Raw genomic sequence first — 288,358 nt, 5'->3', positions numbered from 1 at the left:
TAATATCATTGATGCCTCGGACGGAGAAACTGGAGGTTGGGCCTGGACTATAGATTCCAGGGGAATTGTAAGGAGAAAGAGAAAAATCTTAGACACAAAGGAGCCACAGTAGGGAGGAGACACTAGGGAGTAACAACATATTCTTCCCCAAAATCACAAAAAGTGTCTTATTTATTTTTGGGCCCTTTATGTAGCTTAGTACCTGGCACAGAGGGAGCATATTTGAAACTATTAACCCCTGTACTTACCCATTTTTTTTCTTTATTAGAGAAGATGTGGGTTTTTAGAAGAAATCGTGCATAAGATATAAGGTTTACATATACCACACTATTAGTAACAACTTGCGTTGGTATATTACATTTGTATCAATTGATGAAAGCACATTTTTATAATTGTACTATTAACTATAGTCCATAGTTTAACTTAGGGTTCATTGTTTGTATTGTACAATTCCATGAATTTTTGTTTAATTTTTATTCTAGTAACATATATAAGACCTAAAATTTCCCCTTTAAACACATTCAAATGTATAATTCAGTGCTGTTAATTGTGTTCACAATGGTATGCTATCATCACCACCAGCCATTACCAAAACTTCTCCAACATCAGAAATAGAAACTGTACAATTTAAGCCTTAGCTCTCTAGTCCTTACCCCCACCACATCCACTGGTATGCTAGCTTCATTGGCCTAGATGTCTGTCCTTGTGCCAATATTGGGCTGTTTTGATACTATGGTTTTGTAATAAATTTTAAGATTGGGAAGTATTCTTTTTCAAGATGGCTTTGGCTATAAGGGGCCCCTCACCCTCCCAAATAAATTTCATGACTGACTTTCTTCAAAGAATGCTGTTTGAATTTTGATTGGGATTGCATTAAATGTGTAAATCACTTTAGGTAGATTTGACTTCTTAACAATATGTACTCTTCTAATCCATGACCATAGAATGTCTTCCATTTACTTAGGTCTTCTTTGATTTCTTATAGCAATGTTTTATAGTTTCCTGTTTACAAGTCCTTTACATCCTTGGTTAGATTTACTCCTAGATTTTGATTCTTTAAGTTGCTATTGTGAATGGGATTTTTTTCTTGATTTCTTCTTCTGATTGTTCATTACTAGTGTATAGAAACACTACTATTATTGGGGTGTTAATCTTATACCCTGCCCCTTTGATGACTTCATTTATTAGCTCTAAGAGCTCTGTCGTGGATTTTTCAGGATTTTCTGCAATTACAAACATGTCATGTGCAAAAAGGTAGTGTTTTACTCCATTTTTAATTTGGATGCCTTTTATTTCTTTTCTTTGACTAATTGCTCTGACTAGCACTTCCAGTACAAAATGTTGAATAACAGTAGTGAATGTTCCTATATAGTCCTAAATATTGAAATTCCTGAAGAAAAAAAAACACACAACAAAGTTACCAGAGCTAATAAATTCAGCAAATTATTGGGGTACAAGATCAACATACAAAAATCAGCAGTGTTTCTAAACACTAGTAATGAACAATGTGAAGAGGAAATTTTTAAAAAATCATTTATAATCACAACTAAAAGAATCAAATATCTAGGGATACATTTAACCAAGTGTGTTAAAAATGTTGTACATGGAAAACTATAAAATATTGTGAAAAGAAATCAATGAAGACCTAAATAAGTGGAAGAACATTCCATGTTCATGAATTCGAACACTAAATATTGCTAAGATATCAAATTTACCCAAAGTGACTTACAGATTCAATGCAATCACAATCAAAATTCAACTTTCTTTGTAGAAATGGAAAAGCCAAACTTCTAATGTATATAGAAGGGTAAGGGGCCCTGAATAGCCAAAACTCTCTTGAATAAGAAGACTGAAGTTGGAGGGCTCATACTTTTAAAAATAAGATTAAAACTTATTACAAAGCAAAAGCATCAAAAAGCAGCATGGTACTGCACAAGGACAGACATATAGACAAATGGAATCAAATAGAGAATTCAGAAATGAACCTTCACATCAATGGTCAATTGATTTTGACAGGGGTGCCAAGTCCACTCACTTGATAAAGAATAGTCTCTTCAACAAATGGAACGGGGAAAACTGGATAACATGATGCTAAAGAAGGAAGTGGACTTGGCCCAGTGGATAGGGCATCTGTCTACCACATGGGAGGTCCGCGGTTCAAACCCCAGGCCTCCTTGACCCATGTGGAGCTGGCTCATGCACAGTGCTGATGCGTGCAAGGAGTGTCATACCATGCAGGGGTGACCCCGCATAGGGGATCCCCTCACTCAAGTAGTGTGCCCCATAGGGAGAGCCACCCAGTGTGAAAGAAATTTCAGCCTGCCCAGGAATGGCGCCGCACACACGGAGAGCTGATGCAGCAAGACACAGCTTCCCGTGCTGCTGACAACAACAGAAGTGGAGAAAGAACATGCAGCAAATGGACACAGAGAACAGACAATGGGGGGAGGAGGGGAGGGGAGAGAGAGAGAAAAAAAAATATGCAAAAGAATGAAGGTGGACCCCTACCTTATACCATATACAGAAAGGCAGTTATGAATATTAGTGTTCAAATGTCTCTTAAGTCACTGCTTGTATTAGTCAGGGTTCTCTAGGGAAACAGAATCAACTGGAGATATCTGTAAATAGTATGAGGTTTTAGAAAATTCTCTCATGTGACCATGGGCATGCACAAGTCCAGATTCTGCAGGCAGGCTGCAAACAAGGGGCTCTGATGAAAGTCCAATGAAGGTCCTTGACAAGTTTCTGGGAGAGGTTGACTGTCCAAAGATGAGCCGGGAAATTCTCTCTGAACGCTGAAATCACTTCCCCTTTTAAGGCATACAACTGATTGGATAAAACATCACTTATTGCTGAAGGCAATCTCCCTGGTTGATCATAGATCTAATCAGCCATCCATATGGTGAACTCAAGGATGACTAAAGTTCATAAATGTCTTTGTATTACATTAGCCCAGTGCTTGCTTGCTTTCCTAAACAACTGGGCACCATTACCTGGGCAAGTTGACACATTAGCCTAACTGCCGCACTGCTTTTGATTCTTTTTGGTATATTCCCAGAAATGAGATTGCTGGGTCACTTGGTAATTCTGTACTTAGTTTTCTGAGGAATGGGCAAAAAATTTTCCATAGTCAGAATTGTTAAAAGATGGAAGTAACTCAAGTGTCCATCAAGAGATGAATGGACTAGCAAAATATGGTATATAGAAACAATGGAATATTATTCAGTGATAAAAGGAATGAAGTTCTAATACAGGTGATAATAGGGCTTATTGTTGAAGACATCATGTTGAGTAAAATACGTCAGACACAAAAGTTCAAATATTTTATGTTCTCACTGATATGAGATAATCAGAATAAGCAAATTCATAGAGTCACAGACTAGAATGCAGTTTATTAGGTGCTGGAGTGGGTTTAGAGAATGTGGAGGTAATGCTCTATCAGTATAGTTTCTCTTTGAGGTGATAGAAAAGTTTTGGCAATGGATGGTGGTAAAGGTAGCACAACATTATGAATGTTAATAACACCTCTAAATTACATATTTGAATGTGGCTAAAAGAAAATTTTTATTGTATTTATGTTATTGAATTAAAAAAAAAAATAGCCATAGGGCTGCAAAACACAGCCAATGATCCCTAAGGTAAAATATGGACTATAGTTAATAGTATAATTATAAAATACTGTTTCATTAATTGTAACACTTTATGCAAAGTGTTAATACTAGGGAAAACATGTGTGAGGAGCATGCATAGGAACTTTGTATTTTCTGTATGATTTTTCTGTAAATCTACAACTTCTCTAGTGAAAAAAGATTTTAAAATAGAGCATTTTAGAGCTTGGTGAGCTTGTGGTTGAGCTATTTGTGCTGGTTCTAGAACAGTTATTTCCTACTGGTAATTCTGTTTTATTAGGGTTGTGTTTGTTTCCTTATGTTGTACCACAAGGATAATAGCTGGCCTTCATTTGAGCTGTTAGCAGAATCTAGAAGGGTGGCTCTGACCTGAATAAGAGTATGAATTGAGATAAACAGGTTTTTATTTTTTGCCAAAATTAGCTGAAGGGATCAGAAATCATTTTTTTAAAAAACTATTTGAGATGATAAAGGGAAAGCACATAGGTAAAAAATAATGTCTTCTTAATCAAAGGAAATTAAAATATTTTTAATGAATGGCCTAATTACCTTATTAAAAATATCATTTCAACTAGGAGAAAATAAAATGAACACATTTAAGTTAATTAGGATTTGAGAAGTTGTAAAAAATACTTTTGAAAAGCAAAAAGCAAAGAGCACATTTTGCAATAAATTAGAACACTTCTGTCCACTTTGTTGGCTAATTTGCATATTGCATTGCTGATTGATTGTCTAGAATATCCTTGACATGCTATTGACTGAAGCATAAACATCTTTATAGATCTTCACTAGTAAGATGGTAGATTTTGTAAATCACCTATTAAATCTTGGAATAGTGTTCTGTTTGCACATGTTAAGACAAATACTTAAATCTTGCTCTGACAACAGATTATTCTAAAACTAAACTGTGTTTTCTATTGCCTATCTTAGTTTTGATTCTAAATCGGGTAAACAAAAAGGAAAGTTTGAGAATTCAGATGAAAGAGGATTCTTTTTGTAGAAATATTTTTTTTCTTTACAGAAAGCAAAGGATCCTATAATTGTATACTTTTCATAAAAGCTGGCTCAGTGATTACTGAGTGCTCGTAGTTATGGTAAATTGACTTTCTGGAAAAGTTTTGACTTCAAATATGTATTTCCAGTGAGAGACCTCATGCATGTCAGAGCACATGTCTGGGCTTGGTATTAAAAAAATCTGGGCATCCTATTCCCACAGCAAGAGTTGTGCAGATTTTACCAATTTTCTAATTTGTACTTAAAAAGCTTAGTTCAAATTCAGTACAATGGAAGCCTGTCACACAGTGAAAAGTGACTTAAAGAACACCAGGAGCATGTTTAAGAGGTAGTGATGAAATATTCAGCCAAGATGAGGAGTTTAGTGGGCTGTTTGCTAAACTCTATGAGGACCAGACGGAGCAATTTCTTGAATGATTCTGAAACAAAGGAAGAAGGCATGCCAAGGAAGTTTGCTGACCATGTTGTAGCAGATGGGATTTGGGAGAACCAAGTAATAAACATATAGATATACATAGCCCGAAAATATGCACCTCCCCTCTTCCCCTCTCCCCCTCCCCATGGACACAGCAGTTAGCCCCTGAGCCACATCTACCACTCGGCTTATTAAAATGCAAAGAGGACTAGAGAGAAATCATTGCAAACAGCAATTCTCAATGGGCGAAAAACTCACAAATCAGTCATACTGAAGGAGATACAGATTGAAAGGTAATTTAAAATATCCCTAGTGTGCTGGATAGTAAGTACATTTCAAAAATAGATTCATGAAAATGGGTAATGAAAGGCACAAGAAGGCAAAATGTTTGAGCTGCATTTAAAGAGGCTGCCTCTGACCCAGGGTCTCCAAAGATAAAAATTGGGGTGAGGTGTAACTGCCTTGCTGCAAAGTCACCTCATAAGACAGGTAGATAGAAAAAAGTAGAAGCAGTGTTCCAAGTCAGTTCAGGGTGGCTTTTGTGCCCTTTAGGCCTTCCTTCTTCCCTTGGTGGGATGGTGTTTAAAAGAACTCTGTAAAACTGCCTGAGGGAATGGCAAATCACCATTAGGCCACTGCCACTGACTACACATAGGTAGATTTTCTCAGATTCATTGAAAGCATGCCATTCATTAGTAGAGAGAGACCAAGAACCCAAAATCACTCTGCTTGTATGGGATGAGCCTAGACAAGTGAAATAGCCACATTTCAAAAGAATTGCATGTGTGTATGGGATGGTGTATGGTGAGACAATATGCAAGCTGTGTACCAATTCTCTAGCTGATATCTGGATCCCAGGGGCTCTGGCACACAGGTAAGTTTTTGATGGAGCTTTAACAAATGTGGGACATGTCTGATTCACCATGTGATGGCTTGGAAGACATATCTGGAATTGGAAGTATCACTATAAGAAACCTAGTAGATCAGGAGCTACAAATAATAGCTAGAGGTTTCCAAGAGAGTGCAGTTTTAAAAATAGTAAGTAGGAACCCAATGTGAGTTTGAGAAACATGTGAAAAGTGTCTAACAAAAAGTCTGAAAAATAAGGTAAATAATAGGCATCTCTTCCTGGCACCATTCCCACATTGCTAAGGATGTATCAACCCTACGAATTACATATTTTATATATGAAATATTTTTGGAACTATGTCCTGTCTGATTCAATGTCAGGGCAGGGTCATGTCTAAACAAATCGAGCCCAAATAGAAATTCTTTACTTATCTTTCCCTCTCAATGAAGAAGTGCCAAATAAATATTTCATGTCAACTATTTTAAATTCTCCCCTCTGTTTCTAGTCTGTACTACCCCAAAACTGGGAAATCTCTTACTCTTCTACTCCCCCCAATTTTTGTCATCCATGCTATCCAGTCCCTATCATATTAGTTTTCATGGCCAACTATTTTGCTATGTCTTCATGGCCTGATGGCATGTTCCTGACACTCAAAGTCCCTCAGAAGTAGTCAGGCTCCAAGGAGCATAGTGCTTCCTTCTATACTATTTTCACAAGAAATTACACATGCAGAAATTTTGTCCTTTCTCTCCTTCAAGAAGAGAAAGAAGAAGAAAATAATTAGGCAAAAGGAGCCATGGAAAGGCTACAAATCCCTCTTATATGCTTTTATTTGATTTTAAGCAATCTAATAAAACCACCTATATTTGACTTTCCTAATAGCACATTTTTCTTCCCATCTTGACTCTTCTAGATGAATGCTAAACCTTCATTTACAACCTATTAGCCAAAATTATGTGATGGCATGTGGTAGGAGACATATGCTGTGGATGGGGAAACAAAATGAAAAATCCTCGCCTACAGAATTATCACCCAGAGAAAAGTGGAGATGCTGCTACATCTTCCTCTGCCCCAAAATATTATTGTTCTTGTTATCTAATCAACTCCTACTGACTCTTTAAGGCCCCCTTTCAAATTGTACTTCTGCCGTGAACTCTTCTTTCTTCCCCAGGGTGATCCCACATCACTTATTACACAGTTATTTTTGTGCTTATTGCTTTGCAAATTGTTGATTGTTCTATATCCCCCCAAACTGTTAGTTCTTTATAGGGAAGAACTTGTATTCTCTGCATCAAACACACTCCTAGTAGGTATTCTCTAAATATTGAATCAATATACAAAAAAAATATATATATACAAAAATATTTCTATATTCAGGTTATCTATGTGCTTCTAACCATTTATAAATAAAAGCAATTGGGCCTACTGAGTCCAATATAGTAATATCAGTAATATAACTTTCTCATTATAGGCTTTGATATATATCCTTTGATTAAATGGTATAATGGAGGAAGTTCCTTTGTGTGGCTATTTAATTTCATGGCCCAATTACTGGACCATCATTATTTTAGTTGGGGTGCCCTAGTATCTGCCAGTTTTATATGAGTGGTTTCTCCTTGGAAAACTAGAGGAGACAAGAGGAGATCAGGAGACTACAGGGAGCATGGATTTAAGGCATCATGAGAAAAAGCCTGAAATGTGGCTAAAGGAAAAAGCCATCAGCCTCTGGTCTCATTACACCCAGGTCTCCACCCTTTCCTTCTCAAGGACTGTCCTCGTCTAGGCAAACTAGTTATCTATGGAACAAGAATTTATTTTGGTTGGCCCTCCTAATTTCTCTTTTAACCCACAGGCTGACTTTGTGTGAGGTAGTGATTAAAATCGGCTGAGATATTAGCTCTAGAGGACCATGACGGCACAGAAGGGCCATATTGAGGATGAGCAACAGGAATTGAGAAACTCCTTTTTGTAAATCTGGTAGAATGGAAAGACCAGCAAATGTGAGGCCTGGGAAACCAGCATTGGGAGATAAAAGAAATTATGAAAAGTGAGAACCACTTTATTGCTGGCTGAAACGTTGGTTTGATATGGAAATGACTTATTTTACCACAAAAAATTGTAAATTTGCTTCAATGAATAGGATTTAAGTTGACTGCCACTCTGTTATTAACTCGATTGAGGGCTACCTACTGACACACAGGATGAAGAGGCCTCAGAGGGATTCACCATGGCTGTTGCCAGAGCAATTAGTCTCCTGATGTGTCATCTCACCTAAGATGATAGGTTAAGTTTGGTTGTTCTCCAGGTGGATGTATTGCTGCAATAGTATTGACATCATTATAACGGCAATTATTGCTTCTGTTAACGGCAAAAAGCTAAAAGAACTTCAAAGTGCATTTTAGTGGAAGTTGAAATTGCTGGAAGAAAAATTAAGCACATTATCATTTATCTTCCCTGTAAGCCTCCTCTGGAGGAAGCATAGGGGCAGAAATTTCAGGTCAAATCTTTTTATCAATAGCAGTAACACTGAAAGTGCATCAGGTGATTTCCCTTCCTTTCCCTTGAGCCACAAATCAGGTGGAAGCTGTTTTGGACGTTTTATCCCTCCAGAGAACCAGGCCCTCTGTTGCCTACTAAGAATCTTGAATCCATGCTTTCCAAAAGAGATTAGCTGAAAAGAAAATATTATTATGTGGCTTTAAAGAGACTTTTAGCTTCGCTTCAAGTCATGTGGGTTTTTCCCCCCAAGAAAATGAACACAAAGGCATAAAAGCAGATATTTAGAAGGTCAAATACGTCACTTAAGGCAGAATTTGCTAACTTTTTCTCAGTCTAACTTGTATGCTTTCCCTAGGATATTCTGTTAGCTTGTGGAATAGCTGGTAGGGCAGACATTGAGTAGGTGTTTTGAAGGTGATGTATATTATTATTATAATAATAAGAGGAGTATGGGGTAAAATGGGGCATATTGTAGAGGAAGTTATTCTAGTCTGAGGGCCAAGAAAAAGCTACCCTGGTGAAATAATATGTAAAAAGAGACCTGAATGACAAGTAGATCTGGAGGGGTAGTAGACCTTGAGCACTTGGAAGATATTGTAAACATTTTGAACTTTATCTTGTGTTAACAGAAAATTACTGAGGGTTTTACTTAGAGAAATGAATATTACATAGTTTCAGTTTGCCAAAGTGCTACTAATGCAAAGTACTAGCAATGTATTGGCTTTATAAAGGATATTTATTTGGGGTAAAAACTTATAGTTCCAAGACCATTAAAAGTCCAACTCAAGGCACCATAAGAGGTGCTTTCTCACCCAAGTCAGCTGCCACGTGTTGAAACAACTGGCTGGGCAATCTCTGGCTGGTCTCTGCTTTCCTCTCTGGCTTTACTAGCTCTTGCAGCTCAGCTGAGGGCAGCCAGGAATAGGGTTTGTCTCTTACCGGACCTCTTCTCTCAGGCTTGGCTACTCTGCTTTCCTCTGGCTTTCAGCTACAAGCTACCATGCAAATGGCTCATCTCTCCCTCAGTCACGTGAGTCTCTTCTTTCTGTCACATGGCAAGATCAAAAAATGTCAGAGCCCTTTTTCCTGTGTCTGTCTGTGTATGTTCATATCAGACCCAGAAAGGGGGTTGAGACTCAACTTGAGTCAAGCCTCACCAATGTAATCCAATCAAAAGCCCTAACGTAATCTCATGAAGTAATCAAATGCCTCTCAACTGAATTCAAAGCAATCAAAGAGTATCACATTCAGAGAAACAGATTAGTTTACAAGCATAATCTTTCTGTTCTGGGGATTCATAAAATAATCTCAAACTGCCATATATACATACATTTTGAAAAGTTTACACCAACTTAATAATTGTTCTAGTCAAAGATTATCAACAGATGTTAAAACACTAGATAAAAGGTTGTTAGGGAACAGGATATTAATATGATGCCACCATATCACACAGTAAATGTTTTTCTAATTGAATAGGGAAAAATGTGCATTTACTATGAGGAGACCAGTGTTCGCTCAGTTAGCACCTTAATTCAGTGTTTAAATTTAGCATTTTTAAATACTGAGCAAGTAAACCAATACATTCAGAATGTAGGTTATTCTACAATTCAGCTATCTTCAACTTAACAAAAAGTCAATGTTGAAAAAAATGGTTGGGGGCATATTCTAAAGCAAGATACTAAAGAGATTATGATGAAATGGAATGAGTTAATCTAGATAGAACCCTGATTGGGAGTGGAGAGTACAGTAATAGAATACATTGTTGGGACAATTTGGGAATTGTGAATATTATTGGCTGGATAATACATGATATTATGGAATTATTGTTAATTTTATTAGATATTATGATGGTGTGGGTATATAGGACATTCTCCATATTCATAAGAGATGTACACTGAAGTATGTATGGGTGAAATATTATATTATCTGGAACTTAATTTCAAAGAGTGCAGATAAAAAGTATGTATGGGTAAAATGTTATATTATCTGGAACTTAATTTCAAAGAGACATATAGAAAGTATATATAAAGAGGCAGGGAGCCAAGATGGTGGCATAGTAAGGAGCTCCTGGAGTCAGTTCATAATGTAGGGCAGTTGGTGATCACCCAGAGTTACCTAAAGCACCTGTTTGGAGGACCCAGGAGACCAGAGGAGTATCCTGCAACATCCTTGACAGTGTGGAAGGAGGAGACTGACCAGCTGCAGAGAGGATTCATGAGTAGAGGACTCCACGCCACAGAGGTCAGTGCTCATGGCACAAGCAACCTCAGGAGCTATTCCGTGGTTGGAGTTTGAAGCTCCATTTCCCCCAAAAATGGGGAAGGAAGACACGGTGTGGCACTGACTTCAGCTACTGATGAGTGGATTCTGTGGGCTGAAGTAGAATCCTAGGAACAACTAAACTCTGAGCCTGTCTAGGCCAGAGAGAAGCTGGTAGCAGCCATTTTGACTCCACACCTGGAATGAAAGGAAGTGGAGCTGACTGAAAATCATAGTTCTTGTAAGGACCAGCTTCTTTCCACCTAGGTTGGATTGCAGGTCTAACCTAAACCCAGTCCCACTTCCAGCAGGGAGGAAGCTGGGGGGACCTGCACCAATTCTCTAGGAAGTGGAAGCCACGCTGCAGAGGCTGGTGCCCATCCTACTTTAAGGGTGCAAACCGCCTCAGGGGCTATTTCATGACTAGAGATAGAAGCTCCATTTCCCATAAACGGTGGAGGAAGAGACAGTTGTCCACTGACCTCAGCTACTGATTAGTGGACTTGGCTGGCTAAAGAATAATTCTAGAGACAGCTAAGGTCCAAGCCTGTCCAAGTGGGAAAGAGTCTGGAGCCATTTTGACTCCATCCCTGGAATGAGGGGAAGCCTGGCAGACTGAAAATCCAGTGACGTTAGGGACTGGCTTTTTTCTACCAAGATCTGACTACAGCCCTAGCTTAGGCTCCAGCCCCATCTCCAGCAGAGAGGTAGCTAGTAGGACTTGCACCAGGCTTTCCAGACAACTGCAAGTGCTCTTCACTGGCAAAGGCTGAATAGTTGGGACACCTGGGGCTGCTTCCCTGCACCCCAAGAGAATAGAAGAGGAACTGGGTATCCTCGGCCTCTCCAGGCAATGGTAGGAGTTTTCAGCCCACACAAACAGGTTTGTTGAATGCCTTTGTGCCCATCTCCACCTCTGTGCCCCCATAGGATAGGAGCGGTTGGTATTCCCTCAACCTCTCAGGACAACTTCAGGAAGTTTTGGGCTGCACAAGCCTGACTGTTGGGCACCTGTGGTTCTATATCCTTCCCCAGTAGGACAAGAGATGGACTGTGTTTGCCCAGCCTCTCTGGTAGGCAAAGCACACAGCATGGACTGCTGGGTAATTGTGGACCCACCCTCACCCCTTAATAGGAAAGAAGGAGGCTAGTGTTTCCACTGCATTTCTGGGCAATGGCAGACCTTTGGCCTGCATGGACTGGACTATTGGGTGCCTATGAACCCAACCTACTCCCAGTAGGATAGGAGGAGTCTGGTGTCTCCACAACTGCTCTGGAAAATGGTGGGTACTTTTGGCCAACAGGGACTGGACTGTTGGGTGCCTGTGGATCTAACCCCATGACTTGTAGGATTGGAGGTGGCTGGTGTTTCCTCAGCCTCTCCAGGCAATGGCAGGTATTCTTGAACTAAAAGGACTGAACTGTTGAGTCCTGTAGAACCATCCCCACCACCCAATAGGATAGGAGGGGGCTGGTCCTTCCTCAGCCTCTCTGGGCAATTGGGGGTAACTTTGGCCTACAGGGACTGAACTGTTGAGCACTGGTGGTTCTGTTCCCATCCCCTAAAGGGCAGAAGGGACAGTACTCCCTCAGCCTCTCAGGGCAGCTGCAAGTATATTTGGACTACAGAGATTAGATTGTTGGGCACTCCAGAGGGTCCATTCCCACTCCAGCAGGTAGAGGGTCTAGTGCTATTTCAGTTTACCTCAGCAACTGTGGTCATTTTGGATCGACATAGCATAGATTGCTGAACAAAACTATAGCTCCATCCCTGCCTAAGGTAGGGGAAGAAAGGTTGTGTAGCTTTATCAGTGTCTCTGGGTGACTACAGAGAGTCTTGTGTCCAACTGGGATTATTTTACATAGCTACAGCTCTGTCCCTACCCCTGACAGAGGAGAAAGGTGAGAAAAAATTCATCAATTCCTGGGGCAATGTGGGCAGCTTTAGCCTCCTTAGCTTTCAGCACCAACTACATCCTTGGCTCCTACTATATAACCAGCAAGGAAGAAAAGAAATCTGGATGTGGCTCAACTGATGGAGCATTCGCCTACCATATGGGAGGTCCAGGGTTCGATCCCCAGGGCCTCCTGACCTGTGTGGTGAGCTGGCTCACATGCGGGGCTGCTGTGCGCAAAGAGTGCCGTGCCAGACAGGGGCACCCCCACGTAGGGATGCCCTACACATAAGGAGTGTGCCCTGCAAGGAGAGCCTCCCAGAGTGAAAAAAGCGCAGCCACCCAGGAGTGCACACCGCACACACAGAGAGCTGACACAGCAAGATCATGCAACAAAATAAGACACAGATTCCCAATGCTGCTAACAAGAATGCAAGTGAACACAGAAAAACACACAGCAAATGGACACAGAGAGCAGACAATGGGGGTAAGGGGAGAGAAATAAATAAAGTAAATCTTAAAAAAAAAACCCCACAGCTAACATTGTACTCAATATGATAGACTGAAAGCTTTCCTGTTGAGATCAGGGACAAGACAAGGATGCTCATTGCCACCACTGTTGTTTAATATAGTGCTAGAGGTTCTAGCTAGAGCAATCAAGCAAAAAAACCAAAAACCAAAAACAAAAAACAAGAAATAAAAGGCATCCAAATGGAAAGGAAGAATTAAAACTTTCACTGTTCACAGAGGACATGATTGTATATCCAGAAAGTCCCGAGAAATCTACAACAAAGCTGCTAGAGCTAATAAATAATTTCAGTAGAGTGTCAGGTTACAAGATCAATACACGAAAATCAGTGATGTTTCTATACAATAGTAATGTGCAGTCTGAGGAGGAAGTCAGGAAAAAAATTTCATTTACAATAGCAACTGAAAGAATCAAATATTTAAGAGTAAACTAACCAAGGATGCAAAGCACTTATATTCAGAAAACTATAATTCATTGCTAAAAGAAATAAAAAGAAGTTTTAAAAAAGATCTAAATAATTGGAAGAATATTCCATGCTCATGGATTGGGAGACTAAATATCATTAAGATGTCAGTAAAATTGATATACAGATTCAATGCAATCCCAATAAAAATTCCACCAGTGTTTTTTAAAGCAAATGGAAAACAGAATTATTAAATTTATCTGGAAGGGTAAGAGGCCCCGAATAGCCAGAAATATCTTAAAAAGGAAAAGTGAAGTTGGAGGACTCTCACTTCCAGACTTTAAATCCTATTACATAGCTACAGTGGTAAAAACAACATCATATTGGCATAAAGATAGACACATAGACCAATGGGAATCAAACTGATAGTTCAGAAACAGACCCTCATATCTATGGCCAAGTGATTTTTTACAAACCTGTCAAACCCACCCAATTGGGAAAGAACAGTTTATTCAACAGTGTTGGGAGAACTGGATATCCATAGCCACAAGAAAGAAAGAAGACCCCTATCTCACACCTTATACAAAAATTAACTCAAAATGGATCAAAGACCTAAATATAAAGGGAAGTACAAGAAAGATCCTAGAAGAAAATGAATGGAAACATCTTCAAAACCTGGTGGTAGGTGGTGGATTCTTAAATCTTACACCAAAAACATGAGCAATGAAAGAAAACAAGGATAAATGGGACCTCCTCAAACTTAAACACTGAAATCAAAGGATTTCATCAAGAAGGTAAAAAGGCAGCTGGCTTGATCTAAGCCCCCTCTCAATATAGAGGTGGAGTGGATATCACCATTCCAGGGTCCACAGGCTGGAGGAATAAAATATGGTTAGAGTGGACATACTGATATTCTACTATAGAACTCTGTGACTAGTAATGGAAGAAATTGTAGCATTGATGTGGAGAAAGTGGTTGCGGTAGTTGCTGAGAGCAGGGAGAGGGAAAAAGAGATGTGATGTGGGGGCATTTTTGGGGCTTGGAGTTGTCCTAAATGATATTGCATGGATAGATGCTGGACATTATATATCCTGCCATAACCCATGGAATGTAGTGGCGGAGAGTGTAAACTACAATGTAAACTATTATCCATGTGGAGTAGCAGTGTTCCAAAATGTATTCACTAAATGCAATGAATGTGCCACAATGATGAAAAAGGTTGTTGATGTGGAAGGAGTGAGGGGGTTTGGGTGTGTGTTATATGGGAACCTCTTATATTTTTTAATGTAACATTTTTTGTGAAAAAAAAAGGCAGCCCACTCAATGGGAGAAAATATTTAGAAACCAGTTATCTGATAAGGATTTGATTTCCATTCCATATAAGGAGATCATATAACTCAACAATAAAAGAGCAAGCAATCCAATTAAAAAATGGGCAAAAGATTTAAATAGACATTTCTCCAAAGAGGAAATACAAATGGGCAAAAACTGCATGAAAAAATGTTCCATATCACTAGCTATTAGGGAAATGCAAATTAAAACCACAATGAGATATCATCTAACATCACACAGAATGGACATTATTTAAAAAAAGATAACAGTAAGTGCTGGAAAGGGTTTGAAGAAACAGGAACACTTTTTCCACTATTGGTGGGAGTGTAACATGTTGCAGCCTCTGTGGAAGACAGTTTAGCAGTTCCTGAGGAAGCTAAATATAGAACTTCCATATGATCCAGCAATTTCTCTACTATTAGTATATCCAAAAGAACTAAAAACTATTACATGAACAGACACCTGCACACCAATGTCCATAGTGGCATTATTCACAATTGCCAAAAGATGCAAACAACCCAAGTGTCCATCCACCAATGAATGGATAAACAAAACATGCTATTTACATACAATGAAATACTATGCTGCAGAAAGAAGAAATAAAATTGGGACATGAGATAACATGGATGAATCTTGAAGGCATTATACTGGGTTTATAAATGGTCTCATTAATATGAACTAAATATGAAGAATAATATTTTGATAACATGGATTAAAACCTAGATTATAGGTTATGAGGAGATAAGAGGAGGGCTGAGAAGAACTACTGAATGCTTAATGTACATAGAAGTTTTAATTAATTTGACTGTAAAAGTGTGGAAATGGATAGATTTGATATAACACATTATAGTGAGTAGCAACTGGTTTATAAATGGGATTGTGCCTGGAAAATGTTGTGTGGGGAAGTAAATGTCAATAGAAAGAAAGCTAAAGAATAATCCAGGACTGAATAACACAGTGAACTCAGAGATAAATGAGGATTGTGGTTGAGAGTACAAATGCAAGAGAGTCCTTCTGTGTGCTAGAGCAGATGTACATCACTATTACAGGGTGATGGGAATATGGAGAAGCATGGGAAAACTCTAATTGGTGTGACCTATAGACTGTGGTTAGCCATACTACAATAGTATTCTTGCATCAATGCCAAAACTGTACTGTGTTGATAATGGAGGTGTATGGAAAAAGTGTGCCAAATGTATGCTATCAATCATTGTTGGTGGTAATGGTCTGATGATGTGTCATAATCTGTAGCAAATGTTCTTCCATGGTGTGGTGTGTTGGTGAAGGGGTGTTGTATGGGAAATCTATATATCTGTATGATTATTTTGTAAGTTCACAACCTCTGTAACAAAAATATATTTAAAAAATAATAATATGGGTTGGGGAAAAAATACACCAAATGTAAGATAAGGACTATAGTTGGTAGTAATATTTTGACAATGCTCTTGCATAGTTTGTAACAAATGTTTCACAACAATGCAAAGTGCTCATGGAGGGGTGATGTATGAGACCCCTGTATGATATTATGCATGTTTACTTTGTAAGTTCACAATCTTTACTATATACTTTATTGTTTATGTGTGTTCATGTATGAATGATATGCTACAATAAAAATATCTTAAATTAAGGAAATAAATTTAAAAAATATATCTAAAAAGAGTGAAATAAAGCAATTATAGGAAAATGCTAACAATTATTGAATAGAGTTTATGGGTGCTTATGGTTCATTTTAAAGATTCTTTGCAGATTTTCATAACTAAAAGTTGATAGTGATTATTAAGGATTATAGGATAAAGAGGAATAAAGGAACCAATAATGGATGTGGGGCAGTCAGTTGGGAGGTTTTTGTAATAGTTCAGATAACACCTGAATGGTGACAGAGAGGATTTGGTAAATTAGACCTTGGTAAATATAAATATCTAGGTAGCAGAAGAACTAGAGATGATGCTCGCTTAGAATAGTGCCAGTAGGCATCATTAGTGTGTGAAGGTCAGGGGATACCAGAAAACCACGGCATCAGGACTGACAGTCTTATGGTGATTACATTCCTGGTGTGTCCCCTGTGGTGGGGTGAAAGGAATAAATTGACACCTGTGAAAATAACTCCAAAACCTGAATTTCTGGTTGTTGGTACTTTTCTTCTCTAAGCAAGGACAGGATGAAATGGAAAGTTTATCTTTCAGTTCTACTCATAGCTCGTATTGCATATGCCAATGCTTTGGAGTCTCTTTGAAGATTGGTGGCTGAATTTAAAAGTTTCCTTTAGGATTGTTCTTATAGGCAACCCTTGTGAAAGGACTTGACTCTCACATACAGATTTTTCAGACTTCTGTAATGACTATGCCTGATGTAAAGATGATGGAGTGAGCACATACTCAGAATAGGGCAGTGGTGATGGGAGGGCCTGGAGACCAAGACCCGAAGGTGGGTCAGTGCGGTAGAGAGGAGAAAGTTGGTGAGATGGAGAATGATAAGTGTTGACACTTGTGAATCTTTTTGGATTGCAAAAGTAAATATTTCTTAATTGTAATGTGAAAAACAACAATAGTACTGGACAACTACTATGTGCCAGGACAAAGAAAAAAAAAAATCCTATGGGGTGCTATTATTATTCCTGTTTTTGAAATGAGGTGGCTAAGGTTTAAAGGAGGTAAGGAATATTTCCCCAGGCCACACAGTTGGAATGTGCCCTTGATTTTAGGATCTGGCATTTATGTGTCTAAAAAAAACTTATTTTGAAGTGAATATGGATTTTCAGGCATAGAATTGCCACTCTGTATCTTAAATTCCCAGATCCATTGAAGTTAGGATTGTGCAGAGAATATAAATAGGCCTGAAATCTTGAATCACAGAGACCTTTTTAGACCAGTTAACATATTACTCATGTTCCTTGCAGATGGATTTACCACTTCATAGTCTTTCTCACTTGTGATCAATGCTTTGAACTCCTATGATTCTCTTTTATTAGCCAAGTAATAGTCTTTTGATAGCTACCAGAAAACTTCCTTGAATTATCTTCCAGGCTAGAACGTCTAGCTATAGAATATAGTAGAGTATATCACTTAAGCAAAACTATGAATCACTTCAGAAATTAGTAATTTATTAAATAATAGTATCCTTTTCTGAAGACACAGTAGAGAAATTTAAAAAAAACAAAATACAATAAAACAAAAAAAACCAAACCTGAAACCAGTCCTACTCTTCCTAGGGATTTAATTTTTCTTCTTTTTTTGATGATTTTTTTCTTCCTCTTAACATGTTTCTGTGAAGTTAAGCTTATCAACAGACTGTACATACATCGGTTGGCAGCATGCTTTAATATGTTGCTTGGATACAGGTGTTTGGAAATATAAGAACAAAATTTATACCTGATTCTGTTGCCAAGGAAACCAGGAAAACTTAAGGATTTTCCTTTGATAATCATGACCATAAACAGGGAAAACATCTATTAAGCATTTGAGAAAAAGAAAAATATGTAAGATATGTTTTAATTGTATTTCTTCACTGGCAAGTTAATATGTTTCTACATATTTGCCTTTTTATGTCTTCTGTTGCCTTTTTATGCCTGTGGTATAAATATTGCTTCATCAGTCTTTTTCAGTAAATTTGATCACATTACATGGTATGTGGGGGCGGTCACCATATTGGAATATAAATGCAAATCACGATTGAAAAACAATACATAAACAAGTTATAAATAAAAGCATGGGTCTTTGAAGGATGGCACTTATAGTTAGTTCTACAAACCTTCCTTTTACAATCAGAGCCTGAGATTTGCAGGAGAAAGTCATTGCTTATGTCAACCCTAGTAGAAAATCGTTTCCAGGAAAAACAAACAACAAGTTAATTTGTGAAATCTATTTTGTTTCTCCAGCTACAAGGAAATGTTATGCCTGCCTGAGATTTTCCTTCAATCCCAACCCTGACAGACTTCCTTAATATTATTGAGGCTGACAGTGTGAGAGTTAGGTTTACTAAAGCAGGAAAAACAATGTCTGCCCAGGATAGATGATAGAGCCTTTTTACATGTGTACTTAATTGTGTGCGGAAGCATAGTTGCCCTTGACTCGAGAATGTTCTCTTCCAGACGGTGTCTTTAATAAAACTCAGTGTTCTTGTTATAGTTCAAGTCATCTTCCAAAACCTGCTGTAGGAAGTACCTTGTCTCTATACACAGAGTCCAAACAATGCTAAAAAGGGAAATGGAACATATGGTAATAAACTCTCCGAAGCTTTGAAGTGGGTAATCGGCAACCAGGACTGGAGAGGAACTGGCAACCACGAAATACCCCCCAGGGCCTCATTAACCAGGCCAACTGTGCTGCAGGGGAGGAAAACAGTATCCTTACCTGATACAGCCTTTCAGGGAGAACCTAAATTTTCCTTCTGCTGGAAGGAGAGTGAATTTGAGGGTAAGAAAGCTTCAGCAAGAAGCTGGAATTAAACCAGTGCCCAAGTGACCCCTTTACCATAAGTATCTCTGTTTATTTAGAAATAAAATTTATGAGCTTTTGAAGGTTTATTTTAGTCAAATGTTGTATGAGGAGCACTGACCGTAAAAGTTCAGGAGATTTACACTTGGGCTACTCCCAGCTCTGACCATAATGACAGTGGGAAGCCACGGTTTTGCCTCAGCTTTCCCATGGGTAGAATGGACTGGAGCGCTGGATGCGGTGAGTATGTGAGTCTGGCCTGAGTGTTTTCTAGGATCTTCCTAATAGTCCGTAATGTCCACTTCCGTGCAGCAACACTGATTTGCAAACACTATGTCTGTGGGGATGGGAGGTCCAAAGAGATATTTTATGGGCATTGTCAAGACAGTGTTTCTGTAATTCCTCTTAAATTTCACAAGACTACTTTTTGTGCAATTAATTGAGAGGCATACACACACACATAGTGTATATTCTACCACCTCCTGCTCCTTTTCATCCCCCCACTTCCTCTTCCTGTTCTTCTTTTACTTCTAACATATTCTTATAATTGATAAATTCTCAAAATACTTGGCAATTTTTTTTTTTTTAGGTACCAGAGCCGGCGATTTAAACCGGTACTTTGTATGTGGGAAGCTGGAACCTCAACCACTGAGCCACATCAGTTCCCCTGAGTTGTTTTTTTTCTTTGTTTCTTTGCTTGTTGGTTGTTTTTTGTTTTTAGGAGGCACCAGGACCAAACCCGGGACCTCCCATCTGGAAAGCAGGTGCTCAACCACTTGAGCCACATCTGTTCCCCAAAATGTTTTTAAGATAACCCATCAAAGTAAGAAGAGAAAAGGTCCCAGACTTGGTAATATCCCTTTTACTGCCAATTCTTTTCATCACAATAGCCTCTAGCTATCTGTACACTATCTTATGAACTTACTTATTTGTATCCTGTGTTTTTGTTTGTTTTTTGTTTTAACTTTGCTTGAGCTCCATGATATTTTATTGCTTTCCTTTTAAAATGATAACAATTATAATTTAGCAGTTATTTATTTATTGCCTGCTACATTTTGTATATCCAGCATCACTTTTAATTCTCACAAGTCTTTAGTACACACATTACCACCCCATTTTATAGATAAGGAAGACTCCTAGAAGCTTAGTCAATTGCTCCAAGTCACAGAAATAGTCAGTTGCAGCCTGGATTCACAGAGCTCTAAGTTCATGCTATAAGTGGGCCAGATATTGGAGAGTTTAGCAACTATACTATTGCCGGTAAAATACTGAATGGGATACAAAAAAGTAGTTAAGAAGTCAAAATATTTGGATTCTACCCATAACATCCTGATTAATAAAGTGTAAGACCTTAAGCAAGTTACTAACCAGTTTGTATTCCTATTCTACCTTTGTAAAACATTAGTGAAGTTTTTACAGACTAATTCCACAATGACTTTAAAAGGGAAGTATAACCTTCCATTATTCTATGGCATGGAGTAACAAACTAAGATCTATAACCTTTTGCATTTTAAAAATTACTCTCAGATATACTATCAATTTACTCACTTAAAACTTCATAGCACCTCTTAAAAACTCCGAAATGTCTTCTAGATAAGATGTGTTTCTACACTGAATGGATTTCTTGTCTTTCTGGCATGGGTCTGTAGGTTGAATGTAGAGAAAGGGAACAGAATCCTGTGGTTTAAATACCTCTGGATTCCAATCTTGGACCTCAAGGTCATGATGACTTTCTATCGGGTTGTCCTAGATCATCAGTCTGGGGGAGAAACAATGTAGAGTATTAGAGAAACCTGCAAATGCACTGGAAGCTTTTTGATGTTATAAGTCCTTGAATTGCAGCCTCACTCCAAAGACCTAAATACATTTACTTCTAGCCCCATTTCCTGGCAGTATGAGACATTGGGATTGTCAGGGTTGCTGATTCCCCGGACAGTGGTTACTCTTGCTGGAGAGCATGTGTTGGTAGCTTCATCTCATCTCAGCAAGAGAATTGCTCCTTGAGCCCGAGCAAAGCTGAAAAGAACATTTTACATTTCTACCCCATCCTGAGGACAGGTTCCACATCAGGGCTGTATTTGGTGGACCCTTCCCTGCCAAGGCCCATGACAATTCTCTTCCTTGGAGGGAATAAAGGTGAGTCATATACCACCTCCCATTAAGGAACCCACTTTCTTTCTCCTCCATGAATATTTGGTCTAGTCTGCTGCCATTTTTAGCCAGATCATGTCTCTTATCTATATTTTTCTTATTCTAATAAAGTAACAATATCCTTTATATTGGGCCTGTAAATTTGGACACCCTTTGAATGTCCTTGTAATATATAGTTATATAAACTGCCGAACTATGAAATCAATATCCATTTATGGAATAAATGAACAAACTCTGAAATTGCATCATGAGAAAACACCATAAAATTTCTCTGCCTTTCCTCTGGAATATTTCTCAAACAAACCACTTAGCCTTCTGTTCAGGCTTCTGCTCATACTACAACATAGATGAGTTTTGCAGCAGCACCTGCCAAGGTGAAACATGGGGCAGGCAAGTTTATTCTCACATACAGACATATACAGTGAACCCACTGTATATCTCCCCTTTGATATAAAAAAAATTACATGGAATTTAGCATGTCCAAGAATCCTTTGGTTTTCCCTCTAGCACCAGCTATTATCATAGTCTGCACATGTATGTTATTGGCAAATGTGTTCTCTACTTATTCTGGTCAAAAATCTTCTGTTATCCTTGACTTCTTTCTTTCTTTAACAACCCATAAGCACTATGTTAACAAATCCCATTAAAACTCTACTTTCAAAAGATTTCCAGAAATTGGCAACTTCTCATCACCCACAGAATCGTATCTCACCAGAATTATTGCAATAATCTATTAAGAGGACTCCCTACTTCGACCTTGTTCCTATATAGTCCATTTTTCAACACAGTGGCCAGAGTGATCCCATTAAGATAATTCAGATCATGTTTCTCTTCCAGTGAAAACCTTCCAAGTGTTTCCCATCTCACTTGGTATAAAAGCCAAAGTCTTTTCATCTGGCTCCCTGTTACTTCTTAGAACATATCTCCTACAATTTCATCCCTTTTTCTCTGTGTTTCAGCCACACTGGCCACTGTGCTGTTCTTTGAATACATCCGGTACATTCTTCAGAACCTTTGTATCTTTTCTTGCCCAGTCATCTACTGGCTGGCTCCCTCATCTTCTTTAGATATTTATGGAAATATCTCCGTTCAGTGAGACGTTTCCTGGTCTATTTAATACTGCCTATGACCCTTCCCCCACCTACACACATGTCCTATCCTTTCTTCCTGCTTAATTTTCCTCATAGCATCTGTCATACCACCTAATACACTATATATTTTACTTACTTGCTTTATTTATTGTTTGCCCCTTCCACAAAAGAATGTAAATCAGGGGTAAGGGAGAAGTGCATACTCCTTCAAGCTTTCTGTCCCATACTGCTCTATGTTGGATTCTACCCAATCTGACTTCTGCCTAAGGACTGATGGATCCTACTGCTGCATGAGTGAATACTCAAAGGAATTTCCCAAAGATATAAACTGAACTCAAAACCAGAAGTGGAAATTCTAGCTCTCATTCAAGGATAGTAGAAGAGTAACTTGGTATTAGATGGAAGTCTGGAGACTGTATGGACTGTGGTGCTGCCACATAAGAAACATCCATTCGTACTTCATCAAATGACAAACATGTGCTCAGTTTAAGTGGTGAAAGGACTAAGGCAAGTGCCAGTGTATTTAGATGAAGAAAAGGCTGACATACCAGTTGGACACAGGAATCCACCACAGAGAATTCCTGACAGTTATGAAAATATCTTGCACAAAATTAACTTGTCGTTATTTCTTTCTAATACTGTCAATTTGAATACCGTTTAATTTTTTCACAGCATTCAACATGACTCAATAACACTATGCCCCAAAGGAAAATGTATTATCTTTATAACACAATTCTATGCATTATTAAATTCTGATACCAGACATGTTAGAAAAGCAATGCACATTGTACAAAGCATTTTCTAGAATGCTTTAGAGCAGTTAGAATGAAGCCAAAAAGAATGGTGTCCATCACCCAAGAAATGCTTAATTCCTGTCACTAGTCCATAAATATTGCAGTTTTTGCATTGTTGAAATTTGCCATTTGATATTGGCATATATTCTTAAATAAATGTGGTTATGTTACACAGCATTTTAATATGCATGTCTCGCTTTATTTTTTACTAATGACTTATTACTTACTGTTTATTTTATATTTATTTTAGACTATGGAAATGATGTTAGACAAAAAGCAAATTCTAGCCATTTTCTTATTTGAGTTCCAAATGGGTCAAAAGCAGCAGAGACAATTTGCAATATCAACAATGCATTTGGATAGAAATTGCTAATGAACGTACAGTGCAGTGATGGTTCAAGAAGTTTTGCAAAGGAGATGAGAGCCTTGAAAATGTGGCCAGCCATTGGAGAGCAAACAATTGAGAGCAATCATTAAAGTTGATACTCTTACAACTACACGAGGTATTGCTGAAGAACTCAACCTTGACCATTCTATGGTCATTTGGCATCTGAAGCAAATTGGAAGGTGTAAAAACTCAATAAGTGGGTGTCTCATGAGCTGACCGAAAATTTTAAAAATTGTCATTTTGAAGTGTCATCTTCTCTTATTCTACACAACAACGAACCATTTCTCTATCAGATTGTGATGAGTGATGAAAAGTGGACTTTATCCGACAGTCTGCGATGACCAGCTCAGTGGTTAGAATGAGAAGAAGCTCCAAAACACTTCCCAAAGCCAAACTTGCACCAAAAAAAAGGTCATGGTCACAGCTTAGTGGTCTGCTGCCAGTCTGATCCACTACAGCTTTCTGAGTCCTGGTGAAATCATTTCATCTAGAAGTATGCTCAGCAAATCAATGAGATGCACTGAAAACTGCAACGCCTGCAGCCTACATTGGTCAACAGAAAGGGACCGATTCTTCTCAACAAAGCCCGACCGCAACGTTGGACAACCAACCCTTCAAAAGTTGAATGAATTGGGCTACGAAGTTTCACCTCATCCTCCATATTCACCTGACCTCTCACCGACTGACTGACTACCACTTCTTCAAGCATCTCGACAACTTTTTACCGGGAAAACGCTTCCACAATCAGCAGGATGCAGAAAATGCTTTTCAAGAATTTGTGGAATCCCAAAGCATGGATTTTTACACTACAGGAATAAACAAGCTTATTTCTCATTGGCAAACTGTATTTATTGTAACGGTTCCTATTTTGATTAATAAAGATGTGTTTGAGCATAGTTAGAATGATTTAAAATTCAAGGTCTGAAATCACAATTCCTTTTGCAACAACCTAATAAATGTAAGTATTAGGGGTAGAAAAGGAACTGAAAATGTGAGAGAATGAGAACTCTTAGGATAACATAGTATAATGGTTGAGGTAATAGACTTTGGAATCAAACTGAAATGGATTTGAATTCAGTTTCCAAGACTTGATAGCTGTGGACAGTCATTAACTACTAATCCTGTTTCTTGGCAATAACAATCATGCCTACCTCAGAGCAGACTGTAAATGAAATTCACATGGAACATACTTAGTTCTGTGCTCAGTAAATTGTATCCACTATTATGATGTCTACTCATGCACTTACTACCTATCAGTGAGATTTATTTTAATGCACTGGGAAGGGATATCTAGTGAGAGAGAAACTCAGCTCATTGCTGTAGAGCTGCTCAGAACCTTTCACGCAATGATCAGAGTTTTCTTGTTAACAGTAACTATGAATGTGGGAAAGGAACCACTCACTGCTTTCCTGATTAACTATAGTATCATTTCCAATCATTATCCTTTTCATCTTACTTGACTGTAAATATATAACCTAATTATCCTTTCACTTAAATAGCTCCTTTAATGATCTGATTTTCAAAGTGCTTTTCAACCATTCATTAATTAGGCAGCTCCACCCATTTTTCTAGAGCCTATTAAGAGCTTTGGGGAATAGGAAATCCCCCCTGTCTTTCTAATGGAGACAGAGAGGCAACCTCGCAATTTTTGAAGCATCATGTAGAAGAAGGGAAAGATTATTCCCTGAGTTCAATTTGTTACTGTTTCCTTACTAATCATATTTCCTTGCAAGTTCCCTTAAAAACTTTCACCATGTGTATGAATTAGTCAGAGTCCATGACCTGACTCTGCTGCCTCACTATTTTTATTATCTTTCACTTTAAAGTGTGGTATCATGACTTTTGATTTCCTGGCATTACTTTCACCTCTCTTATTCCATACCATGACAGTTATCCAGCAGGGTATTCAGTTTTCTCCTTAACTAGGTGGGGCTGGGTATTCAATACCTGTGACAATAAACATCAATTTGGCTAAAGGAAACAACGATTTGTAAATGAATAGGAAACTTTATTGGATCTGAGCTTTTGCTGGCAGTCTAACCCGGGGGGGAACTAAGCTGTCAATAAATGAGGCATGTTTTAATTAAGAATCTTCTTTGCATCTTTATAGCACATAATGTTAGTGTGGTTCTAGAGACTATATGATAGGTATTTATTTAAGGAGGATCCCTTCCCAGAAGGCTCTCCTCAGAATCTGGCCTTTGCCATTCTGGAAGATGATGAGAAAGAAAATATGCTATTTCCCTTACCTTACGGATATATTCCTGGCTAAGAAAGTAACTGGGCTCTTTGAAATTGCATAAAATGTGTCCCTCTTAAAAAATATTTATTTTAGAAAAGGAGTATTAGATCATGCTGTGCCCTCTGCGGGGAAATTCACACCCCAAGATTGTGTGACCCTCTCCTCACTTCATTTAGGTCTTGAGTCAAATGTCCAACCCTCACCTTTATCTTTCTTTGTGACACATATCACAACCTTTCCATTGCCTTTTATATTTTTTAGGGTTATTTATTGTGTCTCCTCTACTAGAATGTGAATTCTGTGATAGCAGGGATTTGAGATATTCACTGCTCCATCCCCAATCAATACTTGTTGAATGACTTTGAAGGAAATGGTGAAAAAGCCGAGGTAAAAACACATAACATAAAATAATAAAATGGAAAACAATAGCTGGTCTACAGATTATAGGGCCTAGTTTCAAAGAATTTTATGAAAATCTGACTCTTCTTGTAAGAGCACAGTTATTGTCACTGTGGAAATGAGAGGCAGGAATAATTATATTCTATAGATAATCTTAAGAAGCTCTTGAATTTGGCCAATAATTTAATCTCTCTTCCAGAATGATCTACCTCCTATTCTCTGTATCGTTCTTATTCACTCCAGGAAGGAGAGAGAAGAGTTGACTAGGTGAGATAAAAGAGTGATTGAAAGATGAACACCTGGTGTCTGGGGGTTGGCAGACACTTTGGGTGAATAGAAGGTAGTGAGGCTTTCTTCCAGGAAGCTGGCAGCCGTAGCCTCATTCAAGGCAATCAAATTGCTCTTCTGTTCACCATGACTCCTACTGTCCTTTCTAATTCCTAAACTTTGCTCAGCCATCCTCCTTTGCTTTCCTTCTTTCTCAGTATCTTCCTTTCCATCCTGCCTTCATGAATGGGACAGCAGGTAACTCAAAATCCCTCTGATAGAAGTCAGGGTATAAGACTTGGAACTAAGGGACAGAGATACTAAAGTATTATCTGTTCTTTAACTTATTGGCTGAGTGACCCAGCTCTGTGGTTGAGGGGCTAGGTATAGAACATTCTTATTTCCAGCTTTGACTTTATCCAGTGAGTGTTAAGGATGTAAAAAGTTTTAAATGCATTGTAAAAGTGTATTTATGCTCCTCTCTGTATGTCTTGCTTTGAACAAATTTATTGCATATTGCTAGCTTTAATGGAAAATATCAGCTAAAAATAATGATGATGATAACTACCATTTTTGAACATGTTTGTTCCAGGAATAGTACTAAGTGATATAATATATAGTCATTATTTTGCTTAATAGTCTCAACAACAGAGGTACATATTAGCATTAGCTGCATGTCACAAATAAGGCTCCTGAAATTTAGGCTAAGACATTGCTCACAATCAATAGTTAATAAAAAACTAAGGATTTAGACCTAAACCTGTCAAAATCCCAATATGTTCAGGGCACTTAGAGAATTACAAAGGACCAATTCCACATTTAAGTCCATGATACCTGAGTTGCAGCTTTCTGTGTTTTGGTCCCAGATGCTTTGACCAATATGATTAAGTAGTCAATATTAAAAAATGGGTAAGGTTTGAGTTCCAGATTCTAAATACCTGGTTTCAAATGCCAGTATTCAGTCATGAGATCGTGCACTTTGTTAATTCAGTATCATTCTTCTGAAGTCATGATATTGGTGACAAGTTTAGCCACTTGGTGTGTTAGTACACCAAAGGGGTGCCAATGCAAAATACCAGAAATCTGTTGGCTGTTATGAAAGGTATTTATTTGGGATAAAAGCTTACAGCCCCAAGGCTGTGAAAAGTCTTACTCAAGGTACCATAAGAGGTACTTTTCACCAAAGTCAGCTGCCACATGTTGAAGAAAGATAGTGGGTGGTCTCTGCTGAGTTTCAGTCTTCCTCTCTGGGCTACCTCTTCTTCTGAGCCTTTGTGGACCCAGCTTCTTCCCAATCTCAGCTGTTGGCTGACATAGGGCTTGTCTCTCGTCTCGCCTCTTGTATATCAGCCTCAGCTCTCTTCCCAAGGTGAGCTGTAAGCATCAGGCAAATGGTTCATCTCTCCCTGGGCCTTTATCTGTTTGAAACTTCTCCTTTCTGTCACATGGCAGAATCAAAAATGACAAAGTTCTCTCTTTTGGTGGCTTCTTGTGTGAGTGTCCATTTATATCAGACCCACCAAGGGCCATGCCTTACTGATGTAGTCAAATCAAAGGCCTACTCTTAACAGGTAATCTAGTCAAAGCCACTTCAGCTGAATGTACTACAATCAAAGTGAATCACACCCAGAAGTATAGATTAGTTTTTCTTTTTGGCATTCATAAAATAATCGCAAACTGCTGCACTTCATAAGGACATATGGTTTGTTTTCTTTCGTTGTTGTTGTTTCAATTGAGATAACTATTATTTGCACTGTTTATTTGGACATAGTTCAGGTATTGAGGCAAGAGTTAGTCTGCCCTACATCATGCACTGTGGTGAGAAAATGTATTATAGACAAGTGTAATAGACGATGTGGGTGGATTAGATCTGATATGGTCTAACCCTTTCCAAGTCTAGACTTAATATGTGACAAGCCACATTGGGAAATTGAGAGAGAGAAGTTTCTCTAATTTGCTTAACAAGAATTAAAAGATCTAAAATCAACTATCAGCATCTGCTTTCATGAGCTCCAGCCATTAAACATTGAAGAAGATATCCAGAAGAACATGGGGAAAATTAAAATGTATTCATTGAATGAAAGGGAACATAAACATATTAAGTAAGTTATGTGGGCTCCCTAAGCCTTAGTTTTGTCATCTACAAAGTGATATTAAAATAGTATTTACTTCATTGGCTGGGAGGGAGGATGAAATTAAATGATCCTAATTGGTCTTCCTGCTTCTACTCTTGCTCCCTTAAAACTATTTTCAACACAGCAGTCAGAGTGGTGCCTCTAAAATGTAAGTCAGACCTTGTCACTTCTCAGCTCAAGAACTGGAGTGGCTGCTCATTTCATTCAGAGTGGAAGCCAGGGACCCCGAAGTGGCCTGGAGACTCTACACAATCTGGCCCCTTGTAACATCTCTGGTATCCTCCTACTGTTCTTCCCTCACACAGTCCTCATTAATATGGCCTTTGTTTTCGTTTTCTAGGCTGCTGTAATGCAATACACCAGAAACACATACTTTTACAATGGGGGTTTATTCACTTGCAAATTTATAGTTCTGAGGCCCTGAAAATGTCCATCATCAGGAGATGGTTTCTCCCTTCTCTTTCAGGCTTTGTTGCTGCAGCTTCTGGCTTCCAGTGGCTTTCTCTCCGCTTCTGTGAGTTTCTCTCCATTTTCATCCTGTTCATCCAGTAAGAGGAGTAACACACACCCTGGGCTGGGCCATACTGAAGTAACCCAATCAAAACGTCCCACCTTCAATAGGTTTTCACCCACAGGAATGGATTAGCTTTAAGAACATGGTCTTCCAAGGTACTTATAGTCTCAAACTACCACAACCTTGAAACTGCCAGGGACATTCCTACCTGGGTCCTTGCCTGGCTGATCCGTCTGCCAGAAACATTACGTGCTATGTCTTTGTCTCTGTTTCCGACTAAAATTTAAGTCCATGAGGACAAGAATATTTATCTGTACTTTTTTTTCACTAAAGAAGCCTCAGGCCTAGAAGAGTTCGCAACGCTCATTTCTATGAATGAGTGAATGAATCCATATAAACAATCCATAGCATGGCTCTTTGGGACACAGGACAAGCTCAATATATAGCAGCTATTTTATAGGTCTGCCAACTAGTGCAATTGGAAACCAGACTAAAATGGCTTCACTGGTTAATTTCTCCACAAATTTAAGAAGAAAATAAATCACATTTATACTGTTTTTTTTTTTTCAGGTAATAAAAAAAGAGGAACATTTTTTCACTTTACTTTATAATGTCAGTGTAACTGTGATACCAAAACATGAAAAGGACATCATAAAAAAAAAATCCATTCCTTTATCTCCCATTAACATAGACTTGAAATTCCTAAACATATTAGCAAAGAGAATACAACAATATAAAAATAGCATAATAGCAAAATTTACTTCAGGAATGCAATGATGGTTTAATATTAGAAAACCAATCAATCAATATAATTGAGTAGAAAAGCTTAAAAATAGCGAAAATTGTATCATCTTAATAGATGCAAAAAAGTCATGTGACAAAATTCAATGCCATTCATAATGCAGGAAAAAATATCAGCAAACTAGGCACAGAAAATAATGTTTTTATTGTGATTTAAATAAAGTATGTACAAAAATCTAGTGCTGGCATCACATTTAATGGTGAAATATTGAACTCTTTTCCCCTAAGTTTGTGAATGAGACAAAGATTCCTACTATTTCCATTTAAATTCAATATGTACTGGTTATTTTAATCAATGGAATAAAAAGGAATGAAATTTATAAAGATATTAAAGGATGAAAGAATTAAAACTGTCTCTATTCACAATACATAATTATGTACCTAAGAAATCTTAAAGGAGTTATAAACTATTAGAAGTAATAAGTGAATTTAGAAAATTTTCTGGATGGAAAATCAATATAGGAAAAAACACTTTTATTTCTATATACCAAACAGAGAAGATAAGGAAATTAGAAAAACAATCCCATTTACAATAGCACCTAAAAACCATGTATCTATGGATTAGATTTCATAAAAGATATGCAAGATATCTATAATTAAACTATAAAATGCTGATGAAGGAAATTAAAGAGGACCTAAATAAATGGAGAGATTCACCATGTTCAGGGATTGGAAGTCTTCAATATTTTTAAGATGTTATTTCTTCCAAAATGATTTTGATTTTCTTTACAAAACCTAACTGGTTTTTGTATAGAAAATGACCATCTGATTCTATAATGTATATGTAAGTAAAGAGATCTAGTAGAGCGAATTCAATTCTGAAGAAGAACAAAGCTGGAGGGTTTACGCTACTAGATTTCAAGACTTATTCTAAAGCGCCATCATTAAGACAATGTGGTAATTGTGCAAAGAAAGACAAACTGATGGAAAAGAATTAGGAATGTAGAGATAGACTCACACATATAGAGTCTCTTGAATTATAAATGTGCCACTTGTGTTCAGTGTAGAAATAGAGGTCTTTGCGTTAAATTGTATTGTAGCAATTAAAAATCATATGGAAAACTCAACCTTGACTCCTACATTACAGCGTAAATGAAAATTAATTGAGATAGACTTATATATGAAAGACAGAAAATTAAAGTTTCAAGAAGAAAACAAAAATATCTTTATGACTTTAGGGTAGGCATAGATTTCTTAAAACGACACATAAAGCACCTACCATGAAAAAAATGAAAACTGATAAATTGGACTTCAGGAAAAACAAGACTTTCAATTCCGCAAAATATATCAATCATTCTGAGAATGAAAGATAACTACAAAACTGAGATGAGATATCTGTAATGTATCGATCTGGCCAAGGATTGTTCATGCAAATTAATATGAAAAAAACCATACTGTTTTAGTTTCCTAGGCTGCTGAAAGCAGATACCACAAAATGGGTTGGCTTAAACAATAGGAGTTTAAGCTTATGGTTTTGGATAAAAAAGAAAGTCTATATCAAGGCATCATCAAAGTGATGCTTTCTCTGAAAATTATGACATTCTGGGGCTAGCTTCAGGCAATCCTTGGCTCCTCTGTCCCATGGCAAGGCAGATGGCAGTATGTCCTGGTCTTTCCCTCCTCTTCCAGGTTCCATTGATGAAGCTTTTTCCTTCCTGTGGCTTTCTCTCTCTGCCTGAGTTTTGTCCTCATAAAATGGACTCCAGTTATAGGGTTAAGACTCATCCTGATTGTGGTGGGATACATCTTAAATGAAGGAACCTTATTAAAAGGTCCTACTTATAATGGGCTTACTATACAGAGTATGCATTAAATTTAAGAATGTTTTCTGGGGTACCTGCAGATTCAAACTAACACATATATGAATATAAAAAAAGTTTAGGCATTTCATAAAACAGGATATCTAAGTAATAATAAGCAATCAAAAGATAATAATTATTACTCATCAGGAAAATGTAACCATAATAAGACAAGAATTTACACTCATTAAATTTAAAAATTGTAAGGATTTACAGTATTACTTCTTTTTCTTTAACATTGCTGGTGGGAGTGTAAATTGGTACAACCACTTATAAGTTGGGAAACTTACAGTATCTACTAAAGCTAAATTTTTAAGGCCCCACAATGCAGAAAATTTACTTTCAATTATATACTGAATAGAAATTCATACATATGTTCACTAAAAGACCTCTGTAAGAGTGTTAATAGAATTATTATTCATACTAGCCAAAAACAAGAATCAGCCAAAATGTCTATTAGCAGGGAAATGGATAAAAAATCATTCATGCAATGGAATATTATAGGCAATAAACAAGCATGAATTAGTGATACTCAGAACAATGTAGGTAAATATCTACACAAATATACGCTAAAAGCCAGACCAAAAATGTACATAGTGTTATATTTTATTTCCGTGAAGTTTGAAACATACAAGACCAATTTACTGGAAACAGGAGTCAGAATAGTTTTATCTCTGAGGGGAAGGCAGTGCATGTAATTATTTGGAGGGGACATGAAAGAAATTCCTAGGATGCCAGTAATATTCTGTACTGTCATGCTGGTGGCGGATACACAGATTAGTGTACTTGACATACTTTACTGTATATTTTATGTCAATAGAAAAAAACTAAGGAAATTAAAAAGATTTTAAAAGTATTGAAAGTAAATGGAATGAGCTAAAGAACATAATGAAACATAACAAGATTATAAAAGATAAGCTGACAGTTGGAAGAATACAAATTCCAAATTCTCATACCTCACACAGAGATGAGTAGACCACCAGGCTATGCACACAGCTGCGGTGACAGAGCAGGCATGGTGAATTGAGATCTGCACAAAATCTTGGTTCACTTGAGGTCAATGAACACCCTCAGCAGCAGACTTCAGAGTCAAAAGCCCTCCTGTCACAAGCTAAGCTGTTACCAAGCAGGCATTAGAAAGCAGAGGACTACACAGCCTCAGGCAGTCGGGTTGAACTCAGCTGTCCCATAGCCTCTAGCAACTAAAAAAAAGAACGAAAACTTTTTGGCATTCAACTTGCCCCACCTTTTCCCATCAAAAGAAACCTGAAGGCTGCCTCTTGCCTGGACTGGCACAGGACCTTTGCATTTGTCCACTAAAACGCAGTTCCATTCTGTGCTTCTTGATGATGTTGCTCAGAGCATGTTCAATGGACTACCACTAGGTAATCTATTTAAGGACACCAAAAAACTCTGTACACATTGTTACAGAATAATTTGTTCAAGAACTGACAGAGCATTCCAATCTTGGCTTTTGGATTTCATATCAGAACTCAAGTTTTGCTATGTAAAATGGGTGAAAATAATGACCAAAGTGCCTTGTCTAAATCATTCTGTTCTGTGGTCCTAAGTTTGCTCAGCCTAGATGCTGTCCCACATGCTGGACTGAACTGAGCACATCATTGTGAACTTCTACTCTTTGGTGTCATAAACTACTATAACTAAAATAATAGCTCTATATTGATGATGGCCTCTTACTCATCCCCAGCTGTAAAAGGAGGCCTTTAGTATTTGTGGTCACATACTGATGAGTTGAAGCCTCAAAAGCAAATGAAAAAGTGATTTTCAGGGATGAGGTAGTGCAATAATTGGTAACTCTGTGCTCGACACACATTCATACAAACATTAATTTATATTTAGATGAAACATCACAATTTCAACATGGTTTTATATACATTATCTCATTTGAATCTCATAAATTTCCATAAAATAGGTCCCATATCCACGGGTCAATGAGGACACTGGATCTCAGAAATTGTAAAGGGAGGTTTTTCAAGGTCACCAGTTAGTGGAGGAATTGGGACTAGAATGCAAATGTTTTAGTACTGCACACCAATTTCTGTGGTTGGTGGGGTTGAAGTTCCACAAGTAAAATCTGCTGCTGGTGAGCTCTCAAGTGTGAAAGCTTGAACCAGGAAATGTCCTTTATCTTCCTATCTTGAACTGTCATACAACTTTGCAACTCCTGACATTTACTGAGGGGGTATACATCACACCATTCCATGATATAGGTCCATGATAAGGAACATGGACCACATGGTGATGTTATTAGATGTCCCAAATTAATAGATGCCAGTGATCAAAGTAGGACACCTGCTTTTTGCTTTTGTTTTTTTCTTAAGGTAAAGATAAACAAAGCCCATTTCGCTTTAGGTTTAGAGAGTGTCAGAAATATTTTTATTTAATCAGTAGAGAAGGAGAGAAAGGAGACAAAAGCAAAGTGACCATCTCAAACATCTGAGTTGTGACCCCAACATTTTTATAAAGTGCAAAATAAAGGATTTAACTGTAAGAGAAAAATGGATTAAAAAATTAAGTGGCCTGTAAGTTCTAAGCATTTGAAATGATGAGTAATAGATATAATTCATAAGCCATCACTATTTCCTACACCATCCACAATATTTTTCTCCACTGTTTAAAAAGTCCTCTTTTTTAGTGTTCAGTTCAGCAAATTTTGGCAATACATATTGTTGTATAACCACCACCACAATCAAGCATAATATTATTCTACCATCTCCCCAAATCCTATACCATCAAGGCCTTATAAATTTCTGCAATTAGCTAAAATGTGTTTTACAAATCAGGACATCAACAAACATAGAAGTTAAGATATATATATATATATACACACACACATATATATATATATACATATATGGCAAATATGTATATATTTGGGGACTATTTGTCTTAAATTTACAAATTGGGAAATGAAAGCCCAGGGCCATAAATTATTTGCCTAAGTGGTGTGGTCAGACTTGAAATTCTAACTATCAGACCTCAAAACTCATTGCTATGTACCATACTAATGAAAGAAGTTGTTGATGTGAGAGGAGTGGAGGTGTGTGGGAAGTAGGGTATATGGGAATCTCTTATATTTGTTAATGTAACATTTTGTGTGATCTATGTATCTTTAAAAAATAATAATAAAAAAATATTTTAAAAAAACCAACTCATCTCTATACCAGGGTATACACTGTTGAAGTCTGAGCATATAGAGCTTGGGAATACCACAGTGTTTTTAGATGGAGCTAAGAAAGACCCTTGGTCAGAAAGTGGAACCTGCTGGGGGTAGGCTGCTCCTTTTTTATTTTTTAAAAGATGTCATCTTATTTTTCTTTGACAACCCAAACAATAAATTTGACTTAGCCTGCTGTGAGACTTTTCTTTTCTATATGCATACTGCCTTAATCTTACAGTGCAAATATGATAGAAAACAGAATTTACAGAGCTGTGCGATATTTATAGAAATGCTTAATTCCACAATTTTATGATTCTAGCTGCAACTTGACCATACTTAAGAAATGCCTAGTTTTATCAATGTGCAAAATACTCTGGATTGAAACCCCACAGAAGAAAGAAAAATTAACCAGACAAGTAAAAATTTGCTTCTTATAGCATCATCCAACTGTGTATATAGCAGGCATCATTATATTTTGGAATGCTAGTCTTGATTAAATCTTAGTCAATAAAAATTTCCTTTTATCCTTGATATTGATGATTGTACTTATCAGTCTTTTCTTGTGAAATTGAGCCTCTCTGGCACTGAGGGATTATTACCAAGTGCCAACTAGCAATGCATCTGAAAAAAGATCTTGAGCAAAAGAGGGAAATGGTAAATACAAATGAGTTTTTAAGGCTAAGAGACTTCAAGTGAGTCAGAAGGTCATTTCAAAGTTTGGCTTATGCAAGTCTCAGCATTATCTCATTGACTGCCACAGTAAACAGTGCATCAAGTAACTAGCTTCCTGAGGGTCTAGAGATATCCAGAAACTATAAACAGGGTAGACAGCTCAGTTCAGCACCCTGCCAGTGAGCCCTTCATTGGAATTTATGCTCTCCAGTGTAATAGAGTTATACTCATGTATAGGTTATCTACACCTGACTCTTCTGCCCCTTTTATTTGAACCTATAATTACCACTATACTTGGTAAATATATGTCCCAGAGACTTAAATCTTTGGGCTGTCTATGTGCCAGTTGAGACCTGAATTTCAGCAGAGTTGCAACACCTACTCTCCAGTTCACTGGACTCATAACAAGGAGATGATGATGGACAACTCCCATCACAAGGAACAGAGTGTTATCTGCAACCTCAAGCAAGGCAGTTCCATCCATCTGCCCCATGAGATCTAAGCTCCCTCTCAATTAGAAGCATAGTGGGCATCACCATCCCCAAATTCTCAAGATTGGGCAATGAACAATGGACTAAAGTAGACTTATTATTATTCTACTGGAGACTTCTTATTCTAGCAATGGAAGAACTATTATCATTGATATAAAGGCAGTATCTATCAGAGGTTCTGAAGGGTGGAAAAGGGAAGAATAGGATAATATGGGGGCATTTTCAGGACTGCAGGGGTGAATTGTATATTTTGTCATAACCTACAAAATTGTGCAGAACAGAGTGTAAGCTATAATGTAAACTATAATCCACAATTAGTAACAATGCTCAATATGTGTTCATTAAATGTAACAAATGTACCACACTAATGAGGGATGTTGATGTGGGAATGTGTGGGAGTGGGAGGGAGTGAGGCATATGGGAATCCCTTATATTTTTTATATAACATTTATGTAATGTAAAGCTTCTTTAAAAATAAAAACATTAATTAAAAAAAGACTACCTAGCACACAAAAAGATTCCTTTTAAAGGATTGATGCTGTGGGGTCTGCTATACTGAAGCTGCAGTCATGTTGAGATTTCAAAGAAAAATATACTGCACAATACTTATTGAAGAGCTATACAATGCTAAAGAGGCACAGTGCCTTATCCATTAAAAATGCAATAATTTTTTCCTGAAAATTAGTTTTAATAATGTGTTATTTTTCTTCTTCTTGAAACAATAGATTACTTAAATATTTTTATTAGTTCCATGGTAGATTGGCATGGTAAAAATAATTAAATGAAAAATATAGTTATCCATTGGATATGAGGAAAAAGGAGACAGGCAGATTTATAATAAAATTAAAACTTAAAGGAATTCAAATTCATTCACTTTGCTATTAGAGCACACATTTAAGACACTAGGTTATTCAGCCTTGGCAGACTGGCTGAGCTAATTTATGAGGATTTAATTAACTCCACAGGGTGAAGTCCCCTGGTTTTGCTTTGTGAATATAATATTTATATTGATAATTATAAAACTAATTTAAAATAGTAAAGGATACCTAAGCAAATAAAGTAAAGCCTATTGCCTCTTAGATCCCAAACGGTCCTTATCTCTTTACCAACTGACATGACAGTCATCAAAACCTTTATTTAGTGTTTTGATATGGAAGGGGAGAGCTGAGGTGGAGTGGAAGAGAAGGAAAATGAAGAAAATAACTTCCCTTTGTTTTCTTTGAGGCCAGGAGATCTAAAGCAGATCCTGTATTCTTTTCGTGGTCTTGTCTGAAAGGAAAATAAGATCTGCAACAGGAAATGTCATCTCCTTTAAAAGACACAGATCACTGGCAAGTCAGTCAGCCAATCAATTAACTTTTATTCAAAAAAATTCAATGATTTTTACTTGTTTCTCATTTTTCCCACCCTCTACACAGGCACAGTGTTGTTGTTTTAAGTTAGAGGACATTACAAGTCTTTGCTCTCTTTCTGTTTGAAAATGCACTCAATAGTTTAGAGGTCACTCAAGGATCAGCCTTTACAAACTACAGAGCTCAAGGGATTATGGGCATGCCTGTGCTCTTCCAACAGCAGCTAAGAACATTGTTGAGTTCAGTGGGCAGAACTCTCCTGATAAAGAATCCATTAGACCTAAATTTCACAGAGGAAGTAATGAGAATGTAAAAGGAGATATTAGTTAGTTGATAATATTTACTGAGCACTTAACAGGCAGAGCACAGTGTCTGTTAAATTTGCTCTAAGTTCCATTTTGCCTATCCTTGGAAAGGGGAGTGGAAAGTTTTAATTTTCTAAATTGTCTTCAGTTAAAGCAGTGATTGATAACAAAAATACTAGAGAAATTGCCAGTAGCATAAATATGTTTTAAAAATAATAAAAACTTCATTCACTACTCTGAAGTAAAGTCCATCCATTAGCTATCCATTACAATACCCAAATCAGAGAAAGTCCAGTAAAATAAATTTCTTAGCCTAGCATTTAACCAAATTTCAAAGGATATTCTTAGCCTCATTATTTTTCTGTGAAAACAGAATAATATATGCCTATTCTTTGATAGGGAAAATATGGAAATCAGAAATATGGTATGCTCTATTTCATGGAAAATTCTGAAGCAACAACTTCAAACTTTGTTTATCTAGATGCAATACAGTATGTTCCAAAAATAATAACTGGCAGAGGGATGCTAAAACCCATTGGCTATATTTCTTAGGCCACGGGCAATTGTCCCAAATCAGATCGCACTTTATTCTTTCTCATGAAGTTTCATCAATCCTTAGTTTTCTGACACCCAAAATCCAAAACGATGCTACGAACCCTCTCAAATGTGTGAGAGATACATGTACACGTGTATTTGAAATTTGCTGCTATAAGGAATAAAGAAGTGAAAGTACGACAAGCAATTTGAGCTGGACAGATTGTCAATAAATTGACTCATTTTCACAATATTTAGAATATGTAAAAGATCTAGACTGCAATATCAAGTTTAGACAAAAGGCATTGCTATAATACCATTGTTTCTCCACCCTAAATTTTATTTAAGCTTTTCATTTTAGCTTATGTAAAATTAATCAATCATGTGTATCCATATGTATGTATATAAGTAGGGACATTTTCACTTAATTATTATAAAAGTTTCCTAGAAAATATCTTTAATAATTCGTAAAGAGCAAAAGGTTTGATTGATAATATAGCAAAAGTGCAACAATCATGCCTCAGTAAAAAACTGGTAATTCCATAAAATATATTTTTGTCATCAGGAAACTCATAACATCTCAGAACATTACAATTCTCATAATGGCCTCCATCTGCTCTAGGTAAATAAACACTCAAAAGTAGCAAAACTTATGCCATGGGAGGAAAGGCAGGGTTTGGGGTGAGAATCCCTTTGCCTTTTCATTGTCCTTCAAAATCAGAATTTAAGATTAAGACAGCGTAGATTCAATGAGTTCAGTGCTCAGAGGACACTTCAAATAAAGGAAAGCTAACATCTATTTTTTGCTCTCTATATGCCAGATACAATTCGCAGAGATTTACCTCTGTTAACTCATTTCACCCTCACAACCATTTAACGATGTGGTTTCTATTATCATCCCATGTGATAGCATCCATTTCATAGATAAGAAAAGTGAGGCAAAGAGAGGATAAGTAAATTGGATTTTAACCCAGGAAAATTGGCTCCAGATTCTTCATCCCTTACTATTACTCCATCTAACGTGGGAAAACGATTTTTTCTAAACTAAGCATTTTGAGGTTATTAAGTTCAAAAATATATTATCAGCACACTTTCTTAGGGAAAGGGAGATTCTGTAACTACATGTGCCTTTGTCTCATGAGTTCTCTCATTTTCTGAAATTGACTTAATTTTTTTTAAGAATGCAAATGTTCCTGAATGAGTTTTGTGAATGTCAGTCATTCAAAGCTTAAGATAAATTAGTTCAAAGTCTCTTTTTCTTTCAACAACTAGCTAAAATGATTACCACCTAAGGGTAAATGGAAAGATTGAAAAAAACAAAGATGTCAAATGGATCAAAGACCTAAATATAAAAGCAAGACCCATAAAGCTCCTAGAAGAAAATGTAGGAAAAATCTTCAAGAACTGGTGGTAGGTGGTGCATTCTTAAACCTTACACTGAAAGTGCAATCTCAGAAAGAAAGCATGGATAAATGGGATCTCCTCAAACTTAAACACTTGTTTGAATCAAAGGACTTTGTCAAGAAGGTGAAAAGTCAGTCCATTCAATGGGAGAAAGTATTTGGAAACCACATATCCAATAAGGGTGTTACTTCCATTCTATATAAAGAGATCATACAACTCAAGAATAAAAGAGCAAGCAATCCAATTAAACAATGGGCATAAGGTTTAAATAGGCATTTCTCCAAAGCAGAAATACAAATGGCCAAAAAAGCACATGAAAAACATTCCATATCACAAGCTATCAGGGAAATGTAAATCAAACAACAATGAGATATCATCTCACACTGCATAGGATGGCCATTATTAAAAACAAAAACAAAAACAAAAACAAGGAAAGCGGACTTGGCCCAGTGGTTAGGGCATCCATCTACCACATGGGAGGTCTGCGGTTCAAACCCTGGGCCTCCTTGACCCTTGTGGAGCTGGCCCATGTGCAGTGCTGATGCGTGCAAGGAGTGCCATGCCACTCAGGGGTGTCCCCCACATAGGGGAGCCCCACGCGCAAGGAGTGCGCCCCATAAGGAGAGCCGCCCAGCCCGAAAGAAAGTGCAGCCTGCCTAAAAATGGCGCCGCCCACATGGAGAGCTGACACGACAGGATGACACAACAAAAAGAAACACAGATTCCTGTGCTGCTAACGACAACAGAAGCGGACAAAGAAGAAGACGCAGCAAATAGACACAGAGAACAGGCAACCGGGATGGGGGTGGGGGGCTGGGGAAGGGGAGAGAAATAAATAAATAAATCTTTAAACAAAAACAAACAGGAAACCGTAGTGCTAGAAAGGATGTGAAGAAATAGGAACACTCCTTCACTGTTGGTGAGATTATAAAATGATGCAGCCTTTGTGGAAGACACTCTGGCGATTCCTCAGGAAGCTGAATATAGAACTGCCATATGATCCAGTAATTCCTCTACTAGGAATATATCCAGAAAAGCTGAAAACTGTGACATGAACAGACATCTGCACACCCATGTTCCTAGAGGCATTATTCATATTTGCCAAAAGATGGAAACAACCCAAGTGTCCATCTACCAATGAATGGATAAACAAAATGTGGTATATAAATATGATGGAATACTATGCTGCAGTAAGAAGAAATGAAATTGGTATACATATGATAGCTTGGATGAATCTTGAGAACATTAGGCTGCGTGAAGTAAGTCAGACACAAAAGGACAAATACTGCATGGTCTCATTAATATAAACTAAATATGAAGAATAAATGCATGGAGTTAAAACCTAGAGAATAGGATATTAGGAGATAAGAGGAGGGCTGAGCAGGAGTACTTATGGATGTAAATATCAATCGAAAGAAAGCTAAAAAATAATCTGGAGACTGAAAAACACAGGGAACCCAGAGGTGGATGAAAATTGTGGTTGATGATACATATGGAAGACTATCTTTCTGTGAGCTGGGGTGGAAATATATCACTATTGCTGGGTGGTAGGAAGGTGGAGAAGCATGGGAAAAATACAGTTGGAGTGACCTATGGACTGTCATATTCTTGCATCTATGCCAAAGATGTACTGTGTAGGTAATAGGAGGGTATGGAAAAAGTGTGCCAAATGTCCAATATGGACCATGGTTGGTGGTAATAGTCTGATGATATTATCTCATAATCCATAACAATGTTCTACCATGGTCTGGCATGTCAGTGGAAAGGTGTTGAATGGGAATTCTACACATGTGCATGATTATTTTTTAAGTTCACAACTTCTGTAATAAAAATATATCTAAAAAATTTTTTTAAATAGTGTCAGATGTACTTTGGAATATGGAATAAATCTTGAGAGCCCAAGCAGACCACATCTGTGGGGAAGATGAGTAAGACATAATGTAGAATGAAGTCTTTTATCATCCTGGATTATAAGGACCTATGAATAAAGATGAGCGATGCCTCCCACTAGTTTACTTTAAAATCGTTTATGGTAGGCCCTTCAGAATAATAAAAAAAGATAGATCATGACCCCTGTTCTCAAGCAATGAAAATTAATTAGGAAGACAGACTTATACATAGGACAATTAGAAGGAATATAAACCTGAAAGAGTGTGATAGTGATGGTGAGTATATAATGTTTTGTGAAAGGGAAGTTGAGTGTGTGATTAATCAGTAATCCTGAGAGATTCAGAGCTTAAATGAAATCCACTTGTGGTTTCAATGAGTAATTCTGCAGAAATTCCCATGGTATGCAAGCAAAGATTCTGAGAAGCTTACCCCTCCATGAGATGAGAGATTGTTTAAAAGTAAAGAAAGCTCCTAAATTGCTCCTCCTGGCTGCAACCAGATTAAACAGTTTTAGACTATTCCTAAATAATCAATCTCAGGGGAGGAATTTTAGCTAATGTGACTGGCTGGCAGAGGAAACGTTTTGGAAGAGCCAGATCTTTTATCACCAGTACCTACTCTGCCATCTTGTACTCTTCCTAGAAAACCCAGGAGACCCACTTCAGGCTTTACCCAACCAACTCCATGCTTATTGCTGGGCTAGTTAAGAAAGCCTATGAAGCCTTGCCTCTGAGTCTTCATCTCTACTTCACATAGTCTCTTATCCTCCACCAGACTATCCTGGTATTTTTTCACATGGTGTCTGGGCAAGATTTGAAGAGAGTGAGTGATGTGTGCAACAATCTAGTCTTAGAACTGGTACACCATAACTTACAATGAATTCTGTTTTGATAACACAAATCACAGTCCATTCCAGATTAGAGGGAGTGAATAATTGACTACCTCTTAATACAACGTGGTATAAAACACCAGGACATGCATATGGAAAGGAGGGATGTGTTCATTTTTTCAATCTACTAAATTTATATAAATGGGATCCTACAGTATATGATCTTTTGTGTCTGACTTTTTCTTTCACTATGAAGGTTTTGAGAGTCATCTTGTTAGGACAGTCATTATTTTGGTCATTTTTATAGATGAGTAGTATTCCATTGGATGAATAGATCAGGATGTGTTTATTTCATCTCATGTTGATGGGTAGTTGTATTGTTATGGCCATTCTCATATATATGTCTTTTGTGGACATATGTTTTTATTATTTTAGGCTATATACCTGGGAGTGGGCAATAGGGAAAGTACATGTTTAACTTTTTTGGAAGCTACCAAATAGTTTTACAAAGAGGTTATATCATTTTACATTTTATCAGAAATACATTAGAGTTCCAGTTACTCTATACCCTCTTCAACTTTTGCTATTGCCAGCTTTTTAAATTATACTTTTTCTTTTTGGTGTATAGTGGTGTCTCATTTTGGTTTTAATTTGTATTTCTCTAATGACTAAGAATGATAAATAGTTTTTCACATATTTATTGGCAATTTGTATATTTTCTTTGGTAAATTTTCTGCTCAAAAGATTTCTTTGCCCTTTTTGGGGTGTTTTTATTCCTCTGCTTTCACAATGTTACAGTTCAATGCCATGTTGTATTAATTTCCTATTGCTGTTAATTACTAAAACTTAGTGATTTAAAACAGCACAAACTTATTCTCTTACACTTCTTGAGGTCAGAAGCCCAAAACATATTATGGAGCTAAAACCAATGTGTTGGCAGAGCTGCATGCCTTCTGGAGGCACTAGAGCAGAATCCATTTTCTTGCCCTTTCCAGCTTCTAGAGGCTGCCTGCATCCTTGGCTCCTGGCCCCTGACTCTTCAAATCCAGCAGGATAGAGCTTCAAATATATTTTTCTCTTTCTCTATCTGACTTCTGTTTCCATCAACCTGTCCTCTGATTCTGACTTTCCAGTCTTCTTCTCATAAGGACCCTTATGACTATCTTGGGCCCACCAGAATAATTCAGGATGATCTTCCCATCTTAAAATCTTCGACATAATCGCATCTGCAAAATACCGATTGCCATATTAGGTAGCATATTTGTTCACAGGTTTTGGGGATTAGTATATGGACATCTTTGAGGGACCATTATTCTGTCTACCCTATATACCAATTGCTAAGCTGTTTTTCCTTGATGACAAATTCACTCTTCTGTACTCTGATTTGAGATACTGGAACTCAGCAATCTGTAATTTTGCTTTATTAGCTGGTATCCTTTTAGGTTCTGCCAATAGGGTGCAGTAAAGGATACTGGAAAACAGGAAGAGGAAGGAGGGAAATCTTTGTCCTGTTTAGCTTGATGTTCCTGTTAGCATTGACCCAGCAATGGTCCTTCTCACTGGCAGCAGCAGATGGTGCAGATTCCAGCTTATTTTTCACATTCCCAGAATATCCACACTTCAAGAATGAGTCTCATTATGTAGTCTCAGAGATACCCATGGAAGCTGGGCAATGCCTACTCTTCAGCGGTCCAAGTCCCTGTTCTTCAGAGTGAAGAGTCTGTATTCTGATAACCTCAGTCATTTTCTTTGTTTCTTCAACCCAATGGATAACAGCTCCTTCTTGCAGTTATTACTGCAGTATTCAATTTTAGATTTTTTCAGTTCTTCAACATCTGTTTAACCATTTCCCTACTTTAAAATCTCTTGTTTGAAATCCCTAGTACACTGTTGTTTTCTTGATACGTTAGAACTCTGATGCATATAAATGCTCTTTAAGACTAAGACAAAGAATAAGTGAGGAGAAGCCTGAAAAAGTGGAGTAAGGAATGGAGGGTGAAGTTTGCTGCTTTGATCAGTTCCTCAAAACCTTCATCAAATGGGTACTGGATTAAAGAAGTTTGATAAAAGCCTGAGAAGAGGTGGTTAGTAAGAACTGTGATGGAAAATCTAAAATATATTCATATGATTTTCATTATTTTTGAACAAAAAATCATTTAAAAGAATAAGGGTTATTAGAACATTTTAATCCAGCTTACAGTTAAAACTATGCTGAGAACCAATTTTAGGGGGGAAAATTTAAGTCAATATTTGTGTTATTTTTATTTTTCATTTGTTTTGTTTTTAGGAGGTACCGAGGATTGAATCCAGGGCCTTGAACATTGGAAACAGGCACTCAACCACTTGAGCTGCATCCACTCCCCTATATTTGTGTTATTTTTAATATCAGTACTCTAATTGTCTACCTCAGCCAAGATGTTAATAAAATTGCACATGCACACACACTAGAGAGAGATTTATAAATTATGTAGTCTTAGAGTCTTCAAATAAGCTGCAGAAAGAAACTAACCATTTTACATTTCAAGCTCATTTATGACATGTTTGACCATCCTTTATACTGCACTTTTGCCAGGGACAAATGCACTCAACATAAAATAATAATGCTTCAATCATGGAAATGTGATCTTAATTACCTTTAAATCTGCTTTGTATACTCTGACATTAATTGGCAACCCAGAGCCCCTTCTAAACTTCCACACCCAGTTTTGGAAGAGGTTATTCATCAGATAGGAATGGTATTTGTCTAGGTGTGCATTTCTCCTAATGGACGTAATATCGTTATTTTTAAAATGTCCAGATCCTCACTCTTCCCTACACTCCCCACCTCCTGCCTCAGTTCAATTGCTTACACAGTTCTTTAAGGTCATTGGAACACTGGAAGAGGTGACATGGTATGAATCTACCAGAAGTCAAAGCAACCAGTACATAGGCATGAAAAAGACAACATTGAAGATGATCATGTATATGAACTGAACTGAAATGAACAGTAGCAGTTTAAAAGGAAAACAATTCACAAAAGGGAAAATTGAAGTGTGTGTGTTTCAAGCAGAAGGTGACTAATATTATTGTGTTCCAATCTGAGGTCTGTTGATGTGACAAGGGCCCCCAAGGAATGTAGCAGAAATTCTGGTGTGTAGAAAGAACTGAAGAGAGAATACACCCTTCTCTACCTGCTATATCCTTCAGCCATTGCATATTCATTAGCTGCACCTTCCTCCTTTAAGCACAGAGCCTCAGAGTTATCACAGAGCTTTTCTGTATTTTAGGAGAGGCTATTTGCAGAGAAATTAACGGGAGCTTATGATAAGATTAGTTATGCCATTGTCAAATATGTTGACCGAGCATAGAAATGGCTCTAACAGTCTGAGTTATTTTACAATATAAAAAGATTCATAATGTATGCTAGTTAGAAGAGAAAGGAGAGAACTCTGAATCCTAACCACTAGATATTTGCACACCAATATTCATAGCCGCATTATTTACAATTGCTAAAAGGTGGAACCAACCTAAATGTCTGTCAACCGATGAATGGGTAACAAAATGTGATATATACAAATGACAGACTTCTATTCGGCTGGAAGAAGACATCAACCAGGATAGCACATGACCACATGAAGGAACCTTGAGGACATTATGTTGAGTGAGGGAAGTTAGACACAAAAGGATGAATATTGTATGGTCTCACTGATATGAACTAGATACAATGAGTAGATTTATGAAGTTGGACTGTGGAGGGTAGGTTGGTGGGAGATAGAATATGAGTTGCAAAGGGGGAGCTGATGCTGAATATATGTAGAATGTTTTATAAGGTCAATTGTAAATATGTGGTAATAGATGGAGTTGATAGTAGCACACTGTTACTGTGTAGCACACAGTAGCAACCACTGTTGAATTATGGATGTGATTTTGGCTGAAATAAGTAGTCTAGGAAGGTTAGTGTTAGTTGGAGGGCAGCTGGAGGTTAACATAAGGAAGGTATAACAGTGATTTGGGTGGTAGACGAGGATTGTGGTTAATAATATAAATATGGGAATGTTCTACTACAGGGGGTAAAGAATATGGTGATATATGGGGAATATAACAAATGTACCTTATATCATTAAGAACAATTTTGTAATTTTTTTACAAAAGCAAAAATTTATATTAATGCTAAAGGTGAAAAAAGAATATGAGGCTTGGTTTTCCATTTCATCTGTGTATCTTTCTGAACACTGGAGGAACAATTGAGTTTATTTTGGGGAGTTTATTTTGGGTAAAATATAAGTGCTTAGACAGAGCTTTTTTGGAGTAATATTTCCATAACTTGTTAACTGCCTTTAGTCTATTTTATTTTTTTAGTTTGATATAAAGTTTGAAATAAAAAAAGAAAGAAGAAGTCCTGTTGGAACAATTTATTCATCTCTATATTCATTCAACAAATATTTATGTGCTACTCCCAACATTGTAACATTCTCTTTAGCTTTAACTCATCCCATCAATAAATATAGAATAAATTCTACCAACATAGCTGTTCTCTGAAATTAAATTATATAACATATGTATATTTCTTAACATGATGCCTGAAATATAATAAGTGCTCAAAAGTGTAAAATATTCATATTAATATTTTGGATCGGTGCTAGGATTTGAAAATATAGAGGCACACTAGACATATGTAGTCCTTGTCCTTGGACTTTAAATTTTAGAGGAATAACGGCAAACCTAGAGGTTAATGATCCAAAACTCTGGGCAAAAATCTAACTGGCAACCTCGGTACTGTGACCTGACTCCCACACACCTTTCCTCTTAACATCACATGATAACTGAGCACTGAAAATGTGAAATTATTGGTCAAACCTATATTAAGGGATATAAAACCAGTAGAGATAGGGTTCAGGGATACTTAGTACATCAGCAAGAGAAACATGTAGAACACACCTACCATGAGCCAAGTGGCAAATAACCATGGCAAATAAATTCAAGTAGATACGTATTTAAACATCTTGACATTTGAATTTTTTTGATGACTTAATTGAAAGTCCAAGCCTGGTGAGGGGGCTTTTTATATGGCAAGGGAGTCTAGGTCAGTGGGAAATATGGATGATTAATTTATCTTTTAATTATGTCAGATAAGGGTATATTTTCTGACACTAATTTCAAAATATTAAAAGTTATTTTTCCAATGTTACTTTTCACCCTGTTCTTTTGGTATAGCATCTGTCTCTACGCATTACACAAAATTTACTACTTGCGTTTCATTTTCTATTGAAATGATATGTACTGCCAAAATACCTAAAAGAAAAGAGGAAAAACTCAGGCCTTTCTGGTATAAACAAAACATCTGAATAATTGAATGGATCACTGGGTGTTTTGTGAGAAGGTAGCTCTGGGCAGAATCTACACAACAGAAAGTGAAGTGAAGAGGAACAAGGTAATTAGTGTTGTCAAATAAAAAAGAATCTAGAGGTGCCAAATTTGGTAATTTGATCTGAATTAATCAAATTTTCAACAATTTTAAAAACTGAATAATCGCTAAATTTCTTTTTTAGTTTTATTGGGGAGTCATTCTACTTCACTCTTTACATTGTTTTTCCTCTAGCATTTTTTTCCTAGCTTTCTTTTCACTCATTGGCATCCACTATTTTCATTTTATGATGGTTTGTCTATTCTTTCTTCTCCAGTCCATTGCTGGCAGCAGAGATTATGCAGGCTTCCCTCTAGGCTAATTTTAAAAAGGTTGATGATTATCAGTGGCCTGTACTTAAAATTATCGTTTCATAGTCTGAAAGAAATATCATGAAAATGATCTGTAACCATTATATCATATTGCTAATTAGCTAGTCTGCCAATACTTGTCTTATGTAAAATCTGTCCACATAATTTTTAAATTGTCTATAATATATTTTAATTTCTCCTGCAATTGTTTACTTTAGCAACTGTTCTACCATTAGATCACTTGGTAACTACATTGAATGTGGAAATGTGCTTCTTTCACATCGCCTTGTTATGGTTACCAACAGCTATTTAGTATAATTTATTTTTAAATGGTTTCTGACTAGGCGAAAGTCTCTCAATCTCCTTTATAGCCATTGTAATGAACTGCAGTCATTTCAAACCTGCTCTTTCCAAACAGTGAATTTACCAAACCCTGTGTCTCTTAGGCATAAGCCAAGAACTACTTCTCAGTTTTATCAAAGCCTGTGAAAGAAAACAAGAGTGGCATGCATAATCAGAATAATAGATGCATTATTTTTCAATCTCGCTAATCAAAGTTAATAATGAGGCTTAATGAGTAATATATTTCCAGAAAATTATACCAACAATTGCCATGTATGAAGAAATCAAGTTTTATAATTAACAAGTATGTGATAATGCTGGGTTGCAATTTTCTTGCTCTAAATTATTTTAAACAGAAAACAACTTCCCTGTCATTAGCCAAAGCATACTGGGACATTCTTCCTTTGTTGTTTAACAGCCTGCACATGGCCACATCACCAAACCATGACTTTAACAAAAAACAAAATTAGTCTCATGACCGTTTGTATCTGAAAACCAGGATTGTTCACTTTGTGGAGTGGGTCATTTTTCAGTGCTCTGATAACATGGGTTTTGAGGAGTTAGCTCCATAACTTCCTCATACCACAATGATATAATGTGTATCTCCTTTTGGTCTCTGTCCACTGCCCTATTCTCTTCTATGTTGCTTAACGTTAAACTGAATCACAAATTGAATTCACTCAGCCAGTGAAATAAGCCATCTAGGCATTTGCAGGATCCTTTTTTGACCTTTCTGTCAGTTTCTATGTAATTTATGATAGATTTTGGCATGCATCTCTTTTGGGTCCACAGTTGCCTTTACTGAGGCCAAGAAAGTTGGCTCATAAGCCACCTTGTATTAATGACGTTTGTTCTTATTTTATGTAGCCCAAATTTTGTGACACTTTCTGTAGCATATGTAAAGACAAGTTTATTTACAAACTCCTTACACAGACTTTTCAAAGCTGATGGTGGCCAAATAAAGAGCATTCAATACAAATATTGAATAATTATTAAATAAAATGCATTATTCTATCTTAGAAGCATCTAATTTCTCTATAACTTCCCAAAAAAAGGTATTTGTATGTATTTATAGAGATAACTGCAAAGTTTTGTTAGCATTTTGTCAAATGTTATTTTCAAGATATATGCAGAATAGCCAGAAATAGCAGCTATATATAGCAGGGGAACCATAGAAAGATTGAGAGGTGAAGAATTTTCTTGTTTGTTTATTTGGTTTTTTTTTGTTTATTATTATTGAAATGATGAAAATGCTCTAACAGTTATTAAAGTGATGAATGCACAACTCTGTGATGAGACCAGATATTGAGTGTACACTTCGGGTGAATTGTATGCTTTATGCTTTATTAATATGTATCAATAAAATTGATTTGTAAAAAAGATATATGCTAGTATTAAATGGAATTATATTCTTGCCTATTTGAGAAAATAGAATAAATCTTATGTCTTACATAGATGTGAAATGTAATAAAATAATTTAATATTCATATAGATTATTTGATGTTAGTGGACAAAATGGGATATAGGTCTTAGATTTGTTTCTTTAGGGAGGTATGCATTTACTTATGCTTTTTTTTTTTTTTAAAAGAAGAGAAACAAACATTGTGATTCAAATATACAAATTTCAATCATTTTAAAAGAGAAGAGCTTTAGAGTATTCAGAATGAATGCAATATTACAACAGCACATATAGGGAAATTGATGATCATTTTAGTAGCATATGCCTTTGGCAATTACGTAACAATAGTGTGTGTAGTTAGTTTGAATTTAGAGTGTTGTAACAGTTTGATATGATTATGAATTCCAAAAATAGATATTGGATTATGTTTGTAATCTGATCTGTACTTGGGCATGATTGAGTTATGAGTAGGGCATTGAGTTCCCACAAGAGGAGGGGACTCACAGATAAAAGGCATGGCAAAGAACAGAATTGAAGGAACCCAGAGAAAAGCAAGCCCCAGGAATGTAGGAACCCAGGAAGCCTGAACCCTTCCAGACATTGGCAGACATCTTGCTCCAAATAGTCTTTGGTAAGGGAAGTAATTTATGCTTTATAGCCTGGTTTCTGTAAGCTCCTACCCCAAATAAATACCCTTTATAAAAACCAACCAATTTCTGGTATTTTGCAGCAGCACCCCTTTGGCTGACTAATACAGAATTTGGTAATGGGAGTGGGGTAGTGCTTTTGCAATTGCCAAAATGCTGAAATGGTTTTATAAATAGATAAGGGGTATTTTTTGGAGGAATTGTGAGATGCATGATGGAAAAGGCCTAGATTGCTCTGAAGAGACTGTTGATAGCAATATGGATGCTAAAGAGACTTTTTATAATACCTTCAAAGTAAATGATGAAACTATTATTGGAATCTGGAGGAAAGACAATCCATGTTTTAAAGTTGCAGAGAACTTAGCAAGATTAACTCCTGGTGTTTTATGGAAGACAGAATTTGAAAATGGCAAGTCTGAGCACTTAGTTGAAGGAATTTCCAAAGTAAACCCAGAGAATGCAGCTTGACTTCTGCTTGCAGATTATAGCAAAATGCTAGATGAGAGAGATATGCTGAGGACTGTACTGTTGGGCTCAAAGAGAACAGAAACTGATTCTGGAAATTCCAAGCCACTGGAAATCAAGCTTCCAGATGAAAGTGCCCTATTGGAGGACTTAACTAAACTTGGAACCTGTAAATCAGAATCGAAGATGCAGTTATGTCAGATAGATTTGTTGAAAGTCTTACTGTCTGATGGCTTGAACTCCTGCTTCTGCATGCTAAACCAACTAGGTTTTTGAGAGATCTGTATGAACAAAACAACTGTCAGACTGGAATAAAAAGGGCATGGAAAGGAGAGATTAAAGGAGAAAGAGCTTTAAGAGGAAAACCATGGAAGCTAAAATCTGGAATTAGGCCATTACCTTGGACCAAGAGAGGAACCCCACCCATGTGCACAGAGAGGGTGAGTTTGCCTCAGAAGTTGAAGAGGGTGGATGTTCCTATTCTATGCTCTGGGAGAGTTTTGCTGCCCTAGGGTACAGGGAGGGTGGAGCACATTCCCTGAGGATTAGGGCAGTTAAGGTCAGCACCCCAAAAGTCTGAGAGGGTCTGACCCCTAAATGTAAAGGAAGGCCAGGTGGTCAGCTCATTGCTCAGAGAGGGTTGAGCCTGTATGCCAAAAATTAAGGGGAATGTTGTCTATGCGTCACTGTACTAGGGGGGTTAAGACTCTAACCCAAAGATTGGGTAAGGTATGACAATCATCCCAACACTCTTGGAAGGAGAGGTCTGGAGCTTGGTCGACAGGCAAATGTGTGATGAGGGTGAAACCAAGAAAATGGCCGTTGGGCAAGACTGTGGAAAGGGTAGGTCCCCATATGACCCCAAGGAGAAGAAAGCATCATCTTAAGAATAATTCTCAGACTGAAATTAATGGAGGATGCCCCCCAGGTTTACTGAACTGTAGAGGACCTGTGACTCATGTTTTCCTCACAATTTCTCTTTATTGTAATGAAAATATTTATCCTATGTTTGCCCATTTGTGTATTGGAAAGAGATAAATTGTTTTGTAAATTTCAGAGGTCTATAGCAGACAGGACTTTGTCTCAAGACAAACTGTATTTCTTTAAATTGATTGTGATATGATTTAGTACTTGCATTGTTACTGATTTAAGTTTTTTTTTGAATATTGTAATGTCTTTTTTGAATTCAAAGGGTGGAGTGTAGCAGTTTGATATGGTTATGAATTCCAAAAATAGATATTGGATTATGTTTGTAATCTGATCTGTACCTGGGCATTGAGTTACGATTGAATTATGATTAGGGCACCAAGGGGTGGGGACTCACAGATAAAAGGCATGGCAAAGAACAGAATTGAGGGGTTTCTGAATTTAGAGTTTTGATGTTTGAGTTTGATGCTGAAGATTTAAGCTGGACCTCAGAAAGTAAGCTCCCAGAGGAAAGAGAAGCCAGTTTCAAGAAGAAGGGAACCTTGAGCCCAGAGAAAAGCAAGCCCAAGGAATGTAGGAACCCAGGAAGCCTGAACCCCCGCAGACATTGGCAGCCATCTTGCTCCAAAGAGAGTTTGATAAGGGAAGTGATTTATGCTTTTTTTTGGTTCCTCCCCCCCCCCCCCCCGCCCTCTCTGGCATCAGCTGAGCCACTGGCATTATCGGCAGTGCCCACAGAGGCATCCACAGACCATCGTGAGAAAAAGCCATCATCTGCCTAATTTATGCTTTATGGCCTGGTATCTGTAAGCTCCTGCCTCAAATAAATACCCTTTATAAAAACCAACCAATTTCTGGTATTTTGCAGCAGCACCCCTTTGGCTGACTAATACAGTGGTCTATGTTTGTAAAGTTTTTAATTTACTTTTTGCAAATTCCCTATACATGTAACTGGAATTAAATCAGAGACAAATTAAAGCTTTGCATTACGCTATATCTAGGTTACCAATGGCAAGTCAGTAAAAACTCAGTCAGTTCACTCAAACAATCATTGGTAAATTTTTTAACCTGAAATGACTGGACTGATTGCTGTTCTATATTAAATAATTATTAAGTTAATATACTGAAATCCTTATGGATTAAATGTTATCATATCTGCAGCTTACTTCAAAAATTCAGTTTGGAAGGGAAGTGTAAAAATAAATCAAAACTTCCCATGAGCTGATAATTATTGAGACTGGATGATGGTTTAATTCTCCATATCTGTAAATTGTTGAATTTTTCATAATAAAATGCCTTTTAAAAACATCAAGTCAAAGGCCAGAAGTTTCTGTCAATATAAAAAAAATTGTTTGGCATTACCACCAGAATAGTACAGTCACAGGCTTACAATAGTAGGCTAGGATAACCAGAGGCATAGAGAAAATTATGAATCCTTTCATTTTCAGCACTAGAGTTATGGACAGCTACTCAAAGTTGGTGTAGCTGGAGATTTTTAATTATATATTTTTATTATAATGTTTTTGAAAATATAAATAATAATATACATATAATTTTCTTCATGGGGGCAAGTTCAAATGCATTCTTTGTTTGCCCCTACCCTACCTACTCTCTTGTCAAACAGATGTGTTTTACAGAAGTGGTGTAGCCAAATATTACAGTTCTGATTAACAAAAGTCAAGGCAATATAAATAATGTGCACTTAACTTTTGCAAATAAGGGGGATGTGATAACAGTTATTTAAAGTTTGGTTACATTTGAGTCATTGAGCACAAGTATGACATGAGACCAGTTTTCAATTTTTAAATTGTTTGTTCATGTGATATGAAAAAAGGTAAAACAAAACAAAACAGACAGGTACTAGAGGTTACATAAAGTTGTTTAAAAAAAAAAGCTTAAGACTTAAAGGAAGGTGACTGTCCAATCTTTAAAACAAACCATTTTTAGGCAAAGCTCTAGTTGTAAATGACACTAGACTGACAGTTGGTAAAAAAAATAAGCACAAATAATCATTGTCTCCACTTCTTAATTTCCCATTGCTGCACATTTCTTAGATCTCCCTGAACAGCCAGACACCTGTCCTGCCTCTCACAACTTGCCCTGTTTTCTGACACACTCTGCAGTTTTAGGAACAGGGCTAGAGTGAGAGCTCATTATCTGACTTTTCTCTGAATTTCTTTCACTAAGGTAATAGTGGTGTCCCACAGAATTATGTGTGCCTGTCAGAGAGCCCTAGCTATAGATGATTGCCTTTGGGGTTTGCAGAAGACAATGGAAAGAAATGCAAATTGGGTGAGTTACTCTGAAGCAGGAATTACTTTTCATCTTTGTAGCTGAGGAACTATTTGAGAATGGCAGGATGGTACAAAGGGTTTTGCGGTTGTGCCGTAAGCTTGCCTGCACAGGCACATAATTTACTCTGTTGCACCAACCTGTCTTGCCATAAAGTATCAGTGACACTTCATAGATGAGGAGTACCTGTCAATATTGTGTTTATAAGTGAGAAAGTTGTCAGTGGCAGCTATCACTAACAAAGGCCCACTAGACTAGAATTTTTGGAACCCCAGATAAGACTCAATTGTGTCCTTCTATTTGCTGATAAGAAAGATGAGAGTAGTCCCTGATATCTAGGAATTACCCTGGTAAAATCAGGTAGGTCTTGGTGTTGCTATAAGTTGACCTGGAACATCTAGGCCTTGGTGTTCACGTGCTGAACATAAATAACTTCATAGGATATCACCATCAGACAGGTCCATTCAGTGGCCATGACCAATCAAGACAAGAATATGATCCCTCTGTAACCATGTCTGAAAACAGACAAAACATGGATATTGCCCAAGCCACAAAAATGGCCAAATATACCAGTACTCTGGCTAATATGAGTGACTGCTGCTTTGTTTTATTTTAAGTTTTACCAATTACAGCTTCAGCTCAGTTTAGTCTTTCCTCCTTCTATATAAGATTTATCAAGATGTTCAGTCTAGAATTTTTCCTTCTTCTGGACTTTCACTTTTAAATCAGAGTGAAAGTCCACTTCATTAAACTTAACTCAAAATCATCCTATAATAAGTTGTGTCCAACCCTATCAAGGGAGATTTCCCTTGGCTCATTTTCCCTCATCATTAAAAGTAAGAAACCTAAGTTGCTGAACTTCAAGTGTGTTCCTTATAGCCATTTGCCTTTGGGTAATTGATTACAAAATGGTTACAATGGGAACTTTATAATGAATAAAACAAATATGGTCATTTCTTTCCAACAGGGTCATTGGTCACATGTTTTTTTTTTCAGTTTGAGTAGAATAGTTCTGGGATTGTACTGATTCTACACAAGGATATAAAGGAACAGTCTCTTTCTTCCTTTCCAGTCTACTCACAGCCTCACAAAATACTATGCCCTGAGAAGTCAAGAATTTTGCTAGTAATGGCCCCTTGTGTTCCGGAAGAGTAAATTATGTTCTTTCTAAGTATCACCACTGACTTTTACCAAGATAGCAGTAAGAATGGGGAGGATGAGGGGAAACAGTATCAAAAGGCAAAACAATTCTGAACCAATTGTTCTTTCAATATACATTTTAAAAATTAAGTTGTAAGTCTGGTGCTTTAGCACTTAGGGAAGTGCTAAAAACTAGGCATGCTAAAGGAGGGTTTTTGCCAATAAGGTAAGAGATGCAGCAAAGTCATTTATTTACCCAAGCATTACACTATTGTTGCAGAAGAGGTCTAGGTCTACCTGAGAAACCCAAGAAACACTCGGAGAGATGGAGGAATGAAGTTTTATTACACGTGCAGACCCAGAGGAGAGTTCCATCTCCAAATTCTGGGCGCTGCTGAGGTTTTCAGAGGCTTATATAGGGAGGCTGGTGGGAAGCAGGCAGGAGTACAGAAGCAAATCTGCTGGTTACCTTGCGATAAATGGACACAGGCTGAGGCAATGTCTAACAACCTAGATTAGCCCACTGACTCACACAATCAAGCTCTTACAGGTGCACACCCTGCAGCTCACAGCATACACACACACCCAAGAGCTGCATTATCTGGAGGCAGCCTGAAGCATAATATGGTGGGATAAAAGGGAGGGACAGGGGATTCCCTTAACACTATCACTTGCCACTTTCTGCCTGGAATGTAAACTCAGTGAGGGCAGAGACTCACTGCTCTATCTTCTCTCTCTAGGACAGAGTTTGGCACATAACAGGTGCTCAGCAAATATTTATGAAATGAGTGAGTAAATAAATGCTTATATGTAGCCTTTATAATGTCGTAGGCATGGTAAGAGACATTACAGGTTGTGAAATAGCACCATCCCTCTCCATACGGAGCTTTAAAAGTGGCTAGAGAATTAGAAACATACAAAGATAACTATAAACAGTCTGCAGTGGATGTTCAGAGAAAAGGAAAGATTACCCTACTTATGGATAGGAAAGGAAGTTTCAGGGAGGAATTGGTTTGAGTGGGAAGGATTTACAGAGATGAAGGCATGAAAGCACATCCCTTATGGAGTTATCAGCATGAACAAAAACTTGGTATGAGTAAAGAGGCATAGCAATGAACTGTAGATTTGCTCCCCTTCTGTTCAATCAACTTTAAACTCTTTACATCATTTTAGCTTCACAGAGTCATCCATTTCCCTATTTCCAAGAGGAAATACTTATTTTTCATACTTCTCAGATAAGGAAACCAAGAGACACATACTAATTAACTGGTAAAATCTGGATTTGAATCCAGACCTTCAGATTTCACAGCCTGCAATCCCAACCACTAGATTCTCTTTAGCTAGTATCATTTAGCTTATTTTCAGCTTGTCTATAAAGTGTAGATATATGAAGGGGAGGAAGGATAAGACTAGAAACTTTCAGGGTTAAAATGATAGAAGAAAGAGGGGTTTATCACGTTGATGTACAAAAGCCATCTTTGTACTTAAAATACAATTAACTTCTTTAGATGGAAATATCTAAGTAGAGGCTAGAGAAAATGGTATAAAAAGTATTGATTATTTTTAGTTAATTTTACAAAGGCTCTTTGTTGCCCTTTTGTGTGTTTTCTTTAAGTTTGACTCCATTAATGCGTATTCTAAATACTGTATTTTGAATGATTTGGTAGAATTGATTTAAAGAATTCCTCTTTTTTTTTCCTCTCCCCTTCCCTCCCCTGCCCCCAGTTGTCTGTTCTCTGTGTCCATTTGCTGTGTGCTCTTGTGTTTGTCTGCTTCTATTGTTGTCAGCAGCACAGGAATCTGTGTTTCTTTTTTTGTTGCGTCATCTTGTTGCATCAGCTCTCTGTGTGTGCGTGTGTGCGACGCCATTCCTGGGCAGGCTGAATTTTCTTTCGTGCTGGGCGGCTCTCCTTACGGGGCGCACTCCTTGCACGTGGGGCTCCCCTATGCAGGGGACACCCCTGGATAGCTCAGCATTCCTTGCGTGCATCAGCATTGCACGTGGGCCAGCTCCACACAGGTCAAGGAGGTCCAGGGTTTGAACTGCGGACCTCCCATGTGGTAGATGGATGCCCTATCCACTGGGCCAAGTCCACTTCCCAAGAATTCCTCTTTTAAAATATTATAAAGTTGAGATGTGTTCTTGTGCTTTTTGTTCTATAAGAATCCTTGTTTTTCGGAACATAAGTCAAAATAAATTTAGTTGAAAAATAAAACATATATCTCTCCAACAATTAAGAAAGATTATGAATTACTAAAAGAAAATGTATAGTGAAGAGCCACACATATTTAAGAGTGGAAGAAGATATGAAATAAGGTCCATATAGGTAGTAATGTTTATAAATTGTGCATAGTGTAGATTTGATGAATAGCTGAAAATTACACATGTAATTTTAATAGTACTATGAAGCCACTGCAATAAGTCATTTCCTTCCTTCCATTAGTGCTTAAATGACTTTGATTTTCAGAGGTCAGCTACTATCACCACCACAATGAAAAATCATTAGTGTATTCTCATCTGTGGTCTGGGGATGAAAATGTTGATCCTTAGCCTGATCTAGCTACCTGGGGGTAAAGAAATGAGGCTAAAGGGGAATATTTACATTCCTCCTCTTGCTATTTCCAGCAGCTATATGTATGTGAAAGAATCAAAAGAAAATGAGTTAGAGGAGGCCCTATAGGAAAAGCAGCAAGATGGCATCAGTTTAAGGGGTCATGCGCCCGCTTTCACAAAAAACTGCTGCGAAGGGGCGAGATCCTGTCTGAGTGAGCAGTTTTGGGAAGCCACAGAGCAGGAGGCTTCAGGGCATCGATCTGGAGGGAACTGTACAAAGAGACAAAAAGCCCAAGGGAAAACAATGAGTTTCTCCAACTGGAAACAGTGGGTGGCTAAGCCACCTCCAGGCAAAAAGCTACTGTGAACCTCCTTACTCCTACCAGCCACCAAGCAGGAGCGAACACTCTTCGGGAGTAAGAGGGCTCTGGCAAAGGGTGGAGAGGGGTTTCCTTTCTGTGGGTTTAGATACTTGGATCTCCTTTGAACTTTAGGAAGCATGCCAGCTGGCAAGATGTGGCTCCAGGAAGAGGGGAGGGGTGAATCTGCTCAGCAGCTTGATTTACCTAGCCGACCTGGGAGAGGGAACTTGGGCTGGGAGAGGCGGAGTCAGGCAATTGACTGGTCTGGTGCTGAAAACTATCAAAATTTCAACTCCCCTAAGGGAGATGGGCAGTAGGAAGTGCCTAATAACCTACTAAGGGCCTATTTAGGGTCCTATGATAGGAATGGGAAGTCCGGAAGAGGGTTGAGAGTCATTTCTCTGTGGTGAGTTTTGATACCGGTGTCCTATTTGAATTTCTGAAGGGAATTCAACCTGACTAGGAGAGGTGAGGGTGAGCAGGGGATCTGATCATACAGGCTATTGCATCCTGCTGCCCTGGGAGAGAAAGCAATAAGAATAGAAAGGGGACAGGGCCAGAGAGGCTGCTAATCAGTAGGAATCTGCTCAACTGCAAAGAGTCAAACCTGCCCTAGGAAAGTGACAGTATAGCTCTCTAGATAATAGACCCAATGAGAAAGTTTAGTTCAGTGGAGAAGTCTCTGCTTGGAATATATAAGGTCTCTGGTTCAATTCCCAGTTCTTCTTAGAGTAGTGATCCCCCCGGGTAATCAAGCACAGAGCTGATACTTTAGGACAGGGAACACATAGACAGTATTTTTGTATTAGCTTCTCTTATTTTTCTTTAAAAAGTTTCCTTTTAAAAAAATTTAACTTAGTTTACTTGGTAAAACCTAACTCAAAACCTCCAGAGGGCAAGCTGCAGGGCAATTGATTGATGAACACTGGCAGACTGAAATTGTCAGGGGTCTAAGAGGGAAGGCTGTTTTTCCTAAGTTTTTGTTTGATTGCTTGCTTGAGTGTTTGTTTTCTGTTCTTTTTTCTTTTCTTTTTCCATCTCTTACTCCCCCCTACGCCTGCTGTTTTGTTTTGCTTTTTAATTAGGTGCTTCTGGCTTGTTTCTTGTTTGCTGTGTTTCCCCCTTACTTTGTTTCCCCCTTTTTTTTAGTATAGCAATTTTGTCTGCCTAAACTATTTCTTTTCCTTTTTTCATCTTCCTGTCTTTTGCTTTTTGTTTTTGTTCTTGCATTCCACCTATCTTTGTTCAGTCTTCAATTTTTCTTGTTTTTATTTCTATCTCCTCTGTTCTCTGTTTTCTTTCTCTTTTTAGCTTTTTTTTTCTTATTGTCTTTTCTCTTCCGCTCTCTTTTATCATTCTGGCCTTTTAATTCATTCCAGATATTTTTCTCTATTGGGTTTTTCATTTCATTGTTTGTACTCCATTTTTTTTACTCTTAATCCTCTGTACTTCTTACATTAGTTAATTATTCATATTCCTAGGTTTTATATGGTTCCTGTTCTACCTTTTACTATTAATATTACTATTATCCTTTTCCTCTTCTTACCTCTTTCCATTTCTCTGGCCCTAATCTTTTTCTTTCAAGGGAACACAGACAATAAAAAGGAAATAAAATAAAAGGAACAAAGTGTCAAAGAGAAAACTTATCACACACAAAAGCAGCAACTAAATACAACCCTAGAGCAGAGAGAAAAACTAATCAACTGAGTAAACCAATCAAGATAAGGAGATGCCTAAACATCAATAAATTATAAACCATACTAAGAAACAGGAATATATGGCCCAGTCCAAGGAACAAACTAAAAACCAGGAGGAGATGCAGAACATGGAACAACTAATCAGAGCTGTCCAAACAAATATGAATTAACTTAAGGAAGTGGAGGAAGAGATTAAGGATATTAAGAAGACACTGGGAGAATATACTGAAGAAATTGTAAGCATACATAAAAAGATACTGGATATGGTGGTGATGAAAGGCACAATTCAAGAAACCAAAAATACACTGGAAGCACATAATAGCAGATTTGACCAGGCAGAGGAAAGAATTAGCAATGTGAGAAAATACATCTGAAATCAGACAGTAGAAGTAGAACACACAGATAAAAAGATAGAAAACATCAAGCAGGGATTTAGGGATCTGAATGACAACACAAAATGCACAAAGATAGGTATTTTAGGCCTCCTAGAAGAAGAAGATAAGGGAAAGGGGACAGAAGTAGTATTGGAGGAAATAATAGCTGAAAACTTCCCAACCCTATTAAGGGAGATGGAAGTACATGTCCAGGAAGTACAGTGCACTCCAAACAGTATAAAATCCAACAGGGCTACTACAAGACACATACTTTTCAAATTGTCCAATGCTCAAGACAAAAGAGAATACTGAAATCAGCAAGAGAAAAGAGAACCATCACATATAAGGGAAGCTTGATAAGATTAAGTGCAATCTCATCTGAAACCATGGAGATAAGCATGCAGTGATATGACATAATTATGGTGCTAAAAGAAAAAAACTTCCAGCCAGAATTCTCTATCTAGCAAAGCAAGCATTCAAAAATGATGGAGAATTCAAAATATTCACAGATAAACAGAAATTAAGAGAGTATGCCAATAGGAAACCTGCTTTTCAAGAAATACTAAAGGGAGTGCTGCAGGTTGAAAGGCAAAAAACAGGAGAGAGAAAGTTGGAGGACAGTGTAAGAAAAAATAAAAGAAATAAAAAACAACATATGACCTACATAAACCCAAAGAAAATATGACTAATGTAAATAATTCCTTGACAGTAATAACCTTGAATATTAGTGGATTAAACTCACCAGTCAAGAGACACAGATTGGCAGAAAGTATAAGGACATATCACCTCTCTACATGCTATCTGCAAGAAACCCACCTTAGACCCAGAGATTCAAGGAGGCTGAAAGTGAATGACAGGAAAATAATTATACAAGCAAAGGACAACTAAAAGAGGGTGGGAGTAGCTATACTAATATCAGACAAAATAGGCTTTAAATGCAAAACTATTTTAAGAGACAAAGATGGACACTATACATTAGTGAAAGGGTTAATCTCTCAAGAAGAAAGAACAATTATATTCATGTATGCACCTAACCAGGGAGCCTCAAATTACATGAGGCAAACACTAGAAAAACTAAGGGGAGAAATAGATGCCTCTACAATTGTAGTGGGGGACTGTAATACACCATTATCACCATTAGGCAGAACATCACAACAGAGAATCAATAAAGAAACAAAGATTTTGAATATTACATTAGAGGATCTGGACCTAACAGACATATACAGAACACTACACCCAAATACAGTGGGATATACTTTCTTCTCAGGGACACATGGATCATTCGCCAAGAAAGACTACATGCTAGGCCACAAAACAACTCTCAATGAATTCAGAAAGATTGAAATTATACAAAGTAATTTCTCTGACCACAATGGAATGAAGCTAGAAATCAGTAAGGACCAGAAAACCAGATTACACACAAGGATATGGAAGTTAAACACACTCTTAGACAAACAGTGCATCAAGGAGGAAATTACAAAAGAAATCAGAATACCTTGAAACAAATGAAAATGGTAGCACAACATATCAAAACCTATGGGATGAAGCAAAAGTTGTACTGAGAGGGAAATTCATAGCCATAAATGCATATATCAGAAAAGAAGAAAGAGCTATAATCAAAGCCCTGACTGTACACCTAGAGGAATTACAAAAGAACAACAAACTAACCCCAAAGGAAGCAGAAAGAGAGAAATAACAAAGATTAGAGCAGAACTAAATGAAATAGAAAAGAAAAAATTATAAGAAAAAATAAAACCAAAAGCTGGTTCTTCAAGAATATTAATAAAATCAGCAAACCCTTAGCTAGGCTAACAAAGGAAAAAAGAGAGAAGATGTAAATATACAAAATAAGAAACAAGGAAAGGAATATCACCACTTACCCCATAGAAATAAAGAGTACCATAAGAGGATACTTTGAAAAATTATATGCCAACAAGAAGGATAATTTAGAGGAAATGGGTAAATTCCTAGAAACACACAAGCAGCCTACATTAATGAAAAAAGAAATCTATGAACTCAACAGACCAATCACAAGTAATGAGGTTGAATTAATCATCAAAAACCTCTCAAATAGGAAGAGCCCAGGCCAGATGGCTTCACAGGTGAATTCTACCAAACACTCCAGAAATAATTAACACCAATCCTCCTTAAACTCTTCCAGAAAATAGAAGTAAAAGGAACCTTGCCTAACTCATTCAATGATGCCAACATCACCCTAATACCAAAGTCAAAGACACTACAAGAAAGGAAAATTACAAACCAATTTCTCTACTGAACCTAGATGTTAAAATCCTGAACAAAATACTTGCTAATCATATTCATCAACATGTCAAATGAATTATATACAATGACCAAAGATGGTTCACAATAAGAAAAACAATCAATGTAATATACCACATAAACAGACCAAAAGAAAAAAAATTACATGATCATCTCTATAGACACAGAAAAAGCATTTGACAAAATACACCATCCTTTCTTAATAAAAACACTGCAAAGGATAGGAAAGAAGGAAATGTCTTCAACATGATAAAGGGTATATATGTAAGATCCCACAGTCAACATCATATAATAGTGAAGTTCTAAAAGCTTTTCCTCTAAGATCAGGAACAAGAAAAAGATGCCCGCTATCACCACTCCTATTTAACACTGTGTTAGAAGTACTTTCTCAAGCACTTAGGCAAGAAAAAGATATAAAAGGTATCCAAATTGAAAAGGAAGAAGTCAAAATTTCACATTTACACATGACGTGATCCTATACATAGGAAGTCCTGATAAATTTACAATAAAGCTTCTAGAGCTTATTAATGAGTCCAATAAAGTGGCAGGTTATAAGATCAATGCACAAAAATCAGTAGTATTTCTGTACATCAATAATGAGCAATCTGAGGTGGAAATCAAGAAAAAATCCCATTTACAATAGCAGTTAAAAGAATCAAATATACCTAGGAATAAATTTAACTAAATGACTTATACAATTAGTTAAATGACTTAAACACAGAAAACTACAAAACACTGTTAAAGAAATCAAAGAAGGCTTAAATAAATGGGAGACTATTACCCTGTTCATGGATGGGAAGACGAAATATCATTAAGATGTCTATTGTACCAAAATTGTTCTACAGATTTAATGCAGTCCCAATAAAAATCAACACAGCATTTTTTTTTTTTACCAAATTGGAAAAACTAAGTATGAAACTTTTTTTGAAGGGCAATAATAGCCAAAGACATATTGAAAAAGAAAAACGAAATTGGAGGAATCACACTACCTGACTTTAAAACATACTACAAAACTATGGTGGTCAAAACTGCATAGTATTGGCACAAGGATAGATATATGGACCAGGGGAACCAAATTGAGAGTTATGATTTAAATCCTCAAATACACAGTCATCTGATATTTGACAAGGCCACTAAGCCCAATCAACAGGGAGAGAAGGGCCTTTTCAACAAATGGTACTTGGAGAACTGGATATCCATATCCAAAAGAATGAGAGAGGATTACCATCTTACACCTTATACAAAAATCAACTCCAGATGGATCAAAGATCTAAATATAAGAGCCAAGGTCATAAACATGTTGGAAGATAATGTAGGGAAGAATCTACAGGAACTTGTATTAGGACATGGCTTCATGAGCTTCACACCCAAAGCAAGTGCAGTCAAAGAAAAAGTAGAAAAATAGGACCTCCTCAAAACTGAAAAGTTTTGTACCTCAAAGGAGTTTGTCAAGAAAGTGAAAGGACAGCCTACCCAATGGGAGAAAATATTTGGTAACCACATATCCGATAGGAGCCTAATATCCAACATATATTAAAAACCCTATATCTCACAAATAAAAAGACAAACAGCACATTTAAAAAAAGGGCAAGTGATTTGAACAGACTTCTCCAAAGAAGAAATACAAATGGCTAAAAAGCACATGAAAAGACGCTCAGCATCACTAGCTATTAGGGAAATGCTAATCAAAACTATAATGAAATATCATTTTACACTCATTAGACTGGTGGCTATTAAACAAAAGAGGACTACAATTGCTGGAGAGGATGTGGAAGAATGGGAACCCTCAACCACTGCTGGTCTGAATATAGAATGGTCCACCTATTGTGGAGAACAGTTTGGCAGGTCCTCAAAAAAGTAACTATAGATCTGCCATAAGATCCAGCAATTCTACTGCTGGGTATATACCCAGAAGAATTGAAAGTAAGGACATGAACGGATATATGCTCACCAATGTTCATAGTGGCATTATTCACTATTGCGAAAAGTTGGAATCAACCCAGATGTCCAACAACAGATGAATGGATAATATACATACAATGGAATATTACTCAGCTCTAAGAGGGAATACAGTACTAACATACGAGATAACATGGATGAATCTTGAGGACCTTATGTTGGGTGAAGCAACCCAGCCATTAAAGGACAAATATTACATGACCTCACTGATACAATTTAAGCAAATTAAGTAGGCTCACAGAGTTAGAGTCTGGAAGATAGGTTTACAGGAGATAGAAAGTGAGAAGGTTGCATGTCAATGCCCATATGGGCAAAATCTATAATAAGGTGGAGGGGTGTAGTTGTGTAGTGAATGGGCATAACAGTGGTGCAGTGATGCTATGGGGTTGGGCGGTGCTGGTTTATGAGGGGGGTAGCATGGGGAGAGTGGGTTGGACATTCTTTCCTTTGAGAGGTGGGGTCTATGTCCCTTCTGCTTGAATCTAAGCTGGATGGTAATGGTTTTGATGAAGGGAGTGTGGCAGAAATGATGTTCTGCCAGTTCTGGACTTTTACTCTAAATTTCCATCATGGTATCTGGGAGCTCTGAATCACGGTGTTAGAAGTCCAACTACCCCGCACCAGAGACCATATGGAGAGGACATGAGATTGCATCCAGAGGGAGAGAATCCCAGCTGAGTTCCATGTCCTGGCCATCTCCACCAATGCAGCAGGCATGTGAGTAAGCCCTTGTGGACTGTATTATTCAGGGTTCTCTTGGGAAACAGAATCAACAAGAGATATCTGTCAATAGTATGTGATTTTATAAGAGTCTCTCACATGACTGTGGGAATGCATAAGTCCAGGTTCTGCAGGCAGGCTGCAGTCAGGGGCTCCAATGAAAGTCCAATGAAGGTTCTTGATGAATTCTGGGAGATGTCAACTGTCCAAAGACGAACTGGGACATTCTCACTCAATGCTGGAATCATTTCCCCTTTTAAGGCCTTCAACTGATTGGATAAAGCATTACTCATTCCTGATGGCAATCTCCCTGATTGATGTAATTGTAATCAGCTATCTATGATTTACCACCCCAGTAAAGTCAATGATGACTAAAGGCCATAAATTCCCTTGTATTACAACTAGCCCAGTACTTGCTTGACCAAAACTGGGCACAATTACCTGGCTGAGTTGACACAATAGCCTAACCATCACAGGGGGCAATGGAAGTGTTCTGCATGATCTTGCAATGATGGATACAGGCCATGTTGAATTTCATCAAAAATTTATAAAAGTGTATGGTCTAGAGTATAGACCATAATGTAAACCATTGATCATGGTTAGTGACTGTATTTCAGTATTTGTACATCAGTTGTAACAAATGTACCACCCATATATAAAAGGGTTATTGATATGGGAAGGAGGAAAAGGGAATGGATGTTGGGTATATGGGAGTCCCCTGTTGTCTGTATGTGACTTTATTGTGACCTAAAACTACTTTGAAGACAAAACAAAACAAAACAAAAAACAAGACACTGGGGAAGAAATGGAAGAAAATGTCACTGTACATACAAGAAAACAGAAATACAGTGATGAAAGTTAAATGTCAAAATTTTTTTCAGTATTTTTCATTATTTTTTAAATATCCCAATTTTAAAATATATTTCAGTTTTAGTTTTCTAAATTAATATATATTTTATTTTTTATGTTTAAACTTATCATTATTTTTCATTTTCCTATTAATTGTATTTGGCTATTTTTTTTGGCTTCATTTTTGAAGCAGTATTGAATCACAGAAGGTTTACAACTGTGGCAAGGGAGGATCACTGGTTTGGGGTGTCAGTGATGGGGGATACATGGGAGGAAATTCACCTGGGCATACATATAAGGTATATAAATGTGCTCAAATGTTCATGGAGCATTGTCACAATGTGTGAAGATTCACACAATAACCAAAAGAATATTGAATTCCCATCCTGGGGAGCTCTGCCACATTCTCTAATGGAACAGCAACAATCCCCCAAGTGCAGGGGCAATGGCTAGTGAAGAAGGATGGTCCATTGATGGGCCCTTGATATTGATGACTATCTTTATGAGGCTTTGTTTTTGAAATTTCAAGTTAGCCTAGTGGGGTGCCTAAGTGTTACATCCTGAGTGCCTCCATGTTGCTCAAATGTGGCCTCCTTCTAAGCCAAACTCAGCATATACATGTATTACCTTCCCTCCAGCATGGGACATGACTCCCAGGGATAAGACTCCCTGGCACTGAGGGATTACTATCAAGCACCAACTAGCAATGCAACTGGAAAAAGACCTTGAATAAAAGAGGGAAAAGATAAAGACAAGTGAGTTTATATGACAAAGAGATTTCAAAGTGTGTCAGGAGGTCATCCCAGAGGTAATGCTTATGCACATATCAGCAGGATCTCATAGACTGCCAAAGTAGATACTACCCCAAATAGTGGAGCTTGTGAGCGCTCTGGAGACACTCAAGTCCTACAAACATGGCAGATAGTCCTGAGTTTTGTGCCTTGCCAGTGGGCCCTTCTTTGGAGTTTGTTCTCCCAAGTGTGACAGAGTTGGGCTCAGTTGTGAATTCTCTACACATGTCTCTTCCATCCCTTCTATTTGAACCTATATTTGGTGCTGGAGTTGGAAGGTGTAGGTCCAACAGACTTGAATCTTTGGGTTGTCAATGTGCCAGCTGGGCCCTGAGCCTCAGAAGAGTTGCAACACCTGTTCTCCAGTTCATCAAACTCACTCAGGACAAGTTGCAAGGAGGTAAGGATGGACAACCACCACACTAAGGAACCAAGAGAGTCTACAACTGCAAGCAAGAGAGTCCCATCCATCGGCCATAAGCGATTGAGGCCCCCTCTCAATTAGAGGTGGAGCGGGCATCACCATTCCAGAATACTCTGGATTGGGGAATAAAATGTGGACTAGATTAGATTACTGGCATTTTACTATAGACTAACTGTGATTCTAACAATGGAAGAAATTGTATCATTGATGTGACGACAGTAGCCACTGGAGGTACTGAAGTCAGGGACATTTGCAAAATTTGGAAATGAAATATGGGGGCATTTGAGGAACTTGGAAATGTCCTGAGTGACATTGCAATGACAGATACAGACCATTATATATCCTGCCATATCCTACAGAATTGAGTGGGAGAGACTGTAAATCACAATATAAACTATAATCCATGCTTGGTGGCAGTGCTCCAAATGTGTTCATCATTTGCAATGAATGTACCATACTAATGAAAGAAGTTGTTAATGTGGGGAAGGGTGGGAGGTGTGGGGAGTGGGGCATATGGCAATCCCTTATAATTTTTTGTGTAATATTTTTGTAATCTAAGCATCTTTAAAAATATTTTAAAATAAAGCAAATTAATATATTATAGCTTTCAAATAATTTTATTAAATAATAAAAAGTATTGATCTTGGAAAAAAAAAAAGAGGTCCTATAGATTTAGTATGTCAATGGAAAAACTAAAAGCCCAGAAAAAGGACATAATTTACCTAATGTCACTCAGTAAGGGGTGGCAGAGTTGGTAGTGGAAAAGTAGGGAAACAGGGTTGTAAAAATACCTAAAATATTGATTACAAGTTTGGGAAAGGAATCCAGAGCTACCATCTTTCAGCCTTGTCTTTTCTAGTGGGTAGGTAGTATATATAGGAATGTGCTGCTTTATGTTAACCAATACATTTAAAATCTTGAAATTCAAAGCAGATAAAATGGAAGAGGGATTATTTGTTTGCTTTACTAAAAGTTCAATGTATGATTCTTTATAGAGAGAACTTTCTTCCATATTGAAGGTGGTTTTACTTTTAGCAAGTAATTTTTTTTCAGGGACACGTAAGTTCAAAAAACTTGAAGAGAGCATTTTTTCCTGACCATTTAATTAAAAATGTTCTCAAGATTCAGTTATTTCATCTTCCTAAAAATGACTGCTTTATACAGATAGGAAAAGTGGAGAAACAGAGTGTGTGAGAGTGAGCCACATAGCTAGACACCAATGAACATAAACCTTGAATTTTATATGATGACTTGCTGTTAACAAAGCATTTTCATTACATTCCTCCTGAAAGCTTTGCTACACACTTATGAGTTATTATGAGCATTTTACAGTGGAGAAAACAGGCTGAAGGCTGACAGAGACTAGAGGAATTGCCCAAACTGCTGAGAGAGTCACTGACCCCAGATCTGAGCTTTTCTCATTGACCTGCAATGATGTCCACAGAGCACCAGTGTTATCCAGGAGACTTATGTTCGTAGGTCTCTTGACTGAGAATCCTACAGTGAACTAAATTCTCAACTAAAAAAGGATATCTAAGGTCTACTAGATCTACTATGATAAAAGATTTACTTTGGAAAAAATCCTAGTATAATGCTTTCCCAATCCTAAAGATAACCCTACCATGTCCTCCTGAGGCTATGGATTTGGTTCTATGGAGAAAGGGAACATTCAGTTGCAAGGATGGGGCATTATCTCTCTTCTCTTCATCTTTCCCCTAGTGGTCCCCTTTTGAGAATGCATATTCTTTGGGCTCAGCATTCTTGAACAAAATAAGCCAGGGTTTCATTTTTTAAAAAATGCTAAATGACTTACTAAAATGAAATAATTCTCATGTTTTACAGCTCTCTCTCTTCCCTTGATTTTCATTTCCCCAGCCTAATTGAATTTACTTTAGGGAAAGAAGGATTTACACACCATAGAATGAATGAACAGAGGTATCTTCATTGCGCATACACTCTCTGGTTGCAAAGACCAGCACATTTTCAGTTCACTGCTTACACATTCCTACTTATGCCACTACTGGACTCATCCCATTTGTAAGGCTTGATTCCTCTCCTCTTTCTCATCTGAGAGCAGGTGGACCAAGACAGTCCTTTGGAGACTCAGTGATTGATTTCTCTTGAGAGAGGCACATCTCTCTAGTCTGCCAAGGAATGAAGATTCAGACATCACATGGGTCCTTTTGAGTAATGCCAAACAAGTGCCACCAAATGCTACTGGCAACGATTACAGCATGTCACTGGGAGATGTGGTGATTTTTTCCTTGGCATCAGGGTAACCTTGAGCTTTGTCCTGAGTGCAATGGAAATGACAGAAGGACAGAAGCAGTCTTCTCCATAGGAAATATTTATGTCTTATGATTAGGGATGTGAAGAACCTGAAGAGCTTCTTTACCTTGAAATATCTACAGCAGGAGATCAGGGATTAAATAAAAAACACGTAGAATTTATTGCCCTTTACTTACACTCCACTTGTCAACTACTCCAAAGATTAGGCGAAGTGAATGTTTGTGAATGAAGACCACCATTTCCCGATAAGCAGGGCTGTAGGCTCCGAGTGAGGACGAGACATAACCTGTTGTAGCTTACAAAAAAGGAAAGCTTCTTGGTAGGAATGGAAATGTCCTGAAAACCATCAGGAGAGTCAGCCTCCTGGGAGGTAATAACCCCAAATCGGCTAGGATTTTCGGTTCAACCACAAGACTGCCTTTTACACAGACAAGACCGGGAAGTCATATCAAAGGGCAGCGCAAGACCACCCGACCACGGGGTAAGGCAGCCAGGGGACCAAGTTTAAAAAAATAAAAGCAGCAGCCCAGGAAACGGAAGAACAGCGAGGAAAGGCAGAGACGCCAAGGAGGGATAAAAGGGGAGGAGGGAGTCTGGAAGGGAGGGGAGAGAGCAGAGAGCTGAGCGCGGACGTCAGGAACAAAAGCTCAGGCGGAGTCTGGCGGAGGCACTAAGGGAGCATGGGGTGTTTTGAATAATTATTAAAATTAGCATGCGTCTGCGCCATCCTGTGGGTGTGGCGCAGAGCGGAGTGTAAACTCTAGCCGGGCTGGAGCAAACATTGGATAGCGGCAGCAGCCTGCCAGCCAGCCCGAGGAGCGCGGGGACCAGCGCGTGGCACGCCGACCGGCACTATGGCCTCGTCTCAGGGGAAGAACGAGCTGAAATTCGCCGACTGGATGGCAACTCTGCCCGAGAGCATCCACAGCCTCCCCCTCACCAATTTAGCCATCCCAGGTAAGCGCGCAGAGCCTGCCCGCGGGGCGCTCGGCTCCGCTCCACCTGCCCCGCCTTGCTTTATTTGCCTCCAAGCGGTAACTTGCCCCGCTGCCCGCGGGAGCGAAACTCGCCTCCAGGGTTGGGTCTCCGGGCAGGGCGAGCGCGTGCCTGGGAGCCTACCGCTTTTTCCCGGCGTTTTCCAAACCTCTGGGGACCGTGGCGCCTGGAGTCAAGGTGACTGCTTGCCTCCAGGGCTCTTGAAGCAGGCTGTATGCGCAAGCTGGGGTAGGGAGAGACTCCCACGATTTTCCCTGCAGATTTGGGGGCTGGTGGGCGATTTCTGGGTATGTGGGGTGGCCGTGCGCCCTGAGCGCCAGCTGTCGTCTTAGGGGCTCGGCTCCAGTGCGCGGACGTCGGGCTCCCTCCGTAACACTGAATAGAGCGGTTTTGGTAGGTTTCTCAGGTATAATCTATCCCACTCATTAACGTTGGTCCCCGGTCTCCTTTAAAGAGACAAAGCGCTTTCCGAAGAGTGATGAAAGTTCAGGGACCTGCGGCGGCGTGATTGCTGCCCTTGAGACGGAGCTGAAGGGGGCGCGAGGGGCAGCGGGCACCGTTTCCTTCCCCGCGTGGACGGGAGGGCCCGGCCCGGTGTCACTGTCCGGAGTCTGGCCCAAGTGTGCTTTCGTGTCTGGGTCAGGGAAGCAAACAATACTTGCGGACAGTATGTTTAGCTGCTCGGGACAGATGTCGGGCAGCGGAACCTGCGAGAGCAGCGGCACCTGCGAGAGCAGCGGCGGAGGGGTAGGGTTGGCAGGCCAAAGGTGGAGAAAAGATTATTGCGCCGGTGTCCAGACAGCCTAGAAGGAAGGAAGCTTGAACTAAGGGAGGAAGAGACGGAGGGATTGGGAAGCTTCAGCATGGCGAGGCGATTTCGGCCAGAGGTCCGGGCGGGCTTCTGGGGCGGGAGCGCGCAGAGCCTCCAGCTCAGTTCTCCAGAAGGGAGGGTCCTTTCAGGGCAGCCTACAACTGTGACGGCTGGGGACCGGGACAAACCTCGCAACCAATTTGGCTGTGCACTTAGGCTGTGGGAACAAACACCTGATCCTTCCAGCACCTGACTGAAGGGCAAATTGCAGATTGGTAGTCGCCCACCTACCCTGAGAGCTAAATCCGTTTATCAAGTGCATCCTCCAGGTCTGACTCCTCTTGATCTGTCCCCCGTCCAGCGCTTTCTCTAAGCCACTGGGAAAAAGAGAGGGGGAAGAGGGAAACAACAACAGAAACACAAGGATTCTCTTGAAAATTCCAAGAGCATCCAAGCAACAAGGCTGGAATGGATCAGTAAATCAAATCAATGGTCGGTAATCAGTCGGATACTTGAGGCCACGGCAGGCACGGGCTGCCCCGTTGGGCTAAGTCTTGGGAAGGGTTTGTCTCCTTTTGCCCTTCTTCAAGTTATTTTCCCAAGGGCTCAGGGATCTCTAAGTAAAAGGACAACCCAACTTTGCCACTCCGCACTTGCCTTGCTGCCTGGATGAGCCTGGGGATTGCTCTTTTGAAGGAGACAGTAGAAAGTACACAACTTCCTTGGCAAAATTCCACTCTGACTTCACTCATTTTTATTTGATTTTATTCAGCTACTTTCACATGGTCTGATCTGAGTACTTCTGTACATGTAGAAGGTAAGAAGGGCAAAGACTGTGATGCCAGTCTTCTGATAGGTGACTCTGCAGGTATGTGGGGAGGTCAAGAAGGCTACATTCACATAACTAGTTCTGATGGATGGATCCCAAATCTGAGTCTACCTTACATTTCTGAAATACCTTTTTAGAAGTCCTGTTATATACACCAGCTCATGGCTCGTAGAATCCTTCCAAAAACCCTGTGAAGCAGCCAGTGCTGGCACTTTTATCTCCATTTTACAGATGAAAAACTGAGGATCAGTGAAGACAAATGATCTACTATCAATCAGATCAGTGATCTGATCCTGAAACTGGAACTTACTTAAGGAATATCTCCTAGGAATTTTGGAGGGAAAGGCTTTGGGATTTGTATCTGGTTCATTCAGCAGCAACAGGTTCTAACCAGGCATTAGCAGGAGCTGGGCAACTGCCTCCCCTCCTCAACCCTGATATTTCAGAGTGAAAAAAAAATCCAAAACAATATATTTCATCCAATCCTTGACCCCTGAATTTCCTGTGTTTCTGTAAAGATCCATACATATAAAACTGAATTTGAAAACATTTTGGTACTTTTCTGCATTACTCAACACAGAAATTTTTAGAGGAAAAGAGCAGTCAAACTTCTATAGAGAAGACTAATTGGAGTCTATTAAACACTAATGGAATAATTGCCTTAAAATCATGCTAATAGCTTCCTGGCTGCTACATGTTTACTTGGCCAGTTGCTACAGCTTGAATTAAGTAATTATCTCCACCATTTAAAACCACTCCTGGTGCAATACGCAAGTATTTCTGTTGGAGGGGAATTGCCGGTGTTAGACCATTCTCAAAGCTTCAGTTTCTTACGTGAAGCAACTGGAGAGTGAAGAACTGCTTAATTATAAGGTTACGCACTTGGGGCAGCTGACCCAATGTACCCAAGGCTAGGGGAAAGAACAACATGCAGGTGTGTAATATTTCTCACCGTGAGAGCAGTTTGGGCATCTCTAGATATTTCTCAAGTGTTTGCATCTTTAATGCTTTTCAGAACCATGACTCTCAGTCTCAGTGGCTGCTTTGCATTTAAATAGCTAACACGATATTGAGAAATTAAGTTAGTAATTGGTATTGGTAGTTTTACTTTCAATTTATTTTTCAAAGGAATGGTACTGCCAGAACACATTGACACTTACTCTGACTTCAGTCTCATTTATTATTTCTTCCTCTCTCTGATGGCACCAAACTAAATTTTCCTTCATACATGTTTATTTAAGAATACCCCAGCATTTGGATTGTGAATGATGCTTCCTCTCATCACAGGCAGGTGAGAGTGGATAAACAGAGATAGTAAGACAATATACAATTTAGGTAAAGGTGAGTCTGATGAATTTTTGACATCTTTTAAGCAAATTTCTAATGATGATGGCAGAACGGTTTTAAAGAGACCCCAGGTGGGATTCAAGCAAGGTGTCGCCTTATCTGGGTAAGGTACTGTAATGTTAGTTGCTGACAATCTGGGTTTACAGCGTAGTAAGCTGACCATACAATAATGAAATATTGGCTAAAATGTTGTAGGCTGGAACTTGAGTTTGTTTTCTTAAACTTGGAATTGCTTATTATTCAAGAATGCAGAAATACTTTAGAAATCAATGATTGTACTTGGGAATCTTGTTCATATCCTTAAAATAAGCCAACACCAATGAAAAAGGGGTTTCTCTTAGGGAAATTAGGGTGCTTATAAAGCTTGCATTAAGTTTTTACTTTCTTTTCTCAGTGTGATTCCTTCTTGCTGTTGCCATGTTCCTGGCACCAACTGTCTTCTACCTTCTCTTTTATAATTTACTATTTTGATTGGAATGAGATCATCTACAGGACTAATCTGGGACTTAGTCTAATTGTACAAACCTCTGAAAAAGACAGTTTTTGTTAATCTTTCAAAGCAGTCAGAATGCAGCCAAATTGCTTAGGATGAACATCCCCCTTGTACTGTCCCTCCAAATCCTAGTTTTGTTTTTGGTTTGCTGAAAAGGAAAAGCATAAGACTATCTGGCCACAGTTTGTTCTAGTGGGATTTTTTTTCTTGATGAGTTGAATTGAATCACCAAATATTGTTACTCAATGTAAAGTGGTATTTATGCACAGTTTACCACGTGTTTTCCCGTGCACACATGTGCTTGTCCTGTGTTCTATTAATAATCCTCTCAGGACTTGCTTCTCGAAGTTGGTCCAGGAACCAGCAGCATGTGCATGCCTGGGAGCTTGGTAGAAATGCAGCATCTCAGATGCTACCTCTCAGCCGTATTTAATCACAATCTGCATTTTAACAAGACCCCAAGGTGATTCGTATATACATTTAACATTTGAGAAACACTGCTTTAGGGCATCTCTAAGGGGGTGCTTTATGTACAGTGGCAGAGCTAAATTTAAATATACATCTACCACCTACCACCGGGCTCTTCTTTTGGACCATGCAGTCTTTCCATTTTGATCACATTTACAATCGGGCTTAGAGCCAGAACCCCATATTTGACTCAAGGTTAATGGCCCAGGTTGGGGACGTTTCTGATAACTGACTTTCCAGTTCATCATGCACCTTGAACAATAAATGTGATTTAATTGCTGCTTAAGTGTTCAAATTAGGTCCCTGTGATAAATGTCAAACATTTCTCCTCATTTCCTTGAAGCCCTGCTGCTCACTGATAACCATCCACAACACTTAAATTCAGCCCATCTGGTACTACTAGTGGTCACCAATAACTGTTTAGAAAACATCTCTGTAATGTTCCTCTGTCCATTTGGGCTCATTCTTTGTTAGTACAGACCCAGCTACTTTTGATCTATTTATAAGTTGAAAATTGATACAACTTATCTATAAGCGAGATCTTTTCAATATTACTCTTGAGTAAAAGTGGCCTCATGAATACAAAATGTAGTAATAATCAGCAGAAAGATATCAAAACAAAGGTAAACACTAAATTCATTTTTTTGTTAGGAAAAAAAAAGATCAATCTTGTTTGTATTTGCAAGGCAAGTCTTATTTATTTGAAGCATGGTTTACAAAGAAATGGAAACAGGAATAACTGTGCTTAAAGTTCAGTTGTTTGAATTTCAGTTATTTGGCATTAGCAATGTTCTAAAATTGTTCAACTCCAGGGGAAATAAAAGAACACCTCAATTGCTAAAATAGATATGGCAAAGTTTATGTTAAGGCTCACACACTTTACTCATAAGAAAATTTCTCAACAGCCCTACTTAGGGTTTATTTTTCTTTATTTTATTCCAACTCTATGCAATCAGAATAGAAAGAATAAATTAAAAAGAAGAGGAGGAGACTGTAAAAGTATAGTACATCAATAATAACAATAGGGACTATTTGGGAGGGAAAACTAACAAAACAAGATACAAGGACTCAAAGGTACTGTTCCCTAAACACTTCTAGCCCCAAAGAAAAAAAACAAGCGTTTAATAATTAGTTTCAGTTCCTCTGCAGTACTTTCTTAATGGTCTTCCAAGTAGTTATAGGAATCCCTGGAGGGGATTCTTAATATTGTCTATAAGCCAATCCTTTAGGCTTAACATATAGTGTCTGCTCTTTTCCTTTTTTTTCTATTTTGGGGATGTTGGGGAAGTTTTGCTGCTTTGACGTATACAGGGACTATGCTCCCATAGTTCTGTGCTCAAAACACCACTGCTACAGGTGGTCTCCGCCAGGACCGGAACTGTTACTGCAGAGGTCCAATACTTAGGGAGTTAATGTGTAACAGGGGCCCTGTTTCCATGGTGGTCAGAGGCTCCTGACCTGGGTGCCCCTTTGTGGAAGCTGCTGATGCCAACTTCAACCCCTGCTGACTCCATCTGCCGTATTGCTGAAGCTGTGAGGGCCGACACTGCCGACACCTTTTGGTCTTTATGCCTGGTATGGATGTCCAGAAAAGAGCTCTTTGGGTTTACAGTGATTCTTTTGCTGTTGCTTCCCTGACCTGGAATTCAGATATGAGTTTATGAGAGAAGAGCCGAGGATAATCTATAGTATAGCTTTTGTGTTACGCTCTGCATCACTTTAATTTTTAGCTCAATCTGTGGGCCTTGTGTGTATGTGCTTGTGTGTGTTGACTCTCTTTTCAGATGCTTCTTTTGCAGGAAGTATCTTGATATCTCCTATAAATAGGCCTCTTATGGGCCTACCTAATCATTCTTCCAGACAGGCCCAGAGAGGCCGCAGTCCTCACAGGAATGCACCTGGGGTGCATACTGTTTTCATCAAGCCGTCTGGGATGATGTAAATAAAGCCAAATAATCTGGCATATTAGGGTAATTGATGTCCTCCAGCCTTTGAGAAAAGGTTAAATTGCATACACACATACACACAATTTAATTCTTGTCACTTAAAAGGAGGAGGCTCTGTTACCTGGAAAATTCACCTATTACCACTGGAGAACCTTATCTCACCCACCAGCATTAGTGTTTTGAAATCCAAGAACATGCCACCATGATGGGCCTCAAGGACTTCCTAAACCCAATTATGAGACTTGATGTTCTCAAGGAGTTTGTGTGTCCTGTTATCTCCTGTTCTGGTTAGGGTTCGAATCCCTCTCAGACGATTAGGAACCTGAAAATTATATAAGTTATTTATTTCAGAAGGAAGGGAAAAGTGAGGGAAACTCGCCACACTGCAAATGAAATTCTGCTGCCAGAAGCTTTCTACAGCACATATGCTTTTATTATGCTCTATTAAGAGAGGAAGCTAGGTCAGGAAGAGATGGTTAAACATTCTTGAGAAGCAGCCAGGATTAGTCACCTCCGGAGACCAGGTACTGAAACAGATGGCCCATTGATTTGTTAGATGTGCTCTTGTTATGTTCCTGTATTTCCTGATAGTTCCTGGGACTGGACAGCTCTTCTAGCAATCTATCTTAAATGCCAGCTAACATTAGGTTCACATAGAAGAATTCTTCCTGTTAGTTAACTTTTATGAGGTAACCATGTTTGCTATCTTCAGTCAACTTCATAAATGATGGCTCTGCTCCTGGATTCACTTGGAGAAATTTTAATTCATGAAGGAAAATAGCTTCTGATGAATGGATCTTAGCAGGCTGCTAGTCTTTCCTCGAAGCCCTTCAGGCTTGTTGGGTGGTAGAGAGGAAGATGCACCTGAAAGAGTCCTGTTGAACCAATGGGAACATATATCAATGCATGTCTTGGACCATTCTCCCCTTTTTCCATCTGAGGGAAGAGGACTGGGGCTGTCTCAGTGCATTAGCCCTAAATACACTCCTGCCAGGACCTGCCTCTGGGCCTTCCTCTGAGAAAGTGGTGGTCAGGAGGATAAAAATCCTGCCTTACATGTCGCTACAGGGCAAGACTGCAGAACTGTGAGGTTTTGTGCTATCTCCATCACCTTCTGATGTCCTTATTTATCTTCTAATTAGCTTAATTTGCTTGGTTCAGCTTAGAATCACACCCTTAGAAATGTCCTTAATTCTCTTGTCTCACTCTTTCCTATTCCCTAACCTAGTTAAATTCAACTTTCCACCTACTCCTATACTTCAGGGGCCAACTGCTGCTGAAGAAAATCACACAGGCTGGATGACTGCACTCAATTCATGTTTTTTTAACCATGAATCTTAAATGGACATTCAATACACTTCTCTAGAAAATTAATTTTCCTCTCATCTTCTGGTGAGATGATAATTTCATCCTTTTCCTTGCTCCTAAATTCAACATCTCCCCATCACACTCTAAACTGATGAGCTTTCCTCTTATTTTATAGAAAAACTAGATCCAAACAGATAAGAACTTCCTCAGTTTCCCATTACCTAAGGCATTGACCCATGGGCATCTATTTCTACATACTCACACTCTGCATATCCTTTAGTTCAGAGAAAGACATGGACTTGCTCCTACCTCTCCTCCACTTGCACTCTGGATCCTATCCACTTGAAGCTCCTCAAAGGTTACGCCTAAATTTATCCCTTCATTTCCTGCATTATCATTTTTGTCTCTTTCTCCTTGATTTCTCCAGTCAGCATACAAACATATATTTATATTATCCTTCCTGTTTCTCTGATCCTTGTAAAATATATTGTTTCTGTCTTCAGGTTATTTCCCTTTTTCTCCCTATCCTACTTTATTCTCAGGCCCCCACCAATATACTAAAATTGTACTTCTTAAGGTTGCAAAAATATTGCATTTTCCCACAGTGAATGATTAATTCTCTACCTTTTTTTTTTTTTGCCTTAGCAGCTTGACCACACCTTTCTGTCTAAAACATGTTGTTCTCTTGGCTTCTTACAATATTTGTTTTTCTTACTTCACTGACTGTTTCTGTTAGGCCATCTTTGCTAGCTAGCCTTTCTTTTCTTGACATCTAAAGAAAGGCTGGAGTACCCAGGGCACAGGCCTTAGGTAATTACACTTTTCTCTTGGCTGACAATCTAATCCAATTTCTTGAACTAGCATCTATATGCTGTTGACTCCCAAGTTTCTATCACTATCCCAGGCTATCCCACTGCTAAATTCCATTCGCACACATCCCACTGACTTCTCGACATTTGCATTTGAATGTCCTATAGATATCTCAAACTTGAATGACCAGAAAAGAAAATTAATTTCACCATCAATTGTCAAGACTGTACCTCATTAAATTTCCCTCATCTAAGCAGTTTGCATCACTATCCATCAGTTGTTAAAGCCCGAAACTTTGGAGGTGTTCTTGTTTTCTCTTTTTAACTCAAACCCTAAAACCATCCTGTCAGTAAATCCTGTTGGTTCTTCTTCCAAAACATATTCCAAATCCTCTCATTCTCATTACTTCTACTGCCACAGTCCTAATCTAGTCATGGCCGTCCCCCACTTGAATTACTCCAACAGTGTCTTAACCAGTTTCCATGCCCTGCCTTTTCCCCCTACACAACTCCACCAGAGTATCTTTAAAAAGTGTAGACAGGTACATTATTCACTTATATAAAAGGCCGTGGTAACTTACCATCTGGTCCCTGTTTTTGTCTCTGACCTCACGTCTTTCTACTTTTTACTTATTCTCTAATCGCAGCCCTTCTTTCTGGCTTTCATGGCCTCCCAACATTTTTATGCCATGGAGCTTTGTTTGGCATCTTCCTCCAGAGCTTCACAGTCCTGCTTTCTTTTTCTTCTGGTCTCTCTCTTCACTTCAGGAGACAGTCCCTGGCCAGGCTAGTACAGTCACCATTTTTCTAACAATTATTCTGGTTTATCTCCTTCATGGTGCTTACAAATAGCAATAATTAACTACTTTAATTGTTGATGTATTTATTATCTGACTAGACCATATGTTCCTCAAGAGCAGTACCTTATCTGGCTCTTTGCTGGTGCTTAAAATGTATCTGGCTTATAGTTAATGCAATAAATATTTATTGGCTAAGGAATGACAGAGCCACTATTGAGATTCTGACCTCACACACAGGTTTCTGTTGATTTGTGACCAAAGCAACCCAAAGAAAGTGGTCAGGTTAGCTCCCTCATTCAAAATTCTTAAACAAATCCTGACCAAAACCAGATGAATTGAGCAAAATGATGATTTCTCCTGACCTTTAATAAAGACTATACTGGGTCCAATGTATACCATCCAAATTTTCTACCCTGGGATTGAGATCAGGGGACCAGGGACTATAGTGATGGGGAAAGGGCAGCATGAGATGATAGTATTGTGTTTTCTAAGCATGCCTCTCAGAGAGGTTGGGAACTTCATTTAGAAGTATTTATTGAAGCATTGCACATATCTTGGGGGTGGGGGGTGCAGGGGTGGGGAGGAAGACCACAATACCTTCCCATATTGAACTTTTTTTTTAAAGATTTATTTTATTTATTTCTCTTCCCTTACCCCCCACCCCCCACCCCAGTTGTCTGTTCTCTGTGTCCATTTGCTGCATGTTCTTCTTTTTGTCTACTTCTGTTGTCAGTGGCATGGGAATCTGTGTTTCTTTTTGTTGCGTCATCTTGCTGTGTCAGCTCTCTGTGTGTGCAGCTCCATTCTTAGGCAGGCTGCACTTTCTTTCATGCTGGGTGGCTCTCCTTACAGGGAGCACTCCTTGTGCGTGGGGCTCCCCTACATGGGGGACACGCCTGCATGGCAGGGCACTCCTTGCGTGCATCAATGCTGCACATGGGCCAGCTCCACATGGGTCAAGGAGGCCCGGAGTTTGAACCCGGGACCTCCCATGTGCTAGGCGGACATCCTAACCACTGGGCCAAGTCTGCTTCCCCTATATTGAACTTTTAGTTTAGAGAGGGGAGACAGCCAAAAAGTAAGTAAAATATGTGATATATCAGATAGTGCTGAGTTCTAAGAAGGGAAACAAGGAAGTAGATTAAAATTGTGAACAGTTCAGTTGGGAAAGGCCTCACTGATAAGTGAACAGTGACTGAATTAAATAAAGGAGGGTGCCATGCAGACATCTGGGTCAAGAACTGTCCAGGTAGCAAGGACAGCAAATGCAAAAAACCATGAGGTAGAAACATACTTTGGAATAATTGATTTATTATATTTATCAATCTCATTAATTTGTTATACTAATGAGCTTGAGGGAAGTTAAATAGTTTATCAGAAGTCATACACAGCAAGCTAGGAGCATAACCTGAATTAGAATTAGTTCTTCTGGCTCCTGATTCATAAGAAGACTCAGGGATCCTCCTAGGAAACCAATTTAAAGTGCCATGTTCAAAGATATAAGAGCTGGCATTTAGTTACAGAAATGTGTCAGCATGGCAAAAGTCAAGAAGAGATTGAGACTAAAACGATGAAGACAATACCAAGACCTCTCTTAGCTATGCTTGAAACTGTGCAATGAAGTGCTAGAACATTGCTTGGGAGAAAGAGTGTGAAATTAACAGATAATAAGGAGAAAGAAGTATACCCTAACTCAGGCAGAATGAGGCATGGTTTAAGAATGCAGACTCTGGTTTCAAATACCTGGGTTTGAAGCCTGGCTTTGCCCTTTATTAGTTGTATGACCTTGGAGATATTACTTAATCTTTCTGTGCTTCAGTTTCCTCAAGAATGGAGATAGTAATAAACTTCACAGGAAGGTCTTCAACATTCTTCATAGGTTGTTATGTGTATTTCATAGAAATTGTGCTTGATAGGTTGTTTGAAAGATTAAATGAAGATACGTTTGTAAAGTGCCCGAAGGTGCCTGGCATACAATACAGGAATGTTCTCAATAAATGCTAGCTATTAATATTGCATTTATGGGACCAGATGTGGCTCAAGCTATTGAGATCCCGCCTCCCACATGGGAGGTCCTGGGTTTGGTTCTAACCATGTCTTGAAAACACAAAAATGGATAATAAGCAAAACAAATGAGAAAAACCAACTCAGGGAAGCTGATGTGGCTCAGTGGTTGAATGCTGGCTTCCCACATGCTAGGTGTCCCAGGTTCAATTCCCTGCCCCTGGTAACGCATTAAAAAAAAAAAATTACATTTGCGATTTTCTGATTTTCTATCAGGATGAATAATCTTCAGAAGATATAAAGGTGAGAAGACAGTAAAAAAAATATTTTCAAATGTGCTCAAGCTTTTCTGTCAAGATAATATATATCCCCAGGTACTAAGGGAAAAAAAACCTGAAATAACATTACAGAACCAAAATAGTCCTGTTTAGGGTTCTCTGCCTCTCTCCACTCCTTTTTCCTTGTCTCCCCTCAATTAAAGCCACTTGACTTTTCCTCCTCCATTTCAGGAGAACTATTTCAACATATCACTTGTGTCCAGCACTCAACTTCTCTCATGAGCTCTTTTAGGATGCACAACTTGAGCAGCCGAGATCGGGAATGGAATCTTCCCATTGGTGGAGAAGCTGCTGACCAGGCAGGCGCTGTGGCCTGTGATGGGAGAACATCCGTATCCAAAGAGGACAGAGATCCTCTCCAAAATGACAGGATTATTTTGGTTAAGCAGGAGGGTGAACAGGTCTGGTGTTTGGGCAGAGATAATCTTAAAGCAGATTTCCTGGAGACACAGTGAAGCTGCAGCCAGATCGGACTTCCTCGTATGCTATTTACTCGTTTGCGGTGTAGACACCTATATTAAGCACGTTTCCCAGCTTTAACATTGCACGTGTTCCCAGGTGACCAAACCCTACTTATACATTTGTTGCTCCTTGATAATTCTGACTCCAGCGGGCTTACTAGTAAAGAGCCTCAAACAGGAGAGGGCGCCACTTTCAAATCTATTCAACCAATCCCCCTTTAGGGAGGGTACCCTGCCTCACCCTTATTGGTTTTCCAGGGGATGCCACAAAACCGCAATAAGGGCATTTGGTTCCTCCCTCTCTCTCTCCCTCTCTCCTTCCTAATGGATCCTGTTTTCCCTTGTGGCCCTCTGCCACACGCTGTGTTCTCCCCAGGGAACTGTGAATATATTAAGTTTTTAAAGCTCTTCCGGTCTCTTTCTCTAGAGCCTAACCATACTTTGTGCAGGTAATATGAACAAAACAATACCACCTTCGATGACCACGCTTTTCTCTCCAGATTAAAGTTCTGCAGCCCCAGATCATACCCTCATGAGAAGATTTCAGCAGGATTCTCAGGGCTCCTCCAGCTCTCCCAGTCCAGAGTGCCTTGTGACTGGAGGAGCACTTTCTTACTGTGATTTATGAGAATATGCCATATGTTTACAAAACTGATTGATACATTAGGTAACAAGCTACATACATTTTAAAGAGTTTTGGAAACTTGAGGATTAATTGGAGCTATTAAGATGCCAAGAGTCAAGGTAAAGCTTTGCCTTAAAACTTAAAAGAAAAAATGACAATGTAAGGGTAGGTCAGCAGAGAGACCTGACTTAGCTATGGCTTGTGAGAAAAAGGTCTGGGGCATGTAGTCAACTGGGAGCTGGCTGTAAGTCAGGAGTAAGATATGGTGGCAAAAAATGTATATGCTCCTTTGGACTGCATCATCACAGAGAGCTCTTAGAGCAAGGAAAGTGCTAGCCCTGTGGACCCTGTAGTGGAAAAACTCCATCTGCAAAATTCTGGTCACTTCTGGTCTACAGGTTTTACAGAGGCTTCCGCGCTATATTGAGAGGCGGGGGTGGAGTGGGGAAGGTGAGAGGGGTGGGGGGTAGGGGATGTTTGGAGGATGTGGAGGAGGGCATTACCAGGTCATTGGCTCTGGAAGTTCTGGAAGCCACATAATATAGAAATATCTGACTTTGAGTACAGGAAGGAGGGGGTCCCTGAAGTGTTAAATCAAAACCACCAAAAAATATAATTTAAAGCTGGGGAGGTTTTTGGAAACTGAAAGGAAGAAAATTTTTATCAGTGTGGTCTTTTAAGTAGTGAACTCCCCCTCCTTAGTAGAAACGTCTAAAGAGAGACTGGATGGCCATCTTCCAGACATTTGCATTGACACAGGGTTGAGGTGGACAAACGCTAAGGCCTTTTCTGGTTCTTAGATACTGGGTAATTTGGGATATGTTACTTTATCTCTGACCATCTGTTTTCCCACCTGAAAATGGGTAGAGGAATAGCACCCATCTTAAGGTTATTGTGCAAACTAAATGGAATAATTCATACAAAACATTCAGCACGGTGCCTGACACCTAGTAAGCTCTCAATGAATGAGTTATGAGTTACATAATGTTACCTGGCGAATCCTTGACAGAATGAATAAATCAACTTTTCTCACAAATCAGTATTTCTACTTTACCTATCTTCTAGCTGTACGGTATTTTTTTTAACCTTCATTTTTTAATGAGGTTTTACATATTGCTTAATTGTTTAGCAGGATTTAGCAATTTTTTCTTTTTTTTTTGCCAGCAGGATATGGAATGAAAATTGAGTACAGCAGGAACAAAGCCCATATTAATTTAGGATGTGAATATTATTTCCAAGGCTATTAGATTAGGAACACTATTTTGCCATGCCAGTAGATGGAATTTATTTTTCTCTTGTGTCAGTGTAATTATTAAGACTGACCTCCTGTGACAGAAGATATGCAAACTCCAGGCTGCCATCATTCTTATACCTGTACCCATGTTGGCATCCTCTGGCACTTTCCTGAGGCCCTAAAGGCCTGAACTCGAGCTGAGTTCTTGAGGGGAAAAAACAATATTTCTGACACTTGAAATTTTTTAAGGAATGTTTTTCTTCTAAACCCAGCTTATTCTTCAGACATTTTATGATAATAATAAGCAATAGGTCCAAAGGTCTAAGGGCCATTTAAAAAATCTAGTGGGGTTTGTTATAGGTTTTGGTAAAAGTATTTTTTAAAGAAATGTTGATAAAAATGAAAGAATGGGGAAAGAAAAACATAACTCCTGGACTTAAAGCCTAGCAACGTAGGAATAAACATTTCACAAAAAGTTGCTCAAAAAGAAAGGTATATGCAGATAGTAACTTAAAAACATAGTTCATCTATTTGGAATGTGCATCTGCATGTATATATTTTAGATTACTCTCATGTGGGTGTTAGGATCCTAAATCACATAATTCTGTAGTATCGAAGATTTACTTTACCAAATCCACCTGATTAAGCAATGGAAATAATGAATACAGATTAACCTTCCCCTGTCTCCAATGTACATGTTACAATGAACATTGTCCTTTCTTGGTCATAACTGGCACTTTGGACATTTAGGGGGAACAAGTCACTCTAACTTCTTCATGCTTCTGCTTTCCTACCTAGTAGATGGTGATATCAGTAATTGCTTTCTCAAAAGGACAGGAAATTCTATGTTAATGCATTGTAGCCTTTAAAAATATGTGTGATAATCCCAAGATTAGTAAAATTAGACTATCTCATTTGTGTGTGTTTGTGGTGGTAATAGTATTGTTTTAGAAAGGGGAGGGCAAACCATAGCAATTCAAAATCTATATGCTTACCCGTAACTCTTAATTTAAGTAGAAAATTAATATGAATTTCTACCTCAAAAATAAGTCATGTGATTCAGCAATTATTTATCATAGTTTAAGTAATGTTATATTTTACATTTTCTTTTAAAATAATTTTCTCCTTCACTTGTAAAGCTCTATAGATATTATAAGATATAGCATATGTTTTATCTTAATTGTGCATCAATACTCTTAGGGTACACGGGGATTTTTTACCACTTTTTCATTTTTTAAATCTTAACAAATCAATTTTACTGATACAAATTAATAAAGCATAAATCCATCCAAAGTATACTATTAATTATATTTGATGTAATCACTTATTTGTGCATTCATCACTTCAGTCATTCTTAGAGTGCTTTCATTATTCCAATAGTAGTAATAATAAACTAACAAGCAAACAAAACTCATCACCTCTCAATCTCCCTATGCTTCCCCTGCCGTAGTCAGCTGCTGTTCTTTTTCCTTCTTTCTGGTATACATAGGAATTTTAATCCTCATTTTATAGATGGAGACTCAAGGCTCAGAGATGCTCAGTGATTTTCTGACTCTCACTCCTATAGTTAGTTGAAGACCCAGAATTTGAACTCAAATCACCAAGCTTCAGTCCAGTGTTCTTCTAAACATTGAATTAAGGCCATATGCAGTGACTTGCTTAATTCTATCGATAATGCAAAACTAAAGTGTTCTCTTTTCACCTGATCTCTCAAATAACTAGGCTTACTTTTCTTTGATTGTGCTAACCTAGTGAAAACTTTGTACTTGTTTTTCAGGTTCTCTCTCTCTTTTTTTTTTTTACACTTTTAAAATTAAAGTTAGTAGACCACAAAGAATGTTACATTAAAAACATTTAAAAAAACATAAAAAACATAAGAGGTTCACATGTACCCCACTCCCCATCCTCTGACCCCATCATTTTTGTAAATTGTATTTTTTGAAGATATATACTTCACACACAAAAAATGTTACATTGAAAAATATAAGAGGTTCTGGTATACCACCCACCTCCCCACCCCACTCCTCCCACACCAACAACCTCCTCCATCATTGTGGCACACTCATCGCACTAGGTGAACACATTTTGGAACACTGTTGACCCACATGGATAATAGTAGTTCACACTCTCCCCCAGTACATTCAGTGGGTCATGGTGGGATATATAAAGTCCAGCATCTGACCCTGCAATATCATTTAGGACAACTCAAAGTCTCCAAAATGCCCCCATATCACACCTCTTCTTTCCTCTTCCTGCCCTCAGCAACTACTGTGGCCACTTTCTCCACCTAAATGCTACAGTTTCTTCTATTACTAGTTACAGTAGTTTTATAGTAGAATATCCGTAAGTCCACTCTAATCCGTATTTTATTCCTCTGTTCTGTGGATGGGATGTCCACTCCACCTCTAGATCAAGAGGGGGCTTAGATTCCACATGGGTGATGGTTGCAATTCCTTTGCTTGCAGTTGTTGGCACTCTTGATTCCCTGGTGTGGTGTTTGACCATCTTCACCCTGATAGGTTCACATAGGGTTCATTTTAATTGAGATCCTTTATGCTTTACGTGACATATGTTGGAACTGATCTTAAAATGAATGTACTCCCTTAGATCAAATTTTATAGTTTTTTACATAAGCACCCAGAGATTTGACCTACTGTTTTCTGTAGTGCTCATAATTCCTTGAGATGCTAACATCAAGAAAAGGCATCTTCTTTAGTTTACTCCTGGCCATGAGACTAATAACTTTGTTTTTCCTCTTCTTGTTTTATACATTGATTCGTTGATTGAAGATGCCCCCAAATCACTTTACCTTTCTAGGTCTCTGTTTCCTTAGTACAATGTTGAACTAATGTACTTTGTCCTCTTCAGTGCTCTGCTTGTAAGGATTAATGAACTAATGTATGGTAAACCTCTTCCTGGGCTTTAAACACATTACCGCTCACATTGCCCAGAGATACCATCCAAAGAAAATTTCTCTTCTTGGATGGAGTCTGTGGCAGAATAATACAACTTGGTGGACAAGGTCAGGATTCATTCATTCAACAATTATATACTAAACACTAAATATGCTCCAGGCTGTGCTAGGAGCTGGGAATGGAGATAAACAAAATAGATTAGGCACTTCCACTCTAGTGGTAGGAAGAAGCCGGCAGTGGCTACAGAGAAAGAGACCAATGCCATTAAACTGGAGGAATCATGTTGATTTTTATTGAACCATCTAAGCTCCGGATGAAAACATATCCTCTTGGAGAACATCATTTTTCACTTTCCCATAAAATTTTGAACATGGGAGCAATGGTTGGGGGCCTGCCATGTGCTCCCATAAGCACTCTTTGGTTGTTATCCATGTGGCTTGGGCCCCAAATATCCAATTAGACAGTGAAACATTCAGTCTTTAATTTAGATAGTCCCAAATATCTGGGTGATGGCCTGACCATTTCACCTTTCATGGGGATGTTACTGTGCCTTCCTTCCTCCCACTCTGTGCCAGAAGGTGAAAGACTGCAGGGAGGCCTAAGGCTGCTGTGTACACCTGAGGGCAGGACAGTTCTTCACCAGCCGCACTCTCTCCCTTTAACCCAGTTCTTCACATGGCTTCAGTTGCATTTGCTGCCTCCTCCCCCGCCCTGGGACAGTTGCTTGTGATCACATTCCACTCTCCATTTACCTCTAGCCTCAATTTCAGACCATGACCAGGGTAATAGCTGAAGAAAGCACCTGCTTTTGCTTGGCCTTTACAAAAGCAATTGATGTTGTTGGAAGGTACTTGCTGAATTTTAAGGTCACTCTACCCAGGGAGTCTGAAGAAAGTTGTTCCAGAGGTGATGAAAAAAATCGATGGTTTTTCTCCATGTGTATGGTTCTAAAGTATAATTTGACTTATCTTCAGTAGGCTAGAAAGCTCTTACCTAGGCAGAAGTCCAGTTCTGGGAGATCTAGCTAAAAGTATTATATATAATAGTATCTTCAAAGGAAGAGATTGTAGTAAGAGCTACCATTTATCAGGAGCTTCCATTTATTCATTCTAATTCTTATGACAACCTTGCAAAGTCAGTATTATTCCCATTTACAGATGTGCAAACTGTATTACACATCTGAATACTGAGGTCCAAAGAGGTATTAAATGATGGAGCCAGAGAGCTACCAAGTTTCCAAGTCCAAGCTTTATCAATTGGACTTTATAGCCTGAGTAAAACTTGTGAGTCTAGAGTAGCAGTCTTCATTTATTTTTCTAGAATAATCTCCATTGATAATTATATTTTTCTGCATGTTGTTCTTCTTTAAGTAAAGTGCATATTTATTTGAGCCATTTTAGAAACAATCAGTGTTCACTTATTTTAATGTTTTAATGGACTTTTCCATTATGCTTTAACTTTAAAAATGGAACCAGGTATTTTCATAAATCCTTAATCTAGTAGAGCACCAAACCTAATGGTACTTAAATTCAGCAAAAGTGAGATTAAAAGTTTGCTTTATGACTTAAACCCTGAATTGTGTTTCTTCTCTGCACTGTTCCTCTGTCTGCAAAATGTCATCATATCATTTTCTATCAGAGGAGAAAAAAGCAAATGTTATAAATGAGAAAAATGTTCAGGGCAGCTCCATCAGCCTCACAAGTACCTAAGTGGAACTTTAAATCCCAATGTTATATTCAAAAGGACATTGCTGTGCAATGAAGCTCAGAGAGCCTCTCAATGGGTGACGCATTGGTCCTTGACCCTGGGAGCTGGCATTTTGATTTTGATTGCTTTTTTATCAAGAGTTTAGAACCTTTCCCAGAATATGGCTTTCAGGGGATTTTTCTTGGCTAATGTTTGGGCAAAAATCATTTTTATTCCTGCTGAAAGGAATCTTCTTCACCAGAATACAGAACAGAATATGATAAAGCTTCAGCTCATGTCTCTCTAAAATAGATTGATTTCAGTTGTGATATTTACTGACAATCATAACAGTTGCATTTTCCCAAACTTTAAGACAATGTTTTAATGGAAAACTAAATGAAGGGCATAAATTTTAGTAGATTATTTTCTCATTTAAAAATCATTAGTGGCAAATTGAGCCAGTATTTAATGATTACCCTCTATATTCCAGGCAGCGTGTTAGATGCTTTGGCAAATATTAGCTCACATTTATGTGTAATGAACCAATGGGATCATTTTCGAAAATCACAAAATTTGTCCCTTTAAGGACAACACCATGATTAATTTTAACAATTTGAACATAAATTTTAAAAGTGGCCATTCTTTCTATTTTTTTTTAAGCAGAGTACTAAGGACTAATTTGGTTTAATTATTTTTTGTGATATAGGATTATCATTATCATAAGGAGGTATTTCGAAGGATCTATGGGTGAGGGCACAGCTGTTTGTGCAGATACTCACTGGCCTAGACATCTGTATTTTCAGGTTTTTGCTTTTGAGTTTGATCTCTTCTCTCTTGCTGCCATTTCTTTGTACTGTTAGGGTGCCTTCCTTCACTTTTCCTACCCGGCTGCACCTCTTTACACTCTGCTGTTGATTATTTTCTCTTAGCTGAAAAGTGATTTAGTTAAGTCCATTACAATTTTACTTAAAGTATAAGTAAATTGGCTCTGAGTGAGGCCCTGAGGGACATTTAAATAAGTAAAGTTCATCAGCTTTAGCATTCAAATTTTATAACATCTATTCTAATCATGGAAAAGATTTAGCTTTTCAACTTCTTGATGGTGTTTTAGATAATTGAGATTGTAGGCGTGGTGACTTCTAGATAAGTAAAATATTATAGTTATTTAAATTCAGGTTCTTAAACTAGATGTTAACTGTGTCACATCTAGTTTTATATGCTGTAGTTACAGACCATATATTGAATAATGTACATAGCAGAATGGTTTTCTTTTGAAATTTCATGAATTATAGTTAGATTACAGTATAGATGCTTATTATATATCTATGTCAGGATCCAAGCACAAATTTGAATTAGCATGAGGAAGTACTTAGTGAGTCTGAATCTCAGCTACGAAATGCAAATATAAGCCTTTGTGTACCTGCCTAAAAAGAAAACAACATAATTTACTGGTGGTACAAATGGCTTTAATGATAGCCAATAATTCCACTCGAAAAAATAATATTTCATTATTAAATAATAAAATAAATAATATGGCCACATGCACAGGAGATTTAATAGCCAATTTGCAATGGTTACTAAATATTAGGTCTTTAACCATGATATAGGCCAGTTGGCCTAAGACACCTTCTCCATGGTCCAGTCTTTATCCTCAGATTTTTGAAGAATTACCACTGCAATGGCATGATTCCAGCAAATTTACATCCCTGATTCCCTGCCTTTTCAGACAAGACAAACTACCCATCAAGCATGGGGCCCTTCATACTCCAACCCTGGCCAGGACATTTATTCTAGATCCTGGTTATTTATCTTTCCTTTCACTTGTGCTCTAGGGCCATGTTTCCATTCTAATGTCTGTGTAGCTTTTAACCCAAATGACTTTGTCTCTCATTTATATGTGCTTCTCATACTTGATGACAGAAGAGAAAAAATAGTCCTGTGAAAATGAAATAGGAAGATTTGACTACATTAGAAACTTTGTAAAAGCCAAGATGAAAATGGAAGAGACTTCTTTCCCTAAAATGAACAAGTTAGAAGAATTTACTGAGGGGAAGTGGACTTGACCCAATGGATAGGGCATCCACCTACCACATGGGAGGTCCACAGTTCAAACCTTGGGCCTCCTTGACCCATGTGGAGCTGGCTCATGTGCAGTGCTGATGCGTGCAAGGAGTGCCGTGCCACGCAGAGGTGTCCCCCATGTAGGGGAGCTCCACGTGCAAGGAGTGCTCCCTGTAAAGAGAGCCACGCAGCGTGAAAGAAAGTGCAGCCTGCCCAAGAATGGCACTGTACACACGGAGAGCTGACACAACAAGATGACGCAACAAAAAGAAACACAGATCCCCGGTGCCACTGATAAGGATAGGAACGGTCACAGAAGAACACCCAGTGAATGCACACAGAGAGAAGACAACTGGGGGGGGGGGGGGGGAAGGGGAGAGAAATAAAAAAAATAAAAATAAATCTAGAAGAGTTTACTGAGCACAAGGAGTAGAAAATTTGTAGATTTTTACTTTGTCCCTTCCTCCTTCTTTGTCTTCCTTCTTTCTATTCATTCAATGAACATTAACCTGTAGAGTTTATAGACACTGCTGGATTTTATATATACAAGATGAGTAAGTTTGTCTATACCCTTATATAGGTCATAATTTCCTGGGGGAGGCACACATGCTGAAAAATGACAATACAGTATGGTAATACCAAAATGCCTAGCTCTTCTGTATTATTGTAGGGAGAGATTCCTGGGATTATAGAGGCAGTAGGGAGAGTGGACAGAGAAGATTACCCATAAGAGATAATGCCAAGGTTGAGTCTCAAAGAATAAGTAGGAGGACAATCCCAGGCAGAAGGGTCAAATAGGTGGAAAAGCAAAGAGGCGTCAAATAATATGGTGTATTCAAGGAAGGATTAGCTGTTTTGACATGTAGTGTTGTATTCAGAGATGAGACAGAGCAGTAGAAAAGAGTTAAGGAGAATGAGGCAGAATTTTAGCTGGAGGTGGGAAAGAAACATCCTTGTGGCTACATCCAGGACTGCAAAGGAAGGCTTCATTTTAGAACTGTAATGAGTCTGTGGAATCCCATGTCCTTGCATTCCTTGCTCTTTGAAACTGGTACCACTTAGGCCTCATTCTTTTTAGGGTACCTAGCTCCATGCACTGCATCTAAAACTGTCTCTGGGCAATGGGAATATATATTCAATCACTTCCAATGGTTCAGTCACTTATTGTCAGCTTCATTTCTCTGAGCATCAATTTTCATATTTTGAGAGAGACTGCTGGATTAAATTCTCAGTTCATTTGTGGTCTCATTCTAATCTTTTACACAATTACAACATTGTGCCTTTTCTTATGATACCTGAGCCTAGATTCCATGCTGTATGTTATAATTTTAAGGGGGCCTAAAAATTGCACTCTACTTCTAAGTAAGTAGGTGAAAAAATTGGCTTTTATTTGTAGGCAAATGAATTTCTTAATGCATAATCCTAGAATCAGAGCTGCTTACCCTCAGGGACTCTAAGTTTTACCAACAAGCAGAGAGGAGAGCAGAACACATACTCTTAGAGCAGGGGTTCTTAACCTTTTTTGTTCTGTGAACCCCTTTGCTAGTCAGGTGAAAACAAGGGACCACTTACTGAGTCCACACTGTATTGTGTATTTTTTTTTTTTTAGTTCTGTATTTTATTTTGTATTGTGTATTATTTAGTACATCTATCACACCCACAACAACTCATGCCCACAAGAATAATGTTTTTTTGAATTTTAGTTCAAGCTCATGGACCCCTTGTTAAGAACTCCTGTCTTAGAGGGTAGAATGACTACCAAGAGAAAGGGGGAAGGCTAACTGTGATAAAGTCATTCTTCTACCCATAATGGGAAGGACTCTGGAAGTAGGCAAAGAAAGACCAAGGATATCAGAAATGAGGAAGGAATTTTCTCCTCTCAAACACTGTGTTGAAGTTTCTACAGGACGTGATCTTTGTCTTTCTTAATTGTACAAAGGACTTAAGTTTCTGCCTTGAATCATAGTTTCCATGATGGGCTCTGCTCTCGAAGCTGGGCACCAAGATACTGTCCCTATCTCTGCCTTCTCTTCTTGCCTCCCATTTATACTTTCCTAATTGCCTTCTTGACTCAGCTCCATAAGCTGTCAACCAAGCCTACAAGCCAAGTGTAGTTGGTGGATGAATTCGTTCAAACTTTGTAAGCTTCTAGTCCTTTAGAAGGCAGATCATAGTATGTGTGATTAATCCACGTGCAAAAAATACTTCCTCTTGCCAGCTGTTATTTAACTTCTCTGGTACTCAGAGTTATCTTTAAAATTTGAGGGCTGGGTTAGATGATTTCTAGGTTTCTGGAGGCCCTCTTGTCCTATAACTCTGTAAAAGATTGCAATATGGGTCTGATTTCTTTACCCAGCCCTGCATCCATTTGCAATGGCCTCATCATGGGCAGAGGACACTTTTTTACTCCTTAACTTTGGATTTGACCCAATAAGTTGCTGAGAATGGGACCAAAGTGGCCAGTTCTGAGCCTCGACCTTTAGGGGACTTCCCTCTTGCATTTCTGTCCTTCTTTTGAGACTAACTTTCCCTGGTTTGTCTGCCAGTCCAAAGTGGAGGATAAGAAACTGTGAGGCAGAGCCACCTAGGCCAGCACTGCCTGAAGTGGAGACTAACTAGCCACCTCACACTTGTGAACAAGAAGTAAATGCTATTGTTTCGTGCCACTGAGATTCTGAAGTTGTTTGATGTGCAGCACTATTGTGGAAATATTCATTTGCTGTATAGTCTTCGTGACTGTTGTGTTCTGTACATAGAAGATTCAATAAATACTGATTTGATTCTATTATCAGTAATTGATTGTATTTATTTTTACATCAAGTACCATGGTCAAAATAAAATGTCCTCTGAATTATACTTCTTTTCAATCCAAAGTGGTGGGTGCTTAAAACCATTTTATAAGGGAGGATGGGGTAGTAGTTGTCTATTCCTATATTTTTTTATGCATTTATTAAAATGCCTTTACCCATGGAACCATCCCTAACCCCACTTCTAGCCAGTGCACACCTTGTTACCAATCCTTAGGGGCATCACTCCTTGCAAGCTCCCTTCGGAAGCTTTGTAATTTTCCCAGCTGGTTGTATTTGTCCATTCTGACCTAGATCATTTGGAGGGGAAAGAGAAGCTGCTAAAGAGGTGAAGGCTTTTAATGAACCTCTTTTCACTGGAGCCTTTATAAATTAGGTCAGTTGCACTCCGATAAAAGCAGGGGATAGTTTGGAGTGGATAAGTAGGAAATTGCACTGAGATATAGAACAGCCTCTTCAAAATGATGCCTAATTCCTGGATGAGATTTTCTGTAGCATGCTTCAATGCTGAGAAATCCAGAGTTCAGAAGTTACTATGGTGCATAGGGCCTGGGTCTTAGAATGGGCATCTTGATCCTGAGTACCATCCCAAGAAAAGATGTACCTGATTCTTTGACGTGCCCTTCAAAGAGAAGCCAGGCAGATGACACAGGCTGTTTAACAATGAAGATGCTGGAACTCAGAGAAGGTAAGAAATTGGCCCCAATTCTCTCAACCACCAAATGACAGATCTGAGAATTGGATCTAAGCCTTCTGATTCTAAAATCCTAATTATTTCTATAATTACATATCAGTAAAATGTATTTTTTAATTGAGCATCTACAATAAACTCTGCCCTATACTAGGAGATGAAAGGATTACAGAATAATATAGAAACAACTACAACTCATGGCAACTATCATTTCTTGAGTTCTGACTTTGACCTAAGTGGTTTTTATCAGTATTATTTCATGTAATTTTCATAATCACACTGCAAGGGTGATATTATTAGTTCCATTTTTTGGATGAGGAAACAGACAAAGAAAACAAGGGATTTTTCTCTAAGTTCATGGGCCAGAAATAGAAAACGTGGATTCTGGTTTTTAGGAGACAGAGTGAGTTTTCTCAGAGTCACATGGCTATGAAAATGATGTGTGGGGGATGAGAAAGAGTACAAGTGGCATAAGGTTGGGGAGGAGAGGAGGGCCTTGGACATGGAAGATCTAGAGGATGGGCTTCAAACCTTTTCTGTAAAGGGTTTTGAGAACAATGGGGCCTTTATTGCACTACTCAACTCTGCTGTTGTAGCATAAAACAGCCATAGCAATGTGTAAACCAATTAGCATGGCTGTGCTCCAATAAAGCCTTATATTTGGGCACTGAAATTTGAATTTCATGTAGCTTTCACTTTTCACAAAACGTTATTCTTCTTTGTATTTTTTTTTCCAAACAGTTAAAATGTAAAACCATTTTTAGCACACCGACCGTACAAAAGCATGTGGTAGGCTAAATTTTGCCCATGGGCCCTGCTAACCCCTGGACTAGTGTCTGGCAGTACATTTACATTTAATTTTTATAGCAGCCATAAAAGGGAAAAACATTGCCATTGAATACTGGCACGATCTACAATATCAACAAGGAAACATATAGAAACTACATTTTGTAACCATCTCAAATGCAGTGGGTGTTTGGGATGGTAAGTACTGTTATGTTTCCCAGAATAATTTTTGACCCTTAACTAAAAGCCTTGCTGAGAATTTTGGGGCTTTCTTAATGTTTCTATACTTCAGTTTTCTCTTCTGTAAAGTATGGATAATAAGAGCACTTACTTTTCCAAAGTGGTGATATTAAATGAACTTATGTGTTGTGCTTAAATAATGCTGGGCAGAGAGTGAGCCTACAAAACTGCAAATTTCACTCTCAGCAGATTAATCTGTAGGCAAGGAGGGCAGAAAGAGAAAATTACACAGGGTAGCAGATATGGCATATTTTCGTGGATATGTGTGTGTTATGAATTACTGCACATGTATATCCTTGCAGAAAATGTCATTAATTTCACCTGGCAAGCTGTAGTAATGAAAAGTACTACCTCCCTTGTAATCCCTTTAATGTTATGCCTGATTAGCCAAACAAATACTTAGAGAGTCCACAACCGAGAGATATGCCATCCTAAGGTTCAAGATTCCCAGGAAGGTGAAGGATGTCTATTTTCATGGGAACTCTGATGATTTGCTGATTTGTTTGCAATTAACAAGGAAGGAACCTCCTGTTATAAATTCCCACTGAACAACTGGGTGGTGCATTGAGGTCATTATATTATAGTAATTGGACTCATCTACCAAATGCCTTTTTCTCTACTAAGGAAGCCTGAAAAAGGAATATGTCTGCTATCTAAATCATTGCATTGCTTGCAATTGGCACCTAGAAAAGATGATAAATGTGTTATTGGTTTGTATGAGGGAGCAAGTCATAACTTCTGTTCCTTCTGTTGAAATCCTAGTCGCTGTAAATTGATTCATTAAAGGCCTAAGATGTGAGAGTTCCTCCTCTATTCTGTTAAGATACTATTAGTCCTCAATTATCCACCAATGGATTTCCCACTTTGTGGCTAATTTAGATGCTGATTTTTAAATATCAGTCAGGGTCTTCAATGCCATCTAGAATATTTTCCTTCATGTGCAAGTTCTTCTAGAGGAATAAAAATATTTTAGAATGTAAAACATTTAAAACCATTTGAAACATTTTCTGTATGAAGTGTCATATAAAATGTTAAGGAGATCCATAAGAGGCTTATGCATTTATTTATTATTTTGGATTATCTACAATCTTGATGCAGATACATGAGGTTTTTCTAAAAACATGCATTTGCTAAAAACAAAACAAAATGAAACTCACAAATAAATGGATGATTATTCTGTTCTTTACATGGAGTAGAACAATTATCCTTTTGTAATGGAGATGTAACTTAAGATTTTTATTAGTATCTACAATGAGCAGTTTTTGGTTTGTTGGTCAGCTAATGAATCCCCTGAGCATTAAGGAATTGAGCTTAAGCTAAAGATCATAAACTCTCTAATAATCTAGCCATTATCTGACAAATACCATAACCTCCAAACCATCATTACTTCCTTAAAAATCAGAGCTTTAAGCCACTGACGTCTCTGAAATACAGACACATGGGCCTGGCTATTCTGGGATGACATTTCATGTTATTTTATTGTATGGACATAGTGGTATAGATTGAATATTTTCTTTTTAAGGACATATTCAAGGACTTTAAAAGAAAACCACTTTTTTTTTCATTTAGGTAAAAAGTTAATAGTGTAGTTATATCCAATTCTATCACATAGTTTATATAATGTAGTTTATATGCATCTTCATCACCTCAGACCTTTTGCTGAGCTTTGTAGATTAGGAAATCTTAAGACCTAAGAAAGATTGTGTTCATTTAGGCAATGAAGAAAATGTATGGCTTACCTAATTCTTAGACCATAGGCTTTTTACCAAAGGGTCTAGAATCCAGTTAGGACATACTGGATGTAGCCATGATGCTTACAGAGTCTGTTATTAAAATTTATGGGATGGCATATGCATCACAGTTTGAGAAATTAAAACACAAGCTGCCTAAACAATAAATTTTTGTAACCAGGTGGGATATCCTTTATGCTACAGGCCTGCTTGAGTATATTATTCAATTTGAAACTTAAAATTGTCAACTCATTACATTTGGCATCTTACATTTTAAGGGGAAAACAGATATGATTTAAATTTGGGGGCATTTTTCTGGGATTGATCCAAGGACTTGGAGTCTTGGTTGGCAAGGGAGGAGAGAAGGAATTGTGCCAATTCTTAAAAACTCAGCTATGTATAGCAAGAGGGCAACAGGAGAAGAGCAATGTGAAAGAAGTGCCCTTGGGTGTGAGCAAATCAATTACATTTTGCTTTGCTTACGAGTTCTTCTGCAGGTAGTAATTGGGAAACCTATCTTTAGGTCTGATAAACGATCATGCTCATATATAATCTACCTCAAAAAAAGGAGTGGACAAGTAGAATCTCAATGTCAATATTATCAAAAATCTTGGCTGGTGAAGTAGAAGGTATTTTCCTTTACTTTCAAAGATGGTTGTAATAAAATATTCCCATGTTTATAACCCACTTGCAAGCAAGATCAACGTTCAATAAAATGTTCGTTTTGCTGAAAATGGATTTGGATCTGTTGTAGGTCTTCACTTAATTATCAAATTAAAATCTGATGTTAGTTTAACGTTTTTCTTGGTGTTTAAACAAATTTTAAAACTTGCTTTTATCCAGAAAATCCACTTCTAGGAATTTATTTCACAAACATACTTGCACATTTTCAAAATAATATATGTACCAAGATATTTACTTCCATACACCTAAATAATAATCCTACGTTGGTGCTTACTGATTTGTAAGGCATTATCTATTGACTTCCTATTATAGTACCTGAGGTCTTAGCTCTCTTTCTGATTCCTACTGCTTACCACCTACACCCTCTCATCATATTCTCATGATAATTACAACACCATGTTGGGTTAAATCATTAGTTGGTGTTTACATTTCTATGACTAGGGAACTGTTATTTACCACTGAGCCAAGTAATATACTATGACTGTATTTCAAACAGTTTTTTTCCTTAAGATAAAGATTGCATTTAATTAAAAAGTTGTTTTTTCTACATGCTTATATACTCCAAATGCTTACAAAGATTTGTTTCTTGCCTAAAATAATTTTTCCAAATACTCACAGTTCCAAATGTTGCATCGGAACTATTTTCCCCTGGGCACCTTACTCCTGAGCCCTCTATCCCCCTGGTCTATCATGGATTGCTGTCTAGAGCATATGTATAGCTGTCATCTCAGACTTTCCTTTTCTGGTAGTATAGAAATTTCTATATCTTAGATACCAAATCAGTATCTTCTATGGTGTAATAAAGATAATGATGATACTAATTAGTATTTATTACTTGCCAGATGCGATTTCTATGTATGGACTCATTAAATCCTTATATACTTCTGAGGTGTAGGTGTTATTATTATCTTCATTTTGCAGATGAGGAGACTGAGGCACCTAGAGGTTAAATACCTTCCTCAGTATCACACAGCTAGAAAGTGGAAGATTCAAAATGGATTCCAAGGTCTTGCCTTAATCACTGTAATACACTGTCTCTTGTGTTCAAGATATGTCTTCATTACATGTGAAACAATATTTTGCTGGTAAAATTTTAAATCCATGCATGTATGGTCATTATTGATTGGAATATTGGCTAGGTATAGAATTCTAAGTTGAAAATAATTTTAACTCAGAATTTTAGAGGCACATTGCCTTTTATATCCCTGTTACTTTTAAGAAATAAAATGCCATCTGACTTGTGTAGGTCTTTTGTAACTAACCTATGTAAACTCTTAGGGTCTTCTGTTTATCTCTGGTGTTTTGAACTCTGATTTCCTTTGATTCATTCATTCTTTTTGCTGGGTAATTGGTGACCCCTTCCAACGTAGACTTGTTTTCAGCTCCCAGAAATTTTCCTTTATTACTTTCCTAATTTGTCTTCCCTTGTTCTTTTTGTTTGTTTGTTTCTTTGTAAAAGCCTATTAATCTGGGGGAATGGGTGTAGCTCAGAGGCTGAGTACCTGCTTCTCATGTATGAGGATGCCAGTTTCAGTCCCTAGTACCTCCTAATTTTAATCCTATTAATCAGCATCCTTAAGAGATTCTTTTTCTTGTTTGTGTTTGGTCTTTCTTTCCTGTTGAAGACATCATTCAAATATATGGTGATCCTCGGATGTCTGCTCGTATTTAAAAATGTGTGTGTGTTTTGAGGAGAGGACCTGGGATACAGTTTATCAGCTACTGGGCTTCACTATCAGGTGGCAAGCATGTCTCTTCACCTTCTCAGGTTATTTTGTGGAAGTATTTTCTCAGAAGCTTTTCAGATTATTCAGAAAAGAATATTCTAGTCCCTGACTTGTCAGGCTTCCAGAATTAAGGAAACAAGGCCAGGTGAAGGAACTGGGATTTCACTGTTCAGTGGCATTTGCCCACATTCCATTCAATGTCCTTCCTAGATCAGTGTTTCCAGAGCAAAACCTCAGTTTTCTTTTCAGTTTGGGAGGAGGGACCCTTGCCCAGGTGAATGAGATGGAGAAAGGGACCTTTGGGTGTAAATGCCTGCATCACAGACTCTGACTAATGCCCCCTCATTTCTAACCTGTCTCTTCATTCCACCTTCCCTGGTACTTGGTGCTTCTAAACCCTATGCTTTTTCAGTGTTCTGTAGAAGGACTGTCTTGCTTGTCATGAGTATCCTCCTATCTAGGAACTTGGGTTTCAGCCTTGTCTGCTCTGATAAGGCATTCATCATTCATTTGTTCATCCACTTTCTATCTTCCAGGTATTTGACATCAAATACAGTCTTTGTTTCCTCTCACATTCTCTTTATATTGTAAAATTTAAATCATTTGGAGGGTGGGGGGAGATGGTTGAGAAAGAAATTGAGATAAACACACCTCTTTAATCTGCCATGTTTCCTAAATTCATTCCATATTGTGTATTTTAAAATGATGTTTCCACTCGCAAAATATTTGGAAGGGGCTACTTGTCTGGATTATGCCAAAGAGGTATCTGTTCATTTCTTTCTATACCAGCTTTTAGACGTCCATTCTTATTCTTAGCCTCCCAACTCTCATTCTCCAAATTATACAAGAGAAGCAACGTGTTTAAGAAAATACAGTACTTTTGGTGTCTAAGACCTTCCATTTGGGTGAAAGAATGTAGTAGATGAATTCATGACTCACACCATTAAGAAAAGTAACAAAACATAATCAACACATATTATAATACAGAAATAACATTTTTCTACTAAAATAAATACGTAACTATGGCATAGAAGAAAATGTACCCTAATTGTCCTCATTTATTATTTCGTTGATACTGAGTTTTTAAAACATAATTGCTGCTATTTTATAAAAATGTAACTATGACATCCACATTTTTAGTACATATGATTTTCTTCCCACATTGCTGTATTCAATTATTAACTTTATATGCATTTTTAGGTATGTGTTTTTTTGTCCCATGCTTATTTTTTTTATACATTTGAAAATACTTTTCAATGAAAACTTTATAAACATTGTTCTGACCCGTAAAATCTGTTTTTAAAAAGGATTTATGTAGTATTTAAAGGTCAAATTCTCATTAGAGTTTTAATTCTCATTTGAGACTATGACACTCATGGAGATTGGAAAAGAAGGCATCAAAAACAGCAATCCTTTCTTTAAGTGTTGGTTAATGAAGTCTAAGGAGAAAGATGAAAGAAATGGGTTTCCTTTTGTGTTTGCAGAATGATAAGAGGATGAAAAGATGTAAGGACTTAATCAGGTAGTTCTTTTTTAGTCAAGATCTTTGTTTTAAGGGTTTAAAGAATATGGGGCTTAAAATCACTTAGTCAAATTCAGAGCAGAGATATAATTTCAAATTGCATTGGGGGGAAAGCTCTTGTGAGGTTAATAAGAAGCATCAATAAGGGAGATGATACAGCTGCTTTTCCCCCAAGCTATTTCAAATTCAAGAGCAGAGCTAAGAATAGATATTCATAATGGCCAGTCCGGTTTTCAGACCACAGACATATGCTCCCTGGTTCCCATGCCTGCTTAAAGCAGAATCTTAGAATAGGCATTGGTTGAGTTGCTCTAAAGAGATTGAGTAATTTCCCTACTCAACCCAACTTTTTTTTTTTTTTAGGAAAAAAGAGAACTCTTTAGAGACCACAAGTAGAGACATCCTTGAAAAATAAAAATAAAATATCATGAAACAAATATGAACTGAAGTTAGGGACATAAAATGATGTTCCAAACATGGGATGCCCTAACAAGTTCTGAGTGCTGAGCACTACAGACATTGCTAGGACATCCATAAAACTACTGTGAATTTAATTACATGACAGATGGCCTCAGAACTAAGAACACCAGATTACCTAAGATCAATATCATGAAAAGCACACAATAAATTTAGCAAGTTTGGGAATACACATACTCCCAAGTAGAATAAATTAAACAACATGAAAAATATTGTAAAATATTTTTAATATTCTTTAAAAGATAAAATAGTAGTGGAAGCCATATCTTTAAAAGATAAAAAATAGTAGAGGGAGTGATAAAACAAGAACAAGAAATGATAAAATAAGAAGACATTAAAAATTGGCATTGTCAATTCTTAGAACTTAGTTAACTAGTTATTGAAATAAAAAATTAATATACACATTTAGAGAAGACTGGACACAGGTGAGGAGAAAATAGTGAACAGAAAGGGAGTATCAAGAGTCACCTGTACCATAGCACAAAGATCTAGAAATGGAAAATATAAAAGAGTTATGAGACAAAGAAGATAGGTTCAGAAAGTCCAACATACATATAATACAAGGTAAAGAAGAATAAAATAGAGAGAATGGTAGAGAAACAATGTTTAAAGAGATAATGTTTGAGAATTTCCTAGAACGTAAGATATAAGGCTTCAAAACTGAGCAAGATAAACAAAGACCAAGGAAAGCCAAAGCAGAACACTTTTGAAAGTGGAGACTGGACATAAATATAAATTCTTTTTTATCTCATTTATTTTATCTCATCTTCTTACCACTATTTTTAGAATATGCATAATGCTGTTCATAGAATGCAAGGCAGTAGTGCACATAAGTAAAGTTTTTCTACTGATAGCAGTATAATGTCAAAATGTTTGGAACTCACTGATATTTATTTCCTGGTTCCTGGGAATATAATCTTATCACAAGTACTTTACTAGGTAATGCAATTGAGCTCAGCTAAAACTGTGGTAACTAGATAGATGACTTTTCCATTGTTTTGAAAGCATAAAACACAGAAATCTTCAGATTAAAGCAGACTGATAATTGAACAGTCAGGGCAGATGGAAGGATTCAGTCAGATCAAAGATGGTTATGATGCTGGACTGTTCTGTGAGTGGCAGTTGGACAGCACAATTGTGGTAGTTAGGGTGGATAGCAAGGACCTGCAAGTGTACAGAGCAATGCCTGTAGCAAAATTGCTAATAAAATATTTACATCAAAACACATAAAAAAATCTTGTCATTGATACTGTTGTGGCTGAGAAGCTAAGGATGCAGTGTTTCCAGAGGTTTAAGAAGCTGAGGTAGTTAAGTTCATGTGTTAACTTGGCCAATTATAGTGACCAGTTGTCTGGTCAATCAAGCACTGGCCTGATTGTTACAGAGAGGCTATTTCACGGATTCAAATCATCAATAAGTTGATTGCATTTGTGGCTGAATACATCTGCAATCAACCAAAAAGATTGCCTTCAACAATGAAATAAGTCCTTTTAATCAGTTGAAAGCTTTAAAAGAAGTGATGATTTCAGCAGCCAGAAGAGAGAATTCCATCTCTACTTTAGCCAGCCAGCTTCTCCTGGGGAAATCATTGAAAATCTTTTAAAAACAATCAAAAAGTTGCCTATCCCAACATGTGAGATGCTTTTTAATAAAATTCTCATAATATTTACATAGATCGTCTATAGGTTCTGTTTTCTTACAGAACCTGGCTAATATAGAAGCTTAGTGCTCTTTGAGAGGAAAGCTAGCCCTGAAAGTGAATGCTATGTTTGGCAGAAAAGAAGAAAATGCAAGGAAAACCAATCATAATAGTGTTTAATACCAACACACAATACAGAGAAGCTTAGCTACAGTTAGTGCAGCAGTAGTATCAGGGCACCTGCTAGGGTCAGGAATATAAACCTATTTGTTATGGTAATTTATTATTAATTTTTTTAAAGATTTATTTATTTATATTTATTTCTCTCCCCTCCCCACCAACCCGGTTGTCTGTTCTCTGTGTCTATTTGCTGTGTCGTCTTTGTCTGCTTCTGTTGTCAGCAGTACAGAAATCTGTGTTTCTTTTTGCTGCGTCATCTTGTTGTGTCATCTCTCCGTGTGGGCGGCACCATTCTGGGCAGGCTGCACTTTCTTTCGCGCTGGGCGGCTCTCCTTATGGGGCGCACTCCTTGTGCGTGGGGCTCCCCTACGCAGGGGACACCCCTGTGTGGCAGGGCACTCCTTGTGCACATCAGCACTGCACATGGGCCAGCTCCACACGGATCAAGTAGGCCCAGGGTTTGAACCGCGGACCTCCCATGTGGTAGACGGATGCCCTAACCACTAGACCAAATCTGCTTCCCTGTTTTGGTCATTTAGAGCTAAGGAAAACATGGAGCCTTTTCAGTTAATTAGGAACGTATGGGAAGATCCCTAATAAATTGCAAATATGGATTAGATTAGAGGTAGACAGCAAACCAGAAATATGAATCCATCTTCAGTAGAAGCCAGTATAATATGACAAATTCTTACAGAGGTGGAATAGATGCTGAGATGATACCACCACTGTTTTTTACAACTGTTCATATACATATATATATATATGCACACATAACTTTCCTCACAGACAAGCTGCTCAGATGTGCTATCTTCAGTTTCTTTTAGTTAATTCTTCTATTCAATCTGACTGCTGCCCTCACCATACTAAAAATGCTCTAAGTCACCAATAACTTGAGGTTGGCAAAGCCGCTGAACACTTTTTAATCCTCATCTCAGCATCATTTTACAAAGTTGAACACATCCTTTATTCTGCTTTATTCTGCTTCTGCAACGCGGCACTCTTGTGGATTTTCCTCCTTCTTTTTGAATCTCTCCTCTTTAACTCTTCTCTACCATCTGATCTTTGAATGTTAGAGTTAGGCTTTGTCCAGGACCACCTTCTTTTCTTACTCTTTTTGCTCACTCTTGAGGAGATCATTATTCCTATAGCTTTGAACACTATCTATACACACACACAAAAAAATTTCCCCAATTTATATTTCTAGTCAAATTCTTTCACTTGAGTTACAGGGCCAAATATCCACTTGCCAAATGTGACATCTCCATTGGACTCTGTCATAGGTATTGCATACATATTCAAAACTGCACTTTTGATCGTATCCCCTTATCTTGCTGCTTGAGAATCTGACCTTTTTGGTTAACTTGCTAGCTCTGCTCTGGTAACCTGATACGTGCAGGAAGTCAACTATATTTCTAGGCAGAATTGATGATGATATAAACGACCCTTGATTGCCAAATTGAATCTGGACTAGGAGCAACTCCATTTGGCTGATGTGGACATCATAGCTCTGGATAAAAGTGATACTGGCTCCTATGGGGCATGAAGCTCTTAAGTCATAGATAATTCCACACCTACGATCTTATCTCCTTGCACTTGAGTTGTTGTATTGCTTTAAATTTGCTCACAAAAGAACAATCCCTGACTCTACCTACTCTTAAACTGTGTCCTTCTTCTCTGTCCTGACTATGCTCCTATCAAACATGGTTCATGATGATACTACTGAGAGTCTGAACACTTAATTGACTTAAAAAGACTCCTTTGTGAGCATTTTATCCCTTAAACCTCCTATTCTTTCCTCCATTTAGTAATTAATCCCAAACCTAATTCCCAAATTTCCATAAATAGCATCTGAAAACAGAAAGTTTCTCAAGCCAGAGACTTGTGTTATATTCCCCATCCTTACCCAGCACCCCTAAAATTATGTGTGACTCATCCTTCTCCTTCACCACCTAATCCAATTCTCATGTCATGTTGACTCTACCTTTAAAGTATGTTTTGAACCCCTCTACATCTTTTCATTTTCTTTTACAATCATCCCAGCTCAAGTCACTGTCAACTCTCACCTGTTGTGCTAATGAAACACCTCCAACTCTGGATGATTTTTTTCAGCTTCTATCCTGGATCACTATCGACCCTTTCTCCACAGAGCAGTCAGAGATCCTTCCAACCACAGACTCTCAGTCCTTCCACATCTTCCCATTACATTTAGCTTGAAATCTTCAATATACCTCAAGGCCCTCCATTGTCTGACTCCTGCCTGCCTCTCTAATTGCATTTTGTACCAGTCTCCTCATTGTTCTCAAGGTCCACCTCAGGACTTCCAGGGGTTCCTCAAACTCACTATAAATGCATTTCTACTTCAGTGTTTTCTGATGAACTTTCTTTTATCTGGACTGAGCTTCTTCCTATTTTTGTGTCTGATTAAATCCTATTTATTCTTTGTGTCTTAGGGTAAATATTTTTTTCTTCAAGAGGATCTTTCTGGTCCTCATGAAGGTCAGGCTTTTCTATTATACTCTATGCTTGCACCTGTGCTTTTCCTTCCAAGAAACTGATCACAGATTGTAATAACTAAATACATTTACTATTCACCTCGCCACTAGATTATGGGCTTCACAAAGGCAGGGAGCTGTTCTGTTTTCAATCCTGCAGGGCTGCTTCCCTGGCTCTGACACATGTTTATTATTCAATATATATTTTTTAAATAAAACAGTGGATCTAGGGTTTAACTGTGATATCATAGTTAAATATTTAATACACCCATAAAATTATTATTTTGGTCCTTTTCACACACTCCTTTTCCTTCCTTTCTGAAGTTCTGAGTTAGGACTCTTAAACCAGACACACTTGAAATACTTGGATTCAACTGGGTATTTGGTTGTCACCTTGGTGCCAAGGTACAGAATGCTGTTGTCCAAGTTTGCAGAGCCCCCTGTTGAATAGGCACCTCATATACACTGCTGCCTAAAAAGCGACCTGACCAGATTTTGCCAGGTATTGTAGCATTACACTTATAGAAAAGAAAAATTCCTGTCAGGTCTGTGAGGGAATGTATGTAACATGCTTACGAATAAATGCAAACCAACCCACCTTTCTCTACTGGGGCATAATAGTTCACTATAATGACACCTATTACATTCAATTTAGGTTAAGTGGCAAAATTGGTATTTCACACAGACCATTGGAAGCTTGTTCAATAGATCAGACCTTGTTCCCCAAGTAGAATTTATGTTATCAGGCAGCTAGTAACAGACAGACAGGCAGCTAGTAACAGACAGACAGGCAATGGGGCCAGGACTTGGTGTCTGACAGACAAGGCTCCAAATTCAGCAGCACTGTTCTTGGCCATCCCTCGAGAGTCAGAGTAACAATTTGAACTTGGGGGCTGCCCTAGGGATGGATCCAGAGGAAGAGCCTGAGACCTGCCATTCTCAGAGACATGAAGTCAAAGATGCCCCAATATGGGTACTGTCTGCAGCTGAGCTGGGAAACTCAAAGGTTCCATGCCATATGACAAGTGCTGGTCACCTCCTAGAGTGATAGCCTCTGACTCAATGATGCTGCCTCTCATTGGGCTGTGAGGGTCAGAGCTGTAAATCAGGAGAGGATGGAAGTTGTTAGAGAGGAGGAGGGAGGACAAGCTCATTAACTGAAGTGGACTACCCCCACTGCTCCCTGCAGGAGGCTTCTAGGATATTGAAGGATGTGACAGTTGATGACTGGGCTAAACATCCCTCGAAGAATTAGCCTGACTGCACATGTGATCTCAAGGTTCTCTCAGGCTACTGGGAACAATTTTAATATAGTTTATTCTTAGGGACTGTGGGTAAAACATCATTGTCAATTATGAGGCACCTGCTTCCTCAGTGGATTTGATACCTAAATTAATATTACTCGGGAAACGGACTTGGCCCAGTGGTTAGGGCGTCTGTCTACCACATGGGAGGTCCTCGGTTCAAACCCCGGGCGTCCTTGACCCATGTGCAGCTAGCCCATGCCCAGTGCTGATGCGTGCAAGGAGTGCTGTGCCACACAGGGGTGTCCCCTGCGTAGGGGAGCCCCACACACAAGGAGTGTGCCCAGAAGGAGAGCCGCCCAGCCTGAAAGAAAGTGCAGGCTGCCCAGAATGGTGCTGCACACACTTCCCGTGCCGCTGACGACAACAGAAGCAGACAAAGAAACAAGACGCAGCAAATAGACACAGAGAACAGACAACCGGGGAAGGGAGGGGGGGAGGATTAAATAAATAAATAAATCTTTAAAAAAAAAATTACTCCTGTTAATGCAAAACATAGAAATCTGTGACTAAATTATGACTACTTGATTTTGAAAGAGTTGTCCCTGTGAGAGAAGTGGGAGACTAAATTGTTTTCTTATTTTAAAGATTTATTTATTTATTCCCCCCCCCGCCCCAGTTGTTCTCTGTGTCTATTTGCTGTGTCTTCTTTGTCTGCTTCTGTTGTTGTCAGCAGAACGGGAACCTGTGTTTCTTTTTGTTGCATCATCTTGTTGTGTCAGCTCTCTGTGTTTGCGGCACCATTCCCGGGCAGGCTGCACTTTCTTTTGCACTGGGCTGCTCCCCTTGCGCGTGGGGCTCCCCTCCGTGGGGGATACCCCTGCGTGGGGCGGCACTCCTTTTGCGCATCAGCACTGCGCATGGGCCAGCTCTGCATGGGTCAAGGAGGCCCAGGGTTTGAACCGCGGACTTCCCATGTGGTAGACGGACGCCCTAACCACTCGGCCACATCCGTTTCCCGGAGGCTAAATTGTTGGTAAGACCTGTTTGGGTTTTGCCCACACCATTGGATTGGTTTGCTGTCAGGATTTGGGAGGGGAATGAGATGCTTCATTCGCCCATGCCCAAGTAGCCGCTGAGGCTCCTTCCATGGTCTTACCATCTCTTTCTTTCTCTCAACTGTCTAATCACTTGGAAAGTGATCAGATACCTCTGAAATACTATAAAAACAAGGCTAAACAGAAATTCAGTGTAGATTACCAAGTGAAGCAGTGATAGCAAATGCTACTGTATCCCAGCGTCTTAGAAAGAAACCAACACCATTTTGCACCACACTTTCTGGAGGAGAGAAAAACTAATTTCCAAGCGTATGTGACACAGATTGCAGTGACTTAGTATGAAATTTTTACTTCAAAAGTCATATTATTCTTCCTCCTCTTTTACAGATTTTTGAGGTGGGAGGGTTAATTTCCCGATCTTTTGTAGGATACAAAAAAAAAAAAAAAAGGAAATGATTTTAGTCACATGTTACACTGTTCCTGTAGGTTTCTTAGGACCCTAGTCCCTTCATTCCCAATATAGAACACACAGTTATGCCCCTTTTGGTTTTGTCTGCTGAGTCAGGTTATGGATTACATAGACAAGACTGCCCCAATATTTAGGAGGAATATTTTATTTTGGTTTATTTATCCCCAAAGTATTTGATTCTTTACTTCATTCATCAGGTGTAGCTCACATCTTATCCTTTTAGAAAATAACGATCTAATTTTTATAAGACAGAGATTCACCATTTACTGAGGATGTTCTGAAGTCATTTGCTGAGGATAACATAGAAAATTATCCTTATATAAAATTTCTAAGTGTTTGTTTAAAAATCCTTTGGGAACAGGAAAAACAAAAATGAGAGAAATAGCAACAAGAAAAAAAAATAACCAACACCTAATTATTTCCAAACAACCAAAGGATAGTTCTAGTAACTTTACTTTGCATATCCATTTACAAGAATTTTAAATTGTTTACAGAATGTAAAATGTATGTTCCTTGTTAGTTATACTACATGAAGTCTAATGACCAAAGATTTCACATGACATTGCCCTTTACAAATCCATAACAAATCTGTATCATAAACAGGGCAATGAATCTTAATTCTTGCAGAATAATGAGGGTCTCAATAGATTAAGTTATTTCCATGGAAACTCACTGAATTTCTTTTTTTCCAAGGATATGATGGAATAGAAAGTATTTGTAAACTGCCCAGTCTCCCAGCTTTCCACACACTCTGCTCTACATGTTGATAAGCCATAATAAACACTGGAATTTCCATGCTGGGAATTGACAGCTCTCACTCCACTTTCTTCAACTTAAAAGAAAAAATACATCTGATAATGTACACATGTTAACAGAAGTTGAGGAACACATTTATATTAACTGCACATATCAAAATTAGACCATACACTTGAGCATCTCTAATCATCCACACTTTGAATGGTTTAAGTACATTTTGGCAGGAGCAAAGGGTGAGTGCATTAAAATCGAGCCAACAAACATCTTGCGAATTAGCAGTGTGGTTACCAGTGTGGCAGGTGCTAGTAAAGGTGCTAGTAAAGGTAAAGTACACTTTGGAAGGGACTGGGACCACTAGTTATATTCTATATTAATGTATCTTTGTTGGAATATACAAGTTAGTGCAGTCTTATAAGCTTTAACTCCTTTTCTCTTTGCACTGTGTAACTAAGCCTGTAGTTATGTAGGGTCTTGATCTGGAATAGTTTCTCAGAGCTATATCTTGAACTCCAGTATTAGCCCTTTGCAGGATTTGTGTTTATGAATATAATCATACTTCCTTCCCTTTGCCTTCATAACATCTTAGCCCAGGCACAGAGTAGACCTTGTCACTCGCTTGATTGTATGCTTAATGGAGATAAACCTGAATTTTGGCACAAAACATAGTTAGTGAGGTCACAATCTCTGACAGGTAGATAGGACTGACTAAAGATGTGGGTGGAGAAAAAACATAATGGGGGCCATTCTCTGATGGAATGGAGTGGAATATGTTGGGAAGCAGTGAGAGATATGGAGATCTAGCCAGATGGCAGTCTTGAAACCAGGACTGTGAAATTTTGTTATTGACCTTACAAAAGAGTATTTTAGGATTATTGACAGTGATGTGCCACAAAGGAAGCTAGTTTGACGTGTCCCATACATTCCATGCATATAGATTTCCCATTTTTTCAAAAGTTGTGAGATTAAGCCAGACTTGTAATGTATTTATTTATTGTGTTATTTTTGGTCCCCAGTTTGTGTCAATTGATTTTTCACCTCCATGTATAGCATAGAAACTGAGTTGAAAGGCTTTTAAGGAAACTACTCTGTCACAATGAACTGTGGGCAATTTTTATAACATTTTAAAAATCCTGGAGGCCTTTTTCATTTTATCCAGGCTGAATGCCGTTCGCATTGGGAAGAATCAAGAAATGAAATCCTTCTAACCTGTTCAAACAAGGAAGTGGCTGCTAATATGTTTTTGTCATTTGTCTTTCCAAGCCATATCCTCTCTATGTCTTGAACCTAGGTGAAGAGACTCAAGAAAGAAGGGATTGTTTAATCAGTAACTTTACAATTCTGTTTAGTCAATTGAAAGATTACTCAGCACTTAAGGGAAATATATTTTTTAGAAAAGGATAGATAAAGAAGAAACAAAATCAAGCAGTTCTCTTTGGGAATGTCTGAACAAAAGATTCTTTCATAAATAAATAAATTGTAGGAATAGATATACTGAAAAAATACAAATACATCTTTTTTTATTTGACAATGTACAACTAAAATATAGCATATGTTGATGTGTAAAATATTTTACAAGGTCTGATAGGGAATTTTCCCTGTTAAATGTGTAGGTAGCTCCTGAAAAAAATGTAATTTATTTAGATGCCTTTGAGTGTTTTGCCTCTGAACCCTTGTTTTTCTCTCTATCCCATTCTTCCTCCTTTAGCCTTCTCTCACTTCACAGTGCTATGAAAAACATCTAGATTTCCAGGGGAGGAATTTAGTCATTCATATAAAATGACCTGAACTTCTGCCCTGGCCATTTGCTTTCAATCCACTTTCTCTTTCTCTTTTTAAAATTTTATATTTAATTTATTGTATTGTCCACCACTTGATCCCAGCCCTTAGCACAGTGCCCAGCACAGAGAAGGCCCTCAATGAATTTTTATTGAATGAAAATAGTTAAACTTCCTTATTTGGAAGTTTTTATTGCTTTTTGCCTTCCTTACCACTGACAAACTTTTGTTCATCAAAGTAAGTGCCAGTTTATATCTCTTATTCATCCTGGCCAGATTTCTCCTTTCAGTATCTCTTTCCTCCTTACCCCACAGAATCATATTTTGATTACTTCTGGCTTTATTTTGAACTTTGCAGTTTCTATTTCTAACCTTTCCTTTCAACTGGAGAGTCTCAGGCCATTAACTGGATCCTTTATTCCTTCTATTCCTTATTCTGTATTCCTTAATTATTCTTTAATCAATGAATCCCTAATGCTAGCTACTTGGGTCATATCTGAATCTGTTTTTTAAACTATTGCACTGACCAATACCTCACCTCCCACCTAGCTAATCTTTACCCCTTTGGGCATTAGTTGGAATGGGGAGAGAGAAGAAGAAAAGCAGTTTATGAATGCTGGTTAAACATCTTTCCAGTAACAACTCCCATTTTCTCTCTCTTTTAAACCACGATTGTATCTCAAACACGTTCTCTGTAATGGTGGTTGATTCTCCTTGAATTTAAACCTGCTGCTTCTACTGGTACTTTCTCCCCATAACTATACAGTTTTCCTTTTCATCTATAGACAAACATCTCTCTCTTTCGTTGGTATATGAATGTTTTCTTAGAACTACACAGCATCATTTTTTTGAGAGCACAAGCTGAAACACAGTGATGTAGCGGGGATGGGGAAGACCCAGTTTTTTGCATTTCTTCAGAGTTCTCTCTCCATAACACTGTCTCTATGGGTATCCTGTTATAGTTTGAGATTTCATGTACCTCGTACACTTTTTTTTTTAAAGATTTATTTATTTCTCTCTCCTTCTCCCCCCGACCCAGTTTTCTGTTCTCTGTGTCTATTTGCTGTGTGTTCTTCTTTGTCCACTTCTGTTGTTGTCAGCAGCACGGGAATCTGTGTTTCTTTTTGTTGCGTCATCTTATTGTGTCAGCTCTCCATGTGTGCAGCGCCATTCCCGGGCAGGCTGAACTTTCTTTCGTGCTGGGCGGCTCTCCTTATGGGGCGCACTCCTCACGCATGGGGCTCCCCTATGCAAGGACACCCCTACGTGGCATGGCACTCCTTGCGCGCATCAGCACTGTGCATGGGCCAGCTCCACACGGGTCAAGGAGGCCCGGGGTTTGAACTGCAGACCTCCCATGTGGTAGACGGACGCCCTAACCACTGGGCCAAGTCCGCTTCCCTCGTACACTTTTAAGAGTCCCATCTTACGGAAGTATTCTGAAATAAAAACAGGAAAAGGGAGTTTATGTGGAGTCCTTTAAAAGGGACTATTTTGAGTGTTGCCATACTTCTCCAGGAACAAGTTCATTGAATACAGCCAGTCAGGGTTTTTTCCAGTGTTATATCTGAGGCAGTGGTTAAAGGAACAAGTTGCTCAGAAGTGGGCCATCTTCCTATAAGCAGGCTATGCTGGAGAACGGCACATCCTAGGGCCCAGTCACCTGGAGGGAAGTGGCGGTTGGCACCCCCTTAACCAAAACTGACCCCGGGTGTCTGTTTTCTCTGAGTGCCCTGCCATCTCCAAGACAGGTAAGTTTCGTGTAGATAGCTCTATCTACCACAGCCATTTAAATGTGCAAATATTTACCTCTATTATTACTATGCTGCTGTATTTAATTTCAAAAAGCAAGCATAGCATTTGCTCAGTGGAAAGACAGAGAAAACAGCTTCATGCCAGCTGCTTTCCAGTGGCTGCCTGATATGAGAACAAGGGTGAATACCAGGCCATGTGGATGTCAGCAGGCCCTTAAGTTGATTATCCAATGAAATTAAATGATATATTTCAAATGTTTATACTGGCTCTAATATTTTTTATATTCACGAAATGACAAAAAACATTCCCAAAATATATTTTTGCAGAAAGGTCTTACACCCCATTGATTTGTATGGCTGAGTATGGGCAACTTCCCACTAGTGGTAATATGTGGTCATAAAACACCACCCACTCTAAAAGGACTGAGGCAACAATAGGAAAGGACTTTTCCTTAATGTAATGTTTAAATCCAGAGTTTGAGAACTTGTATTCATTTTTTTTTCAACATGAATGACCATTTTATTTCTCATCCTTTGAAAGGTCTTTCCATAAAGGACTTAATTCTTTTAGAGAAGCAGCCACCATGTATACATATTTCATACTTAGCAGCACACAGAATGTTTTGGAACAATGGATTTTAATGAAATGTAATGGATGTCTGTGCCTTTATTTGCTATGTACTTATACAAAGATTATAAACAGGATTCTGCTAGCATTCACAGAACTAAAGAAAATCCATGATGCTGGAATTCCAGAATTCTTAAGGGTAATAAACAACTGCCTATTGTCTATCCATGTGGATAAATTCAACACTTCCTTCAGATCTTTGCTCAAATGTCACTATCATTGTGAGGTCTACCCACCATTGCATTTAAAATTGGACCACCATTCCCCATTCCATATTACCAATACCCTTTTACCCATGCTGCATAGCTAAGTAAGAGTACTGTAAGATTTGGATCTCTATTTGCCTGACTCCAGACTCCAGGTTTCACTGTACCATCCTACCTAGTTACCCAGAAATAATGGCCTGGGTGGTAGCAAAAGTAATACCTTATATTTTAAAATATTTTTATAGTTATGACACATTTTAACATGATTTATTTTTTAATAAAATACTTTTATGGAACTTGTGTGTTTTTCTTTCTCTCAAGACCTGCACTGCTGTACCTGAAAAGGTGGTAGGAGCAATATACATTCTTTAAATAACTTCTTGGGTTTATAACAAGATTGTTAATGGTCCCAAAGCCTTTTGTGAATCTTCTAGAAACAAATATTCTAAATATATAAGCAGATCCTCCAGAACAGGCATCATATCCTTTCAGAATGTACACATTAGACCTCACCTGGTGGGATTCTGCTCTCCTGTATTTAGTTTTATTTTCTGGGGTGGGGTCTGTGCTCCTGCACTTCATTCCTCATGGCTTCACACTGAACTTTTCTCCCACCTGCTTCCTCTTTCCATCATAGTGGATGCATTTCTTTTCTCTTCATTTTCTGGATTCTCTAGTGCTGTTCAGCCATTTTCTCTGCCATCTGACCTCATCATCCTTCTGGGAGAGATGGATTGGTCACCCTTCTCTGAGCTCATACTTAGACTGAGAAAATGATGGTTTAGGCTGTTGAGATTGTGAAGGAGAGAGACAAATCAGTGGAAAAATAAACAGAAAGACCTCGTGATCTATTTCTAGCTTTCAAAGGAGAGCTGGTATTATGAGACAGTCTTTTGTGTGAGTTAACAGATTTCTGGGAGGTCCAAATCCATGTCAATAAAGGTATTTCTCTATTGTTGATGGAGATAACTTGTGCAGAGTTGGGTGTTTAGAATTCGGAAACACAGAAACCTAAAATGATAATGTCATTGATTTAGATAGAATCTAATAAAGACACATAATGGAACCATAGCCCCAAATGTTATGGCTGGATACCCCTCATCCCTGCATCAGTATGCAAGTGACATCCCGGACATGTGATACTGGTTTCGAGGATACCGGGGACTAGCTGAGTCACTCTGGGCAACTAGCTAGATCTTTCTGGAGATAAGTGTCTAGGACAAAACTTTCCTAAGGATGATCTAACTCTCCTGCCCAAGTATTGGAGTCTAGGGTTGTGCAAGACTGTACAGAGAAATCTTTCATATTCAGTTGAAGAAATGCATTTAGCACCTACCACATTCTAGGTGCTAGCTAGACTCTCTGTGAAACTTAAGTAACTCATTTATGATGACCCTGTAAAATATTCATTATTAGCCCCATTTTATAGATCAGGAAAAGATATTCAGAAAGTGAAATGACTTGCCCATGGTAAATAGTTCCGATGAGGATTGGGCCAGGATTTGAGCCCACATCTGTCTGTGTTTATGCCAGACAGCAGAAACAAAATGAAGTAGATGAACTCTATGTAAATGGCTGAATAATATTGAGATATTGAGGAAATACTTCCCATGTAGCAGAAAAAGAAGACAGAAAACAAATGGTGAGCATAGTAGCAATATGTGCAAGCAAGAGCCTGTGACACTGGTATCAACTCTTGACATAATACTGATAGGCTCCCAGGGAGAAATAGAGTTCTATGGGTTTTGGAGACTGAATTGGCTAGGAGAGTCTCAAATGTATGTTCTGTGAGGGCAAATGCTTAAAAAGTCCTGTGCTAGGTGGGCTTGCCGCCATTGTCCAAGAAAACCATTAACTGTTGTTTAAATAAATATGCCTCTTCCCATGCTGACCTTGAAGCCAACTATACAGAGACGCCCTTGTGGACGGCAACGTGTTTGTCACTGTCTACAGTTGGAGTGTCTGTTCATGTGATTTTTCATTTGGCATTATATTTGACAGTATATTTTTGTTATTTATTTTCTTTTCTCTCTAATCTACAGCAAGCTTCCTTATCAGCAATTATACGGGTCTCTTGTACTAAGCTTCAACTGCTCTGGAAGACTGCTTACTAGTTTTAGGTGCTGTCCAATATAGCTTCTATTTATAAATTTTAGGTTATTTCAAATATACTTTCCAAATTTGGTAAAAATTTAAGCAGCTTCAATTTATTTTATAGATTCCTCTTAAATCATTTCTCCCTTGCTCTTCCTTAGTATTTAGTAAGGTTCTGTGCTTTTGAGATCCTGACGCTATGGTACTAAGAAGAACCAAAGCAAGGTGGCTTGGTCCAAACTCTGACAAGCGATTTAAGATGAGATCACAGGAGCAAACGTTTGCAAGAAGGGAATAACAAGGGAAGGGCAAACTATGGAGACAAAATAAGAGCTGTTCAGTCTGTTTTCTATAGCAAGGTCCTTCAGACCTCAATCCCTTAGGATTCTAGGATTTATTTCAATAAGGAAAGCACTTTCTTTGTAGAGGAAAGCAAGACTTTGCAGACTGTGTGGCAATCAAAATATCACTATTTTTTGGCATATCCACAAAATTGTTATCTTCTGAGAGTTGGGTAAATATTATATGCCAAATGTCAAGCATACCTTGGGAAGTCGCCAAACCAACTAGAAAATGATATTTTATCTTACCATTCAGTGAATCAGTTGATTACATTGTTTAAAGAAAACTGCCATTTGAAAGCTCTGGAATAGAATGACATGTGAAAAGTGGACGATCCCCATGGAAAGCGGGTTCTTAGGGCACAGTCTATCTCTAATGTCTTTCATTAGGTGAGTTTACCTGGCCTTTCCTGATAACAGAGAAGGAGTTGTTGGTGCCCAGTGGTAAATCAAGAGCCCAGTTCTACCAGACAAAATAATAGCTGTATTCCTCCTCTGCAATGTGCCTCAAAAGACTTTGGCAAGCAGTACCTTTTCCTCTCTGCTTAGTGATTGGAGCATGGCACTTTTATTATTATAAAAGTCTATATTCATCTTTTCCTGTAGACAATGAGCTTATTGACATTGGGAACAGGCTTGTGGTCATTTTGGCAAGAATAGGTACATAAATGTATATGGAATTGAATTGGAAATATCCTACTATCTCCCCCCTAAGCAGGTATCTTTTATAATACTCATCAAAATTCATCATATGGAAAATATTCTACTTATTTCTGGTAACAAAGACTACTGACTTACAAAATATTCAACATATGTATCTCAGGAGCCCCCAAAATAATAAAACAAGTCTAAAGATGCTTGGCTGCTTTTATCTGAGATGTCTCAGGATATTGTGTGGTGTGTCGAACCTTGAGCTTTCAGTTTCTTATGAAGAGTCTGCTCTACAGTAAAACTCTTTGCTCAAATGTACCAAAAGAATATTGTTTTCTCAGATTCCATTTATTTCATCTCATGTATATACCAGGGGAGCTGGGGAACTTGTTCCTGACTTGGTGGCCTCCTCCAGACTAGAGATGAAGATGCCAGGTTGTACTCCAATATTTTATTAATTTGGCAGCAAGAGCTCTGACTCCAACCTTGCTATTCAGTCTTCTATTCCTCTTCTTCCTTTATTTTCTGCTTCTGTCCTCCCCACTGTCTGTGCTACAACTCATCTCCTTTTCTTCCCCCCTTCTTTCTGACTCTCTTCTCTCTATGCATTTCTCTCTATGAAATCCCTTGAACTGAGAGGAGACAATGAGTTAATGCCATCCCTCTCTTTATGCCTCTTTGAGGAAGATCTGTAATGCAGGCATATGAGGCAGCCCAGAAATTTAGGAAAATATACCACTGATAAGGAATTACTACAGGAAGTCTTGAAATGTAAACTGTTCTTGGGAAAATGAGAGTTAAATAGGAAAACAGTAAATTTTTCTCTCTGCTACTGTCAGGTGGGTCTTTGGGAGACTCTTTCAACCTGCTTCTATCACTGTTGTCATTCTTGTAAAATAGGTGTAAGCTACCAACAACTCTCCCGACAGCCACCTTTCTCAGATGCTACCCAGGAAACTTCATCTTTAAACTATTCATGAGTAGAAGGTTAAATTTTAATTCTGTCAATTGAAACTTGCTAATTAGAATTTCATGTTCTTTTATCCTGGAGACCTTTGAAAAATGGAGAAGAGAACCTTGATGGGATAACTACCAACTGCCTTGATGCTTTTATGCCCAAGATGCTATGAATGCTAATTTTCTATCAATTGAGAGTAGCAAAAAAACAAATCCATCAGGCTTTCTGCCCACTTTGTATCAGTCTTTAATATGGCTTCTCTGGGCCTGTCCGTGCCTTCACCAGGCTCCGAAACATCTTGATTCTGGGAAAATCAAGGTAAAATCAAGAGTAACCTTGAAGCTGGAACAAAGGATGGCATTCCATAAGACAGAGTCATCTTCTTTTCTCTCAGGTTGTTTGTAGGGTACCATTTCTATATATAGGTGAACTTACTATATTGTTGCTCTCTTTCATACTCCCCCAAGGAAAGCCATTGGCATCTTTTATAGAATTAAAATTATAAAAGTGTTCTGTGTCAGTACCATTTCTCTGGTAAGAGAGTAACGAGGCAGTGTCCTATGCTGTAAGATACTTGCCATAGCTGACACTCTTGGTGCCTGCTCTGTCCCCTTGGCACTCACTTTACCTTGCTTCTTGCAAGGCCCTGTGATTTGGGAGTGCGATGGGGCCAGAGCCTTAACCAATGATGCAAAGAAGTTGGTAGGTAAATATCCTAGCCTCCTCCACTCCAGAACATGCCAGTTCTGAGGCATGTTCTACATTATATCCCAGAAATCCCCAGTAGGATGAGGCTCCAGTTCTCAGAGTGGTATCCTGCTCATTAACACACCTTGCATTGACTTCTTTCCCTTCCCTATCTCATTGCCCTACTCTCCTGCTAGTGATTCTGGGATCATCTCTTAAATAAACTACTACTTGCACTAACTCCTTAGTCTCAGGGTTTGCTTTTGAGAAACCCAAACTAAGCTACAAACACACACACAGAATGCATTTTAGTTTTTGAACATATAGATCTATGGTGTCACTGATAATAGTAAAAAAAATCTGTGTATCATTAGCAAGTTAGAAAGTTGCTTTGAAATAAGCCCAGGGACTATGCCCTAAGATTTCTGCTTTTTATTCTGAGCACAATCATTTAGTCACTCATTTAAATTTTTTCCCAAACTTGTTGTGTAAGGCATTAATGCAAATTATTATAAGGGATGTCAGTAAGTGTAATATCTTTTCTTACTGAAATAAATATTATATTGTACTTTTGGAGAGAATGAGAACATACACAAAGAGTTAAAATGATAATAGGTAAAATAATATAAGGAAATGCTAAAGAGTAAATGATAAAATTCACCTGAAAATAGAGAAAATACCTACCACTGGAGTTAATACAGGAAGACATGGGTGTGAATAATTTCCTGAAAAATATCATGGAAGAGGATCCCTGATAGGGCTGGAAGTTTCAAAGGTTCAGAAGAAGAAAATGTTGCATACGTAGCATGTTGGGTCTGGCTGAAATGGAAGATTCCTTTAGGGGAACAGTAACATTAAAAATATGTAGTTTGGGGAGTGAGTGTAGCTCAGTGGTTGAGTACCTGTTTCTCATGTATGAGGTCCCAGGTACAATCCCTGGTACCTCCAAAAATGAAAGGAAGGAAGGAGGGAGAGAGGGAAGAAGGAAAGAAGGAGAGAAAAGTTGTCCTTAGGTTAAAAAGATTCTGAATGTCAGGCTAAGGATTTTGAGAGGTGAATATAAGTTTCCTTTCTTTCCCTCCCTCCCTTACTCTCTCTCTTTCTTTCACAAGGTGATAACATTCATTTATTCTGTCATTCATCCGTTCACTAAACTCTCAGCATCTGCTCTAATTAAGGGCATATATTGGGTTTTGTTACCTGGTGAAAGAAGAGAAAGAGGAAGGAGAAGAAAATGATTCAGAACTTGGGTGGTTGAGAAGTTAGCACTATAAGAAGGGGGAAATGAATTTGATATTAGACAAATTGATATATTTTTTTAAAGATTTATTTATTTTTCTCCCTCCCCCCGACCCCGTTGTCTGTTCTGTGTCTATTTGCTGTGTCTTCTTCTTTGTCCGCTTCTGTTGTCAGCGGCACGGCAATCTGTGTTTCCTTTTGTTGCTTCATTTTGTGTCAGCTCTCTGTGTGTGCTGCACCATTCCTGGGCAGGCTGCACTTTCTTTCGTGCTGGGCGGCTCTCCTTACAGGGCGCACTCCTTGCACATGGGACTCCGCTATGCGGGGGACACCTATGCGTGGCACGGCACTCCTTGCACGCATCAGCACTGCACATGGGCCAGCTCCACACGGATCAAGGAGGCCTGGGGTTTAAACCATGGACCTCCCATGTGGTAGATGGACACCCTAACCACTGGGCCAAGACTACCGCCGACAAACTGATATTTATTCACTGCCTTTTCCAGAAAGATTTAAGGCAGGTCACTCTAAACCTATATAACCATTCCTGTGTGGTTTCACAGTGTGAGAGATCTTACAAGTTTATCTCACTCTCTGAATCTATCCATTTTCTCAGTTACTGTTGGAAAACCTAACTGGTACCAGTTCCCAAGACATTTTTCAGAGAATTGGTTAGTGGCCAGTTTCGGATGTTGGAAATAAGAAGACTCTAATCACAGCAAAGCTACTATAAGCTTGACCCCAGACCTCTCATATTCAATGGCAGGTGGCATTTTCATCCTTCTCAGCCATTGAAGTAACAGGGCACCTGGTTTGAATCAGCTCTGTAAGTCCAGTGGTGATGGGAGAAGTGGGCTCAAGGTGCCAGTAAGAGCACCTTGTATGATGTGTTGATTTCACAAAACCTTTGATGTCTGTTTTGGTCCTGGAGATCTGGGAAAATATGATCTATAGAGTTGATGTTCCAGCTCTTTATGGTATTTTAAGAGCTGTTATGAGGCTTTCGGTTACAGCTGCACCAGAGCCTGAGGGCAGGCTTTCTCTTCTTTCTCTCCTGTAATTTTGGTATGGAGATGATCAGTGATATTTGTACTGTTATATTGCATGTCAACCAAAAACAACCATAATGCTTCTGAATCTACATTTAATTTATTCACAGCACAGCATGCAGCCAGCTGATATGGCAAGTTAATGGGCTTTGCCTTAATGAGATAACTGTTTGCCTCCCAGGTTTGGAGGTTTATGCTAGTTTTATTTGTCAGCCTAACTCAAGCGGGTGTAGGAAGAAATTGTAGCTTTATGCTGACATTATCAGGTCCATTTGCAGAGAGAGACAGATGTTATGGCCTCTTCTGCCTGCTCTCTTCTGTGGGCCATTTCAAATATTATGTTTTTCCTTTACTCTTGGCAAGTAAATGCAACATTTTCTGGGCTTACCTGTTGGTTTATATTAAGAGGTTGTTGATGTTGTACATATTTCATGGAGTTGCATCTTAATTCCAGCATGTTTTTATCAAATCGCATCTTTAAGGGTACTAAAGTGTATGTTCTCACTCTCTCTCTCCTCCCTCTCTCTCTGTCTCTCTGTCTCTCTCTGTCCCCCTGCCCCTTACTTTCTTCTCTTCTTCTTTCTCTCTTTTAATCCAACAGGATTTAGGATCCTGGAAATAAAATGACTTGAAAACTAAACACCTTCCAAAGAAAGGGAAATTGATAAAATGATTGACCTTAACTTTCTAAATGTTTTGGCCTTGTCCTTTGCAGACAGCCACATCCTTTTCTTCATTCATTTCAATTACCACTAAGTCTAACCCTGCCTCAGGGCCACCTCTTTCCCAGTCTAACTTTCTGGTAACTTATTAATGCTTTTCAGTAAGAGGAAAAGGGCAACAGCTCTATTAACCCAACCAAATTGATTACATAATCAGACGTGAACCAGGCACTGGGTAAAGTTTTACAAGTGCTAAAGGTTAATAGAACCATTCTCCAACCCATTTTCCAAACCAACCTTCATGAGGATTTCTGACCTCCACCCCCAGATATGCAGCCATTGTATAAGAGCTTTTGGCATGGGGGCATGTAGGTGGAAGTTATTTCTGAGCATTAATAGCTTTTCAGCCATTGAGCAATTATTAGAGCACCCCTACATGTAGCCTCAGCTAGGTTCAGAATAAAGCAATTATATTGTTAATTTGCCATTTATGTATCTGAAAGACTGGCTTCCAAATTAAAAAGCTTGTTCTGTTCAAACTAGCACTTACTCATTTCACAGAGATTTCTATACATACTCTATTTGCCAGTATGAAACACCCATGTAAAGCTCTTTTTTAGAATTGACCAGTTGAGTCAGATCACTGTCCAATCAATTTTAGTATGAACAGCCAGCTGGATAGAAGCCATACGTTCCATTACTGGTTAATTGCTTTGGTAAAATGCGATCAGCTAATCTATCCTCCAAGGCCAAGGAGACTTCAAGATAGCCTATAAGTAGTATTTTTCACTGGTAGAAAGGAACCAAATAAGGCAAACCTACTCTCCTGCCCGCAATACACAATTCTCTGATTGTTCTGAATAATAGTTTCACCTTCCTCCCTCTCCCACCAAATATATTTTGCCTTGTATTTTATTTTTTGGAGACCTTGTTTCATTGATCTCTTCCTCCAAGAAGAGTCTGATAATCCGTTTCACAGAGGGACCTGAGGAAATCTCATTGTATTTCAAGCCCCACTTCCCAGTGAGAATTTGTGGCATCAAAGCCATATTTCCATAGAGAGAGTTGCAGTGACTTTAATAATTCTTTCGCCTGCTGAATGCTCTGCTTCTTGAAATTCTGTCATGCATTTAAGGTATGATATTAGTTTTCTTTTGACTTGCAGGATAAAAGGTGGCATACTAAGTATGTCCCAATTGGCATAATTCTTTTTGGGAGCCAAGATGATTTGATCTAGGTGCCCTTCCTTAATGAGAGATGCTGAACACTGGATATAAATAAATTGGTATTTGAAAATAGTCTGTCACCACGAATTACTCCCTCCTATGCAATAAACTAGCCTTGTTATGAATTCAGCTGGCAGGATCCTCAAGTCACAAATCAAAATTGACCTTCCCCCTTGTTGACTGTATACAGAGCTTTAATATAAAGAAACAGGTTTCTCTTTAGGCCATGGAGTTAGATTCTCTCAATGGAGAATGTATTTTAGAGCTATGTTCAGAAAGACTGTTACACAATTTTGTACATTGTTACTAGCTGTTTTTGAGACAAAGCTTAGTAAATGGTAAAACCCGTTCTTTTCTCTTCATCTCAAGACTATTAACCAATTATTATTTACCCCTCCTCCTTTTTCTTCCTCAAAATATAATACTCAAAGGACTACACCAGTCCTAATGCCAAAATTAATACTCGTGATAATAGTGAACACTTATATAGAGCTGACTGTATGTTACCATCACCAAAAAGCATCAAGTACTAAAAAGTCAACACTTTTTCCTTGGTACACTTTGCCATGAGTAATTAGTTTGCGTCCCTTTGCTTTGATGTAAAGTCAATGGGCCTCAGCCTTTGGTACCTATTGAAAATGGAGTTGGCCATTTAATTATTCATTTTTATAAATATCGTTATTTGTAGCTATGAAACCACTTGAAATGTATGATCTTTTGCTTATTCATGTGCTATTATCCTTCTAGATGTTTTGCAGTCTAATGGGTATTATAGTACCTATTTGTTTAATTAGTGAGGACAAAATGAGAATTGGGCTTATATTTCAGAAGGAGGCATTTAATTCAATTATAGATAAACAGGCTGCTCTTGAAGACAAAGTTGATGCTATGGCCCTGGAATATATTGGCTGATGTTATCTGAGGGCAATTAAAGAGCCCCTCTCCCCAGCCAAAAATGTGGCTTCATCTGTTTCTCCTGGTATCTGAAGTATTATCATTAGAACATCTTCCTTTTGATTCTTACTTTGCCATCCTTAGTTAAGACTGGTTATAAAAATATTGATACTTGTGAGAAAGTTTGAGGCATCTTGGAGACAAATGTGAGTAAATCCTAACTCAAAGGAGATATATGTGGTTAGACTAGAGGACAAGATATTTAAAATACTTGACAGAGAACCAAATGACTGTTACATGAGAAATAATGGTTGCCATCACTGTTCACCTCTAGTTAAGGACACCATTTATTGAGGGTAATCAGGTGAAAGGATTGGCCTAAAGATGAACAACAAAACTTGAAAAGAAAGTATACTAATGGACCAATTTGCATTTCACTGATTTTCCTATTTAAAATAGTGCTTACAATAATTTAACTAGAAAAATACAAATTCCAATCTTTACCATCAAAGTAGCTCAGAAAAAATGTTCAGACAGAACAGGGTTAAAAGGAAAACTAAAAGATACAAAAAAAACATACATGGATTTTCAGACAAATTTGCTTTTTTTAGCACAATCATAGGCTGTCTTAGTATTTATACCTAGGTCTGGTCTGTCTGTACTTCATCCTACCTGCCCGGAAATGCTTGTCAAAAAAGGTTATTGTTATCATTTATCAACACATACCAAGCTTCCTTAAAGGGAAGCCTCAGTTCAAATTTTTCCCCTCAGATTGTTAAGCTTAGCATTTTAAAAAAATAGTTGATTTGCGCATGGGGCTCCCCTACAAGGGGGGCACCCCTGCGTGGCATGGCACTCCTTGCACTTATCAGCTCTGCACATGGGCCAGCTTCACACGGGTCAAGGAGGTCCGGGGTTTGAACTGTGAACCTCCCATGTAGTAGACAGATGCCCTAACCACTGGGCCAAGTCTGCTTCCCAAGCTTAGCATTCTTGCAAGAATTTTGGCACAGTCTTTCCATCCTCCATGCTGTGCCTCTTATAGTAATTAGTAATAGAAGCAATAATATATTGAATGCTTACTAAGTACCAGGTCCTCTTATGACTGGTAGATATATATCATATATGGAATATGCATAAATATGGAAAATATTAATCTATGAGGATTCCCTATATATGCTCCTCATAATAATGAGAATTCTGTCTTTCACATCTTAAGATTTGAGACTTGTGCAAGTTATAATTAAACTGTGAAGTGAAGGACAAAAACAAGCCATGACAAGTTGATTGATTCACTTTGAAAGGCACAGATAGAGAATATGAGAGGAGAAGTGGCAAGAAAGACAAGAGCTTGATGTACTGTTCTGTCCTCCTATTTGTTGCAAGTAACTATGGATCTTGTTCTTCAAGGACTGAAACCTGGTCATGGCCATGGGCCCCAAGGGGAGGGGGAGGGTGGAATAGAATAGATGGAATATGGGGCATTTTGTGGGCAATGGAAATGCTCTACATGATCTTGCAAAGATGGATACAAGCCATGTTAAATTTCTTCAAAATTTATAAAAGTGTATGGTCCAAAATGTAAACCATAATGCAAACTATTGATGATGGTTAGTAGCTATGTTTCAATATTTGTACTTCAATTATAACAAATGTGCCATCTACATATAAAATGTCATCAGTAGGGGAAAGGGGAAAAAGGGGAGGATGTTGGGTATATGGGAGTCCCCTATATCCTGTGCATGACTTTTCTGTAACCTAAAACTTCTTTGAAAACAAAATGAAAAAAGGTAAGACACTAGGGGAGTAAATGGAAGAAATGTCATTGTACATACAGGACAACAGACCTTATAGTGATGAAAGACATAATGTCAAAAATTTTTTTTAAATATTTTTTCATTATTTTTTAAATTCCCCCCCACACAGCTTGCTCTGTGTCCATTCACTGTGCATTCTTCTGTTTCTGTATTTATTTATTTATTTCCCTCCCCCCTTGCAGCTTGCTTGTTGTCTGCTTTCTGTGTCCATTCACTGCATGCTCCTCTGTGTTTTTTCTTGTCTCCCTTTTTGTTGCATCACCTTGCAACTTGTGGTGAGTCAGCTCACCACAGCGCTTGCAGGCCAGGCAGCACTCCACAATATGTGGGCAAGCCTGCCTTCACAAGGAGACCCCAGGACGTGAACCCAGGGTCTCCCATAGTGTAGATGGGAGCCCAACTGATGGAGTTGCAGCCACTTCCCTTTTTCATAATTTTTTATTCCAAATTTTTGTTTTTAATTTTTAAAATTGTATTTTATTTCTTATTTTTAAAACTATCATTCTTATTTCATTTTCTTATTAATTGTATTTGGTTATTTTGTTGACCTCATTTTTGAAGATGTTTTGGATCACAGAAGGGTTACAACTATGACAGGGGAGAATCATTGGTGCAGGGTGTCAGTGATGGGGAATACATGGGAGGTGGTTCACCTGGGCCATACATATAAGGCATAAAAATGTGCTCAAATGTTCATGGGGCAATGTCATGGTGGGTAGAGATTCACACAATTAACTGAAAGAAATGAAATTCCCATCCTGGGGAGCTCTGCCACATTCTCTAATGGAACAGCAAAATCCCCTGAGTACAGGAGCAATGGTTAGTGATGGAGGATGGTCCGTTGACAGGCCCTTGATATTGATAACTGGGCTTAAGAACCTTTACTTTTGAAATTGAAACTTAGCCTAGTATTATAGGCTGCCTAAGAGTTACCTCCTAAGAGCCTCCTTGCTGCTGAAATGTGGCCTCTCTCTAAGCTGAACTCAGCATATAAATGCATTACCTTCCCCCCAGCATGGGACATGACTGCCAGGGATGAGTCTCCCTGGCACCAGAGATTACTACCAAGTACCAACTACCAATGCAACTGGAGAAAGACCTTCACTAAAATGGGGAAAAGGTAAAGATAAGTGAGCTTATATGACTAAGGGACTTCAATGTGAGTCAGGAGGTAATTCCAGAAATTATGCTTATGCATGTCTCAGCAGGATCTCATTGACTGCCAGAGTAAATGCTACCTCAAATAGCAGGACTCTTGAGGGCTCTGGAGACATATAGAAACTATAGTCAGGGCAGATAGCTCAAGAGTTTGGTCCCTTGCCAGTGGGCCCTTTAGAATTTTTGCTCCTCAGTGTGACAGAGTTGGACTTAGTGGTGGTTTTTCTACATGTGGCTCTTCTGCCGCTTCTATTTAATTTGTATGAGAGTTGATAGGTGTACGTTCAAAAGACTTAAATTTTTGGGCTGTCCATGTACCCGCTAAGCCCTGAATCTCAACAGAATTGTAACACCTATTCTCCAATTCATTGGACTCACCCAGGACAGCCAACAAAGAGATGATAATGAACAACAACCCTCCCAAGGAACTGAGAGAGTCTACAACTGCAAACAGGAGACTCCCATCCATCTGTCCTATGTGATTGAAGCCTCCTCTCAATCAGAGGTGGAGTATGTATCACCATCCTAGAGCCCTCAGGATTGGGGAATGAACTATGAATTAAAGTAGACTTGCTGGTATTCTATTATACTCTAGACTTATTGTGTTTCTAGCAATGTAGGAACTTATATCATTGATTTGGAGGCAGTGGCCACTAGAAGTTCTGAGGGCAGGAAGAGGGAAAAATAGGTGTAATATGGGGGTATGTTCAGGGTTTGGGAATTGTTCTGAATGACATTGCAATGACAGATAAACAGGCCATTATGTATCTTGACATAAACTACAAAATTGTGTGGGAGAGAGTGTAAACTACAATGTAACCTATAATCCATGCTTAGTGGCAATTCTCCAAAATGTGTTCATCAATTTTAACAAATGTATCACACTAATGAAGGATGTTAATGTGGAAAAATGTGGGAAGTGAAGGGAGCAAGGCATGTGTGAATCCTCTTTATTTTTTATGTAACATTTATGTAATCTAAGTACCTTTTAAAAAATAAAATATATATTTTAAAAAATAGAGCAATGTGATTGTGTTTTATTTGAGGTCTTTGGGTGAGGAAAAGGGATTTGGGGGCAGCAAATGAGAATGGTAAAAGAAGACTTTGTGAAGTTTCCCCTGGTGGTGGATGAAACTCCTCTTTAGCATTGTTTTGCCACTGCAATACAATTTTCAAGCTTACTTAGTTTATTTATGTTTGAATGTTGGAAAGGTGTTACCACCAAACTCCTTAGTGGTATATTGCATATGGTTTTACACATTCATTATCTAATTTAATCCATATAATATCCCTTTGAAGTTGACTTCTATTACTTTCCCATGTTACAGATGAGAATACTGTGGCTTAGAAATATGTAGTACCCTGTTTCTAATATATATTTATCATCCTTTCCAAGGTATATGATGACCTCTAAATGGTTGGGATGTACTGATGTACTAGAATATATTAAAGAATTTCTTTGATACTGGGAATTGTCTAATGAGCTTGAAAGAATGTAGAACATTGTCAACTAAATCATTCAGAGCACCTATTTCTGTGCTATTTTGCTAAGTTGTTCAAACAGATACCATAAAATGGGTTGGCTTTTAACAGTGGAGATTTATTAGCATACAGGCTTACAATTCTGAAGCCCTGAAAATGTCTAAATCAAGGCATCACCTAAATGATACCTTCTTCTTGAAGACTGTTTGCTGGTAACCCTGGACCCCTCTATCACATGGCAAGGCACACAGCAGCATCCACTGGTCTCTTTCCTCTCCTGTGGACCTTGCTGATTCCAGCTTCTTGCTTTCATGGCTTTCTCTCTCTCTCTGTATTCATTCTCTTATAAAGGACTCCAGTAAAAGAATGAAGACCTACCCTTAATGATGTGGATCATATCTTAATGAAAGAGGTTGTTGATGTGGGAGGAGCGGAGTGAGGGGAGTGGGGGGGTATATGAGGACCTCTTATATTTTTTAATGTGACATTTAAAAAAAAAGAGAGAGAGGGGAAAAAAAAAGATCCTACTTACAATAGGTCTATACCCACAGGGATGGATTAACTTTAAAAACATATTTTTCTGGTATTTAAGTACATACTGTGAGTTGACACCAGTCTGATTTGTTTATTCATTATTACATATGGATTTAGAAGGTGAATTCACATGTATCATAGCATATAGAGGACTTTTTTGGAATATTAATTATGTTTTTTCCATATATGGGATGGTTAAATTTCAACATGATCCTCTAATAATAGTTAAGAAACTTTTGTTAATCTACATAATGTTCTTTAATGGACTTCAACAACTGGGTCCATTTTGTGGGAGAATATAAAATGTCCTGTTACTTAAAATCTAAATTTTGTTTTTACAAATACAGTAAGAGTTTTTTAAAAGTTTAAATTTAAGCCCAGATATTGAAGTCTCCACAAAAATTAGACCTTTTGCAGATTTACATTTTTTCTTGTTTTAAAGCAATCAAAGCAAGAATCTGTGTACTCTCTGTGGTGATACTCCAAGTCTTCACATGTATAGCTTGGACTAGATTATTATTCTTGTTTTAAAGGCAGGGAACATGAAATATAAGGAGGCAAGATGATCCCTTAATGTTCCCTGGCAAAATTGAGTTATACCCAAGACTTGGTCTTGACTGCTACAGGTAACATATAAGACATTCAGAGAAAGGAAAGAAACAAGAAATACCTTCAAAAGTTTAATCAACCTTAAAAGTAAATAGTGGGATTCTAGATATTTAAATCTGTATAGAGAAGTGGTTGTATATATGGGCAAATAGCAATACTCTGGAGAAGGCCCTTAGATCCGGCTTGGACTCCCTCCTGGAAGGAGGTTCCCCTATTGCACTCCTGGGAGAATGCTTAGAGAAGTGGTCCCAGGAAAGTAACTTATCCTGCCTAAAAGGAGAAATGAATTTTCCATAAGAATTAGAAGGGTGAAAATCAGAGCAGAACTGGTTCTGAGGCATTTGTGACTTTTCCCTGTGAGAAATAATGAGCTTACAAATTGTGGTGTAGAGGATGCCGTCTCTCTGCTAGAGTTTCATACATTTAGCATTGGCATTGCATGAGTAAGTTTTCAAAAACAATTCTTCTCAGTGTCTTGGCTAGTGTTGTGACTTTTTGCAAGGTATCCACTTCCCCTTCAAGACCATGTCATTCAGGTCTCTCATCCATTAATGTTCCAAATATCAAGCTAGAACTACCTTAAGCAATAACTGAATGAATGAATGAACAAAATTCAAAGGAAAGATATTGGAGTGGCTCACAGAATTAAAGGAAAGACTGCTGGAAGCAGACCACTCTGATTCTGTGAACTTGAAGTACCACCAGAATTGTCTCTGGCTCTCCTTGTACATTGGCTATCAGGTCTGTTAGTAGATTGCCCATTCTGGCAGCCCAATCTTGTGCTGTCTGCTGAAAGAAATACCATGCTAGGCAGAGGGAACATGGAACTAGGGACTTGGCATGAGGCTCTGGGATGACTACATAAGCATAAATCCTGAAACTCCTCAGAGCATTTGGTCAACCCATGTGTAGAGACAGAGGATTAAAGAGCATCATAAGTGGGAGAAACGAAGCCCAAGCCCGAGTGAATCTCCCTTCAAGTCTTAGGGTCCACCCAGATGGCACTGCCAGCTCTGGCCAGCCCCAGGTACCAGTGGGGGACTTAAACATATCAAGGAAGACACTCTGATGTACAGAGTTCCCTGAGGCACAGGGCTAGGGGCAATAGCCCTCCTTGCTTAGACTATTGCTTTCTCCTCTTAAACCAGTTTTCTTTGTGAGTTTAAACACATGAGTGCTAGGTCCATCTTTTCCCAGTTTTCCTAAGAGAGAAGAACCGTCTTCCTCAGCTTTAGTTCTAAAAATTCTGGAGACCATCTTACCTGTCCTAGATCAGGGCACATGTCCATGATTTTCACCACTTAGATTAGTCAAAGTGGCCATGAGTGAGGTATTCTTTTGTCCAACTTGGATCAGATTGTCCACTGCTGAGATGGTGGAAGTGAGGAGTAACATGGTGTTCTGATTTGTCTTTGGTGGACCACAGAAAATTATGTTTTTAAGCTAGCTCATTCCTGTGTCTGCAAATGCAATGTAGATGGGACCTTTGATTAGATTCAGTTAAGAGGCCTTTGATTAGATCATCTTTGAATTACGTTGCTTTAGGGACTTTGATTGGACTATGTCAACGAGGTTGGGTCTCTACCCTCTTGCTAAAGTTTTATATAAACTGAGAATTGGAAGCAGAAAAACATGCAGAGAAAAGAAGCCACCATTTTGACCCTGCCATATGAAAGGGAGGATTTCAGGAATGGCAGAAATCAGTCACCATCTCGCCTTGCCGTGTGGCAGGAATCAGAGATCTGCCAGCTGCCAAACTTTGGTGAGAAAGCATCTCTGATGGTTCCTTGATTTGGACATTTGATAGCCTTGGAACTATAAGTTTTACCTCAAAAAAATTCCCATGATAAAGAAACCAACCCATTTCTTGTATATTGCATTGGCAGCCCTTTGGCAAACTAAGACACATGGTTTTCATGAAGTATGAGTAGTTTCCTAAAATGAAGAGAGAGATGAACCAGAAAAAAGGTCCAAATGAGAATCAGAATCATAACTTTTAACACTTTCAGAGTACTTACTGTATACCACACACTCTTTTTAGTACTTTCGTATATTGACTAATGGAATCATTATTCTGTGGGATAGTTATTGTTTCTCCCATGTTATGGATTAGAGGACTGAGGCAGTTATATTGCTCAAGATTACATTACATAAGTAAGTGATGGTGCTACACTGGAGCTCTGGCTCCTGAATCTATACACTTTATCACTATACTGTACCATTTTTTAAATAAATGGCCATTGTACAAGCCCAGTCCACATCCCACTTGTCTTTGGATCCTTCCTTTTCTATCCCAGCCCTCAATGACTTCACCTTTCCACTTCTTAAAATGCAGTCCTTGCCATTCAATTTAACATAGATTCCTGTTGTTTTCCCCTTCTTATTCTCTAAATACTGTCAGCCCAACTAGAGTGGTTTAATATATGGACAGTGATAATGTTATATCTGGTTCTTCTGTGTCTCAGATAATCTAATACTTCATAAAAGACCAATAAACAAGTCGGTAGAATCTTGAGATGCTGAAGGTCTTAGAAAGTGGGCTTAAATAAATGGAACATTGTCAATTTTGGATTGAGTTTTGTAAAAACAGAAAGATAAGTTCAAATAACAGCAGCTTATTCAAAACAACTTTTTCTTTTTACCTAAAAAAAGTTTGATGCAAGTTGGTCCAGGGGTGGAATGATGTTTTCATGGCTTCTGTCTTTGTGATCTGCCATCCTCAGCACATGATATCCATTCTAAAGTTTACCTCTTGATCAGATATTATACCTACAATCCAGGCAGGCAGGAAGAAGAAGGGCAGTCCTTCATGTGGAAGATTCTTTTAAGAAGACTTTCTGAAGGTTCCAAATAATATTTTAGCTTACATCCTATTGGATAGAAATTTTATATTTCTATTTCTACCTTCAAGGGAGACTTGGGTGGGTAGCCCTATTATTTAAGCTGGTAATATACCTTTCTAAAAATTAAGTTCTAGTACAAAGTTGGAAAGGGGACAGTGGGCATTAGGTAGCCAACTGGTAGGCCTTGCATCAGAAAATAACCTGTCAGAGTCTTTTTTCTTTTATGAACACATTTTCTTTTTATGATCCATGGAGGAAATTAAAATCTGCTTTGGGTGGTTCATGGGAAGTGCAGGACCCTAGAGAGTAGCTGGTTCCACTTTCTATGGAATCCCTGCATATCTCTGAGTGCTACTGAAAAGTACCCACAATGCTTTCCCCCTTTGCTTTCCATGCTAAAGATGGGGCTCTTCTGCATTTAAGAAAAAGCCAAACAAACAAAAACTTGGACACATACTTTGATAAAGATATTTTTTTAGTTACAGGTATAAATAAATGTAATCTTTGCTTTTTTGATTCTTTTCCAAAGTGAAACATTCAGCTGATCCATTAGATTTTTTTATGCTCTTATTTTACCTATAGATAGCTTGAAAAATTCCTTTTTTAATCATAGGGTCAGTACTAAATAATAGATTCCTAATGACAATGCTTAGTTTAACAACCTTGGGTATTTCTAGTGGGGGAGACTTTCACATGTATTATTGTGCTACTTTCACTGTTTTGTATATTAGTTAAGGTAAAACAATTCAGCTGCTGAAATAAGAAGCCTGACAATACTTGGATTTAAAAATGAGGAATTTACTTTCCCTCTCTGATGTGAGTGTTCTAAGTCTAGCAACCTGACATGATTGTTTTTAGTTGGCTGGCAGCTCTGCTTTATATAGTTCTTTGGTGTCCCAGTCATAATGCCACTAGTGGTCACCTCTCCAGCCTACTTAAGCAGAAAGAAATGGAACTCGGGGCTAGGGATTTCTTCTCAAACATGAAGTGAAAAAATTGCATGCATTACTTGCCTCCTATCCCAACGAAGAGCATTACACCTGTCTACAAGAGAGCCTGGGATATGTACTATATTCTTTGCCCAGGAAAAATAAAAAAATGGATATTGGTTGACAGCTAAGCATATTTATCTCACAGTGAATGACAGTAGTCTCCCTTCTTCCACTCTCTGCACCTCCTAAGATGGCCTTCACCAATAACAAAGACATCTTCTGAAAAAAAATAACTTAGATCAAACTATTTACCTAATCCAACCCCTGCCAGTGACTATCCATGATACTTGAATAAAGTCCAAACTTTTCCATTATCTACCAGACATGACATGATCTGTTCTGTGATTATTTTCAACCAACCTCCTCCAATCTGACCTCCTGTACCATTTGGGTTTAGCCACATTCGGCTTCCTTCTATTTTTGGAACTCACCAAGTTTTTTTCTATTTTAAAGCTTGTGAATTCACTGTGTCATAGGGCCAGGAATGGAGGACCTTCAGGTGCTCACATTGCTACATCCTTTTTTAAAATATATTTTTAATTTATTTTTAAAAGATACATAGATCACAAAAAATATTACATTAAAAAAATACAGAGGAATCCCACATGCCCCACTCCTCACACCCACTACTTTTCCCACATCAACAACTTCTTTCATTAGTGTGGCACATCCATTGCATTTGATGAATATATTTTGGAGCACTGCTACACAGCATGGATTACAGTTTACATTGTATTTTACACTCTCTCCTGGTCCATTCGGTAGGTTACGGCAGGATATATAATAACCTGCATCTGTCCCTGCAATATCATTCAGGACAACTCCAAATTCTGAAAATGCTCCCATATCACACCTCTTTTTCCCTCTCCCTGCCTTTAGCAACTCCCATGGACACTGTCTCCACATCAATGATATAATTTCTTCCATTGCTAGAGTCACAATAATTCTATAGTAAGTCCATTCTAGTCCATATTTTATTCCCCAATCTTGAGGACTCTGGGATGGTGGTGCCCATTCCATCTCTTACTTGAGAGGGGGCTTCAACCCCACCTGGCTGATGGTTGGGACTCTCCTGCTTGTAGTTGTAAACTCTCTCAGTTCCTTGGTGTGGTGGTTGCCCATCCTCACCTCCTTTTATCCTTCCAGTGTTATCTCAATTTTACCACTGCAAGAAAGTCTTCCAAACCATTTCCCACTGCCACCAGTAACTATAACAAGACTGTCATTATGGTTTTCCTTAGTACTTAATATTTTTGTAATTGCCTTTTCTGTATTTACTTATTACAGTATTTATTTGCTACCTGTCTATTGTCATTTGTAAGGATGAAATATCATTGTGGCCAGAGCCTCTATCTGATTGGTTCATCGCTGTTTCACATCCATAGCCTTTTCTGGTGGGTCTGAGGTCTCAGTATTTCACATTTATCTTGGTTTCATGTAGGGTGTCTTACTATCTTATTTTCATTATAAACTCCACGAAGACATGAGTGTTATCTTCCAAATCGCTTGTATCTTTAAATTCCCACTACGATGAGTTTATTAAATGAAGGATAAAAGTAAAGAAATACAGATGGCTTCTAAAAAGGGAATGGGCTAGGGGGCTAACATTTCAATCAGAAAATCAGATTTTCCATCCCTCCACCCTTTCTAACCTAATGAGATTCTACAACAAGGTCTGCACTTTCAAGTCCATAGCTTTCCCTTGACTATGCTAAGTATCCAAAAGTACAGAATCCATGAAATAAAAGAGCTTTAGGTGAATTCTATAGATGAATTATTTTGACTTTCAATGCCTTTGATTTGATTTTGAAAAATCTATTCAAAATTTGGGTTATATTTTTTGTCTAGTCCTGCTCACAGAAATATGAAGAGTTTTCTGCTCTCTGCATACTGTATGCTTGATCTTCTACACTCATTTGCAGTGCACCTGATAAGTGATTTGTAAGTGGTGGTTGTGTGGAATTGATAGGCTTCATGGTTCCTTGTCATGGTGATTATTGCTGGAGGGTTGCAACCTTCTACTGTTGGAATTCTTTAGTAGAATTCTTGCTAATGCTAATGAAAAGAAGTGCTCAGTTCCAACTTTTCATATAATTTATCAATGATAATAGCCATCATTTATTGGACACATTAAGTAGCAAACTCTGAACTAATGTTGCGTGCATAATTTAACTATTTCAACATTGGTTGGAAATGAGGCAACTAAGGCTTAGAAACATTAAGTAATTTGCAAATGATCGTACAGCTAGTAAGAGGCAAGATTAGAGTCCAAATCAGTCTACTAAAAGATCCCATTCTCTTAAACAATGCTAAATTCCTTCACCTTCGTGGGCATTTATAGGGATGGTGTTCGTTGATACACGTCTTGGGAAATGCTATTCTAGATCATTGCTAAGGTGCCTTCCAGGGTTGACTTTTATGAGGCTATGAAGGTTTCTCTTAATCTGTCTAGCCAGGGATGATATTCAAAAATATTTATCCATTGGTGCAGGTTTTAAGAGTCAGAATGGATGCCTAGCCAATCAGAATTGCTCTTATCTGGTACATGTGACCTGGTGCACCCTTGCCTGAATATCAGCCCTATTCTAACTACTTTTTCAATATTCACCTCTTTCTCAGAAGATTCTGTTCAGTAGGAAACTGGATGTTGGGCCCTGCCTCTTCATGAGAGAAGGCAAGAGAGTCTCCTTACTTGGCTAAACAGTATGTGAGAATCTCAGTTCTTTTAACCAGTGTTAAAGCTCGTTTTCTAAACTTTATCCAGTGTTTCCAAACTTTCTATGTAACAAAGCTATTATTTTTCCTGAAGAACATCTACTAACTTTCCACAGTATTAGTATTTTCAGAAACACTATCTAATCTATTTTTTTTAAGATTTATTTATTTCTCTCGCTTCCCCCCGCCCCAGTTGTCTCTTCTCTGTGTCTATTTGCTGCGTCTTCTTCTTTGTCCACTTCTGTTGTTGTCAGCGGCATGGGAATCTGTGTTCCTTTTTGTTGCATCATCTTGTTGTGTCAGCTCTCCGTGTGGGTGGTGCCACTCTTAGTCAGGGTGCACTTCCTTTCGTGCTGGGTGGCTCTCCTTACGGGGCGCACTCCTTGCTCATGGGGCTTCCCTATGTGGGGACAGCCCTGCATGGCACGACACTCCTTGTGCGCATCAGCACTGTGCATGGGCCAGCTCCACAAGGGGTCAAGGAGACCCGGGGTTTGAACTGCGGACCTCCCATGTGGCAGACAGGCACCCTAACCACTGGGCCAAGTCCGCTTCCCAACACTATCTAATCTAAATTGCCCCTCTCCCCATCTCCATTTTATTATGGAGGAAATTTTGAGGGAATTAAGAGTCATGGAGGCCAGATGGCTTCTAAGGTCACTTAGGGCAAGAAGTGAGACTCAAAGTCTTGGCCATCTAACCCAGTACTCTTTCTATTACAGTACTGTGCTCACACACCACAGTTGGCCAGTGTCCATGTGAGTGGCACCCAATGAGCCTCAACAATTAGATTATGAAAGCGGACACTGCTCTTGTTTTTCAAAAGCATTTTTTGGCTACCATAAGGGTATTTATCAGAAAATGGCATGTAATAGCAGAGAGTTAGAAAATAATATCCATCAACTTGAGACTAGTTATATAAATTTCAGGGCAAACTGCACAGTGATGTCCACCATCTTCTTAAAAAACAATGACGAAGTTGAACCATTATTGAATTGGAGAAATGCCCAGGGCATATCAAAAAGTGGTAAAGGCATGTTACGAAAGAGCATTCTCAATATGATGCTGTTTAAAATCATATGTGCCTCTGTGCATATGGATATATGTGTCTATGCAAAGAATCATATCTAAAATCTTATAGTCAGTTTCTTTGAATGGTGAGATTATATATAATTTTCAAATTTTCTTCCTATGCTTTTTGTACTCCTTTGAAAGTTTTCCATGATGAGTATGCACTGCCATTAACACTAAGAGGGATAAAAGCTAGGAAGCTATTTTCACTTTGTAAAACAAAAATTAGACTTCTTCCCTTCCCTGCTTATCAATTCCAATCCTATCTATTTGCTCCTAGTCCTCCATAATACCTACTGTTTAGTTTTCTAGGGCTGCTGTAACAAAGTGCCACAAACTAGGTACTTTTAAAACAGTGGAAATGTATTGCTTCACAGTTTTGGAGGCTAAAGGTCTGGAATCAAGGTATTGGTGGGGCCAAGAGCACTCAGAAACCCATTGGGGAGAATCCTTTCTTGCCTCTCCTAGCTTCTGGTATTTGCTAGCAATCCTCAGTGTTCCTCAGCTTGTACATGCAACCCTCCAGTCTCAGCCTCTGTCTCCCTGTGCCCTTTTCTTTTCTGTAAAGACACCTGTCATATTGGATTAAGGGCCCACCCTACCCTAGTGTGACCTCATCTTAGCTAATTCCGTCTGCAACCTCTATTTCCAAATAAAGTCACATTCTGAGGTGCTGGGGTTAGGACTTCAACATCCTTTTGGGGGTACATAATTCAAACCATGGCATCTAACTCCACTCCAGGCAAAACCTTGAGGAGCCCTCTGGAGACAATCTCTTCTCCCACTTTTATCCAGGTCCTTGTTATAATCTGTTTCCTACTTCTCTACATAATACCTCCCTCTTCTTCTTGAACCATACTATTTCCATCCACCAAAATTCTATTTGTTTTCAAGGCTCATTCCAAATTTCCTGTCTGGACAACTCAGACTCCTCATATCTTTGAAATCATCCTCCCTGGTTGTATCTTTATTCTGCTTAGACAAGATTTCCTATCACAGGTCTGAATGCAGGACCTCTAAGCCCATTGTGCCTTGCATAAAGGCACATGGCTGAAAGAGTGAGTGGGGAATAAGACCCAGTCTGCAATCTCTTCACCACACTGGGCTCCATGACTTCCTTGACTAGGTCATATCACTCTGCTACTACTGATGCCAACTCCTCATTACCTAGGGAGGACAGGGATGGGTCTGCTTGTGTTTGCCATTATATCCCCAGTACCTGGCAATGTGTCCAGCATATAGAAGATACCCAGTAGATATTCAGTGAATGAGTTCATAAATGAATGCAGGGTTTAACTAACTTGCCCCAAATCAGATACAGAAATCAAACCTGAGGTGGTTTGTAATTCATTATGTTAGGTAGCAACTACCAGGGCAAATGGAGGGTAGCAAAGATATGGAGGAGAATCCCACAAGTAACAAGTAGCAAGCAGCCCTTGGGATCAGTGACTGCCTGAAGGTCTGCTCTTTCTCTGTGTGGTGGGATAGGGAATGAAGGGCTCTAGCGTTGTTGGTGATCCTGTTTTACAAGGCCTGCCCCACCCGTGCTGAAACTCGCCATCCCATTGGCTCCACACAACTACACTAGTGACTCAATCTTTTTCCCTTCCCCACCACCAGGCTTTAGATGGAAGGACATTAGAAGAGAGGGAAAAATTATCATCACCTCAAGGGAGAGGAGTCACTTTATGTTTTTGTTTCTGTGCATTTAAAGAATTGGTTCACAAGATTTTAATGTATTACTTGATACTGCAACAATTTTCTTTCCTTTCTGTGAGGGTCATGATTAGACCAACTGACATGAGCAAGGCTGTGTTCACACCACTTAAATCATTCTTAGGATGAGCGTTTTATTTCTTGACTTCTACTGGTATCTTTATGAGTCAGTTATAGACGAAATGTTTCAGCACCAAGAGCTCAGGTCTCATTTCTCCTGTGTCTGGGCAAACATGGAAAAATCTATAAAATCACTCTCAAAGGTTCCTAAGAAATTAATCTGGCTGTTTCCATCTTGAGTCTAGGGAAAGTGGTGTTTTGGCAGAGATTGAGTGGGATGCTTTACAATAGGGAGTTTTTGGGGAGCCAGTGTCAGTTCATTTTTCTGGCTTTTTCTCTAATACTATTTAGGTACCTAATGGGTGGGAACAGAGGCAAGTGGAAAGAGGTAATTATCATTTAATGAACACTCACCATATTCCAGGTTATGAGCATTAGGGGCTCAATGAATCCTTAAACAACATGATGGGGTTTTAGTGTAATTATTTTCACTTAGGATGTGAACTCTGAAGTTCACAGAACCTAAGAAATTTGCCCAAGGGTATCTGGTTGGTAAGTAACAGAGCCCAAATTTTCATTCTGGTCTAAGTCCAGCAGAGGTGTAGCCACAAAGGCAAGAAAAGTAACTGGAGTTCTGCATGTTCCTTCTGAATGCTTCTTTCATGCAGTGGAGAGAATTGGACTCTGGACAGGCTGATTGAATAGAGCCTCAGGTGTACAATGTTCTGATTTCACCATCAGCTCCCACTTGCTGTTCTTGAACTTTCCAAATAAGGTTAAGTTCCTTATAACACAAGAAAATGGTTCTGGGCTAAAAGGAAACTGAGGGCAAGACAGAGTGATGTGGACATGTATGCAGCCTCTTTTTCCCTTGCATAGGGAAGGAAGAGATCCATCAGTCAATTCAACATCTAAGCAGGTCAGTTCAATGAAACTATCAAGAAACCAGTAGAGCGAGACTATTTATTCAAGGGAAAACACTGGTTGACTATGTTTTTTTTCCCCCTTTCTTCTCCTCTGTTAGTTACATTTTTATATAAAAATAAGCCAAATCATTTGCTCATTTATTTATTCTACAAATATCATTTATGCAGTGGCTATGTGGCAGACTCAACTGGGTGCTCAAAGTGTCACCAACCTGGTCCCTTGTCTCTTGGAATTCTGTTCTTTTTCTTTCTTTTCTCTGGCATGAGACTCTTCCCTCTCATATCATCAGTCATCTTGCCTTATTTATACTTTGTTGTACCTTGGAAAGGACAGTTTTAAAGTAATTTATAGAGGAGTCGATATTGAAAAAATGACATGCAGTTTTTCACTCTGAAAATTTTAAGACACTGTGAAATACATAAGGAATAAACAACAATAATTCAGTACATTTTCTCCCCTCCCTCCTGTCCCTCTCTCTACCCGCTCCCCTCTCCCCTTCTATCCTTTATCTTTTGAATAAACCCATGGTTATTTCACAGAATAAGCAGTAGTAACCAAACAAATGAGAATTTCATAATTAGAACATTTATAAAGGAACTCGTATAATTTTAGCACAGGTGAGAGAATTGCAGTTTCAGCATTAAAATAATTTTTATTTTGAATTACATAGTTGGTGGGGAGGGACTTCAATTATCTTCAGTTAGGGGTCTCTAAATGTCTTATTCTGCTCTTGATTGTAAAGTTGTTTTAAACAATCTCACTTGCATCCAAGACAGGAAACAAGAGACAATTTTGTGAACAGACACTGGATAGGTGGAAGTCCTTCTTGTCTCCCAGACAAGAGACCTGTCACCTCTGCTTCATCTTTCTGTCTCCGCTCTTCTCCCCTTGGCCATCACTGATTCTTTCTGCTTGCTTGTTGTGCTCAAAGCCTCACATGGTTGCCTCCTACTCTTCTTTATACAACAAACATCAGGTCACAGACCTGATATTAGTTGATATCATCATAGGAAAGTGGCTTGAAATTGAAGGTAATCAAAAAACTACTTTAGGAAATTTCTAAAAATAGAGTGCCATGTGAATTGTGAAATTGCCTGTTTTTCACCTTCGAAAACTCTTCTCTATTAGAGATTTGTAAGTAACGGCTCAACAAGACAGGCAGGTCAATGGAACCTCCCTCTGTGGTTTTTATTGTAAAATACTCTATATTTATTTTGAAAATAAACAAAGGGATGACTGGATTTTATTCTTCCAATTTTCTTTTCTGAGTGAAGAATATAAGGGTGAAATATACAGATAGGCAGGCTCCAGCCACATAATGTAATATCTAGTGAATATTTTCCCTTCAGATTCATGTTAAATAATCTCTAGAAAATTATCTATGTAGGTATGAAAATTTGGGATAAATTTATTATGAAAAATGATTATGTTATATGAATAGAACTGTAACCTAATACAACTAGTAAGAATTTGTGAGTCTAAATATCAATAATTTTTTTTATCTGAAAGCACATTTTACCTTTGTAAACTCTTGACTCTTTTTTTTTAATGAGGGAAGTTGTAAGTATCCAGAAAGAAAAATCATATGGAAAATGCAAAATTCCCAATGCCCTGACCCCCAACATACAGTTTTCCTTGCTCACAGTTTGCTTTTAGTGTGGCACCTTTGTTACAACTGATAAAATAATAACATTACTAAAATTATATTATTAACTATAGTTTATAGTTTACATTAGGGCTTACTTGTATAGTTATATGGTTTTTTAAAGTTTTTTTATTCTGGTAACATGTATAACCTGAATTTCCCCATTTGAGCCACTTTCAAATATATAATTCAGTGGCATTAATCACTTTCACAATGTTGTGCTACCAAAAGTTTTCTATCACCCTAAACAAAAGCTCTGCACAGTTTAAACTTAACTTCCCCTTCCCTACTCTCACACCTCCACCCCTGGTAAACTGTATTCTAGTTCCTGAATCTGAATTTGCATAGTCTAATTGTTTCAAAGCAGTGAGATTGCACAATATTTGTCCTTTTGTGCCTGGCTTATTTCACTCCATATGATGTCTTTGAGGTTCATCCATGTTGTAGCATGCATCAGAACTTCATTCTTTTCTATGGCTGAATAATAATATGTAAATACCACATTTTGTTTATCCATTCATCTGTTGTTGACACTTGGGTTACTTCCATCTTTTGGCAATTGTGAATAATGCTGCTATAAACATCTGTGTGCAGCATAGTTTCTTTTGTATACTCAGGAGGAGTGTACATAAACAAATATTTTTTGCATTCCTATGCAAATCAGAGTATAGATCAGTGGTCCTTCCTATAGCCATTTTTCATGTAAATAAAAATTTGAAAAATAACTCAAAACTTAGTGTTTAGAATTCAAAACATTCCTCAGTGAGAAATGAAATCCCTATGTAGATAAAGATTGATGATTTCCAGTCAGAGACTTGGCCTTGATTTTCTCTAGCTTTGATGTTTTGTGCATCTGCCAGGTAACTCTTGTCCACCATATAATGAGCTTTTCTGAGGAGAATTTCTCTTTTGCATTGTCTTCAATTGAAGTGAAGACAGTTTAGTCGAATATCTGTTAGAGGACAACTAATTTGTCAGCCCAAAGCTGGGGGGAAAATAATTGTTTCTGGAGCCAGTTTATTATTATTATTTTTTATTGACTTTGTAATAATATTACATTAAAAATATATATGTGAGGTCCCATTCAACCCCACCCCCCCCCACCCCCCCTCTCCCCCCCCCCAACAACACTCGTTCCCATCATCATGACACATCCATTGGATTTGGTAAGTACATCTTTGGGCACCTCTGCACCTCATAGACAATGGTCCACATCATGGCCCATACTCTCTGGATCCAGTTTAGATAAACAGCAGATGGAAGCATTTTGATGGATCGTAGGTGCAGGGCTCTTAAGGTGCCAAAATGTCCTGTCTTTCATTGTAACTTTTATGTTATTTTTTCACCTGGCAATACATTTTTAAGGATGATTTTATAAATTAAATATTTAATCCCCCCAACCTCTTAGGTAGTTTATACCCTCATATTATGCCAGCCTCAAGTACTACTCTGAGTAATTTCCTCTAGCATGCAGCACACACCAGGTCAGAGAATTTTCTTTCAGTTAACTTGAGAATTATCTTTCAGTTAGCTTAAGAATTCTTGAAGTTAATTCTTGACAGGTGAAGTCCCTGGCAGAGAGGGAAATGAGAGCCCATCCAGGCAACAAGAATTCTGTGTCTTTTCTGTGTATTTCCTGCCTCATTTAAGCCCTGATATCAGATGATGGAGACATTTTTGCTCCTTCAAGCTACAGCTATTTTCAATAAATTGAATTAATGCTGTTTCCATATTTAACCTTGGAAAACTACAGACTGGGCAATTCTTTATTATTTTACTACTTTGGATTTATAATAGAATCCTTCCAGAGTTCCAAGCAACTATTCAGTTATTTCAATTTAGCAAACCTTTATTAGGATCATCTCTACCAGATGGCATGATCTTCTCTCATGGAAAGCCAATTAATTAAATGTATGGATTTACTTTATTTACAAACACTTATGTAGCTTTACAAATATTAACTCATCTAACTCAGAATAATCCTCTGAGGTAAGTACTGTTATTCTGTAATATAAATGAGGAAAGTAAGACAGAGAGGTTAAGTAACTTGCTCAAGTAGTAAGTGACAAAGCTGGAATTCAAATTCTGGCTCTAGAGTTTGCCCTCTTTTGATCACTGGGAGATGCCTTGCAAACATGGCATTAGGCTCCAGCTTTGACATTTGCTTTCCTCTGATACATAAATCAGTGTTTCTAGAGTCATCTGGGTTGATGAGAAATTGAATATGTTTTTAACATTATAAACTTGTAATTAATTGATGCTGAATAAGAGCATTGTACATAGGTTAAAACTAACTTGTCTGACTCCTCAAAAGACTTTTATAGATTTTTGGATCTCTTTGAATGTCAGTAGAAGTTATCTCTTACAAAAAAGGTCTCTGATCTGAACTTCTTCCTTCCTCATTTCCTTTGTCTCTCTTTTTCCATCCACTTTCCTTACCATATTTCCTCAAGGGAGTTGAAGTCATAATTTTAAGCCATTTTTTGGATTGATAAAATGGAAATGTGCATGTAAAAGAGAAGACAGGGTAAGGAAGTTATTCATGACTGATTAATTTGACTGTTGACAAGATTGAATTCACATCATGAATTATCCTCTAGAAGTTGGAATAAAACAAACCTTTAAATAATAATATATATTTTGTATTATCTATAAAAACCCAGAATAAGGGTAAAATATACAATAAGCATTTCAAAATGAATACATATATAAGTAACAAATAAGTTTTAGATGCTTTAGAAACAATTGTACTTAGAAGAATCCAGCTTATCATTTTTATGAGCAATTCTGAGAGCTTTTGTGTGCATAAATTGTTTAAAGAAAAACATGTTATAACTTCAAACTTCTTTTATTAATGGTTAACGGGAGCATGAGATTTCACTGCTTTGGCTTCTAAGAAATTTCTTTAGGACACCTCTGTTGACTTGAATCTGAATATTTGTTAACCTTGGCTGAAATTAGAATGTGCTTTCCAGTCATCTGATTTCTCCCAATGAGTATTTTTTAAAGGTTCTTTTAAACATCCAACACTTTAATACACCACAAACTCTTAAAAGATGTATAATTCATGGACTCTACCTATTCCCAAATCCCTTATATTTTAGTTAGAGAGATGTGGCCCAGAACACAATTAAAAGGGACTGTCCATGTACCAGCTGGACCCTGAGCCTCAGCAGAGTTGCAACTCCTACTCTCTGGTTCGTTGGACATACCCAGGTCAGCTAACAGGGAGGTGAAGATGGTCAACCACCACACCAGGGAACTGAGAGTGCATACAACTGCAAGCAGGAGAATTGCATCCATCATCCATGTGGAATCTAAGTCTCTTCTCAATATAGAGGTGGAGTGGACATCACCATACCATGGTCTATAGGGTGGAGGAATGAAATATGGATTAGAGTGGACTTACTGATATTCTACTAAAGAACTATTGTGACTAATAATGGAAGAAATTGTAGCATTGATGTGGAGAAAGTGGCCACGGTAGTTGCTGAGTGCAGGGAGAGGGAAGAGGAGATGTGATGGGGCGAATTTTCGGGACTTGGAGTTGTCCTAAATGATTTTGCAGGGACAGATGCTGACATTATATATCCTGCCATAACCCACTGAGTGTACTGGGAGAGAGTGTAAACTACAATGTAAACTATTATCCATGTGGTACAGCAGTGCTCCAAAATGTATTCCTAAATGCAATGAATATGCCACAATAATGAAAGAGGTTGTTGATATGGGGGCAGTGGGGTGGGGGTTGGGTATATGGAAACCTCTTATATTTTTAATATAACATTTTTTTTGTGTGATCTATGTATCTTCAAAAAAAATAGAATTAAAAAATGATGGGGGTGGGGGATGGGGAGTGGGGTATACGGGAACCTCTTATGTTTTTTAATGTAACATTTTGTATGATCTATTAACTTTAAAAAAAGATAATTAAAAAATAAGATAAAATAAATACTTAAAAAAAGGGAATTAAATATTGAGCAATGTGGAACTGACGATAAATTTTCTAAAAGAGATATGCAAACAGAAATGTAAGTGGGGAAGTATTTAACACACTATTTTTTGTATCTGGAGACATGATATTAAGCATATTTTTCAGTTTTTATGTTACTGGAAAACAACTTCTCTAGGATTTCAGTAATCAGGTATTATTACTGGGAGGGCCCTGTATTGACCTTGGGAGATTTATAGAGGTATCAGGATTCTATTTAATGGGAATTCAGCTTGAAGAACATAGTGAAAATCCAGGGAAGAGTGTCAAAATCTGTGAGCTTAATGGATAGTATTTTATTAAGTGTAGCTTCATATAATGAAATTATTATATTTGGTAACATGCATGCAGAGAGAATTTGCCTGAAGGAGAATAGTGAAAACACCAATAACTTGCAGACAATGCAGAGGCGATGTGACAAAATTAGGGAGTAGGGGAAAGACTAAAATTTTAAAATAATGTCATTTTGTATATGTGTTCCATGTCCTGGCTTATTGTCTGCAATTATCCTGCTGTGCAAAGATAAATTCTCTCCCTGAGCATTGCAAGTGCTGCTTGTCACAGAGGAAACAGGAGGAATTGGAGTGTGCGCATGGCAGGTTTGGCAGAAGTCCAGCCTTAAAGCTGTAAACCCTGTTTGCATATAAGAAGGGAAAAGAGTTTGGTAGTAAGGCACTGCCAGTTTAATTCCTCTGCATCTTTTCTTGTTACCCTTCACATTTCTAAAAGAAAATGTGATGACTGTTATCTTGTTTCATGGACATTTGAAGTTGGTGTTTTGGAAGGGTAACCAACAATGAACTTGTGCCGGTAGATCATTGGGTTGTTGTGTCTCTTGGGCTAGGATCTGCAATAATTGCATGACTTTAAAAGACTTGTACATTTCTGGGCTGAAGAAGAGTCAGACAGAATAGATTCATGTCAAATAAATTGTATTTAGGGACAAGTATGTGATTTCTTGTATTCCCCTTTGTTATATTCTCTGATTAATATATATGCAGAAATTCTTTCCATCCCAAATGATATTGCAGGGACAGATGCAGGACATTTTATATCCTGCCATAACCTACTGAATGGACTGGGGGAGACTGTAAACTACAATGTAAATGATAATCTATGTCGTGTAGTAGTGCTCCAAAATATATTCACCAAATGCAACGAATATGCCACACTGACGAAAGAGGTTGATGAGGAAGGAGTGGGGTGCAGTGGGGGTAAAGAGTGGTGTATATGGGAACCTCTTTTATTTTTTAATGTAACATTTTGTGAGATCTATGTATCTTTTAAAAAGACAGTGAAAAGAAGTTCTTTCCTAGCTCCATGGATAGGAATTAGATTTAAAAGAAGTCTATTTAAAAACACATATGGGGAAGCAGACTTGGCCCAATGGATAGGGCGTCCACCTACCATGTGGGAGGTATGCAGTTCAAACCCCCGGCCTCCTTGACCCGTGTGGAGCTGGCCCATGCGCAGTGCTGATGCGCGCAAGGAGTGCTGTGCCATGCAGGGGTGTCCCCTGTGTAGGGGAGCCCCACGCGCAAGGAGTGCGCCCCATAAGGAGAGCTGCCCAGCACGAAAGAAAGCGCAGCCTGCCCAAGAATGGCACTGCACACACGGAGAGCTGACACAGCAAGATGACACAACAAAATGAAACACAGGTTCCCGGTGCCACTTATAAGGATAGAAGCAGTCACAGAAGAATACACAGCGAATAGACACAGAAAACAGACAACTGGGGTGGGGGGGCTTGGTGGGGGGGATAAATAAATAAAAACATAAATAAATCTTTAAAAAAAAGTAATAAAGACACATAGATGAAATACTTAATGTAAGTGCAATCATTGTTTCTATTTTTATTTATAATTTATATTCCACATACTTTTTGAAAACATTTGAGTCATATTACAGAATAAACAACATATTTGATGCAGAATAAATAAAATAAAAAGAGATGAATAATTATTGAAAAGAATTTTAAAAAATTACCGTGTATTTTTAACATGGAATTATTTAGTTATTAAAGGTGCTTACTAGGGAGTCTCAGAGCAAACAAATAATAATAAAATAGAAATAACATTCTGGTAATAGTAATAATAGTTTTTAAATTTTTGGCACTTACAGTATGCAAGGGACTTAGGCTATACTTAGCTATGTTAAGCACTTTGCATGCATTATCTCATTTAATTCTCACAACAGGTGATAATTTTCCCATTTTATAGCCAAGGAAACTGAGACTCAAGGAAATTAAGAAACATAACCTATATAACATAACTAGAAATTAGTGGAAGGGGGATGGGTAGTCTAATTCCAGAATCCAAGTCATTCTCTCAGAATGAATGTTGATATGATGACACAGTGGATAATAATTATTCTAAGAAATAATTAGATTTTGCCCTGTGAATTCTGGGGTACAGTCCCAGTATTTTTTATTAATTGCTTAATGGTGAACAGGGCACAGAAATGCTTTCTACCCTTTTCCCAGAACTCCGACTTTGTCATGGCAGCATGGAAATTTGCCTGCCTTGCTGTATGATATATTGTCTTGTATTGGAAAAACAATGTCATGTTCTAGGAAACCACTTAAATCTCCCCCACTCCCAGCTCTTTAATTCTAATATTCCAGGAAAATTTTCTAAATGATGAATGCATTTATGGGACATAGTTTTTAAATTTTTGTGAGGTCCTTTTAATTATACGGAAATCTTGGAATCACTGAGAGTGTGGGGGGCAGTGCCTAATTTTGGGGGAGGCTTGTAACTGTAAAATCTTGAGCAGAACTGGGAAGGGAATACTGGCAGTATTCCCCTATTCTCCTCTCTCTGGAAACCCCATCAGAGGACATTTTCTCTCAAGGTGATTATGTACACTCTCAATACCACGATATGTATCTTCCAACTTCGATGTTTCTCATCTACACAGAATGAGAAGAGGGAACTAATAACATAAGGTAAACCCTATTGTCTATCAATCAAGGGCTCTGACCTCAATAATTCCTTTAAAATGCAGAATCTAGAATTCTTTGTTGTCTGCTGTCAGCCTTGGCCCCTCTTCCTCCTTTTGGCTTACATTTACAAGGTGGATTTTGTGCTACACAGTGTAACCTCTTGGGGTATAATGGTTCATCATTTCATTGTGAATCATTGGAAATAACAAAATATTTTGGCGTCATATGCTTCCCCCCAAATGATGAGTGATCCTCTGTCACTGTTGGAATAATAAATGGGTAGGAGATGAATGGATGTGTTTTCTCTTGGTAGCTGGGATAGGAAATGTGGGGAAGAGTGTGGCAGGAAGATTGAGAGAGAAGCAAGAAGCAAGATATTATTTCTACTTCAGGAACCCTTAGTCTAGCTTAATTCATAACCTAGAAGCTTTCAAAGTGAGATCATGTATTCTTCTGCTTTGAATTTGGCCCAATTAGGATATTGGCAGGCACATGTTAGATATTAAGTAAAGTTTATAAAAAAAATTAATATATCTCTCATGTATTTTTTGTCTTCAGCTTCCAGGTGTGAAAAAGACCACGAGGACTCTATCTACTGTCTGTTTTTCTGCTTCCACATAGGCTGTACAATACCAGAGTTTCTTAGAGTTTTCTACTCAAGCACTTCTAAAGGCTGCATATAAAAACAGCCTCCAAACAGGCCAATGTCTTATTCAAAGTAGCTTGCTACAAGGGAGAAAAGTCACTGGAGTTTCATGTTTTATCTTAAAAACAAAGGAAAATTTTACCCTCTTCCCCCTAATATGTGTATGTGTGTTTTAGATGAACATAATCTCTTATTGCTGAATGAGAATTAAAACATCAGGTAAATTGATGTTCTAGAAATATGTGCTGTGTTTATTTGTGTGTTGGCTTCTAGAATACTAGAAAACAATATCCCAAACCATAGGAATTTTTCCCTAATGATAAAGATGCAATAATGTTTGTTGGAGTAGTAAGTAGTGAGATGAAACATACCTGAGGATTTTCCTTTCAGTATTCCATACATCATGATTCCAAAGACCTCAGTTTGCTCAGCCAATCCTACATGTGTACTACATCAGACCCTGCTGTACACAAGTGTCCCTAGCCACCCTCCCTTTGTATCTATGGTCATTTTCCTGAAAATTCCTGGCCTCTGCAGAAAGCCCCATCATCACAAGTTTGTGCAGTACAAATCCATGCTGTGGCTTGACAGCTTTGTGATGGCAGCACTCTCCTAATTGTCAGGGAAAAGGTCGGTAAACTCATTTGGAACAATTAGCTGCTAATCAGAGCGTAGTTAATATTAATGTGTTATTCACATTAATAACTCTTTTTTCCTCCCTTGGGATCCCTCCAAGGATTTTTCAGAAACCTGATTGTCCCATCCTGCTGATTCTTCAGTCACCAGCTCTACCTTCTTTCCTTGCTAGGCAGACAAGAGACATGGAGTGCCCTTTCACAGTTTAATCAAAGAGCACTTGCAAGTGGATAGATTTTGAGTGGAAGTGGTAACCACTGTGTTCACACACACACACATATGCACGGTTGACTCAAATTTCCTAAAGCAAAAATACTGCAACCAAGGTGGAGAAAACTAACAGAAGCATTAAATTAAATTAATTACTTTCCGTTGCTTGTTTTAAATAAAGGAAAATAAACACGGAATGGAATTTTGACCAATTTCTAAGATCACTTTTCCTGTACAGGTGTGTATGTGTAGGTACACAAACATAATACAGCTAGTAAATGGTGGAACTAGAATATGAACTTAGGACTTTGACTCCAAAGACTATGCTAATAATCACTGTACAACACTGCCTATGTAAATTCACAAATGAGAGGTTGTTTGAAAAATGCTAGGTTATGTCACCAAACAATTAAGACAGAGAAAGTATGGGAATCAGTATATCTGGCTCCATAAATCTTACCAATGGGAGTTCGTAGAGCATATTTTTACATAGGGCTATCTTTCCAATAACTAGGAAAGAGCAGCTATTGCTAGGTCAAGAAGCTGATGAAGTGAGAATTGTGATCTGAGCAGACACCCTAACTGGGTGACTGGTGCCTACCATAGCATAATTTTGCAGGATCATCATTCTTACACACCCGAGGAAGGCCAAAGTTATAGAGGGAAACAGGCTACATATAGTCACATAGGAAGTTTCACCTCTGTGCTCCTTTCCCATGTTAACTATGACAGTAATAAAAGAAACTCTCTGTAGGAGGTTTCTGATGAGAATAAAATGTTTGAAATTATTCTTTTTTTGAAATTATATTCGCCTAAAATTATATGCCCATATTTTAGAATTACTTGAACTGCCACAGATCTATAGTGGTGTGATAAACTCTGATGACAATGAAAAAAAAAAAAAAGAGCACTTGCAAACCCTCTCTCGGTGTTGAGCCCAGTGTCAGCATCTGCTTCCAGCTGTCAGTCCTGGGGTAGGAAAGTAGAAGCTAACCCAGGAATTCAGCTAGCATTCCTGAGAAGACATGTTTCATTACCAACAGGCATCCACAGTGAAACTAGGGACTCTGGACAACTATCAGATCTCTAGGACAGTGGCCATTGCTAAGGGGTAGAAATAAGTAATAATGATAATTGTCATAGGTTCAGAACCCTACAATTTACAAAGTGCTGTTTCCCTGTTTTGCTTAGTTAGCACAATAACCCAATGAGGCATGTCAAGGGAGTAATAAGGCACCATTAGTTTTAACCACAAATTTGAGAAGAAGGAAGGAGAGAGTTCTAGTAGACATCAACTAGGTCATCCAGAGAGGTCTCCACCGTATGTTGTACACATCATTGTTCTTGTCAGGTTTGTGAATGGCACTGTTCTGGGACTGATGACTGGACTTGGGAAGTATCTTTTGTGCACATTGAATTAATTGATATCTCATCCCTGCTCACCAACTTTTCATCTCTATAGAAGGTGAACTCTCCTCTGTTATACTCTGAGGCTCTGCTTCAGTGGAGGTTCAGGAGAGCTGTCTTCATGCTCACAAAAAGAGGTGTCTCTACTCCTGTCTTCCAGAGTTCAGTTCCACATCTGACTGAAGTAGAAGTCTTAGGCAAGGGCAAAAGGACAGATGGTTCTTAAACCTTCTCATCCTTCCTGATCCCTTTGTACTTGGAAAGATATTTCACAGGGTAACTCTCAGGATTCTCAAAACTGCATGTCTCTTTTAAATACACTCAGATTTGTATTTGGCTGTTGTCCCACACTTCACACAGGGTCCAGCCTGCCATATGCTGGGTTGTGTCACTGTTTAGCAGAAGAGGATACTGAGTAGATCTTGTTGTTTGGAACATTCCAAACACTTGGTCCTGTGCACTACGCTGGCTTCCCATCTGCTTCTCAGTACAGGTCTTAGATTTTATTCCAATTCTGAAGGTAGGAGATGGCCTCAGGCCTGCCTTCACTGGGCCCTTACTCAACATTAGGTGCCCACAGCTACCTTTTTGTCTGGTAGTTTTCATTCAATTCAGTAAGCATATTTAGAGCAGTATGTAAACAATTATGTTCTAGTTGATAGTGGACTTAGAGTTAGGAGACCTACATCCAGCCTAAAATTATATATTCTCAATTTTGTATCTTTCTCCATCCAGATCTCTCTACCGTCTTTCACTTTTTGCTTGGCCCAAAAAGGCTATTATGGAATTCATTAATGTTCTCAAGCTTACTAGTGGGTTTGACCAATAGAGTTACTATAAGTAGTTATAGGAGGGAGGGAGGAGAGTGAGGTCAGAATATTTATTCTTCCAGATCTCTCTCTGTGAGGTTGCTTTGGGATGGCTGAGTCCCTTGATTGAAGGTCCTTATTTCTCTCTAGGCATCCTTCATTACAGGACTGTCTTCCAGATTCAGGTAACAAGCCTTATATTTTCCTGCCCAGCTCTTCAACTGTTACTAGTTTCAGACACTACATTATTAACCTACGCCCATTCACATGATCCCATTATAAGTGAACACCCCTTGAATTATCTTAATTGAATTGTGCCATCTGTTTTCTTTTGTCAGATAAACTGTGTAATTTGGGGTACATTACTTCATGGAACCAATTACCACAACTGTAATATGAGAGATTTAACGAAGATAATTGCTAATATCCCTTCCAGCTCTAAATTTGCTTGGCAGTGTAGGGACTGCACAATAAAACTCTTCTGTGGGAGCTTAAGGTTTCATTGAAAAGATAATCCATGCACCTCTGAAGTGCAGAATAGGACCAAATGAATAGGCTGCACAATAAGCATTCTAAGAATTCAGAAATGGCCAGGAGCAGTGGGAACTGAATGGTCAGAGGAAGAATATGGACCTGCCAGTAAATTTGACTCCAACACCAAAGAACCATTTGCTGGTGGATTTTGTCATCTAGATCCAGGAATGATGTTGTATTCAAGGTTGTTCCAAAGCACATGACCTATCTTGAATCTATTCCAAAGAACCCTCATAGTACTGGCTGATCTTAGACAAGGCCTCCTGGAAATGATTTACTCTTTATTTATTTATTTATCTATTATTTCTCTCCCCTTCCTCCCCCCAACGCCCCCACTCTGGTTGTCTGCTCTCTGCGTCCATTTGCTCTGTGTTGTTCTGTGTCTGCTTGCATTTTTTGTCAGCGGCACTGAGAATCTGTGTCTCTTTTTTGTTGCGTCATCTTGCTGCGTCAGCTCTCTGTGTGTGCAGTGCCACTCCTGGGCAGGCTGCACTTTTTCCATGTGGGGTAGCTCTCCTTATGGGGCACACTCCCTGCATGTGGGGCTCCCCTATGCAGGGGACACCCCTGCGTGGCACAGCACTACTTGCACACATCAGCACTGCCTGTGGGCCAGCTCCACATGGGCCAGAAGGCCCTGGGTTTGAACCCCAGACCTCCCATGTGGTAGGCAGATGCTCTATCAGTTGAGCCAAATCTGCTTCCTTGAGCCTGGACTCAGTCATTTCCCATAATCAGATATAAAACTTCTAGGATTTTGCAAATTGAAACTTTTCTTTTTTTTTTAATGGAGAGAGCAGGCAGTTAGGAGTTGAGAGCCTGGAGTTCTAATCTTGACTGTCATTTACTAGCTGTACTTTATATATTTTTAAGTCTGAAAATGATCTCTATCTTTGATTTTAATTTCTATTTGTTGTTGGCAAGCTTTGTCTTTTTTTCTTCTTTGATTCAAAGATAAAGCCATATACAATGATATAAAAGGAATAGTATTATAACCACTCTTATATCCATGGCTTAACAAATAAAATATTTCCCATATAATTGAAGCTCATAGTGTATCCTTCCCATATTGGATACTTTTCCCACCAAAGATAATCCCCACTCACCCTTCTCCTTCCCTTTTCTTCTCCTACACCCCTAATCTGGAGCTAAGGCCAAGACAGACTAATCACTTTGCTAATTTCCATTGTGTGTATTTGTATGTGGGGGGGTGGTCAGCCTCACTTTCACTGAGAGTATAGGGTTATACTATATCTTCTGAGTTGCTCAGAGTTATGCAAATTCTAAATGCTGCTTGCTCAAAACCAGGACTTTCAACTGTATATCTCTTCAAACCCAAAGCAGTAGGTTTTTGTATCAGTAAATGTCCTCAGGAAATCCAAAACTTCTGGGATGGCTTACTACACTGGATTCTATTTGCTACTTGGTTTGTTTTTGACCCTTGGAAAGTTTCCTTATTTTCTTACTAGGTCAGCTATTCATTTTTTCATATAAAATATTTTAAAAATATATTTTCCTGTATTTCTCATTAGCAGGAGACTTTTTAAAAAATCAGGTTTGCCATATTGTCAGGTACAGAAACTAGACAATTGGTATCATTGTTCCCAAAGTTTTCATTCCACTGAGATTCAGAGACTACTTGTATTGAGAGTTTGGGGACCATCCAATCTTCCATTTCACAAGATGGGCCATTGCTTAAACTAACCAGAAAAAATAGCCAAGAAAGCTAATCTAGCTAGCCCAAAGCTGCTGCAATCCAGGTACATAGACTGTCAGAAAATAATACTGGAAAAGGGAAAGAGCAATCTTTTTCATGGTATTCTCCAGAAAACTTTTAATTTAAAGTTCCTTAAAGGTATGCATCAGTCTTTTAAAACATTCATGTGTGTTTCTTGGAGCCAGAGATTGTCTTATTTATCTTGACATCTCTCATAGTGGTTAGCAAAGAACCTTTCACATTGCAGGTGATCAAAACCTATTTGCTGATTTGATTTGTATTGACTCTTCCGGGTCAAGGCAAGAAAATAATGGCCTTAATGTTTCCATTTGCTTCACCAGTCCTGACATTGAAATTGAGCAAGCCCACAGCAATCTCTTCCTCATATTCCATAGAATTTGTGACTTTCATGATCCATTCTTGGCCCCATTCACTTCTTGTATAAAATGAATAACTTGTAACTAATTCTTGTTTTTCAGTCATTTTCAATCTCCTGTGGTTGTATGTTAACTCCCAAATTAAAAATAAATTCTAAGAAGTATAATTCAATAAATAACAGGGTTTTTGTTTGTTTGGTTTGGTTTCATTTCATTTTCATCTCAACCTGGGAAAATTAGAAAATGACTGGTTTTCATGGGAGATCATTATCTTGATTATTATTTCCTTTTCCCTGAAAATAACAAAAGTAGGTAAGAACTGAAGTGTAGGACGTCAACTTAAATCCAATCAGATCTTACCAGAAGACAATACAAATAGTCTGGTGCAATTAAAAGAACGTTAAAAAACAGCGTCTTGGGAAGGATGTGGCTCAATAGAGCCACTGCCTACCATATAGGAGGTCCAGGGTTTTGTGTGGTGAGCTGGCCCGCACTCAGTGCTGCTGCGCACAAGGAATGCCAGCCCATGCAGGGATGCTGCCGCATAAGGGTGCCCAGCGTGAAACCACAGCCTGCCCAAGAGTGTGCCACACACATGGAGAGCTGATGCAGCAAGTTGATGCAACAAAAAGAGACACAGATCCCCAGTGCTGCCTGATAAGAATAGAAGTGGACACAGAAAAACAAACAACAAATGGACATAGAAAGCAGACAGTGGGGAGGGGAAGGGGGATCTAAATACATAAATAAATATTTTTAAAAAAAGAACTAGTGTTTTTTTTTAAATAGCATTTTAAGAAATAAAGCAATCATTTGACATGCATTTGTGTCTCTGTGTGTGCTTTAAAAGGTGTGTTTCCAAATCCAGATAATATCAAAACTTTTTGGCGTTGAGGGAATCTTTGAGGTAAGCTCTTGAGTGTACAAACATAAGAAGTAAGGATAGGCAAAAGAATATAAGAAAATAGAGATGTAAGGCGTCAGACCTGAAACAAGGGCTGAACAAAAAATGCCCGTGTTCTGCGGGGAAAGGAGGATGCAATTGGAGGAGGAGGAAATTATTAGGAGCAAGTGGCAGAGAAGCGCACTGCCATTGTAACTTTCTCCCACTCTTTTCTCCATAGCTCCCAGAGCCAGCATCAAGTGTCTAGTGTCATTTACTTCTCTTACCCTACTCTGAGAAGAGACAGGACAATATAATAAAGTAGAGGAGGAGCAAAACATGTATTAAATCACCTTCTCAAAAGCAGTACTAGTGAGTTTCTGAGAATTGTACAAAAATAATAGAGATGAAGATGTTCATTTCAGTACAAAGAAATTGTTGAGCAGAGTATTTATTTTCATATGTAGTATAAGCAATCATTTAAACATCTAAGAATATAGAAAAAAGTATTGATGATATCTAACAGTGATGAAGCAATATAAAATATGAATAAAAATATGTATATTGGTACATACTAAAAGGAAATACAGGTAAATGGATAGTTTTCTCTAAAGTAGCTATCTTAGAGAATTGCTTATCGTCTTTATTTTTAAATTATCTTTTGATGTTATCATATTTTCTTTGAAGCCAATAAAAAAGACAAATGTCTACTGGGGTGTGGAAGAGGGGTGGGGCAATGTTGGCAAAGAGCAAGAATGAGACTGCTGTTATCAGTTTTTCAAAGTTTCTTTTGCTGTCTTATTTTCACCATTAGAGACTAAGAAAGATCTTAAATGGCAAGAATGACTGTTTTCTTTTATATTCACTATTAGCCTACAGCAGGACACATACTATGTGCTCAATAAATACTAAGTTAATGTTCAATTAATGTATTTTAGGTGTTATTGCATTGGTTTTTTAAAAAAGATTTATTTATTTATTTATCCACACACTTACATACACACATACATACACACACACCATTGTCTGCTCTCTGTGTCAATTCGCTGTGTGTTCTCTGTCTGCTTGTATTCTCATTAGGCGACTCTAGGAACCAATCCTGGGACCTTCTGGAGTGGGAGAGAGGTGATTACTCTCCTGTGCCACCTCAGCTCCCTGTTCTGCTACGTCTTCTTATTTTCTCTCCTCTGTCTCTTGTTGCGTCATCTTGCTTTGCCAGCTCTCAGTGTTGGCTGGCACTCCTGCATGGGGCGGCATTCCTGAGCCAGGCAGCACTTCCACGCAGGGATGGCATTTCTGAGCGGGCCGGTACTCCGCATGGTCCAGCCTGCTGTGCAGGTCAGCTTACCCTCACCAGGGAGCCCTGGGCATCAAACCCTGGACCTGCTATATGGTAGATGGGAGCCCAACTGATTGAGCCACATCTGTTTCCCATTATTGCATAGATTTTTTCATCACATAAACAGCAATACTCATTCTCCATTTTAGATACAATAGATACCCATTCTACACAACCAAATCCATTAAAAGAAATGATGCTTTATAACAAATACACACTTTGGGGTGTGTGGTTTGACAATGTTTATATGCTATGTAGTGTGTGTGTGTGTGCTTGGATTTATGGGGAAAAAAATCATGTTGCATTAAGATAATGCTATTCAGAATCTTCTTTTGATAGATCCAACAGTGGTAACCATGTTCTTGTTTTTAGAAACCAATCGGTATGTGTGTACCAGTTCCATAAATATTGCTTTTTATCCTTTCTGTGCTTTGAGAGTGGAAATCAAGGGAAAGTGTGCTTTTCTCTACATATCTTTATCTCAAATCCCAAAACTGGAGGAAGGGAAAGGGACATTGGGAGGAAGAGCAAAGCAATAACTAATCCCCAAGCCTCAAACAAGTCTTTGATAAGAAAAGATCTAACTGTTGACAAGAGGTGGTGTTTTGGGAGGGCATCATAAAATCAAAGGCTTGTATTTCAAGGACATGGTCTTTCTGAAGCACAAATATGATTAAGGATAATGTGTTATTTCAGATTTTCATTATTCATAAAAGGGAAACTGATATTGCCAGACATGCTAGAACAAAGCTAAATAGTTTTGTTCAGAGTCTTCAGAGGCCGTCTTGTTCTAAAATCTAAGAGAACTTAATAAATGGACTGTTTATTTGCCATATTTCAAATTTGTTTTCTGCTCAGAGGAAAATGCAATAGAGTTTTTCTTTCAGGACAGTTGGTTTTAGTGATATGGGTTTGGTCTTGTCCAATTCACCTTCCCCCGCACCCTACCTTTGTTCAGGCCATTTATTCTGCCTGCCCAGGTAACCAGAGCTGTTCCTGGGTTACAGATTCAACACTGACCTATGCTCTGAGGTCTGCTGCTACAGAGAGACTCCAGTGGAAAACCTGAGGTGGGGGTGGGGGGAAAGGAGGTGGTATTAAAAATATATCAGCATTTATACAATTGGCTCCCAAAGAAGAGTGGGGAAGACTAGGCTTACAGTATGGCAACCATATCTTCTGCAAGTTTCTTTCCTGTCCCTTATTATGCATGTTATCTGCAGGTGACACTAAATCTCCTGCTGCTCCTTCCGTAGTTTCTGTTGGTGCTTATTTTTAGGTACCTATCAGAAGGATAAATGTATTAGGGAAAGAGGTGGTCATAGAGTAAGCCATCCTATGGTTGTACCTCCTACAGGTGACCTAAGTTGAGGTAGAGGTGCGAGTTCTAACTCTGGGAACCAGGAGAAGAAAATACACTCATGGTAAGACTCTGGAATTACATGTGTAAGGAAAAAAGCCTTCCAGAACTGGTGGGACTTGGTTTTGCTGCATCTCACACAGGAAAGGGAACCTAAGGTCCAGAGAGTGAAAAAGGAAGAGAACTTTAAAATACATTTATCTATCTAAGGTACTTTGGAGGCTCTGAACATTCTAGGCAGTGGGAATAGCAGGTGCAGAGTCCCTAAATTAGGAATAAGCTTGGCATATTTGATCTGCAGAAAGAATTCCCATTTAGTTGAAGCCCAGTAGGCATATTTAGTGGCCTTAGGACCATGGTCTATTCTTGGGACCCCAATTCCCTTTGGTTTCATGGAGCATCATTTAGGGCAATGAATGGGGGACAAACATTCTGGTAAAAACATATTTTCATACATTTTCTCTTAGATAAAGCACATCTCTCTCTTTGAGACTATTTCAGTCTTTCTTGGGATATCCAGGGCCTTTGGAGGTTGAGGCAGAACAGAATAATCTCTTCTAGATTATTCACCCACAGACATGTCCTCTTGAGTTCCTCTCTGGGCTCTGATAAAATAGTCCTGTCCAATATTGTTGAAATTATATGCCATTTTTCTCCCCAAACTGCCACATCTCTCTCACTGACACCCCTCTCCACTGATCTTTCTTACTATTTAGTCATCCTTGATTCACCCTTCTCCCAGCACACAGCATCTGGAAGAGGGGTGAATTCACAATGGTGAATCTAGAAGTAAAGAAACTTGTAAGAGAGCAGCCTGGTGACCTCAATGATAAAAGGAATCAGACTTACTTATTTTTATGGTCATGGGCTTGTGTTTGGCTTAATTAAGAGGGGTGTATTGACTTCCAGAGTTCTTATGAGGATTAATTACTGACTTCAGAAAGTTTATCGAAATAAAAATTTTATTATATAAAATTAACAAATGTTTTATTAATAAGTAAAAAAGAAAGATCAGTTCAGATTTTTTGTGTGTGTGATTCATCAAAGTATTCAACCATTAACCCACAATACAGTCAGACAGTCATAACATTTCCCCAAACTTGGGAGGTGCTCACATAACCATAACTTGGACCACACAAGCTGAAGTGTGTGTGTGTGAATGCATGTGTGTGTGTAAGAGAGAATACACAAAAGGACAGGGCCTGGGAGTGGAGAAGCACAGGAGACAGTGAAGAGAAGACAGTGTAATGGGTGAGCCAGAAGATGCCCATATTAACTTTATACCTTGCTATTCAATGTGTGGTCCATGAAACATAGCATTAATAACACCTGGGAACTTATTAGAAATGCAGACTCCCAGTTTCCACTTCTCAGATTTTAATAGGATCACCAAGTGATCCATATGCTTCTTAATATTGGAGAAGTGTAGACTCAATAATCGCCTGAGTTTGGGGTTCTTTTCTAGTCTTTAGCTTTGGTTTTATTTTTAATGATCTCTAGGAGATCATGTACAACTCAGCACTGAACTACTGTTCTGTCAAAAGGTATCACATTTAGTTTATGGTGGATTTAATACACTTTATGGTAATGGTGATTTTCTTAACTCTCTCTCTCTCCCCCTACTAGGATATGAACTCCAGGAAGACAGAAGTCAGCAGTCTTTTTATACTGTATTAGTTCCATATACCACCTGATCCAGGGCAGGCATATAATAGATACTTAATAAATTTCTACCAAATATTAATACTACACAGTGGGAGATGAGGCATAAGAAACCTGTGATAAAAGTGACTCCATCTTCAATTCCCTTTCTTGATAAACGCTATTATTTTAATCTTATCCTTTGACCTCCTACCTCTTCTCAGCCACACATCGAACTCCTATTACAGTGTCTTACTCACAACAGGTGCTGAATTTATTTGATAAATAAAAAAGAGAACTAGACACATCTTTTGCCCATGAAAAGTGGGGGTGATCAAAAACTTCTGGAGATGGAGATCAATAAATAAACAGTACCTCTCTAGATGGCTTAACTTTAGCCCGAAATTTTAGCCTGATGATCTTGAGAGCGTGACAGAAATAAATGAAAGGAATTTTGAAATAAAAATCAAAGATTAGTAGCAGTAAGTGCCAAAGTCACAAATTTGCTGGGTTTCAAATGAACTCAAAAGCAACACCTCATGCTCTGAAGATTTTCAGTTGCTGTGGGTATTTAGAACCACACTGAAAGAGAATGACATGAGAAGTATGTGAGTGATGAGTTATTGGTGTGGGGAAATATGTGCATTATTGGTGGAGGGAGGCAATTAAAGAGTGTTTGATTTCTATCTCTGGAATTACTTTATCTGCTGTGATGGTTTCCACTAGGACAGACTTTCTCAACCTTGGTTCTAATGACTTTTGGACCAGATAATTCTTGGTTTTGGGAGGCTGTCCTGTGAATTGTAGGATGTTTAGCAGCAATCCTGGACTTTAATCACTAGATGTACCCCCATCCAGTTGTAACAATCCTAAATGTTTCAGCATTTGTCAAATATCCTCTGAAGTCTGGGATGTGAAATTACCCTTGGATGAATACCACTGCTCTAGGAAATCAGAGACTCAAGAGTAGATCCATCTATTGCTTTCTCATTATCTGACAAGTAATGCTGGTCCAGTGAATTTCCTCCTAGGTCTTTGGAATTTGAATATATGTTCTTCCTGGTTCCAGTGCCTTCCAATTTCAAAAGCTGCCTTCACCAATGCTGCGTTGCTAGATTTGGAAGGCTGTGATGCTGTTAGTGTTGGATTAGCAGCCCACTGTCCACAGCAAAACCTTAGAGTGTGATTCCATTAGACTCGGCGGAGAAGGGTCCAGAATGACGCTACAGTAGAAAGAGAGAAATCATAGCCCACCTGGAAATTGGACAATAATTTAGGTATTCTCTATTTCTTGGAGTCTCTTTTAATTATTTTTCTGGCAGCTCTGTTCATAATCCTTCAAAAGAAATTCCATATGAAAAAGAGGCTTATAAGTTTCACCAAGGGTGACAATTAGAGCAGGCTGCTTTTTTCCTGTCCATTGTTTGAAACACTTGCTCTTAAAGGATTCACTGTCAGTTATTGGTTTAAGGAAAATACCCTGCAACTTTCCTTAAATTGTGATGATTATTGAGCTTCTCTACTCCTGAGAAGCATCAAATTTAGCATCTCAATTTTAGCATCTAGGATGTTAGATCAAAGGACTTAAGCAAAGAAGCTCACCTCCCTATACTTCAGCTGACTGTCTCTGAGACATGGTGGGGGAAAGGGCTTTACACAATAAGGAAGTTACAGATTTAACCAAAGAGAAAGCACAACATGATACTTTGGATTTTTACTTTACAAAAGGATTAATCTCAGTATTCCATGAGATACATCAATTCATTTTAATATTCAAAAATATTTCTATACATTTACTATGTCAAGCGAAGTACACATATTGAATTACAAATGTATGTTTTTTTAACTATCTGTCCAAATCTAGAAGTGTTTTGGTTTGTGATACCTATTGTACATTATCTTTGAAAATGCAAAATTTCTTGTATTGTCCACACAAGACACTAGTCTCCTGCTGGAGTGCTGAGGCAAGATTATGTGCCAGGCATAAGGAGTGACTTTTTCTGCTCAAACTTTGTTCTTTGATTCCAACAAACCCAAGTAACTGATCTGTTTAATCAATGAGATAAACAAAAGCTAGTGAAACTAGTTGCAGATTATCAGATATGTAAGAACCAAGTGATAAACTAATTTTGAGGTTTTTTCCCCTATCAGATTGAATATAGGTAGTCACAGTTAGGGTGGGCTGACTGCCTTACAAACAAGGTAAGAGTGATTTTGGAAGTAAAATTGTTTTCAAAATCTATCTATTTTCTCTTGTCTATCACAGTTAGAAACCAAGAGTAGATTTTGTTTGTTATAAATGCCTATTAGGAATGGGGCAGTGCAGATCCATCCACAGCAACAATCAAGCTGCCAAGGGCAGAATCCTATATGCCATCAGCCAGGTTTAGCCTTTCAAGGCTAGAGTCCACACAAAGGGTTGACTTTAAAGATATAGTACAAGGTAACAGGGAATAGAGCTGGCTAATCAATACTCTGGAAACTGGTACTGAAGAAATATCAACAGGTACATCAAATCAGCAAATGACCATCCTCTAACTACTACTACTCCAGTTACTAGTCTGGCAATTAGTGATGGGATTTTACATTTTCTGGGGGTCAGGGTGGTAAGAAGAGGTTATAAGAGCAAAGAGTTCTCTTAGTGAAGTTGAATACTAGGTAAGTATAGCAGTTTGATATTATTGATGAATTCCAAAAAGAAATATTGGATTATGTTTATAAACTGATCTTTCCCTTTAGGCATATTAGATTATATTGGATTCAAAGGTTTACTTGATTAAGTAATCAGGTAAACCTCTTGTGCCAGTAGGACTTGGCATGGCAAAGGACAGAGCTGGGGGCTTTTAATGTTGAAGTTCGATAATGAAATATTAAGCTGGGTCCCCAGGGAGAGTGACAGAGCTGTTTGCCTGATAGTCTACAGCTGACCTTGTGGAGAAAACACAGGAGCTGAGCCCAGAGGAACCCAGGAAGCCTGAACCCTTGCAGATGTTGGCAGCCATCTTGCTCTGACATGTGAAAATAGACTTTGGTGAGGGAAGCAACTCATGCTTTATGGCCTAGTATCCGTAAGCTCCTACCCCAAATAAATACCCTTTTAAAAACCAACCAATTTCTGGTATTTTGCATCAGCACCCCTTTGGCTGACCAATACAGAATGTGGTACCAAGGAGTGGGGAATTGCTTTTGCAATTACTGAAATGCTGGAATGGTTTTATAAATGAGTAAGGGGTATTTTTTGAAGGAATTGTGAGATGCTTGATGGAAAAGGCCTAGATTGCTTTGAAGAGACTGTTGATAACAATATGGATGCTAAAGAGATTTTTTATGATACCTTAGAAGTAAATGATGAAACTATTATTGGAATCTGGAGGAAAGGCAATCCATGTTTTAGTTGCAGGGAACTTAGCAAGATTAACTCCTGGTGTTTTATGGAAGGCAGAATTTGAAAATGGTGAGCCTGGGCATTTAGGTGAAGAAATTTCCAAAGTAAACCAGGAGAATGCAGCTTCGCTTCTGCTTATAGCTTAAAGCTAAATGCTAACTGAGAGAGATATGCTGAGGACTGAACTGTCAGGCACAAAGAACACAGAAACTGATTCTGCAAATTTCAAGCTTCTGGAAATCAAGATCCCAGATGGAAGTGCCGCACTGGAGGACTTAACTAAACTTGGAACTTGTAAATCAGGACTGAAGATGCAGTTATATCAAAAAGACTTGTGGAAATTCTTACTGTCTGAATGGCTTGGACCCCTGCTTCCTGCATGCTAAACCAACAAGGCTTTTGAGAGAGCTGTATGAACAAAACCACTGTCAGCCTGGAATAAAAAGGACATGGAAAAGAGATTGAAGAAGAAACAGCTTTAAGAGGAAAACCATGGAAACTGAAATCTGGAATTAGGACATCACCTTGGGCCAAGAGAGGAACCCCACCCATGTGTACAGAGCACACCCATGTGCCCCAGCAGTTGAAGAGGGTGGATGTCCCCACCCAATGTTCTGGGAGAGTTTTGCTGCCCCAGGGTACAGAGAGGGTGGAGCACATTCCCCAAGGATTAGGGTGGTCAAGGTCAGCACCCCACAGGTCTGAGAGGAGTGGACATGTCCCCTGTGGATTAGGGAAGGCCAGGTGGTCAACTGATTGTGCTGAGAGGGTTGAGCCTGCATGCCAAAGGTTAGGGGGAATGTTATCTTCATGTCACTGTACTAGGAGGGTTAAGACTCTAACTCAAAGATTGGATAAGGTATGGCAATCACCCCAACACTCTTGGAGGGAGAGGTCTGGAACTTGGTTGACACCCAGATGCTTGATGAGGGTGCAACCAAGAAAATGGCCATTGGGCAAACTGGTAGAAAGGGTGGGTCCCCATATGGCCCCAAGGAGGAGAAACTGTCTTCTTAAGAATGACTCCCAGAATTTGAAATCGAACAGAGGATTCCTTGCACATCTACTGAACTGTAGAGAAAGCCTGACTCATGTTTCCCTCCCAACTTCTCCTTATTGTAATGAAAATGTTTATCCTTTGTCTATCCATTTGTGTATTGGATATAGATGAAATGTTTTATAAGTCTCAGAGGTCTATAACAGACAAGACTTTGCCTGTTATATTAGGCAACAAGACAAGACTTTGCCTGTTATATTAGGCAATGTAGTGCATTGAAAATAACATTAGAGCAGGAATCAGGAGACTAGGTGAAATTCAAGAAGAGGGAATCATAAAAAAAGCTAATATTTTCATGAGGAGAAGACGAGAGGGTGAGCTTTACTTCAGATCTGTCTTCCCATGGTACAGCATTACCAACTGTGTGTCTTATACCCTGAAGTGGGCCTCAAAAACAAACCTGTCCTCTCAGTTCCTTACCCAGCAGCCCTTTTACGGTTCACAGATGGAAGATACACATGCTTTCCCACTCCTGTGGTGTTGACCCTATTTACACAAAAGGTACCAAGGTATCAAATGCACGGGAAACCTGCTGCCGGAAAGCAGGAGTCTTGGAAATGTCAGAATTTGGAAACTTCCTGCCAAGTCATAGGAACAGAACAAGCAAGGAGAGGGACACACAGGGTGCCATACACAAGCTGTCGCAAGCAAGCTCAGTGCTCTGCTGAGGCAAGGAGAGAAGCAGTTGTTATTTTGATCAAGTCAGAGCCAGAATTCTAAAGCCAGGACATGGAGACTGTAATTATATATTCACAAGCATTTCAAACCTTACTCCATCGGGCCTTTTGGTCAGAAGGTTCACAGGTAAAATTGGCTTGACACATTTTCTTTAAGCTTATTAAAATCATAATTTTTTAGAATTCGAAAGGGAACTTATGGTCAAACTGAGAAACCAAGCAGAAGTTCACCCTGTAGAACTATCTTTTGTAAATAATGCTGGAAAAATTTTGAATGGAGAAGGGTTAGAACGTAGTATATATCACATATCGATTTCCTTCACGTGGCAGAATGTAAATCTTTAGTTGCTATTCAAAGCAACAAGAAATGGGATAATGTTGATTGTTCTACATTTGCAATATCTGAGAAAAATGAGGGGTAAGAATTTTGTTTTTTAAAAAATATTTGCAAACCTAAATTTTGCCATCTAAATCATTTCTCTCCCTGCCCTTCCATATGATCTTGCCCAGACACCCACAATATGTGTTTGTGTAAGCAGAGTTTTCTTAGTCTCAAGTGGGTAGATGTTTGGTAGGTATATCACCATCATATACACGATTTTATTTGTTCCTTATAATTATTCTGTGAAGTACGTGTAGAAAGTATTTTAGAAAACCCAAGCCAAAATGGTTAATGATCTGATGATCCTCCAGTGTCAAGCCCTGAGTTAGTGATTGAGCTTGAATTTCACCTAGCCTCCTGATTCCTGCTCTATTACTATTTTCGATGTATTACATTGTCTAATGTTCTTCAGTACAAAAAGCAACTTTATGTGAATCGTCTTTTTTGAAGATTCAGTTTGGAAATTAATGTATTTTGATATCTGAATATATGCAACATTTTTCTTCATTGAGCCAACCATGTATTGTTTATTACATTTTATCAAGGAAAAGGTAAAATATAAACATGCCCTGTTTTATTTAGTATTAGAGTATTTAGAAAAGTCTCTTCTACTAATATTATAATTTGAAAAGAACCCCTAAATATAGAAATACATGTTATATTATACACATGAAATACTTTCAGTAAAGTAAAAAATAGAGGGTCTAGTTAATAAGTGAAGATAAGATGGAATACTAAGAATTTTTCAACTCATTCAAAAGAAGGAAGGGAAAGAAGAAAACAAGGATGAAAAATAGATAGGACAGATAGTAAAAAATATAACAAAATGGTAGATTTATTCAACCAGATTGATAATTACTTAAATACTAATGGTCCAAGCTATCTAACTCAAAGGCAAACATTGTCAATCTGGATACAAAATCATGTCCCAACAATTTGCTGTTAACAAGAAACCCAATTCACATATAAAGACACAAACATTAAAAATTAAAAGATATTAATATAAGATGAAATAATCTCTGAAACAAGATATATTACCAAGGGTAGAAAAGAACATTGTATAATTAAAAAATGAATACATCAAGAAGGCACCACAATCACAAATGTTTATGTACCTAATAAAAGAGCTAAAGCAAAAATTGATGGAACAAAAATGTAAATGAACAAATCTACAATTATAATTGTAGATTTAAAAACTCCTTTTTTTGCTAGGAAGAAAATTAATAGCATTTGGAATACTTAAATAACATTATCAACCAGGTTGACCTAATTAACACTTAGAAAACATTCCACCTAACAACAGCATAATAAAAATTACTTTCAAGTATACATGGAAAATTCAAGAAAAATAAAATTTCTCAATAAATTTAAAGCACTGAAATTGTACTTTGGAAAAACTACAAATATTTTGAAAATAAACAACACATTTTAATATAACAGGGGTTAAAGAGTAAAACCTAAGGCAAATCAGAAAATACTTAATTGAGAGAAAATGAAAACACAGCACAGCAATATTTCTGGGTTGTAGCTAAAGCAGGGCTTAGAGAAAAAGATATGTTTAAATGTTTTTATTACAAAAGAATAAAGGCCCAAAATCAGTGATCTAAAGTTCAACCTTAAAAATCTAGAAAATAAGAATAAGCTTAACCCAAAGTAATTAAAAATAAAAATATAATACATAGCAGAGCAGAAATCAACAAAACAGAAAGCAAACAGTAGACTAAAACAATGAAACTAAAAACTGATTCTTAGAAAAGGTCAATAAAATTCATAAACCTAAGTTGCAATGATTACAAAAAAAAGAAAAAGGAAAATATTTACTAACATCAGGAATAAAGAAAGACATCACAACAAATTTTATAGACATTAAAAGAGTAGTAAGAAACTATTATGAACAATATTATGTGAACATTATGTCAATAATTGCTACAACTCAAAAAATGGATAGATTTTTTTGACAGGCAATTACTATTAAAGTGAATAAACATAAATATTCTTTCATTTTACTAATTGAATTTATGATTAAATTTTTCTCAGAATAAAACTCCAAATATAGGTGTCTTCAATAGTTTTTTAATGAAACATTTAATGGAGGAAAAATACATGACTTATGCTAACTCTTTCAGAATATAGAGGGGGAGGAAAATAATTTTCCAATTCATTTTATGAGGCTGGTACTGTATGGATATCAAAACCAAAAAAAGAAAAGAAAAATACAGGGAAATATCCTTCATGAATATATATATATACACACACACACACAAAACTATTAACAAAATATTAAAAATTCAAACCTAGCAATATATGAAAAAGATGACACATAATGAAAAAATGAGATTCATCCCAGGAATACAAGGTTAATTTAAACATCCAAAAATCAATCAATGTAGTGCACCATAGAACCAGAATAAAGAGGCAAATCATATAATTTCAATAGATGCAGAAAGGCTCTTGGCAAAATTCAACATCCATTCATCATAAAGAAAAAAAAAAAAAAAGATCTCAGCAAACTAGGAATAGGAAGGAGATTTCCTAACCCAATAAATGGCACCTACAGAAAACTACAACTAATTCATAGTTAATGGTGCAAGTCCTGATGCTTTTCTCCTTAAAAAAAATTGTATTAGAGAAGTTGTGGGGTTACTGAATAATTACACATAAAATACAGGATTCCCATCTACCACCCCACCACCAACACCTTACATTTGTGTGGAACATTTGTTAAAATTGAAGATAGTAGTTTTTTTTTTAATCCTCCTAATTTTTTAAACAATAGTAGCCAGGATTTATTGAGTGATTCTGTGTTCTAAGCACTGTGTGAAGCAATTTACATGGATTATCTCATTTAGAACATGCAAAACACAGGACTGTGAAATATGTTCTATTTTTTTTTTTCCTTTAGTAGGTACCAGAGTTTGAACCCAGTATCTCGTACATGGGAAGCAGGTCGCTACATATGCTCCCCAGTGAGAGTTGGTTTTTTCATTTCTTTGTTTTGTTTTTAGGAGGTACTGGGGATCAAATCTGGGACCTTGCACATGGGGGGCAAATGCTCAATCACTTGAGCTACATCCACTCCCCCTATTTTTAATTAGAAAAGATGTAGTTTTACAGAAAAATCATGTAAAAATACAGTGTTCCCACGTACCTCCTTATTGTTGTCACTTGGCTTTAGTGTACCTTTCTTACAATTGATGAAAGATTATTAAAATAGTACTATTAACTATCATCCATAGTTTACATTAGGTGTAATTTTCCCATCCTATTAACACTTTGTATTAGTGTCATACATCTGTTATAATCCATGGAAGAAAAATTGCTCTATTAACTATAATCCATCATCTACAATAGGGTTCACTGTGCTGTACAGTCCAATGATTTAATTTTTAAAATATTTTATATATTTTTTATTTTTTAAACATATTCTTATTTATTTTTAAAAGATACATAGATCACACAAAATTTTACATTAAAAAAGTAAGGAATTCCTATATTCTCCTCTCCCCACATCCCCCAATTTCCCACATCAACAACTTCTTTCATTAGTGTGGTACATTTATTGTAATTGATGGGTACAATTTGGAGCACTGTTACACAGCATGGATTATAGTTTACATTGTAATTTATACTCTCTCCTGTTCCATTAGGTAGGTTATGGCAGGATATATAATGTCCTGCATCTGTCCCTGCAGTGTCAATCAGGGCAACTCTAAGTCCCGAAAATGTCCCCATATCACACCGCTTTTTCCCTCTCTCTGCCTTCAACAACTCCAGTGGCCACTGTCTCCACATCAAGGATATAATTTCTTCCATTGCCAGAATCACAAGTCTATAGTATAATACCAATAAGTCCATTCTAGTCCATATTTTATTCCCCAATCCTGAGGATCCTGGGATGGTGATGCCCTTTCTATCTCTTAATTGAGAGGGGTGTTTGATCCCACATAGCTGACAGATGGGACTCTCCTGCTTATAGTTGTAGACTCTCTTGTTTCCTTGGTGTGGTGGTTTTCCATCCTCACTGGCTTGTTAGCTGTCCTGGGTGAGTCCAATGAATTGGAGAGTAGGTGTTGCAACTCCACTGAGGTTCAGGGCCCAGCTGGCATTTGGACAGCCCAGCGATTACAGGAGACATACACCCACCAACCCCAGTGCCAAGCATGGGTTCAATAAAAGGGGCAGAAGAGTCACGTGTAGAGAAGTCACATCTGAGTTCACACTCTGTCACACTCAGAAGTACAAACACCAAAGTAGGGCCCACTGGCAAGGCACCAAACTCTGAGCCAACTGCTATGACAGTAGGACCTAGCAATCTCCATAGTCCACAGGAGCCCCACTACCTGGGGTAGTATCTTCTTTGGTTGTCTATGAAACCTGCTGAGACGTGCATAAGTACCACCCCTCTGATGACCTCCTGACTCATTTTGAAGTCTCTTAGGCATATAAACTCATTTGTCTTTACCATTTCCCCCTTTTATTCACGGTCTTTTTCTAGTTGCATCACCAACCAGTACTTGGTAGTAATCCCTTGGTGCCAGGGAGGCTCATCCCCAGGAATCATGTCCCACACTGGGGGGAAGGTAATGCATATATGTTGAGTTTGCCTTAGAGAGTGGCCACATTTGAGCAACATGGAGGTTCTTAGGAGGTAACCCTTCAGTACCCTGCAACACTAGGCCAAGTTGAAATTTCAAGCACAAAAGGCTCATAAGCATAGTTGTCAGTATGAAGGGCCCATTGATGGACCATCCTTCTTCACTGGTCATTATCCCTGCACTTGGGCGTTGTTGCTGTTCTATTAGCGAATGTGGCAGAGCTCTCCAGGATGATAAGCCAGAGCTCCCTCAGTTGTCGTGTGAATCTCTACCCACTGTAGCAATACCCAATGAACATCCAAACATATCTGTATACCCTATATGCATGCCCAGGTGAACTTCCTCCCATGCATCCCCCATCAATGATGCCCCACACCTCCATACCAATGCTTCTTCCCTGCCATAGTTGAATCCCTCTGTGTTCCAAAACTTCTTAAAAAATGAAGCCAAATATATTGCCAAATTCAATTAATAGGAAAATGAGATAGTAGTGATAGGTTTAAACATAAATAAAATACATAATAATTTAGAAAAATTAAAATAAAGTAAAAAAAAATTGGGGTATTTTATTCTAGCAATATAGATGGCCTAAAGTTTTCCCCTTTAGTCACATTCCACATATATAATTCCATGTCATTAATTGTACTCACAGTAATGTACTGCCATCACCACCAACCATTTCCAAACCTTTACCATCAACCTAAATAGATTCTGTACAAATTAAGCATCAACTCTCCATTCTCTATCTCCAATCTAGTAGACTATATTCCAGAGTCTAACTCCATAGTTTTGCTTATTAAAATTAGTTCATATCAGTGAGATCATACAATATTTATTCTTTTATGTCTTAGCATAATGATCTCAAGTTTCATCCATTTTGTTGCATGCATCAGGACTTCTTGACCTTTACAGCTAAATAATATTCCATTGTATGTACAGGCCACATTTTATTTAATTATTCATTAGTTGATGGGTTGCTTACATCATTTGGCAATTGTGAATAATGTTGCTATGAATGTCAGTGTGCAAATATGTTCGAGTCCCTGCTTTTTATTCTTCTGGGTATATACTTAGTAACAAGATTGTGAGGTCATGTGATAACTCTATTTAGCTTCCTGATGAACTGCCAAACTATCTTCCACAGTGGCTGCACCATTTTACCTTCCCACAACTAGTGAATGAGCGTTCCTATTTCTCTACATCTTCTCCAACACTTGTTGTCTTTTTTTTCCCTAATAATAATCCTTCTAATGGGTCTGAAATGATATCTCACTGTGGCTTTTTTTTTATTCCCCCCACCTTGCTACTTGCTTGCTGTCTGCTCTCTGTGTGCTGTCTGCTCTTTGTGTCCATTCGCTGTGCATTCTTCTGTGTGCCTGTATTTATTTATTTATTCTATTTTTAAAAATTTATATCCCACCCCCCCCTTGCAGCTTGCTTGATATCTGCTGTCTCTGTCTCCATTCGCTGCATGCTCTTCTGCGTTTTCACTTGTCTCCCTTTTTTTGTTGTGTCACCTTGCTGAGTTGGCTCTCTGTGGCTCTTGCTGGCCGGGCATTGCGCTGCAGCACTTGCCGGCCAGCAGCTCTCCATGGTTTGCGGGCAAGTCTGCCTTCACGAGGAGATCCTGGGACATGAACCCAGGGCCTCCCATATGGTAGACAGGAGCCCAACTGATTGAGCCACAGCTACTTCCCTCATTGCGGTTTTGATTTGCATTCCCCTAATAACTAGTGATGTTGAGCATCTTTGCATGTGCTTTTTGACCATTTGTATATTCTCTTTGGAGAAATGTTCAAGTTTTTTTGTCCATTTTTAAATTGGGTTATTTGTCTTTTTATTGTTGAGTTGTAGGATTTCTTTGTATATCCTCTATATTAAACCCATATCAGATATGTGTTTCCAAATATTTTCTCCCATCGAGTAGGCTCTAGTATTAGTCAGCCAAGGGAGTGCTGATGCAAAATACCAGAAATCTCTTGGCTTTAATAAATGGTATTTATTTGGGGTAGGAGCTTATGGACACAAGACAGTAAAGAGTAAGTCAATTTCCTCATCAAAGTCTGTTGCCATGTGTTGGAGCAAGATGGTTGCTGGTCTCTGTGAGGGTTCAGCCTTCCCCTTCCTTCCAAGGCTCTGTGGTCCCAGCTTCTTCTGATCTCAGCTGTAGACTAGCTTAAGGCTCATCTCTCCCAAGGGCTAGGTTCTTTCTGGGCTTTCTCAGGTCTCTAGTCCCTTTGGCTGCAAACTATCAGGCAAATGTCTCTGCTGTCTTCCCAGGGCTCCCAGCATGTTAAAATGAAACTCTCAGTGTTCTCCTTCTCTGTGTATTTATTTACTTCTCTGTCTTGGATTGAACATGGGTTTATGTAGTCCACAAAGGGGGGGCGTGGGGCTGAAACTCAAACCAATTCACCCTAATGACCTGGTCAAAAAAGCCTTAATCTTGATTTAATAAAGTAAAGTGAAACCTCTGAATCTAATACAATCTAATACACCCAGAGGAACAGACCACTTTACAAACACAAGCCAATATCTATTTTTGGAATTCTTAATACCAAACTGCCACAGTTGTCTTTTCACTTTTGTGACAAAGTCCTTTGAGGCACAAGGTTTTTAAATTTGTGTGTCTATGTGCAGAATTTTCTCCTCATCTCCTATGATTTGATTAGATTTTGACCTCACCCAGTGTCCCATTTTCCTTGTACTCTTCAGTTCTGGAACCCTGACCCTCCTGTTTTACAGCAGTTCAGTTTAACCCCCTACCACTCCACCCCCTGCCGTGAGTCTTTCCTGCCTCGGGTTTCTTCCCATTAGGTTAGGGTATTCTGCCTCAGGGAGCCAGATGAGGTCAATGCAGAAAGGTCAGTCACTCCAGAAAAGTACATTCTGCTTTAGATCATCCAGTTAACAGAAACGAGATTGAGTGCATCATTTACCAGCTATTCTACCTGGTCTCTCCCTCTTTTTCCCTCCTCTGGGGACCCTTTTATATGCAGCACTCCTCAGTGGTTTCTGTTCTGCCCTGGATCTGGGTGGACTTGGGGCCCTGAACTGGGACACACTGCTGTGAGTGGTTCTATAATCTGTGTTTGCAGTGGAACGGACTTGGGCCGCTGCCTCTGAATGATTCACAAGCTGCGAGGGACCAAATGAGGGGGAGGGGAATAGATCAGAGTACAGGATGGAAACGTTCTACCTGAATTTTGTCTTTTTCTTCAAGTCTTTCTCCAGTCTGTACTGTTCTCCAGAATTCAAAGCAAGTAGGATTTGTCCTTTTATTTTCTGAATCTTTGGGGAGGTTTTTTCATGGGATGTCTTTCATCATCATATTGATGACATCACCCCTAATGCTTTTTTTTTAAAGATTTATTATTTATTTATTTCTCTCCCCTCCCCCCCCCCAGTTGTCTGCTCTCTGTGTCCATTCACTCTGCGTTCTTCTGTGACCGCTCCTATCCTTATCAGCGGTACTGGGAATCTGTGTTTCTTTTTGTTGGGTTGACTTGCTGTGTCAGCTCTCCATGTGTGCGGAGCCATTCTTGGGCAGGCTACACTTTCTTTTGCGCTGGACGGCTCTCTTTACGGGGTGTACTCCTTGCGCGTGGGGCTCCCCTATGCAGGGGACACCCCTGCGTGGCACGACACCCTTGTGCACATCAGCACTGCGCATGGGCCAGCTCCAAACTGGTCAAGGAGGCTCGGCGTTTGAACCGTGGACCTTCCATGCGGTAGGCAGACGCCCTATCCATTGGGCCAAGTCCGCTTCCCCCACTAATGCTTTTAGAAGCAAGGCAAGAATGTGCAAGGTTACTTTTTCTTTATAAAATTTTACTGGAGGTAGTAGCATATATACTATGTATATGCACTAGAAAGCTCTATATTATTGAGATGTCAATTAAACCCAGGTTGATTTATAGATTTAATGTATTCCCAATTAAAATTATAGCATGATTCTTTCTGGCTATTGACAAGTTGATTCTAAAACTTATTTGAAAAAATAAAGGACCTAGAATAGCTAAAACAATACTTTAAAAAGAGGATTAACATAGGAGAATTCAGACTGCCTAATTTCAAGACTTATTTTGAAGCTATAGAAATTTTATTAGTTATCTTGCTTTGCAAACAAATCACCTCAAAATTTAGCAGTTTAAAATGACGAGTTATTTTTTACACTACAAATGGCAAACATTTATTATTATTGATTATATACTTCTTCTGGATCAGGAATCTGAGTGCATCTTTTCTGGTTGCATCTGACAGGATTTGTCACAAAGTTGCATTTTATCCTGCCCCGGACTGCAGCCAACTCAAGGCTTTCTTGAGGCTGCAGAATATGCTTCTGACTTCACTCATGGGACTATTGGCAGGCCTCAAAAGATCTGTTTCCAAGCTTACTTACATGGTGTTGGCAGCCCTTGATCCCTTTCTGTGTGGATCTCCCCAGAGGCTGCCTGAGCATCCTTGCAACATGGTAGCTGGTGATAAGAGAGAGAAAGAGAATGAGAGAGAGAGAGATACTGAGAGACTGAGAGCCCAAGATAGAAGCTACAGTATTTTTATAACCTAATCCCTAATCTCAAAAAATATCATTCCATCACTTTTGCCAAATTCTGTTTATTATAAGTGAATCACAAGTTTCAGCCCACACACTAAGGGAAGAGATTACAACAGAACCTAAAAACCAGGAGGCAGGGATCACTTGGGACCATTTCAGAGACTAGCATAATGATTAAAAGAGTATTGGCATATGGAGAGATCTAGAGATTAGATTTTCCATCAATAGACTCATACATGTATGGTCAATTGATATCAAAGATGCCAAGGTAATTAAGTGGGGGAAAGACAGTATTTTAAAAAAATTTAGTTTGAACAACTGGGTATACCTTTGGTTCTTTTATGCTTATCTAATGTCATGTGTAAAAATTAAACCCAAAATTGATAGTAGACACAGGCATAAAAACTAAAACTATGATACATCTTTTATTAAAAGAATGGAAACAAATCTTTGCAACTTTGGGATAGGCAAATATTTCTAAGGATGCGAAAAGTACAAACCACAAAAAATGGTAAATTGGATTTCATCAAAATTAAAATTTTCTGCTCTTTAAAAGATACCATTAAAAAAGTAAAGGTAAGTTATTTACTAGAAGAAGCAAAGTATTTGTTTCTAGAAGATCTGTGAGAACTCAGTAATTAGAAGGCAAACAACCAAACTAAAAAATGGGCAAAAGGTTTGAACAAAAACTTCTTAAGAGACGATAGTCACATATCAAAGTATTGAATCAAGTAAGCATATAGCACATAAAATGGTTCTTAACGTCAGGGATTTGGAAATTAAAACCATACTGAGATGCCATTACATACTCACTCAAAAGACTAATATTAAAAATCTGATAATGCCAAGTGTCGTTAGGATGTAGAGAAACTGAAAGTCTCTTATATTGTTAAAGAAAATGTAAAATGAGATGATCTCTTTGGGAAATTTGGCAGTTTCTTATGAGATGAAATGTATGCTTACTGTTAGATATTGAATCATGTCCCCCACAAAAGACAAATACTAACCCCTGGTCCTATGAGTATGAATCCATTTGTAGATAGGACCCTTGAAGATGTTATTATTAGTTAAGGTGTCACCAAACTGAACAGAGCAAACTTTAATCTAACATAACTCAAATCTTTATACACCAGGGAAATTGGACCTGGAAGTAGAAGCCAGAAGAAGCCAGAGAGTTAAGGCAGATTGCCATGGGGCAGAGGCATAGATGAAAACCTAGTAACCCTAAGGATTGTGGCAAGCCAGTACCAGTACTCTATGGCTTCAGGGAGAAAGCATAGCCTGGACTTCTAACCTCCAAAACCATGAGATAATAAATTTCTGTTGTTTAAATCAACCATAGCAGCCCTGACAAATTAAGACACTTACCATCTATTCCACCAATTCTACTCCAAAAAAAATGAAGTCATATGACCACACAAAAAAATTTTACAGAGATGTTCATAGCTGTTCATAGCAGTTTTGTTTATAGTGGCTAATAAATGGAAATAACCCAAATGTTCAATAACAGATGAATGGTTAAACCAATTGCACTGTGTGTGTGTGTATTCCATTATATATATATATAGTGTGTATTCCATTATATATATATAATGGAACACCATTCAGCAATAAAGAGGAACAATACTGATATATGCAACATGATGGGATGAATCTCAAAGCCAGTATTATTAAGGAAAGCCAAATTGAAGAGAGTGCATACTGTATGATTCTATTAAATTCTAGAAAAGTCAAAACTAATCTATAGTGGTAGAAAGCAGATCAGAGTTTGCCTATATTTGAAGGTTTTTTGGGAGTGTTTACTACAAAGGGTCATAAGGGAAGACCCTTGTGATGGAAATGTACTATATTTTTTTGATTGTGGTGGTGATTATATGTGCATATATACACATATATACATTAGCCAAAACTCATTGAATTGCATACTTAAAATGAGTCCATTTTATTGTATGAAAGTTATTACTCCACAAAATAAATTTAAAAAGGAAAGAAGTGAAAAAAATCTCACTAAATGAAAGTTATATATATGTATATATATATATATAGTGTGCATATTTTTATAGATTTAGAATATTTAAAAACAAGGATTCAGTGCAAAAATTATACTAACTAAAACTTCCTTTTCTGTGTGAGATCTTCTTTAAACTTTTTGAAATTTCTTTCAGTCATCATTATCAACATCAATATTTGTGCCCTGTATACCTGCTAAAGCAAGCTTGGTATTGAAAGACAGAATGGCTACTAGATATGTAACTGACTATTAGAAGTGCTGGAACTATGTGGGAGCATTCAGCCACAGTTAGATATCTTTGGGTACATCCACAGCAAAACTTCTTTTATGTTGGAGCATTTGATTTTGTGGCAGTTTGAGATTATTTATGAATCCCAAAAGAGATGTTGATTATGCTTGTAAACTGGTCCTTTCCTCTGGATGTGATCCCTTTTGATTGTATTAAATTCAAAGGTTTTACTTTTACTTGATTTTGTTAAGATTAGGGCTTTGATTTGATCACATCATTAAGGTGTACAGAGTTTAGTCCCTGTCCTCTTGATGGGCTACATAAACAGACACCAAATCAAGGAGACAGAAGATACACAGAGGAAGGGAGCTGCATAGACATGGAAGAGGATACTGTGGCCCTGTGAAGAGAGATGAGCCATTTGCCTATTCACCTGATAGTTTAAAGGTGATCTTGTGAAGAGAACAGAGCAGATGAGCCTGGAAATAAATGAGCCCTCCAGCCTACAGCTTAGATCAGAAGGAGGTGGGACCATGGAGCCTTAAGAGGAAAGAAGAAGGCTGAACCCTTGCAGACATTGCCCGCCATCTTGTTTCAACACATGGCAAGAGACTTTGCTGAGGAAGTAACCTTGAATTGGACTCTTCAGGATCTTGTAAACATATGCTGCTGCTCCAAATAAATACCTTTATAAAATCCAGCAGATTTCATGTACTTTGCATCAGAACCCCTTTGGTTGACTGATATAGACTTCAATTGTCAAAAAAAAAGAAAAGAAAAGAAAAAGAAAGAAAGGAAAGGAAAGAAAGAAAAAAAGACAAGAAAAGAATCCAGAATGACTTACTTTGTACTTTGTACTTTGAAAGTTAATATTTGTTACTCAGAAATGCAGGTATGTGTTCACATATAACTGTTCTAGAATCTGGAAGAAGGAAGTGTTTTGCTTAATTATTCTCAGACTGTTAAATTTCTCCTCCCAGCAGGATATGGAAGCAAGGCAGTAGTTAGGAAAAATGTAAGGAGAGACAATGAGACAATGAGAGTTCAAGTGTTGCAGTTGTATTTTGTTGCACAGAGATGCATTTCAATAGGATTTTAGCTTGTTTCTCTGTCTCAAAATTTTCTAATTCTAGTCTTTCAGCCTAATTCCTCCTGTGTAATTCCCAGGTTACTAAATCAGAGTTTTAAAAAAATCAAGGATATGCTCTTGCTGCATATGAATTTATTTATAAATTATATGAATATGCTTGCATGTATTTATAAACTAGTATAAATATATTTATGTATATATTATATAAGTACTACTATACCAATAAAGATGAAATACATTATTTTAAAATATATTTCTTATTATAATGTCATAATTCTATCACGAGCTAGTATTTCAAAGCATGATATATACTTTGCGTGAGGTTAACAGTTAAAGGGAATAGAATCTTCTTGATAATTTCAATATTTTTAGTTGCTTTTTTTCAGCCAAAATTCAACCACAAAAATGTAACTAATGAAAAACTCATAGTAAAAGTACAGCTGTTAGTTCTCTTTGCTTATTTGAATTATCTTTAGCCTGGGTTTTTTCCCAAAATCTTTTAAAGCTACCAGATTATTTTGTGAGTGACTGGATAATAAAACTATATAAGTCTAAAATATACTTAAGTCATAGTTAAGCAAGCTGTAATTCAGTGCCATATGACAGAATGAATGAGGGTAGCATTCAGTTCAGTGGGATTTCCACTGTGTTTTTTTTTTAATCTACTTTTTAATTTTTTTTTAAAGATACTTAGATTACATAAATTCCCATATGCTCTGCTCCCAACCCCTCCCACATTTTCCCACATTAACAACATCCTTCATTACTGTGGTGCATTTGTTATAATTGATGAACACATTTTGGAGCATTGCCACTAAGTGTGGATTATAGTTTACACTGTAATTTACACTCTCTCTCACACAACTTTGTAAGTTATGACAAGATATATAATAGCTTGATCTGTCATTGCAATGTCATTCAGGACAATTCCCAAGTCCCAAAATGTCCCCATATTATGTTTTTCCCTCTCCTTCCCTTCAGAACCTCCAGTGGCCATTGCCTCCACAATGTTTTCTTAAGATTCTTTGACTGTCTGTAGGGGTGGCAGTCGCAGTACGTATGTTAAATGTCAGCAAAGTTTAATTTTTCTTGTTTTAAGAAAATATGTATGTACCGAAGCATTAATATTTTCCTTTCAAACCCAAATGAGTTTTCTTTATCCTCCTCTGGAGCTACTTACAAGTGCCTTGAACAGTATTGATGCTAAATAGATATCTGTTGAAGGAATGAAGAAATGGTAGCTTGTGTAAGGATTTATCTTTTTATGTCTATGCTCAGCTTCCCTCATTAAATTGTGAACCTCTTGAAGGCAAGGACTACCTCTATTTTCTGTGTGTATGTATGTGTGTGTATATCTCCACCTATTTAGCAGTGAGAAAATTAAGGTAAAATCAACCAGATGTACATGTTCCCATCCTGTGCTCTGTTTATGTGGCTTCCAAAAAAGAATTATTAACATTTAACATATATACTGCCTCTGGCACCTTTACAGATAGCCAAAAACCATTCTCATGCAAAGTATCTTAAGGAAACAGTAGAATTCCACAAAACTAAACTACCCTCATTGCTTTATCCTTTAGCCCAAAAAGCAATACTACTTTTGCATTTAGTCAAGTTATTTTTTCAACGTATTTGCATATGAACATTGGTAATCAATTATAAATATTTTCTCCTTGCTACCTTATAGTACCTATTACTATCTAAAAATTGTCATCAGACTATAAACCATAATTGTTTTTTTAAAATATTTGAAGATTTATTTTTTATTTATTTCTCTCCCCTTCCCCACCCCACACCCAGTTGTCTGCTCTTTATGTCCATTTGCTGTGTGTTCTTCTTGTGTCCCCTTGTATTGTCAGTGGTACCCAGAATCTGCGTCTCTTTTTTGTTGTGTCATTTTGCTGCATCAGCTCTCCATGTGTGCAGTGCCTTTCCTGGGCAGGCTACTCTTTTTTCACGCTGGGCAGCTCTCCTTATGGGGCACACTCATGTGGGGCTTCCCTACGCGGGGGACACCCCTGCGTGGTATGGCACTCCTTGAGTACATCAGCTGCTGGTGGACCAACTCATTACACGGGTCAGAAGGCCCTGGGTTTGAACCTTGGACCTCCCATGTGGTAGGCAGATGCCCTATCTGTTGGGCCAAATCTGCTTCCCCATAGTTGTTTATTGTATCATGCATTAAATGATAAATTTACGGGGGTGGACATATTCTTTGCCTTGTGCTAAACCTAATAGGTGCTTCATAAATATTTGAAAATGTAGATGTTTGAATGAAAAAGTCAGAAAAATTTCTTTCCACATGGTGACTCCTGTACTTGAAGTTGAAAAAAGAATTAGTTGTAGATCTGATTTTCCACACAGAGACACTAAGTTCCAGTTCTCTTGTTGAAAAATTAACTTATTGTCAAGCAGTTTTCATAAGCTAACTAAATTAGTAGAATGATTTAGGTGTTAAGGGCTTTTAATTGGAATGATGTAAATAACTCAAGTGACTACATAGCTTTGCACATGTAGTCTCAAATATAGCATAATACTTGAATATGTAGTCTCAACTATAGTGTAATACTTGTATGACCCTGCATATATAGATGATCTTATTTTTAATAAATTAATAAACATAGTTAACCAAATGTTTTAGTTTTCTATGATTTCATAAATTATTACCAGATATATATATAGTGACTTATAACAACAAAAATGTATTCTATCACAGTTCCTGTGTCTCATAAGTCTGGGCACAGTTAACTGGATCCTCTGCTCAGAATCTCACCAGGCTGAAATCGGTGTGTCATACAGATCTGTAGTCTCATTTGAGGCTTGGGATTCTCCTCCAAATTTGTTCATTGTCAGAAGCATTCATTTCCTAGAGGGCCCTACCATATGGCCCTCTTTATAACATGGTATTCTGCTTTTTCAAGACAAACAAGAGAGCTTCTACTGCAGCTTCTTGACTCTGTCAAGGGGCCATCTGGTTAGGTCATTCTCCCTCCCCCCCCACTCCAGGATAATCTCCCTTTGGTTAACGCAAATTTAACTGGTTAGGGACCTTAATTACATCTGAAAAAAAATTTTCTTTCCACATAAGGTAACATAATCACAAGAGTGATATCCTACCATGTTTACTATGCTCAAGGTTTGAGATGCCAATAAGCAAGAGTTTTGGAGGCCATCTTAGAATGCACACAAAATGAGAGGATGAGAAACTCTAAAATCTCAGTACTACCAGAGACCATGAAAATAAGATGCTTACACATATTCTTTACACTGATAATTTATTAAAATGAATGCTAAATGCTGGTCGGTTAGACTAGATGACAGCTAAGATCGTCTTTAAGTAAACAGAAATGGAATAACTGCATTTGTGTTTTCAAGAAGGCTTGTTAAAACAAGCCTTCTTGTTTCTGTTTATTACTTACTACATGGGTAAGATATTAATTTCTCTTCATTAACATTCCAAATTCTCAAATTCAGCATTTGGGTCTGTAGACCACAAAAACCCTTGGTAACCCCAAGGAGTTATTGCAACCTATATTACTGCATCACAAATTACTACAAAACTTAGTGACTTCACACATCACACATTTATCATCTCATAGTTTTTCTATGGGTCAGGAATCTGGGCACAGCCTAACTAGGTCCTCAGCTTCAGGGTCTCCCACAAGGCTGCAGTGAGATTCACCAGTGTAGAATCAGCTTCCAAGCTTACTTCATGGTTGTGGACAGGATATGATTCCTTGGATCTGTTGGAGAGGCTATAGCTCCTTGCTGGCTGCTGGCCAGAGGTTGTCTTCAGTTCCTTGCCACCATGGCAGTTTGCTCTATCAAAGCCAGCAAGGGAGAATGTATTCTAGCAAGACTGCAGTCACAATCTTTTATAACGTAATCACAGAAGTGACATCCCATCATGTTTCCCTTATGAATTCATCAGAAGTAAGTCACCATGAGGCTCAACCCACACTCAGGGGAGGAAATTACCCATGGGCATGAATGCTAAGAGGTCGGGGATTACTGAGAATCATTTTAGAGGTCTGAACATTGAAATGATTTGGCATGCTGAGAAAAAACTAACAAAAATGCCTATTTCCAAGAAATATAAGAAAATATTCTCTTCATTTCCTTATTCAGAGCAAGAGCAAATGGGCTGGTTTGGGGGTGGGTATGTAATGGGAATGGGCAATAAGCACCCACTGTCTGAGGAGAGAAGGCAAATCAAACTGCAAATTGAGAAATTATGGTGAGAATCAGACAGGCAGCATAAAATATCAGGCCTTACGAATGCGTTTGAGGCAATGGACAAGAGAAGGAATAAGAAGTTAGGAGCCCAGTAATGTGGAGACAGTGATTAAGAAATTTCACTAGGGGGAAAGAGATTTGGCCCAACAGATAGGGTGTCCACCTACCACATGGGAGGGCCAAGGTTCAAACCCCAGACCTTCTGACCTGTGTGATGAGCTGGCCCATGCACAGTGCTGATGCACACAAGGAGTGCCATGCCACGCAGGGGTGTCCCCTGCATATGGGAGCCCCATGCACAAGGAGTGCACCCTGTAAGGAGAGCTGCCCAGCGCAAAAGAAAGTGCAGCCTGCCCTGGAGTGGTGCCGCACACATGGAAAGCTGATGCAGCAAGATGACACAACAAAAAATGACATGGATTCCAGGTGCCGCTGACAAGAATACAGGCGGACACAGAAGAACACGAATGGACACAGAGAGCAGACAACTAGGGGCGGGGGGAAGGCAGGGAAGGGGAAAGAAAGAAATAAAAAATAAATCTTTAAAAAAAAGAAAAGAAATTTCACTAGGCAAGGCAAGAAGGTTCTGGGTATAACCATGGTCAAAGAAATGGTGCTTAGCCTACCCTTGGTCATGGGCAGGGCTCCCTGGTTTTAAAAACATAGGCTGGATGAAATTTCTCCTCTCATTTACTGAAAGATTATAAAATATTGCTCTACTCTTTAGTTTAAACAAATAGAGGACAATGGTTTAGTGAAAATATTGAAACTGAGGGAGAGGGTACATTATTCCAAATGAAATTTAAAAATCATTTAAAAATTAAAAAATTAAAAATCTTGCCAACATTTAATTATGTATTTTCTCCCCAAATGCATGGAGAATGCCATGTATCATGATGAATTCTCCTCCCCAACTAATATTTACAATATGAAGCATCTACCATGTGTCATTCTGCACCAGATCCTGTGCATCAACCTCAAAGACATCTGGCTTGAAAAGAATATTGATGGTGGCACCATTAATTTCTCCTTCTCACCACCTAGTGTTTCTTAATTTTATTTTAACTCCTTTACTTTGACCTTAGTTACTTTCTTTGAAGGCCAACAAATAATTTAAACTAGAAACTATAATGCCCTTTCACCAGAGTTTTGAAATTGGAGAATTTCCTTGCCTTTTTATTTTTATTTTATTTGCCACATAGCCACACGATATAAAGGAAAACCTACAACCATATTGAAAACAAAGAGCCACTCATTTCTAGAAAAAAACCTTGTTACTTAATTCCTTTTTGGCTTGCTTCATATTATACCTACTATTAGATTACAGAAATAATTACTTCCATCTATCTTTCCTTTACATGCCTGGAAACTAACTTTTTAACTCTTATTTTTGGGATGTTTTTGTTTAACCTATTTGTATCCTAAATATTTAACTTATAATCTTCTTCAACTTATCTCTATTTCTTACTTTAAACACATCTCTCTGTCTATATTGAGCAATATAGCACAGTGTGTTTAGCTTCTTAATTAATATTAGCAGTTGACTATAAAGCAACTGACAAAACAATGTGCAGAAATTCAAATCTTTTTTAAAATTCACCATTGCCAGGTCTAAACTGCCAGTTTTATTATTCAGACAGTGCTGATATTTTCTTCTCCTGTCATTGGCTAAACATAAATATATCAGACACTTCCAGATTAAATTAAATGAGGCATTTTCGTATTTTGGGGCTACATTTCATTGCTTGAAAAACATCTACTAATTCTGAGTATCTGTTCACAGATCTTAAAGGTTATGATTTGCAGTGAATCATAATAAAATTTCTCCAAAATATTTTCTCCCATGACCCACCATGGATCGGAAAGGCACACTCTTATGATTACTATGGGATATTAAAGTTAAACATAGGTATATGTACAGATATAGGTATATGTACAGATTTACATGTAGATATAGATAGATCTAGTTATGGAATACATACAAATATAAATATTTCATCACTGAAAAAATTGCTTAAATAGTATATCAGATGAAGGCTCTGAGGTGGTGGATGGATAAAACTAGAGGTATGTGTACATTTGTGTTAATGTATGTGTATGTATGTTTTAGATGCGGGGAGTGAAAGAAAGTGGTTAGGTGCCTCAAAGGAGAATGATGATTCTGGAACAAGGACATGAGAAATGCAATTGTATGGACAAACTGTTTACCTCACCATATTTTCTTATCTTGGTACATGTTGTCTTCCTAGTTTTTGACAGCTAAGGAGTTTAAAAATCAGAACTTTAAGTACACTTGGCCTTTCTAATGTATGAAGTGTCCATGATACATTAATGTAAATTTAACTATTAAACATGTCATCCCCCAAAATTAAAGGAGGCATTAAAAAATAAAATTTAAACCTGAAATATTTTTTCTTTATTGAGACCAATTTTTTTTCCCACGATTTCCTTTTATTTATTTATGCCACCCTTCCTCGTTGTTTTTGTGTTCATGGTCTGCTCTCTGTGTCTGTTTGCTGTGTGCTCTCAGTGTCTGCTCATCTTCTCTTTAGGAGGAACTGGGAACCAAACCTGGGACCTCCCATAGGGAAGAGAGGCACTCAGTCACTTGAGCCACCTCATCTCCCTGCTTTGTTATGTCTCTCATTGTCTTTCCTCTTTGTGTCTCCTTGTTGCATCATCTCATTGCATCAGCTTGCTGCACCAGCTTGCTGTCTTTCTTGTCTTCTCCCTGAGGCACCAGGAACTGAACCTGGGACTTCTCTTGTGGTAGGTGGGAACTCAATTGTTTCAGCCACATCCACTTCCCGAATTATTTTTTAAATGGCACTCTGTACTTACTGGTATATCATACAAGAGTTCATTGCTACATTTCTGGGGTTTTGGTTTTTGTACCTGGCAAAAACAAATAAATAAATGATCCTTGTTCTTTCTAGGAAGAAATTCTTCTAAATTTGAAGACCAATTTCAAAGAAAGCTTTCACTATTGAGAGGAAATATTTGTGAAGGAAATCATCTAGTTATTAATTTTTAAATGCTGTCAGTTGTGTTAACTTGTAAGAAAAGTCATTGTTATTTAATATCTAAGAACTGCTTGGCCTCATCAAAGTTCAGGGTTAATCAAACAAACATAAGGTCATGAATAATGTCAAATTTACAGCATTGTACTCTTCTCTTGCCTTCTTTCTCCCTTCTCCTCTCCATCTGATCTCTTTGTGATTTTTAAAGTGTACGTAAAATTCATAAACTGTCCATTTATCAAAAGAGCTTATTTATTCATTGAGACAAACCCTCTGGGCTTAAAATCAACTCAAAACAAAGGGAAAGGGCAAGACTAAAGTCAGTGTGTTTGAGAACTGATGAGTTCCAATAAATCCTGCTTTGTGAATGGTTACTTTTATCACTAATATGGAAATGCAGTCCTGTGATTGTGTTAAATTGTTGGTTCTTAAAAATAGAAGATGATAATTGGAGTTTTAGAATATTGATCATAAGGAATTTTCCTACTCATTATTCAATCAGATTTGAAATATTGAGCTGCTCTGTGTCATACGCTAAATAATAAAGAGGGATCTTCATGACATGGGAATTAACTAGGTAAATATTGCTTAGTATTTCCATTGGCTCATTTGAGGAAGAGGTGTGGAAACTACAAGAGGGAATGGAGAAATTGGGAAAGACAAAGAAAGACTGTGCCTTCAAGGAATGGATTATAACCATATAATGCCTTGTTATTCTTCTAGGATCTCATGATTCCTTCAGCTTCTACATTGATGAAGCCTCTCCAGTGGGACCTGAACAGCCAGAAACAGTCCAGAATTTTGTCTCTGTATTTGGAACTGTGGCCAAAAAGCTGATGCGGAAATGGTTAGCCACTCAAACAATGAACTTTTCTGGTCAGCTAGGAGCTGGGATCCGTTATTTTGATCTTCGCATTTCCACCAAGCCCAGAGATCCTGACAATGAACTCTACTTTGCTCATGGTTTGTTCAGTGCCAAAGTCAATGAAGGCCTGGAGGAGATCAATGCATTCCTCACAGACCACCATAAAGAAGTAGTGTTCTTGGACTTCAATCACTTTTATGGGATGCAGAAATATCACCATGAAAAACTGGTCCAAATGCTTAAAGACATCTATGGAAATAAAATGTGCCCAGCAATTTTTGCCCAGGAAGTTAGCCTCAAATACCTGTGGGAGAAGGACTATCAAGTGCTGGTCTTCTACCACAGTCCAGTGGCTCTAGAAGTGCCATTTCTCTGGCCTGGGCAGATGATGCCAGCACCCTGGGCCAACACCACAGACCCTGAAAAATTGATCCAGTTTCTTCAAGCATCCATCACTGAAAGACGAAAGAAGGGCTCGTTTTTTATATCTCAAGTGGTGCTGACCCCCAAAGCTAGCACTGTGGTCAAGGGGGTGGCCAGTGGCCTCAGAGAAACAATCACAGAAAGGTAAGTGCTCTTCAGGTATCAGGGAGAATGTTCTAGCAATTTAACCTGAATTCCTAGGTCTAGTAAGTGGTGGAACTAGAAATTCATATGCATGTATATTAGTCAGGGTTCTGTGTGTGTGTATGTGTAAATATCAAGGGCTCTATTATAGGTCTTGGCTCATGCAACCTTGGAAATTGGGTTGTTTGAATTCTGTAGGACAGGCCACAAGTTGGGAATTCCAAGAAAGGTTTCCATGAATTCCCCAGTATTACCTGACTGCCTGAAGTAGAGAAAGAAATTCTTCTTTCTGACTGCTAAAACCATCAATTCACCCTTTAAGGACCTTCAACATATTGAATGAGGCTTCTCTCATTAATAAGGGCAATCTCTTTCATTGATATGTAGATTTAATCAACCATAGATGCAATCAACTGACTAATGACTTAAATCCACCTAATACCCTCACAGGAACAATCAGACCAGTGCTTACTTGACCAAATAACTAGACACCATAACCTAGCCATACTAACACATGAAATTAACCATCACACCATGAATTTTGACTTCATATCCAAGTTTCTTTTCATAGCACTCCTTTTCACTTTTGTTCAGTATTTATAGATTCCAAAGCCCTTTCTTAACAGTTTTCAGTATCTTTTTACATATTAAACTTTTTTTTAAGATTTTATATATATATTTATTTTATTATTTTGTATTTTTTATTGTTTTTATTTATTTTTTTGGCTCTGTTTTTGGAGAGGTTTTTTGTTTGTTTGCTTGTTTGTTTGTTGTCTTTACTTTTTTAATATTACATTAAAAAAGCATGAGGTCCCCCAAAACCCCCTACCCCCCTTGAATTTTATTTTATCTACACAACAACCCTGGAAAATAGATATTGTCTTGCAGATTTTTAAAAAAATGGGATTCAGAGAAATGAAATATTTTACCACTTGGACAGTGAGTGATGAAACAGAGATTCAAACCCCATTTTTCTCAAGCCATATCCTATGTCCTCTAGAGAGTATACATTCCTTTAGTCAAGCCCATCATACATGTAGAGTAGTAATTATATACAAGACTTAATTCAAGGTATCACCAAAGATCTTTGTAGCTTTTTCTCATGAGTGTGACACAACCTGTAAAATTGTGTACCTTTTACAGAGGCAGGAAACAAATGCAGGAGAAACACAAGGACCTGAGGGGGAAGTGGTGAAGATACAATTAGGACCATGCTAAATTTTTTAAAGGACCAGTAAAAAAGACATCCAAATAAATATGGTCAATTACTCATTAATAATATAGGCCAGTTAATTTAGGGATTATTAGTGTTTTGGGTAGTGAAAACCATACAGAAATATAACTTCCTTCTGCAATTTAGATATTAATTGGGGTCACCCTATTCCTTAAGGTGTAAATAAGATTGCCAACCATTCATTGCACACTTTATGCAAGTGCAAGGCCTTCCCAACAGTTCCTGAAAGTATTTAGATTTCTTACATTTCAATGGTCTGAGCACTTGATACTGCTGAATTATGTAATTTTATTAAACAATCTATATAGATCAAGACATGGAATTTGTTCCTTGCTCAATTTCCACAATGAAAAAGGGCCTGAGATGAGAGGACTTCACTGCTTTTCATTATCTCCACAACTTCAATGAAAGAATCTTCTCTTCTATCCGTTACATCTTGGGCATGACAGGAGTTTCCCCATGGCCCCTTTCAGCTCTGTCATTCTGCTGTGTCGTATTACTTGGGGAAATCCTTGTTGATATTACATATCTGCTTAGCATTTGCCCAAGAATCATACCCTGAGGTTACCTGTATAAAGACCAGTCTTTGGGAGGTCAAAAAGAAAACTCTGTTCCAAACAAATGGCTTTTATTTTTCTCTCTTAAGACATTTGATGCTGTTCAGGACTTTTCAAGTTAATAGGTTGAACAGCCTTTTGGTTACTCATGCTCTAAAACAGTATTACTAAAGTAGTATTTATGGCAAAGAGATCAAATGAATTAAGACAGTGCTGAAAACTCTCCAAAAGTCTCATCATGCATAAAGCCACTAACAAATATTTTAGTAAAGAATCCTTTTAAATTTAACCAATACAGTATCTTCTAAGCAGTTAAATTTTTTTCATATAACACTTATTAAAAGCTCATGGAATTAATTTGGATAAACTCTCCTCATCCATCTGTAGGAAGAAAAGTTGAGGAGTGAGGGTAAAAGTGTCTAAAAGTAGAAACGAAGACCCTATATGTAGAATCAACTTTCTCTTTCAGGGTTATGGAAATTACATACAAACAATTTGCAAATATATCTCAGCCTTGCCTTCACATTTGTGCCATAAGCATTCTCCAGTGGAGTTTAGTTTCAGAAGTACTAGAAACATATACTTTTAAAACTAATTGCAAAGCATGTATTCAGAGTATAATGCTAAGGTAAAGCTCTGGGTGTTTTTGTCATTGTTGCTGTTTGATTTTGTCTTTTGACATATTTCAACCTTCTGGATGAGGCCTCCAGGAAAAGGTCATTGTCAGCCTGTGGATAGTGCCTTGAAGAAGTAATTCACTTACCTCTGAAAGAGGCAGTGAAGGAGCACTTGACTACCTAAGAATGCATTGCTTTTCTTTTCTCATCCAGTGATGAAGCCTATAGAGACTGATTCTGCCAAAATCCTCTTGACTTTTGTGATGAAAGTCCTGTGTTCACACTAATGCAAGGTGTAAATAATAGGGTAGTATATTGGAATTCTGTATTTTGTGCATGATTTTTCTTTATACCTACAACTTACTAATAAAAAAAGAAAGCTCTATGTTGACACCAAAATATCTAAAAGGTTCTCTTCTGCTACCAAAGAAGCTGTCACCAGGAAATTTAAGACATCTCTGGGATTTAGTATTTTCACTTGAAAATATCAGAGTTTTTATTAGATTATCTCCAAGATCCCTTCTGGTTCTCAGATCCTATAATTCTAAAATCCTACATTCAAATACTTTCTTTATAATTTGTTTATTATATCTAATATTTGGGTTAATGAAACTCTGAGAGCATGTATTTAGAAAAAAGTGTTTGGAGGCATGGGTGGCTTTCAGGGAAACTGAATCTAACCTGGAGTCAGGTACCATAGCTTTCAATCTAGCTATGGATTCCAAACACTGCAGATGTGTTTTTTACATTTTAGCAATGCCAAAAGACAGATTTTTATTTCTTAAGGAACTATTTTTAATATATTTTTCAAACACCAGCTTTTACACCTCACCCCCACAAAATTCACACATTCTTTTAAAGAAGGTGTGCAACTTGAGTCAAGTCTGTCCCTAATTTGTAGAAATTTATTAAATTGTAGTTTTTTTGTAGTCAAAAAATGGTAATCAGGCTCACATCAATTAAGATGGTGGAATGAGAAGATTCAGGGCTCCATTCCCCTGTAGAAGATTTGAACAATCAGCAAGAACTAGCAAAAATATCTTTCTCAAATTTCTGGAAAACATTTAAAGGATTGTAGTAACAGAAAGAGTACTGAATCAAGATAAAGTCCACGCTCGCAGTGCAGATCCCCCATCCCTGTTCCAGCATAGTAATCCTCATCATATCCTGGGAACATGGATGTTTGACCCAATCTGTCTGATAGTAGCCTGAGGCATTCCTTGTCCAAGACTTTCTCTACATATAGAAGGGAGCTCATGAGATTGCTATTGAAGACCGTCAAGTGGCTGCCTGGAGTAAGGGATTGCTGGTGGTAGGACATACAGGGTAGTGCCCAGGACTGAGGAAACTGTATTCTAGGGAAAAGAGGACATTCATATCTATCTTAATTTCCTAGGGCAAAAATAAATGCATGCCTAAGACAAGACTTATGAACAGAAAGGATCAGGGAAACCCCTATATTTTGATCTAGAACTAATCTCTAAACTCATTGTATGGATAAGCTCTGAAGTACAGCACTGGCACAGATCAATCTTCAAAGACAGGGAAAGGTGTTTTGTTTTGTATTGTTTCTTCTTGTTGTTAGCTCCTGGCATTCAAGGAATGATCTGTCATAATATTAGCTGGATACAAGCTTAAGGAACATGTATCTCAGTCTAAATTCTGGCAATAATCCATTAAATATCAAAATATTTAGCTCCAACAAAAGATTACAAAACATACAAGGAAACAAGAAGTGATGGCCCAGGCAAAGGAGAAAATTAAAGCATCAGAAATCATCAATGAGGAGGAATACACCTGGGGCATTCCAGGCAACAATTTTAAATAAATGGTCCTAAATATGCTCAGAGATAAAGGAAAATATGATAATGGATGAACACACAGAGACTATCAATAGAGAGATGGAAGTGAGAGATAGAAATTATGAAAAGGAATCAAACAGAGCTAAAGGCCACAGTAACAGAAATTTTTAAAAATCCCCAGAGGGATTCAGTAGCAGACTGAAGCTGGCAGAAGGAAGAATCAGTCGAATTGAAAATAAGACATTTGAAATCATCCAGTCTGAGGAGCAGAAGGAAGAAAGAAGGAAGACAGGCTCACCTGCCTGGTGGGAACCAGCAAGCACACCAATATATGCATTGTGGGAGTCCCAGAAGGAGAAGAAAGAGAGACTATTCAAAGATATAATGGCTGAAAACTTCCCAAATTTAGCAAACACATTAATAGATATTCCAAACAGACCCACACTGTACCATGTTACAGTAAGGCTGTTGAATGCCAAAGACAGAGAATTCTGAAAGCCACAAGAGAGGAGCAACATGTCACATACAAGGGAGCCTGAATAAGATTAAGTGCCTGTTTTTCATTGGAAACCATGGAGGTAAGAAGTCAGTGGGAAGACATATTTAAAGGAGGTTTCACTGGTCCAGGGTATCTGTGGTGGGAGGATGGGTGTGAGGGGGTGCACCTAGGGCATGCTTCTATGGAGTGTCAGTGCATTCTTGTGGTTATGGGGCATTGTCTCATTGGGTGGAGACACCCAGAATAACTGACAGAATATTGAATTTCCATTCTGGTGAGTCTTGCTATATTCTCTCATAGAGTGGTGAGAATCTCTAGAGTACATGGGCAGTGCCTAGCAAAGGAGGGAGGACCAATATACCAGGCCATTGATATTAATGTTTGTACTTATGAACCTTTTTCCTGGGAAATCAAAACGTGGCCTGGTAATATATATTGCCTAAGAGTTACCTCCAAAGGGCCTCCTTGTTGTTTAAATGTGGCCTTTCTTTAAGCTGAATTCAGCATATAAAGTCACTGCCTTCCCTCTGACATAGGACATAACTCCCAAGGACAAGCCTTCCTGGCATGGAGGGATTAATATCAATCACCAATTAACAAAACATTTGGAGAAAGACCTGGACCAAAGGGGGGAAATATTAAATGCAAATGAGTGTTTATGGCTAAGGGATTTCAAAGTGAGTCGGGAGGTCATTCCAGAGGTTATGTTTATGCACATCTCAGGAGTATCTCACTGCCACAGTAAATAGTGCCTCAGGTAAGGGCGATCCTGGAGGGTCTAGAAACATCTAGACATTATAGGCAGGGCAGACAACCCCAGGAAATCAGCACCCCATCAGTGGGCCTTATGTAGGAATATAGAATAACTCGTTTCCCCCAATGTGTCAGAGTTAGACTCATTTATAATTTTCCTACACTGGGCTCTTCTGTCCCATTTATTTGAACCTATAATTAGCATTATACTCATTAAATATATATCCCAGAGACTTAAATCTTCCATTTGTTCCTATACTGGGTAAGCCCTGACTCTCAGCAGAGTTGCAGCCAACATTGACTCTCCAGTTCATCAGAGTCACCCAGTACCACTAACAAAAGGATGATATGAACAACACCCATCTCAAGAAGCAGAGAGTACCTGAAACTGCAGGCAAGAGTATTCCATCCATCTGCCCCATAAGATCTAAGCCTCTTGTCAGTTGGAAGCAGAGTAAGCATTACCATCCCAAATTCCTCAAGAAAGAGGAATGAACACACATAAGGAGGGAGTGCAACTATGGACTAAAATAGAATTATTATTATTCTAGTAATGGAAGAACTTCTAACACTGATATAAAGACAGTTGACACGAGGGGTTTTGAGTAGAGGGAGAGGGAAGAACAGGTGTAACATGGGGCAATTTTGAGACATTGGAATTGTTCTGCATGACATTGCAATGATGAATATAAGCCATTATACATTTTGTCAAAACCTATAAAATTGTACAATACAAAGTGTAAAACATAATGTAGACCATGCTTAATAGCAATGCTTCAATATGTAGTTCATCAATTGTAACAAATGTACCACACTAATGAAAGAGGTTGTTAATGGGGGAAAGTGTGAGAAGGGGAGGGAGTGGGGTATATGGGAATCCCCTGTATTTTTGATGTAGCATTTATATAATCTAAAGCTTTTTTAAAAATACAGAATTAAAAAGAAGCCAGTGGGAAGACAAACTTAAAGTTCTGAAAGTGAAAAATAGTCAACCAAGAATCCTATATATCCAGCAAAACTCTTTCAAAAATAAGGGAGGGATTAATACATTCCCCGATGAAGAAAAGCTGAGGGACTTTGTTAAAACTAGACTGCCCTACAAGAAATGGTAGAGAGAGTCCTGCAGGTTGAAAGAAAAGGATACCAGACAATTAACTGTAGACAGGTGAAGAAATAAAGTTCTCTGATAAAGATAATGAGGGTAAATATATATACCAGTAGTACTTTATATTTGATTTGTAAGTTCACTTTTTACTTCCTACAGGATCTAAAAGTCAACTGCCAAAAATGTAATGATAAATCAGTGGTTTGGGACTTATGTATAAATACGTAATTTTTGACATGACTATTTAAAGGTGGGGGATGGGGGGTAAAGGAACATAATTTATGTATGTTGTTAAAGTTAAATTAATGTCAAAGCAAATGAGGTTGTTAAAGGTTTACGGTGCTAACTTTAAGCCTCATGGTAACCACAAAAAAAAAAAAAAAGAGAATATGCAAACTCACAGAGACTGAAGGTCGAATATAGGTTACCAGGGGAAATAGAATTAATGAAAAAGGAGTGTGAGGTTTCCGTTTGGGGTGAAGAAAAAGTTCTAGCAATGGATGGTGGTGAGGGAAATGCAATATTATGATTAATCCCACTGAATAGTATACTTGGGAGGGGTTGGGATGGCAAGATTTATGTTTTATATATGTTCTAACAATTTAGAAAAAAACAAAAAAAGGAAAACTAAAGAGATAATTGCAATTAAATGCAATATATGATGCTGGATGGGACCTAATAATGGAGGAGAAAATGCTCAAAAGGACATTATTATCACATAAGAAATACTGGACTATAGAATGTAAGCTTTTTATTACCTTTAAATTTCCTGATCTTGATAACTGCACTTAAGGTGATTACATAAATGAATATCCTTGTTTGTAGGAAACGTACATGAAATATGTGTTCAAGGAATATGATGTGTGTAACTTGCTCTCAAATGTTGAGAAGATAGAAAGAGAGAAAGCAAGACAGAAACAAAAAGGAAGGGTGGGAGGGAAAGATGGAGGGAGGGAGGAAGGAAGGAAGGAAGGGAGGTAGGAAGGGAGGAAGGGAGGAGGAAGGGAGGAGGAAGGGAAGGAGGGAGGGCAGGCAAAGGTGGCAATATATTACCATTGGTGGATTTTGGTATCTAGGGGTTGGAGGTATATTGAAGTTCTCTATCTTCTACTTGGTCTTTACATCTGAAATTATTTCAAAATAAAATACAGTCAGACCACCTGATTATTTTCTCGCAGCTTTCTTGGTTTTCTTTTAGGTCTCAATTTCTGGCCATGGTGTCAAAATTTTTAAGGAGCAATGCATCTTTACTAGTAAATTGATGTTGAGTTAAGCTAGACAATATACTGACCAACAATTTGGATGATGATAATAATGATAAAAAGCTAGTTTTAAATGCTCTCTATTGGATAGGTACAATGCTAACTGCTTTATACACGTTTTTTTCATTTAACATTTACAGAACTCCCAAGGTAGGTACTATTGTTTTCCCATCTTAAAGATGAAGGAACTGAAACATAAGAAGTTTAAACAACCTACCCAAATCATACCGTTAAGAAAAGGTGGAGGCAAGATTTAAATCCAGGTTGCTCCACTTGGTCATTTGTTCATGAAGCACACATGTCTGCATGCTCACTCTGTTCTAGATACTGTACTTGGAACATGTGACCTCAGATATGATGTCTTAAAAGTATTTCACTATACCGTCCTCCTGATATCTGTGAGCATCGGATAAAAAATTGGATGGGTTTTTCTGTTTTCATCTCACTATGTGGCAGCTCTTAGACGGAATCGGCATTATATTTGGGTTAACTAAGGCTGCTCACCTTAGAACTTATCTGTTGAAAAGCTCTTCTGAGTAGGGTTTTGTGTTGTGCTGAGAAGCAAATTAAAATTAAAATTAGTAAGATGCCATCATTCCCAACAAGCATTGAGTCGGGTTGAAAAGACAAGAAAGAATATGACCTAAATATGAATTAGAGAAAAATGGAATTACAAACCAAGACCTTGGTGATTTAAAGGAGGGAGATATCTGGAAAGATTTTCATCATTTTGAAGAAAGGCTGGGATTGTGACTGGCAGAGATGGGTGCAGGTGCCCTTCCAGGCTGAGGGAATAGCGAGAGCCAAGCACTGAGGTCGGGACCAAGCACCTCACCTCAAACAGGAGAGGTCAGGGTTAGCCAGAGCAGAGTAAAGGGAAAAGGAACAAGGGAGGTGACTCTGGAAAGGTGGAGGAGGGCAGATTACGGAGGGCCTTAAATGTCAGTCAGGGGATTCTAAACTTAATTAGGGACATATTGGGAAGACATTGAAGGGGGCAAATTAGACTGGGCCTCAAGGGCTGAAACTGACCCAGTTATATAGATCAGATTAAAGAAAGATGAAACTCAAGGATGGGGCCGTAAGGTCAAAGTGGCAAACAATGTAGAATGCCAGGAAGTGGTTAGGAGGAGAGAAAGGTAAAAGATACCACATGACTTGACTTCAGCCATACTGATAGCACTGCTCATTTGGAAATGTGGATGATGTCCAGGGGAGTTGAGCAATTGCAACTCTACCTGCCCACTTACTCTCATGTTTACAGCTATCCCCTTGAGGACAAAGCAGTATTTACAGGATGTGCTTGTTAATATGCGTAAGTATTAACCAGCTGGGGAATGGAAGACAATAACCACAATAATGTGGTTATTGTGCCCACATTATGTTCCAGACACTGCTAAGTGTTAATCCTCCCCACTGCCTTACAAGTTACGTATTATTAGAATGACTGTAAGTGGAAAAATTGAGGCTGAAGGATGTCTTTTACCTTGTGCAAAAATCTCATATTAATTTAGAAGAGCCTGAATTATTACTTGGATCTGTATGGCTTCCTATCCCATTTTAATCCTGCTAATTATGTAAATACATTTCTTAGCAGCCAGGTGCATGTAATATGTTATCTGTCATCTTGGAAGGCTGAATTGGGACTAAAGTTTGGGAAGGTAAATTATGCTGGAGATGGGATGGGCAAGGATTAGCGTCAAGAAAGCAAACCCAGGTATGATGCTGGCATAGGGTCCCTCCAGAAAAGCACTGATTCACAGAATAATGAAACAGGAAGAGAATTTACAGGTGGTGAGGTCAATTTCTCCCTGACTTGTTCAAACTGCCCATTTGGCCACTTTCCATTTGGTCAGGAAATTAAGGCCCAGAGGAATGTAAGTGATTGCCCAAGATCACAGAGATAATTGGCAGCAGGGATGGGATTAAACTCCAGCTCTCCAGGCTCCCTGTCCAGGGTTCTTTCCTCCACACCTCAAGAAGGAGTTTTAGGTCTGAGACTGGACAGGGAGGGCCATGGAGCATCAGGCTGGACGGCCAACATAAGGGGGCAGACACCTCTCAGTTTGTGCTGCGTTTCAGCACAATGCATGTTCTGGACCCAGCAGCACAGCAGTTCCAGAGACAGCCTTGACTGGAGTGGGCAGGAGGGCCTGGGGACTGGGCCATGCATTTTGTGCAGAGCCTTACCATTCCTGGGGACTCTCTGGCTCTTGCGTCCAATTAGACTTTATTTTTTCCCACTTAATGGGATACATTCCAGTTCACAACACCCAAAGCAAACCTCCTGTTACCCCATTTACTCTTTCATTTCCCAGACCCCTCAGTGTGGGTCTAGTTACTTAGAAGTTGTTCAGCTGCAGCACTAGTGGCTTCAAAGCCTCACAGATGGGCTGGAACTCAACGGGGCAAAGGCAGCTGCAAAGTGACACAAGAGCACCAGTTTCCATGAAGAAGAGCAGCCCTTTTGGCTCCACCCTCTGCCACCCAGGCCACACCCTCAGTCAGGGTCAGCACACTATGAATGAGTCCATTCCTCTGACAGAAGGGGAAAGCTACCCCTTCCCATTTTACCCAAGGAGAAAGAATATCACTGGAGACTATGAAAAATCGGCATTCGAATAATCATTGTTGACAAGATGCTTTCATCATAAGATTTATTTCTTCAATATACATTTTTCAGAGGCCTCTTATGTGCAACTGCTGTTATATTTCCTATTTGTGATTTTAGAAACTGAAGATCAGAAAAGCTAAATGATTTGCTCACCTGGTGCTGTGAGCCGATGCTGCAGTCAATTCAGAATCTAGATCTTCTGAACCATGGGAAAGAGGTGTCTGTCTCATAGATTGAAAGGAATCTCCAGAAGGCATCCTTTTCCTAGCCCAGTGCTTGGCAAACTGGAACATGCCTATAGAGACAGAGTTTATTAAAAAACAGATTCCTGGCAGCTCAAAGGTTTTCATTTCTAACAGACTCCAGATGAGCCCTACTTTGAGTGGCACTGTTCATGTCTGAAGACAAACTGCACATCCCTCCAAACAGAATTATCTGATTTTAGGACATCTGGAAAGAGAAAGTTAACCCAAATATTTATTATCCCCTGCTTTCACCTTGGACATTTTTTTTCCTTAAATCTAAGCCATGACTCTACCCATAGACCCTATCAGACTTAAGGTCAAATTTGCTTCTTCTCTCGGTAAGGCAGAGCTGCCCATCACTGTTTTCCAAAGAATAACCCTCTGCTCTTCGCATCTTGTTCCCCAGGTCATTTGGTTTGATCCCAGGATTGTTGTGCCACCTAAGTACAGACAAAGGTCCTCGATAGGCTCAAAAACACATTCCCATGGAAGAAGCCTTAATAACTTTCAGACTGTGTCTTCCGCCATAACCAGTTAACATTATAGCACTGCCTCCTGCCTCCCCAGCCCTGATTTCATACAAAAAACAGATTCTGTAACTTAATTCACAATTCGTAACAGAAGAGTGATTTCAACCCAGGGCTGCTAGGGTATGGCAGAAAGAAGGGCTGCTGTAACTCCCTCTGTTTTAACAACTTTAACCCAAGAATTTCTGAAATGGAAGTACACATAAAAGCTCCTCTGCCTCCATTATGCTGCCTGTTTTGTAAGAGTCAAGTATAGGCAAATGCAGGCAGGCACCTTTCATTTTCAGTGCTAGTGGAGTCAAAGACTGGAAACAATTCCAAACTGTTGGAAGTCAGATATTCATTCATTGCCTGGTGAATATGTGTGTGTGTGTGTGTATGTGTATGAGAGAGAGAGAGAGACAGGCAAGAAAGAGAGAGAGAAAAAGAGAGAGAGAGAGAGAGGGAATACATGTGTGTGAGAGAGAGGCAGAGAAGGAGAAAGAGAGAATATACAGATACTTTTCTATAAAGCGTGGCATAGGATAGAGGTTCACCCATTTTAGTAAACCTTTCTGGGTCAGTTTCCTTATCTGGAATTGCTGGATGAATTGAGTTTAATATCTGAAAAGCAACTAGCAACTAACCTAGTATATAGCTGGCACTCACTGAAAAACTGAGAGCAAGAGGGTTGTTGGGAGATAGAAGGAATAAAGATGAAGTATCCAGGCAAAAGGGTGTTGAGTTGGGCAGACAATGGCACAATAGTTAGGGGGCTTCAGCTAGCAGCAAGGGGAATGGGGAGACCCAGGATTTGAAATGAACCCTAATGCACACTGTCTGTAGGTAGACAAGTAAGAGGTGTCTGAGTCAAAAAGTAAAATGGGCCAGATTTGGGCAGCTCAGGCTGCTCTCTGAGGCAACAAGAAGCCCTTGGACCAGTCCTTCCCTTCCCTTGACATCAGTTTCCCTCTGCTGACAGGGCTCCTTAAGTGGGATGCAAGTCTGTTCAGTTGGAACCTTGTCCAAAGGGCAAGAGCTCCACTTTGGAGAGAGTTTCTATTTCAGACTTGGTAGAGGGAAGGCATCCACATGCAGCAATGCTCCTTAGCTAAAGACCACAAGGAACATACATGTAGTTGACCATGCTGGGTTTATTATTGCAGGGAGAAAGCACACACACCATGGTAAACAAGGAGATATCCCAGTAAAAGCAAGTTAGAAAGAACTTCTTATAGATTTGGGTTTTTATTGGAATCAGGGGTTCTCTTTAGATTGGATGCTGTTGGAAAGTGGAGCCAGTTCTATAATGGGGTATCTCAGAGAATCTTATCTATGGGGCTAGAGTGAGGATAATTCCTCAATTGGTAAAGCAGTACTGGTCATTCATTTTAGTCAAGAGAGGTGGATGTATGGTTAGTTGTGGATGGCTTAACTGTGAGTGACAGGCCAGCTTCCAGATATCAGAGGATGCCTTGACACCCTCTGTTTACTCAGGACAATGTGAAGAAAGAAACAACACTTATTTCTGTTTTGTCTAAAAGCCTCTGGTGTGTGTTCGGCTTTCCATGTACAAATTCTTCCTTGCTCTTTTTCTTATTGAAGCAATCAAGGCTGTGTCTATGCAGAAGACCAGACCAGAGCATTTTGATAATGAGGCAAGTCAAAGAATTGATAATACCCTAGCTCTGGGGAGTATCTACTGAAAATTGAGCCACATTAACAATCACTTTGACCTTTTTATGTTGTCATATGCTCTCCCTTCTGCCTTCTTGGGCAATGATTGGAATTGATTGACAAGAATAGGGAATCCCAAGATGGTGGGGATTAGAAGTTTTGGATGTTGGAAAGAAGTATGAGAGAACACAGCTCTTTGAAAAGGGAATTGGCAATTCTTCAGTATTTTTGAACATTCTATCTCCTTCTTCAACTTCCCAAACTTATTCAGTGTAATAGAAGCAGAAGGTGGTATGGCAGATTGCTGAATTGTTTTCTTGCCATCTGAGGGAGGGGGAGGGGAGGCATATTTTATTGGGCTTGTTTGAATGGGTGTCCCTAAAGGCTTGTGATTCAGATTTTTGGGGGTATACCTAGGAGACATCTCTTTAGGTGAGTAATTTACTGATTACCAAGGGTGACTCCAACAAATGTTTGTTTGTTTTTTTAAAATGATATAAGCCAAATCCTCTCTGTCAAAGGATAAAAGAGCAAGTAGTTGCTTCAGGTATGTCCCACCTAGCCATATTGTTACATTAGTTTCAAATAACTTACTAACACTGCTCCAGGATTGGCAGTTCAGTTTTCAACTACCTCACTCAGTCAATAAAATGCTTTCTTCCATAATACTTTCAATATAACAACAATAATAAATGTTGGAGATGTGAAATTTTCTTCAAAGATCTGCCTGACCTTGGACAATTTTAGAAGAAAATCCTACATGCATAGAATGCAATGTAATGGCTTCATTATATAAAGGGCAAATCTTCCAGTTCTTGTCTCTGTATGTCTGGGATTGCAGACTGTTGCTAATTAACTTATTTTAAAGGACTAAAAATAATTAGACAAGAATAGCTAGAGACTTCTTGTCATAATTGATTTTTTTTTTTTTGCAGAAATCACAAGTATACCTTGAATTCTTGCCTTAAAATATTCTTCTCTTCTGCCCCCTCCTCACTTAATTCCCAGTGGCCCCAGCTGTTAAAAGAAAAAAATGTTACAAGTTGTTTCTGCGGCTGTGACATCTCTCTTGAAGGAGCAGGATGTGGCAGTGACCCTGTAATGTGTGATTTCATTAGTGAATGTTAAAAGCACAGGCTGCTCTTTGGAAAATGTATGTGAGATTTGACCAATATAAACCCAGTGAGTTTACTGTGTAGCTGCTGACCATATGAATACTAAACTAGAAAGCTTTTTCCAATATGATTTTACTCAGGGTCAAAATTGAACCAGTCAAGAAAATGAGTAACACAATAATGCTATAAAAATTATTCATACGCGGACATCTTTTGGGTTTCATGGTTCATTTCTTAAGAGTTTAATTCAAATTTCCTATTTCTCCAAGTAAATTACTTATAATAAATAGCTATAAGGAAACTCTGTTCCCTTTGGGTAAGTTCAATATGTAAACAGAGACCATATGTGGATTCAGAGGAAACACTATGGATCTATTGTTAAAAAAAAAACAACACACAACAAAACCGCCTGGAAATTTACTTTTAATCCTGTTTCATGGATTTACTGGCTAGTAGTTGGAGGGTTAGTTAATGAACTTGACTCTTATTGACATGAACAAGTAAAGCCTTATCATAGATATTTCCACTGGCCTTATATGGCCTTATATGGCAGAATGAGAAAGTCACACCATTGCATGCCTACTCACTAAAATCATTGTCAATGTGACTCGTGTGTACAGGCTGATATGGCTGAGGATGCTTGTATTGAATAAATACTGAAGGCTCCTTGATGTCATGAACTGTGAGCAGTGGCATCTCAGTGTCTCCATGGCATGGGCTGTGCATATAAAAGCTGTTGCAGTTTCCACCCATTTTCTGCTCCACCTAGCACTGGGTAGCCAGCTCTAGATTGAAAATGTACTTATATGTGCATGTATGTCCATATGTGTTGACAGGGGTGAAAGAGAAGTGAAAAAAAAAGTAGATACCTAGTCTTCTCTCCACATGTGTGAGATTACCTTGCTTTCTTCATGCTCATGGAGGAGAGAGGAGTTTCACCTGGAATGTATCCTTATCTCCCAATTGAGGAAAGTGCTAAGATACTCCATGTGCACTTGCTCACCCAGGTTGCTGATTGTCCTGGAACACATCTTTACCATCTTATAGCTTGCTCTGAATCTCACACTTTCTTTAGTGATTTTCTTGAGGGAATTCTTTGGCAGTTGTAGTTAGGAAAGTTTTTTTTGTTTTGTTTCCCCCCCACAGTTAGATGACTTATCTCTGTGATATTTGGGGGCTTTTTCCTTTTATAACTTTTGGTAAAAATTCACACAGAAATTATTATATGTTGGGGTCTGGAGCCGGAAATGATTAATTTTGATATATCCTTCTTAGTGACGAAGATGTTATTTATGTTGAGAGTTTAGAGAATTCTTATTTATCTTTTCTGAAATGGGCCAAAGTAGTTCTTCCCAAGGTTAGAGCATTCTTCACATTACCTAAGAGCAAGGACAAGAATCTATCAGTTCATTGAGATAGATGGTCACTCAACGAACAGAAATGTATTAAGAACCTGCAATGGGCTAGGAGGGACAGGGAAGGCCATAGTGGTATCTTGTAAAATGTGCATTATGATCTTTGTCCTTGGGTTACAAGGCATCTGCTTGGAGTGTGAGATCCATATAAGACACACAACTGGAGAATGGCACAAGACATAGTTTGCAATTGAGTACTACAATTTTGACCTGTAGACTGCTTATGCCATAGGAGCTCAATGGAAGGAAAGATGACAAAATTGGCAGGACAATATCCTGTCACAGGACAATAATCTATTAACTTTTCAAGTCATTTCTCTTTCCTCAAAACATTGTAATTTTATATTCAAATACCAGGAGGAGATTGACTATCTACTCAAATGTGATCTACTCTTGGGGTTGTCTAATTGTTGACCATTGAAAACAGTAAAAGCAAAAGCATCTTATCCATAGTAGAAAATTATGGTTGGTTTGGGAATATTTCCAGACAATAAAGTTCAGGCTAGGCCAGCAGTGAGAGTTCTGTGGAGGTTTGAAAGACCCAGCTACAGACACACAACACTTGGGGTATTTATTGGTATTAATAACAGTTATATTTGAGAGAGGGAAAAGCATAAACATGTGAAAGGGTTCTCTCCTGACTGTAAAACACAGCAAGTTTCCTGAGAAAATTTGATGATTACTGCTTTATTTAAAAATTTTTAACTTTATTTTTAAAGAAGTAGGGGCTTCTGATATACCCCACCCGTCTCACATTTTCTCCTATTAATAACATCTTACATTAGTGTGGTATATTACAACTGATGAACAATTATTGAAGTATTACTACTAACTATGGTCTATAGTTTACATTATTGCACCATACAATTTTATATGTTTTGGCAAAATATATAAAGGCCTCTATCTGTCATTATGATATCATGTAGAACATTCCAAGTCCCTAAAAATGCCCTATATTCTACCTATTCTTCCCTCTCCCTTCCCTCAGAACCTCCGGTAACCACTATTTTTGTATCAATATTACAAGTTCTTCCATTACTATAACAATAATAAGCCTACTTTGGTCACAGGACAATAATCTGTGGTTGCATTCCCCCCTTATGTTTGTTCATTCCTCAGTCTTGAGGCTTTTGATATGGTGAGGCCCACTCTGTTTCAGAATGAGAGGGGGCTTAGATCTTATGGGAAAGATAGAAAGAACTGTGTGCTTGCAGTTGTAGATACTCTGCTTTTGGGAGATGTGTGTTGTCCATCATCATCAGTTTGTTAGTTGTCCTGGGCAAGTCTGATGAACTGGAGAGTAGGAACATGCTTTATTTTTCATACTTTACTTTTAAAATTTGAGGAGGAAAATTTTAGCCTTGACATTGTGCCCAGCACAGTTTATATGCGAAGATCTATTCCCCAATTAGCAGAGAGTACACATCCAAATGAAGTCTATTCCTTCACTTATTGAATTAACTTGACAAAAAGGGAGCCACCAGTGGGACTTCTGAGACACAGCTAAGAAGCAACCTTTTGACAAGTGCTGCTGGCCTTTGTCCTGTTTTTTTTCTCTCTTCCTTCTCAGTTTTGCAGTGAGAAGGGACAATTTTATAGCAACTTGGCAAAACGATAGTGCAGGAAGTCCCAGCTGTTCTTGCCCCAGCTGTCTCTGAGATCTAATAATATAGGTTGGGAATAGCACATCTCCCTAAAGAGCACACACATTTTAAGTTGCTTTAATTTTCCTGCCAATTAGACTTTTAAGATGCCAAATGTATCTCTAGGCAACCTCTGTGACAATTTAGTACTCTTTGGTAAAGGAGCCTAAGGGCAAAGGGGGGGTTTTCAAGTGCCAAAATAGCATGGAAAATTTTACTCTTTCATCATCAAAGAAAAATACATATACATGCTTTTGCTTACGGAAACATGAGGACACAGGGATGTTAACACTGATCTGAACAAAAGCTGTGGAGAGGCTGGCAGTCAGAATTCTCAGCCTAGAACAGGGTTTCTCAATCTCAATGATATTGACATTTCTCAAAGGATAATTCCTTGTTGTGAGGGCTGTCCTGTCCATTATAGGATGTTTAGCAGCTTCCCTGATGTCTACCCCCTATATGCCTGTAGCACCACCCCCTCAATTCTTGACAATCAAAAATGTCTCCAGACATTGCCAATGTCCCTGGTAGGGGCAGGGTGGGGCAAAATTGCCCTATTTGAGAATTACAGACATAGATCTTGGGAAAGTCACTTGCTTTTTTTTTTTTACTTGTTAAACAGATGATACCACCTGCCCAGGAATTAGGGAACATATAATATTTAGTTACACAGCTTTTTAAAAATAACTAATATGCCAGAACTTATACATTTCTTATGTCTATTAATATCTTTAGATTAGTCACCTTGGGAATTTACTCATCAACCAAGTGATGCTGAAGTGATTTTAAGAAGAACCTTTTCGGGACTTGGAGTTGTCTTGGGTGGTGCTGCAGGGACAATTACCGGACATTGTATGTCCTCCCATGGCCCACTGGATGGAACGTGGAAGGGTGTGGGCTATGATGTGGACCATTGACCATGAGCTGCAGTGAAGCTCAGAGATGTATTCACCAAATGTAATGAATGTCTCATGATGATGGAGGAGAATGTTGCTATGGGGGGAGTAGTGGGGTGAGGGGTTGGAGGGTATATGGGGACCTCATATTTTTTGAATGTAATATTTAAAAAAATGAATAAAGAAAAAAAAAAAGAAGAGCCTTTGGATAGGTGGGGTGGGAATCTCTATTCTTTCAGGTGAATTGATTTTTGAAACAACCAAAACTCACTCAGAGCCAAGCTTAGTAAACAAGGTGGGTGAACAAATCTGATAAATGCGTTTGGAGCAAAAACCCAAGTGGAAGAATAATGAGATAGATTTATCTTGTGTGCCTCATGAACAGACTCTGAAGGCAATTTCAAAAGGGAAGTCATAAGCAGATTTTGAGTTATCCCATCATTGATAGGATAAGTGAACAATCATCTCCATAAATAATTCTTAGTGATAGCTCACTTTTCTGTATGTAAGTTTTAGGATGTTTGTTATAAAAAATCCCACTTTATAGTCATACCTCAGAGCAGAAATATTCTAGTTTCTTAAAATACTGAGTCTGGTCAGTATCTGTGTCTCAAAATGACTGAGACACACACAGTCCCTGATCTTCAAGGTAGTTACTCCTTAGTGGGGGCAGAAAGATGCATGGACAGTTGATTTCAATATAATGTGGTAAGTGCTAAGCTGAATCAGAATCACATGTCAACCCATTACTACCATGGACTAACTAATTGTACAACCTGGAGGAAGTCACTTAATTTCACCTGTTCTGTCTTCACTTTCCTGCTCTGTAAAGTGAAGGCATGGACCAGCCCTTCACCCCCTTTTCTAGCGCTAATAATCTGATTTTATGATAACAATTAACAGTGTCTATGGACATATGGATTGCAGTGTTTTGTATTTGTATTATTGTGTTTAGATTTGAATTATTTTAATTTGAATTATTGCTAAAACAGAAAAAACTACCCAAATAGATGTTCATGAGCATCCAGCCTTGAGATGTTACTAGTAGTTCAATATTGATAAGTGATCATAAATCAAATGGATTATCTTCACTCTCTTCTTCCTGGGCCATGAGGGCTTATAATGAGCTATCTATATCTCTGGTTGGCCAGGAGCTGCTGATTCCTAGGAAAATGGCAATCAGTGGAAGGGGAAGTAAAAATAATCCACATTTAAAACTTAATTTATAAATCCTTTATCATTTAAATTAATACATTATTGGAAAGAATATGGGTGACATCCATAAACCTAGGGCCTAGTTTATATTACTTTCAGGATTTCAATTTCTGATATCAACTTTCTCAACTCTAAGATGAAGGGATTGAAAAGGCAAATAATATACTTTGAATAACTACAACAGACACTCTATATATGTTCTCATTTTAATCCTCATAGCAACTGAATAATGTAGATATTTTCATACACATTTTATATATGGAAAAAATGGGGCTTAGCCAAGTAAAGCAACTCATCCACTTACACAGCATCTGACTGGTAGAACTGGGATTCAAACATATGTCCATCTGATTTCAGATCTGGTTTCTTTTTCTCCTCTACACATCACTCAGCCTTTTGAGTTCTCTCTGATGAAGCTTCGAAATTACATGATTCTTTTGCAAGAAACCCAAAGCAGTTATTTTAAAGTATTGCATACTTACTAACAATTGCATAATGAGAGGAAAATGTTTATATCTACTTCCAAATTCAGAGATTTTAAATGGCAAAAGTCATAGCAGATGAATAGATTTTCCTAACATATGAAAGTGGTGTACAAGGAATGCCATTGATTCTTGTCCAGAATATTTTAAAGTTTCCAAAGCTTCTCTCCAGGAATTTTCAGGTTAACTCCTTTGGTCAGTGTACTGCCATGCTTTTATAAAGATAATTGTGGTATTCTGTTTGGAGGCTTGCCCAAAGAGCAACCATGTCAATTTCTAATTCTTAATTTTCGTCTGTGAGAAGCTTGGTGATTCAACAGCTAGAATATTTGAATTGTGATGATTAATTCAAGATTAAAAAAGTCAAGTGAAATATCTGTTTAAACAATATTGCTTTTGTATATCACATAGTCACACACACACACACACACACAATGTCGCAATGAATTGTAATGCTGTTGATCAACTGGTAGCCCTGAGATATGGCTTCCAACAGAGTGGCAAAGCAGGCTACTCATTCATTTTTTATGCTTCGTTTATCCTTCCACCCTGGGAATGAGCGAGATAGGTTCTCTTGTTGATTCCATTAGACACTGACTTCATGTCTCCAGTAGAGTTTAAGTAACTCAGGGCATTCACTCTGGACAGATAGACCTGGGCTTGTCCTGACTCTGCGTGGCCATCGTGTGATATTAGGCAAGTTTCTTAAACACTTTGAGCCTCAGTTCATTTTCTGTAAAATGAAAATAAAAATACAACTGTCTTATATGGCTATTGTGAAGCATAAATGTGATAATGTATACAAGGTGTTTACCTCAGCACATAGTGCATGACCAAATAAGTGTGGGCTTTAATTATTACAATTAATGTCACATTCTTGTAGGTACACATAGTGGTATTCTGCCAAGTTTAAAGAGTAAAAAAAAAAGTCCCCTTTGAGAACCTAATTTCCTAGGAAGTGAATATAATTATTGGGAATAATTAAGTTTACTTTAAATGGAACCCTATTATAATATAGTTTATTGTTATGATTTGGGTGTTTCAATAGATGTGCGCACACATAACAACTCCATACACTAATTGTTAGATGTTATATCACCATCTTGCTACAGAGATCCTAAGGTTTCATTTTTTTCTAATACCAATATTACAGACTTCTAATATGCTTATCATTTTTTATTTTAGGTTTTAATTATTTTTAGAACTAAGTTTAAATTTGATACAGTCATTCTGTGTATCGGAATTACCTGTGAGGCTTTATAATCTATATTCACTCAAGCTCTCTCTCTGGCGATTTTATAGTCAGCCTGGGGCCCAATGTTACTTTGATATCAGGATATATTTTGAGAACCACTGTTTGACAATATCGTAGGAACCTTAAAGAGAGGTACCACACCTCTTTAGCTTTGTATCCTCTAAACGGGTTCTTAATAGTTATTTCAGATAATAAGAAAGAAATTGACTTGCATATTACAAACAGAAATTAAATCTTGATTGTTTTAAGATCTGGAATATCCGAAGAATTTCATAATGGGCCAGTGCTGCCTTAAGTTATGACAATAACACATTTTTCACTGATAACCTTTTTTTTCCCTAAAATGTGATTTCTAGTGTTGTTTTTTTTCTTTTCTGACAGTTATATTGCTTTATACCAAGGAGCAAAGATTAGCCCCAACTAACAAATAGTTTAAATATCTATCCTTCAGGGAATTGTTGACGGGTAGGGCCCTCTGGATAATGTTGACAAGGCACTATTCTGAGAAAGACATGTTGTTATTAATAACATTTCCATTATTTAAATAAATCAACCTGCCCAGCAGAGTCTGTTGCAAGTAAGCAAATGCCCATCTCAGGGTTAGGTCAAGCATGTCTGTGTATACATGACTGCTACAGTAAAATGGAAAATGGTTCATGTAGCTAGTTCTGGGTTTACTGGTCTCTCAGAAATAACCTGGGTGACGAGGGTAACTGTACAACTAATTTCAGCAGCTAAGGGGGGGCAGCTGGGATGTGTGAGCTCTCCATACCCCCAAGATGGTCCTCCCTGACGCAGTGTGGCTTGAGATGACACTAGACAGCCTTGCCCAATGGGCCTTTCCCTCTTTGGCCTCATCAACTAAGAGATGAGAAGACAGAAAGATGACTCCTCTTTGTGGGAAACACTTCACCAGGAGGTTTTGTTGAGAGTTCATAACACGTGTTTCCTACAACCGTTGGTAACTGACAGGTTTTTAATTTTTTCCAGACATGGCACTGTGTAAACTGAATTATATTTAAATTGGGGGAGTGGTGGGATGGGGGCGGTGGGGGCGAATGGGAACCTCATTTTTTTTAATGTAATATCTTTTAAAAAAATGAATAAATTGAGTAGAATTTGAAAAAAATAAAAATAAAAAAAATAAGTTGCATTATTGAGAAGATGTTTTCATTCTTCCAAACAGTGATCCACACAGTTTGGGAATTGTTGACACTCCCTGTCATAAGACCCTTAAATTTGTGTTAATGAAGGAACAATTAAAAGGAGTGAACCAAAAGTCAGTTAATAATCTGAAAATTGGTGTTGTTTGCACTCTTTTAGATCTGTACACCTGAAGACTTGCCCAAAGTCACCTTATAATTTTCACCTAGAATCAAAGTCTCCTATACTCACACCCAGTTTTTTATCTGCACTGACACTAGGCTATCTCTCAGGAGCGACATCCGTCATTGTATTAATAGTAGATTTCTCAGGGACATCAAGATATTCAAGGTTTTTTTTGGAGAAGAAATGATGGGGTGGTAAAGATAAATGACCTTGGCTGTTTGCAAACTACTGTTTCATTTACATTAACATGGAAGCCAAAGGAAATGATTTGCCTTCCAAATAAAAAAGATACACCAGCAAGAAACTTTTTTTAAGAATGTTTATTTATTTATTTATTTATTTCTCTCCCCTTCCCCCCGCCCCCATCTCCCCACCCTGGTTATCCATTCTCTGTGTCTCTTTGCTGCATCGTCTTCTTTGTCTGCTTCTGCTGTTGTCAGCAGCATGGGAATCTGTGTTTCTCTTTGTTGTGTCATCTTGTTGTGTCAACTCTCTGTGTGGGCGGCGCCATTCCTGGGCAGGCTGCACTTTCTTTTGAGCTGGGCGGCTTTCCTTATGGGGCACACTCCTTGCGCATGGGGCTCCCCTACGCGGGGGACACCCCTGCATGGCAGGGCACTCCTTGCGCGCATCAGCACTGCTCATGGGCCAGCTCCACGTGGGTCAAGGAGGCCTGGGGTTTGAACCGCAGACCTCCCATGTGGTAGACGGATGCCCTAACCACTGGGCCAAGTCCACCTTCCCAGCAAGAAACTTTATAAGCCCTAAGATGGGGTGAGCAGAAGTTATTTTTTCCTTCTCCTATCCCAATCTAAACTTCAGCCTGCCCAGTACAACCACATGCTCGCTCTCTATTTGACTGGAAACATGTTTTATAGGCAATCTTCTCTTGTCGTTAGGGCAGCTGGGTTGGGGTGGAAGACATCATTTGAAAATGACAGCAATGTAAATCTGTTCATTTGTTTTAAACATAAGACAATTAAAGAAAACAATTGTGTCAAAACATTTAAAGAAAAAATCCTTAGTTTTTCCTAAGCAATTCCCCTTGCAGAGGTTGAAGTTCTCTCCAGGAGTGGCAGGGAAAATGTTTGGATGGAGCATAAATGAACATTGACAGTCCATGGAAGACTATCCAAAAAAGGTAGAGCTTCAGGGAGGAGCGGGAGCATGGAAGTTGTAATAGTGGTGGATTGTAAACTTGTTATTTCCGGCAAGTACATTATTCCCTGGAAAGATGGGAGCCCAAAGTGTATCAGAGTATACCATTCTGGTTGGAAATGTGTTGCTCAGGGTGCCTTGTGATTCTTTGTAGTTCTGTGCATTTTAAAATATGATCTCCAAGGACAGGAAGAGTCATTTATATCACATAATCCAGATGTTGGGTAAGGAATTATCATCCCTGAAACTCCACAGGTTTTTTCTATCTGTCCTAGAAATGAGAGACTGCCTCTTTCTTCCATTCTTATTAGACTGGTGCCTTGTGTCAGGTCATTGTTGGATGGGGAAGGGGATGGCAGGGCAATGAGGTTTGTCTTGGAGCAGGCATGGATACAATGAGGTATCAGAAGCTTGATATGTTTGTGTGTACATGTGCATGTGCATGTGTGTGTGTGTCTATGTTCTGACTAGTCTTTTTTTTAATGATTACTGAATCAAATTTACTTTATAGCATTTAATCAGAAAACTTTTTTTCATATAGAAGCTTTCAGTAGCTTTGTTAATTCTGGGAAAACGACAGTAAATAAAGGATTCTTATCTTTGAAATGAAAAATATTTGTAATCCATATGCATTTCTTCCTGACACTAGCCTGTTATTAGAATCACCAAATAACAGGTAGCTGAATCGGTTATACTCCTGGTGTTAGATCCCATTTCCTTACTTGTAAAATGAATGATGGAGCTAAAAGATCTTCAGAATCTTCTCGACGTCTCGCATTTATGATTCTTATATATGCTTGGCACTCTCCTTCTCTCAGCCTTTGTTGACAGAACCCCAGAACATCGGAGATGTGAAAGTTGAAGTCAATCTTTCAGGCCCTCAGTTTTCATTCATTGTTGATTTAGACGATTTGAAGAAAAACCTTCTGAATAATCTGCCCAGAAGGCACATGGCAGGGTCCAGTCTTCTCTCCCCTCTCCTCCAGGCTTCATTGCTTTCAGCTGCTCCATCTTTGGCTTTTCTCATCAGTTTCTGGAGGCTTCTCTCTGTCTCTTTATAGTCTTTTTAGACACATGAAACTGTATGTACAAAGGCGTGAAGGTAAGAAAAGGTGCACAGTACATTAGGAAAACTGCATGTGGATATGTATGCTATAATGTAACATTTGGGATTACAGCAAGAGATGAGTCTAAAGAGTAAAAAGGGAACATATCCTGATGCGCCTTCCTTGGATTTCACGCTAGGAAATTTAAGGGTTTTCTTGAGAATAATAGGAGCTAATTTTGAAGGGTTTTATGCATGGAAGTGATATGAACAGATTTGGATTTAGACAATTCACTTTCTCTACAGCACAGGGAATAGATTTGAATGGGACAAGATTATAGGCAGGGAGACCAGAGAACAGTTACCAGACCAAAATTCCCAATGGAGTAGGAACTTTGTCAATTTTTGTTCCCTATTATCTAGATAAATAATAGGTAGTCAATAAATGTTTATTGTTGAATGGGGTTGTGATAGTAATTTAGGTACCATATGATGGTACACTAAACTAGAATTGTGGTAGTAAGATTAGAGCGGTGGCCAGAGATTCTAAATATGCTAGTGAAGTAGAATCTACAGGACTTGGGCAATGGACTTGAAACAGAGAGAGAGAAGGGAAGGAGTTGGAGGAGTCAAAATAAAAACAGGTTTCTAGCTTGGACCACTTGTGATGCCATTCGCTCAGATAGGAAATATTGAAGATAGAGCAGGTTGAGTGAAGGGAAGATGACAAGTTGCTTTGAACATCAAATGTGGTCTTTGAGAAGCTTGTAAGATATCCACATTCTTAAAAATATCAGAGGGGAGTGGATATAGCACAAGTGGTTGAGTGCCTGTTTCCCATGTTTGAGGTCCCGAGTTCAATCTCTATTACCTCCTAAAAGCAAAATAAGCAAACAAACAAATGAAAAAACCAACTCTCATTTGGGAGTGGATGTAGTTCAGTGGTTGAGTGCCTGCTTCCCATGTACAAAGTCCTGGGTTCAATTCACCACTACCTCCTAAAAACAAAACAAAACAAAACAAACAAAAATCAGAATTTACTAGTGCAGAATTCTGAATTGAGAAAGGTGGTTTGTGTAATGTGTTACTACCTTTATCCCAAGCAAGTACATTAGAAAAAACAAATAGTGATTTAAAAGAGTGGGTTAATTATTCATTCATTTCTCAATGCGCCTGTTTTTGCCAGCTTTTGCTAAATGCTGTAGATTTAAAGTTAAATCTAATACTGTCCCTGCTGTCATGAACCTGAGGATTTCAAGGAAAACCTAAAGAAAGTGATATTTGACCTGAGAATTAAAATGAGTAGGAATTTGCCAAGTGAACATGGGAAGAAAGAATTCTCAAGGCAGAAGAAATACAAAATGCAGGTCCTAGAGCTATGAAACAGGCAAAGTTGTTCATGTTTAAAGTGTGTAAGAAGTTTAAAGGACCTTGAACCTAGGTTCCTGAGGGCAAGAGCAAGATGAAGCGCCCGGAAGTTTAAGCAGAGATCAGAGGGCCCTGTGTATGCTGCACCATTTGACCTTTATCCCATTTATAAAAGAGACACTGTCCTTTATATTATAGTTTTCAATATGTATGTGCATGAGAGTCCATACTGTGACTAGTTTTATCATTAGCCAAGTTCATTGGTTGCCATTTCTATGACAAAATTAAGTTACATTGGCTTAATGAGGCCAGAAATGGCCTGTTTGCAACAATGGCCAGACTATGGGAATTTTAATCAATGTACTTTGCCATTTCTCCTCCCGTTACAGCTTCAGGTGGAGACAAAGGAAAAGATGGAGAAAAGAGCAAGTGAAGAGAAAGACTCACAGAGAGCTAGGAAGTGCAGTAGATGCGGTGTTAGGTGGTGGGGACTACAGCAAAAAATCTCTCCCACTATTGCCCTAGTGAGGTCTGCTGTGGATTTGGGTGAAAGCCAACATTTCTCATTCATTTTCAATGAGTAAACAGAGAGGTGAAACAAAAAGGATAAAAGAATTGGGCTCTTGAAGAGAGGTGGGGAGAGGAGAGTCTTGCCATCACTAGGCTGAGTGTGTTTCAAGCTTAGTCATTTCTAGGATGCTAGCTATGAAAATGACCTTGAGCATTTTAAAACAAGGATACTCAACCAGCATGTTGCAGAACTACACACTGAGCTGTCAAATTTTGATCAATGTGTAAAATTTTTTAGACTTTGTTGTAAAAATGAAGAAAACAGACTGCCCCTGATGTTTACTACAAATCAACATGAAGAAGAAAAGACATAGCTGATACTCAGCCTAAAGGAGAATGATTCAGCTTTCCAGGCTCCTTGCTTCTTTGAAGTTAAAAATGTTCTATCTGGAATTACCTTTATAAACTTGAGCAAGCGAGAGAGCTCTGTGTCGATTGTAGTATTTTGTGACACAAGGTCAATGGGCTGGGAGGCGTGGGAGGTCTGGGTTGGATCTTCATCAATTTTTTTTTCCCAAATTCTACTCAATTTATTCATTTTTTTAAAAGATATTACATTAAAAAAATATGAGGTCCCCATTCACCCCCACCGCCTCCAACCCACCACTCCCCCCACAGTAACACTCTACCCCATCATCATGTCACATCCATTGCGTCTGGTGAGTACATCTCCGAGCATCGTTGCACCCCATGTCCTGTGTTCCACACCATAGCCCACACTCTCCCACGTTCTATCCAGTGGGCCATGGGAGGACATACAACATCTGGCAGTTGTCCCTGGGGCACCACCCAGGACAACTCCAAGTCCCGAGAATGCCTCCACATCTCTTCTCTTCCTCCCATTCCCCGCACCCAGCAGCCACCATGGCAACTTTTTCCACATCAATGCCACATTTTCTTGATTATTAACCACAATAGTTCATGAATAGAATATCATTAAGTCCACTCTGATCCTTACTGTATTCCTCCTTCCTGTGGACCTTGGCTTGGTTGTGTCCATTCCACATCTGTGTCAAGAGGGGATTTAGATTCCACATGGATATTGGATGCAATCCTCCTGCTTTCAGTTGTAGGCACTCTAGGCTCCATGGTGTGGTGGTTGACATTCTTCAACTCCATGTTAGCTGAGTGGAGTAAGTCCAATAAATCAGAATGTAGGAGCTGAAGTCTGTTGAGGCTCAGGGCCTGGCTATCATATTGTCAGTCCAGAGAATCAAATCCCCTAGATATATCTTAAGCCCCAGCACCAACTACAATTCCAGTAAAGCAGCATGAAAGTCTTGTGAAAAGAGAGCCCATCTGAGTCCAGCTCCATCACGCAGAAACACCAGCTCCAAAGAAGGGCCAACTGGCATGGCAGTGAACCCCACCTGCCATGACCATAGAACACGTGGGTCTCTTTAGCCCTCAAAAGGGCCAATATCTGGGGTTGTATCTGCTTTATCTGTCTCTGAGACTCTGCTCAGGTGTGCATAAGGGCAATCCTTCTGACAACCTCCAGACTCTTTTTTAGAAACTCATAGCCATATGAACTCATTTGTCTTTTCCATTTCCCCCTTACTTTAGGTCAAACAGCATTTTTAACTCCTGTTATTATGTGGAGACAGGGATATTCTGCTGGTCCGCATTGAACCTTTAATTTAAGGTCATTTCTAGTTACGTCATCAGCTGGTACTTGGTAGTGATCTCTCAGTGCCAGGGAGGCTAATCCCCAGGTGTCATGTCCCATGCTGGGGGGAAGGCATTGCATTTACATGCTGAGTTTGGCTTCAAGACTGGCCACATTTGAGTAACACGGAGGCTGTCAGGAGGGAACTCTTAGGCACAGTGCTGCTCTAGGCCTTGTTCTTATTTCAGGCGTATAGGCTCACAAGCATAGTCATTAGTATCAGGGGCTCACTGTTGGACCTTCATTCCTTCCTGGTCCTTACCGTTGCACCTGGGGGACTGCCCCTGCTCCCCTAGGGACCACGACAGAGCACCTCTGGCCAGGAACCCAGTACCCCCCCAGCTGTTGTTTTTAATTGTTTCCACTATGAGTATATCCAAACATTTCCATGCACCCTGGACACATGCCCTGTATAACTCCCTGTCAACCATATATCGCCTGTTAATAACATCCCATACCAGTATTCCTCCGCCGCCATTGTTGAACCAATCTGTGACCCAAAACTTCCTGAAAAGTGAAGCCCAATATAATGTCAGGTTCCCTTACTAGTAAAATGGAATATAGCAATGAGTTTAAAGGTTAGATATAGAATACATATTGATTTGGAAAAATTCTACATCCTATCTTTTTCTTTTCTTTTTTCCTAATTATTGAGCTTCTCTTCACAAGAGCCTTAGATCACAGTAATTCATATATACAATATACAGTACTCCCACACATCCACCATAAAACCTTTTCCCTTCCACAGCGATAATCTTTTAACTTACTCATATCATATTTATTTAAACTGATGTACAGACTCCAAGACAATAGCTTTCAAACAAGGTGACATCTGTGCTTACATTGTGGTCCATACTTTAGGCTACACAGTTTTCTAAATTTTTTAGTTATCCTATGTTTTACATTATGGTTTACATTATTAGTCTGTCGGCCCCTATATGTTTTTGGTGTAATATTACATGTTTTATATCCATCCTTGTGTACTCTCGCGAAACTCCTCTCTTGCCCCCACATTTACCTTGGTTCCATCCATTCAACATCCATTTTCCCCTCCCCTTGGGGCCCACAGCGACAGCCAATCTCCATTTCCTGAGGAGCCACGTCCAGAGATACTTGCAACAGTGTTCAGGGCCTGACTTGCTCAACTGCCCTAATGCCCTGGGAGCCACCCTTTCTCTCGAGAGATACAGTTCCCTCTATTTGATGGCATTAGTCCTCCCCAGGATGTGGGTCCACCCCCACTCTCACTACTTGGGTCTCTACCCAATGGTACAACCCACCCTGGCAAAATGAGCATTCAGACATTCCCCAGGAGTCCGTCCCGCGTCAGATCATCCCCTCCGAGCATCCTAAACAGGTAATCCTCCTAATTATATTTTGATACAGTTTTCTCAGCATTTTACTCTCAACCAACACCTAACAATCTCCTATGTTCGTATGTTGCCCCTCCCTCCCCCCAATTTTTTGGGCAATATTACCCATCCGCCCAGCCCCAGCCCCCCTCAAACCCGCAAAGCCCCACCCAAAGGCAATTCCTTGCCCCCATTTTATCTCTTCTTTGTGCTCATACTTACCGCCAGCTCATCATAGATTCCACCCCTGCAGACGTCAGCTCACATCCTTCCTCCACCCCCCAATTTCCTGTAAGCCTCTCTTCCAGTCTCTAGCTCTCTGAGGCAGCTTGCTTATTTCATATCATTGAGGTCATGTAGTATTTGTCCTTCAATGCCTGGGTTGCTTCACTCAACATAAGGTTCTCAAGATTCAGCCATGTTATCACGTGTGTTTGTAGTGTATTTGTTCTTACAGCCGAGTAGTATTCCATTGTATGTATAAACCACATTTTATTGATCCACTCATCTGTTGATGGGCATTTGGGTTGATTCCAACTTTTGGCGATAGTGAACAATGCTGCTATGAACATTGGTGTGCATATATCAGTTTGTGTCCTTGTTTTCAGTTCTGCTGGGTATATACCCAGCAGTGGTATTGCTGGGTCATATGGCAAATCTATGGTTAGTTTTTTGAGAAACCGCCAAACTGTCCTCCAGAATGGTTGGATCCTTCTGCATTCCCATCAGCAGTGGATGAGTGTTCCCCTTTCTTCACATCCTCTCCAGTATTTGTATTCTTCTGTTTTTTTCATAGCTGCCAATCTTATGGGAATAAGATGGTATCTCATTGTAGTTTTGATTTGCATTTCCCTGATAGCTAGAGATTTGGAGCATTTTTTTCATGTGCTTTTTAGCCATTTGTATTTCTTCTTTGGAGAAGTGTCAGTTTAAATCTTTTTCCCATTTTTAAAATGGGTTGTTTATCTTTTTATTTTCAAGATATAGGAGTTCTTTATATATGCAAGTTATAAGTCTCTTATCAGATATATGGTTGCCAAATATTTTCTCCCATTGTGTAGGTTCCCTTTCATCAACTTTAATCATTGTGGTGTCATCTACAGATAGATATAAGCACAACTGAGCAGTGCACAGCTGGATACAGCTTCCTGCAATAAAGAGGTAACAGAGCATGAGATCAAGGCAACAACAACAACAACAACAAAAGATCTTCAGGTTTCCTCGGGCATTCCAGAACTTTGCCTTGGGAGTTTATGCATGAGTATGGTCAATGAAGTAAACACAGAAAGCACATGCTAAAGGATGACCAAGGGAATGGTTCTCCATAACTGGAGGATGGCTTATAAGCTCACTGATATATGCCATTGTGTCAGAACAATTATTGATTTATTTAGTGCTTTTTGAAGTCTAAATCTCCAATATGCAGCAACATTTTTTAGCAATTTGAAGTGTGCTTTTAACCTCTGAAGTACAAGAAATGGTACTTTAAACCCTTGGACCATTTCTTTGAGGAAAGTGTGGGATGCTTAATATGCTTATGACAGCTCTTCATCTCCAAACATCTCCCTACCCCTAACCCCCAACCTCCTGAGGTGAGATGTGCTCCAGCTGCTGCAGACTGTAGCTTAAAGGAGCTTTAATCTCTTGAAGACAACGTCCTAACACAATCTGTGGCAAGATTTAGTGGAACAAAAGATTAAAAAACTCCACTTGACTTTTCTGAATTTGGGAGGTTATTTCTCTGAGAACTGTAGCCCTCCTTAGGAGTTGATAATCAAAATGGCACTTTTCATCCTGACATAACACACTGAACTTCTGATTTCCCCTTTGTTCCTAAAGCCTGGTTTAGTATCCTAACAGTTTTTAATGAGCCCAGTCATCCTTTAAAAAAATAAATCTTGTTTTGAAAACAGAACAATAAACTCAAGGACAATTTTCTGACCATTTATACAACCACTGGATAAAACTAGGCATCTTCAATTTGCATATGCAGAATTTATAACATAGAGGTTTCTGGAATCTTTCTAATATTTTTGTACTAACTGTCATTACCTGTTGATGAATACTGTCAATAAATCATAGAAAAAGATAATAAATCACGCTATAATCATCTGGGAATTCTGAATTATATGTTTTGATCCAGCAACTGGATAATTGAAGCAAGTACATGAACTTATGATTTTTGTTTGACTTGTTGGACCCTACCATTTTTGGCACTTTCCAGAGCTCTGTATTTCTATAATTGCTCTGAAGGTGGTGGTTTTTTCTCATTCCCAGGCAGTTTAAAAGTCTCCCTTCTTTGTTAAGGATGCAAGGGTCACCTTCAAGTCCTTGACCTTTCCCCAGGCTTTTTCACTTAGTGAGTGTGCATTTTAGAGACTGTTAAGCATCAGATTCATTTGACATCATATCTGGCCCAATGCTCTTGAGGCTTAAGTCTAATATGCTGAAAATGAAGCAAAAACAAAAATCGCAGTAATGTCCCCTATTTGTAATTCATTATTTTATATGATATGATGACATTTCTAGGAAAAACATCTTTTTCCAAGCTGGAAGACCTTTTAGCATTGTATTTGCAAAAGTCACTCATCTTGTTAATTAACTAGTTATGCTAAAGCAATAGACAATGACATTGAAAAAGACTACTAGGAATTGCTGGATTTTTTTCCAGTTTCCCACACCAACTCAAAATACTATTCCCATACTTATGCTATCAGATATAAATATACAAAATAAATAAATACTTAAATAAAGATACCAAGACATGAGTTCCTTACAGGAATTCTCAGCTATTCTGTGATTACTTCTCATCCTCCTCCCTTTGACTAAATGTTTTCTCATCTCTATTTTAAGATGATGGTACATCTGGGTCTATTAGAAGCCTCTATTCAACCATAATATCACGCAAGCAATCATGCCTTTGTTTCACAAATAACATCCAGAATAACTGTTCTCCTAACTCATTTAGGAAAAGGGGCTAATACTATTAACTTACCTCACACATTGATAACTACTTTACAGTAGAGAGTCCCACGAAGTGTTAAATAATCATTTGGAAGCAGTATTTATTTCATCAACTACTCACTAGACTGCCCAGAGAGCATCTCTAAAAAATCGCCAACAAACTATTTTGACTTGATTCTTTGGAGGAGCCCTTAGTAGTTTTGGCAGGATAAAGCCTATATGCCCAACATCCCTGAAAGAGTGATGTCAACAACAGAGATGCTGGTTTTGTTATTACCAAGGGAGGTTGGAAAGCAAAGGGAGAAAGTACTAAGGCCAGCCAACTTTCAATTGTTCGTGGACCAATTACTCAATTTTTGCTACTTTGTTTTTTTAACTCTCTCAGTCTTGCCTGGGCAGCCCTCTCCACCACTCCCCGTGTTTTCCACTCTTTCCCCTTTCTCTGTTTCTCTCCATTACACCCATTGCCTCAGCCCTCCTTCCCATCTCCCACCTATGTCTCATCTGTGGAAAGATGACTAACTCCTTCCATCTGTCCCTGTGGTGATTCTGTCTCTTCCTTCACAAGGTCCATCCAGTAGGGGATCAGCCTCCTCCCTGCCCAGCACCCTCCCCACTGCCTTTCCCTCCCCTGACCACAAACTGCCATGCTCCCAAGAGCCTTAGAAAGCTCTTGGACTGGTCATTGGCCACTGGCTTTGTGTAGGTTGCAGAGGACAAGTAGATGAGCAGGGTCCAGGTCTCTCCCTGGAAAGGTCCAAACTACTCCTGTCTCATCTGGGCAGGAACAAGCCCCAAGCCTGGTGTGCAGATGGCCTCCTATGTACAGTTCTTACATTAGACCCCTCCTGGAACTTCTAGGGGAAAGAATCACCCCAATTTTGTGATTCTTTGAGTAATAATGCCTCCACTTAATCTTGATCTGGGGATAGACTGGACCAATTGAAACTCAGGGCAAAAATGTTAGAGAAGATACTGATGCTGAAGGCCAGGATGAGTTTGAGTTGGTCTCCCGTGCCCTGCACTCATATGCATCATAGAACAAGTATAGGGTGGTAGGTGCCATGTCTAGACTCTATACTAGGCACTGGCATGCAGTCCTGGGTAAGACACTTTCCCTGCCTTTAGGACCTCAAAGTCCAGTAAGAAGGACTGACATAGCAATAAATTGTTGCAGTTCAGTGTGATAAGCAAGATAATATAAGTATGTACAATGTGCAAGAGTTAAGAAGAAAGATCAATTCTTTTGCCTGGGAGTAGAAGTTGCTAAAGACCTATGAAATTGATCTAATAAATGTGCAGAGTAGACCAGTTCTACTTGTTGGCAAGCTGTTCCAAAAAAGGACAAGAGTTCATTTAATAGGTAAAACTTTTATTTCTTTTTACTCCTTTTTACTGTGCTGGCACATTTCTTCAACATTTTAATTTGGAAAGTTCTGAAATATCCATTTGGATAAAGTCAAATAAATAGCAAAAGTTAAATATGGAGTTGGCCATGAATTAAAGTCAGTTTTTACTTAAGGGAGTCAACATCTATAAAAGTTAATGGCTTTTTCAATCTGAATATATACAGTTTGGGGGAAAAGATGGAACATGATAAATAAGTGTTTGGAAACTTACCAAATTAAGTGGGTGAATGCATAAGCTGTTGTTTTTTTGCATGTGTTTGGGGGGGAAGGGGTGTCTTTTTTTTTTTTTCCATTCATCAGTGCCTAAAGCTTTGGATGGCAAGTTGTGTTGTGACACAATCATTACCTCATAAATATTCTCCAGGCTCTTATCATATTTCTCTTCCAATTATTTCCTCATTTCATCAATAGACAGCATTAGATAAACCAGCCCCAGAAATGGTATGGATGATTGGGGTGCACCATGGACAAGATTTAAGCATAATAGTTTCCAGTTTTATCTCTGTCACTGAGTGAAAACAAAACAGCAGCAAGCTCCTCACATTCCCTCTTAGTTTCCACATCTATCCAAAAGAGTTGGATGAGATGCTCTCTGAATTCCATTCTTGCTCTCAAGTTCTTTTATCTTGTGTGGTTCAATTTAGCCAAAGATGTAATTTGGACACTGTCAAAGAAAACCCATGATAAGATGATTTTATTTTGAAGCAAATCTAATGTTTGACTTACGTCATCAATTGATACTTGGACTTAAATGAAAACCCATGTCAGTATCCCTACCACCCTAACTAGGTCATCACTCTATTATATGCTCTTCAAGGACCACTTAGTGTCCTTTCAACTCTCTCACTACAATGTATAATTACACTCTTATATTTCGATTACCTTGTTAATGTCTGTCTCCCCAACCCCCACTAGATTGTGAGCTACTTGAGGGCAAGGAACGATCTGGTTTTATTCATCATTAACTCCCCAGTGCCTGGATCGTAAATGAGTAATACATATGTACTGAATGAAGGAATAAATGAATGAGTGTTTCACTATATTAGTTTAATGCAAAACAAATACAATTTTCAATTACATCAGATAAAAAGGAGTTAATATTTTTAAAACATAGCTTACTCTGCAAGAATCAGGAAACTTATCTTAAATGATATTCACCTTAGGTTGCAGGTCTGAGATGACTATTTTCCAATAGGAATTTAGGAATTCTAATTTTTAATAATCAGTTAGTTTTTTTGCATATAAATGACCTTCTGTTAGCTGATGTGAGCCACAAGTAAAAGTGGTATTTATGCATTTCGTATCTAAGATAATTTCTAGGCAACATAATGAATTAAAATACTAAAGTTATAGGAGCAAATTATTTGTCAATGACACAAAATAGAAATGAACTTTTCACTTTAGATTCAGATATTATTTCTTCAGTTGATGGCTTGATCATTTGGAGTTCAGAACGTCACTTTGCTGAAGAAAAAGAGACTGAAAAATAGAAGAAATCCTACCTTTTATTTGCAAAGAGCTGAAGAAATCTGAAACCTTAATTATGGAGTTTACTATTTCTAAAAATAAGTTTCATTTGTAGATGCTTGGCTTGGTGCATCGTCTTTTAGTCAAATATGTCAATAACATATTGGACAGGCTATCTTTTGCCTTCTCCTATGCTGTGTTCATGGAGATGATTCTAAATGCCAGCTTAGTGCTTGCCCTTTAAGACCAATTTATTATTCATGTCTTAGAAGTCCATCTGAAATCATTCCTTCTAAACATGGCCATTAATTCAAAACATCAATTTAGAAAGATTATTTCTTCAGTCCAAGGTAATGTTTTGTGGCAAATGGAGAATCATAGATGCCATTTAAAATGTAGAACAAAAACAAGATGGTAAAAACAGTAATACAGTTTTTCGTTGCTTATCTGAAATTGAAATAAATGCCTGGGGTGTAGAGAAGAATTTTCCTTTTCAAATAAATGAGCATCCAATTCAGATTAAAAAGTAAATAACAAAATTCATGGAAATGTTTGTCTTGCATATAGCAAATATGTACTTAGATTTTAGGGGGAAATATTTTAATATGACTGTGACTTGACACTGAAAATCATCTTCATTAAGATCAAAAAAATGTCAGAATTCACTACCAGATGATTCCATTTTTAATTTTTTCCAGATTTAAGCATTTTGGATTTTCATTGTGACTAAAAATGTTTTCAATATGGATGTCGTATTATAGTTTTAGACTATTTCAGTCCAATGCTCAGGCTGTAATACAGAGTTTAGTGATTTTTTGTGATAGTGTAATGTGAAAACACCTAAAGGGATTAGAACTCTTTACTTACTATAGAACCAAATTGACCATTTATTTTAGTCAAAAGGAAGGAACTTACTTTGCAAATAAATTCAGTTATCCTTTTGCCTAATAGTAATACAATTTCAAAATATTCATTGAAATCCTGAAGTTGTTTTGATTTGACTTTGGGCTGATTTTTTTCTCCTGTTCACCTATAAGAAATTTTTGAAGCAAAACAACTAGATTTCAAGCCAACAAAAAATCTTCAGATTATGTAAAGAAGGAAAGTCCCTGAAAGAAAAGAGCATCCTTTTCATTTCTTTAGTCCAATTTCCCTATATTATTGTTGTGGCTCCTCATCCACTACTGGTGGGAATGTAGAAGGATGCAGCCATTGTGGAGGACAGTTTGGCAGTTCCTCAAAACACTAGCTATAGATTTGTCATATGACAGCAATTCCACTGCTGGGTATATACCCAGAAGAACTGAAAATAAGAACAAGAACTGATATATGCACACCAGTGTTCATTGTGGCATTATACGCCATTGTTAAAAGTTAGAATCAATCCAAATGCCCCTCAACAGATGAATGGATAAACAAAATGTGGTAAATACATACAATGGAATACTACTCAGCTGTAAGAAGGAATACAGGACTAACACAGAGGATAACATGGATGAATCTTGAGGACCTCATGTTGAGTGAAGCAAGCCAGGCATTGAAGGACAAATACTACATGTCCTCTCTGATATGAATTGAGCTGTTTGAGCCATCTCAGAGAGCTAGAGTCAGGAAGATAGGCTTACGGGAAATATGGGATGAGATGAAGGTTGTGAGCCAATGCCCACATTGGCGAAATCTATGATAAAGGAAAGGTAAGTAGTTGTGCAGTGAAGGGATATAATGGAAGTTTAGGGTTACTTTTGGGTTGGGCTTAATGTGGGCTAGGACTGGGAAGAGGGGTCAGAAGGTTCATGGAATTGAAGAGAGGTTTGGGGGGGAACAGGTGAACACAAAACATTGGTGGATACATGGATGAAACTATTATGTTGAGAAAACTTTAGACAATATAGTAAGGAAGGGTTGCTGGTTGGGGATGTTGGATGGGGAACATTTGGCACAGAGTGCACCTGGGGCAGGCTTTTAGGGAGTGTGTGAGTGCTCTTCTTATCATAGTGTGTTATATCAGTGGATGGAGACCCATACAATGAGTGGGAAGGTGTACCCCCATCCTGGGGAGACCCGATGTTCTCAAACAGAGGGGAGGGTGTCTCCTGAGAGCATGGGTGGCTTCTAATGGGGGAAGACAGACTAGTGTGTTGAGCCCTCAGCATTGTTGCAAGTATCTATGAATCTTGTACTTCAAGAAGGTGAAGCTTGGTGGTCAATGTAGGCCCTGAGAGAGCAATAGAATAGATGGAAGAGGGGCCAATTGAAGGGCAGTGGAAGTGTTCTGCATGATCATGCAATGATGAATGCAGACCATGTTAAATTTCATCAAAAATTTATAAAAGTGTATTGTCTAAAATGTAAACCATAATGTAAACTACTGACCATGACCAGTAGCTGTGTTTCAATATTTGTGTATCAGATGTAGCAAATGTAACATCCACATGTAAAAATATCCTTGTTCTGGAAGGGGGAAAAGGAAGAGGATGTTGGGTATATGGGCATCCCCAATATTCTGGATGTGACTTTACTGTGACCTAAAACTCCTTTGAAGACATAATAAAAAAAAAAAAAAGAAAGAGGTAAGGCACTGAGGAAAAAATGGAAGAGATTGCCTTGTCACTGAACATAAAGGACAATACCTATTATAGTGACGAAAGGTAAAATTTCAAAAAAAAATTTTCATAATGTTTTTCATTTTTTAAATACCCCTACTTTTTTACTTAATGTTAGTTTTTCTGAATTATTATGTATTTTATTTCTAACGTTTAACCCTATCATTACTATTTCATTTTCCTATTAATTGAATTTGGCAATATATTAGGCTTCATTTTTGAAGAAGTTTTGGATCACAGAGGGGCTCAACTATGGCAGAAGAAGACCACTGATGTGGGGTTTCATTGATGGAGGATGCATGAGAGGGAGTTTTCCTGAGCACGCATACAGGATATATAAATATATTTGGATGTTTGTTGGGTATTGACACAGTGGTAGAGATTTGCCCGACAACTGAGTGAGTGCTGGATTCCCATCCTGCGGAGCTCTGCCACATTCCCCAGTGGAACAGCAACAATCCCCCAAGTGCAAGGGCAATGACTAGTGAAAAAGGATGGTCCAATGATTGGCCCTTGATACCATTGACTATGCTTGTGAGCCTGCTGAGCTTGGAATTTCAACTTGACCTAGTGTTGCAGGGTGCCTAAGAGTTACCTCCTGAGAACCTCCTGAGCATCACATTTGAGGTGCTTAATGTGGCCACTCTCTAAGCCTAACTCAGCATATAAATGCATTACCTTCCCCCCCAGTGTGGGACATGACTCCTGGGGATGAGCCTCCCTGGAGCAGAGGGATTACTACCAAGCACTGGCTGGTGATGCAGCTAGAAAAAGACCTTGAATAAAAGGGGGAATTGGTAAAGACAAATGAGTTTATATGGTCAAGAGACTTCAAAAAGAGTCAGGAGGTCATCAGAGTGGTTGCACTTATGCATGTCTCAGCAGGATCTCAGAGACAGCCTAAGTAGATAGAGCCCCAGGTAATGGTACTCTGGAGGGCTGCAGAGATAACCAGATTCTACAGTCATAGCGATGGCTCTGAAGTTCAGTGCCTTGCCAATGGGCCTTACTTTGGAATTTGAGCTCCTGAGTGTGAGGGAGCTGGACTAGATGTGACTTTTCTACACATGCCTCTTCTGTCCCTTTTATTAAACCTGTGGTTGGCACTGGGGTTGGTGGATGCCCAGGAGACTTGAGTCTCTGGGTTGTCCATGTGCAAGTTGGGCCCTAGTCTCCAGCACCTAGTCTCCAGTTTGTTGGACTTACGTAGGTCAGCAGAAGGGAGGTGAGGATGGACAACCAACATACCAAGGAACCGAGAGAGTCTACAGCTGAGGCGTGAGAATCCCATCCACCACCCATGTGAGAGCGAAGCTCCTCTCAATTGAGAGGTGGATTGAGCATCGCAATCCCAGTGCCCTCAGGATGGAAGAATAAAATATGGATTAGAGTGGACTTACTGGTATTCTACTCCAGAATTATTGTGACTCTAGCAATGGGAGAATTTATATCATTTATGTGGAGACAGTGGCAATGGGAGCTGCTGAACACAGGGAGAGGGAAAAGGAGGTGTGATATTGGGCATTTTTGAGACTTGGAGTTGTCCTGAGTGATATTGCAGGGACAGAGGCAGGACATTATATATCCTGCCATAATCCACTGAATGGACTGGCAGAGAGTGTAAACTACAATGTGAACTATAATCCATGCTGTGTAGCAGTGCTCCAAAATGTATTCATCCAATGCAAAGAATGTAGCACACTAATGAAAGAAGTTGTTGATATGGGAAAAATGGGGGTGGGGTGGGGAGTGGGGTTTATCAGACCCTTCTATACTTTTAATGCAACATTTTGTGTGATCTATGTATATTTTAAAAATAAATAAATAATATGAAATTATTAAAAAAAAGTGAAAGGTTGGAGAAAGATGTTCCATGCAAATAGTAACCAAAAAAAGATCTGGATTAGACCAGATAAATGTAAATTAACAGTATTATAGTATGTGAACAATAATTACTCAGTACAAGTAGCAAATTGTTCCTGTGATCAGTATTCTGTAATTTTTTTCATATAAGATGAACATTTGCTTTTAATTGAAGGGGCCTGGGGAAGAGATATATTTTTTAATACTTCATTTTTCTTTAACCCTTTCCTATTCATACTCTTTAATTAAAATAATCAATCTGGATCAATAATGATTTAGCATGACTACTATTGAACAAGATTCTGAGTTTTCCTGCCTCATAAAATTATGAGTTGGCAAATTGTTATCTTCTGTAATTCATTCTAAGAAGATATGAAGAATCTCCAAATAGGAATTTGATAATCTAGAAAGAAGTATGGTCTAATGGAAATTAAATAACCAAACCAATAATTTATTTCATTCTTAGAGATTATGTCCAATAATTAAACCTGTAGTATAAAAATTAGAATTATGTGATAGCACTTGTACACTTAGAAACCCAGTAAGTGGGTAAAGATTCAGGGCAGGTAAAGCAAAAGCGACCTGATTTTATGTCTCAGGATCCTGCAGCACTGAAACAGCATAGTTGCATTAATGGTAGTTTATTAATTGTCATTAAAATTTTACTTGCTCCTGATAAAAAAAAATCTATATTCCATCAAGGAAAGTATGGATTTCTGAAGTTGCCAATTTTAAGATGATGCAGACTTCTAGGATCTATTAGTTATTTTTGTTTTTTAACCTTTTTACATAAAATACCAAAAGGAAAAAGAGAAAAGAAAAAGGCACCATTGTTCTTGCTCTTCTTTATGTAAAGCAAAGATTTGAGCTTAATGAAGCAAATAAGTCCACTACAGATTCTTATATATTTGAAATTTGAATGAATGTGTTCATCCTTTTTTTATTGACTTACATTTATATTTATGGTGCACTTGGGGGTTGTAATTCTGTTTGAAATTTTTTCCTATAACAATTTGAATATTAATAGAATAAACCAAGATAGAAAATGAGATCTTGAAACCATGTCAAGTTTCAAAGCATCCTGGACTTCTTATTGTAGAAGGTACCCAGCTGCACAATTTTGTATATCTAAGCAGATTTACTTTGTAAACTTTCATCTTAATCATCAAACTGCCTTTTGGTCCAAACTGCTTGGGGTTCCAACTTTCTGTACCATTGTTAATGAGTTTGGGGAGCAGACTCAATAACATCTAATTATTGCATAGCTGATAGAAATAGTGCCCTTTCCTGAGTATATGTTCAGATTTTCTGGTTTCAACCAGAAACACAATGTCTCATTTTCATGTTTTCTTCTGAACTCACTCTTCATGAAATAGTGCCTCCATTGCCTAGCTCAGTGCCTGGCTTGCAGTAGCCATTAGAATTAATAGAATTGAATGGAAACTATGGCATCATTAACCAGAGAGATTCATGTATTGAATGGGATCCCCTGCTTGAATGGATGCTACCATGCCTCAGTCATGGTAAAAGATACACAGAATCCCCCATGGGAGATAGTTCCCTCAAAATTATATCTTCATGGCATGGTACTGTGCATATTTCCAAAATGAACAGATCACTTCCTGGCTACCCAGATTTATTTTTGAAACCAAGGTAGGTACTCAGCCCCATGACCTTAGCCCCATGATCAAGTCTAATTTCTTAGCACTATTAGAAAAAAAAATAGCCTTTTTGTAAATGGTGGAGACTCCAAACTGGTGGAGGAGTGTAGACTACTCTCTCGAACAAGAAAATGGGGTGAAGAGTAGGCTTCTTTGCAACCAGTTGAGTTTTCTGATCCCTAAGCAATGTGCTGGACTCTCAGTTTATTGCATATAGGTATATTGTGAGTGTTTGGCTTCAGCTTCATTTCAGATTCAATTGAGATTAGCACCATGAGAGATAATAAGGAATATAAAAAGAAAGAGTGATAGAAACTCTCTTTTCTACCTTGACCTTGAGTATTTAAAAGATAAGAGGAAGGATATATGGCCAAGTTAAGTTTGTTGAACAAACATTGCAAATCCAATGCTAACCCAGCCCATTTATAAATGAAAAAATTCAGTTGAGGGCTAGGAGACTTCCCAGTTTACTTATTAATAATTCCAAATAATTCATTTAATTGGAACATCTCAAATTTGTAAAGTATTTTGCAGTTTTCTAAGGCTTTCACAGTCACAACTCTATCTGGACTTCACAATAACCCTGAAGTAGATTGAGGTTATTTCCATCCTGTACATTGCACAAAAAGGTTCTGTGGCTTACAGATATGGTTCAAAATAGGGTCACAGTCTTAGTCTTGAGAATAAGATTGTGTGGTGAGAAGGAAGCTGTCCATTCTGGACATTAACGAAGCAGTGTAGAGATTGATGCTACTGTCTTCCGGGAGTAGCCTGTTAGTGGACGAGCTAGATCTGGAATCATGGATTCATAACCCTAAGTCAATATTGTGCCTCTAAATGATTTGTTTTCCACTAAATTCTACTAAATGTAATGGTATAAAGTAGCTAAGAAAAGTAAATGAGCACTGTGAACCTTTATTTCCTATCAGAAATAGTAAGTGGCTTTCAAAATGGCAAGTGTTTTATCAACAATATATTAAAAACTTATCCAGAATGCCTTACTTTGCTAAGATATTGGCAAAGGTTTTTGTTTGTAGGTTTTTTAATAGCAAAATCTTTTAATCCCCTATAATGAGATGAAATATCAGAAATAAGAACCGTCTAAGATACATTGTTATTAGTAATTAAGAAAGTCAGGTGGCAGACCTGGCCCAGTGGTTAGGGCGTCCGTCTACCACATGGGAGGTCCGTGGTTCAAACCTCGGGCCTCCTTGACCCATGTGGAGCTGGCCCATGCACAGTGCTGATACACGCAAGGAGTGCCGTTCCACGCAGGGGCGTCCCCTACGTAGGGGAGCCCCACGCGCAAGGAGTCCGCCCCGTAAGGAGAGCCGCCCAGCGTGAAAGAGAGTGTAACCTGCCCAGGAATGGTGCCGCACACATGGAGAGCTGACACAACAAGATGACACAACAAAAAGAAACACAGATTCCCATACTGCTGACAACAACAGAAGCGGACAAAGAAGACGCAGCAAATAGACACAGAGAACAGACAACAGGGGGTGGGAAGGAGGTTGGAGAAAGGGAGATAAACAAATAAATCTTTTTTAAAAACCTTAAAAAAAAAGTCATAAATTTGAAGATAATTTCAAATGATTCCTGCTTAATAACTTCCAGTGGGACATGAATTCCTAAGAAAATTAGCAGCAATATTCTTTGGGTTCTTCCCTGCTAATTCCAACTTTCAGTTGATACATATTCAATAATTATTTCCCTGGAAGTAGTTCTGTCCTTCTGAAACAGTTCCCTGTCAGAGAAACATTACCGCCTTGGGAGAAGTTGCTTTCCCAGGTTTGGTCTCTAACTGGAAGCAGGCTGATAGGTGATAAGCAGCTGGTTCCTGTGGCTATGAGAGACAACTCCACCACATGGTCCTGCAGGCTAGCTCCCCATCGACTTCCCTTTGTGGGGTTCTTTTCCATTTAAACTCAGGTTATTTGAAAGAAAATCTTTCAGTGTACAATGGTAAAGAATACACAGGATTAAATTCTTCAAGTTTAGAGCAGAGAAACTGAGAATACAGGACATTTATTTTTAAAGTTTTGGTTAACTGAGGAGACCAATAGGTCTTGTTCACCTCTAGAGTAATTTTTATGTTTCAGGATGTTACTTAATTAAGTCATGCACAATATCAGGGACACCATGTGCATTCAGGTTCAAAATTCAGTTGTAGGCAAATGTACTAACCTAAAGCAAACTGTGGTAAGTGCTGATCGCCTCATTCCCTGAAAGAAACTGCTTCTTAATTATCTCATGGAGGTACTGCTAAGAGAAGGACCCAGGAGAGCAACATCTATATAAAGTTATGCAGTTAGTGTACCTGTAGGGGAGACTCTATAGAACCGTGAAAGTAATTGAGATTACACACACACACACACACACACACACAGAGCCTTTCCCCCTCTCTCCCAAATTTTCAAGAGCTCTTCATGTGCCCTCCTCTGGCCCTCTTCTTAGCCAGCATTTGTTATAATTTACCAAGGGAACAGCTCTGATTATATCTCTGTAGAGCAGTGTTCATATGTGAACCACATATATGTTTAAATGTTCTAGTAGTCCCTTAGAAAAATAAGTCAAAACAGGCTAAATTAATTTAATAGCAAAACTACATTTAACTCATATCTAAATATCATTTCAACATGTGATCAGTATAAAAAAAGATTAATGCACATTTCACATTCTTTTTTTCATATGACATCTTCGAAACCATGTGTGTATTTTACACATATTAAACATCTCAAATTGAACCTGCCGCATTTCAGATGCTTTCATGGCTTGTGGCAACTTTATTGGAACACACAGCTGCAGAGATACACATAATATACGTTATATTATGTCATAGATATACATCAGACAATGCCTACTTTCAAAGATCTCATAAGTTAAAGGGAACATATCCCAATAATCGATGGGGAATGTCAGTTCACCTATTCCTGAAAGCAGTCTCCTTATCTCTCATGACACCTCTCTTCTACTCTGGCAAAGTTCCTTTTACCTACACCTTCATTCACCTTCTCCTATTTCAATGAAAATGCTGTCTCTACCTGATTATAGCAGGAATATTTCCCACTGTGGACACCACAGTGGACTACCCATCATGGTTACCCTACAGAGTAAGTCTTCAAGTCTTGGAAATAAAGATCTTCATGGAACAGCCCAACCTTACCTATGAAACTATTTCCAACCACCCACCAACACAACACCTCTACTTGAGTCAGTTCGTCTTTGCTGCCCACACATATAGTACTTGTCTTTTCCTTTGGAACATCACTCCTGATTAATCCCCAGACCTTCCCTCTCCCTCTAATCCTTCCAAATCTTGCATGGTCTCAAAACCCCAGTTCATGTAATGCTTCCTTAGAAAGCCTTCCCTGACTGTGCCAGCTGACAGTGATTGCCATGTCAATGATTTTCGTAGCTGGATCACAGATAATTTTCATCTCTCCTCTCTATCATGTAAATGTATAATCCTTTCATTCTTGCCTTTTTTTTATGCATCCACTTTTTTCCGAGTCCTGTTTCTTTCATTAGGTTGGATTTCTCTTCTCTGATCTAAGTTCACTTCTGGGCTTTCACAATAAAAGCATTTGAGCACAGTATCACACCATTATAGAACCAGAATTTAAGTGGTTGTTTTTATGGGAAAAGATGAAATCTCCTGAATATTAAGGAAAAGAAGCCACTTGTTTTTATACCTCCTGTATCATAATATTACTCCTATAGTCTGATTATGTAAGTCATTTTTAATGAGTAGTAATGTAAAATGAAAGTACTTCTGCAATTTATGTAGAAAAAGAATCATTCTGACAAAAATATTCTCATCGCTTTAAGATTTGTTAACGCCAACAGATTTATACGTGCAGAACACTGGAAGAAGTCTTTCCTCTAGTCCAGCCAGGACAAATTCCATAATAACTTTTAAAGATCTATTCCTGTAAGCCTCTCCTGAAATAATCCAGGACTACTTATGCTGTGAGGAAGAATTTTATTTCATCTTTTTGGAGCTATTTTTATAGCATTAAGATTAATGCAAAGGAAGATTTTAATTAAGAAAAATGTGTATCAATTTTTCTTTTAGGACCATATTTTCAAATGCTTCCCTAAAACACAACTAGACACAGTTGCTAATTATGCTTCTCTTCCATAAAGCACATTCTATGTTCAATGACTCTTAGAATCAATAGCTAGTTAATTAATGACTTAATTAAAACTAAAGTGAGCACCAGCCCTGAGGAAGGGCAGTACAATTGTCATTATGTCATCTTCTAACTCCACTTCTGTATGCCAGCGGTGATAACCCTAAATGCAGGATAAATCAGGAAGGCAGCTAATTAACATGACCAGCTGTTCTCATTCTCATGCATGGGTGAATCCAGATTTTGAAAACCAATATATATTTACCTAGATAATTTCTATCCTTTGGACAGCTTCACTTTAAAATAACCCAGATAAGACTTACCTAGAAGGCCAACATCCCTGAATAATACCATTGGTGCTATCAGCCGGAGCTACCTCCCAGCACATCCAAACTTCCACCTTTCTCATCTGCTTCCACCCTTTAGTCTCCAGCTGCTATCCGCTTCAGATGACTCTTGAGGGCTTTTCTTACAGTTCTGATGGGATCCAGTTCCTACTTGTTTTGTAGCTTCTTTGGAAGAGGAAATGAACTAAAGAGCAATAAGATGGGTAAGGCAGCAAGCTTATCTAGGCTCTTATGGAACTGGACCATCTTCTCTATCCCTTCTTCTAATACTACCTAATACCTGCCTTCTTTCTTCAGAAAACCTGTTAAAGAATTCCAGGAAAAGGGTGGTTATGGGATGTGTGGCAGTTTGATATTTTTTATGAATTCCAAAAATAGATACTGGATTGTGTTTGTAAACTGGTCTCTTCCTCTGGGAGTATTAGATTCAGAGGTTTCACTTTTACTTTATTATATCAAAATTAGGGCTTTTATTTGACCACATCATTAAAGTGACTTGGTTTGAGTCCTTACCCCCTTGGTGGGGATAAAACAAACTTTCACATGGAAGTAGACATACAGAAGCAGATACACAAGAAGAGAGAGTACTCCATAGACAAGGTCCTGGAAAGAGAGATGAGCCTGATAGTCTACAGCTGACCTTATGGAGAGACCAGAGCAGCTGAACCTGGAAAAAAACAAGCCCTGGGGAGAGTGACAAGGCTCATGCCAGCCTACAGCTGAGATCAGAAGAAGCTGGGATCATGGAACCTTAAGAGAAAGGAGGAAGGCTGAATCCTCATAGACATCACCCACCATCTTGCATCAACATGTGGCAACAGACTTTGAGTAAGAAAGTAACCTCTTACAGTATCTTGAGTTTCGTTCTTTAGGGTCTGGTAACTGTAAGGTTCTACCCCCCCCCCCCCCGCCCCTAAAATAAAAACACCCTTTATAAAAGCCAACAGAGTTCTGGTACTTTGCATCAGCACCCCTTTGGCTGACTGAGAAATATTCATGATTGAGATGATTGAGGATGATTGAGAAATGTTCATAGAAAAATAGCCAAAATAACCCTGGTTGGTAATAAGAGAACAGCAGTAAGCAGAAAAAGTCTGGAGATACTCTGCTATATGCTACACCCCAGTTAGAAAATTGCATTAACTTCCAGGCATGTCTTATTGGAGGAAATATAGACCAAGTACAATATTCAGAAGAGAGTGACAAGGGCAATAAGAAAGTTTGGAACTGAATTTTTAAAGGGAAGGAAATGAGGATATTTAGGATGGAGAAGGGAATATATAGATGCTGGAGGTAAGATAATATAATTCTTTTCAAATATTTAAAGGAATATCATTTTGAGGAGGAATAAAATTACTCTAGATAAACTAAAACAGGACCAGTGGGTGGTTAGAAAGAACCTTCTAATAGTGAGAACAGTCCAAAGATGGGAGGGTCTAACTCAAAAAGACTGAAAAGTTCGAAGTCTCTGAAACATACAGCACACTGAGCCCTCGGCAAGGATACTGTATTGCACTATATCCAGAATTGTGTTCCTTAGAACATTAGGTCCACTATGATGTCCATTGGTGGTTTATGAGAAGAAATAAAAGGGATGTGAGTGTGTGCATGTTCTTAAGTCAAATAATTTGGGGGAACACCGGTTTATAAACAGGGAAATAAATTCCTTAACATAAGGACATTGCAATGTCCTTAATATGCTTATATGCTACTATGTAGATTATGAACATCTAGGAGGCTTAACTTTTCCAAAACTTATTTGACCAATGAAACTTTTGTTTTAGGAATACCTTTTAATATCTCATGAAGCGTTATTCCATTGAACTCAGTTTAGGAAACACTTTGTGAAAAATGTAGTCACTGTTTATAAATGTCATAAAGACATTTTCAAACCCAGTATTCTCTGAAAAGTTTCTAAATGTGTCAAGATGAAAATATATAGGGAAAAGGAAGTATATAGTGCCAGTTAAAACACAAATATGGTACCTAAATGAGTTGGCAATATTGATTGTACTTTACTAAGTTACTAGGACTTATCCATGTTGCCAAAAACTTCTAAAGTGGTCAAGTAGTTTTAAGAGTGTCAGGTGATATGATTTCTCAAAGAATAACCACAGATAGCACAATGGAAAACATTCTTCTAACTCAGGCTAATTGGCATAAAATGCTCCACTCCAGTACTATTAAAATACTCTGACTTAGTAAGACCGCTGTCAGAAGGAAATTGTAGAATTAACAACATAATGAATCTTATTCTCTTGCAGAACATATGACATGTTTCTCTACCCTTTGCACCTGTGCTTGTCCTTGATTAAAGGGGGAAAATCCAAAGAAATCACCCCTGATAATTATGCCTGATTATGGGCCTACAGACATAGGAACACACTAGCACCTGGGATATTATGATCAAATTAAATTCAATTTGTGTTCATTCTTCCTGTTAGGATTTTCTCAACGGAATGTGAAATTTTTAATTTGGCTCTTTTTAAATTGAACATCTCATTTGGATACTATAACTACACATCTTTGAAAGGGCATGTCAGGGACATGGAGTTGTGCAAAGTACTATGCATGAAAGTATTACTGTGATGCTGTAATAAATACTCACCAGGTTCTGTTGGGTAGTTTGGACTGGAGAAGTCTCCTATGAGAGTGACTATGACAAATGTTTTCTTCAGAGGTGGGTTCAGATTTTCTGAGCCTCTCATGCATTATTCATAGTTTAATGGTATACACAGGAAAATCCTAGTAGATGGCTGAGGTGAGACTCTATGGTCATTATTCATAAATAGTCCAATTTTGCAGGTCTTGCTGCTTTACCAGGGGAAGCAGAAGGACCTCTGTGAATTTGTGCAAGTGTATTTCACTAAAGATAAGCACCATCTTTCTCAGGTAACCTCCCAGGTTACACTAAAACCAACCTAAAATCTACCATGGTTGTACTTTGGCAATGGAATTATGGTGTTAATTTCTCTATCTCATGATGATTGCCAAAGAAAAACCAATTTTATGGGGGTGAAGGAGAGATTCTACTGATCACAGAATTTCCTGCTATCTAAATGGGAGACTTGTAAATTAGGTTTCCTAGAAAGCAGACTCTGAGATGCTGATTTGTATATAAAAGGTTTATCCTGGAGATCCCTTGGGATCAATACCTATGGGAGAGTGAAGGCAATAGGATTGGACAGAGGGAGAAGTTGGGCTGTGATGTGGTCTCAACAAAGGCCTCAGCCAATCTTACATGGGCTCTGGAGCTGGGATGGACCTTAAGAGTTGTTCAGCCTCAAGGTAAGTGCCTTTTATACACCCCTCCCCAGAGATCAGCCATTGGATGCAGGTTGCCCCCAGGGAAAGTGAGGTCTCTCCTGTTGAGGGCAATTCATGAACTGAAAATTGACTGAGAGCTTAAAACCAGCAATCCTTCCTGAGAGAAAGAGTATCTTTCTCCAGAAGGAGGTGTCTGGGTGGTTCATCATGGCATTCACCACATAGTTGCATGATAAAGAGTGACTTTTGCAATAGAACATCTGCCTACCATATGGGAGGTCCAGGGTTCAATCCCCAGGGCCTCCTGACTTGTGGGGTGAGCTGGCCCACATGCATGCAAGGAGTGCCGTGCCACACAGGGGTGTCCCCCATGTAGGGGAGCCCCATGCTCAAGGAGTGTGCCCTGCAAGGAGAGCCGCCCCATGCAAAAGAAGTGCACCCTGCTCAGGAGTGGCACCACACACAGGAAGAGCTCATGCAGCAAGATGACGCAACAAAAAGAGACACAGATTCCTAGTGCTACTGACAAGGAATGCAGGTGGACACAGAAGAACACACAGCAAATGGACACAGAGAGCAGACAACTGGGGTGGAGGTGGGGAGGAAGGGGAGAGAAATAAATAAAAAATAAATAAAAAATCTTTAAAAAAAACTTGCCTTAAAGTAAGATGAAATGAGATAAACATAGGTAACTAGTATTTATTTATTGTCTGCAATGTGCTAGGCAGTTTAAGCATAAATACTAATAGGAGGTGCAGCTAACATTTATTAAGTTCCTAACATGTCTTAAGTATTGTGTTAACTTATATGCATGTTATTTTATTTAATCTTCACAATCCAAGAATTAGTTTCCCTTATGATTCTCTTACACTGAAACGATCAAGGTTAAGTGACTTTCCTAAAGTAACACAAGTACAAGTAAGAGTGACAGCTTTGGAAATCAGACAGTCTGCTCCAAAGTGTTCACTTTTAACCTCTACATTATGCCACTTTTGTTGTACCATTTTGTTTTATTCTTACAAAAACACTTGAAGTAGGCACCATTATGATCCCTCTTATATAATAAGGAAAATTATCTGAGGGAGGTTACACATTCTTACTAACACTCATGATGCTTTGTCTGATTCCAAAGCTCTTGCCTTTTCTATGGTCCCTGTACTGTTTGTAGGTAGTCAATGAAAACTCGATAAATATTCATTTAAGTTATGAGTCCAAAACTTTGGCTTCATGCCTTTGTGAAAGTCCGTGGAATATTTCTGGTGGAATTGGAGCATTTGCCAATAAAGAGACCAGCATCTAGTTCATGAGACCAAAGGAGACTTCAGGAACATCTCCATTTTCCAAACAAGGCAATTCAGAGCACTTAAGCAATTTCTGTCTGTAGTAGTTTGGGGACTTCAGGACTTAGTCCTATACCAAAGGTAGGGACCATATCTGATTCATCCCTGTATCTGTCCAACAACTACCACGTGGCAGGTATCCAGTAAACATTTGTCGATAGCATGAACACATATCTGAATTTGATGATGATCAATAGTTGTCAAAGTTTCACTATCAAAGACTTTCTTCACAGAGACCTTTACCTCTTGATAAATGTATATTTTGTAGATAATAATTTGTTTCCCTATTGTTTACATTAGAGGAAAATCAAAATTCCCCCAGAACTTCCTATAAGCAGTTGGTAGGCAATACTAAAACTGCATTGATGAAAGTATTCTGCCAACAGAAAGGTGGCATTTCAGTGAATTCATGTGACCACAAATCATGGGTAAGTGGTTACTGTGGTGGCTTTCGCCGTTACTATCTCTGATAGCCCTAAGTCCAGGACCCTCAAGTTGGGAGCCATTGAGAGCTTAGAGATAAACCCAGATAGTCCTGGAGATGCTTGCTTCAAGCAAAAACAGATTCAAAACTTCCCTTCAGGACAGATTTAAATTTAAAACAAATTTAAAAGTTCAGCAATGACTCTTTCCTTGCAAGTGGAAAAGTTTCCAAAGAGAGGAGAAAGGAAGGTCAGATGCTAGCAGATAGAAATTGTATGCCTTGGATAAAGTAAATTGCTTCTGGGCTTTGTGTACCCAAATTCCCCCAGCATTTGTGCTGAGTGAGGAGCAATTTGGTACCAAAGAAGAGACTCTCAAGTGAGAACACTTGAATTCATACAGAAGTCTTCATTGTATTGAGAATCTACCCAAGAACGAAAACCCATTGTCTGCCTCCTGGCAATCTAAATTTTATTAATATACAGAAGGGCCTCTTTGTTTAGAATGGACAAAGCTTTTATTCTTCCATCAATTCACTTGAAACATTAGCAGAAAGAATAGTCCCTGCACACCAGGAGGCCCCCACTGTAGGGCTGTCTGGGCTCACGGTCTGTCTCTAGCCAGGGTCCTGACTAACTCTGAAATTGGCTCAGAGCTAATATTGAGCCTGATGACATGGTGCATTTTATGAGCTCTAAATACTGTTTTTTCATTTTTTTGTTTTGGTAGTTTATATTGTCTTATGGATTTTTAACAGTTTTCTTCCTAACCACAAACAAAAGAACTGCCGTTGCCATCCTCAAAGGAAACGGATGGTATCTTTCCCTCTAATTTGACTGCATCCCTTATCGTCAAAAACACAACATAAAAACGAATAGCCTGACCAGGATGGGAATGGGGTCATATAGCTCCCATACACTCCTGAGACTTGGAATTCTGCCCTAGGAAACTTCAAGCAGCTGGCATAGTTAGGGTGAGGGTGAGGTCTGGTTAGACCCAGTGCCCCAATATGCCTGGTGTGACAGCAAGTCTCGCGTCCTTGTCCTGCTGCTCCCAAAGCATGTCTGAACGGATGGCAGTGACTGAGTAATTATGAACAACCCTGGACCTTATATTTGAATAGGACTTCTGTAGATATCACCTCCTGTGTGCATGTGTGTGCTAGAGCCTCACAGCAACCCCAGAGGAATTACTCATTCTAATTTTACAATTAGGGAAATTTGAGACTCAAAAGAGTTTGCGTAATTTATGTAGGATTATAAATAAAGCATGTCATGGTTGTCAGGACCAGAACTCAAATCTCCCTCCTCGCACCAATCCAGTGGATGTAATCATATTTTTATTATTATTAATCAATCTCTCTCTTCCCTACTAGACTGCACCAGGAGAGCAAGGGAGCAAGGGACATGTTGGTATCACAGTGCCCTTGGTGCACTAAATAATATTTAGCACATCGGTGATCTCTCAGTATTTGTTGAACAAATATGTTTATAAAAACCACAAATGGAGTTTGAGCTTGATTTGAGCCAAGAATCTGGGAGAGCTAAGGAGAGAGGGGTTTCTTTCTTTTGCAGCCACAGGAGGAAACATTGAGGTCAACTGTATGTTTAGTCATGCCTTTTATTAATTTCTATGTTACATCTAAACAGTCATGATCATTTAGTCCCGAAAATGTATAGTGCAGGACTTAGGACAACTTAGGAGGACATTACTCTCCTATTTAACAAAGCACCCCCTCCCAAAAAAAAAAAAAACAAAAAACAAAAAACAAAGCCCAGGTCGCTTAAAATATCTAGAATTTCTTGTTAGGGCATTGTTGTGTGGACAATTCATATGACTTAATTCTTTCTCTGAGTACAACTTTAGGGAAAAAATGTTTTTTAAAAAAATGAACGATTTTCATCAGGCATAAATCAGATATGCTATTTCCTGAACAGAAACCAGCTTAGCAAAAAATGATTTTCGTGTTTATGAAAGTTACAATTTATGTAATACACCTGTCTACTCAAGGTTATTTAGAAGCCCCTTCCATTGTTTACGCCTGTCAGTGCAAAGGTCCTGCCTAGTATCACTGTTATACTTCAGCAAATGAAATGCCAACTTCCTTGGCATTCAAAGGAAAAGTATCCTTTTGTTTTCTCTTTCTTTTCTTTACATTTTCAAGTGAAATTTGCCAAGTTCTCAGGAGTGGCCACATTGACAGAAAATCATATTTAAAAATTGGTCATGCTTGATTTTAGTAATTTGGTCCTGGGTGACTCAGTTGCTCAGGGGAAAAATGACCTGTGATCATTATTTTAAATGAATTGGCAGAGTCCCCATTTCTCAGGAGAGGCTGGGATTGGAACAAGGCAGTAAATAGGCACTTAGATATTTTCATATTAATCTTTATCCCCAAGTATATCAGAGTTCTGTAAAAATTAACAAATTGATTTTGAAAACTGTATTGCATACAGGAAAAGAAACACTTCACTGAAAATAAATGCATTCAAATATAATTCACTGAAAGACACAATTTTTTTAAAAAAGATTTATTTATTTATTTATTTACCTTCCCTTCCCCCCCCCCCCCCCCATTGTCTCTTCTCTGTGTCTATTTGCTGTGTCTTCTTTGTCTGCTGTTGTTGTTAGCAGCATGGGAATCTGTGTTTCTTTTTGTTGTGTCATCTTGTTGTGTCAGCTCTCTGTGAGTGCGGCGCCATTCCTGGGCAGGCTGCACTTTCTTTCCCGCTGGGCGGCTCTCCTTACAGGGTGCACTCCTTGCGTGTGGGGCTCCCCTATGCGGGGGACACCCCTGCATGGGACGGCACTCCTTGTGCGCATCAGCACTGCGCATGGGCCAGCTGCACATGGGTCAAGGAGGCCCGGGGTTTGAACCACGGACCTCCCATGTGGTAGACGGACGCCCTAACCACTGGGCCAAGTCCGCCAGCCCCCACAATTTTTTATTATCCACAACTATTCACAATTGCAAAATATAAGTTTAGAGAAGTTATCTAAAATGGATAAAGATATCTATTTAGATAAGGAAGTTATTTTAGATATGCTTTTAAAGTCTCTCTCCAGAGAGAGAGAAGTAGCAAATATATTGAGTGCAGTTAAAAGGGGAAATTTTAGCCCATATATATGTTACTAAAATAAAAATAAACAGAAAAAAAACAGGATTGTACAACTCAATGAATCCTATAGTAAATGATGGACTAATAGTTAATAGGACAATTATAAAAATGTTCTTTCAGGGAAGCGGACTTGACCCAGGGGTAGGGCATCCATCTACCACATGGGAGGTCTGTGGTTCAAACCCCGGGCCTCCTTGACCCATGTGCAGCTGGCCCATGCGCAGTGCTGAAAGCAGTGCTGTGCCACGCAGGGGTGTCCCCACGTAGGGAAGCCCCACACACAAGGAGTGCACCCCAAAGGGAGAGCCTCCTAGGATGAAAGAAAGTGCAGCCTGCCCAAGAATAGTGCCGCACACACGGAGAGCTGACACAACAAAAAGAAACACAGATTCCCATGCCGCTGACAACAACAGAAGCGGACAAAAAACATGCAGCAATTAGACACAGAGAACAGACAACTGGGGCGGGGATGGGGGAAGGGAAGAGAAATAAATAAATAAATCTTAAAAAAAAAAGCTCTTTCAAGAGTTATAAAAAATGTACCTCACTAATGTAAGTTGTTAATAATGAGATGGCTTATGGGGACTCTGTATTTTACATATTTTATGCATGGTATTTTTGTAAACCTCTAATTTCTCTAACAGAAAAATTATTAATTAAAAACTGCATTTGGTGAAAAATTATTTATATCTACATAGATACAAGAAAAATGAATTTGACATGGATTCAAAATAAATTTCAAATAAATTCTAAGAATTGAATAATTATAATTAATTAATTGATAAAAATAGTAAATAGATTAAAGCTATCAGATTAATTGAATTTAATTTTAATAATTTTTTTTTCACCAAGCTAATGATGATAATTACTACTATCAATATCATTAATACAGAATGCTGTGTATAATGTATAATGCCTAATATATTTATGTGTAATGCAGGGAAAGTCATTTTGCAAATTTGCTGGTCAATTTAATCATTTGAAGCTGAGCCCTGCCAGGTGTGGGAAAGTTTTAATATAGAGCTTAATCTTTTTCAAGTTGAATTTAAAATGAACAGTTTTATTCAGTTAAGGAGCAGTGAGTTCACAAACTAAAATCTGTGGCAATAGCCACAGTGAGGAAAACTGAGTACGATTTTCATGAGTTATATTACTACATACTCTTCTATTCTCAAAGTAAATCTTGTGTTTCAAAAATGAACCCCCCTTTTATTTATTCAACAAATATCTACTGAATGCTTCCTATATGGGAAGAACAGCACTGGAGATACAAGAGTGAGGAAACAGTCACTGTCCTAAAAGAGCTTGCAGACTTGTTGGGAAGACATATATTGATCAAACACATCAATAGCTATAAAGTTAAAATCATCCTTAGTGTTTTGGAGAAATGACATTTAAACCCAGCTCTGAGAGACGAGTGCGTTGACCAGGCGAAGGTCAGGAAAGATAAGGCATTCTTGGTAGGAAAAAACATACAGCATCTACAAAGTCCCCTGAAGAAGCTTAGTTTGTTCAAGATGAACAAAATGGACGGCGTGGCTGAAATTCAGTGAGGGTGAGAGGGACGGGAGAAACTGGAGGAGTAGCTAGAGACCAGTGTTCAAGGCCCTACAGGCCAGCTGCAGATTTTTATCTTTATCCAAAAGGCCAGGAAGGTAATGAAGCTTTCTAAGTAGGAGATTGACATGAATTAATAAGTTGAGGTCAGAATACTGAGAGTTACTGAACTCAGCAGTGTGACCTGCAAAAGAACTCAGCACTACCTAAATGCTTTCCTTTAAATCCTTTCAAAACTGGTTCACAGAGCCAGTACATCAGGCACCTCTGGCTCCTACCTCTCCCCCTCCCTGTTGCTTGCTTGCAGAAGGGAGGCTTTCTGATTCCTGTAGACTTGCCTGTCTCTACTCTAAAAAGCCTGCAATTTGTTTGAAGATGACTTTTTCAGGACAGCTCCACATTCCAGAGAAGGGCTTTATGGTTTCATACATCAAGTTTGCATGCTGGACCTGCTTTTTTACCAACTTAATTTAGAATCTGCGATGGGTCGAACATACTCTGATGTTTGCCCACAACCATGTGCCCAGGAATCCAAGCCCTCGCAAAGACATTGCCCCGAAAACCTCATCATCAGACTTGTCTCAACTGCACCAGGCATCCGCCCCCTCCTTTCTGCCTTTGATTGGAATTGTGAAATTTGGAAAGAAATCTTGTAGACTCATTTTTACATCAGAACTGTCTTATGCCTGCACGTTGGTCCCTATGTCTCAGAATTTCCTACTGCTGTCCTTTTTTGAGACGCTGCAGCTTCTGGGACAGGACATGGGTTGTCTCCCAGTGAAGAGTCAATACAATCACACAGTGAGCCAGGACTTCTTCTAAGCACTTTATGCTTATTAACTAATGTAGCCCTCATTATTTCATGCCCGCTTTATGAATGGTGAAACTGAAGCACAAAGGGATAACTAACTTGCTTATTATAAATGGTAGAGCTGAGACTTGAATAGAAACAGTTTGGCTCAAAAATTGGCACTGGTGCCATGGCTTTATTTTTATTTATCTTGAATGATTCTCCTGATAGTGAGATCTTGAAAGTAAACAGAATCTAAATTCATAATATAGGTGCATTCAGCATTTAATTAAAGAAAGGAATTTGTAAGATGGCATTATAGTACTTGTACAGTCCCATCTACACCAAAGTCAACCACTGTATAGAGACAAAAATATAAATTCAAAGAGAATTTAATAATCTCTTCAAATTACATACCTCATAACTCCACTTAGAAATATTTCCTTCATATCACCGAATACTATCCAAATCACCATTAGCAGCCCCTTGGTTGTTTTCTAGGAAATTCTTGTTGTAAACTAGCTGAGAGGTTTCACAGGGGGAAAAATGAGCTGCTTGTTTATATGTGAAGAGAAAGGAAGTTTCAATGTCAATAGACATAAGACTTTGAGTGGAATTAATATTAGGTTCTTTGAAAGGGAAAAAAAATGAAGAAATCTTCCTTTAATTAGATAAAATCAACACCATACTTTCATTGCATGTAGGATGAAACTCCCCAAGTGTCAAAGGTGGCCCTTAGTCTGACCAACACTGCCCTGCTCCTCCCCAACTCCTGTCCATCGCCCTCCTGTCCTCACACCTCCTGGGCCCCTGTTCACCTTTTCTTTCCTAATCACATCATCTCTTTCAGTCCCATATCTTTTCTATGCCTTCTTTCTTCTTTACCTAAAGAATGCCTAGTTAAATCCCTCTTTAAAATTTCCCAAGTGAAATGAAGCATTTCATTCACTATGCCCCCATAGCATCCTACACCTACTTGTATTGCAACATATTATTATATCGTATTGCTGTAACTGGTTCAAATCTTTTTTGCCCCATTTAAACTTTGAGACAACTGAATCTAGGATCCCGAGTTCAACATTTGAAGTCAACAAATGTGTTGCTTTCCTTTTGGGTTCCAGAGATTGTGGTGGGTACAATAGATACATTGTTGACTTCTTTTTTTTTTTTTTTCATTTAAAAAATTGTATTGAAGTGTATCATTTGTACATGAACATACATAAACAGTAAGTATGTGAACTTATAAAACAAACATGCATATCATACAGGGCTCCCATATTTCACCCACCACCAACACTTTGCATTGTTGTGAAACATTTATTACAAACTAGGAAAGAGCGTCATTAAAATAGTACTACTAACTATAGCCCATGTCTTATATTTGCTGTATTTTCCCCCAACCCATCTGATTATTAACACCCTGTATTAGTATTATATATTTGTTATAGTTTGTGAGAGAAGGTTCTCATATTTATTCTGTTAACCACAGTCCATTATCCACCGCAGGATTCATTGTGTTATACCATCCCATGCTAAATACGATCCATCGAAGTGTACACTTAGCGGCTCTCATTTTTATCACAGAATTGTGCTGTCATCATCTCAGTCAATTTTAGAATGCTTTCATTATTCCAAAAGGAAAAATCCCATGCCCCCATTATACCCCCCCCCCCACAGTTGTCTCTTAAAATTGATATAATACCTTCTTTGCCACTGTAAAAATATTACAATATCATTGTTAACTATCATCTGGTAGTGTGGCAGTTTGGTATTGTTTATGAATTCTAAAAATAGATATTGGATTGTGTTTGTAAACTGGTCTATTCCTCTGGGCACACCAGATTGTATTAGATTCAGAGGTTTTATTTTATTTTACTAAATCAAGATTAGGGCTTTTATTTGACCATGCCATTAGGGTGACTCAGTTTAAGTCGCTGCCCCTCCTCCTTTGTGAACTACATAAATGGATGCTCAGTCAAAGACAGGGAAGTAAGTACATGGAGAAGGAGAACACAGAAAATTTAGTTTGGACTGGAGCCCTGGGGAGATAGCCAAGCCATTCACCTGATAGTTTGCCACTGAAGAAACCAGAGCCCTGAACAGCTGAGAAAGCCCAGAAAAAACTAGCTCCTCGGAGAGACAAGCTTTATGCTAGCCTACAGCTAAGATTGGAAGAAGCTGGGACCATGGGACCTTAGGAGGAAGAGGAAGGCTGACCCCTCATAGAGACTGGCAGCCATCTTGCTCCATCACATGGCAACGGACTTTGGTGAGGAAAGTAACTTACTCTTTATTATCTAGTGACTGTAAGCTTCTACTCCAAATAAATACCCTTTAAAAGCCAACAAATGTCTGGTGTTTTGCATCAGAACTCCTTTGGCTAATACAATAAGTTACATTAGAGTAATTTTCTTGTGTATATCACCATATTCTTAACACTTTGTAAAAGAATTCTTATATTTATACTATTAACCACAACCTCCATCCACCCCCAAAATCACTATGTTATACATTCCCTCGTTTACTCTCTAGCTTCCTTTCAGTTGACATTTACATCCACAAAGTATCTCTTTAAGCCACATTTATAAATCAACAGTGTATACTCACTATAATGTGCTACCATCAACTCTATATATTCCCACATTTTTAAAATAAACCTTTGTGTTAGTCTGCGTTCTGTGGGGAAGCAGAACTGATGAAGATATCTGTAAATAGCTAGAGATTTTATAAAATAGTGTCATGGTGTTGTGGGAATGCACAGGTCCAAATTTCATAAGGCAGACTGCAAACCAGAGATTCCAGTGAAGGCCCTTGATGAGTCCCCAGGAGATGCTGGCTGTCTGAAGCAGAGACGGGAATTCTCTCTTTGAATGCTGAAATCACTTCTCCTTTTAAAGTCTTCAACTGATTGGATGAGATGTCACTCATTGCTGCCGGCAGTCTCCTCAGTTGATAGTAGATGTAATCAGCCATGTATGCAATCAACTCACTGATAATTAAAGTCCATGAAATGCTCTTATATTACAGTCAGCCCAGTGCTTGCTGGACCACACAACTGGCACCATTACCTGGTCAAGTTGACACATTAGCCTAACCATAGCAATGTTATTAAAAATTCTACAAACATTTAGCATCAGCTCCCACTCTCAACCCGCATTCTGTCTCAGTAATCTATACTTTAGAGTTTACCTCCATGAGATTATTATCATATTTAGTTCATATTAGGCATTTTGTGTCTGGTTTATCTCACTTTATATAACGTCCTCAAGGTTCATCCATGTTTTCATATACATCCGGACTTCATTTCTTATTAGAGCTGAATATTATTCCATTGTATGTATATACCACACTTTGTTTATCCATTCATTTTTTTCGTACACTTGGGCTGTTTCCATATTTTAGCAATTGTGACTAATGTTGCTATGAACATCCATGTGCAAATGTTAGTTTGCACCATTGCTTTCAGTTCTTCTGAATATATTCCTAGTAACAGGATTGCTGGATCACACAGCAGTTCTATATTCAGCTTCTTGAGGTACTGCCAAACTGGATGACTACTTTTTTTTTAAGTACGCAGGCATTGATAGAAATGGGCATGGAAAAGGATCATTTCAATGTTATTTGCTAAGTGCAGTCATAGACCTATGTTTAAGGATTATAGTATAAAGAAAAAGTTTCTTCACACTGGTTAATGAAATTTAAGTGGAAGTTGTTGGGTGGGGCTTCTGAAAATGATTGACTCAGCTAGCATGTACCACTTGTTCTTTGATTTTCGTCTTTTTACCTGGAAGGTATATAAATTGGATATATCTTTAGCTTTTTCTTGAAAGTGTAATAACAAGGTAACAATTTAAGGATGCTAAACCGTAAGCTAGAATGGCCTCATATCCCTGGTAACATAATGAAGCTACTATACCAGGCCTGGAATGTGTAGTACAGAGCTTCTTTACATGAAAAAAGAAATAAAACCCATCTGGTTAAGGACAAAAAAACAATAGAAAATAGGAGAAAAGAAAAATAAAAGTTTCTTCACCCCGATTTGGATGGGAGGGGTTGAGATGTTGAGTTGATGCCTAAGCCAGATCTTGACAAGTAAGCAGCAGTCAAGCCAAGAATATACTGGAAGAAGGGATGATGTTTCATGTAAAGGAAAAAACTTGAAAATTGCAAGATTTATTTTTATTTATTGTTACAATGTACAGATTTTTATATATGTATATATGTATCAAATGAATAAATGCCAGACAAAAAGGAGAATGCATATGATGGTTGAGTGATGTTCACAGAATGTTTAAGCTGACTGGTCCAAGTGCTGGATTTCACAGAAGGTAAAATGAGGTTCAAGAGGGGAAGGCTATTGTCCAAGCCACCCAGCTAGTTAATAACCAAGTTGAAACCAGAACCCATCTTGATCTCAGTCCAGGGCATTTTCTGCTTCACTGTACTATAAAGTTACCATATTTGCTCTGTTCCAAGTAAATTACCTCTCTTAAAATGGTACTAAAAAGTTGACTGCCATCATTTTTCTCCCCTTCTCTAAGGACTGAAATGATGAAATCAAAATGAGCCAGTCTAAGTGGCTAGTGCTTACAGTGGCTTTCCTTTCCCTCTTTGAAGGCATGTTTCCTGGAACCCCCAAATGAAACTAATATTCTTTAAAGACTAGCTTTCAGGAGGAGCGATTTCCTTCACCTGCAGCCGAGGGAGTAAAGAGTATAAGGTTAGAACCCTTAACCCTTGAGAGCTTGGTTTCTTCCACATCAGCCACACAGACCTACGTCATGAAACCACAGGGTGGGGTTGGGAGAAAATACCAGCATCTCAGTATTCCACGAGAACCAAAGGACAGGGAATAAATAGCAATAAACGAGGGTAAAGAGGTGTGCAGGGAGGGGGGAAGTTGGGAAGGCATGGAGGAGGCTTTCTATACATTGCTAAAAGCTTTGACTCTAGCCTGTAGGTGAGAGAATTTTTTGCTGTGACTCATGTAAAGGAATGATATGCTCAGATATGCATTTGTAAAAATTGTTCTGACTGTGGTTTGGAAAAGGCACAACAAACACAAGTATAGGGCCAAGAGTATGGCAACATCTCTCCGAGAGAGATAAGGAAAGTGTGAATTAAAGGATGGTTCTAAGGAGCCACAGACTAACAAAGTGTCTTCCGTGGAGTGGGCAGACCACATGCTTGTTTAAGTGAATGAGTGAATGAAAAAACCGAAGTTCAAACAATTTTTCTTGTATCTTAAAAATTGTTAGGTTGAGCCAATATTTTCTTGCTCTCAGAGCAAGCTTTTTAATTCACTTTAATTATCTGTCAAACACTAGGTAAAATCAGGGACTTGCAGATTAGCTTTAAATCTCAGGAGAGGTGATATTTCCCTCAGGAGAAGAAAATTGTTTTTTGCGGGGAAAGCGTTGAAAATAATATTGCACTTTTTATTTATAAATCACAGTTACATAAACAGAACATAAACAGATACACAGTCTATCTGTGCTAGGGAGTAAAAGTGCAACTGGGGGAAAATCCTTAAGGGGACAATTTTTAAAAAATTAAGTGTACTACTTTAAAGAATTATTATAATGCCAGTAGCATTTTCTAGTTTCATTCTATATATAATGGTTTTTTTTCCCTTTGTTTAACATAATTCTACTTAAGACTGACTCAATATTTAGATTTGACTTCACTTTATTGCTTGTTTTGTCTTTGGTAGCATAATAACTTTAAGAAAGTACACCTGAACAGAAAAACAGAACTATTCTCATGACTCATAGAAATGGTATTTTAGATGTAAAACTCATTTCATCTGAGGACAACAATCTAGTCCAAAAAGATGTTTCATCAATCCTCAAAGCAATCAATTTAACAGAAACAGAAAGGAGCACAATTGTGTTCTCCTAACCTCTCTCCCTGGAGATAACAATCATTTCTAAATTCAGGTCCAGTTATTTTAATTGTAGAGTAGTAGAGGGAATCTTAGGAAATAGTTCTAAGATAGGGATTTGGTTGCCTACAACCAAGTACCTAGTACCACAGCGATCTGATGAACCTGCACCTCATTTGAAGTCAATACAGAGTCAGGATGAGCCTCTGTATCATTCTTATCCATCCCCTTCTCATCTCTCAGGCAACCATATCTTTTGAACAACAGTTCTTCCCAGGAAGTCTACTACCCCTTCAAAAGAATGTTTGCCTTTTCTAAAATGGGAATGTAATGCTGATTCACAATACAGCTATTTCATCTATTTTAGCAAGTCCAGGAGAGAAAGTAATGGAATTCTGACCCCAGTGGCTACATACTTAATGCCATAGCATCTTTCTTTCTAATGAACTTGAATACACTTGTGTCTGTCCTCCAGGGATCCAGATTCTCCATTTTATTTTTTTATTTTGGTTGTTTTTTTTATTAACTTGTCTTTTTTTAAAAAGATACATAGATCACAAAAAATGTTACATTAAAAAATATAAGAGATTCCCACATACCCCCTGAACCCCCCCCCCCCACTCCTCCCATATTAACAACCTCTTTCATCATTGTGGCACATTCATTGCATTTCAGAAGGTGAATACATTCCCCTCTGGAATGGTTGCTGTGAGGACAAATTTTTTCACCTACCAGTCTATTTTCTGAAGGCATTGGGCCTATTAGAGCCATGTTATGATCTTTTAGAGCAATTAGTTCTCCACTCTTTGTGTTGAACAGGAAAATATAGTTGCTAAAAATTATGGACCAAGATTTTAAAACTATTACCCAAAGGATTAGTGTAACTCAAGGCCATTGACCTAATTGTCTGGATGGCTTCAGTTTGTTTAGACTACGATGTTTTCTGAGATCTGGAGAAATGCATGTGTGCTATACTCCATGCCTCAACTTCATTGAATTATTCTGTTTCCAAAAGAAGGCATGGTGTCCTTCTTTCCTTGACTTTCATGACACTAGATTCTCCCGTTTTTCCTTCTATTTCTATGCCTTCTCCTCTTTCTCTTTTATTGTCTTATTAAATTATCTTTTCTGCCTATTACTTAAATGCTGCTGAGATTCAAAGTTCCTCTTCTCTTCCTCATCCATATAATATTTCCAGGAGATCTTATCCATTCTTATAGTTTCAACAATTCTCCATATGTGATGGCCCCAGACCAGCTCTCTGTTCCAAATACCAGGTCTATTCCTAACTGCCATTTAAGATCTCAACTTATGTATCCCAAAGTTGCCTCAAAATCAAATGTCTCAGACTGAATTTAGCACCTCCCTTGGAAAGCTTTCCATGCCTATGTTTCCAGCATGAATGAATGGCATCCCCAGGCAAGATTACTCCTAGAAATCCAGACAGCATCCATGGCCTCTCTCTCCTTCTCCATCCTCATCTAATACCTCATCAGATTTGTCACTGCATCTCTTCAGTCCCTTTCAGATATATCCGCTGCTGCCACTGCAATTGTAGACACTGATATCTTGATATCTCTAGTCTAGATGACTTTAAAAACTCTCTAATTGTTATACCTGCACCTAGTAGTGCTCTCTACCATTCATTTGTTTATGCTGAAGGCAAACTAATTTCTCCAAATTACAAATCTAATCATGTAATTTCCCTGGATAACAGCTTTTAGTTGTTCTCCAGACATTTTTTAAGACGTCCTTAAATTTTATGATAAATTCTTTGAAGCCCTTAAACTCATTGTTCTCCCTTTCCCTCTCATTCTGTCTTCCCTTTCCTTTCTCCCATACCCGCCTCATCCAGAAATTTAATGTCTGGATGTGTTTCCCCACTCTTTCTTTATTAATGCACTAACATCCTTCAACGTTATCTTACTTACCTCCCACGCTGTCCCCTTCAAGTTATGGTAGGTTTTGCTTCAAAGTACTGTCATAGGGTAATGCACAGCACTGATAGCCCTCACTATTAATATCACCTGTGTCTGTCTGGCTGCATCCCCCGCTTCTAAGGAAGCACCATGGTTCTGTCAATGAGTGAAGAAATGATATTCTCTCTGTTGAAAAATGCACTACGCCATCTTTCATCTCCCTTATCCACCTTACCCTGCTAACTCCTCCTAATCCCTCAACGCTCATCTCATGGAACAACTATTCTGAAGTTTTCACTCACATCCATGGCTAGATTAGGTGACTCTCTTCTGAGCTTTCATGGTAAGAAGTGAGCTCTTATAAGGAGAGTCAGGTCACACTCTTCCTCTGCTTGAGGTCCTCCATAGGCTCCCTATGCCACTTAGAGTAAACTTCAAAGCCCTTACAGTGACCTACAGACACCTCTCCTAATATCCCACTGACCTCACCTTTCACTTCTTTTCCCTTCCTTTATCCAAGCATAGGAATGCTACCCGCTTAGGGCCATAATACTAGCTTGAATGCTTTTCTCCAAAAATCCACATGACTAGTTCCCTCCTCTCCTTCAAATCTTTGTTCAAATGTCTCCTTCTCAATGAAATCTACTTAACCACCCTCTTTTAAATGGCAATCTGCACTATTCTTCTCCACCTGCACACTCCTAATCCTCCTTTCTCTCCTCCATTTCAATAGCACACATTCCCCCCCATCAAACTATATAATTTATTTATAATTATTATTTATCATCTGTCTTTCCTTCTTAGATTGTAAGCTTCATGAGACTATTTTGTTCACCTAAGTTTACCAAATATCCATAACAGTAACTGGCACATAATAGGTGCTCAGTAAATGTCTTTGAAGGAATTAACCCTAATTGCTCTATATTAATATTATCTTCCTTGCCCACTTGGCTACCACCAAACTGTGAACTCTTTGAAGGCAGGGATTTATGCCTTTACATCTGTTTGCAATATTCAGCAAAGGTCCTGAAAACAGCAGGTTCACAATAAATATCTGCTAAGCATATAGAGGGATCTCCCATCTTACCACCCAGGGCTTGGCACGTTTTGTAATCACTCCATGCCAAATCAGAATACAAGTGCAAGAGTGTTGTTTCCTTGATAGAGAAGCTTCACTATAAACTATCAAAGCATTTGAGATCTACAAAGATGAAGAGTTGAGTGTGGGAAAATATGGTGAATATTTCCTCTTCAGTGTTTCAAGAGGTTAAAAATGTACCAGTTTCCATTTATCCCATTCTGTGCATATAATTGGGACATTGTTTGCAATAAGTCTGAAAAGTAAAGGGCAGCCTGGGAATTGAAGCACCTGATAATAGTACCTTGCCTTCTGTGACTTCTCTTTTTTTTTTCCCTTCTCAGAGCTCTTCCAGCCATGATGCAGTGGGTTCGCACCCAGAAGCCAGGAGAGAGCGGCATCAATATTGTCACTGCCGATTTTGTAGAACTTGGTGATTTCATCAGCACTGTCATAAAGCTCAACTATATCTTTGATGAAGGAGAAGCCAACACTTGATAATATCATTAGGACTGTCCATGAATAAGATAGAGAAGACTCATGGTATTAAGCGTATTCTCTGTAAACACACTGATCTTCCTATTCCACTGAGTTTCTGAGGGGTTTAGGGCTGTTGGGTGGGAAAAGGGGGAAAATCATTCTTTTAGTGACTATAATCATAATCTACATCACTATAAATAAGTAATCTCCCATTTGATGAGCAAAATCTCCTTCTAGTGTTAGGGAAAAAAAAATAGAGCAGTGAATTTTGTTTTTCACAATTAGTCTTTGTAACATATAACTCATATGAGTTTACTTGATTGTGTTTCCTAATTTCAGCCTAGGGCTCATGCTCTGTCTTTATTCTAAAACTGAACCTTTCTGCTCTCTCTCTCTTGCTCGCTCTTTTTAATCAGACGTTGTGTGGGAATCAAAACAATGAAATGCCTGACATGAAGTGTTTTACATTGTTGTACTCAAGTATATTTGCTTTGTGGAACTTAGTGTAATATTCTGTAGTCATCTGTAATTGTGCAATCATAGCCTAACTTTTGGCCATAGAAAATATGCATCAAATCAGTTCCCCTGCATCAGTAATATTGGAGGCCACAATAATTGATTTTTGTGTTTATGAAAAGAATAGCATTTCACAGTGTTTCTATTTAAGGCAGCTATAAATATAGAGTCTAAACTTTTTTGGATGAACTATTAGTGCCAACTCCATAGTGAAAAAATAAATGGTAGTGGTGGTAGGGGAGATGGATGCCCATTTCAATTCAGGAATCTCTTAAATAATATTCCTGTGAAAATACCCAGTATATGATAAAGTATAATAAGTAGGCTAATGTTTTAAAAACTCTGAATGAACTTGTGCAAAAGTGTTCCAATAATTGTCATGTTTAAAAAATAAAATGAATGTGAAGAAAGGAAAGGAAAGAATAAAGGAATGAAAAGAGAGGAAGAAATGAATGAATGTGCAATCTTTCCTACCAAATTGGGACTTCCCAATATGTAGTCCTAAATCCTAGATTTTTGAGGACAATTTTTCGAGAAGCTTCGATTCAAGCTTTTGACTTGAAGGAAGAATGAAGGGTTTGAAGGAATTAGAACAGTGTTCTTGTACCTATGCCCATGAAATCTCAAGGATCCACAGACATCTTTAGGAGCTTCTTGAAATACATGTCTGAGCAGGCTTGTTGAACATCAGCACTGACTCATCATGTCTGGGTTCCATCCTACACCATGGGCAAGATTAAGGCAGAAGCAAAGTTTGACAGAAAGTTTCTGTGGCCTTATATTTGATAGTCCAAGTCTGCAGGGGAAAACAATGCACATTGCTTCCTCTTTGGTGTCTTTGTGATATTTAACAACTCTAAAATAATCTGTAAAAAGAGCACAATAACCCTTTCCTATGGACCTCACAGAAATATTGTGAGGAATTGGATAAAAATCTATAAAATTTACTGAAATTCTTACAGTTATGAATTATTTTATCTTCATGTTTAGAAATAATAACATCTCAATAGTTTGCTTAGACAATATAGTCCATGGAAACTGGAACCATAGAGAAATGAAAACGTGCTCCCAGCTTTTAATTAATTTAAGTATAAAACATGTTCTCATGTCTTAGACCTAAGAGAGTTGATTTCAAAATTATAAATACTCATTGTCAAAAAGTTGTATTTATTAACTGCAGGGAGGGAATAGAAACTGTTGATATTCAAGAGAAGATTTATGGCAGGAAGCATATATACATGTGTGATAAGCCAAATAGTAAGCATAAGAATATATAGACTGTAGGTATATGTCTTGCCATATACAATATACCAAAATATACCCATTCCTGTGTAGGCAGACAGATACAGATATACAACACAAACACACAGAGACATGGACACAGACACAATTTTTCTTTTCAAATTAACATATTGTTAATATTAAATAATTTTAAGATTGAAGTTCTTAAAGCTGTGTATAAAAAACTAAGGCTTTTAAAGATGGAGTAATTGATAATACTTAAATATTTTTGGAAAAATATTCTGTTGAGTCTTAATTATTTGTAAAATATTGTTCTTTTCTTCTTTCTGCTTCCTCTCCTTGCAGTTTTGTCTTTCCATTTGTTTCACCTACTCTATATGTACAACTGAATATAAATTCTTTTTGAAGGATTATGGATTATTGAATTTTATGTCCTGTGAATTTGCGTTTTGGGCAGATATTCTCTTTGACTTTTCATTATCCATTCCTCAGGAGGATCTTTAGCCAAGTACACTTCAAATGACACAAGGATTTAACTTATAAATATGATAGAAGAAAAGGTCTTTCAATGTATTAATGAAAAATGAATAAAATGTAATTTCTTGAGCTTAGCTGCTTTCTTATAATGTTTGCTTAGAATTAACTTTGTCCTACTTGTCATTTGGGTGCTGGAAGAAACAAACATGCCGCAGTGTTAGGCTAATTGTGTAGTTTCTTAAGTGGTGGAAAGCTTTTTATTGCTATTAATGATATGCACATGGAAACCTTGTTAGACAAAAGGTACTTTCCAACCAATGTTATGGTTTCCAAGGGTCATACAGTACCTACGTAGCAGGCACTGAGAGTAAATTCATTTGCCTTAATTTCTAAAAGACAAAGAGGCAGAGGGGAATCATGAGTTATCCATTTAGCGAGAGTTCACTAGGAAGAACTCCTTGGGAAGGAGAATGAAGAGAAGGTGCCTTTGGCTGTCTTCTGTCCTGGAGCACAGGTAGGAAACAGGCTGCAGGGCTTAAGTAAAGTGGGGGAGAAAAGGAGATTGCCGATGTACAATGAGTTGCCCCTCAACCTCTGCTCCCTTAGCAGGGTCTTGTCTTTGCAGAGAACTAGGAGCACAAGGGCTACAAATAGGCCCCAAGATAGTAGGAGATACATCTTGGTGCACTTTCTCTTTTGCTTGATTCTTAAGATTTTGTGTCACAAGTCCTACAAGGCAAAAACAGAAACAAAATCTAACTTTTATCCAATCTACAGCAGGAAATCAAAGAGATTGGTAGGATGAGGGAAAGTATGCAAACAACATCATTTCTAGTTTTGTTTTCCTGCCTGTAATTTTGAAAGCCCAATATATCAAATCCTTCTCCTGCCATTACCATTTTATGTCTCCTTTACACTCATGTGAATGCAAAGAATGAGGAGGCATATTTTAAAAGCCTTAGGAAATTCAATACGATGACCTCAATATTCACTTTCAGCCATACTGGGGAAACTCACTTCATGGAGCGCCACCTAACAGTGAATGTATTAGAGAATAAGATGTTCGGTATGTATGCAAATGTGTGTGACCATACACACACATACATGCAAGCACACACAGAATGCGCATCACACACACACTCATACACACACATAGTATTCAAGTCCAACTTGCACTCTAATCACTCAGTCTGATTCTATTGCCATTGTAACACTTAAAATCATTATCTCCCATATTAGTAGGCATACACACAATTCAAATATTAAATATTTAAGAAAAAATCACAAGAAAACCAATGCAAAATGAGACCATCAGATATAAGAGATGCCTGATAGTAATAGTCTGACTACATTGTCAATTATACTTAAAGCTTGAAAATCTAAAATGGGCTTGAATATAAATTACAAACAAACAGACAAGCATCTTGACTTAAGGTTTAGTTCTTTGAGGCTCTGCAGTGTTTCATCCCGCGTTACCTGTTCGGGTTCTCTCCTATTAGGATTCCAGACTGGAAAGATGGAAGTCTCAGGAATTGCATGTTTTCATGAGTTTTTCAGTTCTGATTTACAGATCCAATGAAATAATACCTTAACCTTTCGTTGTGCAGCCAAATAGAAGCCCCATAGTTAAAGCACTTGCATTTTGAATTGCTAATAAAAATAATGCACAGTGTCCCTCAGGATATGCTAGACAGGTTTTCAAAAGCATTTTATTTTATAGCATTTAAGTCTTTTCATCTAGATTTCAGTGACATGATGATGGTGTAGATACTGTATTTGCCATAACTTATTGGTGGCTCCTGTGTCACACACATAGTTTTAAATAATGCTCTAAATTGTTTGTTTTCCCTTACAATGATAAAATGTTCTGTGGAGTTTATAAAACATGATGATTGAGTCTGTTAAAAATCTTGTAATTTTTATTTCACTTGTGACACTATTTTGTAGGCATTAGTTCTAAATGTATATTTGTATGAGTCCAAAGTATGTGCTTGTATGTGGTGTGCGTGTGTAATGTATTGTGGTTTATGAGTAATCAAACTTATCCTAAAGAAAAAGGCACATTATGACCAGCCTAAATTCATTGCCATTTTTAGTTGTTGCTACAATTTGGATTTAAAATTTAAACAGGAATTATGTTTTTGTTAAAAGATGGCTTTTCTTTTTAAAAAAATCTTATGAGCAATATGTATTAAAATATATCTGAGGTCCCACAAGCAAAGGATATTACTTGTAGAGCAAGCCATTGTTCTCGAAATTAGTATCCAACTTCAACTAATTTCTTAACCTCATTATCATACACACAGACCAAATTAATATTTGTTTCCATCAGCAATAGAACCAGTGCACCTGCCAAGTGTTCTTTCAAACACCAAACCCATTTTATTTGTAATGATGTTTCCCCCCAAAAAAAGCTGTTTCCCCAAACGATTACATTTTAAAAATCATTCACATTTTCTCAATTAAGAACCGTTTGGCACTGTGAGAGCTGCTAAAAACCTATCAACAATAGATGGTTCCAACATGGTTCCCTTCTCAAGAAGCAAGCACGCAACGTTCACACCTTTGCTGTCTGCCTACGCGTAGACTAGCAATAGAAAACTCATGACTCATCCTGGATCTGCACAGGTTGTCATGGTTTAAGCAAAAACTCTGTTATCTTCTTTGGACCTGGGATCTAGGTATGAAATATTAATCAACCTCATTTCCTCTGTTTCCCCATCCTCAATTCTTTCCTTTCCATCCTTAGGGTCGCCAGATAAAATACAGGATACCCAGTTAAAATGTGACCCAAATATTGCATGAAACATACTTATACAAAAAAAATTTCTTGTTTATCTGAACATCAAATTTAACTGGGAGCCCTGTTTTTGTTTGTTTGTTTTTTTGGCTACATCTGGCAACCCTGTGCATATTGTCTTTTTACCTTTTGCAGTTGGACTGCCATAATGGATAAGAGCCTACCTCTTTCCATATCCCTTTGTTAAAACACCTTATGAAAATCTGCAGTCCCAATAACTTTCATGAAGGAAAGTGCTAGTCCATGTCAGATTCCACAGGTACTTTACAAGGGACCAACTCAGATGTAGATGGAATAAACAGGCACGTACCTTTAGGAGCTTGATTAATTCCAGCTTGTTTACTTCACTTAACTGTTGTAAGACCCAGAGTTTCCACATTCATCCCTTAAATAGCACTCCCTAGTGATTGGGACAACCCAGAACATACTTGCACATTTTAAAAACTGTACTTTATAACCCAGTACCAGGTCTTCCTTTTAAATTCTTCTTTTGTTTTCTTTCAGAGGAGTAACAAATTAATCTGTTACTCTCCATTAACAACTTTACCACAGATATATTTATCACATTAGAGTTTATCATCTACGGAACTGTAGAAAAATCAGAAATAGAAAGAAACTCTTGATAGTCCAGAGAGACAGGGGAAGAGTCTGAGGTCTAGACACAGCCCTGTCAGTGCCTCCTCAAGAGATTTGGTGGGAGTTAGGCAGCGGGTGAAAGGCAACAAATGGAAGCTGACAGTGAGGCTACCACCTGACAGAGAGACTTGCTAAAGCAAATTGTAATGACCAGTACTATTTCTGAGTAACTGGAAACCCAAGAAAGCCTAGAGTGAGAACAGAGAGCAACGGCCAGTTTCTAGGATGTTTGCAGAGAATAGAACCATGTTGTAATTTTTTTCCCCAAATACTGTTGTTTTCAACAGTACATCCTTGACATAGCCTGAGTGCCAATGGAGTTTTGAAACCTTTTTGGTAGCTACCTGTTCTCTTAAAATTCCTGTAAGTGGGAGGAAAATTGAAATCCCTTAATAAAACATTTCCCTCTCATGGCACCAGCTTGCTCACATTTGCTTCATCACTGGAGGAATAGGAATATGCAGTGCTGGTGACATCTCCTTTATTAGATACCAGAAATTCACCAGAGGGAGACAGATCTGTGCCTTCTCTTTTTAGGATCTGGTCATTGATATTTCAATAAATGTAATGTAAAGATAATAGATGCCTACAGTTCTGTTTAGCAAGTGTGGATATTTTTTTGGATAAGATTGTGTTCTTAATGTAAAAAAAAGTTTCTTTGTATTCTGTGAAATGCCTAATAAAGTCCTGGTACCAGTTATCTTTACTGGTTTTTATTTCATATATTCATTCAGTGTTTCTTTATAAGGTGAAAAATGGGTCTTTTAAATAGGACATGACTCACAGCATCAGAAAATATAATTCTTTTTAAAAAACATGAATCATCATATTAGGATTTCCTCTCTGAAAAGAATGTATTCCCACCAATAAAGGCAATGAAATGAGTGCTTCCACTGCCTCAAAGTTAGTTATCCTAAAGGCTGATACATTGGTTTCTGATATTATCACAAAAAAGGTCACTATCAACATAGCAATGCTATATTAATATAGTATATTAATATTATAAAATACTGCCTCAAGGTCACAAGCTCAGAGGAAAGGAAACTCACAGTCACTGAACCTTCACTATGCCCAATGCATGAAAAGTAATTTCAGGAATGACATTACCTTTAATGTCACCAAATAAATCCCATTTTCTGGGGTCCAAATCATGTCCTCAAACAAAATTTATTCCCTATAATAATATTATAGAGACAAACTAATAAATGTGATCCAAGATTTTCTTTGAGGTTGAACTTGGATGTAAGTACCCAAAGCAGCCCTGCTTGTTAAATTCACTAGTTAGCTCATGGCATTCGAGGGTTTCTGTTGATGACTGTGATGATCTCTACATTTATGAAGTAGTGTTCATCTGCAAATGATACTCCACATAGTCATATATGTGAATCCCTAATGTAACACTCATTTATTCAGTCATTCAGCAAACTTTGGCCAAGTGCATACTACGTGACTCCCTGCTAAACACTAGAAAACATTTTTGAGACGTTCTGTAGGAAAACAGAGGAAGTACGTTTTCTCTGGTAGTTTCTCGCTGGAACTAAAAGGTGTCATGTCACCATTTTGCCCCTTAAACAAACAAAAATTACTGTGCAATGTCCTTTTCAAAGTAATATCCCCAGACAGTAAAACTGAACAGTTACTGCTGAGGACCTGAGAAGAAAGAGACAATTTCTAAAATAAGTATATTCAGGGAAGGGGACATGGCTCAACTGATAGAGCATCTGCCTACCATATGGGAGGGTCCAGGGTTCAAGACCCAGAACCTCCCAACCTGTGTGGTGCGCTAGCCCATGCGCAGATCTGCCATGCACAAAGAATGCTGTGCCATGCAGGGCCCCCCCTGCGTGAGGGTGCCCCACGCACAAGTAGTGTGCCCTGCAAGAGAGCCGCCCTGCGTGAAAAAAGTGCAGCCCGCCCAGAAATGGCACTGTACACATGGAGAGCTGACGCAGCAAGATGATGCAGTTTCCGGGTGCCACCAAGGGTGAAAGCAGACACAGAACACACAGCGAAAGGACACAGAGAGCAAACAATGGGGGGAAGGGGAGAGAAATTAATAAAAGTAAATATTTTTTTAAAAAGTATATTCAGAAATGAGTTGATAGAATCACCTATAATGACAAGTGGATTCTCCTCTCTTTCACTGCCACAAACACCAGAAAAACCTGGTGTTCCTTTCTGCAGCTCTAAAACAGTTAAAGTTGAAGTCCCATCTTTTATCCTTCCTCCCCTAATTTCCAGGGCTTCAGATGAAATTACTTTTGCTCGACAGGAGAAGCTGGCCTCACCACTGAGATGATAGTAAGAGAATTGCTTTGAAGGTAACCAGATCCCATAAAGTGAAGTACCTCCAATATTAAAATGGTTATGCTTCCTAGATTAAAGGAGCAAAAGAAGCATCTGGAATTAGAGGAAATCTTTCTTTTTAATTTGGGTTCCATATCAAGTTAATTTATGAAATAAATTTGAATTTCACATAATTTTCATGTATCACAAGATATTCTTCTTTTGATTTTTTTCAATCATTAAAAAAATTAAAAACCATTCTTAGCTCACAGACTGGATTTGGCCCTCAGTTTGCCCACACCTGACATAGAGAGGTAAGATGATCAATTTGCCCATTCAATTACTTGGCACCAGTATGTAAAACAGGGTCTGGTAGACTTTTATTTTACACTTCCTCTTCATTCTTTCCCTCATTCCCTGGGAACCTCTAATCTATTTTCTGTCTCTGCAAATATATTATTTCTAGTTATTTCTTAAAAGTGATGTCATGCAATATTTGTCTTTAAGTGTCTTGCTTATTTCACTGAGCATATTTTCAAGCATCTCAGAACTTCTCTCTTTGTTGTGGCCAAATAATATTCAATTGTGTATAAGTATTGTGTTTCATTTATCCATTCATTTGTTGATGCCCACTTGGGTTGTTTCCACATTTTGGCTATTATGAATAATGCTGCTATGAATGTTGGTGTACAAGTATCTACATGAGAACCTGTTTTCACTTTTTGGAGGTTTATACTTAGAAGTGGACTTGCTGGGTCATATGGTAATTCTATATTTAAGTTTTTGAGGAATTATACTGCTTTTCACAAGCAGCTGCACCATTTTACCTTCCCACCAACAATTTTCCCACATCCCCTCCAACAACTGTTATTTTCCACTTTATAAATAATAGCCACCCTTGTGGATCTGAAGTGGTATTTCCTTGTGGTTTTGACTTGCATTTTCTCTAATGGCTAATGATGTTGAGAAATATTTCTTTTTAATGAGGAAGTAATACTGTGTTATGAAAGAAGGTTTCAACCTTGGCTCTCAACATAAAATTCAATATCTGTCATTAGTAATAAGCCATAATAGTGGCTGCACTGGAATTAGGTAGCAAAAAGTGAAGCTAAAAGTAACTGGATAACTGCTATCGGATTCAGTCCTGTGGATATAAATATTTTTGAAACTTCTGGAGCTCTTAGGCAAAGTTGAATCATATTAAATCTATAATAATTCTAGAAAGTGGGATTTGGTTTCCTGTGTGACAGGGTGGCAAAGAGGATGGCAGAGAATTACAATGCTGGCAGTTACTGAAGCACTCCTTAGCAGAATATTTATTCTCTACACATACTTTTCCTCATAGAAATGTGAGCTTGACCTCCTTGGGATTTACTGAGAAATAATTAAGAAAAAGTCTTTTGCCTCAACACAACTGCTTAGCCATTATTGTGCTTTTTCATTTTGGAAAAAAAAAAAAAGTGCCTGAGGACTGATTTCTATATTAGCATGAGGATAAGGCAGAGGATATTAATTTAGAATCAATAATCCTTTTCTCTTTGGACTATGAGAGTATTAAACTTGATTTAAGCTTTGAAGGGAAAAGAAACATCTTAGCTATTTATGCATTCCCAGGGCATGGTAGGTATTAAAATATGTTTGGAGAAAATGAAATTGTGACTGGTTGTGACCCAATCAAATGGGGGACTGGTGTTTGATAAGTACTATACCCATGCTGAGTACTGTTAGGTGGTGATGAGGGTTCAAAAACCTACAATGCCTTCGCCTTCACTTCTTGTATTCCACAGAGAGCTATTAAGAGCATTAGGAGAAAGTAGGGGGAAATGCACCACATGGTGCTCTCCTTAGGTACAGAAAGACCCTATCTCTTACTGTAAAATTAAATCTAACTCTTTGGGAAGAATTACATTTTGAGCTGCAGCAAATTATCATGTTAAATATCTCCATCTCTCTCATGCTTGTAGATAAATGGGATTGCATGGATGCATTAAACCAAATTCTACAGACTCCTTCTTCTACACCAGACTCCTGCACACACACGCCCTTTTAGAAAACTGTCTCTTTCTCCACAGTTTTCTGAGTTCACTGAAGACGTTTCCCATGCAGTTCATGTAAAAACCCCTCGGCCTCTGCCTCCTGCCACAGCTACTCATGCCTCTCACTGTCCACTGTGGTCTCTGTTCTCTGCCCCATCTCCACAAGACCCAGCAGTGCCCAGCTGGCGCTGCTTTCTCCCCAGCTGGGCATCACCGCCAAGGACCCAGGGGTGAGCGATCTGTGACCAAATGAATACAGGAGGGGAAAGGCTTCTCCCTTTATGTTACATTCTAATAGAGGGTCTCAAATATAGGGTGCTCATATCTCAATAATAATCTGTGATTGGGGATGGAAATCTCCTTCAGTTTCTAGATACAGTTCCTGTCTCCCAAAACAAATATGCACCATCTGTGGGGCTAAGGAGAGAAAACAAGTCCAGCAACAGCCATTATGATATTGGCCAAGTCACTACTCTCTTCTGAGGACAAAGGATTTCTTCCTGATCAATTCCTCTTCCTGACTTTTCTAGAAACTATCCTAGGAGATTCTGTGGTTCTTATACAAGTGTCTAATTGACCTACTCTTCCAATTCTGCTATTTAATAAGCTCCTTCTAGGACACTAGGCACCTTTGGCCTAGAAGAACTTGAGACTCCTGCCAGCACTCATTTCCACATTATGGATACATGACAAAATTGGGTAGGGGACTTCGTATTCACATTTCCAGCACCCCTTTAGCAGGATTCTTCTTTTCCCTGTTCATCCCAATCAAAACCCTGTCTTTTACAAACAATTCATAAGCTCATTCACAATGAGTTAAAGGGGTGATTTTCGAATGTTTTGCTTACAAAAACAAAGCAAAATCATAGTGGAAGGCCTTCAAAAGGAAAGGCTACATGTTCCCTTTCCCCACCTGTGGGCATTTGTGGGAGGCCCTATGGAAACTCCGTGGGCTCTACAGTACTTCCCAAACTTGTTTTCCTTCTCTCTTTTCTTCTTTCTATTTTGCTATCTCTCTTTCTTTCTTTCTTGTGCATACAATTACCTGGTGATTTTGATAAAATGCAGATTCTGATTCAGTAAATCAGAGACAGTGCCCTAGACTCTGCATTTCTAACAAACTCCCAAATGATGTCAAAATGGAGCAGGCACCACATTTTGAGGACTAGGCTACAGAACTTGACTCTCAAACACCTGATTTCAAGGCTTGGCTTTTCCATGAAATTTGCTTTTGGGGGAAACAAATGACCAGGTCTTTAATTTAAAAACCAGCTTGACTGGAGGAGTTATTATAGGAAAGTTGTAATAATTAAAATCCTTTTGTTTTCTGAGCCCAGAAAGCCTAGGATCGCCAGTATCAACTTGTCTGATAAAATCAGGTTTATTGACTCATTGCAATGAGGGAGAATGCACACAAGATGAAACATGTGTCATCTCACCAAACAAAGGGAAAAATAGAGTTGTTATATGCGTCTGTGGAAGGATGTAGGTTAGATGAAATTTAAATGAAATAGCATTTTGATACACTCAAAGCAAAGTAGGGCTGTTAAAGGGGTCAACATCAGGTCTTTGACACTATGAATTTAAGACAGCTGCTAAATGATGTGTCTCGATATCCTTTATCTGAAGTTCTGCTCCTGGTTGTAAATTGAGACTGCCTTTCTGTGTCAAAGTGACTTAGATCCCCCATGCAAGAGTGGGGATGTATCATTCTTAGTGATATAATTTCAAGCAGCCATGTCACTCAAAGAAGGGGGTTATTATGATACATTACAGCTGCAGGCTGCCCTTGGAGAAATATTGCTTCTTTTTGACTATGCAGGACTGGCTATGTCTGTGTCTGTTATTACAGCATGTTGAAGAGACAGGCAGATTTTGTTTTCTCAATCTGAGCTAACTTTTTTTTATTAGAGACATTGTGGGTTACAGAACAATTACGCATAAAATACAGGGTTCCCATATACCACCCTATGAATAACACCTTGCATTGGTGTGGTATATTTGTTAAAATTGATGAAACCACATTTTTATTGATGTTCTATTAACTATAGTCCATGATTTAATTTAGGGTTCATTGTTTGTGTTGTACAGTTTCATGGATTTTTGTTTAATTTTTATTTTAGTAGCAAACAACATAAAATTTCCCCTTTATACCCAAATACAAAATTCAGGACTGTCAATTATGTTCACAATGCTGTGCTACCATTACCACCATGCATTATTGGAACTTTTCCATCATTCCCAAATTCTGAGCTAATTTTTGCTTTCTCAGTTTGCAAGTAACAGAAAAACAACTCAAATTAATTTAAGCAAATAAAGGGGGCTTTTCAGACTAATTGAAACTGAAAAAGAAGTCGCTTTGGGTATAACTGAATTTGTGACCTCAAACAACATCATTAGGGCTTGATTTTTTTCCATCTCTCAGTTCTAGTTTTCTCTGTATTGGATTTATTTAGGTAGGGTCTTTCTACACTGGGTCAAGAATACCAAAGAATACTTCTTTTTCCCAGTAGTTACAACCAAGAAACAGAATTGAGTCTCATTGGTCCGACTTGGGTCTGAAGCCTATTTCCCAATCAAGCAGTACACATCTGCAAGAGGAAATACTGATTGGCCACTCCTAGGTCAGCCCTGCCCCCTGTCAGTGGGCTGAGAGTGCGGGAATGGTGGTTTATAAGGAAAATTGAAGATTTGCTACTAGAAGATGAGAGAAGGTGTTCTAGTCAGGCAAAAATAGCAGATGTTGCCTACAAATCCTTTCCCAACAACACTGAAAGCATGTGGCCTTGGATTGTTCATCCGGTTGGCCTTGATGCTTTGACTTCAGTTCTGACCTGCAGGGGAGATGAGAAAATAGAAATTGACAAATAAATTTTATACCTTTATATTTCGGAAACCTTTTTAAATTTTAAAATTTTAAACAATTTCAAATGTATAGAAAATTTGCATATTATCATAGGAGACTTCAATATACACCTTCCTTGGTGTCATTTTTTAATTAATACTTTTTCTACATTAAGTTTTTCTCATCTGGGATATTATGTGTTTTTAAAGCATCATTTCCAGAAGCAAATTTGTTATTAAAATGTCAGAATTGAAAACTTTAAAAATCTATTTCCCTGCAGTCATTCATAAAATAAAGTCTTACTTCAAAACGTGCACTATACCAAAGCATCACAGAGAACATAAAAATAAAGCCAATGGTTCATATAAAAAAAGGAAAGGAAAATCCCTATGAATCTAATGGATAAGGGGATGTTAGGTGTGCTGTTTTGTCTAAAAAAGGTGTGGGATAGATTCTTACTGTGAGGGAATTAGAAGGCAATTCTTCTGAGAGACTTTTTCCAGAAGTAAGTGCTAATGTAGTCAAATTAATGGTTCTTCATGGGAGAAAATTATGGCCTTGGTAGCACTAACTCATTCCTCCCCAGTCAACCCTAATCACAGGTGATCCAGAAGTCTTCATTTCGGTTCTTGGGGTTACTTATGAATCATTGGCAAACCAGATCTGCCTGATACTTGATAGAAGGCATTTCTGAATTAAGAAATTGGATGACATTGTGTGTGTTAATGTGTGTGTGTGTGTGTGTGTGTGAATGTTTAGGACCACCGTAGGATTTGCTGCAGGATTTTCTCTTAAAAATTATTCTATTTAATAAGATGCTCTGTGAGAATCCTCAAGACAGGGAATGAACTATGGTCTAGAGTGGATTTACTGGTATTCTACTATAGACTTATTGAGATTCTAGCAATAGAAGAAATTACAACATTGATGTGGAGGCTGTGGCCACAGGAGGCTCTGAAGGCAAGGAGAGGAAAAAACAGGTATAATATGGGGGCATTTCAGGATTTGGGAATTGTCCTGAAAGACATTGTAATGACATACATAGGCCATTATATGTCTTCCCATAACCTACAGAATTGCGTGGGAGAGAGTATAAACTACAATGCAAACTTTAATCCATGCTTAGTGGCAATGCTCCAAAATGTGTTCATCAATTGTAATGAATGTACCACACTAATGAAGGATGTTGTTTATGTGGGAAAACATGGGGGGTGGGAGGAGTGGGGAATCCTATATTTTTTGTTTACTTAGATTATGTATTCTAAGTAGCTTTAAAAAAATTTTTTAATGTATTTTTAAAAAAGATGTTCTTTGAGGTCCTGTTTTGAAGTGTTACTTCCTTTTCAGCAGCTGCAATTTCTGATGAGACTATATGAGTAATATGGTCTTCCAAAGTAAAAATTTATCACTGAAAGGAGATGATTGGCAGACCCATGAGGGTAAGAATGACTTTTGTCTTATTACCAGTGAATTCCCAATAACTGGTACATATTTTAAAGAAATGCTGCAATAGTCACTATGTGTTATAAAATATTATCATGCATCTTTCACTTGTTAGAGTCCCCATCAAGTTCAGTGAAATGATCAATGAATTTAATTTAAATCAAAACAAGGTAAAATGAAATTCAAATTTCTAGTGTGTAAAAACCTATTTGGGACATGTTTACCTTATAATGATGATGACATAAAGAAATGCAAGAACTGGAGCCCCAAAACAATATTCTCACATTTTTATGTAACTTTAAAAAATAATGTTCTATAAATTTTTGGTGAAATTTAACATGGCCTGAATCCATCATTGCAGGATCATGCAGAACACTTCATTGTTCCCCAATTACCCCATCTTATGTCTATTCAATTCCTCTCTCTCCCTCCCCTCAGGGCCCACAATGACAACCAAGCTTCACTGCTTGAAGGACAAGATTCAAAGATACTTGCAACAATGCTGAGGGCTTGACACACTAGTCTGTCCTCCCCCACTGGGAGCCAACCATGCTCTCAGGAGCCACCCTTCCTTCTGTTTGAGAACATCAGATCTCCCCAGGATGGTAGTATAACACCTTCCTGCTCATTGTATGGGTCTCTACCCACTGATATAATACACTACAATATGATGAGCACTCACACACTCCCTAAAGCCTGCTCCAGGTGCACCCTGTGCCAGATGCCCCCCATCAAACACCTTGAACCAGTAACTCTTCCTTATCATATTTTCTAAAGAGTTTTCTCAACCTTATAGTTTCAACCACATACCTAACAATCTCTGATGTTCATCTGCTCCCCCCTAGGCCTCCCCCCAATTCCTTGGATCATCTGATCCATCCTCCCAACCCTAGCCCCCTCAAGCCTGTAAAGCCCAACCCAGTAGTATCCCCATGTCCCCATCTTATTCCTTCACTGAACAACTATTTACCTCCACTTTATCATAGATTTCACCCACATGGGCGTTGGCTCACAACCTTCCTCTCCCCCACCTATTTTCTGGAAGCCTATCTTCCAGTCTCTAACTCTCTGAGACAGCTTGATTTGCTTAATTCATATCAAAGAGGCCATGTGGTATTTGGAACCATGGTTAGTAGCTATGTTTCAATATCTGTACATCAGTTGCAGCAAATGTAACAATCTACATATAAAAGATCAATGCTAGGGAAAGGGGAAAAGGGTTTGATGTTCGGTATATTAGAGTCCCCTATATTCTATATGTGACTTTACTGTGATTTAAAACTTTTTTGAAGACATAATTAAAAAGAAAAGGATGTAGACACTGAGGAAGAAATGGAAGAGATTGCCTTGCCACTGTACTTATAGGCAACATCTATTACAGTGATGGAAAGCAAAATGTCAAAAAAAATTTTATGATATTTTTCATATTTAATACCCCAATTTATTTTTACTTTATTTTAGTTTTTCTAAATTATTATATATTCTATTTCTAATCTTTAAACCTATCATTACTATTTCATTTTCCTATTAATTGAATTTGATAATACATTACCCTTCATTCTTTAAGAAGTTTTGGATCACAAAGGGATTCAACTATGGCAGGGAAAGAGCACTACTAGTGTGGTGTGTCATTGACAGGGGATGCATGGGTGGGAGGGAGTTCTCCAGGGTATGCATATAGGGTATATAGATATGTTCAGATGATCATTGGGTATCGACATAGTGGGTAGAGTTTCACATGACAACTGAGGGAGTGCTGAGTTCCCTTTCTGGGGAACTCTGTCACACTCCACAATGGAGCAGCAACAATCCTCTAAGTGCAAAGGCAAAGACCAGTGAAGAAGGATGGTCTAATGACGGGCCCTTGATACTGATAACTTTGCTTATGAGCCTGTGTGCTTGAAATTTCAAGTAGGCCTAGAGATGCAGGTTACCTTCTAGTTACCTCCTGAGAGCCTCCATGTTATTCAAATGTGGCCATGCTCTAAGCCAAACTCAGCATGTAAATGCATTACTTTCCCCCCAGCATGGGACATGACTCCCAGGGATGAGCATCTCTGGTGCCAAGGGATTACTACCAATCACCAGGTGGTGATGCAACTAGAAAAAGACCTTGATAAAAGGAGGAAATGGTAAAGACAAATGAGTTCATAAGGCTAAGAGAATTCAAAATGAGTTGGGAGGTCATCAGGGGGGTCGCACTTCATATGTATCAGCAGGATCTCAGAGAGAGCCAAAGTAGATACAACCCCAGGTACTGGTGCCCCTGAGGGCTATGGAAACACCCAGGCCCTATGGTCACGACAGATGGCTCTGGAGTTCAGTGCCCTGCCAGTGGGCCCTACTTTGGAATTTGTGCTCCTTTATGTGGATTCAGATGTGTTCTCTCTACACATGCTTCTTCTGTCACTTTTAGTGAACCTATGGTTGGTGCTGGGGTTGGTGTATGTTCAGGAGGCTTGATTCTCTGCACTGACCATGTGCCATCTGGGCCCTGAGCCTCAGCAGAGTTGCAACACTTACTCTCCAGTTCATTGGACTTACCCAGGTCAGCTAACAGGGAGGTTAGGATGGTCAACCACCACACCAGGGAAGTAAGAGTCTACAACTGTAAGCAGGAGAATCCCATCCATCAACTATGTGGAATCTAAGCCCCCTCTCAATTTAGAGGTGGAGTGGACATCACCATCCCAGGGACCTTAGGATGGAGGAATAAAATATGGATTAGAGTGGACTTAATGGTATTCTACTATAGAATTATTGTGACTCTAGCAATGGAAGAAACTCTAACACTGATGTGGAGACAGTAGCCATGGGATTTTCTGAGGGCAGGGAAAGGGAAGAAGAGATGTGGTATGGGGGCATCTTCAGGACTTGGCATTGTCCTGAATGATATGGCAGGGACAGATGCAGGACATTATATATCCTGCCAAAACCTACTGAATGGACTGGGAGAGAGTGTAAACTACAATGTAAACTATAATCTATGCTGTGTAGCAGGTGCTCCAAAACGTATTGATCAAATGCAATAAATGTTCCACACTGATGAAAGAGGTTCTTGATGTTGGAGTAGTGGGTTGGAGTTGGGAGTGGGGGTATATGGGGACCTCTTATATTTTTTAATGTAACATTTTATATGATCTCTGTATCTTTAAAATAATAATAATAATAAATAATGTTCTACCTTATCTGCTCAAATAGGGTCCTTTCCTTACCACTTCTCTCCTGCTATATTGTTTCATAGAGTTCTTCTCATGTAGAATGACTACATGATCAATAATATTTTTTATATACCATTTATTAAATCTTACACTTCAGAAGATATAACAGAATGAACCAGTGTCAACAAGTATACAGAATGCCATCATGTTAGAATAGGGTTGTTGTCTCATGGTCCCATAAAAGGAATAATAAATTCTGGTTTATCTGTCAGTGTCAAATAAGGAGACAGAAATCACAGGATAATTTGAACAGGGTAAGTTTAACATAAATAACTTTGAATTATAACAGGGGATTGAAATAATGGGGTATTGGCTAACATGAAATAAGGAGAACTTTAAAGAACATAGGAATAGGGGCCTTAAGGAGCTGCCACTCTTACTAAAGCGTCCAAAGGAAAGGCTGCTTGAGGGATGAGCTCTATTTTGGTTAGAGAGGGCGCATCTGTGGCTCACTGAATGTCAGAAAAGTTGCTTAAGTGCCATACCAGTGACACTTGCTGGAAATCTACCTTCTGGAAGAAGCCATCCAGAGGGAGATGTCAAGCCTCAGAAGTTACCATAAAGTTGCACAGGCGAAGCTGTTCACGGCATGTGCCCTACCTCTGGTTTTCTCATGCACTGTCACCAAAGGAATAGGGAGGAAAGCTGTTGGCAGATGGGAGCTGAAGGCTATCCTACTGTACTTGGGCACAGAGCTACTGCACAGGGCAGGAGGCTAGTGCTGGAGAAATGAACTGCAGGAGCCTGGCAAAGGCAACAGGGACCAGGAAGAGATTAACCCTTTCCACCTCCACTTTCCCACCTACCTCCTTTACTAGCAAAGTTTGACATTGTGCCAGCTGACAAAGGAGGTCTCTTTCATGGACCCAGCTACATTTTCACAAAGCAGGCGATGAAGAGTAAATTTGGAGATGAGGCACTAAATAACTGATACATCTGGATATAGGTGATAAATAATAGATAACTGGCATTTCTGGACACCACTTTCCTGAGTTTCATTATCTCTCCATTGCTTAATGGAATCTTCTAGACTACTAGAACACTAAATACATGGAGAAAACAGTTTCTCTATATTATACAAGTGCTAAGAAGCACCATAATATGGAAGCCCAAAAATATCCATATCTGTTTGTATGACATTGCTATTCAGTAACCTTCAGTGCTCAACCTATACCAATGCTTTTGATCTTTAATAGACCTAAAATTGAAATCATCACATAGAATTATTATTTTTAATTAAAGAGCTTAATTAGTATTTTATCTAATATATTTTTTTCACCTCATGTTTTTCCTACTCTTTATGATTACATTGTTATCTCTTGGTAAATATTAACACTGGGAAGGTCTAACCTGTACTGAGCATATTTTATGTAGTAGTTCTTGCTATATAAAATCTTATTTAATTGCCAAATACACTTTGAACTTAAGTATCATCATTCCATTTTACAAATAAGGAAATCCAAATTTATATAAGTTCAATAACTTGCCCAAGGACGTATAAGCTAATAAATAGTTGAACCAGGATGTATATATGCATACATCTGGCTCAAACTCATCAGTACCTAGAGAGGCCACTATAGGAAAAAAATACCAATTATAAGAAAAGAAATTACAAAACCATTTGTAACAGTGCTACTGGCTCTATGGGTCCCCTGCCATCCAACCATATTTGTAGAGACCATTATTGGTTATTTAAGCATTAGAATAGATAAAGCAGACTGATAATGATTATTTTTAATAACATACATCATAACTTAGGGTGCTTATCATGTATGCTTATGAGAACTAATTTAATTCATTTTTCCCACTTCACCTTCATTTTGCCAATTTCCATTTTGCCCAGAACCTGGTGTTCATAAGCCTTCTGTCATTATCACTCTCTGACTCACAGGGAACTACTGCTAACATCCAAGGAAGGACCAAACAAAGAATTAGCTTGTCATCAACCTTTTTGAGGATTGCCAAAAAGATTGAATCAAACAGATCAGTAAAGGAAATTATTGAAAAGCAACTTAGAAGAATAAAGAGGCTGTGCAATAAACTTCCTTTTGGTCGGGGTCATTAGTGACTTTTCTCATTCAAAAATGTGCTCTTGGACTCACCTAGGAAATACTCTACCCTGTCTTTTAATCTTAAAACATTTGATTATTTGAAAAAATAACACATGATTTATGACTTGATTAGTGTGTTCCATATATTTAATTCTATCTATTTTGAAAGCTTACAGTCCCAGTTTCAAAGATTTCTATAAGTAATTCATTCACCAAATACTTATTGAATGTACACTATGTGCCAGACTAGGGATACAATGACAAACAAACAGACTAAAATCACAACTCTCCCAGAGCTTAAAGTACAGTGAGGGAGACTGACAGTAACCAAAACTAATAAGTAAATTTATTATATATTAGAAAGTATATGGGAAAAATATGAGGCAAGGAGGGGAATTAAAATGTGTTGGTGGCTACAATTTTAAAAAGGAGATTGAGGAAAGGTCTCACTAAGCAGGTGGCATTGAGTGAAGACCACCTTTGCTCAAAGGTATTGTAAACCATGCACACATCTAGGGTAGGACATTCCAGACAGAGGTACCAGACTTCTCTTTTACACCTCTGAGAAACTCTGGGCCTCACTTGTGTCTTGTTCCCCTTCTGTGTATTCTCAGACTGATTTCATTTCTTTCCTTCTGTACCAGGCCTTCCCTGTTGGTGCTGCTGCAGCTGCTGGGACACCTAAACCCACACATGTACAAGATGGAATGCAGGGGAATTAAGGGATAAACATAAACCAATGGAAGAAAGGAGCCTGTGTATAAATTCTTCTTCCTGTGTATCCCTAAAACAATGTGCTCAAGGATACAATTCTGGGAATTGAGCAATTAATTACACTAAATGGAGCTCAGCTCAATAATGTGTCCTTATATTGGTTCTCCCACTGCCCCTTCATCACTCTCATTGTGCTTCACTGCTACTCCTGGGATTGGACTCTCTAATAGTATCACATAACCCTTCTGCCTCTATTTTTGTGAAGCTAATGCTAAAATACAAAGGGAAAAGAAATGCAAAGCTCTGAGGTGGAAATATATCAAGTACACCAAAGAACAGCAAGAAGGCCATTGTAGTAAGACTAGATGTCGCAAGATGGAGCATAAAAGGAAATTAAGTCAGAGAGATAATGAAGAACCAATCATGAAAGCATAGACAATGAAATGAAGAATAGGTGGGAAGCTATTGACATGATCTGACTTGTGATTTAACAGGATCATTCTAGGAACTGTGTTAATAAGAGATTGGAAGGAGGCAAGAGGAGAGACGGAAGACTAGTTAGGTTTCTGTAACAACCTTGGGAAGAGATGATGGTAATTTGGGCCAGAGTAGTAGCAATAGAGATAATAAGATGTATGGATTCTGGTTATGTTTTGAAGGTGAATCTCTCTGGACTTTCCAATGGAGTCAGAAGGAAAGAAGATGTATTAGCTGAATTAGAAGGAAAGATTTGGTATCAGCTGAAGTGGGGAAGATAAGGAAAGAGTAGATATGGGGGAGGGAGTGGGGGGAATTCCAGAAGTCTGTTTTTGCCATGTTAAATTTGATATACCCATTAAATTCCAAGTGGATATGCCAAGAAAACAATTATATATATGTGTGTGTGTGTGGAATTCAAGGAAAATTCCAGGATAATTATGAAAAAGTGTTGTTAGGATTTAAAGCCTTGAGATTTACTGAGATTACCAAGGAAATGAGTGTAAGTAAAGAAAAGTAGAGTTCCGTGTACTGAGCCCTGGGCAGGAACCAGCAGTAGAGACTGAGAAGCCTCAATGAGGATTATGAAACCAGGAGACACTTGGGTTCTGGAAGCCAAGTAAAGAAGGCATTTTGAAAAGAAAAGAGAATAAAAAGAAGGAAAAATGGAAATAAATGATTAACTATGTCAAACATTGCTGAAAGAGCAAATAAGATGAGTATTGAGCATGAACCTTCAGATTTAGCAACTGAAATTCACTGTTGACAAGAGAACTTTCTCTGGAAGGATAGAGACAAAACCATGACTTGAGTAGATTAAAGAGAATGGAAGAATGTCTAGTTACGTACACAAAAGAAGTGAAAGCAGGGATTCAAACAGATATTTGCATACCAATGTTCATAGCAGCATTATTCACAATTGCCAAAACATGGAAGCAACCCAGGTGTTCATCAAGGAATGAATGGATAAATAAAATGTAAATACATATAACTAAATACTAGCCAGCCAGGAAAAGGAATGAAGTTCTGATACATGCAACAACACAGATGAACCTTGAAAACATCATGTTGAGTGAAATAAGCCAGACACAAAGGGACAAATATTGTATGATTTCAGATATGAAATAATTAGAATAAGCAAATTCATAGAGTCAGAAACTAGAATAAAGATACCAGGGACTGGGGTGGAGGAAGGGAACAGGGAGTTAATACTTAAATTGCACAGAGTTTCTATTTGGGATTATGGAAAAATTTGGTAATGCATGGTGGTGGTAGCATAACATTGTGAACTTAATTAATAGCAATGAATTATATATTTGAATGTGATTAAAAAGGAAATTTTTAGGTCGTATATGTAACCAGAACAAAATTTTTAAAAATCCCATAGACCTATTCAACACAAATAATGAACCTTTAATGTAAACTATGGGCTATAGTTACTAGTATAATTTTAATAATATTCTTTCATCAATTGTATCAGTTACCACACTAATGCAATGTGTTAATAATAGGGAAAACTGTGTGTGTGAAGGGGTATATAAGGGAACTATGGATTTTTTGCATGCTTTTTCTGTAACCTTACAACTTCGCTAATAAAAAAAAAGGAAGAATTTTTTCAAAAGAGAGAATAGGAGAGTCTAGACCACACTTTTGAAGGGTATTGCTATAAAGGAGAGCAAAGAAATGGAGTGATAGCTAGAGGGAAAAGTGGAGTGAAGAGTGGATTTATTGAAGACTATAACACATTAGATAATATCTTATAAGTAGGTGAATGAGAATAATTCAGTAGGAAGGAATATTGATGATACAGGAAAGACTGAAGGGTATCATTGGAGCAATATTTTTGAGAAGGTGAGGAAAATGGAATATGATGGACAATTGAAAAGGCTGTTTTTGGAAGGAACATAGACATTTCATCCACAGTAGCAAAAAGGAAGGCAAGGTACAAGGATGAAGATTCTGCTGGATAGCTAGGATGAAGGAAATTGGGGACCTTTTCAAATTACCACACTTTTCTCAGTGAAATGGAAAGCAAATTCATCAGCTAAGAGTGAGATGAGTAGATGTTGTGAGGTAAGAGAGAAGAAAGGGCATGAAATAGTCATTTATGATCCTTTCTAATTAAGAATTAGGGATTTCTTTCATCTAGGATAGCTTACCCATCTCATCTACCTCAACTGCCAATCCTGATTTAGGGAGGGTATCACAGTGAGCCCAACCTGGTAGAGCAAACCATGACTCAGTCAAATTCAACTATGTTTCAAGGGCTATTTGGGATGGAGCTTAGGGTGGGCTCTGTTTCTATCACTTAAAATCTTTGTAGCACCATATCATCCATCTTCGTGTCCAATCACAGCAATCCAGTAGACACTAGCTCCATTCTGAGTGCAGGACAGAGCCTCTTTTATTGCTTAGAACACCTACTTGGAAAAAGCTGTACCAGTTTTCCCTGGTAGGCATCCAAGGGATTCTGGAGTTTGCAATGACTCAGGGTGAATCCAAAATTATCTTCTTTCCCTCCAGGATATCTACCATAGAAGGATATGTTATAATTTCTATGCCCCAGGAAACTCTAAGAATTGAACAAATATTGCTCTATTTCCTCTTCCCCTGTTTCCATCATTATATTCTTCATTATATTCTTGTCCTGAATAAATAGTCAGTCCTTCTTCTGCATGTACAAAGCTAGGCCTTCTGAATTGGGAACTATACTTATCTTCCCTTATGAAAAGAATAAATTGCAATATGAAAAAGGTTTTCTAGCATAAAAGAAATGTCACACATGTGCTATCTCATTTAATACTCTCAAAAACCCTACTAGAAAGGCATCCATTTTTTAGGTAAGGGAACTGTGTTTCTGGGATTTTAAATGGCCTTTCTAATTTCAACAGCAAAAAAGTAATGGATGACTTTTACCAAGATCCTCCGACTACAGATGCCATGATCTTTTCACTGGACTACACTACAATTACCCATCTTTCTCTCAGTCATTTACCTCCTTTCCCACAACAATTACACTACTATTTTGCAGACCCAATGAGATTCATGATGATTTCAGTTAATCTAAGCTCACAATATTTAACTGGAAATTGGTCGACTGCAGACATGTAGTATATTAAAGAAAGATTCTAAACTCTTTAGTCAGTTGAAACAGAGTTTTCATCAGTAAAAACAGAATAGTTTAATTTCTCACTAGTTAATAATGTGCTTTAAGGAATGCTTAAATTTCCCTAAATTACAGTGCTCTGGAGAATCTGCAAACCAATTCTTGTCAGTCAACATTCTGGAAATTAAAGTCACCAAGGGCCTCACAGATCAGGGAGACCAAAAGAAAGAAACAAGAGTAGCAAAAAAGATAGAAAAGGAAAATCAAAGGACAGGGATGTGGGGAGAGAAACTGACATTTATCTAGCATTCTATTATCCGCCAGGCACTTTATACATGGTTTTTATGTCAATCTTGACAACCATGAAGTAATAAAGAAGCAGGGCCTCTCACAGGATAATAGTGTTCTCAGGAGAACAAAATTTGTAAGTTAGATTTAAACCCACAACTGCCTGGCTCTGAAGTACAAGAAACAAAGAGAAAAGGCATTCTACTCCCAAGAGTCTGGAAATATTTATGGATAACAATATGGTTATAGTAAGAATATTTATGCCAAGATTACATTCAAAGTGTCCTGACACGATGAAGTTTATGTCACCTGTTAGTTCTTCCTGCAATTGCTCCTTAGCCATCACTATTGATCTGATTTGATTGCTCTGCATTTTCTTTTGACCGTTCCTAATGGTGGTTCTCAAGGACTAGTTACAACATGTGTCTGCTCAACAAGATATAAATATTTATTTATCTAAGCACTTAAACAAAAAGAACAAGACCTAATATCCCCATAATGTGCTAACTCAGGCAATTATCTGACACAAGTTCAGAATTTTAAGATGTCTTATCTTGAGAAGCTCTTGATAAATCCTGCTGTCTTCCCATTCACACTGTTTTCTTGTATGAAGAGCTTTTTACTGAGACAGGTCAAAAGAAGACAATTTTACCAAAAGAATAATGTATAGTTCAAAGTTTCACTTATTTCCATAAGTTTGAAAAGAGGATTTAGTGTTTTACTGGGTATGGGGGATAGGAAAAAAAGGGGTTCAATGTTATTCCCACATTCCTAACAAGTGAATTGAGAAATGATTTTGCCATTTACTAAAATGGAAGGTATTCAAGGAAGAGCACCTTTGGAAAGAAGGATCATTGATTGAGCTTTGGACATAATGAGTTTTAGATATCTGTGTTATACAGGATAGTACTAAGTAGGCAGCTGGGTGGTCCTGCTGAATATATAAATATAAATTGAATAGCAGGTTAAAAACTCCAGATGTATTTAGGAACATAGCCTGCATTAAAATAAAACTGTATCTCAATTATTAAGGTTGTATTGAATGATTGGCAACAGGACATGGAAATGAGCAAAGGAGATACTATTAATGAATCTCCATGGTAACTAGTATTGTCCTCCCACATGGACCCCAGGCTAGCTGTCATAATCAACCTTAAACCTCTATTATCTAAGTGTCTAATTTGGGTAGGAGTTCAGCTACCTACAAATGGACATGAAGATGGGATGGCAACACTGTCAAGAACTTTATTTCCTGAGAGGTGGTACAGGCTAAAATTTTAAGTATAAAAGAACCTATTCATTGATGAAATTTTCACAATGTAGATTAAACAGAAGCCAGAGGCTAACATCAAGAAAAAGAACATAATTCATCAAGAATGAATTAACTTGACCTAGATGGAACATGGGGTAATAAAAAATATCTGCTGCACCTCATGCTTATGATTAACCCAGGGTAATGATGCATGAGTGAAAGACATTTAATCGTTGGACAGTTCTGGTCGAAAATATCAATACAGGCTCATATATATACAGGTTATTTGTTCAATCAACAAACATTTGGCAGACTCTGTATTAGGTGCTGGGAATTCAGAAAGAAATAAAATGTTAGCTTCTTTCATCATGGAAGCAAATTTTAGGGAATAAAACAGATGAAAACCAAACTGTTACAAAGCAAATGTGCTAGAGGTAAATATTCATTGCCATGGAAACATGCAGACAGAATCAATTAAATTGGTTGGGGGTGATGGCATTTGAGGTAGATGTTATTGGACAAATGTTTCAGAAGGAGAATAGTAGAAGGATTTTCAAATTCTAAGGAATAGCATGGCAAAAGAATGGAAGAATGAGAAATTGCAGTGGGCACAGTGGCCGAGACACAGGTATATTAAGATAAACAGTGTTGCTCCTCAGCCTTTCCCCCTTCTTTAAGCTGAGTCGCCATATATTTGTGATGCCATGTGGAAGCCGGGGCCATACTTCACACATGGCCCCTCAGGCCATCTGGGCACCTCAGATGAGAGCTGCTCCCATACCAGCACCAGCAGCTCAGCTACCAGCAGCAGCATGTACATCTGTACTTGGCTAACTTGCTGCTGCACCTCAGCAGCCAGGCCCAATGGCCTAGACGGAACCACTGCAGCTGGCGTGGCTGTGAGCTATTCTGTTGGGCCCGCACTGGGCCATGCCATCACTGCGGACTTCAGTGGAGGGAGGACTGCTGAGCCCTCAAGGCCTGACGTCACGTACCAGGAGCATCAGGGAGCCCAGCCGGCATGCCTCCAGCAGCAGCAGCAGTTTGGTCCTTGCCACCAAGAGATGAAACTGTTTTTGGAGTGTGCCCAGAACCAGGTGTCCCTAAGCTTTCTGAAGGTTTCAGCAAGGTGCTGAAGCAGTACAAATTTGCAAATGGTTTAGCAGAATCAAGAAGTTGAAAATGAAGAAATGGACAATATACTCTTATGACCAAGATAATTTAGTGTAAAATTATAATTGATAGTGAAAGTGTTAAGTGCAAAACCACTAGTTAAACCTCTCCTCTATCAGTAATAGCTTCTTTGTTTCAAAATCACAATGGAAGAGGCTGTTCTTATTGTATAGAAGTCCACTGAGATGGTGTCGATTTTGGGACTGGACAGATATTTGTGTGACCTCCTTAAGCCAGTTGCTGTGATGTTATTATTTGTGAAGTAATTAGAATAAAGTGATTTCTTGAAAAAAAAAAGAAGTGGAAGAAAAGTCTGGAATGGTGGGTTGGATTTTGTGTACTGGGCCATGAATTTTATCCTGCAGGTAATATGGAAGTACCTGGTTTGTTCCCAAGTTGGAGGTGAGCCATGTACCAGCATGGTTCTGTGAGCTAATTCAGAGCTAGATCTGTGAACCAGTTGAGCAAGAATAGAGTAAAATCAAGGGTCCTAAGTTCTGAAGAATCCAAGATTTGTTTAATTGGTCTCTGGCTAAGACATGGATGAGCTGGCCTGATTAAGAGGCATGCAAGTGGGGACTTCTCACATAGGGAGACATCGATAATTGTTAAGCAAGAGGTTAGCATAATGAGGTTGATATTTTAGAAGCATTGCACTGCGTATGGTGAAAGTGGTGTGGGGATATAGAAAACAGGTTCAGGAGAGCATGATTTGTGAACATGCATGACAGAGCTGATGAGGGCCTGAACTAGGGCAATGTCCATGGGCTGGAGTAGTTCGATCAGGTAGGAGAAAAATAGTATGATGGCAGACTGTTGGGAAGACTTCTCAGGGTCATTTGCAGGATGGGTAGAATTTAGCTTGATAGTAAGAAATGGGGAAGGGATTCCATATTGGAGGGAAGAGCGATGGAAATTTTGACAGGAATGCAGATTTGGCAGAACCTCAAGGCTGACCCCACAGGCCATTCTTATACTCATATCTGGTTCTTCGTATGAACTCTATCTCTAGAAAGAATTTCCAGGTGAATCTCAGAATCATATTATTTACTGTAAGAAGTCCAGTGACTTCCTGCATTTGTCACCTCTGGAAGTTTCCACACAAACACCTGTGGTGGAAACCAATAAAGCAAGAGCTAGTCTGTGGGTTTGATGTCAATTAGGAGTTTACTGAAAAATTTCCAGAGGTCCTGAAAAATCCATTCCCATTATTTCTGCAATCTATGAGCTCTTCCCAAATGTGGCTGATCTTTGACACAGGATTATGCACCATGAAAACTTGAGCTTTGACCACATAGCAGCTAAATGATTGAGAATTACCTTACAATAGGAAAAGATGGCTGCTAGTCAAAGAAAATAAAGGATATCTGCAGATTGAGCTGCCACAGCTTCAACTGAGACCATCTGCTGACTGGCCACTGCTTTTTAATGATACTATTGACGTCATATGGTGTCTAGTGCACCTAGCTATTTTTAGATATCAATTGAAAATGCAGCAGCTCTCAGTGCTCTGAATTAGATCACAGACCAGCAATGAAACGCAGGCCTTAGCCATAAGGTAGATGAAAAGGCACTTCTGGTTTATGTAAGAGAGTATGAGTTTTCCTCAATTTGCCCTGGAGAAATTTTTCTGGGAGTCAATTGGACAAATCACTGGCTGCTTTTCTTTTCTTTTTTCAGTGTTTGTAAAGAGGGAAGAAAAGGAATATTTTGCTTTGCTGATCTGAGAATAATTACCAGAAAACTGAGCACAATACATAGAGCAAGCCAGTCAGCTTTAGGAAAGCAGCAAGATTGTCAGTGGTAGGCAAGGAAAGAGCACAAATGAAATCCTTGGTGCCCTTTTCTCAGTCCTAATGTTAGTTCTCTTAATGCAGGCCTTCTGAGTCTCTTAAAAAGAAAGTAGATGATCAAGTTCCGGTCCAAGAGCTCATCCAAGCCTCAAGGCTTGAAGGGGAATCTTTTGTTACTTTTGAGGATTAGGGATTCTGAAGAATTCCTCCAGTTGGTATATTCTGATAAAATGCTGTCAAAAATGCTTCCTAATGTTGACAAATAAGAATCCCTGGCCAGAAAACCTTATGCATAAGCACACAAAAGCATCATGGCTATTATTGATATTATCAGCAAAATCCCTAATGTGGCTTTGAACATATATCCATGTGTCTTTTGATTAGAAGTAAAGCAAATAAATGATCAACAAACATCACATGGTACATGTTCAAGAAAACCTGTAAACCATTATGACAAGGATCATATAATGGATTTTTAAATCCCTTTATATAAAATCAGTCCCTGTGATATACTATTTTCCTTGTTGCAGAAGGTTGAAACTCACTATTTTTTTAAAGATAGGGGTGAGGTGGACAGGAATAAACATTCAAATTCAAAACCATTGACTTCTTGTGATTCCATATTGTTGCTTTTTCTGTCCAGATAAGTGTATACATCCCAAAGGATCCAGTAAGACCATTTGTTTGCTGGGTTGTGTTGTATGGCTGCACTTTATCAATTCTGAATTTTAAATTGCAGATGATAATATCAGTTCCCAAATGTCAGACATCATGATGAATTGGCTTTTCAACTTCTCAAGCCATTCACTTTCCTTGTTTCTGAAATGTCAAACGTGAAGCCTCCTGATAACAGAGCTGTGCAAACCATGTGTTTTTTTTGTAGCAGTCATAAATACTTAATGGGCAATTCTTCTGAAGCTTGTTTCGTATGTAAAAGCCTCTGTTTTTGGTTTGGTATTCTAATTGTGACGACTGAGTCAGCTTTTATTAAATCATGAAGCAGAATCTCAGTCTCCAATATTGCACATTTGAAATTATTGATTACACCACTTGTATAGTACTAAGATTTGTGCTTTAAAAATATCAATTAAATGCTTAGTTAATCTCTTGTTTTTAATTTGCCTTTTGTTCCAGGTACATAGATGTTCATATGTTCTTTTGGAATGTGAGGGTAGGGCAGCTTGAAAAAGAAAGAATTTCAAAGCTCATGAATTTTTCTTTACTAACATCTTAATCTAGCAAAACTGACATGAGAATTGCTACTTTGCATTTCCTATGTTGTTGCCATAGAGTAGTACTAGAAACTGAAGTGTTTGTTATGCTTTCCTTCTATTTTGATGAAAGCTCAAAAGGAAATACCCATTGTTGAAAGGCACAGAAATTAAATCAAAGATTGTTTGATGGGTTGGCTGATTTATTTATACAGTTATTCGTTTCCTCATTCATTCATTCAACACATAGTTATAGGCTATCTACTATGTTCCAAGCTCTAGGATACCTAGGAAATACAACAATAAATAGAGCACAATTGCTGTCCTTGAGGAGTAACTATTTAAGGCTGAAGTTGGCTATACCATAGCCATAGATAAGAATGAGTAGATCAAAGATTATTCATTTCTGCTCTCTGGACATTACTTTGAAGTTAAGTTTGTGTAGTGCTGAAAATTAATATTACACAATAATTCTTTAAAAACGTTCCTAAACTGTAATCTAACATAGGATACTCCTCCTTTGCTTGGCCCACATTGCCATTTAGAATTTATCCTATTGAATTTATCCTATTATTCACAGTTACACCTTCTCTATTTTAACATGTGTGCAATAAAAAAAGGCAGAGCATGGTGCCCTTGTATATTCCATAATACAAACAAACACAGATCTCTAACAAGGACCCTCATCCAAACAATCTTACATGTTGCTTCCATTTTCAGCGGATTATTTCTCCATTTTCTTTTTTTACTCTCAGGAAAACAAGTTAGTCTTCTAGGTAATTTTGATGATCCTTCTTACAGAGAATGCATGAATGTTTCAGATAGCTTAATTGATTACCAAAAATATCAACACAGAATACTCGAAAACACTTCTTCCATACTAACAAGGGAAGATAATAATAATTATATTACATATGCATAAAATATTTTTGGAAGGTTGAACAAGAAACTGGTAGCATCAGTTGGCTCTACTACTGGGATCTGGGTAACTCAGAGGCAGTGGTGAGAGGAACATTTTCCTGAATGTCTTTATGAATCGTTCGAGGATGTGTAACAAATGTATATACTACCTGTTTAAACACACACATATGGGAGTGGGTATAGTTCAGTGATTTGAGTACCTACTTCCCATGTGTGAGCTCCCATTTTCAATCCCTGTTGCCTCCTAAAAAATTAAAATAATAAATAAATAAATTTTAAAAAATTGTGGGAGAAACACCCTTATTATTTAAAACACACACACACACAGGTATGTACATGACTAGAAAAATCACAGACCCACTAAATAGTATATTCACACTCAGTTTCAAGCTCCTCCCTCCCCCCATTGACCTGACTCTCTTCTATCCTACAGTCCTAAAATACTCAGTTATTTCCTCTCCCAGGTCAAATCATCAGTCTCTTCCTCATTCCATTTTGTTCTTCTGCACCCTCTCTTTCAATATTCCAAATGCCTATAATCTCAAAATTTCCACTTGCCCCTCCAACACGCCACCTTTTTCCTTGTGCCCTAAATAGTTCAGATTCTCAGGAAAGCTGCCTTTGTTAACTAAGACAGGGGAACAATGTGTTAAGGAACAATGTGTTCATGATGCAGGCATCATAATAACACTGGTTTCTACTTCCCTGTGCTCCTGCCCCTGCTCTCCATATAGAAATAAATTGTTCTCATAGGATAAATTAAAATCTACCTGGATATCAGAAATACATGAAAGTTTGTCAATGCTCGTCAGGCTCTTCCCACACTGATCTGTGATTCCACATGTAGCCATGGATACCCAAGCTTCTGAGATACAAAGATAACTTAGAAACATATCATTTTGGAAGTGAAGGTAGTCAGACTCTTTCACCTGTCCCCATGCTATCAGTAAGGAAGGATATGGTCTTCTTCTTGGTTAAGGACTTCTTAAGGCCATATTATTTACTCCCCATCTAGACAACCTATGAATAACTTAGCAAAGTATTTCTTTACCTCCTTCCTATGTTAAAGAAAAAGTACCTACATTATCTTGCCTTCAAAATCCTTTTATAGAGAATCCTGGTATCTTTAGATTGTTTCCAGGGACTTGACTATTACAAATAAAATGACATTTTAAATGAAATATTATTCACATATTTCAGGAAAAAAGTGCCTTTCTTTTAAGTGACACTCTATTTTGAACGAGTGCCAAAGATAGTGAATCTAGAGTATGGGGTAAAATCTACTGTAACATACTTCAAATAGAGAAAGTATTGCTGATTAATAGAATTCATGGATGTATCACCTTTACTGATCTCATTCTTTTAAAAAATGAATTTATTTTGCTTCCCTTTAAGAGAGCATAAGTAAATGCCTTTCGTTAGAATTCAGTCTACTATTAGGAAATTAAGGACAAGATAGTAGTATCATTAAACTGGGTCAGGTGTACTTGGCTTTTAAATCTCTTAACAGGACATTCAGGAGGGAGTTTAAATATAGCAATGTCTTGAGCTATTATTTAAAATATGTTTTGTGTATTTTATGTCTTATCTCTCCAAATATGCTACATACTTCTTGTGGAAGGAAGTGAAATCTTATTTAATCTATAGCTTCTGTTTAGTGTCTAATGTATAAACAGTCTTCAAGAAATTGTTGATAAATAATTTGAGAAGCTATAGGGAAGTATCAATATACAGTCTGAAGGAGAAACAGATGAATATGCATAAGGATTAGTATCTGTTGGGGATTGAGAATAAGACCTTTTGGAAAAGTGTTGACTAGTAAAGATGTGGACAAATTAAATCAGAATGGGTCTTAATCCATAGGATTGGGAGCCTTATAACAAAAAGAAATTTGGATGCAGTCAGTCAGTAGAAGCCAGAATTCAGAAGAAGCCAGAGAAAGAGAAGAGAGAGAAGGCCATATGAGGGAGGATGGCCTTCACCAGATTGCTACTGCTGCCAGGAGAAATATGGCTTTGCTGATATCTTGATTTTAGACTTACAGCCTTCAGAATCATGAGACAATAAATGCTGGTTGTTTATGTCGGACCAGTGTGTAGTTTTTGACATAACAGCTTTGGCAAAGTAAGACAATATCCTTAAAAGGAGACTCAAATGACTGTAAGCAATAAGAAATTTTGCTTTGGGTACAGAGAAAATGTAAAATATTCACTCCACCTGCCTTTAAAAGGAAAAATGGTCATTTATTAAGTATGTGCAACAAATTCTAAGAAAAAGTAAACTGGTACAGTTCTCAAATCATGATAAATTAAAACAAGGGATAAAAAGAGGCAGAAAAATAAAAGAGGTGGAGAAAAAAGGGGAAAAGAGTGGCAGTTTTAGGAGGAAAATTGAAAGGAGTAAGAAGTACGGGTGAGCAGGACACACGTGAAGATACAAAGGAGTAGAGATTTCTAAGACATTGGGGTTGTACACTTCATTGTTCATTTAGGTTGGGAAGTTCAGAGTAAATTATCATTGATCAGCTTTAGTTAGCCAAATGACATTTTAAAAGGTAGTAATCACTTTTACTTTTTAATGAATGAGTTAATGACCATTATGTAGTTTTTGCCTACTTAAATCTGAATGACTAGCTGTCACATTCCACTACTGAATTCTGGTAACAGCAAATAGCACCCTATGATTCCTGTGAAATCCACCCCAAAACTCACCTACCTCCCTCACTTCTGATTTAGGTTTATTCTCCAAATTCAAGTTCTAGAGATCTCTGTATTCAAATTAAAACTACTATGCATTGGAAGAATTAAAGAGATTCAACATTTTCCTCAATGACAGAAGCAATATAAATAGAAGATTCTTCCTCTAATAATAATAGTGAAGGAACTTGTGATGTTTAGGCTAATGTGTTAACTTGACCAGGTAATCATGCCTAGTTGTTTTGTCAAGCAAGCACTGGGTTAATTGCAATACAAGGACATTTTATGTACTTTAATTATCGGTGAGATGATTGCATAGATGGTTGATTACATGTACAATAAACTGAGGAGATTGCCCTCAGCAATGAGTAATGTCTTAACCAATCAGCTGAAGGCCTTAAAAGGGGAAGTGATTTCAACATTAGAGAGAATTTCCAGCTCTACGTCAGGTAGTCAAGGTCTCCTGGAAACGCAACAAAGACCCTCATTGGAGCCCCTGGTTTGCAGCCTGTCTGCAGAATTTGGACTTGTGCATCCCCATGGTCATGTAAGAGAATTTTATAAAATCTCAAACTATTTATGGCCAGTGCAACAGATATCTCCTATTGGTTCTGTTTCCCTAGAAAACACTGACTAATTCAGAGCTTATTTGCAGGTATTTGTGATTCACCTTTTACATGCATTATCTCATTTAATTCTCATAAGAGCTCTCGTTTTCATGCCTTCAATCTTTAAAGCAAACCAAAAGGGAGCCCAATACAGGCATAATATCCACCAAACTTGTTATATGCACTCACACCCTCTATTCAGCTGAAACTTGACAATGCCAAGGTAAGTTTAGGGGTAAGGGCCAAGAGATCTTCAGTACTCTGCATTTGAGATCAGAAGAGCCAGTAAAGTTGTATGGAGCTGGGAAGGGACTAGACAGAGGATGTGTAAGTGGGAATGAAGCAAACAAGTATATGTCCTGAGTGGTGCAGTGGCTAAAAGGCTTTTCAGCCCAAAGATGCCTATTATTCCATTTGGGTTTGTTTGTGTGGCTGTGATGCACATCTCAACTCTGATCTACTTTAGGAAAGTCTTTAACCCACACAAAACTTCCCTACGGGAGTATGTTTGTTATTCTTGGTTAATTTTTTGTTGTGCATTTTTTGTGTGTGTGAAAAACAAGAAAAAGAGCCAAAACTACCTCAGGATTTGCGCAACATGGAAGAGAAATAACATGAGCAAGAATGCAAATCAGTCTGTGAAGCAAGCCAACTGGTGGAAGCAGGTGTCCAAAACCAGCAGTGAGCAGAGAATCCAAGCTTCCCTGGAGCTTATGGCAATCTTGGCGAGGGTTCAGGCCTTCCATTGTCCATGGAATGGACAAATCAATCCTGTAGAGAATGAAAGGGTTACGGAGAACTCCTGATGTCTAGATTACTTAATTATTTGCTTCAAACCAAGCACTCTTCCCATAATTAAGTTCTTACAGGAACCACAGGCAAAAGTTTTATGTTTCTATTGCTTGTTAGGCCAAAGGAATATAAGACCATGTATTGATTAAATCTCCTAAAGATTTATAGAACTAGATTTGTATTTTCCTTATGAGGACTTCTTTTTTAAAAAGTAAATTGATCCCTAGAGAAGTGATCATTTGAAGTAGAGTCAACATATTAAATATGCAATTATTTCTCTGGAACTTCAGCATTCACTTCTCTTGGAGAAAGCTCCCAAACCTGGGCTAAAGTGATGTAGATGCATCTATATTTTATGGTCATAGGGCTTTGTTTCCTTCTCTGTAAAAATACATTTTCTATAAAAGCCATATTTGTTTTTTTCTGCAAAACTGTCATTGAAGATGTCAATTTTTAAATTTCCTGTCTGTGGCAGAGACTACCAGTTGCCTATGAAATATTTTTAGCAGTACATGTTACTAACTAGAGAAAAACTATAGTTCCCAGCCAACCTTATACCTTTACATGATGTGACCATGTGATTAAATTCTAGGTAATAAAATAGATGCAGGTGTTGCATGCTTGTTCTGGAAAGTTTTCCTAAATGGGAAAGTGTGAAACAATTTTGGAGCTTTCCCCTGCTTGCTGACAGGATGAAACATACATGTAGTGACCAGTGCTCCAGCAGTCATTTTGGATCACAAGATAATTTGAGGATAGAAGCCACAGACCTTGAAGATAATGGATAAAAAAATAGGAGCATGGGTCCTTGGACACCTGGAAAAGCCCTCAAACAAGTCTGGAACTCCTTGTATCTGACCTCCTTTTACAAGAGAGAGAAATAGCTTTAAACCATTTTTTGTTTGAAATTTTCCTAATACATGCAGGAAACTTGACATCTGCCTCTTTTATAAGGATTTATATGATGTATTTCTTATAGAATTTAGTGCCAGGGAAGAGTGCATCTTTCTTATTATGTTTACTTTATATCTCACTGTATATGCTTTTTTGGCCTTGTCTATCAGAGGACCAGAGTTAAATTTAGTGGTCATTTGCAGTAATGACTCTTACCTTAGCTTCAGGTACAAGGATTTCCATTTCTTCTCCTGACCCCCAGAATGATCCACTCCCAAATATTCTGATAACTTGTCTCCACCTGAACAGTCCAATTGCATGGCTGTATATGATACCCAAAAAGTGTAAAAATATAATCACATAATCACAGGAATTAGAAAAATTTACTGATTAGGTGATATATTGCATTTCAGAAAAAAATAATACAGAAAATGTGCCTTGAATCACTATTTCAATCCTAAAGCTACTCAGTCTCCCTTAGCTAAAGTATATTCTCTCTCTGCCCACAAAACCAATCAAAGCCAAATGAAGCCTACATATATTTGCAAAAAAAATCAGATAATAAAGAAATAAACATATCTCTTATGCTGATACTTCTTTTTTCCACACAGGACTTAGGAACCTGAGACATGGCTATTTATTGGTACTTAATTAATTGGTATTTGAGAAGAAATTTCTACGATAGCAAAAATTGTGTTAAAAATTCATATATTTTCCAATAATCTATGCTGTTAATTTTCCAGTAAAAACTCGTGCATTATGAATTTCAACTTTTTATAATCTAAGACTGAGAGAACTGCTAATAATAATTTTCATTGATGGGTGAGAAATAATTATAAGTATGGGATGTTTCGCAGACACTTCAGGGTATCTTGTAATTAATCAATTAGAACTGTGTTTTGTTGTTGCTGTGCTTGTTTTGTTTTTTGTAGTTGTTGATGTTGATTGTGGCTGAC

The 288,358-nt window shown here is 38.3% G+C and overlaps 1 protein-coding gene, 1 non-coding gene and 1 pseudogene across 2 annotated transcripts; 2 read left to right on the top strand and 1 right to left on the bottom strand.

Annotated features, from left to right (window-relative positions):
* Positions 1-52,663: 52,663 nt before the first annotated feature.
* LOC111766180 (small nucleolar RNA SNORD35) lies at positions 52,664-52,750 on the bottom strand. The gene has a single exon (XR_002798291.1). It is a non-coding gene; the product is annotated as a small nucleolar RNA SNORD35 (small nucleolar RNA).
* A 16,763-nt stretch (positions 52,751-69,513) lies between these two features.
* On the top strand, positions 69,514-258,295 carry PLCXD3 (phosphatidylinositol specific phospholipase C X domain containing 3). The gene is made up of 3 exons (XM_004448213.3): positions 69,514-70,659; positions 185,526-186,234; positions 251,789-258,295. The coding sequence occupies exons 1-3, from the start codon at positions 70,557-70,559 to the stop codon at positions 251,940-251,942; spliced, it is 966 nt and encodes a 321-aa protein (XP_004448270.1). The 5' UTR covers positions 69,514-70,556; the 3' UTR covers positions 251,943-258,295.
* Positions 258,296-278,013: 19,718 nt separating this feature from the next.
* On the top strand, positions 278,014-278,544 carry LOC101434485 (coiled-coil-helix-coiled-coil-helix domain-containing protein 2 pseudogene; annotated as a pseudogene).
* The last annotated feature ends 9,814 nt before the right edge of the window (positions 278,545-288,358 follow it).

Source organism: Dasypus novemcinctus, chromosome 2 (genome assembly GCF_030445035.2).
Source record: "Dasypus novemcinctus isolate mDasNov1 chromosome 2, mDasNov1.1.hap2, whole genome shotgun sequence".
NCBI lineage: Eukaryota > Metazoa > Chordata > Mammalia > Cingulata > Dasypodidae > Dasypus > Dasypus novemcinctus.
This window is presented reverse-complemented; position numbering and strand designations above follow the sequence as displayed.

What these genes read in the sequence shown, in the direction of transcription:
- PLCXD3 (XM_004448213.3), top strand. Translation starts at nt 70,557, where the DNA reads ATGGCCTCGTCTCAGGGGAAGAACGAGCTGAAATTCGCCGACTGGATG. An exon ending in CACCAATTTAGCCATCCCAG is followed by an intron (nt 70,660 to 185,525) that starts GTAAGCGCGCAG and finishes TTATTCTTCTAG; the next exon opens with GATCTCATGATTCCTTCAGC. An exon ending in AGAGAAACAATCACAGAAAG is followed by an intron (nt 186,235 to 251,788) that starts GTAAGTGCTCTT and finishes TTCCCTTCTCAG; the next exon opens with AGCTCTTCCAGCCATGATGC.